This window comes from Rhipicephalus microplus, chromosome 5 (assembly GCF_043290135.1).
Source record: "Rhipicephalus microplus isolate Deutch F79 chromosome 5, USDA_Rmic, whole genome shotgun sequence".
Classification (NCBI taxonomy): Eukaryota; Metazoa; Arthropoda; class Arachnida; order Ixodida; family Ixodidae; genus Rhipicephalus; species Rhipicephalus microplus.
The window spans coordinates 9,857,166-10,103,029 of NC_134704.1; the positions used below are offsets into that span (position 1 = coordinate 9,857,166).

At 44.4% G+C, this 245,864-nt stretch overlaps 5 protein-coding genes across 15 annotated transcripts; 4 read left to right on the forward strand and 1 right to left on the reverse strand.

Moving 5' to 3' along the window:
• Positions 1-4,996: 4,996 nt before the first annotated feature.
• On the reverse strand, positions 4,997-100,304 carry LOC119174023 (uncharacterized). Of its 5 annotated transcripts, XM_075894824.1 has the most exons (15): positions 48,070-48,211; positions 42,413-42,524; positions 20,146-20,427; positions 15,416-15,511; positions 15,261-15,334; positions 14,714-14,861; positions 13,605-13,673; positions 13,459-13,546; positions 13,132-13,283; positions 11,453-11,554; positions 10,572-10,663; positions 9,216-9,311; positions 7,228-7,302; positions 7,056-7,149; positions 4,997-5,479 (listed from the first exon to the last, which is right to left on the reverse strand). In XM_075894824.1, the coding sequence occupies exons 3-15, from the start codon at positions 20,416-20,418 to the stop codon at positions 5,375-5,377; spliced, it is 1,464 nt and encodes a 487-aa protein (XP_075750939.1). In that variant the 5' UTR covers positions 20,419-20,427; positions 42,413-42,524; positions 48,070-48,211; the 3' UTR covers positions 4,997-5,374. The 5 variants fall into 5 exon arrangements, with proteins under 5 accessions (XP_075750939.1, XP_075750937.1, XP_075750938.1 ...); XM_075894822.1 differs by lacking the exons at positions 42,413-42,524; positions 48,070-48,211 and adding an exon at positions 100,171-100,304; XM_075894823.1 differs by lacking the exon at positions 42,413-42,524 and having other exon boundaries at positions 48,070-48,217.
• On the forward strand, positions 38,050-75,333 carry LOC119175035 (MFS-type transporter SLC18B1). 3 transcript variants are annotated; one of them, XM_075894826.1, is made up of 15 exons: positions 38,050-38,690; positions 48,204-48,310; positions 52,651-52,958; positions 54,034-54,129; positions 54,645-54,718; positions 54,786-54,933; positions 56,709-56,777; positions 59,472-59,574; positions 61,029-61,186; positions 62,048-62,146; positions 62,938-63,026; positions 71,482-71,577; positions 71,672-71,746; positions 73,504-73,597; positions 75,174-75,333. In XM_075894826.1, the coding sequence occupies exons 3-15, from the start codon at positions 52,698-52,700 to the stop codon at positions 75,276-75,278; spliced, it is 1,467 nt and encodes a 488-aa protein (XP_075750941.1). In that variant the 5' UTR covers positions 38,050-38,690; positions 48,204-48,310; positions 52,651-52,697; the 3' UTR covers positions 75,279-75,333. The 3 variants fall into 3 exon arrangements, 2 of the variants coding, with proteins under 2 accessions (XP_075750941.1, XP_037282106.2); XR_005110234.2 differs by lacking the exon at positions 48,204-48,310 and having other exon boundaries at positions 71,486-71,577; XM_037426209.2 differs by lacking the exon at positions 48,204-48,310.
• LOC119175036 (MFS-type transporter SLC18B1-like) lies at positions 81,876-112,847 on the forward strand. Of its 2 annotated transcripts, XM_075894821.1 has the most exons (14): positions 81,876-82,017; positions 96,618-96,936; positions 100,253-100,348; positions 101,240-101,313; positions 101,544-101,691; positions 102,020-102,088; positions 102,269-102,371; positions 103,121-103,278; positions 103,799-103,897; positions 104,526-104,614; positions 105,770-105,865; positions 108,810-108,884; positions 109,390-109,483; positions 112,119-112,259. In XM_075894821.1, exons 2-14 carry the CDS (start codon positions 96,664-96,666, stop codon positions 112,194-112,196), a joined length of 1,452 nt encoding a protein of 483 aa, XP_075750936.1. In that variant the 5' UTR covers positions 81,876-82,017; positions 96,618-96,663; the 3' UTR covers positions 112,197-112,259. The 2 variants fall into 2 exon arrangements, with proteins under 2 accessions (XP_075750936.1, XP_075750935.1); XM_075894820.1 differs by lacking the exons at positions 104,526-104,614; positions 105,770-105,865 and having other exon boundaries at positions 112,119-112,847.
• A 35,764-nt stretch (positions 112,848-148,611) lies between these two features.
• Positions 148,612-198,365, forward strand: LOC119175034 (MFS-type transporter SLC18B1). Its single transcript, XM_037426208.2, has 15 exons — positions 148,612-148,742; positions 148,891-148,996; positions 152,342-152,657; positions 154,620-154,715; positions 154,804-154,877; positions 156,228-156,375; positions 159,561-159,629; positions 159,724-159,826; positions 175,379-175,536; positions 175,628-175,726; positions 176,304-176,392; positions 177,192-177,287; positions 181,140-181,214; positions 187,860-187,953; positions 196,495-198,365. The coding sequence occupies exons 3-15, from the start codon at positions 152,385-152,387 to the stop codon at positions 196,561-196,563; spliced, it is 1,443 nt and encodes a 480-aa protein (XP_037282105.2). The 5' UTR covers positions 148,612-148,742; positions 148,891-148,996; positions 152,342-152,384; the 3' UTR covers positions 196,564-198,365.
• Positions 198,366-204,088: 5,723 nt separating this feature from the next.
• Positions 204,089-222,583, forward strand: LOC119173489 (MFS-type transporter SLC18B1-like). 4 transcript variants are annotated; one of them, XM_075894827.1, is made up of 13 exons: positions 204,091-204,441; positions 206,197-206,292; positions 209,137-209,210; positions 209,821-209,968; positions 211,125-211,193; positions 213,169-213,271; positions 214,460-214,608; positions 217,734-217,832; positions 218,580-218,668; positions 219,753-219,848; positions 219,937-220,011; positions 220,687-220,780; positions 222,317-222,583. In XM_075894827.1, exons 1-13 carry the CDS (start codon positions 204,220-204,222, stop codon positions 222,386-222,388), a joined length of 1,386 nt encoding a protein of 461 aa, XP_075750942.1. In that variant the 5' UTR covers positions 204,091-204,219; the 3' UTR covers positions 222,389-222,583. The 4 variants fall into 4 exon arrangements, with proteins under 4 accessions (XP_037280189.2, XP_075750942.1, XP_075750943.1 ...); XM_075894828.1 differs by having other exon boundaries at positions 218,583-218,668; XM_037424292.2 differs by lacking the exon at positions 220,687-220,780 and having other exon boundaries at positions 204,089-204,441.
• Positions 222,584-245,864: the final 23,281 nt, after the last annotated feature.

A 245,864-nucleotide genomic window follows, 5' to 3' on the forward strand; every position in this document is an offset into this window, starting at 1 on the left:
CTCTCGTTGTGAAAATGGAGCCATTGTACCACTTGATTCGTCCTTGTCTATTGTGGTGCATAAAGTACTTCTTTGTTGAAATTTTTCTGTCACCCTTGTTCTTATATATTCAATAGCTTCGTCCCCTTTTAGCCTGGCACCTTGGGCTGTAGTTATAAAACTCTGCTGTAGGCTCGTCTCATTTCTTAGGGAGTTTAGATGGTTTCCAAATTTCGCAGCTGCCTTTCTATCTTTTTTATGTACTTCTGCCAGCCACTGAGCTCCCTTTCTTCTAATCTTTTCATTGATCAGAAGGGATGCAGCCCTTCTACAGCTTAGAAAGGTTTCCCATTTTCTTTCAACAACAGCTCCGGACAGGCAGCTCCGGACAGGCAGTGCCATCTTTGGTAGAAAAGTAGAAATCGGGGATGTAGATGGCGCGTTTTCCTTTCGCTTCAATGCGCTGCCGCTCGCTTACGTGCTCGTGCAGAGAGCGCGCGCTGCGTTTGAGTCACCTCAAAATGTACCGCCTGCAGGGCGGCATCACAAAGATCTCTGAGCTGGACAACCACTTCTAAGAAGCGAATCAGACCAAAGTAGTAAAGCTCGTGAGTCAAGTTTATGATGTGGAGCAGACGACGGAAGACGAGGACACCCGAGTCACTCCAAAATGCATTTCTCGGGTCCTTCATGATAATACCGTTTACGACGTATGCCTCGAGATAAGTATCACTCTGCCGACATGAAGCCGCTCAATCTATCGATGTGCTATGTTGACGTTTATGGAAAGCATATAATTGTTGTTTTGATGTGGTATCTAACAGTAGCATCCGTGTACTGTCATGTGCAAACGTTTTCGGTGTGCTGAAAAAAATAAATAAAAAATAAAGTTATGGTTCATAGCATTAAAATATCCGAGAAGGTTTAGAGTCATGTCATCCGTGCCGCGCATGACCCGCTGACGTCACCTCGAAGCAGCAATCTAAGTTTAACCACAGCGAATCAAGTTGAAGTGCTCGTCTTTTTTTTTTTTTCGGCTATCGTGTCATGCTTGCTTTATTTTTCGCGAACGCGGCTGTGTTCGCCGGCTCTGACTTGCTGGGCAACTGATACAGCTGTAGAGCGTCTCTTGGTCTTGTCTGCCTTGTTGTGGAAGCCCACAACACAATACTTCGAACCTCGGTGACGCTTCCGTGGGGCCGCCTCTTCCATCGCGGAAAGACAAATTCGCACAGCGAGCGTCCCGTTTTAGCGCGCCAAGCTGACGGCACGGCTAGGGTGGCTAGAATACCACGGCGCCCAAGTTCGCTGCACCGACTGCCGGAAGCGTAGCGCGCGCGTCGCACGCGCTCCCATTTGGGCGAAACACACTCACTCGCCTGCGACCTCTCCCGCATCCATAGAGGAAGGAAAAAAACTTATGAGAGGCCATGACGTCACTCGTTGTCAAGCCGTGGTGGTGGTTGTGGTAGTGGTTAGAAGATGAGAAAAGGCACCTAATTTCTGCAACCCGGTCGGGAGCACGGCGCGGTGCTAAGTCGGCCATACTGATTGGGCAAATTCTCCTCTCTTGTTTACATCCGAATGTAAAGCAGAAGGCGCGACTCTCTCTCCGGCTCGGAAAGCACATATGCTGTGCAGCGCGCGTGTCGCGATGATCCGAAACTAATGGAATGGGGCTCAACACTCTGGGCTAGCGCGACACCATCGGCGAAATCATTTCGTCCGAGTATGAACAGCGAGTAAGAGCTCGCCGACAACGAAGCCAGTACAAGAGAACGCGCGCTAGATGCACTAACAATGGCGAGTGTTTTCACGTCATTAATTCAGCAACTGTACAGACATCTCGATCGGTCGTGCGCCTTCTCCTGTTGCATTCCGACACGAGGCTGACGCTGCGCCCAGCCACTGTGCCCGTGTTCCGCGTGAAACTCACCGGCGTCAGAATTCTGCAACCGTGGTGACTTTGAGCACGGTGCTAGTGACAGTTGAACGCGGTTGCTCTAACGTTGAGATTACAATGCTGGCGGTGAGTATAACAAGTGGAACAGAAAAGGTGTTTTATTACGCACATGCAAGTTGTTACTGTACACATACCAAACACGAAACAACGTATGTGCGCATGGTCCTCATTGCGTCTTGCTGGGCATAACAGTTTCGTCCGTTGCCACAAGCAGGAACGCTGCTTAATCATCACTGACCTGCAAGGCGTTCGTCGTCGTTCCGCTTCGTCATGGTACCCAACGCAATTTCGCTAAACACTTCAAATGCTTCATTGGCGTCATCCGCCGCACGATCGACACATGAATATGCGCTCGTTTTACGCACTATTCAGACGCCGTGGTGGACGAAAGGTTTTGTAAACGTTGCTAAGAGTACAGTAACTGCCAGGAGAATAGTGAGTAACCAATAACGCGGCGCAGAGCACTGATATTGTCCGCCACGGCTCAGCACGAGACCTGCGGAGGCACACATGACACCGCCAGCCGCGGCCGCTCACTGCTAGACAAGCTACACTGTGCAGCACATAACCGTAGCAACGCCGCCATTGTGTCCAGTGAATATGGCCGTCATGATGCCATTTTCTCCACAATTTTGGCGTAGCGCGCTGGCTGGGCATGCCCTCTTTATTGCTCAGCACAGGCAGGCTATATCTCAGAAAACTGAGAAAGATCGCTTTGTATAGTTCGAGCGTTGCCTCTACAGATATCCCCCCGCCTTTCCTGCCAAGAACATGGACAGCTGAGAGATTTCCGTGAAGCGCTGCTACATGTAGGCCACGCGCGACCCGGCCTCAGGTCATGGGAACTAACCGCGTCACTGGTGGGTGCATTAAAACTGTCCATTTATTACACTGTGGGCAGCCATAATTTAAATACTTCATATTGTGCGAGGAGTCATATCTGCAGTTACGTAGTTGCACACTCTGTGTAGCAGTAGCGTAGCACCGAACAACGTATTGCGCCATGTAAATATCCTAGCAGGTGATTTCCTGAAAACCGACCACCCACCATAAAACAGGGCGACATGTGATTCGTTATCACCATCAGCACCAGAAGCTGCACCATCAGCAGCAGCACCATACCAGGTATTACGCTAGGTGAATATCGTGGCAGGCGAGTGCCTGAAAACCACTCACCCATTACAAAAGAGGGCAACAAGTGATCCATCACCATTATCATCGTCATCATCATCATCATCATCATCATCATCATCATCATCATTATCATCAGGAGCAGCAGCAGCAGCTGGCTCTTATCACGCGATAATTCATGCGTCCAGTTTGATGCACACGTTGCGCGGAAATTGCACAGTATCACACCATGTGTTATGCTATTTCAACGCGTGTGAAATATCCTCGCTGACCAGTCTACACATTACAAATGGCTCAGCCACAATTCGTCGTCATAATGATGTGAAGGCACTTTCCAAAGCTTCACAGCAGTTCACATACTGCCATGACTTTTCTTTGCCATGGCAGCACTTCAGGAACAACAGTTAATACGCTGTGTCACAGTGCATGTTCTCTGCAACGGCAATTTCTGATCGCTGAGGATACTTGACTGTATTTTGTAAGATCTATGCACATGAAAAGTGAACCTTCCATGCTGAACGCTTGCAGTACGCGACCTCGAATAGTTTACCCCCGGTATCTAGGAGACCACTCCGCCGTCTTATGCTGCTATTGTCTGCGTGTTCTGCAAAGGTTTAATCTTTTTAGGGCGAAGCCCCTTAGGGTCTAGGCTTGTCCGTTGTCCGGCACAGTATCTGCAAGGTACCCACTATACGGTCACCATAACTTTCATGAAGGGGGTAAGCACACACTATACTACTATCCCATTCGTCATGCTGTACAAAATGCACGCAATGCCTACCGCTACACATGTGTAAGGCGTTATGTGTTGTGGCTGGCGACGATGAAGAATAAGCGCATTCATCCCATTCGCTAACCTTGGGCGGACCTTCACCATTTAGTTTACGTACCTTTGGTGCTTCGACTCTGGAATTCAACCACAGGAACGCCTTTGATGCCATTTGCAGTTATCTTCATGAAACAAAACGAATGCGCCTCAAAATACCTATTTGTATATGTATTATTATAGTATGATGCATTAAGTTAAAAACATACATTTAAAACGTGCTCAATATTACTGTTTTTATATTCAAAATATCGACAATACTGTGTGGTCTAAATGGCAAAAAGTAATTATTGGACTCTTTTTCTTTTTAAGTACGGTATTTTCGTTGGGATTACATAATACGTACTTGAAAGGCCTGGAAGTGCACTTAAGGAGTTCTTGGCCAATTCCCCTGAGTAGGTATGAAAAATAGTTTACGCATAATTATCATCATCACCATCATTGTCTAGACCACACATTCGCTTTCTGCCATGAATCAAAACGATTGGCAATGCGCTCTCATCCGCAAAAGGCAACGCCGACGGAGATTACAATCTAGCCCGGAGGCGAGAGGTCGGGAAAGAGTGGCAAAGCGGCAACGCCGACAAGCTGCTAGTTCGAAGGTGAGAGCGCGGCATGCTGTGGCTGAATGCATACAACTAGCTACCCCGGAACGAGAGCGCGGGATGCAGCGAATAATTGCTCCGTTGTTCCCGTCGTTCATGAGCATCAGGCGTTAAGCGCACGGCAACGGGCAGTACAGAATGAAAGATGAAGTGGTCAACGTCCGTATGGACGTTAAGAAAACGGTGCAACGCCTTCCCCGAAACATACCCTACGACGCAGTCATCGGCATGCACATAAGGCAAAAGATGCTCAGCAAGCCCTTGTGCAAGTCTGCCCAAGTTAAGAAACGAAACATTCACGCGTGGTTGAAGTCCCCAGAAGATTCATACGTCTACAAGTTCCTAAATATAAAGAAAACGTACATACACCTACTCTTTGTCAACTTCAGGCTAGATCCCTTCAAAGAGCCATTGGCTCTACATTTATGGACCACAAAGCAGTATTGTTTAAGAAAAAAAAACAGAATGTAGAACTCAAGACGACATACAAGGTCGACTAATAAAACATTATATATATTGTACACATGCGTTATCACTCATTTACATGCGCCAGTGAACGGGTGAATCAACTACCCAGTGTTTCACTCCCTCGTCATTATTAGATTCGTCGAGATGCGTGGATTTTTTCCCTCTGGTCTAACAAAGAAGACGAAGCGAGCACCTGGCAAGGCTTAAAAAAACATTCGCCGGAAATTCTCTTGGCAGCAGCATATCACAAACTAACAGTCAAGTGAAACAAAACTTGTAGAGTGAAGAGCGTAGCGAGAAGAAACGTGCGATCGTATGCGTGCAATGACGACCAAGAAGTTTTGTATGATGTCTTAGTTGAACATTAATGAGACAACATGATGTCTAGGAAGACATGGTTCTTCAAGGGTCATCTCTGCCGTGGTACGTTCCATCCACAGTAGGGTCGCGAAGAATAGTGCGCTTCCGTTTCGAGCTTTTGATGCACGATCCTAAGTTCATGATAACCTGCGAGAAGAGAGGCGTTCGTACATGTGCTTGCAATAATAACTGTTAGGATTCTACATGCTCGAACACGGGTGTGAGTTGTGAGGCTAGCCGCAATGGGCAACTCTATAGATTAATTTATTTCAACTGTGCTTCCTATGTAGGAATGTGGAGGCCTAGGCTCACTGCCGCATCGTGGGCCTTCTGGATAGCAAGCAGGGGTGGAATCCTTCAGGATTCCAATAAAGCTTTTCATCCACCCATCTGTCCAACCTCAGCACGGTTGAAATCCAGGTACACGGATTAGCTGGCATTTCGCTCTTATCGGGATGCGGCCCCCGTGGCCGGGAATTGAAGCCGCGCCCTTGACTCGACACCATATATGTTCGGAGGGCGTGGTTAGAAATATTCTGTGGGTGGGCAATACCCTACCCTATTTATGTAAGTTAGTGCGTGTGTTTTAGGAAGGTATTCATCTACATAGTGTAAACTTCGGAAAGCAAGGCGTTTGAACCCATCCCCGTTCTTCTGTCGACGCCATTGGTGGGTTTTTCACCCGTTAACATACTATAGTGATATCATCGACGTAATACTTTAAGGAGAAGGTTCTAGAGACTCTACTATAACAAAGTAAAAAACCTGAAATCTTTCTACACTTCGCAGACTAGTTAGTTTCAATGGCAAGTTGAGATGAATTGTAGACTCACGATGGTGTTATGCGGTGCGGTTGCCGCCCCACAAATAATACATGAATTCAATTGTATTGTTGCTGTTTTCATCAGCCATCAAGATTTTGCAAAATCTTTTAAAACCAGTTTATATCACGCGTGATAGCCTTCGTAAGTCAAACAAAACTTACAAATTGAAGAATACAGTATAAAAACAGTAATGTCTATGTAATTTTCAATGTGAACTCACCTTAAGTTAACCTACAGCCTAAATGTTTTTTCTTTCGAAAAATATTTACAGTTAAACATTGTTGTGAATCATTGACTCTGTGGAGCATACAGCATAGTGGACAGATATTACAGATGTATGAGAGTGTCCTTACAGGCAACTTGGTGGCTTCTCTACCACGCGTTAAGGATTGGGTGCGTCAAGGACCTCGATGAATTGGCTTTTGTATACATTGATTAAGAAATAAAGAGAACTCATTTCATGTTCCAAATCTAAAACTTGCAGTATCCACACAAAGTACTATCAGTCAAGAGATACACGGTAGCCAAATAATCAGACAAGAATGGTTATCGCATTCTTCAACTTCATAGAATCTTGTAATACCAAAGATGTCAGGCATAATTAATTATGCTACAGCAAAAACCAGTCAAGAAGACGGCGAAGAAAGGAGAGAAGTCACACACACAACGAATGGTCGTTGCGTGTGTTACCTCTCTTCCCTGTCCTCGGTCTTCATTGGTGGTTTTTCCTTTACTGTCGTGAACAAACTGACCCCGACTTCGACTTTACTATAATAATTTATCATTGTTTAGGTCTCCTTTTCTTACATTGATTGACAATCAGGATCGAATGGAATCTCCCCCTAAAATATGGGCTGGTGACAGTGTTAAACGCCTGAACATGAGTACAATATACTTACACAAATAACCAAAGCAGCAAACATGACCAGCGATGCATTCTCGTAGCCTATGTTTTCTCTGGCATGCTTGCTCAGCAGTGGTGCTACCGACGATCTGTTCACGAACAGTCAAGGCGTCATTGTGTAATTCCTTTGCGAAGCACTGTGACACTTGGAAACAAGGACAGCTTACCCCAGAGTAATTGCACCAAAGAGCACACCACATACAGTTGCGTAGGTCCACATGTTGTTTGGAAATCCTCTTTCGCTTTCGTGTAGATTGTTGCCAAAGAAAACCAATGAAGAAAGAACATTATTGTCACTGTTAGAACGTTCAAGATTTTTTCTTTACGTGACACTCATGCTAAAACTGAAGCCTTGCACAATTTGAGGTGGTGAAAGTGCGTGTGTGTGGAGGGCGGGTGGGGGAGGGAAGGGGATCAGTACATTGACTCAGAAGAAAAAGAACCAAAATAAGAAGATGTCTGATGAGAGGGAGCCATCGCCATATATATATATATATATATATATATATATATATATATATATATATATATATATATATATATATATATATATATATATATATATATATATATATATATATATATATATATATATATATATATATATATATATATATATCCATTGGTGTGAACGGCAAGGGGACAAAGAGGGGAGGGGTGTCGAAGTTTTTCCGTGTGACGACACGACTGCGGGACAAAAAGGGCACACGATGCATATAAAAGAAAACGAATGCGATAATCAGCAAAAATAAATGATTGACAACAAGAAATTTCGGTGAATACGTAAATCGGACGCATTGATAGAACTACGACACGGCTTCGAGATCGATGTTAGCGACTTTGGAGTCTCTACAAGAAGTTTTCGGACAAATAGATGCCCCTTTTAAGTTATCCCTGGCTATCATTGTGCAATACTCTATTTTTCGCAAAATGGTTAGAGCATATGTAGCCAGACGGAATTGCCCTCCTAAATCTTTTTTAGCGAGCGATGTTCAGGAGTCAAACGAAGTTTAAACTTGTCTGCTGGGACAAATGGCACACTGTATTTTCGCAATTGTCGATTAATTGTTTTGTAGAATAGTGCGACATAAACCATGCAATTCGGTTCTTTTTATGATTATTCGCAGCTTTTTTCATTTGTCTTCCCGTATGAAAAAAAAATACCTGAAGTTCAAACAGCATTGTTGGTAATACACGCTTAAGAGTGTTTCAGTGTGTATGACATGGGGACAGATATACGAGCTTCTGTTTGAGCATATACTTGGTGGGTGCACCTTAAAGAACCCCAGGTGGTCAAAATTTCCGGAGCCCTCCACTACGGCGTCTCTCACAATCAAATGGTGGTTTTGGGACGTTAAACCCCACAAATCAAAAAGCATATACTTGGTGTCGTATCTCTTGATCTCATTTATTAAATATTCACTCCTGCAGGTGAGTGTAATAATAAGCAGAAGTAAACATGCAGGAAAATGTGGTTCAGCTTCACTAACGTAAACCCTGGGGAGGGCGAATCATGTAGTGCGCACCGGTGTTTCCCACACAACTGCCTTTACATTTTACTGCTGTACTTGCCATTAGTCCCCTAACACATCATTACTTTACAGGTATGCGTACACGCGCTTTGCCGTGCTTCCTCATCGGCTGCAGAAATTCGTGTCCTTTTTTCTTCCTCTAAACCACCACCACGACCACTACTACTACTACTACTACTACTACTACTACTACTACTACTACTACTACTACTACTACTACTACTACTACTACTACTACACTACTACTACTACTACTAACCAATACGCTTCAACATGTAGCGTTTCAGACAAACGACTTTATCGTAGAAAAACACGTTTGAGTCTGTGGATAAAAAAAAGGAACTTGATCGCGTTGGTAAACTTTGTCAGTGATTCTGACGCTGCTAAGCCAGACAATGTTTCGGGCATTAGCGCCGAACCATTAACTGATAATATGCATGGTATAGACGATTAGCTAGTAGCGAGATTTAGCCAAATTTTTGTGGTGCATAGCCAGTTATGATATACCCTGACATGTACATGGCACGCCGAGACCCGGAGTCGGCTTGCCCCAAAAAGTAATATAAAATATTTGCTGGTATAAGCAAAAGAACCGCCATTATCGTGACGCTGATGCAACTTACATGGCTTTTTTTAGTGCCACACTAAAACTGGCTACTATCACAGCAGAGTTACCGAAACCTGCTGCGGTTTGGGTAAGGTAGACAATCCAGAGGTACCTGCACAGACGGGCATAAAAGAGGATGTATTGAATAAATATTCAAGCAATTTATATTTTCCTTGAATATTTATACATAACATTTTTTTTTTCTTTTCAGAAACACTACAAAAAGTGCAGCTGCATCATAAAAATCTCAAAGTGTAGTATTTAGCTGAAATAAACAGTACAAGTCCCACCCACCTTTCTATTATTGTCACTTGCTTAACGATAGCGTTCACTAAATTTGTTGCAGATTGGGCTGTTAGCAACTGTGCCATCTATTGAAGCAAGACGCGTTTGGGTGCATGGCTATGCACGCAGCGATTCCGGATTACCAATCTTATGCGCGACATTTGGGTTTCGCATCGCATTATAGTGCCACCACTTCGCGAAAAATCGAAGTTCCCGGTCGGCCTTCTCGGAGACCACGGTTTTGCACGCGTAACTTTCTCTACGTCTGAGAGATGGCGCAGCAAGGCCCCGGGATGTACAGGGATGGGTGGAAGGGCGTTACCGGATAGCTCGGCAAAGTGCTACTCGTTTTAATCACTGTGAAATTTACAATTATGCTTCCACTGAGCAACCATTCAAGGTTATAATTATTTCTTATCCAGTGACACTAAAATGTACTCTGAAACAACAAATCAGCATAAAAAATCTGCAAAAGCAGGAAAAAGCCATAGTATAGAAATTGGGTGACATTCATTAAAACAAACCTAGACCCTGCTAAAATAGTGGTCGTGGTACCATAGATTGTTAAATATTGGTATTCCTCAAAGTTTGCCTCCTATTCTCCATCTACCTAGTAATGGGCTCACATATATTTCGTCCTTGCAAAATATTATTGAGAACTAACAGACAACAACCTCAAGGAAAGTTTAAGAGCTGTTATTAGTAGTATTCGCAATGGAAATGTAAATAAATTAAAGTTCACGAAAGATAACTTGTCATTAGCAGGGACTGAACCCTCAACCTTCGAATAACGTGTCCGATGCTAGAGTTACTGCCATGGCCGTCCTTCAACCTTTTCACGGGACATATATATGCATTTAAACCTGGAATTTTTGTCAGCGTCGCTCGCCACCATGACGGGGAGTGTTGAACGCTGTTTTTCTGCTTGTACGTCACGTATAGCAGGTTTGTTAGTTCTCATTAAAAGGGTCTCTAACAAAGAAAGACAAGCCCTTACATTTCCTCTTCTTTCCTTCTTAAAATGATTTTATCACGTCGCTGACAAGTGTGCACCACGCGATCTGCTGAATTTGAAAGAGTAACTTACGGTGGAATTGGCAGGAATGGAGCGGGACCGACGAAGAGAAAGGACACAGCCAATATCGTAAATCCGAGCAATACCGACGCACTTTCTTGTTCCTACAAAGACACAAGATTACTTTTTTGCACGGCAACGTTAAAAGCAGAAAGTGAGAAAACCAACGAAGCGTTGACATAAAAGTCTCGAGAAAAAACCAGATGCTCTTGCAACTTTCTCATGATCCAGGGAACTGCCACAGTGATGCAAGTCTTTTCAGTGGCTCAGAAGTTCTAAGCTCCAAGATACTCATTTTTCAACCTTGCTTCTGCATTTTTTTTTCTGCGACGATGCACAAGTTTACAAATGTTTAAATAAAAGTAGAAGTTTTCGGTGTAGCAGAAAAATGTTACATTTAAATCGAATGGTTAATCTACGACACCACTGCCGTGATACTATATAGTTCGATAATTATATAGAGGTATCGGGAGCAGGCTGTCATGGTGAATTCAAGCGTTCGAACGAATAATTATTTCGATAGTGTTTAAGCTATAGTATGTCAAAGCGTTTACTCTATACGTGACAATCATTCAATCATTTTGAACGTGCAGTTCTTCACTGCATACAGTTTTGAATCGTATATATAGTATAGAGCCGTACATATTCTTATGCGATGTTTACAAAGCGAGGCAGTTATTTTTTTTTTTTTGCTTTTCTACGGTGGCCCGCTTTTATCACAATAAGTAACACGTAACGGCCGTTACTTTGGACATTTGCACAAATATATAATATACTATTGCGCTCTCAATATTATTTATTATCTTCTATGCTCCATTCAGTGGTCTCAATGCTAAGGTAATCTTAGTTCTCCCGCTTCGAACTTGCCGCTTGTTCCAAACAGAATGACTTACCAGCTTGTACGTGAATAGGTATCCCCAGAAGAGAGATCCGAGCGAGTAAGAGATGTAGAGAGCAGAGAACACCGCCACTACTTCTATATCGGGAAGCCGGAACTGTCAAAAGTCAAATAAGTGTCAACAAAACACAAAAGAGAGCATAAAAGACTGTCACTTGCAAACTTATTTCTTGGAAAAAATGAAGCACGGACAGGAAGAAGCATGACACATTGCGTCGTTGTCTGAGGTTGTGAAACAAACTAATTTGCCATCAGTATTTCTTCTTTTTTTTCGTAACGTTCCAACGACAGCGTGGGCGACAAGAGAATGTAAGCAATGGTCGACCGCCTGTCATTGCACGTTTCCACTTTCCGGCTGTACATCACGATGAGCACGTTGAAGCGTCATTACTCGAATCTTATTGAGCCAGCCAATTGAAACTTCGGTGGTACGAGTGTTTACAATAAACTATCATCATCATGCAAGAATGTGTGCCACAGAAAATGGGCTAATCTTACTACTCACTGCTGGCCCACTAAAAATGAAAAAAGCAACAGAAGGGTGGCAACATCTTTTTAACAGACGTAACCAGTAATAAATAAACGTTTTAATAAACCACCGGGAATAACTCAGCGATAAACACCGTGGCCATCCCTTTTAGCTTCACTAAAATATCTGTACGGAGTGCTTCAGCAGTACGAACAACGAGACAACACTGGGCAACGGGAAAGCCAACGGCGGATGCGATGGAAGCCCTACGCAAACGACGTGAGAAGCCCTCCGCAAGCGTGCCCGTAAATCTACGAAGACGCGAATGGTTGGTTTCAGCACAAGGTTCTGACTCCGGAGTTTGGACTTCTGTGCCGTGTCTGTGACTGTTTGTGGTATAGATACGAGAACTTCTTTGCGCTCGGAAGCAACCTAGAGACAACCTAGCATCGCCTAGCTAAAGCTTAGCAACAAACTAGACGCAACCACACTAGTCTTCAGAACTATCTAGCTTCGCTGTTTGAAGCCTTGCGAAGCTTAGTAAAACCTCCGCCATTTTTTCTCGATCGCACTATCTTTCTCAGCTAGCTGCAAGAAACCTAAAAGAAGGCAAGTGATTTCCCGCAGTATGCACATTGCCATGAAAACTGTAACTCAGATAGATTAAAACGTGTCATCTGCAGTTTCCTATTATTATTATTATTATTATTATTATTATTATTATTATTATTATTATTATTATTATTATTATTATTATTATTATTATTATTATTATTATTATTATTATTATTATTATTATTATTATTATTATTATTATTATTATTATTATATCCACACTTCTAAAGCACACAATTGAACTCGCCCTGTCAGCAGCTCATCCAGTAAGAATGTCTTCGCACTGTTGAGCCCATTGCTGCTCTTGTTAGAGACAACTGGGCTTGTAGGCAGCCCTTGAGCTGTGTCGCGACCTACTTTCGTCTCTTTTTTCTTTCTTATTTTGCTCGCTTTTGTAACGTTTTTATTTTTTTTTATATTGCCTTATACTTTTTACGAATTGAGTCGGAGCAGATTAGTTAAGCAGTCTACGACCTTGCCAACGTTATTCCTTTCCTTCCCCCTCGCAGCTGATAACTAGGCAATACAGCCAGCATTTTGAACGAATGGTAACGTTAACGAGTGTTATATACTATATGATAATGACTTACCTCCCCTTTCTTGAGATGAAATTCCAATGTTCCGTCGTGAAACCCAAGAGATGATGTGGCAGCTATGACATTTGCTATGCTAATAATCATTGGAGCGCTGAACGAGAGGCGGATGGCATTTTGGTCTGGTTGGTCTCGTGCAACTTCAATCGCTTGAAAGAAATGATACTTATATTTATCGCATCAGCTACGCCTAAGTAAAATGAAAACAGTTTTTCATGTGAAGTTGGATAACTTGGACGAACGCCGTATGTTAATAAAGCTAGATGAAAAAGGCTCATGCTGAGAAATGATTGCTGCCACGGGAAATCAAGGGAGCAGGCTTACATTTTGCTGGAGACCGTAGAAGTACAAATGGTGCACCGAGGAACATGATACCACCGCAAATAAAAAACGGTATAGCGTCTGGCCACCACTGAAATACGAGAGCTTCCGTCAAATCGTAATGAAAATCAGCTGCCATGGATGCGTACCTCAATGAGAGCAGTTCCAACGACAACGCCAACTGTGTTAGATATTCCATATACGCACTCCATAGAAGACTGAAAAGCAAAATGAAACATGAGACTAACGTCAAGCAGCCATGCATCAGCTCTTTCACAGCGAGTTTGCAGAACGTTGAAACGAGAGAAAAGTTAAAGGGACCATATGAAATTGTCAATTAAGAGTTTTCACAAAAAAACTAAATGTAGAGGGTTTGTTATGCTACAGATATGAACAGTGGGCCTAAAAAATATTTCAGCGCAAAAGAGCCTAGAAGTTAACGATTGTAAACAACGCCCACCTCCGACAACCATGGCATGTTGTCATGGCGTGTGTGACGTCATGCGCAACAAGCAGTGGAGCCGTCGTCTTCTACCAAAGTTTCAATCGTTGCACATCATTCATTTTTGTGCGAATCTGAGTGAAACCAAGTTATCTCGTTTTCACACGCAGACGACCACAGAACAAATATCGTTCGCCAAAATGCAGGCGAGCGCACAGTGAACTGCTGGTTAATCCACGGCACGCGAGTTTGCCAGTGTTTCTCGTTTTTTCAGCCGTTCACGCGTTTGTAAAAATGCTCACTTATAGATTCAGTGCTCGACCAAATACGCTAAAATTGTGCAAGCTTATTAAAAAAACCACAAGGATTAACCCACATAGTGATCGAAAAGTGGATGGCATGGCCTCATTAAGGGGAGACGAAGGCTCGAAGTTATGAGGAATAATTGAACACTAAATGTGCCTGGGGTGAACATTTCAAAAAGTGGACTTGTCTTCGTCAAGGCGGCAGCTACCTTTCTTATCGGCATGTATGTTAGCGCATGGCCTTTTTCTTTTTTCTCTAGGGTTCATCCAATACATGAACTATGGAATTCAGCAAAGGTTAGTGAGTGCGACCACCGTTTCTTTTTTATTACTAAGAGATAAATAAGCTCGTAATTTCCCAAGTGTGCAAAAACGTCAAAGGACGCGAAAAAAAAACACTTTTGTAGTACACAGTTGCATTAATTGTGGAAGCCTTGATGAATCTGTGAAATTGAAATGTGACATTAAAATATACTTTGAAAGAATAAAGGTGATGACTTGACTCACTAACAATTATTATACCGCAGCTTCGTTGACTTCTGAAAGTGGCGGCGGCATAAAGTGTCACAACAAAAAATGCATAGAAGAAACCGAAGACTACTCCAATTGTCACAGTGGCGCCAATAAATGAGCTCCCTTCGTCGATCCAATAGGTGGAGCTATAAAAAATGGAGAAAACAACATTGTGGTTACGAGAATTACGAAGTAAATGTCAATACCTAAGCAACAAACTGGCTATAGAACTTAAACCCATTTAAAATATCTGAGAAAGAGATGGCAAAAAGGGGAAACTAAAGGAATGTTGAGACCGAAGGTTATTGAAAATTCGCCTGATGGGCTAGGCTGCACAGACTTAGGTGGAAGTGTGGAAAAAGAATACGGAACAAACAAGAAAATATGTATTGTTTGTAAGTGGTATGTTCTTTAAAATCTTGATTATGTTGCTCATCAATCCAAAATTCAGCTGCAGTCTGCAGACCAATATAGTAATCCGACACCAAACTAGGCGCCCCTCTTCACGACACTCGTGTGTAATAAAGATCATAAATAGGTCTTACCCGTACAATGACACGCATACAATAATTCCAATTAATGCAACAATCAGGGTCGCATGAGGTCTAAGGCGCTGAATCTGCAAAAAGCGACAATTTAGAAAAGTTAAACATGCACTTCGTAAACGTAATTAAGAGTACAGTTGAATGCCACAACTTACGATTGCTATATTACAAAGGCTTCCTGCTAACATTGATGCTCTAGTGCTGGCATAGATGACGTTGAACTGCCATTGCTCTGCTCGCTTTTCTGCCGCCTGAAAGTAACGCCTTGATTTACATATATATGGCGAGGGTACACAGCAAAACAGTAATTTAAAACTTCCCTTCCCGCGAGTATTACCTCGAGGCAAGTGAAGATAGAGAGAGAGACAGGAAGGTACAGAAATGACAGGAAAGTTATTCAGGAGGAACTCCAGTAGGCTACTTGAAAAGAGCAAAGGGGAAAAGGCAATAGCACTGTCTAAAACAAACACAGGAACATAGTCGCTAAACTGTCACAACGTGCCGGCCGTCACAAGAAACCCCAGCAACGTCCTCATAGTCACTTGCGTTGAAAACCAGGTAGGCTAGTGCCAGCTAAGCAATCAGGGAGATGAAAAACTTTCTTCAAATACAGAAAAGTACCACTTAGCTACCTAAAGTTTGCAAGCTAACTGAAATTAAAGGTGAATCAGGATAACCGATACCCAAAGCATTTTTAATGCCGTTACTTGAACAAGAATTGACCATCAAGTACCCATAGTAACGTTGAAAGTTACTATGGGTACACTATTAAGGACCACACTTGGCCAACTACTAGTTTGAACGGATGATGAAAAGCAGTATGACCAAGGGCAGCTGCAGTTGAGGTTGTGTGAAACATTTCCAGCTTTGCTGGGATAGATCAGGCTAAAAATATTACAACTGTGGTTGAGCTTCTAGTAATAACTGCACCAATAATGTAAGTAAATGCATGAGCTCCATACACCTCACGTGAATACAGTAGAGCGGTCTTTTTAAGGACAACTGAGGACATCCTTTTTTTTTTCTTCGTAATTCCAGGAATGTTGAGGCGCACTTCCGGTCGGTGTAGGCATCAGAAAGGCCAGGACAGTCTCGCTGCAGGTGGATAACTCGAGTCCAAATTAGTGTTATGTTGTGAAAGTACCCGGACAAAGTGTCGTATATCCGCTTTGAAGCTATCAGTGGTAATGTACGTTCACATAGGATATCTCCTGCAATGGCAATTGTAACAGTAAACACACATTTCGGATCACCAACGCACGTCCTTAGTGCATGAATTTGCTTCGCAGGCATTTTCCATCGTGGGAATAAGACTATATAAGGCAAAACCGCGAAACCGAGAGGCACTACAGAAAAGCAGCCTTGACTGTACAAATGTACCCCAGAACTTTCCACCCAAACAGTTGAGGTGTGTTTTAGTACACAGCCGTATCTTTTAGTGCAATACATGGAGCGTCGCTGATAAATGTAGGTCGATGACTAGGTGCACCTCGAAAGTGGTGCTGCGGTCATGGGCAATTGCTGGTTTCTTGATCATTATGCTATACTGTCGCATAGTCCTGCGTGGAAAAGCGACAATTCTCTGGTGACACTGTCAAACTGATTTTTCAAGTACAGCGCGGTCAGCATAGCTGCCTTTTGTAATCTGGCTGTAGTTGATTGAATGATATGTGAGGTTTAACGACCCCAAACCACCATATGAGAGACGCCGTAGTAGAGGGCTCCAGAAATTTTGACCACTTGGGGTTCTTTAACATGCACCAAATTTGAGCACACGGGCCGACAGCATTTTCACCTCCGTCAAAAGTGCAGCTCTCGCTGTAGGTGTGTCACGGCAGTTGCACCAATGCAGACGTCGTCTGCTTATATAAATACATAACTGTCTTCTGTAGGTACTTCATGAGACCAAAACCGATGCGGCTGAATAGCATCGGGCTTAACAAATCACCTTGCAGCACTTCAAGTTCGATTTGTTCGTAACACGCGACATTATCATCAGTGACCATAAGGAACTTGTACGAGTAAAATAGCTGCATATCCACTTAAATGTTCTGGGACCAATTTCAATATGAATCACCGTGTCTATAAATGCGACGTGGATTACATTGTCGAGGGCGCCTATAAATCTAGAAACAATGCTGCTGTGAAGTGTTTCAGTCGTCTCTGATGATGGTAAAAGGTAAATAATTCAATCCCGTTATCTGCCGCGGGGCGCTAACGTCAAAAACTTGCCACATAGGTCGCCATAAAGATTGTAGCCTTCCGGGTACAATTCCAAGTGTGTATCAGCAGCATTCTTTTTATAAAATTTCCATTGCAGCTGGCTAAAGCAATGGGTTAGTTCGATAGTAGGTCTATCGGCGAGGCGACAAACAGCGATTAGGGGCCGCGTGTTTCCGCTTCTCTTGTAAACAATCTGTTCAAAAATCAACCAAGAAGAAAACGTAGGACATCGCCGAGATCTTCTCAAGCAACAGTCTACAGCTGTATTACGCAAACTCTCTGAAGAGCTCCAGAAAATGAAAAAGATCGTCATCCAAGAAGATTTCAAGTCAAGAAACCCGTCACCCAAAGAAAAGACCAAACTTCTTTTATTTTTAAATTTATTTTTGATGCCCCTTTTTACTTTTCCTTGTCTCCTCATACTTTTTTCTTCCCTTTTTCCTTATCAAAGATAGCGTGTAGCTTCTGCCCTATTCATTTTTTTCTTGGTTTTACTGTATTACTTGAGGTACGGCCCAGGGTTCTTTCATGGTGGTGGTCGTGAAACTTTATTGGGGTTCTTTCATGGATATGTTTTTCTCTCTTTTTGTCTCACATAAAATGTCCGTATGCTAACCATCTATGCCCAGGGTTTGGGAGGTGGAAGAGGTAGCGCCCGTTTATGATGATAATAATTTTATATTTAGAACACACAGAAAACCTACCCCGTAAGAGACCTGAAGTAAAAGTTCTTTTTAGGGGCGAAGCTCCTAAAGCAACTGGTCTGTTCATGAATGTCTTTTAGGGGCGACGCTCTTAAAGCCGTGTGTCTGTTCATGTATGTATTTCGAGCATGGTTCGTAACCGCCTAGTTGTATGACTCACTCAGCAGCTGGCGCTAGTGTGAGTGTCAGACAGACGGACAGACGAATGGATGAACCGACAGACACACAGACAGAGACGCACGGACAGGTGGATGGACGGACCTCCTTGGCAATGACTGCATCATGCAGCACCTGCTTTCCAAATACGCACTCCGATGTATCTATATGCAACCTACCACGATCCGAAGGGTGTGCATAGACTTAGTGTTTGCGAACGTCCCACTGCAGCTAGTACAAGAAAGTCACAGCTTCACCGCAAAGGTAAAGCAATGAACGCGATAGCAATAAATTGAATGGTCACGCGCAGAGTGGAAAGCAGATCGAAACGTGCTCCGCGTTTTTCTCGCACAAATGACGCACGAAACGTACTCACAGGTACAGATGCACGCGAATAAGCGTCTCAAATGTTACTTGGCTGTGTCTGAAAAGCACGTGCTTTCTGCAAACCATGACTGCAATGTTTGCAGTGACCTTTCTGCGCCTGGTAACTACAACATAATTGTTCCAGGTAAAGCCCGAGGCCAGCCAAGACGTACGATTCTCCCCACCGTAGGATAAGGGTGCGCGATGTAGCGCCACCTCCTTTTCCTCTAAGCGGGGCAATGTACGCGTGGAGGATGAGAGGGCGCACCACCACACGATGTGACGACGCGCGCTCACTGCGTCATTTTGCTTGTAATGGTGAGAAGACGACGATTCCCCCGAGATGCCTGTCAACAACGGTAAATGGTAGATATAAATAGCTTGCCGTTTGCACGTTGAAGGATGTGCTCGTTTATGGCTCAATGGTTCACACCTCGCACTCGCGATGCAGCGGACCCAAGTTCAATTCCACGCGCCAGAGTATTTTTCTGGATTTTTTTCTTTCTTGCATCTTCATAGATATAGATACGCATACATATATGGTGAAAGACGGCAACGCCGACGCCGGCAGCAAAATCCAGCCGAGACAGTCCATATAATTGCTATCGCAATAAATTCTCTCTCGCTTCATTTCAAGGACCATAAAGCCGTAATCATGAAGGGACTCGCAATCCTGCCGCCATGACAACGAAGAAATGAAAGGAATAAACGAAACAACAGACGAACAGGAACACAATAAAAGCTCATTTGTGTAATATGCGCACAGTCTTACGCCTTTCTAATGATGTAATGGGATAACTTTTTACGGGAGAGTTACGGTTTAGCGATGATCTCTCCCTCTGGAGCTTCGCCCACTTATCATCATTCAATCCGAGGATATGGCGTTATCATTTTTTGGCATCGTAACCCTATCACAAAGAAAAAGGAAAAATGATTTAATGCGTCCGAGCATATCAGAATTTGAATGTGTTCTCTTTCACTGCAACAATATACAGACTCCAGTGAAGAAAATAGCAAAACGCTCCATGCTTTGTGATTTCATATCTGGTTGGGATAGCACACTTAAGGTTCTTTAACGTGGTATGTGCAGCTTTATATTTAAGACTCGTTTTGGTACTCGATATATTTAGTTGGCTAATTCAATTTTTGATACTATAGACAAATTTCTCAATTTATAGAGTTTAAATACGGTAGCATCAAAAGGTGTTGGCCGAATACGTACATGTTCATAGAGTTAAATTGCGAGCCCGACATGGTTTGAAGGCACCTGCATTGTCTTTTCTCATTTCGCTATAATGTCGCACTCGTCTTTCATTAAAAAATTATATTTCAGTTACTACTAACGCAGTCACCGTAGGTTTGGCGGGAAAAGAAAACGGTATCAATATTTCATACAATGCACAATATTAATTTGAAAGTGTGGGTTGTATACTTACCAAATGAGGTATGTATGGAGAGATGAGAGCCAGGGAAAAGCAGGCGGATCCATAAACTGCAAGAATAGGGAACATTCTGAGCGCTCTGCTGCGTGCCGGTGGTTTTGTGTATTCCCGTTCCAGTGCTCTGAGCTCTGTCATTTTATCGAAAAGAATCAACTCTTTCGGCCGAGCGATCTCTTTTTCAGTGATACTTTCTGCGTCGTTAACACTGAGCGGATTCACAGCGGTCGTCTCAACTCTTCGGGATCGAGAGCGATGAAGGCTTCGCATACTGGGACCCTGCCAGTAAAAAAAATAGAAAAGAAAAAAAGAGAAGACATATTTACATGTAGAAGGTGTTTTCATAAATGTGGTAATCTCCACAGACATAATAACCAATATTCATTTCGCCAGGTTAATACACATCTAGCCCATAAAAAATTGGGTTACGCTGGAACATAACCAAACACAGATTGTTACTATATACTAATTATGAGTGGTACTCAGCACTTTCACCAGAAATCGTTCGTTAAAATGTGGTAGCACTGAGCAGAATTTGATATCTATAATGACAGGTACATTATAGTTGCGAACACACACTGCAGACTACAAACCATTGAGTGTCCTATAAATTTACTTTAGGGAACTCTGGCGATAGTGCCTACGGGAACTGAAACGCACGGCACTTCAGGCAGCATGGGAACGCTGGGCAGTGTAAAAATTTGTCTAATCATCGTTCTTGCAGCTCCGTTTGGCTTCGTGTGTCCTGAATGGGCTTTCCCGCAAGACCGAGTTCAGGAAAGATTTAGTAGTTCCACTTTCCCACAATGGCGGTTCAGGCTCACCGATTCTCATCAGCTTTAATTAGAAACAAAACCAAAACACCACATTAAACGAAGCTACAAGTGCATTCGGAGCCACAAGCACGAAGACTAGGCAAATTTGTGTACTACCCATCATTCTCATGGTGGCTGAAAAGATCGCAGTGCCATAGAACCATGGTTATGTTAGGAAACTCAATGTACATAACAATAGAGAACGACACACAGAAAAGGAACAGTGTCTACTATGTCACTACGTGCAGTGTGCAGTGTGCTTTCTACGACTATGAATTCATCAAGTCAGTACCAACTAGCCAAGCATTAACGTGGCGTTTATAGCGGTGTGCCATAACGTTAGACTAACACGATCACTGGTAGTACGACCTCGTCATCTTCGTCAGTGATCCCAGTACTCTCCTCTAGTTTACTGTGCCATGGCACACTCACAAGAGCAGCTGGTGACGTAAGTAAGCACGAGCCCTTATAGAAAAAGAGCAGGGAGTTTACTTATTTCACGCTGGACGAACTTTTATAGCCATCTCCACGAGGCACCATCAGTTCTGTGTTGATGTTTATATAGACTAAAAAGTATATTTGTACTGTTTTGTATCGCTGCATTCCTGATTATATTAGTATAGAGATGTTGACACACAAATAAGGCACTAGCTCCAACATAGTTTTTAAATTAAAGAGTATTATTATAAACTGGTAGCAAAAGTGCTTAGTACATATGTTAAACAACGTCCAGGCAGCTTTAGATTATGCACGACATAGCGTGAGATCATCAAATATTGTGTCTAGGCCTTCATCACTGCGTGTTTTTGTTTCCAATCATGTGCATTACTGAACCACAAACAGATTAGGGCACATGCGGAGACCGAGGTCGATACAAGCCAAGCGTTAAACTTGGGTATGTTATTGTGAAACCTCAGAAAAAATGCACCAATGAAAACTTCAGTGGACTATTCTTGGGTAATTTTAATTTATCAGCCTGTGGTTGATTGATTGATTTGTGGGGTTTAACGTCCCAAAACCACGCTATGATTATGAGAGACGCCGTAGTGGAGGGCTCCGGAAATTTCGACCACCTGGGGTTATTTAACATGCACCCAAATCTGAGCACACGGGCCAACAACATTTCCGCCTCCATCGGAAATGCAGCCGCTGCAGCCGGGATTCGATCCCGCGACCTGCGGGTCAGCAGCCGTGTACCTTAGCCACAAGACCACCGCGGCGGGTCTCTTTTTTTTTTTTCAGGTGTGGTGCGCATCTTCAGTGGTTAGAAATAACAATATCTAGAGTTTTACGTCCCAGAATAATGATATGATGATGAAGAATCACGTAGTGGAGGGCTGTGAATATTTTGGCCATCTGCTGTTTTTTAAGGCACACTGACATCGCACGGGCTTCTATGATTCCTCCTCCACCGAAATGCAACCGTGGCGGCCGGTATCGAACCCGCGACCATAATTTCTCAGAAGGCATCCTAACTTCTCTCTTGTGTCACCCCGTGTTTTACAATGAATACGTACAAACTAACTCCACTCTGGGTTGTTCAGGAATTGCTTGTTTTCCTTAAGTTTGCTCTTTGTTGTTCTGAATCAGATGACTTCAGCCCCTGGTAAGTAGTTGAATACAACAAACGCCACAGTACTGTGCAACTATCTATCGCAGGCAAGCAAGCACCTGAATCTGAATACAGAACAGTGATCAAAATGAAGGCAGTGAACTCGCAAACTGCACTCACCGATGACGATACTAAGAAACCCAAGCAACTGTACGAACGACGCACTTCGTAATTCTGCACCAGGTTCAGACTCTGACGCATGATTCTTTCCTATAAGAACTATGTCCTTCACGTGCGGCATAATTTGGGAAGACCATTATTTACGAACCGGATGTGACGTGACAGACCACGAACACAATGCCCCTGCAGGCACGGATTGCGTGGACTAGGGAGAGGCCAATTACGAGAGCTTCCGGTAATTTTTACTTGCAGGCAAATACAGGCACGCAGAGAAACAATAAAAACAAAACAATAGCCTGACATTCTGTCTATAGCAGGCCTGGACATAGGTCGGTATACTCACTTATGAGTCAAGAACTCACTCAAACTCAAACCAAGCCGCGTGCCAGCATCTGAGTGAGTTCGATTGAGTAGTATTCTGGTGGGTTTTAGTTCGAGTGAGTTCGGTCAAGGGAAACTTTTTGGGACATTAATTGCAAGTGCGCCCTAAGCAAAAAAAAAATAATTATTTCTACGGTGAACCTGAGGTAGCTCGACTGATTCGTGCCGACCTATAAAAAGCCGGAGACACTCAAAAAATCTTATGTTCTCAGGTATGTATGTTAAAAAAAAAGTACGGTAGGAGTGACAATCGCAAAATATCAATGGAATGCAAAGCCACCGTTTAACTCTTTAGTTACCATGCCTACTCAAAGTGACCACAATTTTAGATCGTCGATTTCGGCATGTTGAATTTGTTTACCGTGCAGCGAGCACTTTGTTGTGGTTACTCCGGTCAATCAACTTTCAGAGTCGATCTATATTTGCCCATTTTGGCAAAACAGTGATCTTCAACAGACCTTCGTGTGAACCAGTGTACGTGAGTTATTGGGAAAATGTACTTTGCTGGGGAATTCGAGAGAAGTGCGTGCTCCTCGTAGTTACGCTACCGTAACACAAATGTTCGGTAATCACAACATCCTTTGCAAGATAAATATCAAATTAAGGTGTCAGCTTTGCAAACTGACAGTGTTGAGCAGTAATAATTGCCAAATATTTATGACAGCTAATAAATAGAGATCTGCTGTAGAAGTCAGGGAAAATATATTCTACAAAAATTTCCGAATGTCCGACGCATGTGTGAAGTGTAGTGGTAGCCTTGTCAGCCAGTTTCCAGCAATTTTGGTTTCGCATGTATTGTTATATCAGACACAGAGCCGCATACAGTGTCGATAGTCACTCCTATGGCGGTAGTGACGCATCGGTGCACATTTGCGCCGTGAAAAACGCGCCCCGCGCGGAACAACCTTACAACCACACCTGAACTGAAGATGAGCTTATAGACTACGAGGATGACAGCACTTCAGCTTCACGTTTAATGGCACAATGTTTCGCGTCAGCCTGAGACATCCACCATCGTTCACTGTTTTTTTTTTCATTTACGGCCTAAAGTTGTCTCCACCGCCGCAAGTGCGTAGGTGCTAGCCTTTGTGATATCTTGTAGCTACTGCGGTTACCTGCGAGTAGTCCACACATTGTTGGGTTGCGGTGTACTGGCACAGACTGCCGAGCTTTTGCTCACGACAGGAAGGCTAGCGGAGCACATCTTGGCCCTGACTACGTAGCAGCGCGAAACGTTTTAGGCCGCGCGCGATATTGGCCCTTATTTTTAATACTATATGCAGAATTGCAAAGACATATATGCTTATATGCATATATTGGAACGTGAACATATGCAGACAGAGATGGCTCATGGAAAGAGATGACGCTAAACGAAATAGGGAAGTTGATTTGGGCATCTGATTTATAGAGAGATTATTCACATCACGGGCATCCACTTATACTGAAACACCTGCAGGCTCTTGTAACGCAGACAAAAAAGAAATTTACCAGGAAATGTGTACGAGTTCACTAGCGTCTCATGAAAAACAAAACAATGATTCACCTCTAGCACAAGCAATGAAGCAGCACTTTGGTTTTACTTGTTTTATATATGTGAATAGAAACATTTTGTACAGCATTTATAATTTTGTATGCTGCTCCTAGGTCATTTACCTCCAAAATCTGTATACTGAATTTTCCTATTTTCGAATATTTTGCATACATAGTGTTTTATTGCACTCTTTATGAGCTGGGAATAAAAAATTACCCACTTTTCACAATTTTAGTCATTTCTAAATATTTCTGTTGCTCTCAACATACGTCTTTTTGGAAAGAGCATTTCATTCCATAAACAATGAAGCACTGCAATGCGTGCTGGAGCACTTTTCACACTGGCAAAAGCTATGTTCCCGAGGCATAAAAAAATGGCAGCATATCCATGGAGTGAATGATGGATAGGGGGGCGAAGCATCCGTCCGTCCACTCATTCTTGCTTCTGTCCATCCATGCGTGCGTCTGTGTGGCGGCCCGTGCGTCCATCCGCCCGTCCGTGCGTGCGTCTGTTCGTGCGTCCACACGTTCATCTGTGCGTCAGTCCCTGCTTTCGTACATGCATCCGCTCCTGCGTCCGTCCGTGCATCCATCCGTCCGTGCAGCCATCCGTGCGTCCGTCCGTGCGTCCGTCCGTGCATCTGCCTGTGTGTCCGTTCGTCCACCTATTCAACACTCCAAGTACCACCATCTCGCATCTTTTCATCATATATTCTTCATATAGAAGCACCGCCATCCAGCGGACATTCGAAGGACTGAACGAGAAAAGGCACACGCACACGTTCTTATGGCTTGCGCTTCGCGTGTACTTCCCACCTTTAACCACCTCGAGTTCATGGTATATAATAGTTCACTGTATTCATGGCACTGCGGCCTAACGCTCGTTAAACCTTCCTAAAACCTAGGAGGTTACGCCCATCGAGTATAACGTAGCAAGCCTTTCTTGTCTTCTGTGCGTTGTTGAACAATAAAAAATTTGCAGCGTGCGCGTTAACTAAGCCAAATTCCCCTGTCTGTCATCCACCCTTAGCAGCCATTGGCATGTACATTGAGCATTATCTTTTATTGTTCAACAACGCACAGAAGAAAGCTCTTACCAGCACTACTTTGGAGGTCGAAATGGTACACTTGTTACACACACTGCTACAACGGCTACGAGGGACAAACGGGTGCCTTGATAAGAAGCTTTGCCCCTAAAAATAACCATTTCCGCGTGGTAACTAAGGAGTTAAAACAAACACGAAGTGAATAATGTTAAGCATTACTTTGTATTTCCATAGTCTGCTTAATCGTATATATATATATATATATATATATATATATATATATATATATATATATATATATATATATATATATATATATATATATATATATATATATATATATATATATATATATATATATATATATATATATATATATATATATATATATTGGTTAGGAGTGAACTTGAAGGCATTATGTGGAAATATATGAGCACGCAAGGTAGAAGGAAAAGCACTTGACAGGAAAGAGGCTCAGTTACAACTGAACTTTTATTAGAAAACATTCATCGCACGAGAACACAAACGCGCAGGTGCAACCAACTGTCACTTGAAGGTTCCACCCTACCCCCTCCCCCCCCAAAAAAAAGAAGGTATACGTTTATTTACTTCAACAGCTAAAAAAAAGACACCTCTTTTTCACTTATTGCTATCCAAGGAACACTGATACAAGTGCTTTCGTTCGCCCTAATCTGTTCTGCTTCCATTATTTATCTGGTCATTTTGTGTTTTGATTTGCCCAGGAATCTCGTGCTGCCAAACTGCGGATTGCACCCACAATCCCTGCAGTGCATTGACAAGTGCATGCAGCTTGCGAGAACCTTCAAGTACGTCGCATGTTCTCGGAGTCGATCATTTAAACAACGTCCCGTCTGGCCGATGCACACTTTTCCGCAGCTCAAGGGGATTATGTACACAACCCCTGAAATACACTGTACAAACAGCGGGGCATGTTTTTAGTGCAACCGCTCTTGTTCACCCTTCCACGATTTCCTATCATGGGTCACAGTTTTGCCAGTTTGCAGGGAACCGTGAGAACAACGCGTACTCCGTGCTTGCGCCCAATCTTCATTAAGGAGTGCCAAATCTTGTGCACATAGGGCATGGCTACAACCATTTTTGTTGGCCTTGTTTCCGCCGTTTTGGTGGTACTTAACCTCATTAGTTTTGTGTCTTAAAGTTTCTTAGTGTTGTAATTCGGCAGAAGGGCAAGCCCATGCATAAATGTTTTATAAAAATTTGCAAATAGCCATATTTTTCGAGGCTGACCGCAGAGCAAGTCAAGGTAGCAAGAGTAAAACACTGCCAGCAGTTCCATATTGATGCTATTATCGCCTCATTACCTCTTTCGTTATTGTGAGAAAATTGGCTATATTTTGTACGCATTAGCAAATATTTTTTGTTATGTTATTAAAGATACCATGTAATATTATACATAAATATAGGCAGTTTACTATAATCCTTGTTTGTTCTCTGTCCAACCCTGCCATCCTCGAGTCTCTTAGCCTTATTGCTAATATATTACGCCCGATTGCCTACTGCGCAGCCCTCGTTTTTTAGGGGCGAAGCTCCTTAGGTTGGGTCGTTCCCTTCTTTATTTGTATCTACCCACCTCTAGTCTATGAATTGCTCACTAGATGGCGTTGTGTGTACGTGTAATTGGAGAGGAGGAGGAAACGGCTGAACATTGGATAATGTTCTGTAAAGGGCTTCGCCCTATAGTCGAAGATAATGGTAGCGAATTTTTTATAGGATTGGGGTTTAGTGACAGTAAAGTTAAATAGACTTTAAACGGGTACAAATAACCAAGAGGAGGCTAACTGATTGGTGGCTACAATAGAAGCGCAAGTGAAACTCAATCCTTAAACACACAGAGATAGTACTTAACTTTATGGCTAGAAGGCGTGAGCCACAGCCTGATCTAAAGGACACAGCCGGATGCATCCATCCATCCATCCATCCATTCTTCCGTCGTGAATATTATCACTAGTTGGGTTCGTGGTTTTCGTATAGTTGACGAATAAAGAGGATAGATGGTGCTGTTATAATAATTCACAGCATATGCACGAAGTGAATGATGATAAGTGGGGTGAAGCATCCGTCTGTCCGTCCATCCATTGCACGCTCTAGTGTGACAGGAGGAGACAGACAGACAGATGGCCCACTCATCCTAATCTACTCCGTGGCTATGCTGTGAATTTTTTTCTTGGGCTATTTGTTATTCTCCATCTTTCATTTCCACATGCAAGAACTAGCGGTATTGACTGGCTGTATACCATTCGCTTTAATGACTGTGCTAAATTTCGATAATTTGGAAGTGCCTGCCGAATGCGCTGCAGCCTATTCTTATTCTACGGTGAATTTTTTTTTCGTAATTAGACCAATCTCTTGGTGATTTCTAGCTCTACGTATTCCAGTATACATTCCAATGTATGGTAGACGATCTTGACATATTTGTTTCTCCAGTATATTCAGCATTACATTTATCACCTCGATATTAAGTTGAGGCGTACTTTGATACATGCGCACTCCCTTGTATCTCTTTATTACCAAAGAGTTTCCTAAAATTAACTAGAGGAGGCTCTCGGGCTACGATCGTTCAGCGTCCGCGGGAATAATTGGTAGTGCACGGCATTGCCTAGTCTTCATACTTGCGGGCGGTGAATCGCACTTGTGGCTTCTTTTATTGCTTTTTTTCGGTTTTGTTTAGAAGAACGAACCCTTTTGAACTTCATTACCAGATTTGAAATGGTAAGTCTAGAAGATTGAGGTCATCATCATCATCAGCCTGACTACGTCCACTGCAGGACAGAGGCCTCTCCCATGTTCCGCCAGTTAACCCGGTCCTGTGCTTGCTGCTGCCAATTTATACCCGCAAACTTCTTAATCTCATCTGCCAACCTAACCTTCTGTCTCCCCCTAACCCACTTGCCTTCTCTGGGAATCCAGTCAGTTAGCCTTAATGACCAGCGGTTATCCTGTCTACGCGCTACATGCCCGGTCCATGTCCATTTCCTCTTCTTGATTTCAGCAGTGATATCGTTAACCCCCGTTTGTTCCCTAATCCACTCTGCTCTCTTCTTGTCTCTTAAGGTTACACCTACCATTTTTCTTTCCATTTCTCGCTGCGTCGTCCTCAATTTAAGCTGAACCCTCTTTGTAAGTCTCCAGGTTTCGGCTGCGTAGCTAAGTACCGGCAAGATAGGACTGTTAATACCTTCTTCTTGAGGGATAATGTCAATCTACCTGTCATAATTTGAGAGTGCTTGCCAAATGTGCTCCACCCCATTCTAATTCCTCTAGTTACTTCAATCTCGTGGTTTGGCTCCGCGGCTATTACCTGCCCTAAGTAGACATAGTCTTTTACAACTTGAAATGCACTATTATCTATCTCGAAGCTCTGCTCTTTTCCGAGGTTGTTGTACATTAATTTCGTTTTCTGTAGATTAATTTTAAGACCCACTTTTCCGCTCTCCTTGTTTAACTCCGTAATCATGAGTTGCAATTCGTCCCCTGAGTTACTCAGCAATGCAATGTCATCGGCGAAGCGCAGGTTACTAAGGTACTCTCCATTAACTCTTATCCTTAACTGCTCCCATTCTAGGCTTCTGAAAACCTCCTGTAAGCACGCGGTAAATATCATTGGGGAGATTGTGTCCCCCTGCCTTACACCCTTCTTGATTTGTATTCTGTTGCTTCCTTTATGCTTTCTTATGTGTGCAGCGATGGCGTAGTGGTTAGAGCATCCGCCTGACATGCAAAAGGCCTGTGGTTCAAATCCCGGTGCCACGCAGTTCCCAACCAGATTAAAAAAAATCCGCGTGGTGATGGAACTGCATTAAGAGGTCTGGGGTGCGGCCTCACCGGTAACCACCGCCGGGAACGCACTCCCTCATCAGAGAAGAATTGGCCACCCTGGTGCAGTATCTGGCCACTACCTCCCACATGCGCACGTCAGATAGCTCATGGCCCTCAGTCCCCAGCAGTTGTGAAGTAACTGACCACGGCGGTGGTTATATCTGCAACGCAGCAGAGGGTGCTAAGAATCTCTGGATCCCGACAGGCCGCCATTGGAACCTGAACTTGGCAACGTTTAACGCCAGAACCTTTTCTAGTGAAGGAAGTCTAGCTGTACTATTCGAGGAGCTAGAGGGTGTTAAATGGGATATAATAGGGCTCAGTGAGGTTAGGAGGACCGATGAGGCTTATACAGTGCTACAGAATGGGCACGTCCTTTGCTATAGGGGCTTGGCTGACAAAAAAGAACTGGGAGTGGGGTTCCTAATTCACAGTAACATAGCTGACAACATTGAATAATACTATAGCATCAATGAAAGGATGGTAGGTATCGTAATTAAGCTGAATGAAAGATACAAGATGAAGGTGGTACAGGCTTACGCGCCTACATCCAGCCATGATGACGCTTCAGTTGAAAGCTTCTATGAAGACGTGGAATCGGCAATGAGTAAGGTAAAAACACAGTATACTATGGTGATGGAATACTTTAATGCAAAGGTAGGGACGAAGCAGGCTGGAAGCCAGGCAGTAGGAGATTATGGCATCAGTACTAGACACGCCAGAGGAGAGATACTAGTAGAATTAGCAGAACGCAATAATTTATGGATTTTGAATACCTTCTACCTTAGACGAGGAAACCACAAGTGGACATGGAGGAGCCCTAATGGCGAAAATAAGAACGAAATAGACTTTATAATGACTGCACACCCAGGCATCATGCAGGATGTGGAAGTGGTTGGCAAGGTACGATGCAGTGACCATAGAATGGTACGGTCTCGAATTCGCCTAGACTTGAAGAAGGAACGACAGAAACTGATACGCAAGAAGTCCATCAATGAGCCAGCACTGAGAGGGAAAGTACAGGAATTCAGAGTCTCGCTTCAGAACAGGTACTCGGCTCTTAGTTAGGAGAACAACCTTAGCGTAGATGCAATGAATGATAATCTGACGACTATCATTACGGAGTGTGCAGTGGAAGTTGGAGGCAGGGTAGTTAGACAGGACGCTGGCAAGCTTTCCCAGGAAACGAAGAATGTCATTAAGAAGCGTGAAATCATGAAAATCCCAAGTACAACAGACAAAATAGAACTGGCAGAGCTTTCAAAGTTGATTAATAGGCGCAAGTTATGCGATGTAAGAAGGTATAAAATAACATGGATAGAATTGAACACGCTCTGAAAAACGGAGGAAGCGTCAAAGCAGTGAAGAGGAAACTTGGGATAGGCAAAAATCGGATGTATGCACAAAGGGACAAAGAAGGCAAAATAACTATACCAATGTGGATAGGATAGTTAAAATAGCGGAGGAGTTTTACCAAGATATGTACAGTAGCCGGGACAACCATGACTTCAATATTATAAGTACTAGCAGTAACCCAGATGACACCCCACCAGTAATGATAGAAGAAGTCAGAAAAGCTTTGGAGAGCATGCAAAGAGGCAAAGCTGCTGGTGAGGATCAGGTAACATCAGATTTGCTGAAAGATGGACGACAGATTGTGTTAGAAAAACTAGCCACCCTGTTTACGAGATGTCTCCTGATGGGAAGAGTACCAGAGTCTTGGAAGAACGCTAAGATCATCTTAATACATAACAAAGGAGATGACAAGGACTGGAAGAATTACAGTCCGATCAGCTTGCTCTCTGTAGTATAAAGCTATTCACAAAGGTAATTGCTAACACAGTAAAGAAAACAATAGAATTCAATCAACCAAAGGAACAAGCAGGATTTCGAACAGGCTACTCAACAATCGACCACATTCATACTATCAATCAGAAGATTGAGGTTGTGAAGCACAACTGTTCAACATTTCCCGATTTTTGATTCATGACAAAAAATCTTCAAGCCACGCGAACACAAAGCAAGCCAGAAGTACGAAGTTTAGATACATCCGTGTACTGCCCATCATTTCCATGCTCGCTGAAGCGCCGTGCGTTGCATCTCCCAGTGACAGTAGCGCCAGAGTTTCCTCTAGTGTATATTTAGGAAACTCTATGCTTATCATAGAGTGAAACCGCAGAAGCCAGCAGTAATGCAGCTGGGTAGAATTACGTTGGCTGCATGGCAGTAGTCGTGGCATATCATTTAAAACCGAAATCGCTACTACAAAATGCATGGATAAATGCCAGCACTGCAGCATGCGTTTCTCCAGTTTTCGCAGTTCCGAGTTTCGTCGCAATAAACGAATGCAAAGTGCCAGAATGCATTTTATATTTCATGCGAGGAACACCACTTGTTTGCTTTTTTTAGTGCGATGTGTTTATTACGTGTAACGATGCACTGTGTTAAGCTGCACGAATCCTAGAAACAGGCCGCTAACGTTTTAAGGAAGCGACACATAAATTATGCATGATTACCAGTACGACGAGAACCACACTAGCATAAACTATACATGACTATCTTCGCGTGTGGCCGCTTTTGAATTGTTAAAGAGCAGATGTTCGCGCGTGGAAGGAACATAGTTTACAGACTCAGACAAGAGACGCAATGAAAGAAAGAAATCTTGTTCACACATTCTGTCCAAGGGCAGTATTCATTATTTTTCAGTACTTTTCGTGCTTTTGAGTTCTCTTTTAAAGCACTGCGACAAGAAGCAATCAATGCAATATTAGGCCCAGACAAAGTTCACACAACACATGACCCATGAGAAATATGTTTCGCTGGTACAGTGGTTGTGGTGCTCGGCGGCTAAAAATGTGTATCATTCTCTGATGAAGGCCGTGCAACGGCAGGAACGGTAGGAATATAATTACTTGCTCCGTGACTCTGCGGCTCCGGTAGACGAAGTCATATCCAACACTCTCGGCCTACAGAAGGTACATGGAGGTCTCCCCTCTACGGCCCAACTGTGGGGTAGTTAGTGATTTTAAGCACATGCTCAGGGAGTCCCCTCTTTGCAGCACCACACGGATCACGGATTGACGGAGGGAGACTTTCATTCCTTTCTCAAGAGCAACTACTGGTTGGACCAACTCCGGGCTGTCCAGAAGACCCATGATGCGGCACTGAGGCTTGGCTTCCTTCCCAACGTGGGAGTGGCCCGCAGTCTTGCCCCATTAAATGGGATAAAGATTCTTTTGGGCCAGAATAAATCTATCTATCTATCTATCTATCTATCTATCTATCTATCTATCTATCTATCTATCTATCTATCTATCTATCTATCTATCTATCTATCTATCTATCTATTTATCTATCTATCTATCTATCTATCTATCTATCTATCTATCTATCTATCTATCTATCTATCTATCTATCTATCTATCTATCTATCTATCTACATGTTTTCTGTATCATGTTGTGTACACTTGCGATTCGAGCATCATTTCGACAGGCCCACTTATAATAACACCAGTGTATTTTTTACGTCATCATGGCTGTTGTGAAAACATAAAGACCTAGCTTCCTTCAGAAAACATGTCGCAACTGTCTCCCACATTTTATTTATTTAAAAACCAGGGCACATGACCAACTTATCTGTATTTTATAAGCAAATATACATGCTCTCTACCGCAAAGTGTTGCCAAAAGCAACCTGGCGTCATATTATGAGTCTGCGGATTGCCAGACATCGGTGCACGCTTACTGGCTCCAAGAGCAAAACGGGAAAAATTGATGGCACTGTCTAGTGTTTCCAGCAACGTCGATTCTCGGCAAGGAATGGTGATTCTCGGAAAGAGATGCCAGGACACCATATCCCATACACCATCTAGCTTCAGCCATTTTTAACGTATGTCTTTCTGCACGATCTCGAGTCTGACCCTCGAGTTTCTTAGCTCGTCCTGTCTCTTTTCTTTTATAGTTGCACTATATAAACGTTTGGCTGCCCAGGCGAGCAACGCACAAAGCTGTTGCCAGGATGTCCGCCATGAAGTTATCTGGCGCTTCCGCCACCGTCCTTTTTCATCGGCATCAAGGCCGTCATGCACCCAGCTCCATCCTGCGACACAGATGATAAGCTGAAAGGCGATATTGCGAGGCTCGTGACGAATGAAGAGCTTCCCTTAAGCCCCGTTGCTGCTCTCAAGTTTCACCGTGCAAGGTTGTTTCCTGTCACCGCAAAGGACGTTTCCAAGGCAACGATTAATCTTTCTCCAGTTGTAAACAAAAGTTCCAAGACCTAATGAGTGCTCTGCGTGCTTGTATCTTTGCGTAATTATTGGGCTGTGATCACCAGCATTTTTTATTTGTATGATGTAAGAATACACCGGTGCACGTGCACGTAAGGCGATGGCAACTCCTTGTATATTGAGGGGATCGAGCATTCCACCTGCTAGATTTAAAATTACGTATCAAAGAATGTTCTGCCTTATAGACCAGAATATGAAAGGAGTGCGTGTCCAAGAACACCATCACAGTACCACCCGGACAGTACGTAGAACAAAAATTATATGATATATTAACCTCATAGTACTGTAAAGACTATCAAATATGCAAAAAATAACGTCACGTCTCCGGTCAGTGGGTAGCACATAGCATATAATTATCACAATATTGTATTTCGATTGGACAATAAAAGCAGTTACAGAAGAAGTTGTCATTGCGCCCGTGTATCGCATTGACGAATCGCGATGTGTGAAGGTTATCTTCAATGGCGAATCACTTCTCTCGCACATCATCTTCGCCAGGCGTAAATCGTCTCTACATACAAGGTGAGTCCGGTGCTGGAAATGCGTGGAGCTGGAGCATGAGAGAACTCTATCTATGCAAAAATGTAACACCATCCCTCGATCACTCCACCCTCCCCACAAAAGTTATCACTGCAGATTTAAGAGCGTGAAATGCCCTGACTGTTTTGTTCTTCAATCAACGACGCCAATGACAACACCAAAATTTCAGCGAAGTGATTTCTTTAATGCTATGCGTTCATAATTGCTAAGTTACCTTCATTTGCGGTAAATAAAATGGCCCTGGTCTGTTTAACAGACATATATGGCAGCCTCCAAACAGCTTATTTACTAACTTCGCCTACTGGCAACTTGCAGTATATGCGCGCAGCGTGAATTATTGTTTGAATTGACATTTTTATGGCTGAAAGATCACTACCAGGAGAACCGCAATCTGACCAAATAACGCTGAGAGGCAGAGATATGCGTTACGCAAAAGAGGCTGATACGCAAGAAGATACAAGCGCTAAATGAGAAAACTGATAGAGACACCCGCAAGTGTACTGAGACATCGACTGCTTCAGTTTGCTTTCGTAATTTATATCCTTGCCTTGAGTCTTGATGTGCTCGTAGATTGACTGGTGCGCAAGAACCCGGTTTGGCTCAACTGCCACAAATCAGTGTCTCAAGCTATTTTGCTAAAACACGTAAAAACCGCAATTGGCTTAGATTGTGAAGTTAGTACCCCCCAAAAAAAGAAAAAAAAATGACGTTTCTGTTCTTGAAGCATTCAGCCACCAACAGATAAAATGCACCGTGCGAGCCCATGGGTCCGAGTCCATTATTTGACTGACAGTTGTTTCAAGTTCCCACTTTTTGCACAAACCATGTTCCGTTCTTGTGCAAGTTAAGTAACATTATGTAGCCACGTTTTCATATGAAGATATATAATCATAGTATAAGCCACACACAACCCCCCCCCCTCTCTTTAAACGTCATTTTCCAATTCATACCACTCGCCTGAATGTAATCAACGATTAGCTAAGTTAAGCAGCTGAACGCTGCTTAACCAAGACAAGTAAACAAAAACCGTCAGGCCAGCGCAGAACGCGCAGCACTGTTAGAGTGAAAGCTGAAAGAGCGGTCTCTCGGAGCCTTTGTTAAACACTTTTTGGGTAATTGCTGAAAGCACACTGCAGTAGTAGAGTACCCACTTCGAGATAAATCATGCTAATTTTTGTGTGGTAGGGAGATAGCCAATATGCCATTCTTCTGCCATTCTTCAGAGAAGCATAGTATCCGCTACATACCTGAAAGGAACATCAATTTTCTTATGCTGTCGCTAACGACCATTAAACATTATACCTAGCACTACTGTAATGGGGGGGGGGGGTTAGCACCATTCGACAATCCAATAATTGCACAATTAGCATTGTGTGACAGCTGAATGTTCTTTCGATGTTCAAAGGCACTTTATTATACACAGATTAATGCGATTTCTTTTCCGAGATAAGGTCATGCATAGGGTCAGTTTGCTACGGAGTTTCAAGCACCGGCGTAGCTTAGTGGTAAAATACTGAGCTGGCACGCAGGGGAACGGGGTTCAAATCCCACTGTGAACTTAATGTATTTGATTACAAAAGCTTTCTGTCGTTTTGCACGACCGTATAGCTACAGACACGAGCCGACAACTACGGCGCACGCGACCCTTGTTGTAATCCCATAACAGCCTCCACTGTTAAAAAAAAAGCAAGTACTGTCATTATCTCTATACTCAGTCAAGTAACAATGGGTTATAGAACCAGAACTGTTTTGTAGGCCCGTGTCCTCAGATTTGGGTGCACGTTCTCAAGGTGTTCGGAATTTTCGTAGCCTTCCACTACGGCAACTCTCATAATCATACGGTGGTTTCAGGATGTTAAACCCCATATGTTATTATTATTATTATTATTATTATTATTATTATTATTATTATTATTATTATTATTATTATTATTATTATTATTATTATTATTATTATTATTATTATTATTATTCGAGTAAACTGTACGCTTGTTCTTAATGCAACACGTCGATAAACCGTGGATAGTTTCGAGCGAGGCACTGCATTGCGAAAACCCGGAACTCCCCGTTGGCTCGGATTCGAGCCGCGGGCTGAGAACAAAGCTTGAGTAAACATTGGGCCGAAGCACGCGGCCTTTCCGAGATCCAACCTCGCATTCCTCTCCGCCGTCTGGTTTGTTAGTTCAGTGGTGCCGTGTCTTAGGACCTTTGAGAGCACTGCCCAAGTTTTAAGCCTTCCATACAACGTGGTTCCCAAGCGAACGACTTAGCCCTTAGTGTAAAAACTGCCAAAATTTTTAGGTTTTTGTGGGTAAATACCGAAGCTTTTGTGGGTAAATACGTTTACGCCTTGAAGTGCTGAAGCTTTACAAGTTTTATTTCCCTTGTTGATCGTACAAATACAGCTTATTCCCTGGAACTATGTCAGAATGGAATGCTCGACCCTCCACAATAGTTGATGTCGATACCTTTGTACGTGAACTGGAAAACTTGTGTTGTGTGTTGTGAATGCAACCAAGATTTCTCTTGCGTTCTCATTTTCTCAATCTTGCTTTCATTTTTTCTTTATTGTTCTGATTACGATGTTTTGATGATTCTGTGATAGCGCCTCTTGTATGAACCACGCCGTGGACTGCAATATTGCTAAACAATAAATAAAGCAAAAATTTGGTAACTAGCATTTAATTCTTGTTGTACCCGCAGGTCGCGGGATCAAATCCCGGCTGCGATGGCTGCATTTTGGATGAAGCTGAAAATGCCGTAGTCCCGTGTGCTTAGATCTGGGTGGTCGAAATTTCCGGAGCCATCCACTGTGGCGTCTTTCACAATGGTTATAACCAGTAAGTATAGATATGCATAACTTAGAAAACAATACGGAACGTTACTCCAATGTGTGATGGACAGTTATCCCCAAACGACTCAAAATTCCACTAGTTCGTTCATAAAAGAAATTATAGAGCATACAAACGCGAATTTTAAGTTTTTTTTTCATCGTTTGTTTGCAGACCTTAACTTCTTTTATCAGTTAACCGGAGAAAATAAAGCTTCCCAACGGGGAATCGCATAAGCCAGAAAATGTGTATTGCACCAACGAAGATTGAAGCTTCTTTAACATGGCACTATATAGCTCATTAGTGCAACTGAGGTGATTGTAAGCTGTTTGAATTTTGTATTTTTATTATAGAGAAATGAGCGCAATGGTTTTGGCATTTTCATGTTTTCTTCGCGTCTATGTGAAAGTAGCTTTATACAGTCTCAGGATTACTCATATAAAGAAAGTATGTCAGGGGAAGCGAAGTGCTGTTGGGTGGCATCAAAGTCAGAATCGCTTAATGAGGCATTTCCTATCTGCTGGGAACACAGCTCTATATTTTAGTTAAACTAATTTAGGCCACCCCAGGCAGTATAAGAAAACTCCTTAGGAATCGATTCTGATCTTGCTGCGTCGGCAGGCATTCCTTGATTGCTTGTCTCGACACAAATGAAATCCAAGTCCTCGAAAACGGTGGGAGTCTGCAGTATATGAACATAACCAAAGCCTAAAGAATAACGTTCGCTCTGATGACGACTGATGTAAAACAGAAAGACGCGTCGGAGAGATCTGCCCCGTATCAGGCTTCCACTGCGCCCCTTTCGCTCCAAGAGCACGCCCTCTATGCGGAAGAAGGCTCTCCCTCTCGCGACTGGTTGGAACGCGGAGACGCTACTCTTCTCTAACCAACTCTCGCGTGCGCGCGCGTTCGCCAGCGCAGCGACTCTTCCACTTGGGGAAACTGCGGGCGGGCGCGAGGACGTTAAGCGCAGCCGTCGACGACGCCGCCTCCGAGCGCCTCTCTTGTTTGTCGGTTACTGGCTCCTCCGCGAAGGAATGCGATATTTCGGGAAGTCGGGCCGAACGGGGAAGCTGCCCTGAGTCAAAACAGGCGCACACCGTGCTGTCGACATGCCCGGCCTTCGCAGGGCCCCGCCACCAAGCACCGCCGCCGATCCGCGGAGAAGCGCATGTGCGGCAACACCACGGAGTCGAGTTCGCCGCCGCGCGAGTTGAGTGACTGAGTCGAGCGCCGAAACGACACGACGCTAACGCTGCGGCGTTCTGAGCGAACCGCTGTTTGTCGCTGGAACGACTGCCAAGAGAGAAGCGACGTCACGACGACGCGCGCGACTGCTAAGACGACGTTTAGCGGCGGTGGCGACCTTGTCGGACTTAACCAACCTGTCCCGTCGAAGAAGAGGACTTCGTTCCTCCTCAGACTACCTACGCTGACTTTTTCCTTCTTTACTTCTTCCCTCGGCCGTTGGAGAATCAGTGGTGGGCCGAGTTGCGCAGAAAAAAGCGGAGACGGAAACAGGTGAGTCTTGCTTGCTTCGTTTGCTAGTTTTGTTTTTTTTTTTTTCACCCATTTCACCTCCTTCATTCAACTCTTTCCCTGGGGAACGCTGACCTCTTCGCTAGTTGACGCACGTGGCAGCAGGACAAGCATGTTCGCATCACAGTAGTATAGAAAGAGTGGTTTATACACACACTCGTGATTACGTAAGTGCGTGTAAACGTGTTGCTTATAGCTGTGTACTCTGTTCAAGGAATCAGTTTAAAATAATAATAATGGTTTATATTTTACGTGCCAAATCATGATATGATTGAGATTCAAGTTACATTGGGGAACTAGGACCATTAATCGATCACCCTTTAGCGCACGTTCTTTAATGTGGGCCCAAATTTAAGCAAATGGTCGTTCTTTGCACTTCGCCTCATTGTAACACGGCCGCCGTGGCGGAAAATCGAACCCCCAAACTTAACAGCGAGACACGTCACCTAAGCAACTACTGAGAGCTACGCGTCATTATAACGTTAATGGCGCTGTCATACAATGTAGGTCTTTCGACTAGTTGCTAAAACCATTCAACAGTGGTGTGTACAGCTGTGCGTGAACATCGAATGCAGGAGCTTGTCACGCAACTCGTGTTGCCTTAACTGGCCTGAAACATTGCACACGCATCCGGAGTGCACAGTTACCACTTATTTTCCTTAGCAATTGAGCTACGTACATTGCTGGCCAGTGGTCACTCTGCTGAAGACGCTAGCATGTTCGAAAAACTTGTCGATGTGCTGCGTTTGCTGAAGCACACCAAAATTGCAATTCTTTTTTCCTTGAAAGGAACGAAAAAAAAAGAAGAGATTGGGCGCATATCATGACTAGATGTTTTGTTAATATTATACGGAAGTGTAACATGTCTGACTGCTGAATAGGAATGCTTTTTTTTACTCGGCAATTACCTTTCCCAACTTTCAGAAAACAACCTAGTAACTCGTTTTCTTTCTTAAAATAAAATACAGGGTGCTTTAGAACACGCCCTTCGTAAATTTTAGAAATTGATACGGGTATCGCTACACAGCTAGCAGTAGTCAATAACTGATATCTATAGCTTTAGCCACAGGCCTGCTTTGATCCTTTCAGTTTCAAAGCATGAAGTGTAAGTGGCGATCGTACTTGCAAACAGTAGAGTTTAGGAATACGCCTGTTTGGGGGCGAAGCTCCCTATGGCATGGGTCGTGCGTCCGCGATGTATGTAGTAGTCATCGTAGTAGTAGGTATACCCACCTCCACGACTGGACTAGAGGAGCGGCACGCGTGCACCCTTTTCAATTGAGGAGGAAACCCGCGCACGTTAAGCATTAATAAAAAGATAGTTGTTTCTGATGAAAATAACCTACAGAGACGAGCATTGATGACTTAATCTTCAATAAAATTCGCCTTGAGTTTGACACTTACTGAAAAAAAGTAGTATCCGAAGGACGCACTTTGGGCACTATCTGAGCAGAGAGGGTTGCCCCGTTAAACTCGCTGGGGGTAACCTCCTTGGTTTTGGCAAGGTCCAGCGAGGGCTGGGCCACAGTGCCATGAATATAGTGAACTAGTATATAGCTATGAACTAGAAGCGGTGAAAGATCGGAGTTGGACACGAAGCGCAGGCTGTTAGGAAGAGCACGAGTGCCACATCTAGTTCAGTCCTTGGAATGTCCGCTGGATGGCAGTACTTTTATATGCTTCCATATGCTAACTATATGATGACAAGATGCGACATGACGGTACTTGGAGTGTTCACAAGACGGACGGACGGATGGACGGACGAATGGACGTATGAACAGATGCACGGGCGGACGCACGGACGGTTGGACGAATGCACAGACGCACACGGATGGACGGGTGGGCGGACAAATGGACGGACAGATGGACGCATGGACGGACGCACAGACGGGAGATTGGACGCACAAACTTACTGACGCACGGATGGACGCATGGATGGTCGCACAGACGTACGTACGGGCGGACGCATGGGCGGGCGATAGAACGAACAGACGGATGGACGCTTCACCCCACTCATCATCATGCACTTCGTGGATATGCTGTGATTTTTTTAAGTTCATTAGCCACGGCTACATTTAATGAAGGACCACTGTGTGATATTTGTGCACACATAGTCATGCGTTGCAACACAACAGATTGTATCTTTTCTGGCACATCATATCGGGTGAGTGGTGTTCGATCTTCAACATTTCTGCTTTGTTCTTAAGTACTCTTTAATAGAACAGCGCTCGTGTTGTCCTCTTTGCTTTCCTTGCCTCGCCTTTCGTTTCACGTTTCTTGTAGCACCTTCGTGCTCGCGCTTCAGCCCTTATTACCATGAATTCCAACCAACTAGCCCAAACAAATAGCCGTTCTTTTTTAATAGAGTTTGGTGGCAACTTCACTTGCGTGCAGAGATTTCGGCATCTTTGACCAAAAAATAAGCACGACACTCAGGCTAATCCTAAAAGCTTGTGTTTGACACAGGCTTTTAAAAACTTAGAACAGCAACAACAGAGGGCAAAACGCGCAGCATTTATGCCACGAAGACAATTATCTTATTTTTAACAGACCTAAATGTCAAAAGTGTTATGAAATTCCCCCATGCCGGAAGTCACTACAATATATATATATATATATATATATATATATATATATATATATATATATATATATATATATATATATATATATATATATATATAGAGAGAGAGAGAGAGAGAGAGAGAGAGAGAGAGAGGAGACACAACCTTGCGTTTTTTACCTTTTATTTTCAATGGTTTCGACCAGTGGATCAGTCTTTCTAAACCGAGACCAGTCGTGTCAGAGTTTAGCTTTGAAACAACTATATACGTCAGGCTATTAGCTGAAAAACACTTTTATGCGGTTGTGCAAACTTTTAAATATCAATGTACGGGAAACATTTATTTACATTTGCACATACACGTTCTGCTTTCAATACCGATTCCTATGACGAAGGAATCAACTATGCTTTTTTTAAGCGAACTTATGTCATCTGCATACCAATGACAGGCTGATGTGTAGTACTGTTACAAATTTTCTTTTAACTTGACATACGTTAACCCTACTGCTCACATATAAGCATAGACATGGACGTATTTTAGGGCTGTATAACGCCTAAGTCGAACCACACTATTCACTGTTTAATTCAATGCATAAATATTAGTACGCACTATTAAACGAATGGTCCGAAGCTAAAACTAAACGGTGTGAAGCTCGATACACAGTGAAGCTGTTTGGCTTCATGTTTATTTATTACTTTACCTAGTCAGACCTTGATTGTAGCGTGGATGACCAAAGCATGAGCTTGGCTGTAGCGAGGCTGGAATCGGTTGTAATGTTATTGACCTTTTACTTTAAGAAGGTTGTCATCCTCACCGACTTTCGTGGTGCCCTTAGCAGACTCACCAGCAAGGAGACCGACAGCCCTATTCTGAATAGCATCATGAAATCCATTAATAATATTCTGTCACGCGGGGTATGCCTAGCTGCACAGTGGGTACTTTCGCACGTGGGTATCGCGGGCAATGAAGAAGCGGATCGCCTTGCTTCGTCATGCAACCATGATGACTGTGACTGTCCGGGAATTCTATGTACGATAGACTGCGCTCATCTGCTTATACACCGACACCTCCTAAAGCAGCACCCAGACCAGCGTGTGGCGCATGGATCGTTCCCTCCCCGTATTCGTGGCCGTGGCTTACCTCGTAGTTCCAGAGCGCTGTTGTAGAAACTAAGAGTGGGGTCTGTGCTGGTGCGTGAACGATTACACCGTCAAGGGCGTGTGGACAGCCCGTTGTGTGCAGCTTGTGGCTCCTGCGAAACACTTGAGCATCTCATAGTGCACTGTCCCTCATTTTCTACGCAGCGGTTTTTGCTGATTAAGGAATATACATTTCTAGGACTCAAGTGCGCGACCTTAGACGACTACCTCATTCCGAGTGGTAGTGCTTCCCGACGTGACCAGGCCCACCAAGCTCTCCTTACATTTATGAACCAAATGGACCTGGCCACCCGTTTATAGACGGTCTTTTTTATTATTCTTTTTTTCTTTTTATTATTTTCTTCTTTTTATTATTTTTTATTTATTTATTTTTTACTCATACTTGTTAAAGTCTACGTCGTTTTTTTTTCTCTCTTTCTCATCTTGTTACCCCTTTCTCCCGTCTAATCTTTGTTTACTCCGTGTCTTCCCTCCTCCCGAAAGAGTGAGCAGGCGTTGTGCCCCTGCAGGTGGCAGTTGCCAGCTTGCTCTTTCCCTGTTTCCTCTGTGTCCTTGCGTATCTGTGTATGCAAATCAAATAAATAAATTTACTTTAAGAGGGCTTAAACTAGGCTTTAACTTTTTTGAATTTTCTATTTAGATGTCTTGAACTTGCCTCTAACGTTGTTTTTACTTGGCTAGACCTTGGCTGTAGCGTGGTTGACCGTCACGTAAGATTGACCGGCTTTGCTGTGAATGGTGTTTTGCGTAGCTTAGTGTGAGCTTTGAGTCATTTCCTTAGGCAATCAGAGACCGAAGTTCTGAGAAAGCGTGCTTCCCAGCCCACGTATTCCGGATCTGCTCCCCGCCTTCCATTTCGTTCTCGTGTAGTGGTAGGCTTTACGTCTCGAATTACGGCTTCTTCCTTGGGAGCACGGTTTAGCTTCGGGCGACTCAAGGCTGTGCATGGTTAGGCACGACCTGTACATTTCTTCAATTTAGTAGACCAGATTTGAATAGTGAGATTCACCCAATTTCTGTAGCACGGACCCGCATACGACGATGACAGTTGATTCGTTCCTTGGACAAAGAAAACAAATGCAACAGCCTCGCTAGTAAAAAAGCCCGCTGTGCATACAATACTCTGGCATTGTAATTCAACATGTGTTCGTGGGTGCAGGTAATGAACGTCAACTTTTAGTGAACGAAACTTTATATAATAGTTGGAAGGGTAGCGCTAGTGTATACGCGGACTAAAGGAACGCACACTGATTTATATGTGGGGTTTAACGTCCCAAAACCACTATATGATTATGAGAGACGCCGTAGTGAAGGGCTCCGGAAATTTCGACCACCTGGGGTTCTTTAACGTGCACCCAAATCTGAGCACACGGGCCTACAACATTTCCGCCTCCATCGGAAATGCAGTCGCCGCCGTCGGGATTTGAACCCGCGCCCTGCGGGTCAGCAGCCGAGAAAAGAACGCACACTGACTCACAGACTGAAGTCGGAAATTGAAAGTATGAATTTCAAACTTGGCCAAGAAATAGCAGCCATATACTCAGCTCTAATTTCATTTGTATGTTTTATTTGCCATCAAAACCTTAAAAGCCTATTGAACATAGATAACGACTGTACACACTCTTCTTTAAGAGTTGCCAATGTAGATGCACTAAGTTAACGCTTGCATAAACAAAGAACAGCAGAAGCAAACGAAAACTTTGTGCGTTGATTGAATCAACGACAAGGAATGAATCAACGACAACGGCAAGGTGAGAGACGTCTCAATAACGACAACGTAGTGGACGCCGTATCAATTAGCTTGTCCTACGTTCTGTTGTAGCAAGTACTCTGAAGTGCTACATCAGAAAAGCATTGAATGAACTTGCTGCCTGCGTACGAATAACTGTGGCGAAAATGGAGCACTTTGCGTCGTCGCCGACATCGGATTGGGTTATCACCACATATAATCAAGCAAAAAGATTTTCTTCTTTTTTGCGCAGTGCCAGTTGATACTGTGCGCACTCATCCAGGCAGATAGCCTTCTTGATAACACTCCAGGGCTTGTAGCATTTTAACACACGGCTTGTTGTGCCTCATGCCCGATTTCTTATGTCACCTGGCGCTATTTAGTTGCCGGATTAATAATAATATCTGGGGTTGTGCGTCTAGAAACCACAGTGTACATGCATGCCTATGAGAGGCACGCTGCAATGGAGGGCTGCGGTAATTTCGATCATCCGGTCTTCTTTGTTATGCATTTACATCAAACAGTAAATGAGCCTCTGGCATTTCAAATTAATCTAAATGTGTCCGCCACTGCCGGGATGGAACTGGTGACCTTCGAGTTCACAGCTGAGCGCCTTCACAACTGCTCTGCCATGGCATATTTCGTTGTTGTGGGAATAAGTTTGAAAAAGGCACGCAGGTCGTACGATGCTTGAGAGTGCAGCGCTAATTCGAAGCCAATGTCAGGCAATCCACTGAGGCCAGATACAGCACCACAATTAATTCTTGTGTCGGCATAGCAATAAAGAAACGCGTCTGAGGACTGAGGCATGATATGTCGATAAACGTGGTAGCTCATATTTTATCCAACCACCGAATAAGATGAATAAAGATAAAATCAAATGCTTTTTATTTTTCTCGTACAACATGCGTGCCAGATTAAAGGTTTCGCATATCGCATGGGCGCGCGAAGATAAGTTTTCGCGCCTTCTTTCTTTCCCGCCGTTGTGCGCATCTTCAGTTGTTAGTGGACATTTGTGGTGCCCTGTTTTTCTTGTGTCCGTGTTGGCTCACCCTGTCTTTTGGAATAAAGCAACACTTCCTTCCTTGGCAACAAAAAAAGACGCCTCGCGTCGTACCACGCATGCCGGAACAGAGCCTCGGCACCTCTTGGCCCGTGACATGGGGTTCCCGCGCTGGGGTGCGGTGTGGTTTCACCGGTTCGTTCACCGCGGGGCAGGACCTCAAGCCTGCGCGTCACGCAGCCCTTTCCCCCGGTTGGCGATCGTCCAGAGCGATTGAGTCGGCCCTCTCCGCTCGTTGACAAGCGCGGGTCCTCCTGTCGGGGTCAAAGCAGATGGATGGCTTCCCGCCGTCGACGGAGAAAGCGCGCAAAGTGGGGAGCCACGCATCCGTCCCCTTCTGTCGACAAGACGCCTTGACGACGCTCGTACAGGCGTCTCCACAACGCGTCACCAGGCCACACGTTTACGCGCGTGAAGTGACGTAGCTTGCCGCCATGCGGTACTCTTCGTATACACTGCGGAGGCGAGGTCGCTGATTGGACACGCGAAGAAACCTTGAGCGATGGACGCGCGTGAGGACGCGGACGTATTGTTCCTTACTGAGGTTAAGTTGCGGACAGCGGTGGCAGCGTGCTGGGCTGTTCATGCGTCACACACTGGCGCTGCATGTGTCCTTGAAAGCGGCGTCCCATGTGACGCTCCACGTGGTTTTTATGCAGCCATAAAATATAGAAGCGTGCGGAAGCATTAACACAAGTAAAAAAGCAACAATAAGAATAGTTGATAAAAACATTCGGCACATCCCACGTATCTTGGGAATCAATGTGTGGTTTTGGGACGTTAAACCCCACACTCAATCAATCAATTGGGAATCGATGTCATGGGAAGCATGCGGAGGGAAGGTGATCACGTTGTATTTCTGTTATTGAGCGAAACGTTAAAAAATTTCGCTATAGATATGTACAAACGTCTTACGCACAGACATACATTGAACAGTCGCATAAGGTTTACATAACAAGTTGTCCCTTAGCAAGCCTCCCTGGGGCCAGTTCATGCCACAAAAATTTTACCAGCCCATTGGTTCTACCCATAAATACTGCAGTAAATTTGAAGTGCCTGCAGGCTTTTATGCAATACCAATATTGGGTGAACAAAGTTATTCACCAATGGAGCGCTGAAATGCTGTGATATGCATGCTGATCAAATTGATACTAAGATGGAGTGGTGGTTATGATGCGCAGCTGCTGACCTGGAGGTCTTGGGTTTGATCCCGGTCGCAGCAGTCACATTTCGATAAAGGCGATGAGCTAGAGGCCCGTGTATTGCCCGATGTCAGCGTGCGCGAAAAAGCACCAGATGGTCCAAATTTCCTGTGCTCTCTTTTAGGACGTCTCTTATTATCAGATCGTGGGTTCGCGACGTTACACCCCAGATATTGTTATCAAATGACTAATGAAGATCATCTGGGAAACGTCAAGCACGTCCGGCAGGTGAGACGAAACATGTCGCGGCAAAAAATACGCCCACTTCCTGAATGGAAAGCATTGCATAAGCCTACACCTACCAGTTTTCTTTCCATTGCTCGCTGCGTCGTCCTCAGTTTAAGCTGAACCCTCTTTGTAATTCTCCAGTTTCTGCTCCGTAGCTAAGTACCGGCAAGATACAGCTGTTATATACCTTCCTCTTGAGGGATAGTGGCAATCTACCTGTCATAATTGGAGAGTGCTTGCAAAATGTGCTCCACCCCATTCTTATTCTTCTAGTTACTTCAATCTCGTGGTTCGGCTCTGCAGTTATTACCTGCCCTAAGTAGACATAGTCTTTTACAACTTGAAGTGCACTATTATCTATCTCGAAGCTCTGCCCTTTTCCGAGGTTGTTGTACATTAATTTCGTTTTCTGTAGATTAATTTTAAGACCCACTTTTCCGCTCTCCTTGTTTAACTCCGTAATCATGAGTTGCAATTCGTCCCCTGAGTTACTCAGCAATGCAATGTCATCGGCGAAGCGCAGGTTACTAAGGTATTCTCCATTAACTCTTATCCCTAACTGTTCCCATTCTAGGCTTCTGAAAACCTCCTGTAAGCACGCGGTAAATAGCATTGGGGAGATTGTGTCCCCCTGCCTTACACCCTTCTTGATTGGTATTCTGTTGCTTTCTTTGTGAAGCACTATGGTAGCAGTTGATCCCCTGTAGATTTCTTCCAGAATGTTTATATATACTTCATCTACGCCCTGATTTCGCAGTGTCTGCATGACGCCTGATATTTCTACTGAATCAAACGCGGGGTTCTTTGACATGCCCCTAAATATGAGCACATGGGCCTACAACAATTCCGCCTCCATCGGAAATGCAGTGGTCGCAGCCGGGATTCGACCCATGACCTGCGAATCAGTAGACGGGTACCTTAACCACTACACCAACGCGGCGGGGCTACACCTGAAATAGTCTGTCAAGTGAATAGCTGCAGGCTATAACATACGTGGACTTCTATCAAAACATTGCTCTTTATCCGCCATAAAGCAAGTAATATATGCCAGTGCCTGACGAATCATGCCTTTCAGCTTGGTTCGTCAATCATATTCGCAAGAGTTAAGGCAGTAAATGTATCTTCATGACATGTTTAGATGAACCTTTTCGTTCGTTACAGCTTCTAAGCACCTCCTTTTGCAGTTAGAGGTGCCTTTTAGGGACTCAATGAGAAATATTCGGTTAAAGATGTGCACTATACCATTATGTATTTCATGACGACGTACTTTATTTAGTGAGAACCAATATAATGGCCATTTCAAAGCAGAATCGTTTGCTTTTTTGTTTGAGTCAAAGTGGCAGTGGCATAAACAGCGGCAATAAGCAAACTAAAAAAACAAACAAATAGAATAGAAACAAATAGAAAACGCTTACAATCAACCTCGTTATTGCGCAGAACACGAAAGTCGGGCCGAAAGTACGTCGACTACACTACTCGTCTTTCTTGTCGAAACACGCACAGCGGTAGCGGTGTAGGGCACACTTGTGACTCAAACCATTCTCTTCAGGCGCCGTCTGCGCACGTGAGCCTGCCGAAGGATGAAAACAAGCTGCAACAACGTGTCCCTAAGCAGCTGTTCGCAGCCGCTTATTGATGCGGTGTCTGAATAGCAGAGTGAGTTTTGATCTTTTCGGTCTTTGTCTTTTGGGAGAGTGCTTCCAAGCGACTCACTGATAACTCGACACCAGATTTTACGCCAATGCTTATTCCGTTCCTTGCGTTGCCATCTATCCTCCCTTTTCAATATACATACGAGCATGAAGGTTAAGAGGGGTTTTGATATGCCTATGAATGCCTATTTTTGGCGTATGTGCTTGTGTCTATGAGTGCCTATATTCAAAGCCGGTGGTTATATATGAACAGTCCATAACCTCGAATTTCGCTTTATAGTGCTGTTTCAGGTTGTTATTTATGTTACCGGCCAACATTGATTGTTCATTACTCCAAGGGATTAAAACAAGTACTCTACTTAGACCAAGTCCCGAAAAAAAAAAAAAACCCACAAGGATCACTCGAGTGCGACGCGCCAACCAGATTACGCCACCGCGCTGACGCGGTGAAATCGCTTGGCAAATGCGGTATCGCGGAGAATCATCAGGAAAAGTAGAAAGAAGAGCAAAAAAAGGTAAAAATGTGAGGTGCACGCGAGCTCTTTTTTGCAATTTACTTTTCAACAAGCACGAAAACAACCCTTCGCGATTATGTGCGAGGCAACTCTCCCTTTTGGTCATTTGTCTACCTACTCCTGTGCCGCCTCCTGAGCGATACCGCAGATCAAGAATACCAGGAGGGTGTTCATTCGACAGTGGGACTTGACTCATCTTGACAGAGAATAATTAAAGAGACCACATTCTGTGAACGGCTATAGTATAAACTGTTGAAACCTCTGTGCCATCATGAACATTAACCTTTGACTTTCGTGGCGCCCCACCGGGGTGGTTTAGTGGCTAAGATACTCGGCTGCTGACCCACAGGTCGCGGGATCGAATGCCGGCTGCGGCGGCTGCATTTCTGATGGAAACGGAAAGGTTGTAGACCCGTGTGTTCAGATTTGTGTGCACGTTAAAGAACCCTGGGTGGTCGAAATTTCCGGAGCCCTTCACTACCGCGTCTCTCAAAACCATATGGTGGTTTTGGGACGTTAAACCCTACATATCAATCAATCATCAATACTTTCGTGTCATAAAAACGGGTCGTGTATGTTTTTGTTCTCATATTACTTGTACTGTTGCAAAATTTATTGTGCCTACGTTTACCCCGTTGGAGGCGTAAAATGTATTTCGCCTGCGCATTTTTGGTGCCTGAAACGCTTTTTTCCCCTAGCCCATCTTTCGTGCCTAAAAGGTTCTTTTTTAATGCCTCAATATCTGGCTTTTGGTGATAACACTATTCTATCAGCACACTTTACAGTAAAAACAGAAAAAAAATACCCCAAGCGTCTGCTATGAGTGTAACCAAGGATGATGACTTTCAATTATATTCACTTTTAAACGAACTGCCCATAAAGAAACATCAAAAGTCTGAACTCCAGTCACATTCTTGATATTTTCTAAATATAGTTTCGTCTAGACTTTTTTTGATATATTTCTGAAGCGTTATTTTTTCGTAGTATTTATTTTTGCTAATAAAACTGTCGAAGTCTGGTGTGACTATAGTTCTATACTTTTCTCATACTGTAGCGCAATGCTGCGTGCCAGAGTCGTCCGAAAAGAGGACATCACTATGACGCACAGAGTACAAGATGGCTGCGTCTTGTCTTGCTGCCGTATGATTTAGTGTTCCCTCTTCAAATTATAATTTGTTGACACCAGGCGTCGATGTATATCTCTTTCCATAAATTATATTTTCAATAGGAAACGACTGAGTCACCAATCTGGTATTGCATTGGAGGTAGTAGGGCATCCCCAAATATGCCTTGTTAAAATGACAATTACTTCTAATAAAAACAAATTTACGTAAAAAACACCAGCCTGGCTCATTTTGAATTACGTAAACTAAAGTTCTAAGGTAAAAAGAACGGTTAATTCTGTCAAGTGCTCTAACACACATTGACTGAAAATCTGATGAAACTTCTCACTAACGCGAAAAACGTGCTCGAAAGACTCAAGCATAAGGATTTGGAAAACAACTCCTCTAAAAGCGGAAACAAAAACTGACAGCTACAAAAGAGTACGAACGGCGTTATTATCGCTCGCGTGTATTGTTCAGACGAGAATTATAGCATTCGATGTGTCCTCAAAATAAAGATAACCCGTGTATACACATAATCTTTGACGAGTGTAGGGTATTCTTCGGGTATATCTCTTGTAAGATCTTTGTGAATGCGCCGTCTGCGCCTTTCAAAGAATCTTGAAACAAAGGAGAAGAAGACAAAGGAAGGGCCCACGTTCAAAATGACGCACTTTTGTTGTCGTCTACAAAGTACGTGTACAACGCGTAGCGAGCAGGACGGCGAGAAAGAGGCCAAGGAAAAGCGGGAACAGATGTTGTACGCACGATTGCGCATGACAAACGTTAGCAACAAACACGTATGTAAGAGAGAAAAAAATGTTAAATACAGGTAAGGCTAGCAACAACTTCTCTAGTTCTTTTTCTTGTTCACATCTGGTTTTGTGCGTACACACTATGTATGTGTCCCAGATTATATCAAGCAATCTTAGGAGTAGCATAACTACCCTACTTAGATATCCAGCTGATTATGGGCAGCAAATGATCAAATTACTGATTTTAGCTGGTAATTTCATGATGTGCATCCGCTAAAAACAAATATTTCACTTTAATAACACCTTTGAAATATTTATTCTTCAAAATATGCGATGATACACATAATCATTTTTGTATTTTTCTCACTCCATTCGAATATACGAAGATAAGCGCGTTTTCACTTATGGTGCAGATTTTGTAAACTGGTGCCAGTGGTTATGTTTGTCTGTTCTTATGTACTATTATTTTCAAATTCAAAGCATTTCTTAGCGAACTTGGAGACATTGAGCGCATCTATCTATCTATCTATCTATCTATCTATCTATCTATCTATCTATCTATCTATCTATCTATCTATCTATCTATCTATCTATCTATCTATCTATCTATCTATCTATCTATCTATCTATCTATCTATCTATCTATCTATCTATCTATCTATCTATCTATCTATCTATCTATCTATCTATCTAGCCGCTTACGTTTGTGTGCTCTTGTGGTCACCCCCTTAACTTGGCGTGAACCAAAATTAGCATGGGAGGGTAAGATGGTTTGACGAATATGACGCGCTGGTCAGGACATGAATGATGTCAAAATACCGTCGCGTACGTCGTCAAACACTTCCCGCCAGACAGAGGTACATACCCATGGGCTGGTATGTCTTCCCTCCTCACTCTTTCGTGAGGAGGGAAGACATAGGGAAAACGAAGATTAGAGGGGAGAAAGAGGAAAGAAGATGAGGAAGGGGAAAAAATGACGAAGACTACAACGAGTATGAGTCAAAAAAAGCTGTCTATAAACGGTTGGACAGGTCTGTTTGGTTGATAAATTGACACTTAGTATCTACCCAGGAACGACGAGAACACATATGGGCAATTTTAACGCGGGAGCGTTGAGAAATATCCGACATTGGTAGCGTCGACCCAATGAATGCACAGAATAAATGTCAGGGTCCTAGCTCGAATCGAGCCCGAGCTTTCTTCCTGACAATAAAGCATTTTACCCCAACGCTACATACGCCATGTCTCGGAACTACTTTTCAAGAAGACGCTAATCTCCGTGAAACGTCAATAGTGGTTGCCGTACTACCTACCCAATTTCATGAACATTACATATGTACTTTTTCGATGCAGCCGTCACGTCGGGTTAACGTCAATTGTGGTATGTTACCATGTTCTGAAGTTGATTTATGTAGCAGTGTCCAGACCAGCATCCTGGCAAGCATCAGCACTTCATAATACCTTTTGGTGTCATTTATTTATTTATTTATTTATTTATTTATTTATTTATTTATTTATTTGTTGGTACTGCAGTTCCCTGGAGGGATTTTACCTGGTGGGGCGATTTTAACACGCTAATACACATGCTCCAGTTGGCATCGTTCCGCAAGGGCAAACAACTGGTTATATTAACATATTCAACTCTTCAACATATGTCTGTGAATGCATCATTTGCACATATATTTAGCGTCATATCATGATGTGTCGATCAATAAAATAAAAAAAAATTGGTCACCTTACGTCAGCACGCTTCGCAGAACGTCGATTCCCAGGCATGGGATCTACAATTTTTTTTTTGGATGTGCACTTTTATATCCTGCCACGACAACCTCAGAATGAGTGCTGAGAGTACGCCATACTGAGAAAGCAAAAAAAAAAATAATAATTTCTTGTATCACAGCTACTGCGACACTTGTTCGTTTTTATACGTCTATATTTGCTCCTTACTCATCGACCTGTCCTCTACTACAGGCAAATGACAAGACTCCGGACGAAGCGCTAACTTCGGAGGGTTCGCCATGGGCACGCCGGCGCGAACGAGTGCCGACATCTGCCCCGGCGAAGGTGACCGAGAGCGCAAACTCGGAGAACTGTCGTCCCCGAGCGAAGATGACGCCACCATCGGACTCGAAAATGTGACGCGACCTGGCGAGGACCGTCTCAGGAATACGAGCCTGCTGTCCAGGCTTAGCCAGTACACATGGCTTGTGCCACTCATACACACCCACTTCTGGGTGTCTGCGGCATTCTCCCTTATGCAGCCTTACTATCCTCGCCTCGTGAGTGCCGACAGATTGCTTTCGTCTCCAACATACCGCGAATAACATCCACTGCGCACATCAGAGCATTGAATAGGGTGTGTCGCCAGAGTCAGAGTTTTCAAGTCTTGTCTTGCTACTGCCGAGAAGTTCGATGCCCTAAAGAAGACTAGTCAACACGTCGAAGAAAACAAAACATTCCACCGTTGACATTAGTGACGCCCTTTGTTCAAGAACTTCTTCACCTTTTAAAGCCCTCTTTTTTGTACTAACGTCAACCTTATTTGGATAACCTACAGATAACATCTATCAGGCGGGACGCTGTAAGCCCTAATATGCCACCTGTAATTGTAGCCGCTTGCCTCTATGTTGGCTCACCCCTTCTCACAACTTGTCAATCCGTTATCTAATGTGCAAAGAGGCTGAATTTTTTGCACCCGTCAGCCAACCACACAACTCAAGAACGTATGACAAAAATATAATTACTCAATTTGTATGAAGCATGCAAACTCCATATTCTGTAAAGTGAAAGCAGAAACGTGACTTATCAAATCAAGGAATAAAAAGCTTCTTCGCTTGCGTAGGCCGCGTCGACGAATGCGATGAATACTAAAAGAAGTGAAGGAACTCTCTCATCATATACCTTATATACTCATCGTTCTACACCAACGGCTCAGTCATGACAAAAGCTGATGTTTATAAAAAAAAAACCTTATCGCTGTTCCCTCCACTAGTTTTCCCTGCAAGGAAACGAAAAAAAAAACAAGACAGCACGTTTTCTTGAATACATGCATTGCAACTAAGTCACCAGCGTGTGATCAACAGAATTTTTCGTAGAAGTATCGGTTATGACACTCATGCTAGCCGAGAGCAGGTCATAGTTTGTCTTGTAACCTAGGTGGCAGAAGTAAAATGCTGGTCTGACTTACACATATGTGTCTTGTTACTGAAAGTTTATTATTAGTTACGCTATGAACCCTGGGCTACAATTGTGTTTATGTTTAGCCTATATGAGTGAAGATGCAAGAACGCTGGTCGAAAAAGAATCATAATGGTTTGAATGCTTTCGTTGTTTCACATAAACTTCACGTTACAGGCGGCAAACGCTGGTCTCGAAGCGTGGAAGTACGGCTTCGTGTTTTCAACATTCAAGCTAACAATGCTTCTTGGATCTGTATCCACCGAAAGGCTTGTAAGTATATGCAGCTGTGTGTTGGATCACCGAAGTCCTCTTCTGTTCACTTAACTAGAATGACAAACGTTACACAGGCAAACGGATATACCTTCTAACCGTTTTCAACTAACCGTTCTAAATTTGAAGAGACACTTTCTTCTCACTCAATAACAATCCGATTCCTTTGGCACAAACTCCAATACTTCAGATAGAGAAGTTTTTATTGTAAGGCATAACCACTTTAGGGCTTGGAAACAAAGTATCGACTGTAAAAACGAACCAACCACATAAAACAAATTGCGCTGAGCAAAAAAAAAGCATATATAGTAGGGTGTATTCGTGTCACTTCATGCCCTGTATAATTCTTACAAAGGATGGCTTGATTTTATATAAGGACCCGCACTTCATAGCGCAAAGAAACAAAAATGGGTCGGCGTGAAAGCTGTGATAAATGTTGCAGGTTATGTAAACCAAAATTGCTTCTGACTTTTGGAAATTTTCATGCTAATAGTAACTTTTCACAACTATTTCAGATGGTTCTTTCGACTCCACTGAAATGCTACCTCTGTGGCCAGGTTGGCTTTTTCCTGTACAATGTCATGTTCGGGTAAGCTGTGACCATGAAGTCTCGTTTTCACGCACCACCGCACATATATGCGATTTCCTTTGTATAGGTCCCTTTACTGGTCACCGGGAGGAACCGTATTCCTCGCCCTCTCCCTAGTGGCGGTCATCTTCGGTGGCTTCGTGCAAACAGTGTATCTTGTCTCAGCGTACTCAGTAGTCACCTCTGAGTTGCATCAGAGCAGTGGCGTCATCATCGTAAGTATGGTCCACCACACGTAATGTCTGATCTGTGAGCAACAGAACGTGATTCTTTCAACTCCGATAGTCTGCAATAAGTCCATTATTGCAGCGAAAATTAATCGAAACCGCATTTTTTTTTTAATTTACTGCATTAAAACATGTTATGCCATACTAGTTTTGCGATTTGTCATGTGAGTGAAACTACCGCAAGAGCAGCAACGCCATTAAATGTAAATCATTACATTCATTGCATACACTATCATGATTTTCATATTATCACTAGTCACTTATGCTCGTCATGCAGTCATGTTATGTCATACTAATTTTGGTATCGATACCATTATCGAAATGACCAGGAGAGCTAAAAGTCGTAGGCGGCTAGACAGACAGACAGACAGACAGACAGACAGACAGACAGACAGACAGACAGACAGACAGACAGACAGACAGACAGACAGAGATAGATAGATAGATAGATAGATAGATAGATAGATAGATAGATAGATAGATAGATAGATAGATAGATAGATAGATAGATAGATAGATAGATAGATAGATAGATAGATAGATAGATAGATAGATAGATAGATAGATAGATAGATAGATAGATAGATAGATAGATAGATAGATAGATAGATAGATAGATAGATAGATAGATAGATAGATAGATAGATAGATAGATAGATAGATAGATAGATAGATAGATAGATAGAAGGAATGCTTCGCGTTTAAAATTTAGACATTCGCTTGCATCATTCGCATTTGCAGAATTACTGCTCGGCTTATGTGGCAGGTTAACAATTTCATGGTTGTCACGGTAACATGATGAATGCGCTAGATAAATTGCTAAAAATATTCGGACTTTCAATAGAATGACTATGGCAGATGATGAAAGGTTGAATTATCCTAAAATTAGAGATCCCAAAAGGAGAAAGAGACCCCGGATATAAAAATAAAGCTGTTCGTGGGAGCGGCCCGCAATCCTCCTCCTACAAAATGGGGGTACAATTCTTCGGGTCTTCATTAAAGAAAATGTGAAGAATAAAGAAGTACTGAAGACGAAGATGTGCCCACAGCCAGCAGCATATAACTCATATAACTTTGTTCCGAATGATCTGGGTTCCGGGACTTAAGAAAATAAAAATGAATGAAATCGTGGACGCTCTGGCGAAAGCCACTATCAGTGGTCCGGTAAGACACGAATGTCATTTTTGAAGCACTCCCTATTCCACAGACACAGATACCAACTATTTCATAGAATGTACATATTAAATTAAATTATTCAGGTTTCGGTCCCTGAAAAATACCGCTTAGTTGTAAAGGCAAAGACTGCCCATGCAGTGGTGCGTCATTTAGCCGTATTACCCTAAGAGGAAATGCTTTGCTATGGCACAACATTTCATTCAGGCGCCACTGTCTTCACATGGTTCACCGAAGTGCAGTCTCTCTCAATTAGTCTCCAGTGGATATCACCTTTTGGTAGCTCCCCGTTCCGTTGGGCTATAAAAACAATATAGTACTGTTTTTTCGGCCCAATCGATTGAGAGAATTCTGGAATCTCAGTGCGTCATAAACATTCACAAAAAATTATTGGTATCTCTTTTCGTCTTTTCGCACCTCTTTTTTTTGGCTTCATATTGCTCTTTTCAAACACAGAAGCGTATATTGTAATCTTTGTAAACATTGCAACTTTCTGAGAAAAAATCTGCAGAGAAAAGTAAAGAGAGAAAGTAAAAACACAAAGATGCATCACGCCAACACGTGCTTTGCTTTTGTCTTTACAAATATAGGCCATCATGGAATTCATGTTTGGATGCGGGAACATGGCTGGTTCTGTGCTCGGAGGAGCCCTCATCGACGTATGCACGAAGTTTCCTTTTTCCTTTTTTAAATTTATTGCTCCATCTAGGGTGCATGCGTACGTTGAGAATTGTCAGAATAAGTTAAAAAAATAACTGCTGTAGGTTTGCAGAGAAATATTAATAAATACACAGCACGTATAGAAAAATAAAAAAATAAATGTGAAATACACATAAATGAGACAGTCAGTTCGTAGGGACACAATACCTCCTTTAGAAATGTTGTCTGCAGCGACTTAACCTGTTTATAGATGAAGAAAGAAAAAGAAGACAACCATCCGTTTGTAGCACGAGGCCAGAAGGAAATCTATACAAATTTTTCAGAAAGAAAAGCCACTTAGTTGTTGAAATAATTTGTCCTGGTCTTGGGTTCAAACCCGAGACCAACGCTTATCCAGGGCGGTCGCTCTGCCAATCAGTCGCTTTACAGAGCGACCGCCCCGGAATGGCGCTGTTCCCGGGTTCTAACCCTAGACTAGGATCAACTTTTCAGCAACTAAGCAATGTACGCAGATGATATTTGCGTTTGGGCATCGGCTGTAACACGCCTGCAGTTACGAGAGAGAATTCAAAAAGCTGCCACTGAAACCTCCGAAATCGAGCCTTGGAAATTTCTTCCGAGAAATGCGCCCTCGTAGCTTTTACACGAAAGCCTATGGATAAGTACAATATAAGTATCAATGGTCAAACTGTGCCATACGTTCGATCGCACAAGTTTTTGGGCGTCATAATTTACAGGAATCTATCATAGAGCGATCACGTTTCGTACATGAAGAAACGGTTGATGGACATCTGTAATATACTGAAGTTCTTTGCAGGGAAGACTTGGAGAATGTCTCCCAGTGCAGTGCTACAACTGTACAGAGTACTTTTTCTTGGTTTCCTGCGGTACAGTTTACCGGCATTGACCAATGCAAGCAAAACAAGCCTTCGAACGCTACAGAGTGTTCAGTCCCAGGCACTCCGGATTTGCCTCGGCTTGCCTCGTAGTGCGTCGACAATGGCAACTATAGCTATCGCCGGTGACCACCTCATCACGACACATATCGACGTTAAGGCACTCCAGACACATATAAGGCATATTGCTCGGACACCCTGCCACCACCTAGCCCCTTTATCAGCGGACAGACCACGTTCATCATTTCGCCAACCGGTCACCACATATCGCGATTCTTTGCCAACATGCTTCACATCCGCCGCCAGGCCTTCGACTCCCTCCCTGGTGCCTGACTCAGGCTAACATCAGGCTAACTATACCTGGCATCCAGAAAAAAGCAGATATGTCGTCACCTGCTCTTAGACAGCTTGCTCTGCTCTTGTTATACGAGACGTATCAAGGCTGTATACACGTATACACCGACGGCTCTGTTTTACAGAAGAGTTCAACGGCATCATTTGTTATACCGATAAAAGACACGACAAGAAAATACAAGACCTCCCACCTTACGACATCAACGGGAGCAGAGCTCACAGCTCTTCGTGCCGCATTGCAATTCATCAGCGATCAACAGCCACAAAAATGGACAATGTTCAGTGACTCAAAGGCGGCACTGCAATCCCTTCTATCACCTTTACGCTACGGCCCATATGAACAGCTGGTATTTGAGACTGCGGAAGAGACTCAACAATTCATTGAGAAAGGTCATAAAATAGCCTTTCAATGGCTTCCAAGGCATTGTGGAATAATTTGCAATGAACGGGCCGATCGAGCTGCCCGTTCTGCCCATACTGAAAGCGATGAAATATCAATTCCGCTTTCCAGAACTGACGCTGCACGGAAACTCCGCATGCTTGCTCGCAAGCGCACCACGTCACAATGGAACGAGTCACATTTCATCCATGCACGGTTAGGTACTTTAGACCCAACTCTCAGTCTTCGAATTCCTCCGGAATTACGCCGACGAGACGCTACTATGCTGTGCAGATTATGGTTGGGCGTCGCATTTATCAATGCGTACGCGTTCCGCATAGGAATGGCTGACACTGCTGCATGCGACCATTGTGGCAGTGATGAAACGACTTGGCACATTCTGTGTGAATGTCCACAATACTGCTCGCAGAGACAGTCACTCTGCAAGGCACTAGATGAACTGGACAACCAGCCTCTTTCGGAAGAAAGAATCCTGCGCTGCCGACAGGACTTTATGTCGCAGAAGAAGGCTGTGAAGGCGCTCCTGCACTTCTTGCGTTTAACCAGCCTGTCCAAACGACTGTGATCGGAACTCCCTGAATGTGTGCGCATGTGGTTTTTTTTCTAATTTATTTTATATCTCTCTATATCTATCCTCTTTCCGACCCTTTTCCCCACCCCCGTACAGGGTAGCAAACCAGTTCGTCTAGGTTAACCTCCCTGTCTCTTCCTTTTATTTATTTCTCTCTCTCTCTCTCTCTCTCTCTCTCTCTCTGCAACTAAGAGTTTTTTTTAGAAATCCGTATGGATTTATTTGTTGCTTCGTGCTACGAACGGATGGTTGTCTTTTTCTCTATTTCTTAACCCTTCCGCCTCGTTCAGAGTTTACAAAGAACTCATTTGAAAAAAAAATGTTAATGGATGCGTTACATGATAGCATATTTGCGTTCAGAAATCGTGAGAAGTGGTCGCATTCTGCTTTCAGTCGCAGACTGCTTAACGCTGCCCTTGAAATAATCTTGAATTCTAATGAGCACACTAGAACTTTTTTTTTTCTGTCGCAGTTGTGGGAATATCCTCTGCCGTTCTTTGTCCTGGGTACCATAATCATACTGTCGATTCCTTGGATTATCAAGCACAAGAAAGTACCGAACACACAACCCGAAGGCAGGTAGTATTCTGGTCTGCATGCCACACTTATTGTGACCATTAAACCATCAGCTATGTGATAGTAACCGTCTTCTGTAAGCGCGTATTTATTTCTGCATCTGCAGTGCTGTCATGGAGCAACACGCAAGTGCTGCTTAAATATAAGATCGTTTCATATTCTATAATGTAACTAGCAACAACATTTTGAGTCAGCGTGATACATAGATGCGTTCATTACCACTGCACTGAAGTCGTGCCTGCAGTCACCATAAATAAATACAAATGTATCAAGGAATGGTGCTGTGTATTACATACTTCTTCATTTGCGCGTGAGCGGGTCTCACTCCTGAAACTTGTTACATGTGTAATCACCAGCCAGCGCACGTCTCTTTGACATGTTTGGGATCTTTATGATTAATTCAGGCTTTCCTGAAGAGATTCCGCGCATGGTACAAGTAGATGGATTTATTCTGGAACCGACACAGCCATTTGCGTTAACTCTGGACATTTTGATCACACATTCATAAAAGCCGGCTTGCTTCACAAACGATCACATTATGACGACCAGCGACCATCTTCCACACTTTGTTCGTACTGCAACTGTTACTTGCTTTTACTTTATGCAAATTCACCCAATAAATAACTTAAACTTCGCCGTTAGTTAATCCTTCATCGTCATGAAATAATGTAGTACAGTGTCCTTTGGTTAAACCCAACGTTATTACTCACAAGAGAATGAATTCGTCAGTGAAGCATAAACAAAGCGTCAATCACGGCATGTAATTGAACTGTGGTAATCAAGACGTAAAAAAACATGAACGTGGGTGAAAAGGACAGCTTCATGGTAGCGTATTACAAACTCACACTAGCGTTACAAAACTATCGTGGCCAATTTCCCGCCATGCATCCAAAAAATGTGATTCTAACAATATCAAAACCAACTGATGAAAAAAGAAGTGCCTATGATTTCAAGGTTCCCACGCAAGAATGCGTAGACATATATACCAGAAACAATACAACCATCGTGTCATGAGTACATATATACGCTATTAGGTCTGACTCTAGAGATTTCATTTGTATATATATTTCGAAGGCGATCACTCGTTATGACGAGGATCCCTTTTCCCTGCTGACTTGTAAAGTTTTCTGTTGATATTTTTTTATATTTCCTGAACGCGCTGCCCAGCGCTGCACGTTTTCGTTCTTGGAGTACAGTTGGGGTCCTATCTATAGCTGCACTTGCTGCACGTAGTGAGGCTGAGCATTTATTTTCAGCGTTATAGCACAAGCAGTCTGCACTTGAAAGCGCTGTTTGCAAAGGTGACCAGCTGCCGTTAGCTGGGCAAGCTGCATTGCAAGAAAGCTAGATGTACAATTACGAAAGCGTCTAACCATGTGTTTATCTGCTAGGCCCTGCTTGATGAGACGAATGTGTGCCATGTTGTTGATTTCATTTTGCACACCCTCCTCAGCGCCACCGGAAGGGGCCTTAATGCCGGCCCAAGGTTCGGAGAAAAAGCTTTATCGACTGCTTTGGGACCCACTTTTCATGGTCAACATGGTAACACTGATGCTTTCTTGGGTCATCATGGGCTTTAATGAACCCACCCTGGAACCATACTTGAGACAGGTGTGTACCTACCCACACGTAGAATTACCATTCAAAGTACTACAGTGGTCCGGCTTTTTCAATGCACTATACATTACTGTACATTACTGCTAGGAAGATGCAGCACTCACCCTACTTCAGTTCAAAGATTACAATGTCAGGCATTACAATTCTCTCATTTAGAAATTCTGCGTTATTTGATTACTAAAGTCTTAAGACATGCTACCAGTTTATTATTAAACAAAACTTAAAATTTTTTTTAAAGCTTCAACTCAAAAGACTTCTTTGACTGCACTACAAGCACTACTTCTTCGCAATAAAAACCTTAACTTATGACAATATTTTTTATCGCTCGACACTATTTTACAGTTTTTTGTTACTGCTTCTTTTCAATGTAAACCACGGGCGGGCCTATTTCGCATAACGCGTATGCACTAAACATTTTAAAATTCTTAAATTCAGCAGAGTACATCATCATCATCATCAGCCTGACCATGTTCACTGCAGGACAAAGGCCTCTCCCATGTTCCGCCAATCAACTCGGTCCTGTACAACTGAGTACAACAGACCCCTCTAAATGCTTTCATAGACTACGCAAAGGCATGTGACTCAAAATAGACACCAGTGATATTAGAAGCATGAATGCACCAGGAGTACTGAAATATGGTGTCTTATCCAAGATATGCCCTACGTAATGCCTTACGCCAATGTAGGTGAAATGTAAATAAAAAAATAAAATAAAAATATGCAGAGACACAGTAACTTTGCATCTCCACAAGAACATTAATAAAACTTCAAAAGACAAACATGTCAGACCATTATGTGTACTCAGCAAGCGGCTGTATTGTTCTAACTTTTGTTCTTGTGGTGATATTCTTGCAGTTCAGCCTCAGCAGCACGCGACTTGGAGTACTGTACATGGTACAGTTTGCAAGTTACACCGTGGGAGCGGCATTTGCAGGACTGTTTTGTTACGTCAAGGTAAAGATATATTCAAAAAAAAACATCCACAACTTATTGGTCCCGCAGCGAATATTTTAGAGCGAGAGAAGCGCATCACATCACGGTAGATAAATCATACGCTTTGAACGGAAACTGTGTACGACACTATGTTCTTTCTCGAATTAAACCGAAAGCAAAAAGTGTAAAGGTTGGAAAATGTGGGAACATAAGGGCTTGTTTTTCTTTGTTAGAGACAATAATAATGCGAACAGACAAGGGAACGTGTACAGGTAATGCGTTTCAACTTAACAGAGTTATCGCTTCAAATATTTGTTTCTACAATGTCTTACCAGCACTTACATAATTGTGAACTTGACAGGTTTCCAAGCTAGAAATTCCGGCCACGGTGGCCGCATTTATGATGGAGGAGAAAATATTTGAGGCCCGTCTGGTTAGATTTAGGTGTACGTTATAAAACCCCAGGTGGTCGAAATTTCCGAAGCCCTCTAGTACAGCGTCTGCCATAACCATAGGGTAGTTTCAAGACGTTAAACAACAAAAATTATTTATTATTATTTATTGCATTTTAACGACGCATCTCCATTACCTTTGAAAGTTAATCCAAAAGCGGGGTAGGCATTCAGTGAGCATACGTCATGGTAATGACACCGGTAAGAATAATAAGAAGGCAGAAGCATTGCCCCTCGAACACCTCAGCATTAGTAAGCAGTTTATATTGTGCGTTGCTCATTGCGTGCATTAAAATGACAATTACTATAGTAATATGTGCACTAAAGAAGTGCTTCTGTTTTGTTTTCATGTTCACATAGATGGCAGCATTTTTCGCTTTTACCGGTCAACTGATGACGGCTTTCGCCTACCTGATACTTGGCCCAGCACCATTTGTTCAACAAGACCCGTAAGTAAATTTCACATCGTTCATAAGTACGACACCGCATAAACGCACAACAACAACAACAACAACAACAACAACAACAACAACGACGACGACGACGACGACGACAACAACAACAACAACAACAACGAAAGAGATGGAACAAAGCTCCAGGAAGGAAAGAAACCGGAGAAGAGGTTATCTAGAAAGATGTTCGGTTGGATACAGTACACGGAGGGATTACGGAAAGGGGAATAGAAAAGTAAGAAAGAGGGAAGAGGAGATAAAAGAGATAGGCAGTGAATGTGATGCTGCGTGCGGAACTTCACCGCATGTCAGAGGCGTTCACACAAGCCCGTCGTTCTCAAAAAGCACAAGAGGGCCTTCACTGCCCTGTGGGCCGTCGAGAGATGTGGATGATGCTGCATCAGAAATCACGCAGCCAATCATCCTGTCACTACAGTGTGTTGCAAAGTACTCGTCTTTCCGAGGTAAAACGAGGACAGTGGCACAGCACGTGTTCGATACTTTCGTCCGTACTCCAAACACTACACGCAACACTGTTTGTCCCACCGTTTAACGTCCCATATGCTATCGTGAAAGCAACTTCCTATCGAATGTGATAGAGAAGCGACCAACACAGTACCCACACAAATCTCCACTATCGAACGCATTGCTCGCATATGAACAGTCCACTGATTATTGCTTTGTGACATCCATTATGACTGACTGTGTGCATATGCATAAAATTTACAATATATATTGCCAAGTTTCAAAATACCTCCACCTGACCTTCATCGACAAAGCTCTTAGATTCAACAAACCAGGTAACTGCACTCTGTCCCGTCTATTCTTTGCCATTTTTGCACGTCTGTGCGTTTTCATAATTCTAGACAATGTATGATCAAGTGGCCTGCCAGCAAACGATACAGATTGCATGATTCGCCAAATTCCTTGTCAGAAGTGACAAATAAGTCAAAAAACAAAAAAGGACAGCTTCGCACTAGTGGTGCCAAGAGTGAAGGAAGTGCGGAGCTGGGCAGCCCTCTTTGTTTATCTTCGGTTAATTATCTCTTTCTTTCATTCTCTCTTTTAAGTCTTTCTTTCTTTCAATGTTTTTATTTATCGCCTTTTTTCATTTTTTTATTTCTTTTTACTTTACTTTTCTTCATGTATTTCTACCTATAGCTCCTATTTTTATCCTATTTTCCCTTTTTTTTTTCAAATTTCGTGCGTACTTTCCCTTTTTGATATACTTTGTATGTGTTTTTGTTTGCGTTACGCTAAGCGCACTAGTTCTTTTTTTCCTGATGAGCGTAAGTGATCATCATCAAGGCACTCGAAGAACACGAAGAAGAAGACTTCTCAATGTCGCGAGCCTGCGCTCACTTATCATCATCAGAAAAAAAAGCAACTAGTCTGCTTGGCGTAGCGCAAGCGAAACCCCGAATAAAAATAGAGATAAAAAGGAAACAAAGGCCAGATAAAGCGAAAAGAACAAGTGGGAACAAAGATGAACAAGCGAGAAATAGAAATAAAGTGAGAAGAATAAATAAATATAAATAAAAAAGTGGCTGATCCCCCTACATAAGGATCGGTATAGCACGAAAGTAGAACGTCTCTCTACCGAGGTAATTGAGCACTTATTGTGCATTGTTCCAGGAAATCGCTAAGTCACGTTAGGAACGGCAAGCAGCTCGAAACTTGCAGCGCACACCTCAAGCAGAAAGCATGTACGAAATTAGAATACACAGGACAAGCGCAGGCTAACCACTGTCACTCATGGACACTTGAAGCGCGCCGTCCAAGCAGAAAGAAACAGGCACGAAATGAGCGCACAAACACGTATACAACAAGACAAGCGCGAACAACTGTCACAATTATTCCTGCGTCATGTGTCACCTGTCATAAACGCGGCCGTGCCAGCCGCCGAATCCCCTTTCACCCTCCCCCCAATTACGAGCCTGATAAGCGCGCGCGCAGCAGAGACCATGCTTCGTGGAGGCGACGGCCCTCTAGAGCACGGTGAACGCAAGCAAGCCCGCCTTGCCATCTCGTTACTGATAAAAAAAAAAGCAGTTAAACTTTCAAAGCTCTGAGGACTGCCAAACGGTGCATGGTGTGTATAAATGGCTTTCTGATAGCCCGCCAGACAACGTACGCTTTCTGGCGTAATGATTAGCGCCACACGTTGGAAGACTAGAGGTTGCTGGTTCGAATCTGCGCTACAGATGCTAGCTTCCTGGTTTTCTTTCTGTAATAGTAAATATTCTTCCACGTCACTCCCGTGACAAAAATACATCAGCGGAGCCATGGCCGACCACGGCATAAAACACTTTCGTGTAAAAAGACACAGAAGGAAAGAAAGGGGGAAGAAAAACATGAACAAAGAAACGACAAAGCCTCCACACTTGCTTCAGGCTTGTCAGCACTAGTGCGAAGCTGCCTCGATTTTTATCCTTCGATCTTTACTGGGGGAAGATTATTAAATGAATTCTGGACCGAATTTGCACCATCGTGATTTTCAACCAAACTGAATGATTGGGTCCTGAAATCGATAGAGATAACCTTCATTTCAGGCAGAAACTATAGGAAAATAATGAATGTAACACTGGATGGATGGATGGATCCGGCTGTGCCTTTATATCGGGCGGTGGCTCAGGCCACCTAGCCATAAAGTTAAGTATTATCATTATGTGTTCAAGGATTGAATTTCACTCACGCCTTGATTGTAGCCACCAATCAATTGCCCGCTCCTGATTATTTCTACCCGTTTGAAGTCTATTTTGCCTTCACTATCCCTAAACACCAATGCTCTAAAAAATTTTGCGTCATTATCTTGGACTAAAGGGTGGAGCCCTTTACAGAACATTATCAAATGCTCAGCCGTTTTCTTCTCCTCTCCACACTCACTACACACCGTGTATGTGCCGTCGTGCGCGTTTTTCAGACGCTGGATGAATGGATGGATGGATGTGGCTGTACCCTTTAGATCGGGCGGCGACTAGCACCAGCTAGCTGCAATACTTATTGAACTAACCACTAGTTTCATCTTTTTGTCCTTTTAAATAGTTTAGTTGACTGGTACTTTGCACTGAAGGGTTTATTTTCACTCGTGCCTTCACTTTAGCCACCAATCAGATAACCTTCTTCTAGTTAGTTCTAGCCGCTTAAAGCCTATTTTGCCCTCTCTGTCTCTAAACCCCAGTGCTTTCAAAAACTCTGCGCCACCATCCTGAACTATAAGGTGAAGACCTTTACGGAACATTATCAAGTGTTCGGCAGTTTCCTCCTCCTCTCCACACGCACTGCATACCGTGTCTACCCCTTCGTATGTGGCCCGATACGTCTTGCTTCGCAATACTCCCGTCCTGGCCTCAAACAGTAGAGAACTACCACGAGTATTATCATAGATCCTTTCCTTGGAAATTTCCTGCTTAAAAGTTCGATAGATCTCTAGTGCACACTTCTTAATCATGCCAATTCTCCACATGTCAGTCTCCGTTTTCTTCACTTTCTTCTTAAACGATAGTTCTTTTTGGTTCGGCCACCTGCTCTTTTTTAAGTATTTACCAGTCGATTTCCTGGTTCGCTTCCTTCATTTTGTATCGACATTCTTCATGTACAAGTATCTGAATACCTTCCTAGCCCAATGCCCCCCCCCCCCATTTCTCTCAATTGCTTCTCAAATTTTATCTTGCTGCTAGCTTCCCTGCTCTCAAATGATGTCCATCCCATATCATTTTGCACTCCCTGATTTGGTGTATTCCCATGAGCTCCTAAGGCAAGCCTACCTATTCCACATTGCTTAATTTCTAATCTTGCTTGAACTTCTGATCTCGTGCACAAGACCACATTCCCGAACGTCAGACCAGAAACCATGACCCCTTTTCATATTCCTCTCACAAACTCATACCTATTGTAATTCCGCAGTGCCTTGTTTTTCATCACCGCTGCATTTCTGTTACCTGTAGTCGTCAGGTATATTTCGTGTTCCCTTAGGTACTCGGCCCCATTGCTTATCCATACACCCAGATATTTGTATTATTCTGTTATCTCTAGCGTGACCTCTTGTATTAAAAGCTCACTACCTTCATTGTCATTAAAAATCATGACTGCTGATTTTTCCTTACTGAATCTGAAATCTAACCTATCTCCCTCATTACCGCAGATGTCCATCAATCTCTGCAAATCTTCCTTGTTGCCGGCTATTAGCACTATATCATCTACGTACATCAACGCTGGTAGTTCCTGTTCAATGAGTTTTCCTTGTTTGACGAAAGAGACGTTGAAGTCCAGTCCACTTCCCTCCAATTTGGCCTCTAATCCTTGTAGGTACATTATGGATAATAAGGGTGACATAGGACACCCCTGCCTAAGCCCCCATTTTACCTCTGCAGGCTTGGGTACCTGTTTTTCCCACTTTATAACTACCTAGTTACCTTTATAGCTATCCTTTAATATTAGTGACTCCATCTTCCACGCCTAGTGTGTCCTGTATTTCCCACAATTACTCTTGAACCACGCTATCGTACTCTCCCTTGATATTAAAAATGCTAGCCACAGGGGCCTGTGTTCATTTTCTCCTATTTTGATGCACTGTGTCAGTGAGAACAGATTGTCTTCCAACCTCCTATGTTTCCAAAACCCATTCTGTAGTTACCCCAGCACCCCCTCATCCTCTATCCATGCCTGCAGTCTTTCCTTTGTAATCTGCATCACCAGCCTGTAGACCACTGTATCGCTGTTATAGGACGGTAGTTGTTTATGTCAGCTTTGTCCCCCTTTCTTTTATAAATCATGCTCATCTTGCTAAGTTTCCATCCATCGAGGACTTCACCATCGATTATTATTTTGCTCACTGCCTCTCTCAAAGCCTGCTTAGAATTCGGACCTAATGTCTTTATCAGCATAATTGGAATGCCATCTTGGCCTGTTGATGTACCACTAGGAACCCTTTTCTCAGCCCTTTCCCACTCTGGTTGTGAAAATGGAGCCATTGCGCCACTTGATTCATGCTTGTCTATTGTGGTGCATAAAGCACTTCTTTGTTCAAACTTTTCTGTCACCCTTGTTCTTATATATTCAATAGCTGCGTCCCCTTCTAGCCTAGCACCTTGAGCGGTAGTTATAAACCTCTGCTCTAGGCTCGACTCCTTTCTTAGGGAGTTTAGATGGTTCCAAAATTTTGCAGCTGCCTTTATATCTTTTTTATGTACTTCTGCCAGCCCCTGAGCTCTATTTCTTCTTACCTTTTCATTCTCCAGAGGGGATGCATTCCTTCTACAGCTTAGAAAGATTTCCCATTTTCTTTCAACATCATCTTTCGGTTCACCCCACTGCTTAGCATGTCTGGCTCTCTTAACTTTCCCATCCCACCAACTTTTGGGTTTGTGTCTTCTTTTCCAGGGTGACTTGTCACGTGCCTTATCAAGCCCTAGCTCAAACCGTCTGAATAGATTCGTGTATGTTCACACTGTTTTATTATCCTCAGTGATTACTTTCTCAATTTGTTTAGTAGCTATTTCTATTTGCCTTTCTGAATAAAAATATTCCTGTATTTGCTGATCTTGTCTCCTTCCCACTTTCACTGCTCTTCCAAAACTTAGCTTGATACGTTTGTGATCACTACCCAGACTTCTGGAGCCACCTTCATCTATGTGCCTTCCTTGAGCTTATCATACATCCTATGTGACATCAGTGCGTAATCTATCGTCGACTGGAGCCTTCCTACCTCCCATGTTATTTGCCCTTCCCACTTCTTGGTACTGTTGCAAATGATCAAATCATGCCTTTCACACATATACATGATCATTTTGCTTGTCGGGTCGGTATACCCATCTATATCTTCTATGTGCGCATTCGTATCTCCTAGTATGATTATCTCGCACTCTCCTCCTAACTCCTCAATTTCCTTTAATATACACTCTACCATTGCCTGGTTTTCCTCTCTGACCTTTGCTCCCGTCCACAAGTACACAAACCAAGGAGTGTCGTTTGCCCTGCCACTTTCCCTTTTAGCCATAAATGTTCCTTGCACTCCTGCTTGACCCTTTGCCAGTCCGTACTTTTATGAATGAATGCCCCAATACCACCCCCTTTTCTGCTGCCTTCTGTTCTATTACAATATTCCCACGCGTAGTCCGGATTGTTAGGAGGTTGTTCCATGTCCCTAAGATGTGTTTCTACAAAATTGTATACCATCGGCCTATCCTCCCTTAGCTGTTCTTCTATCTCTTTCCACTTCAGCCTGTTCCTGCCACCATGCATGTTAATAAACCCTATGTCTGAATTGGCTCGGCGCTCGTGGCTATGTCTATTTCTGCCCCGGACTCTACCTATCTTAGATACTGGTGCCACTTTGGAATCGTATCTGTCCATACCACCATCAAAGAGTCTCCCTGGTTGTTTTCCTCGTTACTAGCTATCCTGCTCCCCGAAGAGCCTGCGTGCCCTCCAAAAAAGCTACTGCACGTCCTGCAAGTCGCCAAACCACCTCATGACCTAGCCGATCATCGAAGTGAATTCTGTCTCGTTGAAAACCGCCCCACCTATGCACCTCTCTGTTAATTTCCACCACCTCAAAACCTTTCTCTCGACTCATCTGCCATATTTCTTGGTTTGCGTTGACAACCGCTCTTTGCAGGTTGCTGTCACGCACCGGTACCTCTGGTATCGTGCGTACCACTACCTGTACGTGAGGAAAAGTGGCACGCATTTTATCGACCCCTTTCGCCAGTGTGGTTGCTAGTCCTGCTGTATATCCATTTGAGACATCGTTTAAACCACCTGAAATTTTCACGAGGTTTCATCTTTCAGCTGTAGTTTTGAGTTTTGCGCTCGCTTGCCTCATGACTGCTTCCAGCTTGCGTTCTGGGAACGCCCCTACTACAACCCTCTTGTCACCTCTTACCCTCGCTTTGATTGCTTCTGTGCACCGATTTAAATTCGAGTCCCCGGCAAATGTCACATGCTGTGACTTTTCAGCTGGAGCATCCTACACCTGGCGGTTACTTGCACCTGTGACGCCGGCTGCTTTGTCCCCTCCGAGCCACACCACTACTTCGCTGAAGCTGGGCCTTGGGACAATTGAACCAGCTGAACCTGTTTTTTTCCAAACTTGCTTGCTCTTTCTTCTCCGCCATTCTGGTTGCCGGTTCCCTACTGTTCTTTCCGTAAGCCGCTCCTTTGTTCAGCTTCGCTAGTGCTTCCTCGGCGGACTTCAGCATTTCTCCCGTTGAACTCGTTTTCTCTTGCTTTGTCGCCAACGCAGTCTCCAGCTCGGGGATTCTCATCAGCAGTTCACTCTGGGCAACCATCGTTTTCTCTATTTTTTCCTTGACCTCACATTGCCTACACTTCGCGTCAGCCTCTTCTCCATCCGCTTCTACACTTGGGTTCATTTTCAAACCCACCCCGCATCCTGAACACTTTACAGTCTTTTCAACCATGTCCTTCTGACACTAATTGTCCCTATGAGTTGTCTCACTCAATAATTTGAAAACTCGAGCCCTGCCCTAAGCAGAAGAGAAAGTCTAAGCTCTACTACAAAAATTTGCGTGTTCAACGTACGTGCACGTCCCCCACGGGGTGGCAAGAGAAGAAAACAAAAAATCAAACACACACACGCGCACGAACTAATAAATACCTGGTGACTGACCCCCGAAAAAGCCGTATAATGTAATAGGTGTTCCAAAGATTTTAACTGCTGCCTTATAATTATAAAGACAAGCTCAAAACATGCAAAACCACTTATCTGCGCAGTCGATCGGGAGCGCTCAAAAAACACGTCCATCCACCGTGACAGTCCGGACCGACGCGTTTTTTACAAACTGCCCCGTCCAGTGGCCCTGCCGTGAACTACAGAAGGTCACGTTTGATGACGTCAAACCCAACCGAAACATGCAAATCAACAATGCCAGCCGTTGCTTGCGTCTCTCCAGTCTCCACTCTCTCATCCCCCGCCCTATCTGGTTCCCAGAACCGGTATGAATTGCACCAGTTGCGAGCAGTGCTTCTGGCTGAGGCAAGCACCAGCGCTTTTGTGAAAGCGGGAGAGGGAGATGAAAGGAGAAGTGGAGAAAATGAAGAGAAGAACGGAAACTCGTGCACTCTGCCTGCGCCTCGCCGAATATGACGTCACGGCTCCCACTCGTGTGGGGGCGTCGCGCGCTGATAATCCATTAATACGTGCAGGCAACTGTTAAAAAATATGGGAAATTAAGTGTGTTTATCAAAATATTTGCATCTTCCTAGTAGAGTTACGAAATTTTGTCAGTTTTTCCCATTATTTTCTTCACTATCTCTTTTAACAAAAGAATTTTGCCTGTTCTAAACATGACGAAACCAAATTCACAGCGCTGATTACTATAATGCCAGAATCTCATGATCACTTTGACTGTAAAGTTATTCTGACGCTATTAAAGAAAGAAGGAAAGAAGCTTATTATGATAAATAATCTTTCTTGTCTTTATTTAAGGCAGCTCTGGATGGTCTACGTCTCCCAGACGTTCACGGGTGTTGGTATGGCTGCTCAGTTCATCTGCAGCTTTTCGTTGGCGCTCAGCCATACAGCGTAGGTATCATTTCACAGCGCTGCTACAAAATGATTGAATAGTTGAAAAAAAGTATTTATTAACCTACCACCGCCTTTCTTTGTAACTTTACAGTAAGCGAGGGTACCCAGATGACATACGTACTACTGGATTCGTGTCAACTGTTGTAGTGACATTCTTGGTTATTGGGTGAGTATAGCGCTTTATACGTGTTACCTGAATTGTCATTAATAAAACGGAAAAAAATGGGTGATCCCGGATACAGTGAGAATCAATGATATGCGAAGAACGAATGATGAAGGTTGATATGTCTCTTTAAAATCAGCATAACGTTACAAGGCTGACGTAAATTATGCCATACAGGACTTCCATGTTACGATTACCATGTTCGAGCATATCATATACCTCCGACGTCTATTCACGTTACACAATACCAGATTTTGATGTATGTGGAGCTAGCGAAACAGCTGCGAGTGTAGCATGTAGACATGTTTTGCATGATAAGCATGCCATGATTATCATGTTTGGACGTGTCATTTGCCTTCATCGTCTGTTCACGTCACGTGATGCCAAATTTGGTATATGTGGAACTAGCTAAACAGCCGTGAGCGCACTATGAGCGTAGCATGTAATGTTTTACATCACACGCATGCCATGATTACCATGCTTAGAATTGTCATTTACCTTCGTCGTCCGTTCGCGTCACGTAATACCGGATTTCGTACATGTGAAGCTAGCGTAACGGCCTCGAGCGCATCATGAGCGTGGCACGCAGTCATGTTCTTACATGGCACGCATCTCCTGATTATCATGTTTGCACCAATCACATAGTTTCGTCATCTACTCACGTCCTCTAATACCAAGTTTGGTATATGTGAAGCTAGCGAAACGAGCGCAAGCGCACCATCCATGAGCATGGCGTGTAGTAATGACTTACATGACATGCATGTCATGATTTCCTCGTTAGTGTCTGTCACTTGTGTTTGCAATGCAGTCATGTCATACCATACTAGTTTTGCAATATGTTATGTGAACGAAATCACCGCAAAAGCAGGAAGAGTATAAAATGTATATCATTTTATTCATGACATACATGTCCAGATGTTATGACTACTCATTTATACTCTTCATACAGTCACGTTATATCTCACACCAATTTTGGTATCGATACCATTATAGATACAGCCAGGAAAATTAATAGTGAGAGGCGGCATGCTAGATAGAGAGGTAGATAGATACGCTCAAAGTCACAGAAGTTCGCTAAGAAATGCTTCGCATTTAATAACAAATTTTATAGGACCGCAACATTTATATGGGGACTGATTACCAGCCAAGCTGTATTCAGTGATCTACGTTGTATACGCCTGCCCAGCCGGTTGCAAGCAACTCACAGACAGTCGCTAAGACGAGCACATAGTTTCACAATTGATACGAAAGTTAAAGCCAGGCGTTTCATAGGATGTGAAATGCTTCAAAATATTTGCTCATTAAAGTCTATTTGGTCTGACGGCAAACAAAAATTTCTCTAGTGTGTTTTAAAATTTTTCTAAAGAGACTCACAAAATCAGTATGTTCTAAATGTAACAAACCTGATGATTTCGCTTAGCACACATGACACAACATGACAGGTGTTACCAGGGATTTCGTTACTGGTTACTACTATAGTGTTTCTAAAACCGGTAATTTTTAATTAGTATATTACGCATCCAGTGATTACTATTTCGAGTGTTGTGTAAAACACCAACCAGAGCATATATAGAACATAAATTATGGCTGCGCTAAAAACACGAAAAAGAAAAAAGTATACAAGACGGGACGTACGGCATCAACCTTGAAGTTTGTTGGTAGTTTTTATTCCAAGATAACCATAACAACAAGCTCTATAGCTAACTGTGGTTGCCTACAGTTCTGGCTGAACAACTACTGACTTGTCTTTGTTTTTCCAGTGCCATTACGACCCCTCCAATAGCAGGGCTTCTCGTAGAAAAGTTCAGCTACAGACCGGGATCTATGTTCCTCTTTGGCATCCTGTTATTCTGGGTGAGCAATGAAATTCAACGTGCGAAATCTACCCGCCAGTACAACACCGTCTAAACTTCAGCGCCAAGTATCGTTCGATATGGCGAAAATGTGCCGCCACTGTTGAAAACTAATTGAGGGAGGGGCTGTAACGGCCAACGTACGTATGTGCAGTTTCTTGGACATCGTATAGTGTCAGCTGAATTGTATGTAGACTAGCACCCTAACGACGGGATAACTTTATAACAACAAAATTACGGTGAAATTGTATCGCGGAAATCGTAAACGTTCCACAAAGAAATAAAAATATGCGTTTTAAGAGGCCCAAACTAGCCCACCATAACTTTGCTATAGGTTTGAAAGGCTTGTATTACATTGCCGCATATACTGCGAAAAATAATCGCCTTTGATAATTGCAACAACCGATGAAAAATTATGTCTGCTATGCAACCCCATATCTCGCAGTGTTCATTCTTGCAGAAAACAGTTTGTATAGCAGTTATGCTGGGGATACTCAAGACTTTGACATTTTTCGAGGGATTATTACCGTCTTTCTCACATTGCTAACATAAATTATTATTAGATTGCATAGTGATACGTTTATAATTCATGCTTACCATGAGCCTATTATATGTCCACTGTAGATCGTAATACGTTGGTGAGTGACTTCAGTGAAATGAAGGACTAGAAAAGAATAACTCCTCGACTTCTGGCATCACTACTGCCCTAGCTGCTTTCAAAATATATATACATCAGGGTTAAAGTAGGAAAAACAACTGCTTGAACTCGTGAATTTCACGTCTTTTTTTGAAAGTATAGGTGGCACATGAAACCAAGAACTTTCACTTGAGCGAAGCTCAAGGGGACCAAAAGAGGTAGTTTCTTTACCTGAAAGTTTCCTCGAATACAAAACAGCATTAGGTGCAGCATATCTGAAGTCAACAGTGTAAAATTTAACTTACTTTGAAAAAAATTCTTTATATTTCCTTTTACACGGTGTCTTTAGAGCGCAAGAAGGGACAAATCTGTGCAGAGAGAACATTTATGCGCACTGTGTTTGGGTCAGCTTCCTGCTGTGACCGCGAAGTCTCACAAATATCTCATATATCCTACAGCCCCGGCTAGAGACACAGCATTTGTAGCTTTCTCAGCCATTAAAATTCTCCGTCGCGCTCTCCTTATTTCGGTCACGAATGAACACCTTAAACAATAGACAAGTATGACTGTTCTGCGCAGGTAGAAAAGCGCACGTGACTCGTTTTCATCTTCCACTTTGCGTCTGCGGCTCTGCATGTCCAAGCGATGTTGAACCACCACCAGTGTGACTGGGGGTAGCTCACATAGGTTCCGGCAGTGCTGCGAAGCGAAGAACTTCATGCACTTGATCTGAAAAGTGAGCCCGCGGGCAAGCAGATTATGTTCGTTCAACTGAAATGACAATTATTCTAAAATTCCCTAAAGTGAAAGATTTTCGCATAATATGCATAGGAAAACCGCCCCGGATTGTATAAAAGTTATTCATACTGTACAATTTAAAAAACGGGCATTCAAAGGAATGAGATTTCTCCATAATATTTCTTTACTGCTTCTTTTCCAGACACCCATAACGCTTCTTCACTGGATTTATTTGATGTACACTCAACGAACGAGGAGAGCCAATGTAGCATCGCGGGATCGATTCATTTTTTCTCGGAAGTCATGAATGTGCCAGCAGTTGTCATTTGGTGTCAATAATAAATATATATTCATTTTTTGTAGACATGATACTCTAATACAGAAACACAACCTACGTGCAAGTTATCCACCAGTGAATTCTATATTTCAGCATGGCCAAGCTCGATAGAATGTCATACCAACTCATAACTATTTGCTGATAACTGTCCTTTTTTTTAAGATTTCAGAAATCGAATTCCTGCAACGACATTGTGCCATATGCGCCGATTTTGTAAGCAATCAGATGCTCTTCAACCACCTAGAGCCACGACAACCAGAATTCTCAGACTCAGACTACATTTGAACGCCGTATGGGACACGTGGAATATCCGGATGATTTAAAAGAGTTGACTGTAGGGCCAGTTGGTGTTTTGACATAAAAACCATCGTGAGAGCGCCACTAAACAGGACACATGAGAGGGAACAGACGAAAACAGGCACACACTGCTAAAGCAGCCACTAGCAGCCAAGGTTGGAAGTGTGCGCCTGTCTGTTCCATCTCATGTGTCCTGTTGAGTTGTGCTCTCACGATGGTTTCTATATCCCGGTGATATATGGACAGTTGCGTGCGTGAGGCCCATGTTGAAACCCAGGAAGGATTGCTGCTGACTTGTCCTAATTATGCACATTCTGTCCAACGACATTTAAGAAGAAAAGAATAGAAGTCGGTTTGTGTTGCAGGACTAAAAAAGTTTTCACTGTAAAAGACTGGCTTTAGACAGCAAGGGTGTACTAAAGCTAGTATGTTAGACCCCGTAAGCCACCTTCAAATCATAGGAAAGGAGTCCTCTCAGTCTTTGCTGTTTTCGCGGACCATCGACGAGGCACATACATAACTAGGTTTACCAGACATCTATTATCACCCAAATACAATCAATGAAAATTACCAGCAGTACTCGGCGCTTCATAAGCGCCCTGCTCAGTGACCACGCTATTCGTATTCGCCTCAGTGACAACCGTAGCGGAGCGAGGCGCCTTTCTTACGGTGTGCCCCTGGGATGCGTTCTCTCTTCTCTGCTATCCGTTGCTACGGCTTCTGTTGCAAATGCACTTTGCTATTTACGCGCACCCCTCCGAATGTCAATATACGCCGATGATATGGGCACCTGGTTCTCGGGATACCACCGCAAACGGCTAGAGCATATTGCCCAAACAACAATATCATCTATTTAATCCCGCCAGTCACCACTCAGTGGACCAGTGGCAGCAGAGAAGTTCTATATCTTTTAATAAATGCGAAGCATTTCTTTGCGTATCTGTAATCACCTTTGGTATCTATCTATCTATCTATCTATCTATCTATCTATCTATCTATCTATCTATCTATCTATCTATCTATCTATCTATCTATACACTTATACAATACACTTACTTTCGGGGCTTCGGCTTTGGGTTTCAGCCACAAGAACTCTTTTGATGTCGCTATAGATAGATAGATAGATAGATAGATAGATAGATAGATAGATAGATAGATAGATAGATAGATAGATAGATAGATAGATAGATAGATAGATAGATAGATAGATAGATAGATAGATAGATAGATAGATAGATAGATAGATAGATAGATAGACAGACAGACAGACAGACAGACAGACAGACAGACAGACAGACAGACAGACAGACAGACAGACAGACAGACAGACAGACAGACAGATAGACAGATAGATAGATAGATAGATAGATAGATAGATAGATAGATAGATAGATAGATAGATAGATAGATAGATAGATAGATAGATAGATAGATAGATAGATAGATAGATAGATAGATAGATAGATAGATAGATAGATAGATAGATAGATAGATAGATAGATAGATAGATAGATAGATAGATAGATAGATAGATAGATAGATAGATAGATCAATGTTGAGGTCACCAATGATAAAAATGTTCGTCTCATTGGTTACGTGTTCTTCTAAAAACAATTGTAGCGCTTGAAGGAAATCTTCCCTTCCTTCCGGTTTTGTGGGAATCTGTATATTACACCCAGAAGCGTAATTTTGGTTTTATGCGGTACACAACTAATTGATGTGGAAATATGAGGAATTTCTATGAAAAGTAATTCACACCATTCTGTTGTAAAACATAGGTCCCGTCATACTTTGTAATTGATGCTGTATTTAACGTATAGATGTACCCCTCCGTTTAAATAAGTGCCTGTTGTGGATTGCCGACTTTCATCATAATGACTTTCATCATAGTTACATTTGAGACTACGAATGTTTAAGTGCAAAAGAGAGAAACCTGGGGATTGCGGAATTTCATACCTAAATGATTCAAATTATGTAAATTACACTAAAAATACATGCGAGAACTTTGGTTGTGCCCCACAGTTCGGGAGATGAAAATACACGACCTTAAACAGAGTTGTTTCCAAAAAAATGTAGAGGTTATGTACGGGTACATGCACATTTTGTGTCAGCATGTCAAAGAAAAAGAAAAAAGACAGAAAATATTTTCAAAAGCGCGAGCGCCAACGTGTGATATGTTTCCTGAAAGATAAAAAAATTCCCCATCAGATGATTTCGAAATTTTGAAATTGATTTCCCTTGTACAAAAAAAAGTCTTCCCTCACCTTACATATCCTCTGCAGTAATATGCTCGACGCTAAAGACTACACTGAGTACATTTAGGAAGAGGTGCAGGCCTCACTTGTTTTTGTTCAGGCCCGATGCGCTTTTAATTCTCCAGTTTTAGCAGAGCGATTAAGGCTGAATTCTGCGGGTATACCTGATGTAAGTGAACTACAGTCGAAGGCGAAAAAGAAAGCACAACTGGACAAACGCGTACTCGCAACTGAACATCATTTATTTAACGAGGAAACATACCAATTACAAAAAATTCACCGACGCACGCATTTCAAGACAAGGGTTATTGCAGGGAAACTCACCAAACGTAATAGCTACTGTGGCCTTATACACGTGCTCCGCCTGAAGCAACACTTTGTACTCAGGCGCGTACTTTATCACTCTGCAATATGCTGAAATGCAGCTTCAGTGGAATTGGGTGCGTGATAAGCAGAGTATATAAAGCATAAGCAGATAAAGCTTATATCATCTGCATAAAAAGAGCCTTATCACTGGCAGATGCTTTATATTTTTTATTTACATACCCTAAAGGTCCTTGCGGTGAATTACATATAGGTGGATTGCCGTAAACTGTGGGGGGTGGGGGGTTGAGGTTACATTGGAACAAATATACAGTTGGTAACACCAGCATAAATAAGCTGAGCGAATAAAAATGAAACATTATCATGCACAACATAATTCACAAGGTTTAGACATACAGGTTAAAAAAATTCATACAATTTGACGCGAACTTTTTAACCCTTCAACAAATGCGAATATACTCTGCTTATCACAAGCCTGGTTCCGCTGAAGCTGCATTCACTGACCATGCAGTAAAAATGTTGCAACAAAAATATTGTCTATTCGCCCATTTGTAAGAAACATGGTCTCAGTCAAGCCCATAAGAGGCTTTTTGGCCATGGCCCTACGCACCACGAATGCTGATAACAAATAAAGTTTCAAAGTTTCAAACCTCTTTGTGGAAGCACATGGAACGTCGTCAAGCTTTTTGTTGTTTCTCTAGTTTGAAAGTGCGGAAATTTATTTCACAATGGCACAGATTGCAAAAGATTCAGTGAACAGCAACAACTGACCTAAATGCAGTATATCATGGTTACTATGTGAAACTAAGTGCTACAGTTGAAGTTTGAGGCAACTGTATGTTATCTCATTGCCTGCCGAATTAATCATTCATCCTTCTGTGTTGATACTCGCACAGTTTTGCGTCATTTGAGAAGTCGGCCATTAGATATCTAGATAATGGCTCACAACAATCGATTTCAGGCCGCGGTGGCCGCATTTTTTATGGCGAAAGTGCTTGAGACTTGAGGCGTGAGCTTACATTTAGGTGCACGTTAAGGTGGTCGAAATTTTCTGAGCACTCGATTACGGCGTTTCATAATCATTTGGTGGTTTTCGGATGTTAAACCACCAACAATTATTATATCAATAGCATAAAACAAACCTCTCTGCATATCGTGAAATTCACTTCTAAATAATGATGATGAGGCAAAACGTTCAGTGCATATTAAGTAGCGAAAACCATTCCATACGTATTTCAAAACACTGCTATTTGCGACAAGTACTGTGTGAACTAGATCAAGTGTGTGCAGAGTGCTTGGTGGAGCGAATCACTGGCGGGCAGTGGTAAAAGGAGAAACTTTCAACTCACAGAAGGCAAGGCCATGTAGCAAAACACTCCTTGAACGAACGTCAGGTAAACCAACTTTTAAGCTGTGAAAACGATTTGTGTTGTAGGACCCAACACATTTCAGTTTCAGGAAATTATCTGCAGAGTGCATTTCAGTTTTATTAAAATGCTCATTGACACAATTCGGTGGCTTCTGAGTCATGCTGGTTCTTGCAACAAGTTTAACCGAACATTTGTAGCACAGTTTTACAATGGCCTCCAAAATCAGCTCCGCCTCCGGCATGGCGCCAAAGCTAATGCAGTGATCTTGGTCTCATGGTAACAACGGCGCTTACGTGACAAATAATTGCTTCCTGTTGGCTTTGATTTCTATTGGCTGCCTACATATCGCCACACTCCTTTGCCCAGTTTTGTTGTCGCCCCAATGCACTTTTGAATGCTGCATTGCACAAACCACGCCGATGGACTCGGAACCATCGAGATATCTTAGAAACTTTCAATGTGAATACGTTCACAACACAAACATTACATGTGGTTCTGGAACATACGTGGCTGGTAGCCATAACGCTGGAACAATCGACGGTACATGTCTTAATGACGGGCCGCATCACCGCTTCTCAGTTTATTGACGGTCGAGACGCTGTTCAATGCTATCGGTGTCAGTGTGTATCGCTGTAATCTGTATTTTCGTTTACCGGCCACACGTTCAGTCATATAAAGAGTTTTGTTTTGGACAAACCACCTCTTTCTTCGTCAACTTCACTACCCTGTGACAATATTTTTGTAACCAGCTGAAACCAAGGCCACGCCAACAGCGACAGCCTTAACCTTCAACCGCACAAGTCGTTATTATGAGTGCCAAACTGAAGCGCCTGTCTGTCTTTTTGGAAATCACATGCAAGAATGCAATGAATGGCTCTGTCGCTTTAGGGTGCGCACAGAAACCCTTGGCAAAAGCTGCGTGGAAAAGTGAGCAGAAGGGAGAAATCACTTCAGTGTGAAAATCACAGAATTGTTACACTGCAACGCATTGCGTATGTATGAAATTGAACATTTAATTATAAGTCGCCATGACCACCCAGCATACTTTACACAGCTTGAATTACTTTTTTTATTACATCCATATTTAGAAAGTAAAATGTCGCGCGAACCGTTTACAAATTGTATCACAGGCATTGCTGACGAGATGACATGAAAAAGTCACAAGAGGTTTTTCTTCTCTTTTTCTTTTCAAGTAAAAATTATTCGGCTGAACTGCACATCAATCTTGTTGCCTCGTAATATTATAAAAGTAACCGTTTGAAGCAAAGGCGAAGCAATGAATGTGATAGCAACAAATTAGAATGTCACACGAAGAATGACAAGTAGATGGAAGTGTGCCCCACGTTACTCACGCGCAAAAAAAGTATGGAACGAACTCACAGGCACATATGAACGCGAATAAGTGTGTCACTTGTTACTACGCTGTGTCTGAAATGCGCGCTATTTTCGCAAACGGAGACTGTGCATCTAGTGAAGTGGCCTTTGTGCGCCTGGTTAACTACAAGAGAAACGTTCCCGTGAAAGCCCAAGGCGTATGATTCTCCCCACCGCGAGATAAGCACGCGCGAGCGTGAGCGTCTACCCTACCCTACCCCCACACCCTCCGCGAGGCAAGGTACGCGTGGGAGATGAACGTATGTGTGCGTGTCGTCGCGTCGTGACGATCTGGCGGCGCACGCTCATTGCACATACTTGCTGGTAATGCTGAAAACACCATAGTTCCCTTGAGATAGGTATCGCAGGCAGTAAGTGGTAGATACAAATAGCTTGCCGTTTCAACGATGAATGAGGTGCTTCTTGATAGCTCAGTGGCTAACGCCACGCAGTTACTTGTTTAGTGGCGTTCTTCACTATTTTAGCTGAGAGACTGCCGGAGAACGAACGGCAATGGCTAGGCACTACATACCACACGCCGATATCGAATCACCTTATTTCGAGCTTTTTGCGACTGCGGTGCAGTAAAAATCAGCGCGTTCCTCCACGACGAATTCTTCTAGCCTTCCTTTCCGCTTTCCACTGCGTTACCTTACGCGTAAAGAACCTACCCAGTTCCTCTCACACTCTTCGACGTCAGTTTTCTGAGCAGTTATCTCAGGTATCAGTTTGACGGCGTGCCCGAGAGCTTTCATACAGCTACTTTCGAAACACTGTCTGACAGTCATTCCAACGAATAACCCTCTTATGTCGACATGATAGCCTTGCATTGTAAGCGCCTATCGTCTTGAACAAAGCATCCCACTTCCCTTTCCTGCTTTACCCTCCCCTTCTCTAGCTTTAAAACTATCGTTCATCGCTGCAACGAATGACAGAGAGACGTGGATTCCCATTCGTCTGGTTTTCGCTTCTTGCTCGATAGCATTGCAGGACAGCAGCTCATTGATGGTTGCCCTCCGAAAAGCGGCTCTCTACTGGCCGAAACATTTCTTGCAAAGTTCCGAACCACAATTCAACGCACCGTGACAGGTAAATCCGACGACTGTTGTTAACGCTTTTTCTCACTGGTGATGCTTGCTTGGCCTGTCTGTCAAAACTGTGTGGACATAACAGCATTGCGGGGTTTCAACATCCCACCTTTGGTAGAAACAGAATATTGAACACCGACCAAAAAGGTCGGCGTTCAGTACCTTTTTTTCTACTACGTAATTACATCCAGACCAGGCGAGGTTTCGTCAAATTCTAGATTACAATCAAACGAGGTGGCCCAAATTTCTCTTTCTCTACTTTGACTCCACCATGTTCCGTTCTATTGCGCTTTATGTGCAAGATTCTTGCCTGCCCATACAATTTGAATGGATTTTCTCTAAATTTTACAGTTTTTGTGTTACTGGACATTACGTGTGGCATTATTTGCAACATATACCCGGTGGTGCCTGGACGACTGTTTTGTATGACTCAACTATATTTCTTGTCGTCTTTCGTGTCACTAGGTAAATTGTTTTTGTGGTTATGTGGCTTGATGATTACGCTTTGTCTGACCTACAGGCTCTGTCTTCAGGTATAATATGATAAAGTTCCTTATCATGGCTCTGTGTATTTCACTAGTTATATTATTTGTAAAAAACTGTCACTGATGCTATATGAAAGTACAAGAATATCCTAAACAACCTATTGACACAGGAGATGTAATTTAAGTTGCGCACGTTCGACCCACTGTAGAACAGAGCCCATTAAATTCTTTCGGAAGCTAGCACCAGAAGGCAAGCGTAGCGTACATATTGTAAGATGGCGTCGAGTACACTCAAGACTCTCCTTTATTGACTCGAGTATGTGCCCCACAACCTAAACTTGACTGGTGATGATGAGTATGTACAGATGAAAAGATGGGACGCACAAATAATGCTCACTCTTATTTTCCCCGCGCACTTGAGCGGCCGGCCCGGCCGAGACTTAGGCGGGAAAGGTACGGCGAACAAAGGGTTTAAGACGTGAAACGTAGACTATCTCGGAGGCACGGTAACGACGATCCGAGGAACCCTCGACGAGAGTGACAAGGTAATTGACAGGAGATGTTCGTTCACAAACAACGTAAGGTCCTAGAAAGCGTGACTGAAACTTTTCACACAATCCGGGTGTGCGAACAGGCGTCCAAAGTAGTACTTCATCTCCAGGACGGAAGGTGACGTCTCAACGAAAGCTGTCATAGCGTTGCTTGCGGTCTTGTTGACTGGCATCCGTGTTGAGTTGAGCACATTGCAGTGCCTCAGTGAGCCTGGAGACGAAGTGTTCTGGCGTAGTCGTCGACGTTTTTGTCATTAAAATGAAGAAAGAGGCGTCAATGGTGAATGTCGGCGCAGGACCATAGACGAGGCAGAAAAGTGAATACCCGGTGGTTCGTTGAACAGCGGTGTTGTGTGCAAATGTTACAAACGACAAGATTTTGTCCCAGTTATTGTGGTTCGGTCCTATATACATGAATATCATGTCAATTAGAGTCCGGTGGAATCACTCTGTCAGCCCATTTGTCTGCGGGTGGTAAGCGGATGTGGTCTTATGAACAGTGCCACAAGTTTTTAGGATTTCGTCGAGAATTGTCGACATGAAGGCCTTGCCTCGGTCACTCAACAACGCGCGAGGTGCACCATGACGCAACACAATGGCTTCTAAAAAGAAGGCGGCAACGTCTGAGGCAGAGCTAGTGCGTAGAGGAGCGGTCTCCGCGTATCGTGTGAGGTGGTCGACGGCTGTGACGATCCAGCGGTGGCCCGCTGGCGTTACGGGAAGTGGCCCGACGAGGTCTATTCCGACAACGACAAAAGGTGTATCGGGACATGGAATGGGCTGTAATAAGCCAGCAGGAGCTGAAGTTGGTCATGTCCAGCGTTGACAAAGTGCGCAAGAAGCGACATAATTAGCCACAAAGGTAGAAAGACCAATTATGAAATGGAAGCGCACAACGTAGAAGCAGACGGAAAGACAGGGACAAGCGCTTGTCCCTGTCTTTCCGTCTGCTTCTACGTTGTGCGCTTCCATTTCATAATTAGTCATGTATCACCAACTCGCCCAATCAACCATTTTGTAGAAAGACCAGGCCAAAAGAAACGGCTCCTAACGCGGTAGTAGGTCTTTTGAAATCCTAAGTGTCCAGCTGATGGGTCGTCGTGCAATGCTTCGAGAACTTGTTTTCGCAGAGAACGGGGAAGTACTGGCACCCACCGATGCCCATCCGCATTGTAAGTATAGTGCTGCAGGACATTGTTCTCTAGCTTGAACAGCCGTAGCTGACGACGTAGTCTGGCATTAGGTGGAGAAGGTGAGCCATTCAAGTATCCAATGATGCGGTTACAGTAGGGGTTGTATCGTTGGTACCCGGCAAACTGGGCGCTGCTGTTTAAAGATAGTGACCCCGCAACTGCCAGGGGTGATAACGTGAGTGAAGAGGAAGCCGCTTGATCACCTGAGGGCCATTGAGGATGCGTGGTTGGAGATGAAAGTGGCAGAGGGCAGCGAAAGAGAGCGTCAGCATCCTGATGCTGTTGGCCGGACCTGTACACAACGCCAAAAGTGTACCCTTGCAAACGCAGTATCCAGCGACCGAGGCGCCCAGACAAATTCTTCAGTGAGGACAACCAGCATAGGGCATGGTGGTCGGTAACCACAGAGAAGAGGCGTCCATACAAATAAGGTCAATATTTCTGGATGGCCCAAACAACAGCGAGACATTCCTGCTCTGTTATGGAGTAGTTCTGCTCCGCAGGTGTTAGTGCGCGGCTGGCATACGCAACTACTCTCTCACGAGAATTGTCGTCGCGCTGGAGGAGGACAGCACCGATTTCGTGGCCGCTGGCATCTGTGTGCAGGAAAGTGGGTACACTCTCATCGAAGTGATGAAGGACGGGGTCTGATGTCAAGGCACGCTAAAGGGCTTGGAAAGCACACTCGCACTCGTCAGTCCACGTGAAATCCGTTCCTGACGTCAGAAGCTTGTGTAACGGCCCCACAATGGCAGCAAAGTGACGGATGAAGCGGCGGAAGTAAGAAGCCAGGCCCACGAAACTTCGCAATTGTTTTTGATTGCCCGGACGTGGAAAACTAATTACGGCAGCAACCTTGTCGGGGTCGGGTCGAACACCGTCTTTGCTGACAAGATGACCCAATACTCTGATGCTTGTGCTGGCGAAGTGGCACTTTTTTGTATTGAGCTGTGGGCCAGCGTTCGAAATGCACGTTAGAACTTCGTCCAAACACTTAAGGTGCTGAGGAAAAATAGAAGAATAAATGACGATGTCGTCTAAATAACATAAACAGGTTTTCCATTTGAGACCACGTAAGACAGTATCTATCATGCGCTCGAATGTTGCTGGAGCGTTGCATAAGCCAAAAGGCATGATGTTAACTTCGTGAAGCCCGTCAGGTGTCGCAAACGCTGTTTTCTCTTTGTCTGCTTCGCGCATAGGTATTTGCCAATACCCGGATCGGAGGTCGAGGCTGGAAAAATATTTTGCGCCTTGTAGGGGGTCCAGGGCATCATCTATGCGCGGCAACGGATATACGTCTTTTTTCGTGATCTTATTGGGCGCTTTGTAATCAACACAAAAGCGGACAGAGCCATCCTTTTTCGGGACCAACACAACAGGAGACGACCAGGAGCTGGATGAAGGTCGAATAATATCCCGTTTGAGCACGTCGGTGACATTTTCCTCAATGATTTGCCGTTCCGCCGAAGACAGACGGTATGGGCGGCGGCGTACAATGAAGCTGCCTTCGGTTTCGATGCTGTGCTCTGCAACGGAGGTGCGGCCCAGAACTTTGCAATGTACATCAAACGAAAGGCTGTGCTTTTGGAGAAGGTCTTAGAGGTCTCTCTTTTGCTCGGCAGTGAGGTGAGGACTTATGGTGTCATTTAAGGTAACAGTTGTAGTCTTGATATCAGTAGTAGCAGACAAAGGCGGTGATTCTGCGTGAAGGGGAACCAGCGAAAAGGGCTCACTGTCAGTGAAGCAGCTCACAGCAGTGCCCTGGGGCAGCATCACTGGCGAAGAAGTTGGGTTCAAGGCAGTGACCAATGCTTTACTGTCGTTAAACCGCACAAGGCCGGGTGCTATGGTAAGCCCCGCAAGTTTGGAGCGAACTGATGGAGCTATGAACACGTCAGCATTAACTATAGGATCCGAAGCGATCGTTAGAAGTTGTTCATCTCTTGGCGAAATGAAACAATCAGTGGCGGCAACAAAACGGAAGCTGTATGGATCGACATCGGATGAACTCTTAGTAGCTGACATTTGAATGACTCGCTGACGACACGATATGAAAGCTGATGCCGAAGAAAGGAAGTCCCATCCTAAAATTACTGTGTGAGTGCACAAAGGAAGTACAAAAAACTGATTGTGGTGAAGGATGCCATCCATGAAAACGCGGGCTTTGCAAACACTTGAAAGCTGAATAGGGACTCCATCTGCGGAACAAAGGGGAGGACCATCGTAGGGCGTCCTAACTTCTTTCAAGCGGGCACAAAAGTCTGCACGAATCATGGAAAGTGATGCGCCTGTGTCCACCAGTGCCTCTGTCTGTATACCTTCAACGTACACTAATAAAACATTCGATGGGCGGTCCGGAGGAGTTTGACGCAGTTCTAAAGATGCAGCTTTCCCTCCCGAAGCTGCACTATTTAGTTTTCCAGTCGGCGGTCAGGAATTGAAGTAGAAGGTCGGAGAGGAGAAGAGGAACGCCGCATCGGGGAAGGTGAGCGACGACGCGAGCAACGGGAATTGCCAACTCAGCCAAAGTTCTGCGGAGGCGACGACCGACGTGTGCTGTTCTGATACAGTCCGCGATAGGGTGGTCCAGTGAGGTAGAAGTCTTCCCGTTCAAAGTTATCGTAGCTTCGTCTTTCGTCTCGCTGACGGCGTCAGCAAAACCTTGAAATGTGACCACGAATGCCGCAATAGAAGCAAGTCGGCCGCGAACTGCGCCAGGCGTTGTAAGGCTGGGAAGATGGTCGCGGTGCGAGTGAGTTGAGCGAGCCATGCACTTCGGGTGCTGGTAGCTGCATTTGACTTTGCTGGAATGCAGGTGTCCTAGCAGCAACCTGAGCATACGTTGGCATGGCCACAGGATATGAGCTCGGGACAGGTGTGACAGTCATCGAGGCCAGGCTTTGGTTGGGTGTAGGTGCCGTTGCAGCAACGTGAGCATAACTTGGAATGGGCATGGGATGTGAACTCGGAGCTGGTGTACTAGTCATCAAGGCCAGTTCCTCCCTCACGACGTCGCGTAATCTAGTAGCGGGTGGCGTCGTTTGGATATCGAGGTGGCGAGGTGAAGCCTGTGCATGAAGTTCCTCGAGGATGATAGAGCGGATCAATGGACGCAGCTCTGTTGTATCATGACTTGAGCTCAGATCAGACATATCAGGTTGTACCCGAGTGGTCTGAAGCTCCTCAAGGCGCTGACAGGTAGCGACAACATCGGCTACGGTTTGGGGATTTTGCACCACAAGCGCATTAAAAGCGACAGTCGCAATTCCTTTTTAGCCGATGGCGCACACGGTCGTTTTCCGCCATATAGTTGTCGATGCGGCGGCAAAGGGCGAGAACATCTTCGATGTAAGAAGTGTAAGACTCGCCGGGGCGTTTAACACGTGCACCAAGCCTATTTTTGGCGACATCCGAGCGCACTGACGGGTTGGAAAAAATCTGGCGGAGCTGACGTGTAAAGGAAGGCCATGTCGGAAAATCTGTGGCGTGGTAGAAAAACCACATTTTTGTGACGCCGCTCAAGTAGAATGCAACGTGGGTGAGTTTCACAGGGTCTTGCCAGTTGTTGATAACACTCACGCAGTCATACTCCTCAAGCCAGTCTTCAGCGTCTTCACCCGGAAGCCCTGCGAACAGCGGAGGATCCTTTTGAGGGCTGGTGACCAGGTGAGAAGGGTTTCTTCGCGGTGGGAGCGGTGGCGAAGCTGGCACGCTGGGCTGGTCGGCTTGCGACATTACCGGACCCAAGTCGTTTAAGTGGCGGCCTGAACGGAGCTCCAGAGATGTGTTCTAGAAGACGCTGGGGTGTCCGAGAACGCGAGAGGACGCAGGAAGCGGTCAGCACTCTCCACCACCTTTAAGGTGGCGTCGAGTACACTCAAGACTCTCCTTTATTGACTCGAGTATGTGCCCCACAACCTAAACTTGAGTGGTGATGATGAGTATGTACAGATTAAAAGATGGGACGCACAAATAATGCTCACAATATCTTAAATGACATGCATTGTGGGCCTCGTGACTTTTAGGGAACATGTCATGAACCGTATCCATTTGTTAACTTTCTATTTGCTGGTATATGGCATAGCTGTGTGGTTCCATAAGAGAGGTTTATGTTACAGCTGTTCAGCTGCATGCAATACTCCGCTGCTAAGGAACTCCCCACTTTCCGTTATGTATAAACGAGAGGACTCAGGCGTCTGAGTTAACCCTTACAGACTGGGACACATGCCTACAGAGAGAGATCTGCTGGCCAGGTGGGGTATCATATTTTATTTGCCTCTCTGAGATCGTGCATATATACACTTATTTTTGCGGTAAAGAGAATGAGGAAGCTCACTCAGATTGGAGGAAGACGACGGGACTTGTCACCGCCTCGGAAACATCTGCTATCACTGTCAATACACCAACTCTGCAATCGTGGGTCTGTTTTCTTTCCGTAACATTTGGTGAAGGTGCTGGGGTACCAGGACGGAACTTCGCAGCGGACTTCATCCGCCTGCCGCCAGAAGGGCAAACCAACAGCCAATGTCTCAGTCCGAAACAATGGCAAACCAAGCGTCAACGGTCATGCCATTGGTCTTCCTGACTCATTTGCAGGACCCTGGGCCCTTTAGTAGCATGGAGAAGACTGACGTACAGGAGTGGCTTAAACTGTACGAGAGAGTGAGCGACAGCTACAGGTGGAACCCGACTCTCATGTTTGTGAACCTGCTCTTCTATGTTATGGAAACTGCGCGGCATTAGTACAAAACACGCGAAGCTGGCCGCAAGAGCTAGGACGTCTGTAAACAAAAAAAGCGAGATCTGTTTGGCACACCGGTCGGTCGTCAGCTGGCCGCAAGCAAAATACTTGCGGGCCGCGCTCAGACGTGAACAGAGTCGTATGTCGTCTACATACAAGATGTACTATCTCTCTGTTGTAATGCTGTCGACAGCATGACTGAGGCTGACAAGATTGGGCGCATTTTGAAAGGTATTACCGATCATGCCTGCCACCTCCTTATGTCCAGAGATTGTACTGCGGTGGATAAAGTCATCAAAGGATGTCCCCGCTTTGAACAGGCAAAAGGCCGTCGAGGTGCTCAAGCGTGCGACAGAGTGCCTAATACCGCCGTGACCTCGTCAGGTGAAGATCAACCACGGCCTATCCACCGACGGCAACTGAAGACATCACGCGTCTTATCTGTCGTGAGCTTAACGCTATGTCTTCTGCTCTACCTATTCGCCCCGACTGCCGGGATAACATGTCATCCATCTCTCTCATTCAAGCGGTCATTTGGGAAGAAATCGCAAGTTTGGACATGCCGTCACTTTGCTCGGTCCGGCAAACGAGCACTTACCGGGTCCCCCTAGCGCCTCAGAGCCAGACGCAGAATTACCTTCTGCCCCGCCGCAATCCAGCCGAGTGGCGCACCGTAGACGATCGTCAAATCTGCTTCGATTGTTCTCATATTGGACACACTGCCCGTCACTGCCGCAGTTGCTCTACGCCACCTCCCTGGTGGTCGTCTCTTTTGCCTAGTTCACACTGAAACATCTGCTTTCTACAGCGACCGAAATTCCCCTGCCGCCGAAACGCAGCGTCGTTCGCACTGGACGCGCCCCGCGCCACCGAATATGCCATCTACTACGGGGCGAACGCGGGATGGATGCACTGTCACCCGGTTGTTGTCGCGGCTCGCAAACGTTACTACGCTATCCGGTGGTGTATACTTCGACGATTCTCGTACGCAAGAAGCAAGAAAAGACAACACTGCTTACTTTGCTGGCAAGTGGCTGTCTTGTGATGCACGAAGAGCAGAAAAACCACCGACGCCAGCGGCGTTGGTGGGTTCGTTTTGCTCTGCAATACCGCAACAAGCTCGGTCACGCCAACAGCAAGCTCGGTCACCTCTTTCACGAAATACGGAGGCGATGCAGGCACAGAGTAGGTTAAACTCCAGTTGGTTTCAACATTCAGTTACGTGCACTGCGGCATAACAAGTGAGTAGGGCTTGGCTGCCATTTTTCAAAATTCCTTGACTAGCGCTCCTATTGGTCCGTGGTGACCGATTCGGCGGCAGAAGCCGCAAATATTGGTCCGAGAGCAATCAGCGCGGAGAGGGCCCTTTCAGCGGATCTCGCCGCCACCGAACCGGATTCGGAGCACTTTCGGCGGCCGGAATGCTCAGTGTGAACGCGGCCTTAGTCACAACCAACAGCTGCCGGATGGTCCTTCCCTCTCGCCCTGCACGCCGAACCAGAGCACCATCGATGACAATTTTCAGCCAAGATCAGCCGCTCCCCATCTCCGCAAGGTCGTCAGACACGTTCCCCGCTCATGCACCGCTCAACGTCCCCATCCACAACCGGCCGCTTCCCTACGGGAAACTAGGCGGCGCCGCTTCTGGAGGTGACGCTGCCACTTCGACCCAGCCTTCAAACCCTCTATCTACTCTGCCTACATGTGGAAACTTATTGGACATCGAAGTTGACGGTGTTCATGTCATATCTCTTGTAGACACGCGGGCTCACCTATCGGTTATGAGTGCTGCTTTTCGCCGAAGGCTCTGAAAGTTCCTCACACCCACCAACCCACCACAACGAGTGCAGAACGAGTCGCCGATGGTAGCACTGTACCTGTTGCCGTATGTGTACAGCCCGTGTCACCATCGGCAACACCTATGCTATAGTTTTATTTAATGTATTCGAACAGTGCCCACATGACCTCATGCTCGACATAGACTTTCTTGCACAACACGAAGCCCAGATTGACCGCTCCGATGGAGCTATACAGCTTGATCCTCCCTTCCCTGCCGACGCCGCAACTTGTGCATCATCCCGTTTATGTTCCACGGAGTTCGCTCGTCTGCCCCACAGGCTGCGACTGCTGTTATCCTGATGCCCTCTCCTCCCGTCCCAGATGGCGACTATGTCGTGTCGCTACTCACTGACGTGGTTCTGACGAGAAATATTACCTATCAAGCACTATACTCCAAATACAGGAGAATAAGGCTTGCATACCAATCGTCAATTTTGTATTTTCTACGCACGTGCTTCCGCAAATATTGCCATGGTGAATCTCTCTCCTCTGAAAGGATATAATATTACTTCTTTGGCCACTGCATCTCTCTTCGAATACAGCACACCTTTGTCGCTGATTGCTTCGTCCTCGTCAACTGCAGACCACATTTTTAGGATAACTGACCCTGACCTTCCTGAGGAACACACCACAGCTCTTTGCCACCTGCTGTCAACTTATCGGGAAACCTTTGACATGAACGAGTGGCCTCTGAGACAGACGTCTGTTGTAACCCATGGAGGCCATATCGTGTCTCTGCTGCGTAAAGGACCATGATACAAAAAAGAGGTCGACAAGATGATCGTCAAGCACATCATTCAACCATCGAGTAGGCCGCGGGTATTCCCAGTAATTTTGGTAAAGAAAAAGGAAACTCGTGGCGCTTCTGCGTCGATTACCGTCACCTGAACCGGAAAGGAGAAAAATATGTGTACCTACTGCCCCCAATAGATGACGCCCTTGACTGCCTTCAAATATCGAAGTATTTTTCTTTAATTGATCTCCGTTTAGGCTATTGGCAGATCAGCGTGTATGCGATGGACCACGAAAAACCACCTTCGTAACACCAGATGGCTTATACCAGTTCAAAGTTATGCTTTTGGACTATGCAATGCGCCAGCTACAATCAAGCTCATGATGGACTCCCTCTTGCGTATGTCACGCAGTTTGTGTCCACACACCTCTGGTGGAGGTGTGTGGACTCCCGTACAAACCTGGAACTTCGCTCCCGTACGCTTCCCCCTCTACGTGACACGAACATGGCCACCGAGACGCCTCTCCAGGTGGGACCTTCGACCGTCCATGTCACTTGCGGTGCCGTGTATCCTCAACGAGACCCTCCTATCTTCACGGGCTCCACTGAGTCGGACGTCGAAGATTGGTTGGCAAGGTACGACAAAGTCGGCGCAAGTAACAAATGGGACGACCCAAGTAAGCTGGGCTACGTCACATTCTACCTTGCGGACACCGCGCAACTGTGGTTTAATAACCACGCAGCTGACATTACTACGTGGTCTGCATTCAAGATGGCTATTACGGACGTCTTTGGACGACCTGCGGCACGCAAGCTTCAAGCCGAGCACCGTTTACGTCACCGTGTGCAGCAACCAGGCGAGACCTACACGGGCTACATTGAAGATGTGTTGCATCTATGCAACTGCATCAACTCTACGATGCCTGAGGAAGAAAAAATCAGGCACATATTGAAAGGCATTGACGACGGCGCCTTTCGGATGTTGCTCGCGAGAAATCCCCCCACAATTGCTGTCCTCGTTTTCCTCTGTCAAAGCTTCGATGAATTGCGTAGGCAGCGCGCAATTGCTCGTCAAGCCCTCACGACGCCAGACACGCTCGCAAGCTTGCACCTAGCTGCCCATCCTACCGATCAGCAGCCGCTGCTTTCGACAATCAAGGACTTCGTCCACGAAGAGGTAGCGCGCCAGCTGTCACTGCTGCCACTGACGCATGAACCCACGCAAGCTTTGGCACCGGACCTCCAACACGTCATTCGGACCCAAGTCGCTGAAGCCCTTCCGCCGGTGCATCAGCAACCACCAGTCACTACGCCTCTCACGTACGCCGCCGTCGCTGCTCGTCCTACGCAACAGCGTATGCCATATGCTCAACCTGCCACGCCACCCTATGTCGTGCCTACAACCCCAATTGCTGCGCCGTATCCCTACGCGAGATCTTCAGCTCAATTTTACCGTCGCTCAGACGCTTGGAGGACGCCGGATAATATGCCCATGTGTTTCGCCTGTGGTATCGCTGGACACGTCGCCCGCCACTGTCGCCGAGATCTCCCTCCAGTCGACACCGTAAGCAGGCCAATGGCGTCGTCGTCTAGGACGCCATCAAGGTACACCACTGACGGTCCTCGACCCTACGCAAACCATCGGTCACCATCGCCCCGACGACGCTCCCTGTCACCTATGCGTCGCCGACCTGCTACGGAAGAGGGAAACTGATCGCTGCAGCTCCGGAGGCAACAGCTGCACACAATTCGAACTGCTTAGGCCTCCATCTTTCTCGCAGCAAAACGTTATTGACGTCAATGTTGAGGGGACCGCCGCACAAGCGCTTATCGACACAGGGGCCGCCGTTTCCATAATCCGTGAGACCTTATGCCGCCAGTTGAAAAAGGTGACGACGCCTCTTTCGGGCCTGATGCTCCACACGGCCAACTCGCAGTGCATAGAACCTACAGCTGTGTGCACTGCACGTGTCATTATCCAAGGTGAACTTTATGTCATAGAATTTTTTGTGCTGGCATCCTGCTCCCACGAAGTCATTCTTGGATGGGTCTTTCTTTCGCGTCATCGGGCCATCATAGATTGCTCACGTGCAGAAGTTGCCCTTACATCGCTGCCAACCTCTTGTTTGGTGAATTCTCTTCCTGAACCTTACAAACTTGTCGTTGTTGCAGACACGGAAATAGCACCGAGAACATCCAACCTTGTAGCCCTGACCTGTACGGCCGCTCCTGCCGGAACTGTTTTGTTCACTCCGTCTGACGTATTTACCCAGCACCTCCACCAGATGTCACGCAGTTTATTTACGTACAGACCTACTGGAAGGCCGAGGAACGCGAGAAGAGCGAGGAACGCCAACAGGCCGAAAATACAAAACAAACGCAAGCTCGGGTCGCGCGCGTGCACCAACGCTGTGGCTTGCCGTTTCATGCTGCTTCGTCGTCGTTCGCATAGTTCCCTACACGTAGTTTAAAATTCTCAACGTGCCTCTGTTACGTAGACTACGTGATCGCATTTTCGAAGACTTTTGAAAGTCACCTGCAATGCTTCAGAACTATGGTCTCGGTGTCTCGCTCTGCTGGCCTTCAGCTGAATTCCTTCAAGTGCCACTTCGGTCGCCGAGAAATTACCGTGCTCGGACATCTCGTAAACGCAGCAGGAATCGAACCTGACCCGGAAAAGGTTTGCAATGTGCGAAATTTTTCTATTCCTTCATCGACGAGAGATGTCCATAGTTTTATGGGTTTATGTTCATACTTCCGTCGCTTTGTAAAGAAATTTGCTGACATCACTCGTCCTCTCATAGGCTTTCTTAAGAAAGATCCCTCTTTCTTCTGGGGACCACCTAAAGAGCGAGCATTCTTTACCCTTATTAAGCGGCTTGCAAGTTCACCGATTCTCTCGCACTTCGACCCTTCCCCGCCCGCTGAAGCCCGCACTGACGCGTGTAACCATGGTATCGGCGCTGTTCTCACTCAGCATCATCAGGGCCACGACCGTGTCATCGCCTATGCGAGTCGCGTTCTCTCCACGCCCGAACGGAATTACTCGATAACTGAGCGAGAATGCCTAGTACTCGTTTAGGCTGTCGCGAAATTTTGACCGTACTTGTTTGGTCGTCCTTTCCGAGTCGTCACGGATCACGACGCCTTCTGTTGGCTTTCCTTTTTGAAGGACCCGACTGGAAGACTTGTGCGTTGGCATTCCGTTTACAAAAGTATGACTTCACAATAGTGCATAAATATGGACGCATGCACAATGATGCTGACTGCCTTTCTCGCAATCCTGTGGATCAACTGGACGACACTGATAGTGACATCGACATCAGTACTCTTTCCACATCCAGCTTTCACATAGGAAGCGAGCAATGACAAGACCCTGTTCTTCAATACTTTATGGACCACCTAAGCTAGCGCCCACCAACCTCTCTTTCTGAATGTTCATACTGCATGACGGCATTGTGTACCGCCGCAACCATCAGTCTTATGGTCCTGAGCTCTTACTAGTCGTTTCCATGCATCTGCGGCTGGTCGTGCTCCAGGAATTTCACGACGCTCCTACTGCTGGACATATGAGCGTCACTCGAACTTACGATCGCGTATGGCGCCGCTTCTTCTGGCCTGGTCTCTATCGCTCTGTGCGGCGCTATGTCGCTTCCTGCGACTTGCGTCAGCGGTGGAAGATGCCTGCTTTGCCTCCTGCTGGTTTACTTCAGCCAAGTGAGGTCCCAACAGAATCATTCTCCTGTGCAGGCCTCCATCTACTCGGCCCATTCTCCATTTCTACCGAAGAGAACAAGTGCGTTGCTGCCGTGACAGATTGTGCCTCAAGATACGCCATTGCACATGCGATACCGACTAGCTGCGCTACAGATGTTGCGGACTACCTACTCCATGACGTCATCCTGCACCACGGCGCCCCTCGACAGTTACTAATGGATCGTGGTCGTTACTTTTTGTCGAAGGTCGTCGATGGCCTGCTCTGTTCCTGTGCTACGAAACACAAGATCACTACCGCGTACCATCCTCAAACGAATGGGCTCACCGAGTGACTGAACCGCACTCTAACTGACATGCTTGCCATTTACGTTTCCGACGATCACTACGACTGGGACAACACTTCACGATATATAACTTTTGCTTACGATTCGTCCCGTCACAAAGCCGCCGGAGTTTTGTCATTTTACCTTTTGTATGCATGGCCGCGACCGTGTCTTGCTATTCGATACGTTGCTACCATCTGGTGTCAAATTCTCAACGACTGATTGCACCCGCGATGCAATTACTTTGGCCGCCTATGCCCAAGAGGTTGCTCGTCAACGGCTCGCACATTCGCAAGCTTCTCAAAAGCAACGTTACAATCGCCAGCACCAAGACACGCAATTTTCTCCAGGTTCTCTTGTACTCCTTTGGACGCCCTCACGCCGTGTCGCTTTGGCTGAAAACCTCCTCTGTCGCTATTCTAGACCGTACAAGAACTTACGCTAATTGTCGGACGTGACGTACGATATAGCACTAGCCAACGTGTCTTTGCTACCTCACGTCAACGGCGACGTTGTTCAGGTCACCAGGCTCAAGCAGTATATCCCCTCCTAGACTGGTGCTCCGTGATGTGCACCAGGTCGGAGCTACGCCCGCCGGGAGAGTGATGTTGCGGTAAAGAGAAGGAGGAAGCTCATTAAGATTGAAGAAAGACGACGGGAATTATCACCACCTAGGAAACCTCCGCTATCACTGTCAATACATTAACTCTCCAATCGTGGGTCTGTTTTCTTCCCGCAACAATATCTTTGACGATCGCTCTTGTATATTAAGCTATGCATTATTTGCTATGGTACCGTCCTTCGAACATCTCTTGCAATGTTGACAAAGTAACAATAAACCCGATAGATATGGTGACAAATGCAGAGATGTTAGCCACATACCGATCGCCAACGTATACTTTTTGCTTGCGGTACAGCATTCAAAAAGGGCAACATAAGTACATTCAAACCCCATAGTTACTGAAAATGACTTAAATTTAATCGGAAGATCGAAGAAATGTCTTTTTCTCTCACAGGCTGCTCCCGCTCGTTGGTAAAAGTCTTCAGAGCACCGAGACAGCAATGTCAGATGGCGTGGAAATTGTAAAACAGGCTTCGAAATCAAGAAGTCTACATTTCTACGCAAACGGAGCATTTTCAGTCGATGCATTAGATATTGAGAAGAACGCTACCGAAACGTGTGGCCCAGATGATCTTGAATCACACCATGCTACGACGCCTACCAAGAGCGTGCTCTCCATTATTCGCCAGAGCCGATGGATGATGCCGTTGGTGTACACCCACATTTGGTTGTCGGCGGCCTTCTCACTCATGCAACCTTATTTTCCACCTTTGGTATGTAATGATATAATGTCATTTAGCCTATTTATTGAATGACATAAACGTAACTCGCATTCAATTTATAAAGTGTCGTTGTAAGTTCCTGAGTTAGCAACCTATAATATTTTATACTGTGTGTACTAGCGACCATGATAATAAACATTTTTGTGCGCTTGAACGTTTTTTTCGCTTACAAAAACTCAATACAAGTTTGTTTATTGACTTTATGGTTTACCGGCTAAGCTTCTGCTGAAGGTATATGGCGTATCATTTCCCACCTTCGAGAGAGCATTCGTGTAGGCTCGAGATGCGTACGTTGGGGGCCTAGTTGGTGAACTGAAATTAAAAAAAAAATATATAGCTGCGCCATAGACGAGACACTGTCTACTGTCATACATTGTGGTTATTTATAGAATTGTGGTCGCTCAGTGCGGTCGACTACAATCCGCATTCCGAACTGGCTCAGAATATGGAAGACAATGTCGTAAAATGCTGCACATAATTTAAACCAGCCGGGGTTGTTTGGGCAGTGCCACCACACACTGGGCTTAAGCAATCTGCCTCGATTGAAATGCCACCGCCACGTTCGCGATCGACGCCGCGACTTTCAAGTCAGTAGACGCACACCATAACCTCTCAGGCGCCATGGCAGCAGTAGATTAAATACATATGGTAGAGGAACAAAACAAGGACAGGAAAAGATGCACACAGGACGACCGCTAGATTTTGTGTGCACTTTTCTCTGGCATTGTTTTTTTTTCGCTACATCAACTATATCTGTGTCAAAACCAACTCGCTCAAATTTCAGGTTGATTGGTAGATGTTAGTAATCAAACGTGAGTGAACAAAACTTTTGCCATGAAAAGCGCACATGTTTATCTTGACGCAGAAACACGTTACATTTAACAAAAAATGACAAACATTGTGCGCTCTAGTGGATACATATCGTCAAGTGTATTGGTCTTATTCAAGTTTAGAAGAGAACAAGTTCACTTGTCGGAATGTCCACTCGAGAACGCAACCCCTGCTTACGCATTTTTTGCCTCGTTACATTTTAAGTCACAGATAGGCCACCATTACTAAAATAATGGTGATTTTACATAAATCGAGACATTTAACTAAATATTATTCATTACCACAATACTAATGACTCACCTATCTCTCTCACTCTCTTTGAAACCGTAAATTGACATTTCTGTTCCAGGTTTATCTCCCTACAATCTATATGTCACTTATGTTCCTTCTTTATTTCTATTCGCCGCTGATCCACTGATCTATCGTGGCGCCAAGATGAGTGGCACTGAACGGGAAGTCGCAGGGGCGATCCTTGCTGCGGCATTGCGATGCACGTGGAATGCAAAGAGCTTTGCGTACAAGCGCTTTAAGAAAGTACATTTGTCCAAAATCAGCATAGAGCCTGCCAATAAAGTGTGTTCCATGATCATATCAGAGTTTGAATTACTACGTTTTATGTATTGATTTATTTCAGATATTCAATATTAAATGCTAACGAAACTTCTAAAATTACATACGACTGGCACAATAAATAATCAACTAAGGGCACGTGCGAAACACGTTGAGCCACACATAATAAGCTCCTCCGCATGTTCGAGCTACTTCTAGTAGGGCCAGCGTAGGTTGGTTGTGCATAGCTGACACTTGCGTATTCGAAACGAAGAACAACACAAAAAGGACACACGCGATCCCCAGCTGTGTGTTTCGTGTTCACCGTTTCAAACAGAGCGACGCAATTAGTCTCAACAAGTTACTTAACTAATGCCCAAATTGAAGGGCCTGCTTTGAGTTGTTTGGTTGGTTCCTCAACATCTTGGCGCAACCCACCCAAACCATGAACCACTTTGAAGGAGAAGAAGCCAAGGCATACAGAGAGCGTTGCAGAAAAGGCGAGCAGGTCGATGTCGATGAATTGTATAAAAGCTGAAAAATTTCACCGACGATTACGATACTGCCGAATGTGAATTCTGAGAGTAGCTTCATGCTGGGGCCAGGACGAGTGTGTTGGAAGCTTAAGCTTTCCGCGAGGCTACACCCTGCATCATTATTTTTCTGACATATATAGGACAGCACCAACTACACCATTATTCGTGTTTCTGTAGATATTACCCGCCACACACCTGCAAGGTATATTAGGAGCAGTTTGTTAATTCTGCATGTGGCTGATGATGACCACCATTATGGTTGAGCACTTCGCAGTGGGTGGGACGCATTATACCTTACACTAGTCGCACAATAAACATTGTCTCATGACTAGTTGCTATTTCACTCATCTACGACGTAGTAGTACATAGGTCGACGCGATTACTTGCCCGACAAGACGTCTGCATGTATAAGGTCTTGCAAATCAGTTTAGAGGACCAGTGTCGTTTTGTGGCAGAATATTTGGCTTCAGGGCAGAGGTCCCGGGTTTAAATTACATTCGAATCCGGTCATTTTTTTTTTTCATTTTAATCTTTCATGTATATCGGTTACGCCACAGACGGCAACGGCAAGAGTAATGGCGACGTAATTTTTTGCAGGAACGAGTGCCTAAAGGCTCCGCATTTCAGTCGCGTCTAGTGACACGTTGCCACAGCAGCGGCTACCACTACGAGTGAACTGTAGTAATATAGAACCTCAAATTCCACGACTAAATCTCCCTCAACACGTTGGTTCGCGCATGTGGAGCCGCGTCGAGAACATATTCAGATCTTCTCAGTTAGAAAACGATTCCTTCATTTGTTTGTCTGACTTTCGGTTGACTTGACACATTTATGAAAGATAAAAGTACACAAAAAACAGCACACAATGCAGGTACAAATCTTCACACACATAGCGCTACATTTAACAGTATTGTTTTGTAATTCCAACACTACTATCGCCTACAAAACAAAACGTGTGCACGTCTGCTGCACAGAAGAAACAAGAACACTGCTTGGTATCAGAACAGACATGAAGAAAATTAAATTCCTTTTTGTGAGCGCAACAAAGGGCATACTGATACACTTGTCACCCATCTTTTCAATCTCTTCTGCTTTTATGATCCCGCTTGTAAGCTGATTTCTATTTATTGTCAGAATTCTGAACGCATCGAACAAAGGAAAGCGACCACACTTCTTTTAATGCACTGCCAGAAAACCACTCACCACGTACTTAAGATTGTGATGGTGTTCACGAAGCCGTCCATTTAGACAACGACCAGGTGGCCCGACTTGTAGCTGAGACCACAAAAATTGTTTTCAGTGCACTCACCATTCATACACATGGAATCCCGATGTACCGAGATTTCCGCTTTAGTTACTTGACACGTTCATCCTGCCCTGTCTCTCCCAAGGCTGACGCTGCTGGTCTGGAAGCATGGAAGTACGGGTTTTTCTTTTCTGCCGTTAAGGTGGCAATGTTGCTGGGATCTGCGATCAGCGAACGAATTGTAAGTTTGTCTCTATCAAATATCTCTGTTTTGCAAACATCATATTTGCAAGTTTTTTCGGGGTGCAAACATAAGAAAAAAGGGACAGAGTACACATAAAGAGCACTTACTTCCAACTAACTTCGCAGAGTGGCAAAATATATGCGTCAAAAAGGACGATATAGAACAGGAAGATAAAAGACAAGCCTAATCAATGCGTCAGTGTCAAAACACGTGTGATGGGTCCTCGATTGTCTTAAGGCCGAGTCAAGTAATCACTGCTAACTGTGATAAACAACAGCTGGAAATCCTGTACGCAGTTCTCACCTAGCAAGTGCATTTATCCGCTTCAATAATTTCGCGAGTAAGGTGATTCTTATGCCTTGTCAATATTACAGCGCCGATCGAATAGGGGGGTGCAAACAGAATCCCGGCAATGGATGCCAAGGTGCTCTTGGTACCCTTGACAGGGTGTAAGAATCAGCTTACCCGTGGTATTATGGAAGCAGAAAAAACACACTTGCTTGGTGAGAACGTCGTAACCTCCGCAACTGTTGTTTTACTACACTTTAAAATGAGTACCTGGCTGGGTTTTAAGACGATTTAGGACCCATCACACGTGTTTTGATACCAAGGCATTCATTAGCCTTGTCTTTTATCTTTTTGTTCGGTATCGTTTTTTTCGAAGCATAAATTTTGCCACTCTGCGAAATAAGGTTAGTCGGAAGTCAGCGCTCTTTTTGTCTGCCCTGTCCTCTTTTCCTGTCTTCGCGCACTGAATAAACTCGCAAATATGACTACGCACCAACTAACCCAAGTTTCCACTGTTGTATGTTCGCATACGTCGTTCTCAATCGCTTTGCTAGTGTCCATGTATGCATGCTCTAATGCGTGGCAATGTTTTATTTCTAGATGGCCTTAGCATCACCACGGAAGTGTTATTTATCCGGACAGATTGGTTTCTTACTGTTCACTACTCTCTTAGGGTGAGTGTTTATACAATTTATTTACGTTAGAGTCTGACAGTACCAGATAATGGTATACAATGTAGGCTTCACCAATATACCATGAAAACATTTACTCAGATTTTCCACTGTTGGCCAAGAATGAGATTGTTACATTACAGCTTAAATATTTGTTAACGTGGTGAATGAAGTGTTACTCACATTGTTTAGCTGCTTTGTGAACCTACCACATAGTCGCATCTTTTTCGTAGGTTGATGTTCTGGTCACCCAAAGGCAGCGTATTCCTTAGCCTTTGTTTAACACTGGCTGTAATCGGTGGTTTCTTTTCGACTGTGTTCCTTGTTTCGGCATACGCAGTTGTCACTTCAGAATTTCCTATGCACACGGGTCCTATTATCGTAAGTACTAAGGTTTTCCTTTAAATTCTGCATTTTCTTGACAGTTATAGTGCCTCCTATATATCTTCAATGCTTTCCAGACGATTATTCTGTATTGAATGAAGGATTTACATACAACCTACATAAATTCACAAGAGGCAGCCAACATTCATGCATGCAGCTCAATCTTCCAGCTTTCGCTGCGACAGAGCTGTGCATATAGCGCAGGCCTTCCGTTGTTGCTTCTTTTTTTTTTAATGCAGAGGTAGCCAATGACGTAAAGTACTTAAAAAGTAAGAGCTTGATGAACATGTTACCTGTTTTTTACAACAGAAGATTTTTGTTTCAGGCTACGATGGAGTTCTTGTGGGGCGTGGGAAACATGGTTGGGACAGGTCTTGGAGGTGTGCTAATTGACGTAAGTGAACAGTATAAGTATTTATATTGAAATATTTTCCTAGCACTGCATTATGCACAGTTTTTTATTTAGGTGAATGCACAGGCTACAAATTTTTCAGCGAGTTTGAGCCCAGACAATCATTTACAATTTGTGTGTAGACGTTTGACCGAGTGAAACACTTTCACCGATACATTTTAGGCTTGGGCGTACCCGCTGCCCTTCTTTGTAATAGCGGCTCTGCTCGGACTTTCACTGCCATGGACGACAACCTCAAAGAAGCTGTCTGACATATCTGTAAAAGGTAATTAATGTACCCTGAAGCTGAAGAATGCCTTTTTAATAATGAAATCATTCAACAAGCTGCTTTATATAAATCCACCGAAATTCCGGTCTTCAAAAGTTGAATAAAGCTTCCCTTCGGGCTAGTTGTTGTTGTATCCCCAACGTCATATTTTGGGCGCCAACAGGAAGAAAAAGAATTACCTGGATTAGAAGAGAAGAAGACAGTACACAGGGTAAGCGCTATCCCTGTGCACTGTCTTCTCTTATCAGCCAGTTCTTTATCTATCTCTTTCTTTCCTTTTTTTTGCTGTTAGTACCAAAAAAACGAATTTATTGCACAGTGACAGACACCGGGAAATGGTGCTGGCGAAACTATTATCTAAGTTTTGAGTTCCAAAACGAGAATACAGTTATGAGGGCGGCTTTAGGGGAGAGATCCGGATATTTCGACCATCTGGTGTTTTTTAATGCGCGCTGAAATCGCACAACACACGGGCCAATAAAATTTCACCCCAACGAGAGTGCGACTATCGTGGACAGGATCACAACCGTAACCTTCGGGGCCCATCTTAGCTGCGTAACTACACATCTACTGTGGCGTACACTATGCAGGCGAGTGGTAGCTTGTAGAATCGGGCTCATGCAACTCTTATTTTGTAAGCAACAAATCTGGCCCATATGAATGTTTACCACACAACAAGCACAGGGACAGACATCGCCTCAGTATACTTTCTAGGAACAATAACTTTCTCTCTTTACTCATTACAGATGCTCGAAAATCTCCAACATCCGAACCTCTGAAGAGGCCAGTAGCTTTGTACAAGTTGCTTATTGATCCAGTCTTTGTAATAGACATGGTTACAGTGATGATAAGTTGGATTATTATGGGATTTAATGAACCGACGTTGGAGCCACATCTCAGACAGGTAATGGAGATCATAAAACGGTAAAATAATGTCATTACCACATTCGTTTTGTAAGGCGTTCATTCGCGCATTTATACACATTTTAATACAGTTGCATTTAAAGGAACATTATATAAAGTCAAAAGGTCAGGAATGGAGGGGGCAAGAGTGTCCAAAAACTAACGTTGCAGAAAGGTGAATAAGGCGAAAGATCGGTCGTAAGTGTCATGCGACAAAAATTCATTTACGATAAACAAAAGCAAACCACATAAGAAACACACAGTGATAGCTGTTCAATTCCAAGAAATTGCGATTGAGACCCTTTTCATTACACCACCGAGACGTTCGATTTTCACTCATTCGCTCAGTATCTAAGCCTCAGTGCTCCGTTATAGCTTGATTCAATATTAACACATCTAAGAACTTTGCAGAAATTTAAGTATGCAACGTTGCCCGCTTTTATCCGAAGTAAGCCCTTGTGACCACGCAAGATCAATTTCGTATTCAATTATACACTTTGAAAATAACTCATTTCTTGCAGTTTGGCCTTGATACTGCGGAACTGGGTGGCGTTTATATGGTTCAGTTTGCCAGCTACACGATATCGTCCCTTGTTGTGGGCATTCTGTGTCAATTAAAGGTACAGTAAACTTGGCTTGCATTTTAATGTGTTTCCTGTTGTCTTGCTTTTTAAAAGAACATTGCCGTGAGACCTGTCAGGTGCTCGAAATTAAACACCACAAACCATAATGATCATTTTTTGACTGTAAAGAACATGCCGTGACAAGAACTTCATTTAAATAAAGTCGTGGGGGACAGATAGAAGAGCTGCAGTTTTTTTAATGTGCTAAGCATTTCTTGAACTACAACCCCAAATATTTCGACCAACCCATCCGATATATAATTACAATCGATGGCCGCACAGCAGATACGCACGCTTAACTCTATCAATAAAATGGTTAAATATCTTAACTAATGCAATCTAACAAGCACGCCACGTACAGAAGACCTATTTCGAGCCTATCTATCTATCTATCTATCTATCTATCTATCTATCTATCTATCTATCTATCTATCTATCTATCTATCTATCTATCTATCTATCTATCTATCTATCTATCTATCTCAGAGTACCTAGTTTCATTCAGTTGCAAGTGACGTTACCAATCGCTTCTTTTTTCCAGCTCTTGTATTGCTGTTTCAATAAAAAAAATATTTTTCTTACACACAGACATAGATGATTACAGCCACCATTATTTCCTTTGCAGATGGATGCATTTTCCGCTTTTGTGGGGCAATTTCTTACGGTTTTCGTGTTTCTTTTACAAGGACCAGCGCCATTCCTTTCATTTGAAGCGTGAGGAAAATTTTTTCAAAGCCCAATGTAGAACAAAGGGAGCGGCTTTTTAGTAGTCGCGCAACATATATGTATGGCTTTATAGTAATGAGTACTTCTATCGAGTTTAATTATCTGTACTTTGGTATTAGAAGTGCACGTGATTTTTAAGCTTGCATAAAATAAAATGCATGTGTGACCTGGAACATTGCACTATATTTAATAAAATTAAAAGTCACTTTAATTACTCATATGGCGTAATTTCAGCAAACAGCAGGCTATTCCGCAAGCAACAGTTACGTCCTGACTACTTCTACAGTAAACACATAGAACAACGTTAATTACTACAAACTACTTAAGAGCTAATATGTTTCACCTAAGTCATCGAATGTTTCACGGGTACTGAGATCCAGACTCGAAAACACCAAATTATGAACATGTCTTGTATTGTAGGCTTTTTGAGAAGACGCCCCCTCCATAGGTAGTGCATTACAGCGTTAAACATACGCCTAAATAACCCAGCTAAGTTTAGCATAACAGGTATGATTTTGTTGTACACCAAGCATAGACAAAAGTTAACTAAAAGCTTAGCGCCCCCCCCCCCCCCGCCCCTGTAAAAACATTCTGGAGCTATGATAGAAGGCACACGTAATGGAATACTTCGAATTACCTTTGGCCAGCTATGCTGTTTTGCCTTGCACATAATTACAATTGGTTTTCAGAGCACAACAATGCCCCAACAATGTGGTGTACTAAATGACTTAAATGAAGTCACTATTCAAGGGATTTCATTTAAACTCCATTTATATTATTCATGTAAGTAGAAAAAAATTGAAAATAGTTTCGGATGAGTTATTGTACATGAAATGAAAAGAACAAACGTTAAAGCTTTTCAGCATTTCCTAAGAAAACCATAAGTTGAGTTTTCTATTATAATCAAGGTTTCCAAGAACATCAGTTTTTATAGACCATTGTGAAATATAGCTGAATTACACTCTTAATTACGTCCTGACTAAATAGTGGCTGTATTCAAGAAACCATACAAAAAATCAGGTTTACTTGTCATATCTACAGTACTTCAAGCTGCACTTGATTGAAAGTGTATCCGGTGATTCATTGCAGTTATTGCGCTGTTCAGTAAGGTGAACTTTTCTGTAATTTCCTTTCTATCTTCAGATCTCTGTGGATGGTTTACCTTTCCCAAGTATTCACGGGAACAGGCATGGCTGCTCAGTTCGTTAGCGGTTATTGCCATGCACTCAAGCACGCAGTGTAAGTTTCATTGTTGGAACGGTACGTAGCAGTGTTCGCCCGATCCCAAGATGCATTCGGCATTTCGCGGCAACACAACTTAGCTATGGATGTCAGTAGCCACGTTTAGTAAGCAAACAAGTAGATCAGCGCACAATATTGCGCCTTTTTACCGGGCCCGAGAGTGAAAGTAATGCATTCAAGATAGGCTCCCAAGGAATGGTTTTCTACGGTAAAAACTCCAAGCCGAGAGCTAACTGCATAAATGTGGCTCGTCGGTATAGAAATGTTATTGTCAGTAATACAAAAAGTTAACTAAATTAATTTACTTCGAAACACTTTCTGTTAAGTCTGCCAAAATTATGTGCAATTCTATACGAAGAATAACAATAAGCCTGTTTTCGAAGCATGTACTTCATTCCAACATCACAGCGCGTTACCCAGTGGTCTTAGGGGATTTCACCATCGGATTTTTTCACAATGAGTACTTGAGTGCATAGACTTGAGTATTAAAAGGCGCCCCAAGCCTGAGCGAGAAAACGAATTAAAAACCACGCGATGCTTTCTGATGAGCCGAAAGACGCTGAGAGCACGTTTTGGCATGCTCACAGTGCGGAACTTTGGCCACTGACTTCCTCAGTGGGACCGTCCGACACACCACCGTATATGAGAGACTTCATGCCTACCTTCGGCAAAGACTTCGCTGAAGAAAAAAAAAAGAGCGACATTAGAACATTCACAATATATTTATATTTACCACCAAAAATATACATTTAAATCCTTTCAGGAAGTACTGAATCGCGCGGCTAGGTATATTCATTCTTTATACCGTGGCAGTGCCACGTGTTACGCTTTGAAAAAATCATTTTTACCACTTCTATCCTGTCATCATCACATGCCAACATTTATTATTTCAAAGGTGCTGTCACTCATGTCACTCGCGAAACCGTGTCCTTGGGTGAGACTGTTCACAAGGCGTTTGTTATCCAATGAACAAGACAAACATATGTTTGAGCGTACATCTAAGCGTGACAACTGCCACTGCGTAGGAACTTTTTACCCCGTATTGTGAAACTGTCCCGACTTCGAAGAAGACCACCGGACTCTCTAGTGCACCTTGAGGGGACTGGATGGTCGTCCTATTACTAAGGTGAAGATTTAGAGTGCTGTCCCTTTAGTAAATGGAAGCTCCAGGGCACGTGGCTTTTAGGTACATCAGCCGTGAAAGGCACATGATTCCTTTTATAGAATTATTGAAGGAAACATCACCGAGAAAACGCCTGTGAAACCCTGCACTGTGTGTGGTTTAGAACGTACATCTCGTTCTCCCACTTTCGCTCCCACGTGTAGGGTAGCAAATTAGACGTATTCTAGTTCACCTCCTCTAGTTACTAGACATGCGTATGGTTAACCTTCCTCGATTTCCTTCCATCTTTTTCTTTCTCTCTCTTTTCTCTATATTCAATAACAAAACTTTCGCACGAAAGAACAATGATATGATTATGAGGCACGCCATCGTGAATGGTGCTAGAAATTTTGACAACCCAGGCTTCTTTAACGATTGATTTATTGATATTTGGGGTTTAATGTCCCAAAACCACCATATGATTATGAGAGACGCCGTATAGTGGAGGGCTCCGGAAATTTCGACCACCTGGGGTTCTTTAACGTGCACCCAAATCTGAGCACACGGGCCTACAACATTTCCGCCTCCATCGGAAATGCAGCCGCCGCAGCCGGGATTCGATCTCGCGACCTGTGGGTAAGCAGCCGAGTACCTTAGCCACTAGACCACCGCGGCGGGGCGGCTTTTCTAACAAGCACCTAGACATAAATTTTAAGCCTTATGCTATCGCCGAGCGCGTAAACAGGTAAATGCCATTCCTCCTGAAGCTGCTGTTATACCCCGTACAGTAATAGCTAGTCAATACGCAATAACTTTTTTTATTTATAGTATTGATGATATGTAGAGTTTAACGTCCTAAGACCACGATATGATTATGGCAGACGCCGTAGTAGAAGGCTCCGAAAATGTCGACCATCTGGCGTTCTTTAAAGGGCCAGTAAACAACTCCGAGGTCATAAAATTGTTATAAAGAGAAGTATGCGCACTTTTGCTTTTTGAACATGCTTCTTGAAGAATTTTGCGATTACGTGCTATATATTAAGGAAGTTACAGGGGCCCTAGAACATCGTTTTAAGTTGGTTTTAAGTTTTCGCGTGGCCTCACCGCCCTTCTCTCAGACTCAGAGGGAAGGGAAGGCGTTGCCCATCGTCATGACTGGTTTAGACCAATGGACGAGCTGCGTGCTACGTCAAGTCGCCGATAGGTGAATTTGCGTATACTCTACGAATTGCCGAGATTCTTTAGCAGGTGTAAACGAAAAGTCGGAGCCTGTTAAGTGGCTTTTTAACGTGCACTTTCATCACACAGTACACGCGTCTCTAATATTTCGCCTTCGTCGAAATGCGACCGCTGCAGCCGGAATTGAACCCACGATCTTTGGGTCAACAACTGAGTCTAGTAACAGCTATACTACTGCGGTGGACGCAAGGACTTTTTAAGTTCTTGAAAACGTGGTTAGGGCTTCTTGTGTACATCCTGCAAACACTCCTTATGTCATACTGTAATGAAGTGATGTGAGAGTGTAATGTGATGTGAAATAAAGTAATGTGATAGTGATAAGCTCAGAGTTTTCTGTGGAAGTTTCCCGTCGCCAGCATTCGTGACAGTTCACTCTAGCCATCAGTGATGCCTAAATTCAGCGAGCCAAGTCTAGGCCATTTCGCTGCCTTTATGAAAAAACTTCTTTGTCACTGGTGCCTCACTCATAATTGTTTATACTAATACAACACGAAGAATGAGCACGTTTGTATGCAGACTAAATAGTGATGGAGAATCGTTTATCGTACAGTTAGTGCTATGCTGTTTTTGTGTTCAAATAACAAACCCACCCATTTGCAGGGCAAGAGGATACTCAGACGATATAAAAACGACGTCTTTCATTTCCACCGTCGTAGTTACAAGTCTTGTCTTTGGGTGAGCCTATTCTTGCATTTTTTTTATTATTTGGCATCTATCTCTTGATCTACATATGGTTTTCATATTCTGATTGACGTAAGCTTCAAGCGCTAATTCATTTCGGAGCGAGAACAGTCTGGAAAAGCAAGTGTGTTCTGAGTCAAGTGCGCCACCCCGACATGAAACACTGGTGGAACAACCGCCAAAGATTTTCATCGTTTTAAAAGCATTGTTTTTTTTAACTTACATATATACCTTGCAGTGGTTTTGGGCAAAGTGCACGCATGTTTGTCTCTAGATATTGTAGTACAAGTTAACTTGGACAGAATGGTGAAGAACGCTCGTCTATTCTATCCTCAACCATGCTAGGACATTGCTGCCCTCTGTAAACAGCAATTAACGATCAATAAAAGCTAAGCGCAGGTTTTATTTTTAATTTTTTCGCTGTGCATACATACGATATTTATTCGTTATACCATTTGCAAATTAAATACGAGCACTGAGTATTTGCTACTGTCCACAGGGCTACCTTGACGCCTCCTTTAGCTGGCTACCTTGTAGAAAGGTTTGGATACAGGAACGGATCAATGTTCATGTTCGGTCTTCTGGTATTTTGGGTGAGTACACGTTGCTTTCAAACCACATGAACAGCGAAAAATATGTATTTCTTCTCGATGACATATATAAACTTTAACAATGAAATCAAAAGCAAAAACATATTCTGCGCGTAGTGCATTGCAGCAAGACCTATAAGTGCGAGATATGCTGGGTTTCCCAACCATCACGCAGTACTATTTTATGCACAATTGGAATGGCGTCACACCAAGCAACTTTATTGCTTATTGTTGATAGTACACTGCAAAGAGCCACTTATTAACTTTTTGTTAACGTAGATTTTATTTAGTCAAAACTGTATTTCTATCTCGGCAAGCACTCACTAAATTATCGAAATGTCAATTGTGCATGTGTATAGGCACGTTCAAATTACATATAACTGCGCTTTTTCTACAGCGTACTAATTTCTTGCTCCTTTCACCCGCTACATAAACAAAGCCCACGAAATATGGAAAGTGACCCAGGAATATCTGCTGCGCGAATCAGGAAGCAGCGTCCTGAAACAGGCTCGTTGCGAGGTATACGCAATGCTAAGAAAAAAAATGCAAAAAGGAACAAGTTATGTATCACCCTATGTGCCAGTTCCCGGCTAAAGAAACGTGAGTCTTTGGTATTGCAGAATCAGGCCGTAATGTGTCTAATACTCCAGCCGCCTTATCAATGAGAACAGTCGGTCGTGAGATATGGACGATGATAGTGGCGTGCAATTGAGCGAAAGGAATCTATACAGTAACATTGCAACTTTTGTTGGCTCGCAACGTGTATATATGCCCTTGTGAAAGTGAGGGACGCCCTCTGTAGCAACGGACAACAGCCAAAACGGTTGCTTGTAATAAGGTTCTTTAGCACGGCTTCGTTGTTTTACTTGAGAGCACATTCACGTGAGTGTTTTCTTTCATATCTGCGGGGTTTCTTTGGCTTTTAGAAAAAAAAATGAGCACACAATTTTGTTGAAAACGTGATTTACATATCATTTCAACATTGATTGATTGATTTGACTGATTGATTTGTGGGGTTTAACGTCCCAAAACCACTATTTGATTATGAGAGACGCCGTAGTGGAGGGCTCCGGAAATTTTGACCACCTGAGGTTCTTTAACGTGCACCCAAATCTGAGTACACGGGCCTACAACATTTCCGCCTCGATCGGAAATGCAGCCGCCACAGCTGGGATTTGATCCCACGACTTGCCGGTCAGCAGCTGAGTATCTTAGCCACTAGACCACGTGGCGGGGCCATATCATTTCAAAATGCGTATACATATGCCTCATTGACATTTGGATAATTGCGTGAGTACTTACCGAGTCGTAAAGACAATTATGACAAATTAATTATTTCATATAACGAAAAGTTTGTGTTGACTACATAAGTCTACTGGAAACAATATGCACTAAGTTTAATAATAGGCGGTGGTGGTTGTGGTGATGAAACAAGCGGGATTCGCCTGGCCTGGTTAGCAATTGTTCTACCTGAGCATCTCTTGAATTGTAGCGGTCCGTCACCAAATGTCACACAACCCAGTGTATCGCGAGAAAGCCATGAGAATGGTCTGACGTCCCAAAGCAACGATATAGTTAAGGGGGACTATAACAGAGGGCTGTATAAATTTTGACCATGTGGGGTTCTTGAATGCGCACGGGCATCGCAGAGTATGCGAACATCAAGCGTTTATTATACACTACGTCTGTGTCGCGTAACGCTGTACCTGATTTCTTTGTAATTATGTCGCGGGATTATTGCGACACCCTGTATATCAGCATGTTATTTCAATTGGCTTGACGCAGACAAAAATCCCCATATGAGTATAAGAACAACAATCGCCATGATTTGCTCCCACATACTCACTACAACAGCAGATTATGTTCATTAACTTACTCATTCTATAGCAACATCACATGATCCCTTGTTTCCTGCATAAAACAAGTTATGATATTTGAACACCTCCATGTACAATATGCTACTTTCACAATTTTCACCATTGCGTAAGCAAGTATTGCGACATTTTGCTCCTTACTTCAGGTTGCGAGTTTCAAACCACCACTTGAACCGCTGAAAAAGTAGCTCTAGTTTCCCCACCTCTTACTTGAATTCTCTCTCGCTGGGAATGCTGATAGTAAGGGGATCAAAACGTCTGTGTTACACGTGCTTCACAGTATACGAATAAGCCTAACTTAATAGTCCACCCTTCTCTCATACCTAACACATTATTTCTTAAGGATTACTAAATGGTGTCATACCAATCACTTAGGAACCGTCTAGTGCTGTCGTCCTCTTCAACCACGCTGTCTCTTTCTGCAAACCGCATTACCTCAGCATATCTCTTAATTTACAGTGAATGCTGTCTTTTTATCAATTAATATGAATAGAAGCAACAAGACGTGAACTGAATATAGCTTTGTAGTATTCGATTTCACGCCTGAATTGTCCAAGACGTTTATAAGAGTTAACTTCCTGAGTGCTGTCGCTGCTTGCGTTATTGTATGCCGCGTTTAGGCACTGTAATCTTGCACGCGAACAACTCACCTTAAACGTTCTATGACAAGATGAGTTTAGAACAAATGTCTGCATGAATGTCTGCGTTACTTCTTGTTGTGATTAGGATTGCTATTTCTTCCCTCACCCTGTCCTGCTTTTCAGACTCCAGTTACATGCTTTCAGTGGATGGCTTCCTCCTGCAGCAGGCAACGCAAAAAGAAGTGCGACATAATTACTTAATTCAGTACATGTTGATCGCGTACCTCTATACTATGCTGATACTAAAGAAAATTTCGTCATTTATTATTTGTCTTTATTGTACATTGACGTTGTACTCGATCGATATGTGTTTTTCCCCCTTCTCTCTTCGTACTTTTGCCACGTTACATATAATCGTGTACACTTTCTCCCTTCCCTCTAAACATACTGTATGTACTTTGAGGGTATTTCAAATAAATAAACAAAATATTGCTAATTATATCCGCGCTTACAATTTCAGCCATGCCACCAGCCATCACGCTCAGTCAGTTCTTGCTTGTTTCGAGCTCAAGCAATGATTAAGAAAATTTGAGCGGTTCAATTTTCGCACAGCAGCAAGCCGGTGAAGAGGAAAATGTGTAGAGAAATAAATAAAAATAAAATAAAAGATTGCGAGAAAAGAAGACCCGTTCTTGTGGATGGCCAAGAGCGTGCACGCACTAGCAAATAGCAAATTGTGAAATTTCCAAGAAAGATAAATAATAATGAATTTCGAATTCGTAATGAAACGTTTATTACAGGTCCATGTGCTTTGGACGCGCTTTCTTGTAAGACCGACATTATGCTTCAGGTATTTTTGTCAGAATCAATGTTATCTTGATACAAAGAGGAAATAAATGTTTTAGGAGCGAAGCTCTTCAAGGTCTGGGTCGTTCCCTCCTCCATTTTTATGTAGTATGTATAGTCAAGAGTCCGACGGAATTCCGTCTGGTCGGGGACAAACATAGTGCAAAACAACAAAAACAAAAACGCCAACCAAGGTGAAATACACAAAACTTAAAAAGACGTTTCGGCTCCCCACACGGGAGCCTTGTTCACAGTGACCGCAAATGGCGTAGTGCGCTCTTCTTATGCATGTTTAATCACGTGTTGCAGACATCGCGCGTACCCAGGAGGGAGTGTCCCAATAATTCTGTTCAACGTATGCGTAGTAGTTTGAATGGCCAGAGATTCCATGTGCAATCGTGGTAACAACTTTCTTTCCGTGGCAATGATGCAGGCTTTATCCCAGTCTATAGCGTGCCCAGTAGACGCAACATGCTCTGCGAGGGCATTAGAAGCTACTTTCTTGTTCTTGACGTCATTAAAATGTTCCCGGAGCCTTCTTTTGTAGTTTTGTGTATTTCACCTTGGTCGGCGTTTTTGTTTTTGTTATTTTGCATGTAGTATGTATGTAGCCACCTCTGGTTTATGAATTGTGCACTAGATGGCGCGTTCTGTAAATGTCCTTAGATATAACTATTACTAGATCGCGTAAGTGTGTTTTGTATAGTCCACGTATAAAGAGGATAGATGGTACTGTTATAATAAAAAAATTACAGCTTATACACAGATTGGATGATGCTTAGTGGGGCGAAGCTTCCGTTTGTCCGTTCGTCCAACACGTGTTCTAGTGTAAGAGGAGTAGACGGACGGACGGACGGATGGGCGGATGGACGGACGGACGGACAGGCAGACAGACAGATCGTAGACAGACAGACAGACAGACAGATCGTAGACAGACAGACAGACAGACAGACAGACAGACAGACAGACAGACAGACAGACAGACAGACAGACAGACAGACAGACAGACAGACAGACAGACAGACAGACAGACAGACAGACAGGTGGACGGACGGACGGTTCGCCCCACTCATCGTCATTCACTCTGCGAACATGCTGTGAATTTTTGTTTGTCATAAGGTGAGATCACGTCCCTTTCCCCGCTTGTCAGTAGATGAGTAGTCTGGAATTAAAACTCTGGGCCCGTGCCCCACCGCACCCTCGAAATACTTTTTCGGCAGGCATACATAGAGCAAAACAGCACTTTGCCTGCCCATTCCCCACTTTATGGAAGGTGCCCACCTCGTAAAAAATATCTTCATACAACCCTCCTTCTCAGTTTACCTAAATGCATATAAAATGACGGGAATCAATATGAACGACACCTGAAAAGAGATATAACAGCTAATTAGTGCGATGAACCCCACTCTAGGTTAATAACTCCTTGTCAAAGGAGGCACTAGTCTTACTTAGTTTGTAAGAACAGCAGCAAATCTAGTTTGAACGCTGCCAAAACGTTGTTACACCCAAGGTTCGCAAACTTGAAAAGGACAAAGTTAAAAGCTTGCGCTGCCATATATAACACCATATGGCAATAGCACGACAACCCAGCTAGCCTTTACCGTAGCGAATGATGGCCCGTCTTCCAACACGCCCTACCATACCGCGATGCTAAACTTATCGGACACGACCTTTTCATCTCACGATGTAAAGCTGCTATCCAAAAAACTGAATGGTTGCCCAGCCACAAGGTTTTTCGATGAGTTCTACTGAGATCAATACGCCGATAACATTGGTGGAAATATGATACTGCGCGAATATTTTTTTAAGTAAGCCTCCAAACAGAGTATGAGACACCAATCTCTCACCCTGACGATTGTTTGAATTTCGTAAATGCGTAGCACAGAAGTATCGCACACAGGTAGGTTGGTGAGAACACTTAATAGAATCTCCGTGGAGTGCTTGAAAAAAAGACTGGAAACTGGGACAGACATAACAATAAAACCCGCTGACACTGGAGAGGCTATTGTACTTCTCAATACAGTCGACTTAGTAGACCACCAAATGTTTATCACTGCATTTCTCGAGGCTTATACGGGTGAGTACTTCGTAATACCAGAAGTATAAAAAAAACTGTTGCACGCAGGAAGAACACCTCAAAAACAGCACTAACAGCACTCCTTCCTCCGGGCCCCTTAAGATGCTCGCATAAATTCACAAATCTTACTACCCCGAATACCAAACGCACTAGCTATGGGGACGTAATCGAGCCCACATTGGGATAAATGGACAAACTAATAAGCCTTATATCACGTGCTCTGCAGTTCTGCGCGGAAGACACGACCTATCACCTTCGGGACACCACATGTTTACACACGCAGCATGTTCCCCATCAGGTAACATTCTTATACACAAATATTCTACATAATCACGGTGTAGTCACACTGAGGCGCAAGTGCAAGCTCAATTGCCGCCCTGACACCCCGGGATGCCACGCCGTCGAGCGTTTGACGAGGCTACTATTGTAAATGAACTAATCTTGACCTTTTGACCAAGACTGCTTTAGGCAAGTTAATGTAACCGTCTTGTATAGAAACATTGAGTTCGATGATGCCAACATTTTTATGGGGTACCAAAAATATAATTTTTCTTTCGATTCCCTTTGATGTAACTGAAAGGTAACAGAAGATTTCTTCTTTAAACTTAGAGCCACAATGAAGTCCTCAGCTTAACCTGCCGCGGTGGTCTAGTGGCTAAGGTACTCGGCTGCTGACCCGCAGGAGGTGGGATCGAATACCGGCTGCGGCGGCTGCATTTCCGATGGAGGTGGAAATCTAGGCCCGTGAGCTCAGATTTGGGTGCCCGTTAAAGAACCCCAGGTGGTCAAAATTTCCGGAGCCCTCCACTACGGCGTCTCTATGGTTTTGGGACGTTAAAACCCCACATATCAATCAATCGAGTCCTCAGCCTGATGAAAAGGTAAATAGCTGTACATTCACACATATTTTGGGTCTGCACACAAACAGGTAATCGTAAATGAATGTAACCTATCTACCATAAAGCGAACATGTTGACAGTGATACCTTCACAATAAAAGGGCCCTGTGCCGTTGTAAAATATATTCTCTACAGCTTTAATAGCCATGTGGGTGTGCATGTGCGCATGTGCGCATGAACGTGTGTGTGCACGCGGGTGTGCGTATGTTGCCCTCCCGCTGGAAAACCCGGAAATACAGGCGGCTTTGGGGTACCTGAAAGCTTCGCTTCATTAGGCGACAGCCTTTATGTCTACCTTCTACTGGACACATGTGCATATAGCGGCAGATGTGGGGTTAGTGACCTGCGACTGTGTTTTACAGCAGGAGCATGCAACGCAGGTACAAAATGAAAACGTTAAAACGAGAAATATGTCGTCGGCTAATTGCTGATGTTCCTCTTGCTTTTGTTGTTGTTGTTCTGCTTGTTCAGTTTGCTACTGCACAAGCAGTTCCTGGCGAGTATTTTGTTTCATAAAGGAGCTACGTATGACCATTCGTGTTAATCTACAGCACAAAAGTACATCTGAAAATTTTCACTGTTTCTTCAGTCTCATATCAAGACAAAGCATTTAGACTTGAACGTTTTGGTAATGCATTTAACTGCTTTAGCGCATTGTTGGAACAAGAAGGTGTACACAATAACAAGGCGGCCATGCACTGTGCATAACGTGTCATCAGCCTAAATTCTGAGAGCAAGCTAGGTCAAAACTGGAAATGATATCAGCAGCACGCTGCCGGGCTATAACTACATATTATCAGAGGTGTGTGAATGCCCCACCTCTGCAACCTTGGCTCGCAGATAAAGAGTATGACTGCGTCAAAGCAACGTTTTTCGCTTCACGCCCTGGTGCGGTAGAAATAGAAATAGAAGGATGGTAAGGCAGAAAGGGAAAGAAGGAGTGAGTGAGTATGAACTTTATTAAGGTCCTGAGAGGAAAGAAAGCGGTGCCGAAAGCCCCGCCATCAATCCGGCGGCTCCACCCAGGTCGGGACCGGTAGACAGAGTCTCTCGGCGACGGCCCGGGCCCTCTGGACAGCCTTGAGCTGGGCGATGAGCTCTGTGCTTCGAAGGGCGGAGTCCCAGGAGGACTGGTCAGAAAATTCTGTACCCACGTTGGCAGGGCACAACCAGAGCATGTGGTCGAAATTGTTATACTCGTTTCCACAGTGTGGACATGCAGTGGAAAAGTCCGGATTAATCCTGCTTAGTGTCGTTGGTGTGATGTATGTACGTGTCTGCAATTGTCTGTAAGTGATTGCTTGTGCTCTGTTCAGATCTCTGTGAGGAGGAGGAAAAGTTCGACGTTCTAATCTATGATGTGAGGTGAGTTCGTGATATGATACAAGTGGGTCTTTGTAATCGAGGTTCCTGCAGGCTGCATTTAAGCGAGGGGGCGAACCACTGACGCGGAAAGTGAGCTCTCGCGCCAGTGTGTGTGCCCGCTCGTTTGGGTTGCCAGCAAAGCCGGAAATGTTTCCCATGTGGGCTGGGAACCATGCGATGTGTGTAGACCGAAAGTTTTCCTCCTTCGTCTCGTGGTTGAAAAGCCTGTTAACGACCGCAGCTGCCTTCGAAGAGACTAGGGCCGCCGAAAAAGTTCTTATAGCTGTTCTAGAGTCCGAGTAAATGACAGAGGCTTCAGTGCAGCTTCGAAGGGCTAGCGCAATGGCCATTTCCTCTGCTTCGTGGGTGAAGTTGGTAACTACCGTGGCTGCGTTGACGAGCGAGCCGTGGGCGTCCACCACAGAGACTGCATAGGCACCTCGATTCCAATATTTTGCGGCATCAACGAAGAGGACCTGCGTATCGTTGCACATGATCTTGGCGAGTATTGCCTTGGCTCTCGCTTTTCTTCGTCCTTCATTGTGGGTTGGGTGTATGTTTCTGGGAATCGGGTCAACTGTTATCGCTTTCATGGCTTGTGTGCAAAGTTGGGACTTTTCTGGCGGCATGAAGAAAGGCTGAAGACCGGCTTCAAACAATATCTCGTTGCCCGCCTTTGAGAGTGAGAGCCTACTAATCTGTGCATGCCGCTGTGCCTCAAAGAGTTCGGTAGCTGTATTATGCAGGCCCAATTGTAAGAGTCGTTCCGTACTAGTGTTGCGAGGGAGGCTCAGGACCCTTTTCAATCCTGTTCGAATTAATGTATCAATTTTGTTGAGCTCTGTCTTCTTCCAGTTGAGGAAGGGGGCGGCGTAAGTCACGTGGCTGATGAGAAAGGCGTGAAATGCTTTCATGAGGTTGTCCTCTTTCAGACCAGCCCTTCTACTGTTGACCCTTGATAATACCCTGGTGAAGTTGAAGACACTTTTCTCTATACGTTTGAGGGCCTCCGCGTTGTCACCGCTGTAAGCACCAACTACCATGCCCAGGACCTTGATTGTGTTACATATTGGGATACTACCTCCGTCCTTGGTGTGTAGGTGAACGGGGAGGGAGCTAAGGAGCTGTCCCTTTCTGGGGCCGTGTTTACACAGAAGGAGCTCTGATTTGCTCGTAGATAGCTTCAGCCCCGTATTTTGTAGGAAAGCTTGTGTGGTGTCTAGGGCATGTTGTAGGTTCTGCTCCAGGGAAAGAAGGAGAGAAAGACAGAATCGGTGTAAAAGAGGGAGCGAAAGAAAAAGCCAGAAATGGAGATAGAGCGAAAGAGGAAGAGCAAAATACAAAAAGCTATAATAGGCAATGAAAAAACGGAAAGACTGAAAGTCAGAGAAAAGAAGTAAAGAGAGAAAGATATAGAAATAACTAGAAATAAGAAGGGACAAAAATGACCGACACCAAAAACAGAGAAGATAGAAAAGAAAGAAATAGAGAAAGATCTAAAAAAATTTGAAGAGCTCTGCAGGGAAGTAACAGCCAAGTCTACCTATAGCTGCCCATCGTTCCTCTGTCTTTTAAACATTGCACCAATAATGCAACCTACGCAAAGGTTTCTTTTTTGTTTGTTTTTTTATGCGTCCACACTGGACATTTTGCGAAAAGGTGCGATTCGGTGACGTGTGATATAGCTTACGTAAAGAACCTGTCACCTAACCTGCATTGATTCAAATGCGCGTAAGCTTAACATTTAATACAACTGGCATTTAAATTGTAACAGTGGGTCGGCCATAACATTCTCTTGCTTGGTCGACGAAAGCTCGAATTCCGTGTTTATTCTTTATTAGTCATCACGCATGCATAAAGATTAAAGCAACCAGTATGATGAAATTCTCCCGGACATTTACAAATATATTCGTTAACTCTATACCAACCCAAAACCTTGATGAAATTCTAGAAACTAAAATAAAAGACGCTGGCAAAGGATTCGCAAAGGATTACGACAGTTCCTCCATTTAGTCTATGCACCGAATCGCCGCAATGGTCTATTGGTTATGATGCTTGGCTGCTCATCCGCAGGTCACGGGGACGAATCGCGATCGGGACGGCTAACGTGTACGTTAGGTGTGCAATTTAGGTGTTAGTTAAATACCTCAGGTGGTGAAAATTTGTAGACTCCACCAATACGGCGTCTTTCCTAATCACTGGGGATGTTAAACCCCAGCAAATAATATTATTATCTTATCACCTTGAAAAGAATTGTGCGTGGTTTAACAATCTGGACGCAGACCAACACTGACAGACACTCTAAAGGAACCCTGAAGCATTTTTTTTTTCAAATAACCCTAAAACATTCCCTAAAAGAGCTTATTGCCTCACGAATTCAACGCCGCAAAAGTTTTAAGATTCAATCCAGTGCGAGCGGAGTTAAAAAGATTTGTCGGACGCTGCAATAACATTCTTTCTTGTCTCGTCCCGACGAAATCACTGGAAGCTAAGCAAGGGGGGATGGCACGGGCAACAACAATACGTCACGCGCGCCTCGTGACCTCGAGCCCTTTTACTTTTTTTTTTCTCGGATACACAGCTTTTTCACTGTGATCGCGTGCGCACGCGTGGACAAGTCGCGACCTCCCACGGCGATCCTTATAACAAGTGAGCGCGCCATGTTCAAATCAGCCAATGGCTGATAGATGGCCTTCTAGAAGTGACTTTTGAGCCTCTTCTGTCATTTATTGATAAAAGAGAAATCAACTTTCAGCTGACTTTGATAATATATTGTGAAGTGCAGGCCATGTTCTGCGCTGTAATACTTGGCCCGCGTGTTCTAGGGGACTTCTGCCAGCGATCGGCAGCTTTTTATGACCATGCTCAAAAAGTGTTGCCGGGCACCTTTATTATAATATTTGTAAAAGGAAAGTGTGCAAAGAGAGCCAGGAAAGCTAACGAGAGGCATACTTCCTGATGACTTCTCTGCATGACAGGTTGAGTTGGGGGTAAAAGACCAAACAGAAAGACAGTGGTATGCAAGAGGAACTTTCACAAGGCGATTGCTATATTCGGATGCATATGCGCTACTTCTTCTCTCACTCTCTGGAATCACTTCCGAAGTGACATTCTCTTTTAAAATTCAGCGGTTTTCGTGCAACGCCGACTTGCAATACTTTAGAGGCGTGATTGTTACCGAAATAATTATCAATGCGTCACGCTTATTTGTTTGATGTGTTCAATCATGTTTAGGGCTACGTTAAGTCCATCAAGAAGGCTCTTAGACTTCAGAAATCTGAAGACTGCGTATAAAAACATCTGCACAGAGGCACTGGCCTGGACCATTTTGTTGTAGTCATGGACGATTGACCACCTAGTCTAGTTTTCCACTAGCCTTTGGCACGAGAGTATATTCACACAAACAAATATTTTGAAGCCCATTTTCTCCATTTCAATATGTGTATGGTGAAAGAATGCGGCTGTTCGGCTATGTCGTGTCTTTCTTTTTTCGATTTTATGCATGACAATCCCAGTAGAATAGGCACAGCGCCGCCAGGTGCTCTGCTTGGCCGTTACGTGATTGCCGAGAGACTGTGAGGATGAAAGACCACAGCTGGTACCATTCCAGGGCACGAAAGGACAGTTGGATGCCGGGATTGTGAGCCATTAAAGGGTTTCGCTTTAATATGCACGTCTCGCCACAGCAGAACGAGTTAAATGTGACGTTTAAGCCAATTACAACATGAAAAACTGAAGAGCGCAAATTCAACATGGTTCTACGAACACTATGGGCAGTACCAGCGCACAAACTCACGGGACGAAGAGTCCTGCTATCAGTCCTGCTTCAGTTCTACGAACACTGCATTATTTGTTAGCCTTGCACCCTTTACTTCTGAAATTTACCTGCAGATACCCCCATGTATTGTCACGCATGTTTATTTATTTATTTATTATTTTGTTTGTCTTTGTTTGTTCGATGTATTTATTTTATTACGCAGTTATTTAGTATTTTTGTGATGTACACTCGCGTGCCACTCGAAAAGGCTGTTAGCAACGCTCGGCGCAGATCGCGTGCAATGTCTGAGAGGCTTCGCCGTTGTCTGCGATTATTCCGTTAAGCCCCACCGCGGTGGTCTACTGGCTAAAGTACTAGGCTGCTGACCCGCAGGTCACGGGATTGAATCTGGGCTGCGGCGGCTGCTTTTTTGATGGAGATGAAAATGCTGCAGGCCCATGGGCTAAGATTCGGGCCCACGTTAAGGAACCCCAGGTGGTCGAAATTTCCGGGGCTTTACACTACGGCGTCTCTTATATGGTGGCTTTGGAACGTTAAACCCCACATATCAATCAACGAACGCTGAAGTCTATTTGAGAGCTTACGCGAGCCATCAGCGATAACGTTGGAAGGTTCGATGGCTGCTCTATAGAAGACAATGCATTCCAAGGATGATAAAGCTATTGCGTGACCAGTGACCATGCTTTTCGCTATCGGTGAACAGTGTCTATGGTCTGTACCTTAACTTTTCACTTCCTGGGAACAAGTTGCCCCGAATAAAGAGTTCGGTGTCGAACACCACAGCTGCTGATTTCGTCACCGTCAGAACCGTTTTACCGTAATGATGTCGTTTTAGGTCGTGTACGTCAGATGTCGCCATACACAGAACAGTAGGGACAGGCGCAGGGAAAGCATGGGCGCCACTGCGCAATTAGAAGTGAAAACAAATGTACTTAAAGCTCATCACTCAAGAATGACTTAAGGCTTCTTGGATAAGACTTTATAATTAAGACCACCCATCGTCTTGTCTTTTGTCTTAGTGTACACTGCATCTCGCTGCAACAGCTGAGATCGCATGTTTGTTTTTGTACAAAAAATAAACCAGCTAAAAACACAGCAGACAAGGAAGAGAATGGGCAGAAACAACGATTGTGGCACTTCTCTCCCTTGTCGGTGGTCTTTTTCGTTGGTTTATGTATTAGCGTCATGTACCTGCTGACCCAGACTTCGGCTTTATGTCGATTCTCGGACACAGTGGCGAGATTTTATTCGGAGCGAAATTAGAAAATCACGCTTGCTGGGAGATATGTGCTTGCTAAAAAAAAAAACCCACGGACATTCAGAATGCAGCCGAAGTGCCCCGTAAAAACGTTCCTCACAGCCACATCACGGCTTTGGCACAAGCTATTTGATTCAACAAAGCTCATCAATAAAAGTAAAACCTGCGTTGAACATGTGTTACGGGCTCCGAGCTCAGGGTAGCAAAAGTACAGGCAAGTTTTTCTGTCCTTTCTAAGTCTGCTGTTTTCTTTTCCTTTTAAAATTGCTCGCAAGTCCAGCTGGCTAAGAATGAGCCATGTCGGTGTCACGTGGTTACAAGCTTTCTCGTGAAGTGAGCTTCTTTTTGTGCGAGAGAGAAATGATTCACGCGAAACTGCAGCAGTTCAGTAGCCACGACAGAGACACTTGTGAAACATTGTCGTTACAGCTTCTTGTTATGGCAATGAAATCGATAAGCCTGGCATCACAAACAAGAGCAGCTAAGTGTACCGTTGAGGAGAATAAATATAGATATCATGAGTGTAGCGTGTTTAACATAACTCCACCATTACTTGAATGAGCAAGCTATAACGTTTTGACTCATCTTGATTTTAACAGCGTACTTACAGGTACGAGGACTACAAAAAAATAGAAGGTGCACAACACGGGCACTGACTCGCAACTGAAGTTTATTATCTAGAGGAAGCATGGACATATAAAGGAGAAGTAAAATTCAGAACAAAAGACAGATAATCAACGTGTGCAGCTGCCATTTATATAATGATATTCCGTATCTCTTAGCGTGATAGAAGGTAGACATTTTAACGCTATTGTGTTAAAAAGCTCGTTTTGCTGAAATTCCAGCGTCGGTGTCAGATTTGACGTTACTGTTTGTAAGAGAATTATCATCCTGTACGTAACCGAAAAAATGTAGAACGATGTCAATAAAATAAGTAAATTATAAAAAATTCCTGGAGCAGAGCCGGGACCAAACCAGGGTTGCTTGAATTCGAGTGTGGATCGAACCTGGATCGTTTTGGAGGCAAGTGGACACAGCCACGCCCTGAGATCAGTGAAAAGAACTTCCTCTGCTTAGAAATCCAGTGAAAATAACTTTCATGCTTCACAAACACACATGTCCTGTATACATGCTTCACAGTGCGACATGAAACACTGCAGTAATAGTGCGTGCTACAAGCGTTCATTACCAATGGGCGTCACTGGCTGTGTTCCTATTCTTAGCACGTAGACAGTCTACGCAGACTGCTTAGAAGACAGCACCGAGCCCATGCTGTCCGTGAATTGGAGCACGTTTAGACGGCTTTTACTCAACGAGGCGCCACCTCGCATCGAGAAGAGAAATCCAAAGTGAACAAACATAGAAGTCGTATTTTCTGGCTTAATTTGTGTTAAAATTGAAAAAAATATAGACGTTACTCGCATTGAGCTTCTGGAGAAGCGTCTGATTGTGTGCAGACGAGCATTCCGGCGAGATTCGGTCTATCTGAGCGATTCGCTGAGTCGTCATCTTGTTTAGACAGCAAAGTAGCCTGCATCATATTTGTCTGCAGTGCGGTCTTCTCGGAGCTGTCTACTTTGCCGGCTACGTGAGAATCGGAATGGGACTTAAGATGGCCGCCATCCATTTAGCTGTCTATTTAGCCGTCTACGGTGAGTATTGGAACACACCCACAATATGTGATTGTCATAAAGGCTCCGTGGCTGAAAGCCGGTGCCCACTACAAAAGGCACACACGCTAATGCGCCTATTCGCTTAGGACCAGGTATATAGTGGGAGCATAGCAAATTCGAAAACATTTCATGCACTCGGTGTTCGAAGTGCATGCGCACTATAGGAACAGGATGTCGCTATCGCGTTTAACTGCTAAAGGTGAAGCTTCAGGGTCCCCTAAATTTTTGTCCTTTTGATGTGGAGCACTTCGGTGACTCCTCTTGCTATCTGTTGTTTGTGATGCCACATAATTGTGGTGACAGTGAAGAATGTAGGACAACCACATTTTTCACAATGGACGGTGAGTGAAAATGGTTTCGTGTCTGATAGTGAACGTTCATGCTCCCTAAGACAGATATTGACGCACTTTCCGTGCAGTCCAGTGCATGATTTCTCGTATGACATTAGGATTTGATGGACAATGGCCTCTTTGCAATCTGTATAATGAAACATGTGTTTGATGCCGCAATAGCTGCGAACACTCCTTTTATCTCCAATTTTTGTGTCAGTACTTTTCCGCACTTTTGCTCACATGGATTCTAGCTTCCGCCAACTTCCTGTCCACGAAGCTAAGAAAAAATTCGCAAATAACAAGTTCTACTATCGAACCAATGCAGATTCCCTTTTTCTGTATGTACATTGGTTCGAGGGTAGCACCTGTTTTTTGTGAAATTTTTCTGAGCTTTGTGGTGGAACGACGAAGTAATTGCTTAGCAGATCGCAGTTTCAGTAGGTGCTCTCTTTTTTCACCTAATTTTAAGTGAACTTCGCGAATATCACATCCGTGACCGTCGGTGATGGACGTGGACCTCCACGGATGTCCGCCAGATACGGCGGCGTCGGCGATGGCCGCATCCAGAAAGCGTACGGGACTCTACAGCGACTACGACAGCGAGGGCACTCTTGTTTACTCAATGAGCAGCAAAGAGCCTTCCAACGACGACGATTTTAAGCTGGTGCTGAGCCGTAAACCGAAGAGGCGGAACGTCAGAACATCTTCGTCATCGGGTACGTTGAACGACAGAGTGCCAAGGAGACCCGTGACAATCACTATCCTTTTTGTCCCTGAGATACCTGACGGTAACATGAAGCGCCTCAACAGGAAATCTGTTTCGGTGATGCTGGAAGGACTCGAGCCAAACGAGATTACAGACATCAGAGTTAACACTCGTGAAAACGTATTTGCCATCGACGTTTTACATGCTGCGGCACTTAATATACTGCGCAACGTCAACGAGCTGGGGGAAATGAAAGTTCGCTCCTACGTTCCTGTGAGCTCTAACGTTGTCACTGGAGTCATCTACGATGTAGATACTGCCATTACCAACTCCGACTTCGATGTTCTGGTCAAACTGGCAAATTAAGCCAGCGTCATCGCAAATGTTGTGCGTTTGGGAAACTCAAGCTGCGTGAAGATCATGTTCAAGGGCGACTTTCTTCCTTCACACGTAAAGGTGGGCCATTTTCGGCATTCTGTGCGACCTTTCGTAGCGAAGCCCTTACAGTGTCATAAGTGCATGAAGCTGGGCCACGTGAGAAGCGTATGCGAAAATAAGACGGTGTGTCCTCGTTGCGCGGAAGCCCATTCTGCGGATGACTGCGAAGCAACTACCCTCAAATGCTCGAATTGTCATGAGTCGCATGCAGCTTCGTCAAAAGAATGCCCCAAAATCCAAAGAAAAATAGCGGTATTGAAACGAATGGTCAGAGACAATTCGTCGCATTGAGAGGCTGCCAGGAGCGTCCGAAAGAGGCATCATCGTCGCCGCAGTTTATCAGAGAATGCCGCAGACGCTGCATAGACAGCGCCACTCCAGCACCCTTCTCTTCCATAGCCCTTGCCTCCCAGACCGAAGGCAGCCAGCGTGGTCGACAAACCAACGAACAGCAATGTTGCAGATGAATTCATTTGGCCTTCATTGCCGAAATCACAGCCACCTGCAAATTCCAAGCGCACATCGACAATCACATTCCTCCAGCCAGCCGCTGACAAGTTGTCTGAGGAGGACACAGAAGTCATCAGAATGTTCCTAACACTGCTGGATGCCATGCGAAAGCTGTGCAGCAGTCTGAAGTCTCCACTCGCTCAGAGCGCACTACAGGTACTGGATGCTCTAAGTCCAGTATTTGCAAGTCTCCAGTAGCAACCATGGCTCGACCGATTCTCTCAATGAGGTCCGACAAGCATCGATACTGCAGTGGAACGCGAGAGGCCTGAGATCCCCCATCTCTTCATTCCGTCAGTATATATTCATGTATCATATTCTTGTAACAGTTATATGTGAACCAAACGTACAAGAACCTCCTAAACTATCAGGGTATGAATCTTTCGTTTCTTCAACGTGCGAGGAACGCGGCAAGGTGGTTGTTTACATTCGCACAGATTTCAAATATGTGCATCACGCAGTTCAACCGCATGATGACAATCAATATGTCTGCTTACGTGTTCAAAAAGAAAAAGTGTCATTCACACTCATTGGTGTCTACATATCACCATCCGGACGGTTTGAGAAGACCAACTACGAGACATACTGACAACTATTGGCCCGTGGGTTATAACTGGAGACTTCAACGCACATCACTTAATCTGGGGTAGTTCGACGATCAACGCTAAATGAAGAAACCTCATGTCATTCGCCTCCAAGCACGACCTATATTTCTTAAATGATGGCAGTCCTACATATCTGTGGGGCCTTACGTACAGCAGTTGCCTCGATTTGACTCCGGTATCCAGAAATTTCCAGTCGCAAGTGCTCTGGTTTTCAGACATCGAAACGCATGGGAGTAACCACATTCCAACTTATATGCGAATAAGGGGTCTTACTAACTCCTCTCCTAGGACCACAACACAAATTGATTGGTCCAAATTTCAGCGACTCATGGAAAATAAATGTCGCGAAAACCCTGACCAAAACTTGGAGGATGTCATCAAAGAGGCAATGAGGGAAGCTTCCTGTCATCTCCCGTTCACCGGCAAGCGTTCAGATTTGAACGTTGAACTGGAAAAACTGTGCACGCTTCGCCGAAGGGCGGAAAGGAGATACAGGCGGACGGACGAAAGCAATATGCGACTTGAGGCTGGCACGGTGCATACAGAAAAAAGTCCAACGACGTTTAGACAAACGTGAACAGGAACGCTGGAAATCGTTCTGCGAATCATTGGATCCCCGAAAGCCGTTGTCACGCATCTGGAGCACTATTCGTGGCCGGCGCTCGACTCCCCAACAAAGACATCCTTTCATGGCTTTAGCCCTACATTTAGGCCACACCCAACTTGAAGTGGCAAATGAGTTTTGTACGCGAATCGCTGGTGTGTCCGCCTTGTCCGCTGGCACCGTTAAGAGTGTTACCCCTGAACCCCGCATCTCCGAAATGAACAATCTTTTCCCTATAAAAGAACTTGACGCATCATTGGCGGCTTCCCGACGATCATCTTCACCAGGACCCGGTGGCATCACCTACGCCGCTCTAGCCAACCTTCAACAGGAGGCCAGGGGACAGTTGTTATGCTATTACGACTACTCATGGCAGGCGAGCATTGTTCCCCAGGATTGGAAGATAAGTCGACTTGTGCCACTACTCAAACCAGGAAAGTCACTATTTGATTTAACATCATTTCGCCCTATTGCCCTCGCAAGTTACGTAGGAAAAGTCATGGAAAGGATGATACTTACACGCCTAGAACGGTACCTCGAGCGCTACAACGTATACCCAAACTGCATGACGGCTTTTCGGCGAGGTAGGTCACCTCTTGACAACGTGATTGATCTAACAGTATTTATCCAGCAACAGAAGAGCCTCAAGCGCATACCACTGGCACTCTTCCTTGACGTCAAAGGGGCTTATGATAACGTAACACATAAAGCCATCCTAGACTCGTTGGAAGCTGTCGGAATCGGTGGTCGGATGTTCCAATGAATCCAGGATTATTTGACGAGAAGGTCCTTTTTTGTACAAACCGCAGATGAACCTACCACCAATTACTATATCTCCCGTGGCGTCCCTCAGGGCGCCGTATTAAGTCCCACTTTATTTAACCTCGTGATGGTAGGTCTTCGTGAAAGTTTGCCCAGTACTATCCTCATATCCATATGCGCTGACGATATTTGCCTATGAACTTCAGCTGTAACTCGTCTACAAGTACGTGCAAGAGTCCAGCAGGCTGCCACCCTGACATGCTCATGTCTCCGCAAGCAAGGTCTTTCCGTCTCAATGGAGAAATGTGCATTGGTTGCGTTTACTCGTAGCGCCATGACACAATACCCCGTTACCATCAATGGACAAAATATTCCATACCAGAATAACCATCGCTTCCTAGGTGTGATTATTCACAGGGACCTTTCGTGGAGTACCCACTGCAATTACCTGAAGAGAAGGCTAACTTCCATCGTCCATATAAAGTGGTTCCTCTGCGGAAAATCTTAGGGCACATCGTTAAGGTCAATGATGCAGCTATACAGGGCACTGTTTCTGGGATTTTCGCGCTACAGCTTGCCGTTACTGGCAAGTACGTGCAAGACGAACATCCGCACCCTCGAAAGTGTGCAAGGACAAGCACTACGCGTGTGCTTAGGATTGCCGCGATGCACCTCAACCTACGGGGCAATTATGATCGCAAAAGAGCATCCAATTCAAACATACATCACCACTGACAATTTGAGAGCCCACATAAGACACCTCTGCCGAGTTCCTGGTCACCATGTTGCAGTGTTGCCACTTCAAAGACCACAACCGATGTTTTCAAAGATTATTTCTGCTCATAGGGAATGCCTTCCTTTTGGCTTCAATCCAGCAACAAGACCAGCGTCACTTCCGTGGTGCCTACAACAACCACAGGAGTGCCTCACTATTCCGGGAATAACGAACAAGAGCCGTCATTCAACAGTGGTCCTACGACAGGTGACATTGTTGCTACTCAACGAAAAATACGGCCAGAGGAACCACATTTACACCGATGGATCGGTCTCGGCTGACAGCTCCACAGGTGCTGTTGTCATCCCGACGTACCAGGTCACTATAAAGTTCAAACTGTCGCATAGGACAACATCCACAGCAGCGGAGCTTGCCGCCTTACGTGCTGCTATACTTTATATCGCGGAAGCCCGCCCTCAAAAATGGGCTGTGTTCTGCAACTCCAAGGCATCCCTTCAGAGCTTGCAATCAGCTTTACGACAAAGGGTGCATCAACAACTAGTGAATAAAATAAGAAAGGTGCTTCACGAAGTTTTATCGAAAGGACATGACGTGGTGTTCCAGTGGTTACCGGGACATTGTGGTACTGTCGGTAACGACCTTGCTGATAATGCTGCCCGATCCGCCCACGCAGACGCCCAAAAAACCCCAATTCCATTGTCGAGAACCGACGCTGCAAGGGGCCTTCATTCGTTAGCTAACACTATGTCGGAAACTTGGCTTAGTGACCCCAGTGTCGGAAACCACTGCCTACACAAATCGATCCCATCAAGAAAGCTTCAAGTTCTATCGGATCTCTCCCGCCAGGATGCAACTTTATTGTGCCGCCTGTGGTTAGGAGTAGTTTTTACGAAGGCGTACTCTTTTCGCATAGGAATGGCGGATAGCTCCCGATGTGAATCGTGCGACACGGACGAGACAATAGAACATCTACTGTCTTCATGTGAACATTTTGTGGGCGAACGCAACTTGCTACGCGAAACATTAGAGACACTAGACAGTAGACCTTTTTCCGAAAAGAAGATCCTTGGTTCATGGCTCTACGCGTCGCAGGCCAGCAAAGCGACGCGGGCATTGCTAAGTTTTCTAAAGACGACCGGACTACGCGACCGCTTATAAGCGAGCAATGGACAAGGTCACATCTACACACACGTTGCCCTTCACTTCTCTGTTTCTTCTCCTTTAATCCCCTCACCCCTTCCCTCAGTGCAGCGTAGCAAACCGGACGTGCGTCTGGTTGATCTCCCTGCCTTTAATTTCTTCCCTTCCTCCTCCTCCTCCTTCTGAGCTTTGTGGGCACAAATTTAGCGGAAGGCCTGGATTCAGTTCAATTCAATTCAGTTTATTCAACATCTGAGCGATGTTTGGTGCACGGACAAAAAGTCTGGGAAGGCTTGACTATATCCATGACCAGACTATGGCATACAGTGGTGTGAATTGTAACAACAATAAAGGTAGAACGCAACACATGATTAGAAAAAAAGAGCACAAAGGAAAAAGCACAAAAGAAGTACGCATACACATCACTAAAGGAAAAACAATACATAAACACAACTATAAATATTTTTCTGGATAAAAATTTTTAGCATTTGACATATTTAATCTGTACATATGAATACTATTGCAAAATTCGCTAAATTTCAAATGAAAATAACAAGCGTATGTAATACATTGAACTGAACAAAAAAAGACAATCTCAGTTGCACATAAATATTTCGTAACTGATTCAGCGTCATTGAAGCTTCGCCATTACCATCTCTAGCAAGCTCATTTAGTAGTGTAGCTAATGTGAACCTGAGCATTTTCTTTTCGTAAGTTTTCCGGCATTTTAGAACTTTCCATAACTCAGGATGGCACGTGTGGTATGCAAGGTCAGTTTTTGTCAATTTCGCCAATGTTTCTAGAAGGGAAATTTTCTTTTTTGTTTCCAACTCGTGTTGCCGAACTAATCTGAAGTTGTAAATGTTTTGTACGCTTACAATTTTAAGCTTTTTGAAAATACCCTGTGTGTGACTAAGGTAAGGAGCTTTAAAAGCTATGCGCATTGCACGCTATTGAAGTAAGGATTTTTTTTAATATTTTCTTGTGTTGCAATCCCCCAAACCAGTGCACCATAGGCCAGAGCAGAAAAAAATAAAGCATTGTATAAAATGTTGTAATTGAAAGAAGTAGGGTAAAGCAATGTCGACGCATGAGGCCAATTACCTTTGACAGCTTTTTCTGCAAATAATTTATGGGATTATCCCAGGACAAGTTACCCGAGAAAAAAACGCCTAGTGTTTTGAAAGTATTCACAACTTCTACTTCAGAATTATCGAGCAGTAATCGGGGACTGCACAGGATATGTTTCGTGAGTGAAGCAAAACAGACTTAGTTGTACTGTTGTTTAGCTTTACATCATTGTTAGTAGCCCACGAGTGAATGGAATAAAGTGCTTCATTTGCCCAATCCGAAAGACATGCAACATCTGAGGCAGCGAAAAAGAAGCTAGTATCATCAGTGTATAGTATATGTTTTGCCGTACGATCGATTTTAACAATGTCTTTAATATAAAGAACAAAAAGAAAAGGACCGAGAATGCCCCCTTGTGGTACACCTACATTGACCGGTTTAATTGAAGATGAGTGATCATTAATCATGACAAACTGTGAACGATGTTGCAGATAAGATGAAATAAGCGACAAAGTTTTTCCTCGAATGCCATAGTGCTCCATTTTTTTTTAATTTGTATGTTGTGGTTAATAAGATAAAATGCTTTTGTGAAAACCAAAAAGGTACCAAGGACCAAGTGACTTCCAAACATTTCAATAATTATTTCTTTTTGCGTGATCAATGTGAGCTAAGTAGACTTATTTTTTCGGAAACCGTACTGCGAATCTATTTAAATGCTATAACTGTCAGTGAATGGAATTAATCGGGCTGAATTTATTTTTTTTTCAAAACCTTTTGAAAACACGGGGAGAATAGAGATTGGGCGGTGACTGCGAAGATAATTCTTATCACATTTCTTGTAGATAGCTGTAACTTTAGCACACTGCATCTTACGTGGAAATACTGCACACGAAATGCAACTATTATTATATGCGTTAAGCAGGGATGGCGCGATTAAATAAATGACAAATTTTACCGATTTGATCTGAAGCTCCTTATTATCAGTAGCTATGCTGTTTTTAAGGCCAGTGTAGGTGGCAATAATTTCCCATTCAGATGTAGGCCACAGAAACATTTTGTGTTCACAACGCGGCTGCATGCAGGAGAAGCTGCCACTTCCGGATGATAATGGAATGTTACGAAGAAAGGAATCAAATGCGTCCGCTAATTCTTCACCGGAAGTTCCTAGGTTTTCTTTTACTATCCTAGTAGTAAGTTTAGTTCTTCTGCCTAATATCATATTTAGTTAACGCCGAATGTCCCGAAGCTTTGGCTCGAAGTAATGAGTCAATGATCAACCTGTTTTTAGCAGGGCGAAGTTCTTTAGATACAAAATTCCTATGCTTTTTAAAGGCACTGAGCACATCGGCGCATCTAAATGATGGGTGAAGCATGTCTTTCACTATGTCGATGACTATTTGGTGCTTCTTGATGTCCGTGATTTTCATCGACATTCCGTGGATATGTAGAACGTGTTTCCAGGGAACGGCTGCGGCATAAATTTCACGGTCGAGTTGATGACACAAGGAGTGCTCCAGTTCCTAGACTTGAAGTTAGATTTTCTGCCTACACATGTATGTTGGCGCTGTCATCCGCGTGCACTTATCCCGTTACTATACTTCACATCAAGCCATTCAAACATAATAAAACCGGACATAGCCGCTTCTTGCGTTCGCTCAGTCTAGCAGAAATTCTGTCAGGACAGGCTACATATTAGCCTCAGCAAACAGGTGGCAATACTGAAGCAAGCGGGTTTTCCGCAATACAGCATGGCGCTAGCCTGTGAAAAGATGCAAAAACATCTGAAACTGAATCATTCACAGATGCGAGGCAACAAAGAACAGACTATGAAAGCCAAAAAGTACACAGTCATCCCGTATATACAGACCATGTAGCTCATGGCTTGAAAAACGTAGCTTAATGTTACGGCGTAGACTTAGTTCCCCTCCCCCCCCACCTTTCATAGGTTGGATTGCATGTGCGCAAAAGTGCAGAAAAGTACTGACACACAAATCATAGAAAAAGGAAGTGCTCTCAGCAACTGCGGCATCAAACACACGTTTTTGGAAGAAGCCCGTAGCTTCATTTCGCTCTCTTAATTCAGTTATTATATTGAGTTCGGGATCTTTTTACGGTGTGTGCGGTGGGTGGACTGTCTCCAGAGTGACAACTAAACATCGGTGCGTCGGAGTTTCACTACGCAGCGCGATCAGAATTGCCCCTTGGCGGGCCCGTGCCTCATACCTGGCAAAGCCCGGGTATGGGGGACAACGAGATGCTGCTAGCGCCAAGCGGAGCACCACTTATCCATCCCGCTCGACTTCAAGTTGCTGCAGGCTCAGCAACAATATCGACGTCCCATACAGAGAACAGCGAGGCCTCGCAGTGTAAGAAGAGGCGTACATAGGAGGAAGGAGAGATTGACAACGATGAGGCCACATCGACGTACTCCCTTAATGACATGACACAGATGGATACAGAAGCACACAAGGAAGACGAGAAGCTTCCACAGTGGTCACCCATCACAAGAACCGAGATACGGGTGGTGTTCAGACCAATCGCTGCCGAGGACTCCTTCTGGAAGGTGAATCCCGATCGCATGGCATCTGAGATAATCTCTGCTATCACTGAGAAAGTGGCATCATCAAGAATCAACAGACCGAAGTTTTTGTGTTGGAGTACGGTCTTTGTACTCGGCAAACAAGTTGCTGCTGATCAAAAGTCTGGCTCGATTGCCTGTACATGTGATGATACCTCAGCCTTACATGAAAACCCCAGCAAAGGTAAGAGATGTTCCACTCGAATACAGTGATTATGACCTACTGGAATATCTTAAAGATGCTGGTGTAATCTCAGTCCCACGACAAAAGAGATGGGGAAGAAATGAAGATGGGAGTGCCACAATGCAGCCCATACGTAATTTAATACTGCAGTTTAGACATGACATGCCATTGCCAAAAAGAGTTGCTCTCGGCTTTACGGTTCACACTGTCGAGGAATACATTGAGCCGGCGGTAAGGTGTTACAACTGCCAGAGATATGGGCATAAGGCTAAGACTTGCAGCGGAACCAAGAGATGCAAGGTATGTGCTGGCGCACATGATTACAAAGAATGCACCTCGAAGCGTCAACCTAAGTGTGCCAACTGTGCTGGACCACATCCGGCGTCGCTTTCAGGCTGCTCTCGAAACCGTTTGGCATCAGCGGTACAAAGAGAGAGAATTGTAAAAGGGTACCATAAGATACAAAGAGGTCCAGCACCCAATTCGGATATAGTCGAAGATGTTCCTGCGGCACAAAGAAATGCAAAACAGTGGGGCCACGACTATTACTCGGAAGTATTGAAGCGCTCAGCACCAAAACATCGCGTTGGCGAAGAAGTCCGGGCCCAGAAACTTGCTGAAGTGGAACTTTCTACCGGGCCAGACACAGCCAAGGAGCCACTGACTACCAAAGGGAAGGGTCACAGCAGCTTGCTGAGAAAAAAACTCTTCAAGAAATGCGATCTCGGCGGAGACAGCCGGAAACGAGCAAGTCATTTTGCCAATAATCTTTGCGGCTCTTGAAGCAATTCTGCGATCCCTGCCACAAGCAGGTTCTTTACCAGAAGTGAAATTGCTGCTAGATGTTGAGCATCTTCTCTTTTCGTAATCATGGCTACCGGACTATCTAACTGGTACGAAAGAAGTGCAATATTCTAGTGGAACTGCAACGGTTTGCAGTATAAGAGTGGACATTTTCGGAAATTCATCGCTCAGCACGGATTTACGATTTTGTGTATTTCTGAAACAAGAGTATCCACTAACTTTCGCTTGTCTAATTATGTGGTGTACCGAGCAGAGCGTCCTGCTGCAAAAAGAAGAGTGTTGTTGTGTGTGAGACGCGATATTCCGTCGACACTTGTGGCTACTGCTAAAATAGATGCGCCGCAATTCGTTAGATGCAAGGTGAAGTTTGGTAACGTTACTGTAACTGTACTTAGTGTTTACGTGCACCCTCAAGGAAACGTTTCATACGCAGAGTTGGCTGCAGTGTATAGATCTGATCATAATCCCATACTTATATGTGGTGATTTTAACGCGCACCATGAATTGTGGGGTAGTGAGCGTTGTAATGGAAGAGGATCTGCTATAGTAAAAATATGCGAAGACCATGGTTACACTATACTAAATGATGGTTCTCCGACGTTTCTACGGGGGCATAACTGCTGCAGCGTACTAGACATCACTGTGTGCTCCTCTGAATTAGCGGCTGGAGCAGACTGGACTGCAGACGCTGATACAAGAGGAAGTGAATACTTGCCAGTATTCATATATCACCCAAAGTTGAAGAAAACGAGAAATAACCGCACAACAAAAATCACAAATTGGGCAATCTTTCGAGAATTACAGAGACAAAATCTTGAACCTTGTTCTAACGTAGAAACGTATGCATCAAAGATTAAAAAAATTTTCTAACAAAAGCAACTCGAGCAGTACCCATTCCAGATTGGCATTCGGGTGTTGACGCTGAGTATGAGAGGCTTCGGGCAATACGACGCCGATCTGAAAGAAGATATCGCAAGTCGGGTAATTTAGAAGATTTCTAGGTTGCACAGAAAGTACATTCTGCAATGCATAACCAACTGCAGAAGCTTTCAACCAAAAGGTGGCAACATTTATGTGCCTCACTTTCTCCATTTACCTCGGCGCCTCAACTGTGGAACATGGTACGCGCCCTCCGACAGCCAGTAGTCTACTCGAGACCACTACAGGCTCTAGCGCTGTCTCGAGGAGTTAGCGAACGTGTGATTGCCGAAGAATTTTGCGATCTTATACTAAGAAATGGAGAGACCGCCCAAACTAGCGAATATAAATCCTCAGCAGAATCAGCTTCGGCGGTTGTAACAAAGTTCTCTGCGATCAGTTCATCAGATCTGGATGACAGCTTCACACCAGAGAAGCTCCATTATGTGCTGTCTTCAGTAAAACGAACAAGTTCACCAGGAACAGATGGAGTTACATACGCTGTTCTCGCTAATTCGTGCAAGAAAGGAACATTACACCTGTTGGACATCTATAATAAAAGTTGGCAAGAAGATAAAGTTCCGGAAAGTTGGAAAATATCAAAAGTAGTACCGTTGCTAAAGCCAGAGAAGAGCCCTATGCAGTTGGACTTGTTTAGGCCGGTTAGTTTGACAAGTTTTTCAAAAGTGATGGAAAAAATTATCAATGAACGAATTTTATGGTGGCAAGACATGAACAAACTACTACCAGAAAGCATATCCGGCTTCAGAAGAGGTAGATGCACAGTCGACTGTATTCTGGATTTGGTCACAGATGTGGAAAACCAACGAACGCAAGGAAACATCACTGTCGCTGTACTCCTTGATGTCCGCCGAGCATACGACACAGTGAGTCACGTTCACGTTCTGGAAGGACTGGCATTACAGGGATTCAAGGGCAAGATACTGCGTTGGATCACTGACTTCCTGTATCACCGGAAAATTTTTGTAGTTACGCAGGAGGGCCCAACGTCAAAACATGTCGTCCACCAAGTAGTGCCACAGGGTAGCGTGCTAAGCCCTACTCTTTTTAATGCAGTCATGGCGCGGCTCCCGTATAATCTTCCAGCTAACATCGAATGTTCAGTATATGCTGATGATATAAGTATATGGACGTCTGGTCCATCGTTTTTGGATGTACAACAAACTCTACAAGAATGATTGGATTATGTAGACCGTTTTCTAAAAGAAGAGGTGTGGCACTTATTCTGGCTAAAACAGCCATACTTCTGTTTACATTGAAAAGGCCTGGAAATTTCCACATTATTCTGCAAAATCAGCCTATTCAAATGGTTAAAACTCATAAATTCTTGGGAGTAATTTTAGACCGGAGGCTAACATGGTCGCCTCATGTCCAGTCCCTTGAACAAAAAGTGAATCAGGCCATTCGAATCCTCCGGTATCTCTGCGGGGCTAAATGGGGTGGTACTACCGAGTCGTTATTAGCCCTACATGTTGCCTGGATACGCCCCATTGTAACTTACTCACTGCCTCTGCTGCACGTACTTCCAGCCTCCACCGAAAGGAAACTTCACTTGTTATTGGCAAGGAGCTTGAGGGTATGTCTGGGTTGACCATGGTCAACTTCCAGTGCTTTAGTGTATGCGGAGGCTCGAGAGCCACCTTTGGCAGTACTCCGAACTAAAGAAACATCTCGAAATTTATTTAGAATTTTCACGCAACATGAAAGTCATTTTTTATCTGATGCGCTAACACAAAGGACGGCAACGAGACTACAGGATACTATATCATCATTTCAAGCAGTAGTACCAGAATTTAAACAATGGAAACCTTCAAAACCACCTTGGACGCTTCCACTTCTCAACGTTATTCGTGAAATAGACGGCATAGAGAAGAAAGCAGACATGGCACCTCTAGTAGCGCCAAAGTTGGTACTTCATCAGCTTCATGTAATGCATAATGAAAAAACAAAGATATATACAAACGGATCATGCACTGAAGAACTGAAGAAGCGTCAGCCTGTGCGGTCTTTATACCCGAAATTCAGAAAAAGAAGATGTACAAATTATCGCACAAATCTTCATCGACGACAGCAGAATTGGTGGCTATCTTTGAAGCAGTTAAGCTTATCTGCGAGAATCCTGAGCCACGAAAATGGGTGATATGCACTGATAGCAAACCTGCTCGTCAGCTAATCAGAAATGTGAGATCACCTTAAAAAAATGGTGAAATAGCACAATGTATTGCAGAAACTGTGGAATATGCCTCATCGCAGGGTCACAACATCGTATTCCAATGGATACCCAGCCACATTGGAATAAAGGGAAATGAAGAGGCTGAGAGCCTCGCGAAGAAAGCATTGAAGGAAGGACAGGATTGCGCAATTCCTATGTCTGGGGCGGATATTCGACATTTTATATCGCAAGGAGCTAACCATTGTTCGATGGAGAAGTGGTTTGAGAGCTCTAAATCAAAGGAAACGGTACTTTATGAAGTTGATCCACACAGAAAATTTCCCATAGCTACAGACCTCCCACGACACCTAGAGACATTAATCCACCGTCTTCGATTGGAAGTAGCATACACAAACAGCTTCCTGCACAAGATACATCGATCCAACTCACCGGATTGCTTTTGTGGTCATGCAGAAGAAAATGTTCGCCATATTCTTTTGGAGTGCGTTAAATACGCGAATGAAAGAGAAAAATTAAAAAACAAATTATCAAGTTTGGACAGACGGCCCCTCACAATAAAGAAACTACTTGGACCATGGCCTGAGATGGATCTCCAGAAGAAGGCAATAACTTCCTGACAGACTTTTTAGTGGAGACCGGACTGGACAAGCGCCTATGACAGACAGCCAGAGATGGGTATATATAAAATGTGGTCATGTATATACTGACAGTAGAATAGTAAGCTGTGCGTACTGAATAGTAAGTTTATGACTGTGTGAACTGCGCGAAGAAAACTGTGTATTGGCATGATATTTGAACTGGTTTCAGAGTGCTATTATGTTTTTTTTCTTTTCCGTATTGTTAATTTTTGGGTACCATTCTGTATTATTATTTTATTTTTCGCTGCAGAACTTTGTGATATGGAGTAGCCGAGGCAACAGGCACCTCAACCTCTCCACAGCAAAATAGTTAAAACAGAACAGAACAGAAACACACGTTTCATTATGCAGATTACAAAGAGGCCATCGTCTACCAAATCGCATTATCAGGCGGAAAATCATGCTTTGAACAGAGCGGAAGATGTGTCAACATCCGCATTAGGGAGCATATGAACGTTCACTATGGAGCAGGAAACATTTTTCACTCGCTGCCCATTCTAAACAAAGCGGTTACACTCCATTCGTCGCCGACACCACAATTCTGCGGCGTCGTCAACAACAGATGCAAGAGAAGTCACCGAAGCGTTTCACATGAAAAGAAAAAAAGAAAACTGTATCAGTTTACCATTCATCACGCTAAGCGACGCGAAGTATCAACACCTAAGCACTGCATGCCCGTGTATACTATCTGTTTTATGTTCTGTTTTTCACTTTTTTATTGTTTCTAAGTTTCTTCTTAATAAACTTAGCTTTCGAGTCAGCGCCTGTGTTACGCGCCTTCGTTTTGTAGCCCCGGTCCTTGAGTGCGCTGTTAAAATCAAGATGAATGCGTACCAACTTGATAATGCTTGAATTCTCATACGTGTCGGACTTAGGTGACAATATCTTGATTTGTTTACGTCTAATAGCTGCAAGAAAATACCAGCTAATAATACCATTCGTATGCTCCTCACTAGCATTGACATTCCGGCTGCAAAGAGTGCACTTCAGTTAGTGGATGCGCTGAAGCCGGTGCCATCAAGTCTGGAAAGGCACCATGGCTCCGCCTCTGCAAGCCTTTCGTAAAGAGGTCAAAGGAGCTTCGATATTCCAGTGGAATGCCCGAGGCCTCAAGCCCCGCATTTCTGATATACGACAATTTGTGTTCAAAAACCAGTTTCCAATTATTGTTATCTGTGAGCCAAGGCTACACAATGCAATACGACTATCCAGGTACGAAGCCTTCAAGTCCGCTACCTGCAACGAACAGAGTAAAGTCATTGTATATATCAGATGCGACCTTACCTATATCGAGCACCGTGTAGCACCTCACGATGACAACCAGTATGTCTGCTTGACAGTTAAACGTAGAGACCTCAATTTCACGCTTGTAGGCGCATATATATCACCTTCAAACCGTTTTGAACCTGAAAGACTACGTGCACTGTTAACAGCCACACCTGGACCATGGATCATCACCGGAGATTTCAACGCTCACCACCCACTATGGGGAAGTCAGAAGACAGACAGTCGCGGAAGGCAAGTATTCTCCTTTGCTCTGGAGCAGCAGCTGCTTTGTGTAAACGACGGAAGCCCAACGTTTTTACGGGGAACGACATACAGCAGCTGCCTTGACTTGACATTTGTGTCACGAAGCCTAAATGGAAAGGTCAAGTGGTTCGCAGACTATGAAACTCATGGAAGCGACCACATACCAACTTATTTGAAGATCAAGGGCCTGAAAAAATCGCCAAACTACGACACTTCGACTCGCATCGACTGGACAAAGTTCAGGTCACTGACGGAAAAAAGGTGTCAAGAAAATAAAGCGCCTCCTCTTGACACCCTCGAGGATATGATTAGAGGTGCTACTCAAGAAGCGACCTATCATATTCAACATACTTCAGATTATTGTCAATATCAAGCGGAATTGGAACGGCTCAGAGCAATCCGTCGTCGCGCAGAAAGAAGATATAGGCGCACTAAGTCCATTCACGACTTGAGGGAGGCAAGGCGCCTACAGAAAAAAATTCAGCGGCGAATCATTTCACTTCAATCCTTTCGCTGGAAACAACTGTGCGAATCTTTGGATCCACACAAGCCTTTGACGCAGACATGGAGGATTGTCCGTGGCCTACGAACATCGCCACATCAACATCGCCCCTTCAAGTGTCTTTCTCTCCACCAAGGACGCACCGAAATTGAAGTAGCAGAAGATTTCTGCATGAAAGTTGCCGGTCATGCGTCCGCGTGCACCACGCGCCACCTAGAAAACGCTCCAGTTTCCAGAGATTCAAGAATGGACACCTTTTTCTCTCTAGAGGAACTACAAGCGGCCTTGACGGCATGCAAACGATCTTCATCGCCTGGTCCGGATGGGATCACGTACATGGCTCTTTGCAACCTCGGAGAAGCAGCTCGACGGGCCCTTCTATCCGTGTACAACGACTCGTGGAGCAGCGGATTTATCCCTCATTCATGGAAATCCAGCCGCCTCGTCCCTGTGCTTAAACCAGGTAAATCTCCTCTGCACTTGACCTCTTATCGCCCCATCGCGCTTACTAGCTGTTTCGGGAAAGTGATGGAGAGGATGATTTTGACTCGCCTGGAGTGGTACCTGGAGCACCATGAGGTATACCCTCATGCTATGACGGGCTTTCGGCGTGGGAGGTCCGCAATTGATAACGTTATAGACCTGGTCTCATCTGTTCAGCATCAAAAAAGACTGAAACGTTTATCTGCGGCGTTGTTCTTGGACGTGAAAGGTGCATACGATAACGTATCACATGAAGCTATTCTGGATGTCATGGAAAATGTTGGATTAGGGGGTCGGGTTTACCAATGGATCCACAGCTATCTGAAAGGCAGAACTTTCTTTGTACAGACGGAGAATGGCACAACAACGCACCATTGCAACCACCGAGGTGTGCCTCAAGGCGGCGTTCTTAGCCCCACACTTTTCAATCTAGCGCTACTCGGCCTGGTTGATGCACTTCCAGAATCTGTCCATCTATCAATATATGCAGATGACATCTGCATCTGGGCGTCAGGCGTAACACGCCTTCATTTGCGTGCCCGGCTTCAGAGAGCGGCAAAAATAGCGACAAAGTACCTGGAAGAACGGGGACTAGAGCTGTCATCAGAGAAATGCTCGCTTATAGCATTCACGCATAAGTTTATGAGCCCATATGTTATTAAAATCAACGGACACACGATCAACTACGTGAAGACCCACCGATTCCTCGGAGTCATAGTTGATCGCGACCTCTCCTGGAGCCCTCACATCGCCCATATGAAAACTAAACTCACCATGATCACCCACGTACTGAGGTTTCTTGCTGGAAAAACGTGGGGTGCATCGGTAAAAGCAATGCTCCAACTCTACACTGTTTTGTTCCTCGGTTATATGCGATACAGCTTACCCGTGCTTTGCGGGATCCGAAGAACAAACTTGCGCGTCCTCCAGTCGATCCAAGCCCAAGCCCTGAGAATATGCCTTGGTCTCCCGAGAGGCGCGTCTACAGCAGCGACAGTCATCATTGCGCGTGATTATCCAGTCAACGCATACATCCGCGTAGACGCTTTGAGAATGCACATAAGACATTTCGCTCGGCTTCCATCTCATCACCTAGCCTCACTTCGAACTTCCAGGCCCCACTCAGCGTTCAGCGCAACTGTAGCTCAGCATTGCGCAGTGCTTCCATTGCACTTCACGCATGCAGCACAGCCGCCGATACCATTATGGTGCCTACACCCACTCAAAGCCCTTCTTACAATTCCTGGCATCCAAAATAAGAAAACGTCGTCGCATCTAGCCCTGAAACAGGCCACATTACTTTTCCTGCAAGAGAAGCACAACGGACGCCTTCACATTTACACGGATGGCTCGGTGTCATCAGTAAGCTCTGCAGGGGCGGTGGTTATTCCCGCGAGGCACATCACAATTAAATTCATGACATCGCATTTGACGTCATCGACAGCTGCAGAACTTGCAGCCATTCGTGCAGCTCTGGAGTTTATAGTGAAAGAACCTTCGGGAATTTGGTCGATCTTCTCGGACTCGAAGGCATCTCTTCAATGTCTTATATCACCCTTTCGCCATGGACCTAATGAACAGTTAGTAGCTGAAATAAGGCTTCTTCATCACCAAGCAACCGAAAAAAAGCACAGCATAGTGTATCAGTGGATACCAGGTCATTGCGGTATATATGGCAATGACCGCGCAGATGAGGCCGCTAGATCTGCACACGATGGTACCCAATACACAGCCATCCCGTTCTCAAGAACCGACGCAGCTACAAGACTTCGTTCGCTTGCACGTGACCTCACACTGGTACAGTGGAACTCGACAGACTTCACAAACGCGCGCCTGCATAACTTGGATCCCGATATGCAGCTTCGTCTTCCCCCAAGGATATCTCGAGCTGAGGAGACTCTTCTATGCCGCCTGTGGCTTGGAGTGGCTTTCACGAACGCATACTCTTATCTCATCGGGATGGCCAGCTCTCCTACATGCACTTACTGCACTTGCGAAGAAACCATCGCGCACCTTCTATGTGAGTGCACCTATTTCAACGTGCAAAGACAAGAACTCACTGCAGCTCTGGATAGACTAGACAATCGGCCTTTGTCGGAACAAACGATTCTGGGTCATTGGCCGAGCCCATCCTCAGCCCAGAAGGCTTTGAAAGCTTTGCTGCGCTTTTTGCGGACAACTGGCCTCAGAGACAGACTTTAGTGTCTTATACTCATTGATGTTGCCTTTCCTCTATCGCAATTTTTTTTTTTTGTAATTTCTCCCTCTCTTCGCAACATTTCTTTTTAACATCTTTCATTCCCCTCACCCCTTTCCCCAGCACAGGGTAGCCAGCCGGTCTAAGAACTGGCTAACCTCCCTGTCTTTCCGCTTAAACTTTCCTCCTCCTTCCTTCCTCCAGCTAATAAAAATATATTATTTGTTGTGAAGTGACCTCAAGTGACTAGTTACAAAAGTTGTAGCATCGCCCGCATGGGCGATTCGTCAAACAGCGTTCTGTCAGCACCCTACAATGTGCAGTGAAAACACCTGCCTGCACACTGCTATGCTATCGGTCGGTTTCACTCGACGCGCAGATATTTTTTTTCCCCTTCAAATCATCATAGCAACAAGCCCCTGGAGTCTTTTTATCTATCGACTGCTTTCCTTTATACGTTACACGTGCTGCTCGTCTACGAGTCTAAGAATATAAAACGTATAAAATATAGTATTCTCTTTTGATAAAGCACAGCTTCCTCGAACGTAGTGCATCTTGCTATTTCCTTCGGAACACTACATTATTATTTTCTTTTTTCAATTTTTTATTTTCTTACAGGTTGTGTGAACCACTATATGGTTTCGAAACAAAAAAATCTCCTTGTAGCTGATTATACTTCTCTAGAAGGAGAAATACATTCTAACGTACGAAGAAGCGCATACACATATCGAAAAGCTTTAGCAAGGATTGATGGCATGCACCCTTTTTCGTATGATATATTTGTAGTGTGTTTGTCGCAAAAGCTTCCTAAAGACAGTGCTTATCATTTTGCATGTTGAAGTGAAACATTTTCTTGTCATTTCTGTATACAATGACGTGTTTCCCACGAAAAGAAAACGTGGTAGAATGTAGGCGTGCTAATTGGCATCTCCTAGAGCTGTTTACTTTTTTTATAGCGTAGCTCTTGGCCACCCGTTCCTGCATTGAGCGGCTTCACCGCACCGGCGCTGGCGTAACCAGTAGACATGAAAAAGTAACCAATAGAACTAAAAAAAATAGAATGAGAAAAAATACCATTTCTGGGTATACGTGTATTACAGTTCATACAAAAGACCTGAAACGAACCACACAAGCGTTGCACCGTTTCTACAGTGCTGCTCAGCTTCTCCTCTCTTGTATGGGCCGCGCTGCATAAAGTTTCATTTATATACACTGGAGGAAACTGGCGCTAGCGTCCGTGGGAGCTGCCACACACGGTGCTTTAGCGAGCATCGGAATCAGGGGTAGTACAAGGATTTGTCTAGTCTTCCTACTTTACGCTTCTTTTGGCTTCGCGTGGATTGAGGCTGCTTTATCCCGAAACAACAATCAGCAAATGTTCAGCACTTGCGCCTAACCACCTTAATATTTGAGGCCTACCATGTCAAATCGGGTCACGAAGTTTAAAAATGGTTCATTCTCTCCTTCGAGACAAAACCGCAACAAAGCGGTAAACGAAGCCAGAAGTGCGATTCGCCACCCGCAAATATGAAGACTAGGCAAATCCGTGTACTACACGTCCTTTGCATGGTCGCTGAACGATCACAGCACCAGAGTCCCCTCTAGTTGATTTTAGGAATCTGTATGCCTCACTGCACGTGTACCCGAAGATGATAGTATACTGACTCGCTCACACTAGTTCAGAAAAAAAACTACCCAGGATAATAAAGTATTTTAACCAGTGCCCTCTGCATAGCAATCTGGTATTCTACCACAGGGGCACACCACTGCTCGAAATTCATTTGCAAAAAGACCCTCTACAGCCGTCATGTCGGTAAAGGAACCACGTTAACCTATGTAATATAGTGCGGTAAAAGAGTAAATAGCAACCAATCATCACACAATGCTAACTGCGTGACGAGTGTGTGGTTTGATGCTTAGAAATCACTGCAGAACGCTTTGCCATATTTCTTCATCGTCACCAGCCACAGGCAGCGTCACGAAAATGGGCATAATAAATACCTCGCAGATATATAGCGGCTACCTCGTTTATCCGCACAAAGGCGAATAATGGCATTTCGGGTGGTGTTATACTTCACAAAAATTAATAATGGTGCGTTCAATACCCTGCGGAAATCCTAAACTTTCTTAACACAGTTGGCCTTGCCCCTACCTGAAGCTGGGTTCATAATTCGCAGTATGGGCAGTATTATAATCGTCGTTAGCTTTTTCGTTTTCTCCTGGTGATCTATGTATTGCGTGCGTGCAACATCAGAAACGCAACAGTCATAAAAAAGGCTCTTCGGTTTTTTATAGCATTTCTTCTTGTCTCGTTAGCCAAACGTGAGGTCAACAGTGGTGTAGACCCACTACATCGCGATGCGAGACCTCGCCGCCAGAGGTCTCGCTATGCGGAATTGTATACCTAAACACACCTGCTGTCGTCTTTTGTCAGGTGTGCGATACTCGCTGCTGATATTGGTAAGGTCACACTCTACTTGGAATATCCATAGGGTCTCTCAGGTCACACAGCAAGACTCAAAACAAAGGGTCTCGAGTACGCTTGCGAGCGATACCTGTCTCCAAAGCGGCACAAACGGGTAAGAACAACGCGTGATTAGTACCTAATAAAGACCGGATGGACGATGCGGCGGATGTGATTGTCGAGCTCTATTGTACGGTGACATCTACGTGTTTGTTGCGGAAGAAGAGGCATGAATTTAGTGCTGACGTCGTAATTGCTCTTTGAACACCTTAAACCACTACCTGCAGAGTCCTAGACAAGGTATGTTCTCGTCATCTTGCGTCATACCCTCACCGAAGTTTTCTTTCTTTTTTTTTTCAAGAAAAGAGGTGTTCATATATCAAGCTGTTTATTTGGCAGTGGAAACTTAAATATACTAAGACATACTAACTTCCCCAACCAGAAGGTACATTGATTGATATGCGGGGTTTAACGTCCCAAAACCACCATATGATTATGAGAGAAGCCGTAGTGGAGGGCTCCGGAAATTTCGACCACCTGGGGTTCTTTAACCTGCACCCAAATCTGAGCACACGGGCGTACAACATTTCCGCCTCCATCGGAAATGCAGCCGCCGCAGCAGGGATTAGATCCCGCGACCTGCGGATCAGCAGCCGAGTACCTTAGCCACTAGACCACCGCGGCGGGGCCAGCCAGAAGGTAGAAACGTCAGAAGGTCATCTTTTGAAAAAAGGCGAAGAGTGTACTGAAAAAAATTTTAGTGCACGCAGAAGTAGATGAGGGTTTGGGATGAACAGCTATATAGAGAATGACTTGTTATTTCATATACTGTGTATTCCATACACAATATGTTCTATGCACAGACCTGGTGTTTTATAAACTAGAAATGTGTGCGTGTAGATGCATTACTGCAATGTGAACATCTGCAAACAACATTTTCGTTTTCTTTCAGCTTAATTGTTTCAGTGTGCTATATGTGGTTTTAGCTGCTATTTGTTCATTTTGGGCATTGTTTTGTTTTAAATCTTATAAAAATGAAGTTGCCGAGGTAATATAAACTTCAACCTCTCCACAGCATGCCAATAAAATCCTGAATTCTGAAGAGGTTTGCATGACGGTAGGCCTAGGAGGTAACAACGAATGATTATGATGCAAAACAAAATTATACTATCGGCAAGCGACACGAAATCAAAGCACACACAAAATGCGACACATCACTCAGTATGCAAGGCTTGTCAATGGGACCAGTGTTTCTGTGAAGAAGTTGCTGAGTGAAGCGCACAGGCAGCCATATCCCAAATACATTTAGTTTAAGCGGTGACATTCTTTGATGAATATCGACACAGTTTTTTTTTTATGTAAACTCATCAAGTACTGGCTATGTGGGCTGCGTTTCCCTCATGTTCTATGCAGGACGAATATGTCACTTTGTTGTTTATTTTTCTTTGGTTTGTTTAAAGACAACGTGCAGCGTCGTACGTCACATAACCATCGTGAATGACAGCTCTGTGAATTCTACAAGCTACAAAGAGACAAAAAGACGAGTGAGGAGGCACACAACAAAATAAATCTCGAAGTTCTATAGGTGGAGATATCCCTGGGCATGATAACTACCGTACACGGAAGCTTTACGTCCCAAACACAACAGCTTCATCACGTAAACGAAAGTGCACATGTACCGCACAGCAGTAGTCACCATGCGTCAAACAGTCACGCATTGAATTGCGTATGTATTTGCATAAACAAGACAAATGAAAACTCCTGCATCTCGCAGCAAACAAGCACACAAGGCAGTGTTTTCGCAAGCGTACCTGCGCAAAAACTTAATACGCAAAATTTCGTACTATTCCAGGTACGTCATGCTTCCATCTATTTCCAATTCTTTCTCTTTTTTTTCTGCGCACTGCGAGTTCCGGTTTCGCTTACTGTGTGGTCTAAAAAAGCTCATCCAAGAGCTGTCCGTTCAAAAGATGTCAAAAGCCGACATTTTCATGATTGATATGTGGAGCTTAACGTCCCAAAACCACCATATGATTATGAGATACGCAGTAGTGTTGGGCTCTGGAAATTTCGACTACCTGGACTACTTTAACGTGCACCCAAATGTGAACACACGGGCCTACAGCATTTTCGCCTCCATCAAAAATGCAGCTGCCACAGCCCCGGGAATCGATCCCACGACTTGCGGGTCAGCAGCCGAGTACCTTAGCCACTAGGCCACCGCGGAGGGCCAAGCCGATATTTCACAAAACTGAGAAAATTTTTCTCACGTTTTTCGGAAACTTATAATTTCCTGCTGTGATTCATTAGATATGAAGTGTGAATATATTTCAAAGGACCCTAAAATTAGAACTTATTTTACTCGTATTGGTGTATTACCCTTTTCCTATACCAGAAGCACGACGTTTTCCAAGAGAAAACGTTTGGAAAGCGAGAAAACATGCAAAAACAGATTGTTACCTCACAGATTTTTTAAAGCGTCTGCTAGAGCTTACGTAGTTATTGATAAGTAAAAATAAAGTACATTATCGTCTGAAGGCGCCTAGGACCTAACGTATCGAAGATGAAAAACTGTAAAATAACAATGTGAAAAACGACGGAGGAACACACAAAGACAAACAAGCGCTATTTGTCTCTGCATGTGCGTTCATTGTTCGCGTTGTTATAATTTTTTTAGTCGTGAATAACCAACTAGCCTGACTTATGGTCAATTCGTCATTGTGAAGTTGAAAAACTGTTGTGCCAGTGTGGCAAAAGATACGAAAAAACGCTAAAATTCAATTTCTGGAAAATTGTTTGGAGGTGTTTCAGCATGAAATGTGATAATGAACCACTGATCATTTTTTACTTCATTACCACGTGAACAATGGCGAAGTTATAACAGTAGAGTTTTCACTGGGCCTTAATAGTTGATTTCTTGCTTTCCGTTTGTGTCTCTTTCACGCAGAAGAAGTATTGTTACACTCGAACAGTTGTCTCTACAATGTACAAAATAAGCGAAACCTCAATAACCTTCACATGCAAATGTTATGTGCAATAAGCGAGTGTACAAAAACCTCACAAGTAAATTGCGGAGCACAAGATCTGAAGTCTATGTCGACTATAATGACCGAATGCGTCAGACTCGGGTTTGAATAGGCCGTCATCGCTAGAGAGAACCCCGTCAGCCGTGCTGCTCAACGGTTGCCCTTCAGGTTCCGGAAATTCATGAAAAACGCTAATGTGGATTCGGACCGTCATAGTCGCACACTCCGTACGCACGAAAACATAAAATGAAAGGCCAGCTACGTAGACGCGTCGTGCCCTTCACCCTCTCTCCTACTTTCGACGAGAATCCTCGCCTCTCTGACGCAAACGCCGCCTTCGCAAACTTCAGCTGTTCGACAACGTGCATGTATACAACCACTTTCGGCACAAATCCTCCGTTTATTGTTCGCACATAATGACAGCCAGTTTGACGCTACCTAAGCTCCATACAACCTAACCGCGTGCCTTGCATCCAAGCAATCCCCCGCGGTAGGCATAGTCTACTGTTCTTAGTTGTTTTTTTTTTTACTTTAATTTCGCACGTGTTAGCTGTTTCAGTGGCTGTTGGCAAGCAGCTTCTGATTTCCGATCGTGCGCTTCCCGCTTACGCGTTTTCTTTTTTCTTGCTGGCGCGCAGTTGACGGCTGCCGCGCACCGCTGCGAGGCAACCTGGGAAACCATTTTTTTCCCGCTTACGAAAGAGCAGCTGAGCCTCGGCTATTCTGCCACGGACGCAACAGAAGGTGAGTGGACTAACTCGACAACGCAATACTACTGAACGCACACAATGCCGCGTGCTGGCGATCGGGAGTTAAGGTGCAATAAATAGCCACAGCTAATGTGCGGAACATTTTTTTTATCCAACTGCATCTCCAATTCAAGAAGCATATTCATGCAGAATCTCCCTTTGTAAATGATGCGTGAGCGTAGTGTTGATGGAGGTTGAGACCTCATTTATAATGTAAATCCGAGTGGCCACGGCATAGCATTTGTCTTCTTTCCGTCATTTGTCAGCGTATGGAACAGCTTCATGGTAGGCTAGTTTGTCGGCCGCCGAAATGTATGTTTGGCATCGAGTGCTTTGAATGCTGGAATTTTCCTACGTGTGCAATCCTTCATATCGGCTTTAAATGTTTTCCTAAGGGGGGCTCTCGTTCCAATGCCATCAATACCAACAAATTGCACAGAGCCTTTGAAGACAGTCTTTTTGAACATTGTTTTGCATCACGCGTATTTATATAGTTCACATAGATAGACATTATTGGAGGGTGGATGTGTAGCGCAGTGAGTAAGTCAAAGGAATCACGACTTTTTGAAGTTGATCCGCACAGAAAATTTTCAATAGCGACAGATCTCCAACGGCACGTACAGACGTTAATCCACAGACTTTGACTGGAAGGAGCATACACAGTTTCCTGCACAAAATACATCGATCCAACTCCACAGAATGGCACTGTGGTCATGCGAAAAAATCTATTCGCCATATCTTTCTGGAGTGCGTAAAGCACGGAAATGAAAGACAAAAATTAAGAAACGGACAGATGGCCCCTCACATTCAAGGAATTACTTAGACCATCGCCAGAGATGCATCTTCAAAAAAAGGCGAACACCTTCATTACAGACTTCTTAGTTGAGACCGGACTGGATAAGCGCTTGTGATATACAGCTAGTGGTTGACATATATGAAATGATGTTTCAGTGCATATACTGAGAGTAGAAATAGAAAGGTGTGCGTGTGAACATTTCATGACAGTGCTAACTGCTGCAAGCCGACGGTACATATACACGTTATTTTAACTGGTTTCAGAGTCCTATTAGTAATTTTTTGGGTCTTTTTTTCGTTTTGCTGATTTTTTCTTTGGGTGCCATTCAGTGTTTTTTTTTTCACTGCAGAACTTACCGATATAAAGTAGCCCAGGTAATCTGGACGTCGACCTTTCCACAGCTAAAAAGGTTAAACAGAACAGGACACCTGATTTCAAGGCGTGGATGCTTCAGTTAAAGCTGGCATTGCAGAGAAAGTTTCTTCTGTTTTTTTTTTTACCTCATTTCTTTATGATGGTGATCGCCTTGCGGCACATAGAGAAGAATGGGGAAACATTTTGTTCGTCCGGTGTTTGTTCCCAATATAGAAACGTCATGCTTTATCCAAATTGTGTGTAGAATGGAGGCACTTAAGTCCATTTGTCAGCACAGGAAATCCCCAAGAAAAAGCAGCGTAATGGCAACGCGAAAATAACAGGACGGTAGTTCTTGTTTTGCATTTGTTTGCTTCGAGACTTAAATCAATACGCATGGTTAGGTGTCCCAAAACCATAATGAGATTACGAGAGACACCGTAGTGGAGGGCTCTGGAAATTTCGACCACCTGGGGTTCCTTAACGTGCACACAAATCTGGGCACATGAGCCTGCATCATTTTTGCTTGCATCAAAAATGCAGCCGCTACAGCCCCGGAATCCGATCCCGCGACCTGCGGGTCAGCAGCCCTTAGCCACTGGACCACCAGAGCGGGGTGGTTTTGAGACTTTTACGTGGTGCTTATAGAGAACATAAAAGGTAAAAGAGACCGTAAGCAGAAAAAAAGAGTCTTTTTCTTTTCGTATCAGTAAATTACTCTTTGTCACTGCCACTTGAAAAAACACGCAAAAGCATGAGGCAGGCGGCGACGATACTTTCACATTTACACACCAATCGCCATACTGTCATGAATTTAGGCGGCGAATACTCGGGCCTGCGTAGTCACTAGTCGGTAGGAATTGGTATTGTCCTCTGAGAGGCCTGCATACCCGAAATTACAAAGTTTGTGTGAATTTTGTTGCGCCAATATCGCCGAAACAGGAAAGATTGACTTTTTCGCAACGTCGGGTGCAGAAAATTTGGCGTTCAATGAAACACATAAAAAAGGAACCTTATGTCTCGCTCTAGTAATATCTGATGATATTACACAAATTTTTTATGATAATAGCATATGATGCTGAAGTTCACGTAGTACGTCGTTAGTGTTTTTAGGGTACCAATGTCAGTCCAGATCGATTCATTGTTTCGATTTAGTGTCAAATTTATGTTATCTCGCCAAAATAAAGGTTTACTTAGCTAAACATTTTGAACTGTCAGCATCGCTAACGCGTCATACCCACACGGGAAGATTGGTCACCTGGCCACACCTCACTTATGCCGCTTTTCTTGTTATGGGCCATATCACAATAATGGCATGTAGCAGTCCTCGATTACATTTCTCGTAAAAAAATATTGATCTACTGCGAAGCTTTATAAACATAAATATAGTGGTTTTCGCAAACCGAATTCAAAGCTTGACAAATGTTCTCAGATGACGCGTGCCACGCACCGAGGCAAGAAATTGTTTCCGTGGCATGTCACGGAAACACGAGCCACCATTCGTGAATTCATCTCGCTGAAACACGATACGGCACTGCTCACGCAGGCATGCAGTATCTGCCTTATTGCTCAGCATCGGCTCTCCTCTTTCCGTTTTTCTCAAAAAAAAAAAAGATGCGTGCGTGTCGGCTGGGCAGCTGCATCTACGCATATCGTTCACGGCACAAACAATTCTTGTCCTTGTAATGTAGCATTGTCAAAACTCGAGCTAGTCGGTGCTTATTCATAGCGAAGAATAGCGCGAGGAAAAGCAATACAAGGAAGGTGGTCTAAGGAAATATATACGTCGTGCGGAGATTTCGCCTGCATGTATATTTTACTGAGAAGTTCAAACAGATGCGCTGACCATATTCAATGCTAGAATCTTGATAATCGCCCATTTATTGCTGATAATTATTTACATTGTGTGTTTTTTTTTATATCGGCTAGCTTCGTTGTATTAGCAACAATATGCTGATAATTATTTACATTGTGCGATTTTTTCTATATCGGCTAGCTTCGTTGTATTAGCAACAATATGCTATACTGTCTACCTCTTCAGATAGAAAACCATGAAAATCCAATCTGTGCTTTAATCTTTATTCATTCAAACCAGTAAAAATGTTTTCATAAGCAAGCTTTTCTTTTTTTTATTCTTCGTATCACTGAAGTGTCATAGATACTTGATACATAGCTTACGTATGTTCACAGGTGCCGGGGCTAAAAACCGTCGGGTGTCAACTATTGTATCGTGATGCGGGAAGTTGCAGAAATCTCGCAACGAATATCAGGACCCAAGAACTCTACCGGTTACATCAATGGTGCATTCTTCGCCGACCCATCAGATGAAGGCCCGAAAGACGTCCCAAACTACAGTGCAGACGACAACAAACAGAAGGAAGCTTCAGTGGCGCCCAAAGGGGTGTTGGCAGTGATACGCCAAAGCCGATGGATGCTACCTTTAATCTACACTCACATATGGATGTCGGCATCCTTTTCAATCATACAACCATACTTCCCACCTTTGGTGAGTATCTTTTCAACATGCTGACTACCAACGCTTAGAGCGAAAGCTGTTACGAAATCAGAACGCGGGTCATGTCCAGCGCCGTAGTTTTCCACTGCCGCTGGTGTCGGTAACCAGTATTGCAAAAATAAGAAAAAGACTCAGGAAATAGAAAACATCGAGGACACAATAAATTTCGAACGTGGGTCCACTGCGTGCCAGCCGAGTATTCTGCCACTGAGCCACGCTGCTGCTTGGAACTTGTTTCTAAACTGGCTTTATAGGCAGGATTGAGGTCGGCAAAGGGATCGCGTTAATACAAGTAATAAAGCGTTTTAGGACAACAAAGGAACAACCAGGCATTACACAATGCGAATTGCGTAACGAGTGAGTCGTCCGAAGCTCCGACCCAATAGAAATTTTCTTCTTGATCACCTAGTGACTGTGGCGCAAAGCCACTTGAGGCATAATTCTTCATCAATGTCAGCCACTGCCTAAAAAATTGCACGAATTCCTAGCAAGGGTGTAGCAGACGCCACGCTTCTCCGAAGAATGACGAAGGATAGCATAGTGAATGCTGGCCTACTACTCAAATATTATGATTATTTATGGCGTATAGTGGATACCCAGCAAGTGTGCTTGTAGCAGTCACCCAAATAGTGTTTACGAAAGGCTCTGAAAGGCTGTACTGCGCGTTCCGCACAGGCCAGGCTCTTTTTTTTTAATGGTAACTGTCTTCGTTAGTGCAGCAGATTCCTTGCCGATAAGCATCTGTAATTGTACAGTGGTAACGCACCGAACTCCACAAAAGCCTTTCAAGAAAGAAGCTTGTAAAGCTCGAGGTAACACGTCAGGTGTCCGCGACAAACCCTCCATGACGTTGCTTATCAATAACATATAGCCACAGCTGCACACCCCTCCCCCGTCAAAACTTGCAGTGCGTGCAGTGCCAGACAGGCCCCATCAATCAAGCCTGTGTAGCGGTGGCTCGTGTTTGCGCGCTGCGGTACTCAGCCCATTTTACGCGCATGCGTGCCCCACGGCTCTACATGGCTACTCTCCTAAGCAAGACTCAGTCAATGCAGTGCCACTTCCAAGCATCAACTACTGTTACATTGTAATATACATGAGTAATATTTAGTGCATGCCTGATTATAGAGAGATAAATTTTAAGCACAAATTATGGTGCATATACACCTCTCCAGGCTACGTAGAACTCTCCGAACAACTGCTTCGCATAGTTCTAAGGTTTGAACATCAAGTACCATGGTGTATAAGCTTTTGTGACCTTTACGCATAATTGAAAGATAAATATACCATTACAATTGCGAAAAGAAGGCTGGATTCTGCCAATATAACTCATGATATTTCCACTTCGGCTACTAGTCACTTAATTATCAATAAAAGCACCTAAGTTTAGGGCTGAACAGAAGCAGCAAGCCAGATATTTTTACTTAGAAAAAACTAATAACATGTAGACGAGCTTTTTTAGCCGAGCTTTCATATATTCTTGTTGTGAAAAATACAAAACAGTGCCATTTTGTCCAGTCATGCTGTTCCATGCTACGCTTTTGATATTAATAATAATAATAATAATAATAATAATAATAATAATAATAATAATTGTTTTTATTTCCACCAATACAAATTTGATGACCTTGTTTATTGGCGTCACCAGTTCAAGAAGCGAAGAGACTACTTTCTTTATTGCTACAAGGAATAATACTGCATTCTGGGTCTTCGGATGTGCTCCGCGCTGCTTTTATTGTTATTGCATGTAAAGAGACTTAACTGCCTCTGTAGCTTTCAGCCTCTATAGACAAATATGTCGACTAGCTTCAAGAAACTTCTTGGTAAATGCAACTGATCTGCGTGGCTTTTCTTCTCCAACGTCACGTTCGTAAACATTAAACTAAGCACAGCAATAAATATTGTATTGATACCTATGCTATTAATCTTTTTTTTTCTATTTCTGATAACAAGGCTGCTGCGGCTGGTTTAAAAGCCTGGAAATACGGATTCTTTTTCTCGGCCACGAAAATTGCGATGTTACTAGGATCTGTGCTAAATGAACGCCTCGTAAGTATGACGCAATGTTTTCGTATTTTCGAGATCTTTTTCCAGCCTGAAAACCTCAGCCCCTACAAGAATGTTATCTTTTTTCTAGATGGCAATTGCATCTCCACGAAAGTGCTATTTGTCAGGGCAGATTGGTTTTGTGCTATTTACTATTCTGCTCGGGTAAGTTCTCCGCCTGTTTTTGCGCACTTACGCTAGTTGGCTGTAAATGTACTCTGGGCACTGTTCGCTGTGTATATATGCGTAAAAATGCAGCACATTGGAAAACCACAACCTGATTAGTAGTAAAACTTTTTTGTTCGCCCGTTCGACAAGCTTGCTATTTCTTGTGAATGTGATAAATGTTTTCATTGTCTCGGCAACTTGATTAATGCCTAATAAGGACTTTGCTTTATAACACTGATAAGACAGTGTCGAAAAAAGTGAACGCAAACACATAGTGCTTTGAGGTGCCCGGTGACAAGCTCTTTGTGTCCGCACTACATATACGTAAAATGGCTCTCTGTACCAGAGTTACCTATGCGACACCGCTATTGTTTATCAAGATATTCGTAAGAATTTTTCATTGTAAAAATATTGATAGAAGCGAGTGACAAAACAGGCAGCCGTAGGCCAACGGTTTCTATTCAACAAACGAGCCAAATACTGACGCCTTGGTTTCATTTATACATTTCTGAAACTTGAGCAGCCACCGCTGGTTGCAATGTTCGATTAGCTTAGTTTCAACGGCAAAGCAATCACACAAGCGGCTATATATAACGAAGACGAAAGAGTGCATGGCGTTTGTTGGTTTGACACTATTCATTCACTAATCTTTCGTCTGGTGGACCAGATTTTGTAAAGCTGACAAAGTCTCGTCCACCAATGCTAGTAAATATGCCGTGGCAAAACAACGAATGTCGTATTTTCTTTCTTCTTATTATTGTATTAGGGAAGTCATATACCGCCCAAACAATACGACGGTTTACGTCACGTCTAAGCCTCTCATACAGGAGCCTTGTTAACAATAACGCCTCAAGAATGGCATAGCATGTTTAATTGAGGAAGAAAGTGTGAGTTTATGGGCTCGTTTTCGTTGCTAGACACAATAATAATGCGAACTAACCGACCATGTTGCCAAGAAACGTATAGGTAATGTTATTTGAAGTAATTGTAAATAAAATGTGAAGAAACAAAACTAGAAGGAAATATAAATTGCCACCGGCAGGATCCGAACTGCCTGCAACCTTCAAATAACGCGTACGGTTGCCCACGACTGAACTATGGGGGCAGTCATCCCTCCGTCCACTTTATAGGGTATATAGATGCATTAAACAAGGGTGTGTCATTCAGCGCCCTCTGTTGCCATCACGCCGAGTGTGGAAAACTTTTTTTTTGCGTATTTGGCATCACGTAGTGCGTGATCTCATTATGAGATATCAGATTGCTACATAATTTGACGCTGAAGATACCTTATGCGCCTGCCTTTCCAGTTTTTGTAGACTGCGTTAACGTATTGTACTCCTCTTGCAGGTCAATGTACTGGTCACCGGGCGGCAACACTTTCCTTGGCCTCTCTTTAGTGCTCGCCATCATCGGCGGCTTCTTTTCAACGGTGTACGTCGTTTCGGCGTACACAGTTGTCACTGCCGAGTTTCCTGCGCACACCGGTCTCATAATTGTACGTGACGTCTTCCTCAAAATGTTTCATTGTCCGCCGCAGTGGATCAGTGCCTGCGGTGCTCTGACCAAAAGGTCGTGGGTTCGATCCCGGCCGATGCGGTAGCGTTTCAGTAAAGGCGAAACGGTAGAGGCGCGCGCACTGTGCAAATTAAGTGCTCTTTAAAGGTCACTGGATGGCCAAAATTTACGGAGCCTTCCTCTACGGCATACCTCGTAATCATACGTGGTTTTGGGGCCTGAACTCCCATATATTATAATTTCGTAGTTTTTAGTGCGAACTAGCTGCATCGTTCTGCTTGGTCCAGTTTTAACGACTTGTATTTTTTTAATGTGCCTACGTGTAAATAATTCCTAATTGTGAAACATGTGACTTGAGATCATTAGCGTAAGAAATTCTCCAGATCGCACGTATACTTTGGGAATCGACGTTATGCGAAGCATGTGGATAGAAGGTAAATTTGTTGTAATTTTAGCAATGAGTTGCACGTTATGAAATGACACCAAATATATGTACAAATGCTACACGCACAGACATATGTTGAACAGGCGCAGATGTTTATATAACTTGTTGTTTGCACTTGCGCAACAATGCCAATAAGAACATGAGTATTAGCAACACCAGAAGCGATAAGCTTATATAAAGCACTGGGGCTCGCGAGTATGGTAGCCGTGGACTCTGTTACATAAATCAACTGCAACGCATGGCAGCTAACTTCAATTGAAGTTAACCAAAAGGGACGGCTGTACCACAGCAGTACATATTTATTGTGATAGATTAATTGATTGATTGATAGGTGGGGTTTAACGTCCCAAAACAGCCATATGATTATGAGAGACGCCGTAGTGGAGGGCTCCGGAAATTTCGACCACCTGGGGTTCTTTAACGTGCACCCAAATCTGAGCACACGGGACTACAACATTTCCGCCTCCATCGGAAATGCTGCCGCAATGTGAAGCAAAATGAACTCTGCGAGCGAGATGGTGCTGATTAATTACGGCGTAAACGTAGCGCACAAAAAAAGACAAGGACAAGAAAGTGAACACCACAAGCGCTTATTCGAAAATATGCAGCATCTACCTTAACACTCAACAAAATCCAGCGCATGCGCATCGTGTGCAACGAAAAGACAAGAAATCAAAACAAGAACACACCTCCTGCACCCCGTTCCCCACCGGTCTACTCCCTTTTCTTGAGTAGTATCGATTCATTTTCCGATAAGGCCAAAGAAGGAGTACTAACACACATAGAAGCCCTCGCATTAATATGGAAAACCTCGGCAAATTCTAGTGTCGTACGATCGTGGTGTCTGAACACGATCTCCACCGCGGAGAATTGCGCATCGCACTGGCACTCAGCGCAGTGCATGGCCAGGTGGATTAGGGCTCTCTCCTGCAAGGAAGACTGATGCTCTCTAAGACGTATGTTTAAATATCGGACTGTCTGGCCGACGTAAACATGATCACAACGACAGAAGAATGCAGTAGACGACGCTGGCCCTACACGACACGAGCCTAACCTTGTGGTTCATGAAGCAACCGGGCGTCCCGACGTTATCAAGCTTGTTGCCGACCATTGAACATAGTCAACTCACAACTGAAAGCAATGAAGCTTACAGTTGCGAGTAAGCGCTTGTGCTGTTAACTTTCTTCTCATTCTCTTTTTTTTTGTGCTACATTTACGCCGTAAAGACTTATGTAATGCTTATAAAATTAGATAGTCAGCAATGCAACGACAACTGATGTTTCACGAACATTGAAGGTTCTTTGAAAAGCAGTGACGCGACCTGGCGTGGCTCTGTGGTATACAATGCTTGATTGCCGCGCAGAATGCTGATGTTCGATTTCTGCTTGGACCCTCCTGACATTTATTCTTCGTATTTTCTGGTCAATGCTGTCTATGTTAGGTGTTTCTTAATGCTCACGCGTTAAAATTACCCACGTGTGTTCTGTTCATTCCAAGAGAGAAACTTAGTGTCAATCTCCTGTGTCATACCCGCACGCAGGTACGTGCTAACACACATACATACCTACATACATACATACATTCATACATACATACATACATACATACATACATACATACATACATACATACATACATACATACATACATACATACATACATACATACATACATACATACATACATACATACATACATACATACATACATACATACATACATACATACATACAGACGATAGATAGATAGATAGATAGATAGATAGATAGATAGATAGATAGATAGATAGATAGATAGATAGATAGATAGATAGATAGATAGATAGATAGATAGATAGATAGATAGATAGATAGATAGATAGATAGATAGATAGATAGATAGATAGATAGATAGATAGATAGATAGATAGATAGATAGATAGATAGATAGATAGATAGATAGATAGCCGGAGTACGTTTAAAAGGAACTCTTAAATGCCTCTCACCCTACTGAGCAAGCGCAATGAGCTCGTAAAGCAAATCCTAACGATCACTTACAAAACTGAAGCTCGCTGTTGTGTGCGAATTCGGGAATTCGGTTAAAGACCTTGCTAATTACTCCAGAAAGGAGCAGCTCAGCTAAACAAGTTTTAGATTTTCCGCTCTTACATTACGTAGAATTCTTCCATTACACGTAGCACAGTCAACCAATCTGATTGAATATGTCCCGTCTATACGCCCCTGAATCTGTGCTGGACAGTGACCGTTGTCTGCCTGTGTTACAACGCACTTCGTGTTGGCGCGAGCTTCGCGACATTTATATTTCATGGTTTCTCATGTAGGACGTAATAAATTGTGCTAGCTGCTTTCTGTGCTGCAGATCTGGAGAGTGGGGCCTGTAAAGCTGTGAAATTTTGTAAAACGTATAGGAAAACTTTGGAACAGAGTCATTCCAACTCGTCGCCGAAATGTTTTACTTTATTAACGCAGAATGCAATCACCACATTGAAATTCAAAAGTACTACATCTTTTCAACCAGAAAAAATTTGTTGCCATGAAACTAATGCAGCCACGGCAATGCTAATAGTGTTCCGAAAGAAATTGTAAGCAAATTATTGTGAGGTTCACTTAAGCGAGATACTGTAACTAAAACTGTCTAAAACAACAAATTTGTTGCTCCACCATTGTTCCAAAATATCTACATGTAAAAACACGAACTTGGAACACGTTCCGTTTTTCCAGTCAACAATGGAATTCCTGTGGGGCTCAGGAAGTATGATCGGGTGCGGCATCAGTGGACTGCTAATTGACGTAAGTAAAAAGATAGCTCAACCGCAACTAAGTTTTCACCTGAATTTTACTACAAGCATATTGAACTTGTGCCGTTTATCTCTTTGGTCTTTAGGCCTGGGCTTATCCTCTGCCTTTCTTCGTGCTCGCTTTACTGTCGAGCTTTTCACTCCCGTGGACAACACGATCACATAGAATACCAGACAAACCGTTAAAAGGTGAGAAAAAGTTTCCGATTTTCGGTGGAACACCAGAAATTGCGAGTAAGCACAGATTTCCAGGACCTTAATGTCAGGAAGTGCTAGACTGAGTTCTGAGACAAATAACCTTGAATCATGTCCCTCTTGGACCGTAACGCTTACGAAGTGACACATGGTATTTTATTTATTTTATTTTTATTTTATTTATTTAGGAATACTGCAGGCCTTAATAGGCCCAGGCAGGAGGGGAAAAGTACGAACAAAAGTACAAAGTCTGCAAATATCAAGAATAAATACAAGTAGGATCTATACAAAGCAACAACAAAGTGAATCTACTAACAAGTAAATGAGCACTAAAAGAAATGTGATACAAAGAAAAATAATATACAATATGAGAAGATAAACAATACAGAACTATCTAATCAATGTACAAAGGAGTTGAAAGAGGAAGGGCTAGATCTAAGATGAAATGGATGCGATAGAGTCGGTGTTGCTGAGTGTACTAAGAGGTAGGCTGTTCCAGTCGGCTACTGTTCGAGGAAAAAAGGAAAACTTAAAGATGTTGGTTCTGGTATTGTAAGGCGTTAATGTGGCAGAGTGGCGATGTCTTGTTCGGCGAGCAGTGAGAGGCTTTATGTAAGGTTCAGGAGAAAGAGACAATTTATTATTATACGGTAAGAATAGAAATTTAAGCCTGTGAATTTTTCTTCTTAGTTGCAAGGACTGAATGTTGTGTTGGGCCATTAGGTCACTTGGAGAGTCACTGGTGCGATATTTGGAGAAGATGAATCTTACTGCTTTACGTTGGATCCTTTCTAGCGCATCGATGTTAGTTTTAGTGTAAGGATCCCATACGATAGCTGCATATTCAAGCTTAGGACGGACAAGAGAGGTATAAGCGGTTAGACGGGTCTCGGGAGGAGCATGTTTTAATTTGTGTCTGAGGTAGCAGAGTTTTTTGAAGGCTGAGTCGCAAAGGTGAGAGATGTGGGAGTTCCAACTGAGATTATTAGTTATGATGACACCCAGGTACTTATATTCATCAACCTCTGTAAGAGGCATGGATGCAAGATTATACGTAAACGAAAGTTTATTAATTTTTTTGGTGATTTTCATAAATACTGTTTTATCAATATTAAGCTGCATGTCCCAGCGTTCGCACCATGTTAAAATTTTTTGAAGGTTAGAGTTTAGGGTGATTTGGTCTTGCTGGCAGGTAATTTCATTAAAGAGTAAGCAGTCATCAGCGAATAATTTTATCTGTACAGGTTCAGTAATAGAGTCAACTATGTCATTAATGCATATATTAAATAATAAAGGTCCAAGAACACTTCCTTGGGGAACTCCAGAAGTAACAGCAAGGTCACTCGAACAGCAATTATCAATTGCAACAAATTGCCTACGGTTAGTGAGGTAAGCAGAAATCCAATTTACTAGGTATGAGGGAACGTCCAGATGAACAAGTTTTTCGATTAGTTTCGCGTGTGACACGAGATCAAACGCCTTCCTAAAATCCAGAAATATGACGTCAGTTTGTCCTGATTTGTCGACAACGCTAGCGAGACTGTGAATTACAGTAGTTAATTGGGTTACAGTGGAGAGGCCCTTCCTAAATCCATGCTGCATAGGAGTTAAAATAGCTCGATCATCAAGAAACCTAGTGATTTCGTTAGCAATAATGTGTTCTAAAAGTTTACAACAAGAGGAGGTTAGTGATATGGGGCGGTAGTTTTGAACTAATGATGGATCGCCTTTCTTTAGAATAGGAATGACACGAGCAGATAGCCAGTCGTTCGGAAGCACTGCTGAAGATAGTGATGCACGAAAGATGATAACAAGAAAACGCGATAGCATTTCGGCGTATCTGTGAAGAAACACGTTTGGTAAGTTGTCAGGCCCGGGTGATGATTTTGTTTTTATATTCAACAGCATAGAAAAGACGCCAGGCAAAGAAACAAAACTAAAGTCATCCTTCACCAATGTGTGATTCAGGCAACGGGGAACAGGCGAGTTTGAAAATATACTATTAAAATAAGCATTGAAGTGAACAGCGATCTCTTGTTTAGCGACGACAGGATTGCCCTCGTGCATAATATGGTCAACTGGTTTACTTTTTTTGCTGAGAAAGCTCCAAAACTTGCTGGGAGCAGTTCGGATGAAGTTAGGCAGGGTAAATTGAAAGTAACGAAGTTTAGCTGCCCTAACAGCCTCGTTTAATTTAGCTTGGCATGGTACGATTTCGTCACGAGAAATACCCCGTCGTCTCAGACGTTTGACTTTTCTCTTCGCATGCACTATCTCACGCGTCATCCAGGGAGTAGGTTTGGATGTTTTTTTAGTTCTGCTTGGAATAAAGTTGTCGATACAGTGCATACAAATATTCTTAAATTCGTCCCAAAGTTTAGCAGCGTCATGTCCCCCAAAAGCACTCAGACTATCATCAAGGTAATCCAGTACGCTCACATCATTGGCACGTGAATAATCCTTTACAGAAACAGTTTTACAACTAGTAGACTTGGGAAGATCGATGGTACAGGAAAAAGCCACAAGTTCGTGATCAGAAATGCCTTGTTCAACAGAAACAGAAAACTCTTGAAAAGTCTGGCTGATAAATATAAGGTCAAGTATTGAAGCAGAAGCAGCGCTAATTCGTGTAGGCTCAGTAACCACTTGCTGTAAGTTATGCATTAAAATAATGTCACGCAAATGTTCATTGTTTACGCTCACATCAGCGCTATATGTACCGCGAATCCAGTCAATGCCCGGTAGATTGAAATCACCCATTAAAAAAATTTTATTGTGTACAAAAGATGCCATGTGTTCATGCAGATCTTGAAGAAATTGCGGAGGGGAATCAGGGGCTCGATAAACAGCAAATAAAAGAAAAGATGTATTACGGCATAAAATTTTTAAAGAAAGCGTTTCAAGATTAGCTGTCTGACGTAGGAGAACTGCGGTGATATCTTGCCTCACCAAGACAGCAACACCACCACCCCTTGTATGCCTATCACAACGGAAAGCACGGTAATCAGAGGGAAAGACGTCCGTATCATCTATTTCGTCATGCAACCAAGTTTCCGTGATGACGACCACGTGTGGGTTATGCCCAAGAATAACCGCTTCAAGCTTATCAGTTTTATTAAGAACACTTCGTGCATTAATGTTCAAAATTCGGAAATCACGAGGTGGAGGAAGTCAGTCCTTTTTTGTAGTGCTACGATAGTTATGAATTTTAACCCTGCTGTTGGTGGGATCGCTCCATATAAAGTAATCGTTATCGACTCGCAGTTTCTCGTCTATCAAAGTGATACCACTTGAAGAACCACTTGAAGAACCGATTTTACCACTTGAAGAACCGACAGTAAATATTTGCAGATACGAAGGAGGCTTTGAGTATATTCAAAACCCTAATGATTCCTTCTTTACGTTCCTCCTCGCTTTTACTCCTTAATAAACTTACCCTGGGGTATGTTAGCAAACGCGATGGGCGTCTTGTTGAGCTCACCAAGTTTTGATACTATACGTTTTTCTTAAATGAAGTGTTGGCTGCACTTTACACTCTCGGTAACATTTGAAGCCGAATGTCTGATGCGCACTTGGTAATACTTCTCCTTTTTGTTGCTTTCTTCTTGGTAATACTTCAAGTCAAACTTAAGTAACTGAAATTTAAGCATAGTATCCAAAGCATGAATTATTGTGACGAGTAATTGCACATATATCATATACAAAATTGCAAAGCAAACAAAAAGGATATGAAGAACAATGCTGGGGTGAAATATTTGATTAAAGAACGTGATCAGAAGCATTCTTCACATTTAAATCCTTAGATAACACTCGCAAGCATCACTCACGGTCATTTCAAACGACAATAAAGTGCGAAAAAAAATTGCAGCATATCGGGTGAATGATGAAGAATGGGGCGAAGCTGGGTCCGCACGCCACTCCCGTGCCGCTTCGGTCTCCCGTTCTCTTGCGCCGGGATTTTGTCGGTGCCGCCGCGCAGCTTCACGGCACGCTTCTGCCTCGCGCGCTCGCCCATCGGGGTTCCGCCTCCGAGCGCGAGCCGCCGCCACCTTGCGCGCACGACGCTCTGCAGCCTTGTCCACATACCGACCTTTTGAACGCGCGCGCGTGCCAGGACGATCTTCATTTTCTACACCGCGCCCCCTAGCGTACGGCACCACCAACGAACACGCGATCGCCAACGTCTTCGTGTGACGTCATTCTTATTTATTTTCTCATGCGCTCGCACATCGGGGTTCCGTCTTCGAGTGCGAACCGCCGCCGCCTTGCGCACACCATACTTTTTATCGGCAAACCGTGAATCATCCGCTGGCTACGTCCGTCCGCCGTCTGTCTGTCTGTCTGTCTGTCTGTCTGTCTGTCTGTCTGTCTGTCTGTCTGTCTGTCTGTCTGTTTGACGCACGGACACACGGACGGACGCATGAACGAACGCGGTGACGGACGCACGAATGAACGGACGGATGCACGAATGAACGCACAAGAGGATGGACGGATGGACGCATGGACGGATGCACGAATGGACGAACGCACAGATGGACGTACGGACGAAATGCACAGACGGACAGCCAGACAGACGGACGCGTGGACGAATGCAGGGACGGACGCATGGACGGTTCGACGCATGTAGAAACGCAGGGACGGACGGACGGACGGACGCACAGATGGACGCAGGAGAGGTCGGATAGACGCACGGACGGATGGACGCATGAACGGATGCACGAATGGATGGACGCAAGGATGAACGAATGAACGCACGGTCGGATGGACGGATGGACGCACGAATGGACGGAAGCAAGAACGAACGGACGGCAGGAAGCACGGATGGACTGACGGACGCTTCGCCCCACTCATCATCTTTTACTCAATGGGTATGCTGTGATTCCTTTTATTTATCATACTACAAGTAACGTCTTCTAGTATCATGCCATTTGCATTTTTTAACGCATATGCATTTCGTTATATGTACAAGTACCGGCCTCTATGGCCGGTTCAAGAACTAACGTGAGGTGGCTACATACGATTACGACGGGACCGCTTGCCTACGCCTTATGGAGCTTCGCTCCTAAAAAGAAAAAATTATAAATAAAATATAAAGATATATAGAAAGTTACAAAGATGACCACTTGTGAAGGGCCGAGAACAAGGGCTTTTGAAAGAACTGGGTGCATTAATGCAGGTTTTCCCAAGAGTAAGTTTATTCAGAAAAACAATGCGGTCCAAGTACGCATGTATAAACCATGCAGCAGTCCCATCAAAACCTTGTCAGCGTATAGCGTAGGAGAAAAATGGTAATTGTAACAGTTACATATGAAAGTAATGGCACCATTCTCAAAGAGAATGGCAGCCAGGCAATATCTCTGCTGTGATGTGGCACGGCCGCTGGATATCCAGTGGCCGTAGATGTGATTACTACGCAACCGACGTGTACTCTCATGGACACCACGGTGAGGCACCACTGATGTGTACAAGGGAGAGTGGAGGTCAGTGGCAGGCACTTTATCAATGGTTTGCATGGCGTTCAGATCCATTCGTTAATTGCATCGCACGAGGTTTCGTTATGACAAACCAACTTTCTTAAGATCCTGTTAGCAGTATTGTATGTGTAGTTTTACGTCCCAAAACCATAATATAATGATGAGGGACTCTGTAGAGGAGGGCTCGCGAAATTACACCCATCTGACGTCCTTTAACGTGCCCTCACATCGCACAATACACGGACCTCTACCATTTCTTAAGATCTTCTTTCTCATGTATTTCATCTAAAAATATCATTAAAAATGAAATACAAAAATGAAACAATATCATTAAAAATGGGGACGACGACGAAGTGATTCTCTCACAGAACGCTTGTGCCCGTGTCTCAGTCTTTTCAATTTGTTTTCCTGGAAATCATGGGAGCTGCCGCTCCCTCCTTTGCGGTGATGCTTCAGGACATACCTGAGAATGTTCCAGGCGTGCAACCGTCGCGCCGGACTTCGTCGTCCAGGAAGCGTAGCAACGCGTCGAGCGACACCGACAGTGAGGCAACCGATTTGTACTCGGACGGCTTTGAGTCATCGGATGATGACTTCACGGTCGTCATGAATCGATCTACAAAACGAAGACTGCTGCGGACGACATCGCCGGCAAGTGTTTCCACCGTTAAGACTGCACCACAGCGGTGGCCGCACACCATACTGTTTATGCCCGAGGACCCTGCATCTAACTTGCGGCTCCTCAACAGGCAAGTTCTTTCTGTGCTTCTCGAGGAAACCGCGCCGAATGAGATCAAAGGCGTGAGGATCAATGCACGAAAGAATGTCCTTGCTGTAGACGTTATGCACCATAGCGCACTGCAAAGCCTTCGGCACATAACAGAAATCGGCAACGTGAAAGTTCGGCCAATGGTCGCTACAGGTTGTAATGGTACTCTAGGCGTCATTTTTGATGTGGATCTTTCCATCTCAGCTAATGACCTGCGAATACTAATAAAGCCAGCGACTGAAGGCACCTGCATCACGCACATTACCAGACTCGGCAACTCGCTGCTTGAGACTTGTGTTCGAGGGAGACAGCCTTCCCTCGTATGTAAAAGTTGGCCATGTTCGCCACTCAGTGCGTCCTTACATACCGAAGCCACTGTAATGCTACAAGTGCTTCAAGATGGGACACGTAAAAGGTGTCTGTGAGAACAAAGTTGTGTGTCCTTGGTGCGCTGAGTCTCACTCAAAAGACTCCTGCAGTGCCACCATGCTACGATGTCCAAACTGCCATGGCGCTCATGAGGCCTCATCCAAAGATTGCCCGGGGGTGCGAAACGAGCACGCGGTACTCAGGCGTATGGTGCGGGACAATTCAACGCACAGGGAAGCTGCCGCTACACTACGCCGACGACGGCGTCGTGGGCGAAGACCATCACGGAAAAATGCCTCTACCGATAGAGAGATGTCATCCTCTATCAAAGAGGCTGACCCACAAACACCGAGCTCACTGAAGACGGATACTGCCAAACAGAAGAAAGGAGCAGCAGTCGCACCTTCCGAACAGTGGCCCTCTGTTCCACGAAGTCAACCTACTTCGGAGCTGCATCAAATCCCGCCGCCCTCGACGACCCCTCAAACCAGTGATGCGATGAATGAAGATCAAGTGATAAGCTTGCTGCAATCGCTGATGAGTACCATGCCTGTCCTACTGAGTAATATGAAGACTTCGGCTGCGCAGACCGCACTGCATGTGCTGGACACCCTGAGTCCGGTGCTTGCAGCTCTAAGGTAAAACCATGGCCAGCGAGGCACCGTCGTTTCGAGCGGAAGTCAAGAATGCATCTGTCTTTCAGTGGAACGCCAGAGGACTGAAGTCGCGCATGTCTGACTTTAGACAGTTTGTATTTGTGAACCGCTTCCCCATTATCGTAATTTGTGAACCCAACCTGTGTGCTTCAATCAAGCTGTCAGGATATGAGTGCTTTATGTCCTCCACTCACAAAGACTGCAGCAAAGTTATTGTATTCATGCGCCATGACCTCACTTACGTTCACCACCTCGCCTGATGAAGGGAATCAGTATGTGGGCCTTACTGTGAAGAAGGATAAGGTTGCTTTCACGATTATCGAAGCTTACTTATCTCCATCAAGCCGCCTTGACTGCGTGCGCTTACGCGGTATTCTGACATCGACTCCAAGGCCATGGGTGATCACTGGCGACTTTAATGCCCACCATTTCCTATGGGGAAGCTCCAGGGACAACTCTAGAGGAAGAAAATTGGTGTCCTTAGCCTCGGAGTACGAACTCTGCGTTTGTAACGATGGAAGCCCTACATATTTACGCGGATCAGCCTATAGCAGCTGCCTGGACCTTACATTGGTTTCTCGCTCACTTACCAGGAAAGTGCACTGGTTTTCGGATCTGGAAACGCGGGGCAGCGACCATATACCAACTTACCTGTGTATAGAAGGTTTTACCAGCTCCAAGTCCTCAAGAGGCCTCATTACACCGATTGGCCGAAATTCAAAATGTTAATGGAAGACTGCTGTACCGATGGCTCATCATATAATGTAGAGGACTCGATAAAGGATGTCCTGCAGAATACCACGCATACACATTTGACTAGTCACAAGCGCACCGATTTCGACATCGAGCTTGAGAAACTTCGCGCAATACGCCGTCGTGCAGAACGAAGGTACCGACGGACAAAGCGCATGGATGATTTGAGGCTGGCTAGACGCATTCAAAAGAAAATGCAGCGGCACATGGATAAACTGGCTAGGCGACGTTGGACATCCTTTTGCGAGTCGTTGGATCCACGAAAGCCCCTATCACTGATATGGCGAACTGTCCGGGGTCTTAGCACAACCTTGGGTCAGCGACACCCGTTTACATCTCTGGCACTTCACCTTCGATGCAGAGAGATTGACGTCGCAGAATCTTTCTGTAGAAGAATTGCCCGTGATTCCAATTTCACAGTATCAAGAACGGGAACATTTGATAACCCACCGCCCTCACGTGATCCCCGTATGGAATACCAGTTTTCTATGGATGAGCTAGAGGCGGCACTGGCTCTGTGCAGACGTTCTTCAGCACCCGGTCCTGACGGCATTACCTATCGTGCCCTTTGTAATCTTGGAGACGAAGCTTGGAAGGCACTCTTACGCCTATACAACGACTCCTGGCAGACTGGTACGGTTCCCCAGGCATGGAAGTCAAGTCGCCTCATTCCACTTGTAAAGGCTGGTAAATCTCCTTTGGATATGGCCTCATACCGTCCTATTGCACTTGCCAGTTGTGTGGGAAAAACGATAGAACGAATGATTCTAACACGAATGGAGTGGTACTTAGAGCACTACGAAATCTATCCAGTATCCATGACCGGATTCAGGCGCGGCCATTCGTCAATCGACAACGTTGTTGATCTGGTGACATATGTTCAACACCAGAAAGCCTGTAAGAGACTGTGCGCCGCCCTGTTTCTAGACGTTAAGGGGGCTTACGACAATGTCACTCATGAAGCCATCCTTAGTGCTTTGGAAACAGTAGGTCTTGGTGGCAAGATTTATATGTGGGTGTACAGCTACTTACAGCTGAGATCATTTTACTTGATGACAGCGAATGGCCCAACACCTGATTATTACAGCAGCCGAGGAGTTCCTCAGGGAGGAGTGCTAAGCCCTACCCTTTTCAACCTAACTCTCATTGGTCTAGTCGAGCAGCTACCTAGCACTGTAGAACTTTCTGTCTATGCTGATGACATCTGCATTTGGACATCAGGTGTGACAAGGCCTCAGCTTCGCGCCCGCCTTCAGAAGGCTGCTACAACGACGTCATGCTACCTTCGTAAACAAGGCCTCGAGGTGTCCTGCGGAAAATGTGCAGTGGTAGCGTTCACGCGGAAACCAATGTCTGCTTACAGTACATCGATTAATGAAGAATACATAACGTTCAGCAGAAGCCACAGGTTCTTGGGAGTCATAATAGATAGAAACCTGTCGTGGACTCCACACGTGAACTATGTGAAGAAACGGCTGATCGCAACATGCCACATGTTCAAATTCCTTGCAGGAAAGAATTGGGGAGTGCCCATACCATCTATGCTACAACTGTACAGAGTGCTGTTTATCGGATTCTTACGGTACAGCTTACCTGCAGTATCTAACACCGGCAAGACCAACCTGCGCGCAATTCAGAGCATTCAAGCCCAAGCACTTAAGATATGCCTTGGAGTACCCCGCAGTGCTTCAACGGCTGAAACCATTGCCATCGCTCAAGATCACTCGATAAATACGCATATTGTTACCGAGACAATGCGCATGCACCTCGGGCATTATGCCAGGACCCCTTCTCACCACCTGGCGAGCCTAGCTGCTGAAAGGCCCCGCACGACATACGGCACTATTGTCTACAAGCATCGTTCATCGTTTGCTGAGACATACGCACCTGCCTCAAAGCCACTGCTTCCTCCTTGGAGCTTGAGCCGGCCGCGAGTTCACTTAATGATTCCAGGAATGAGGAGAAAATCGGACTTACCGACACATGCCCTGAAACAACTGAGTCTATTCCTACTGGAAGAAAACTACAGTAACCAGGTGCACATTTAAACGGATGGCTCTACTACGCCGTCTAGTTCAGGTGGAGCAGTGGTTATACCATCACAAGGGGTAACTCGGTGTTTTAAGACTTCACTTGTGACAACTTCAACGACGGCAGAACTCGAGGCTCTGCGCAATGCACTGGAACACATCAATTCAGAAGAAAGACCAGGTAAATGGGCTGTGTTTTCTGACTCAAAATTAGCGTTACAGTGCCTGATATCAGTTCTCCGACGCGGATGCCATGACCAGTTGACCTACCAAACTGTGAAACTTCACCACCTTTTAATACAAAAAGGCCATGACATCGTCTTTCAGTGGTAACCTGGGCATTGTGGTATAGGCGGCAATGATTCTGCAGATCATGCTGCTCGCACGTCACATAAAGAAGCGAACAGCGTTCCGATTCCGCTTTCAAGAGCGGATGCGGCGAGGAAGATTCGTCAACTGGCCCGCAGTCTCACAGTGACTGAGTGGAACACACCAAGCATACGACGTACACGACTGCACGAGCTCGACCCTTCACTACAACTCCGGCCTCCACCCGGCCTACATCGACGTGCAGCTTCGCTTCTCTATCGCCTTTGGCTGGGAGTTGCTTTCACGAAAGCTTATACCACGTTAATCGGAATTACTGACAGTGCGGCGTGCGATGTTTGCGGCACCGACGAAAATATCGAACACCTGCTGTGCCATTGTCTTCGATTTGCCTCAGATAGACAAGTACTTGCCAACGCAATGCGGCGACTGAATGATCAGCCTCTTTCAGTGCAGGTGCTATTACAGCAACGTACACATGCCTCGACAGCCCACAAGGCAGTGAAAGCCCTGCTGTGTTTCCTGAGAAAGACAGGCTTGTGTGAACGCCTCTGACATGCGGTAGAGTTCTACACGCTGCAGTGAAATTACTGTCAGTCTCTCCCCCACCCCCTTTTTTCCCCTCTCTTTCCTCTTTCTCGTCTTTCTTGTCCCCTTCCCTAATCCCCCAGTGTAGGGTAGCCAACCAGATGTCTTTCTGGTTAACCTCCCTGCCTTCTCCCTTTTTGTTGCTTCCATCATTAAAAATGATGAGTAAGGTAGCATACAGTTATGTGAACGTACGGGGGGCATGCCAAGCTAGAGCACTTCATTCTTTCTGCAAATTGTAATGACCGTTTTACAGCAGAGCTGTTATGGCCGAGGTCTGTCATGTGTCGTAGATAAAAATAATCGTGATCACCGACCGGCACGCACGCAGCCACCAGCCAAGCACCGTGTACAGATGGTTAACACGTGAAGCTTGCAATGTGCGGCCCCTAAACCAGTGTTCGCCACTCGTGTGCTTCGTTATTTATTTATTTATTTATTTATTTATTTATGTACCCCAAAGGCTTTAGACAGGGGGGGGGGGGGGCAACACTATGAATAAAACAGCGTAGCACAGGTTCAAAACAGGCGACCTCTTGTGTGGTAAGTCGGGGAGTGTGCCTTATTTCTATGAAACATTTGCGCTACAGGAGACCTAAGGTGGACAACCGCTGGTTATAAAGGGTATAGTCATCACTCAATTTTAGGGGCCAAGCTCTTTAGGCCATGGGTTATTCCCTCCTCTGTATTTAGTATGTAGCTACTTCTAGTTTATGACTTGCTCATAGATGGCGTTGTGTGTATATGTCCCCGATTACGGCTTGGTGGCGTTAGCCACCGCCCGATCTAAAGGGTACAACCATATCCATTTATGCATCCATCCAACCTGAGAATAATATAACTATATGGCGTGAGTGATTTTCACAGCATATCCACGGAGTGAATGATCATGAGTGATCGAGCGTCCGTCTATTCATGCGCCCAACCGTCTGTGCGTCCGTCCGTTCGCCCGTCCGTCCATCCACCCATGCTTCTGTCCGGTCGTTCGTACTTATGTCCGTCTGTCCGAGCATCCGTCCGTCTGTCTGTCTATGCATGCTTCCATCCGTCCATTCATCCAACCATCCATGCGTGCGTGCGTCCGTGCTTCCGTCCATTTGTCCGTGCGTTCGTGCTTCTGTCCGTCCGTCTGTCTGACCATGCTTACGTCCGTCCGTCCAAGTGTCCGGCCGTGATTTTGTCCGTCTATCTGTCTGTGTCTGTCTGTCTGTCTGTCTGTCCGTGCTTCCGTGCGTCAGTCCATCCGTCTGTGCTTCTATGCGTCCATTCCTTCCATGCGCCGGTCAGTCCTTCCGTGCTTCCATCCATCCACCCCTCCGTCCACGCTTCTGTCCATAGGTTGATCCGGACACACGCACAGATGGACACACGGATAGAGGCACAGACGGACGGACATAAGCTCGGATGCACGGACGCTTTGCCTCACCTATGATCATTTCTCCGTGGATACGCTGTGATTTATTTGTGTGTGTGTGGACGCGGCCTCATCAAGTGTGAGGCCCGCGGGACGTCTTTATGCTCTCCCATAGCAGACTACCAAGTACTCTAAATCGTTAGCCAGTTAATCTAAACACAGTTTTACATCAGAGCTGTCATGGTCGAGTTTTGCCTGCAAGCATAGAGAGAAAGAATTAGACATACTATATACACACGTCAGAAGTTCCCATAAGCACTGTGGAGGCTTCAGGGCCCCTTACCCAACAGGAAGGATGATTAACCTTTCCACATGTATCAACGCTATGGCGTTACAGAGCTTGTGTCGCAGAAATGCCGCCGTCGGCGTCGGCACCGTTGGTTGTGAGCGCGAAATCATCTGTGAGTGAAAAAATCGAGAAAGAAGCAAATGAAATAAAAAGTAATATTTTTGTTGTCATTGAGGATTGAACCTGGGTGGTTCACGTGGCAAGCAGGTGTAATATTACAAAGCAATTGATGTTTTTTTCTTTATTATAGCCACGATGTTCCTTGCAGCTGCTTTGCAAAAAACACTTCATAAATGCCATGTAGTCGAAGGTGTCCCCTTAACGCATTTTGTTCGACAGGTGTCCCGACGAAAACAAGCCCATTCGGCGATTTGTAGGCGCAATTGGAAGGCCATCTAACTACGTCCAGAAGGCGGGGATAGTGCAGCCATCGCCGCTAAAAACACACAGGAACTTTCAAACAGCTCTAAAAATGGACAACTATGTCCATCTAGCGAAAAACATGTCATGCCTTTCCAGAGGCGTTGACCAAGCAAATAGCAGACGCTAAATAATGTGCTGCCATCTCTGAGGAATTGTGAGATTCTTTATGGCCTCCGAGACAGCCAGCGCACAGCGTATATTTTGGAGGTCATGCAACTCTTGCTTTAGATCAAAAACATGTATGTACCATTCGCGCGCGCGCTGGTACAATATACTGTGTGTGTGTGTGTGTGTGTGTGTGTGTGTGTGTGTGTGTGTGTGTGTGTGTGTGTGTGTGTGTGTGTGTGTGTGTGTGTGTGTGTGTGCGTGCGTGCGTGCGTGTGTGTGTGTGTGTGTGTGTGTGTGTGTGTGTGTGTGTGTGTGTGTGTGTGTGTGTGTGTGTGTGTGTGTGTGTGTGTGTGTGTGTGTGTGTGTGTGTGTGTGTGTGTGTGTGTGTGTGTGTGTGTGTGTCAAAACATATTAATAAGTATGCACTCAGTGGTTGAAGGGCGCACTAGGGGCCGGGTTTTGCTATCGCGTTGAACTCTTCAAGGCGAGGCTAAGGGTCCCCCAATTTTTCATCCGCACCGCGTTGTCCGCTAAGCGTTCCCCTACCGTCTACGCGCGCACACTTTCGGCGAGCAGATGGCAGCGCCCATCTGCTCTGGCGACTTCCACCACGAAGTTATCACGTCGTCGTCATGCGCTCTGTGGCCCATAAGTTCCAATCTGACGCTTGTATTCGCCTTAGATGCATGTCATGGTGCTTCAACAAGTCGCGGTCGTGTGCCGTGGCTATTCCACAAGCCGCATTTATATTGATTTATATGTAGAGTTTAACGTCCCAAAAGCACCATATAATTATGAGAGACGCCGTAGTGGAGGGCTCCGGAAATTTCGACCACCTGGTGTTCATACCATGCACCCAAATCTCGAAATCCATCGAAAGTGCAGCCGCCGCAGCCGGAATTTGATACTATGGCCTGCGGGTCAGCAGCCGTGTACCTTGGCTACTATACCACCGCGGCGGGGAAGCCGCATTTATATGCTAATGCCCCTGTAACAAGGGGCGACTTAAGTGCCCTTTGAAGAGTACTCTTCACCGCTTGAGTCCTTCGCCCCCAGTCACGTGAAATTTTAAGTGACACTAATTGCAAAGCGCACTTGCACGTAAGTGCGTTCTTTAAACTCACTTCGCTGCGACGGCATATCTAGCTGTAGGTGGCAGTGAAGCCAAAATAACAAAGTTACTGTACGAAGCTGCGTTCATAGCATCTTCAAATATCGTTTCGTTGGGAATGTTCTTATACAATAAAACATATATTATAGCGGACAAAAATAAATAATTCGGCTATCCTCACTCTCGGGCAGTTTAGAGCTACGACCGCCAAGAGCATGCCCCGATCATGCCGTGCCGTGGCTGCAGCTGCGGCGTTTGTATACGTAAAGTTGCAGCACACTATTACTTAAGACATGTTGCCTGGCATAAGAAATATCTGTTTTGCTAAGTACACACGATTTTTTTCCTAATATCCATAGCACATTTTCTCTTTTCGTGTAGCAGCGAACTGCCAAAGTGGCATTATGGGGATATAAGTACACTCGCTAAAAACGACACTAAATTTGCCAGAGTGACCAGGGTATGACCGCTCGATTGTCCCCTCAAAGCGGGTCTACCTCACAATAAGACGAAAACGAATTAAATTTATTTGTTATGAAAGTGGTAATGGTTAGAAAAGTTTGTCTTGTGTACAAGCGTATGACAATATGACGTCTTCAGGAAAGTAGTAGCTAACTTGGGACTCCTGAAATGTTTGCGCATCACAGACAACAATTTGAGGTTTCCTTGTTTCTGTTGTGTTTGTTCCAGTTGATTATTATGTATTTATTGGTGAATTTCTTCCTATTTATGTGCAAACTGCAGTGCATGTCTTGTCGTTAATATAAGTGTTTGTGCAGTCTGACGGCATAAATAAATTGAACACTTACGTAAAAAATGAAAATGTACACTTACTTTGAACAACTTACGCCATGTAATTGGAACTTCTTATGAACACAAGTGCAGGAACGTGTTAAATCTCTCACTGATTGGCATACTGTAGTCGACCACAATATTAACTTATTGAATAATGTAGTCCACCTGACCATAATCTATCAATTGACGCATTTTGAAAAAATCGAGCAAGTCTTGAAGCCCGATTTCGGCAACCATCCGCACAGATTATCAGCTTAAAATCAATGCTCCTTCAATACAACTCTTATAAATCATGTAATATGTGAGCAACGCTTGAAATTATGCAAAATAAAACTGTTGAAAGTCAGCTGCTCCCATTCTTCCCACTCTTCATTGAAACAGGAACTCATTAATGATAACAGTTCACTTGATGAAGCATTGTGATCGTTTGTACGCTTCAGAGGTTCAGCCTCATCCAAGCTCCGAGTCTTCTGAAAACCAGAAGAGTCTGTTCAGGCTGCTCATAGACCCTGTGTTCGCAATCGACATGGTTACTGTGATGCTAAGTTGGATCATCATGGGATTTAATGAACCTACGCTGGAGCCCCACCTCAGGCAGGTAACAAGTCTTCAGAGCATAACGTAAACGATTGTCTAAACAGTTTTTTGCAAGAGCCAACAACAATTTTTTAAAACGCCGTTTCTTTCAGTTCGGCATAGACACAACTGAGCTGGGTGTCATTTTCATGGTTCAGTTCGCGAGCTACACTCTAGCGGCGCTCATCCTCGGTATCTTGTGTCATTGGAAGGTGAGCATACTGGTGTGCTTCGTTGCAGAAATTTCATTGGTTTTGTAATATATGCGGGTCTCTTAAACGTAGCATTTAATTTACGCTTCAATCAACCTACAGCATCTTAACGGACGAGTGCACGAAGTATAAGGCTTACTTTTTTTCCTTCTATGTCATACACTTCACATTTACGCCTGCAAGTGGCACGTCATACCTTGATTTTTTGGCATAAGTGTTTGGTGAAATGAGTGACCTACCTATATTAGAGGATACGGCTTGCAGCCGAACTATTGTAATCGCATTTGATTGGCGACGGACGTCCTGGATTTCACTTGAGCGCTAGAGTACGCAATTTTTGTTGTCGCTACTGCTCGTTCTGTATCATCATCATCATCATTATCATCATCATCATCATCATCCTGGCTACGTTCACTTCAGGACAAAGGCTTCTTCCACGCTCCGCCAGTCAACTCGGTCCTGTGCTAGCTGCTGCCATTTTATGCCCACAAACTTCTTGAATACCTCTCACATGCACACGTTAATTAACTCCTTCTGTATATGACAGTTATAATATAGGTCCGTGCTTCTATTACAGATGGATGCGTTCTGTGCCTTTATGGGCCAGCTTGTGACCGTATTCGCTTACGTTGTACTAGGGCCAGCTCCATTCATCCCAATAGAAGCGTAAGCATGCTTTTTTATACTATACAGCGAGTAAGAAAGAAAGAACAGAAAGAGAATAATGATTAAGACAAGGTAGTCAATTAGCAGTGATTTAGGAATACCAGCTAATTTCTGCTGAGAAAAGAAGGCAAGTCTAATAAACTATCCTACGAATAGACAATTCCAGAAATTACGCACAGCATCCTGACCCTCCAATAATCCTGTGCTCGCCGAACAACTCTCTTGTGTGATGCCGTCATCGTGTGACATCATAGTGACGTCACAAACTTGGACAACATTAGGCATCATGGCGTAATCTTGTGGCGCAAACGTGCCTGGGCTCTGATAACGCGACTCTTTTCATTATCCTTGTTGAAGTCAGCGCCACCACTTGTCTGTTTTCAAGTTTGATGCACGGGACCTAAGGTGATCAGCTTAATAAAAGTAGTCGATCTGCCCACAAGTGATGAAGGTATTTCTAAATGCCCGTTCTCCATTTGACCTTTTTTCAGTTCTTTTAAAGCCGAGTTTGCGCCACCTGCTGGGCCCGCCTACTACTCACACTCGCCGCAATAAAAAACAATTTCCACCTGCCTAACACTCCCATTACTTCTCGCCAAATTCATGTACTGAACACGGTATTTTTTTAGGTGCCCTCGCATTATCATTTTTTGCACTACCTTGTGGAAAAAGTCGTAGTTCGTAGTTGGTTTATGATGTTATAAGATTACTAGCAGGATGTATTGAGCTGCATTGCATATGTGACGCAGCAGAGAACGATGACGAGTTTTTAATTTGTATTTTGTTTGTTTTCGCATAGTGCTATGTGGATGGTATACCTCTCCCAAGTGTTCACGGGTGCTGGTATGGCCGGACAGTTCATTTGTGGTTACTGCCATTCACTGAAACATGCAGTGTAAGTTTGTTTAGACTTGATATTGAATTACCTTGCTGATATTAGGCTACGTAAGATTCGAATATAGCATACAACCTCTGATAACGTCATCGTCTTTACTTGACCTAGCGTTTGTAAGTAGTACATTAGAAGGTTCTTCTGCGTCCATCGAGAATGGCATTTCCGATCACAAATCGATTACCTTAACCTGCCCTATTTCATGCGCGAAGAAATACAAAAAGCCACTACCTACTTACTTTAAAGATTACGCACGTGCAAATGACCCTGCTGTGCTACGTTTCCTGGAAACACAATTTCATGAATTCATTGAGCTTACAGACGTAAAAGAACTTTGGGCGCATTTTAAAAGCACTGTTAAATATTGCGAAGACACATTCATTCCGAATAAAAAGAAACGCATCAACCGAGAATACCCTTGGATAACGCGTGAGATAATTCAACTGAAAAGAAAAATAAAACGACGGCAGAAAAAGGGAACCAAAAACAACGTACGTGATCTTATCGGGACATTAAAGCATAAAATGTCAGAAGCAAAAACCCGCTTCTTTAACACTACGTTAGCCTCGTTTATGGCGCACTGTCCCAAAAAATTCTGGCGATACTTATCAGATGAACGAGACTCAATTTCACAAATTAAAAATTCGGAACAAATCATTAAAGATCCCGAACACATTGCTAATGAGATGAACAAGTTTTTTCAGTCAGTTTTCACGAAACATACCAGTAATGCGCTACTACCTCCCTATACTGTGAAAATACCCATGGAAGAATTAATCGTAAATGAGGAGGGCATACTTTCTCTATTACAAAAGCTTGATCAAAAGAAATCTACGGGCCCCGATCAAATCACTAACTCATTTTTAAGTTGATACGCTAATTGGACATCTAAGTATCTCTTTAAAATATACACGTTATCTCTTCAAACTTCACAAATACCAGACGACTGGTGCAATGCTGTAGTAGTTCCTATACATAAATCAGGCCCCAAACTAGAAATAAGCAACTACCGCCCAGTGTCACTTACGAGTTCGTGCTGCAAAATAATGGAACATGTAATTTTCAAGGCCATAATAACTCACCTAGAAACAAACGAACTTCTCTACAAACAACAGCATGGTTTCAGATCAGGCCTCTCAACTATAACTCAATTAGCTGAATTAACTCATGACATAGCCAACGCAATCAACGATAACGTCCAATTAGATGCTATATTTTTAGACTTTTCTAAGGCGTTCGACGTTGTCCCACATCTGGATTTAGTCAAAAAACTATCGGCTTTTGGTATTGATATCAAAATAATATCCTGGATCAACAACTTCTTAACTAAACGGAAACAAAGCGTTAAAATTGACAATCAGCTATCAGAACCACTTGATGTTTATTCTGGTGTACCTCAGGGATCGGTTCTTGCACCTCTGCTGTTTTTAATGTTTATTAACGACATCCACTTTTCCGTTGAAAACCCTATTCAGATGCGTCTGTTTGCCGACGACTGTGTCGTGTACACAGTCGTGCGCAATTCAGACGACCAAACTAAACTTAACAATTCACTTCAGGCAATTTATTCATGGTGCAATACTTGGGGCATGAAACTAAACACATCAAAAACGCATTGCATTTCTTTTACAAATAAGAAATCCCCCCTTAACTATACATATAGGATTGGAAACTCAATTATCGAAAAATGCAATCAAGTAAAATACCTAGGCATTACACTCACGCCGAACCTTAACTGGGAACCACACATCTTGGCCATGTGTCAGAAAGCGGAAAAGAAGTTATCTTTCTTGAGAAGAAAACTGCGCAATGCACCACCACATATTAAAATAAATGCCTACAAAACACTAATTAGACCATGTTTAGAGTACGCCGATCTCATCTGGAGTCCACATCAAAAGTACCTGATTAGTAAAATAGAACGAATACAAAAATTGGCAGTAAGGTTCGTATATTCAGAATTCGCGAGGCAGTCCAGTACCGCAGATTTACTCGCAAGGGCAAACTTAAAACAACTTTTTCAACGCAGAATAATGTCACGATTAAAATTCCTTTACCAATTATATCATGGTCATTTCCACATATCACGCTCTCAATATCTGCAAGATCCGCCTAAACAATCATTCCGACTAAATCATTCTAAAACAATACGCCAACCTTTAAGTCGTGTAAACGCTCACAAACATTCACTTTTTCCGTCGGCTATCTCCCTCTGGAACAGCCTACCCAACGACATTGTTTGTTGTAGTACGATTGACTCCTTCATCAACCGCATACAGTGTATTGAATTTGCACCATGATTTTTTTTTCTTTTTTTTTTCTCTGGCAATGTATGTATTTCAATGTATCTGTGTACCCACTCCTGCTTGGGCCGTGAAGGGCCTGCAGTATATTCAAATAAAAAAAAAATAACTGTCGGCAGGAACACTACAGGGTGAAAAATTGGTGTGTTGAACAGTTTTCTTCAGAGCACAAAACGCCTTAGGCAAGCGTATATTCAGGGAATAGACGAAGCGGCACTTTGTCCAAGGTTTCCTGCGCGCAAACGAAAACAGCAGTGCCTGCTGAAATGTAAGGCAAGTTGTAATAATAACTATCTTGAGTTGTTTTAGTACTTAAACTGTGAGAAACCCTCGAACACCGCGCTTACTGTCGTTAACACTGGTGGTGATATGAACCAGCAGCAAGGTCCCTTGAAATTTCGCATGTTCCCGGATGCGGGCACGCTTCTTCATAGCTGACCACAATTAGCGGCCAGGGGATTACGCAGTCGGCAAACGCTCGTGAAGTGCATATGTGTTCGCGGCATGCGGGGCCAGGGTTAGCGGGACCGGCGCTGTATATTTGCCTGAGATGGTACGTGAGTTTGCTCTCATGTGTTGCCCTCGTCACCACTCGTTTTGATTCGCTTTTACAAATGGTTTCAGTTTATACCAACGAGCACACATTTCTTGGAGCAAAATGCAAACACTACAAAATATTGGTTTTGTTGTACAGAAAATTCTACAACTATTGCGTGATAGTTGTGTTTACCGTGGTCTTTTTTTCATTGCGCGCCCTCAAAGATAGCAAAGTCGCGAAAATTCAGCTGGCGTGTGTTGATCCATGTGTTCCTTGGGGTCACTGGCCAGTGTGACTTTGTGATAGTACTGAAACATTGCTTGAAGTCTGCAGTGTAAACGCTAAAGCAAACAATGCACAGTCACATTTGGAAGGACAACGAAAATAGGCAACGTTAGTCGTGCGCATCGACGTAAGCAGGCCTCGATATACAGCGTGTTACAGCTAAGCCCCTCCTCACCCCAAAAAAGGGGGAGAAGGTCTTATTCACCATTTACCTTTTGATTGTTCTCCTTCGAAAACTTGCTCACCTTTTCATAATTTTTTCAAACAATAACGAAATAATTGATTGATCAACTTTAAAATGATTTAACTACAAAACTTACACTTACAAACTTGCGCGACATGTTGAGAGTTCAAACGCAAAAGAAATCTTCGTGTATTTCTTGAGACCGTGATTGCACACTTCGTTTTTAAGGTTGCCAACTATTTCAGCTGTCTGTTATTTTGACTATATGCTTCAATTATCAGCTTTGTGTTCGCCATAATAAATCGAATTTAGGAGAAAATGGTTTGTTCGTCTTCCTTATTTTCATTTTCGTAATACAGCACTATATGGTAATGTTCCTTTGTCGTACCTAGATACAGATCGGCTATGTGTGTGTGTTAGTCAGCAGCTATGATATGCTTTGTATTTTCTGACGTCTGGTTTCGGGCGTGCTGCACTTTTACATAAAATCTATTACAGCGTTAAGTGATTCGTTAGTCATTGCATTGTGTATGTGGCTTACGCAGGGCAAGCGGATACTCAGATGATATAAAGACAACATCATTCATATCCACAGTTGTATTTACAAGCTTGGTGTTTGGGTGAGTTCTCTCCCAACAGCTACGCTGCCTAGCACTCTTAAGTGTGGTTTATTATAAGGAGCGTCTTTTTATGGGCAATACAGGTTTTTCATAACTGCGCTATGAAGCACGTCAACAGCTTTTCTCGCAAGCGAGCTCTTCGTCGAGGTATAAACATTCTGCCAATCTTAAAATTACAATGAAACAAATCATTGCCCAAAACTTGCTAATTAGCCTCCTTGTAATGAACTTGAGAGCAATAGTGCATACAAAATGTTGTGGGACATCGAAATTTATGGAATACTGATTTCTTCGAAATCCTGAAAGCCGCACGTATGTCTAGAATACTTTGATATGATTTTGAAGTCCCATAGAACGCCGAGAGCACAAAAACGAAGGCTGCTCTATTACGTCACATTGAAGTGCTCCGCGACATTGAGGAGGAAATTGGAACCACGGAGCGTCATGGTGATGTCATGCCGTGGAAATTAGCCTTCCACATTGCAGGCCATCTTATGTCTTTGCTTGTGCTTCATGCTTATTTCTTCCGCAATGAGTGAATAAATTGCGACTTAAAATGTGTCATCCTGCGACATTTATGTAAACTGCTCCGAAATTGATCAGAATATTTTATTTAAAATTTTCTTAATTAGCATTACCAATGTAACTAAAGCGAGGCAAGGTATCTCCAAATCGACTTAGTTATTGTTTGCGAATACGACAGGCGCCTTACTGTCATTCATCAAGCACCATCTTAAGATAAGCTCAAGGATTGCGATAGCAATTATATGGACACTCTCTGCTAGATTTTCCCACCAGCGTCGACCTTCGAATAACGCGTTCGATGCTCGAACGCGTTATTCGCATCGAACGCGTTATTCGAGAGCATCGAACGCGTTGTTAGAAGGTCGTAGGTTCGATTCCTGTTCACGGCTGGTTACTTTTTCACCCACTTTTCTTTCTTCTTATTGACATTTGACATCCATTTGTTCTAATAACTTCCCCTTACATTCCTTGGCATTACTGTCTGTTAGATCTCATTAATATTGTGTCAAAACATGAAAAAACGAGCCCTTAGGTATGCACTTCTTTCCCTTATATATATATATATATATATATATATATATATATATATATATATATATATATATATATATATGAGATCTAATAGACAATAATGCCAAGGAATGAATAGGGGAAGTTATTAGAACGAATATAATGTAAAGAAGAAGAAAGACAAGTGGGTGAAAAAATAATTTGCCCTGAGCAGGAATTGAACCATACGACCTTCGAATAACACGTCTGATGCTCTAACCACTGAGCCATCACGGCGGCTATTCCCCCAGCCACTTTGTTGGGTTCATATTTGAATTTAAACGTCGGAGTGTCATTTACATTCCATTGGTTCTAATAACTTCCCCTATACATTCCTTGGCATTATTGTCTGTTAGATCTCATTATTATTGTGTCAAAACACGGAAAAATGAGCCCTTAGGTATACACTTCTTTCCCTTATTCATTAACAAGGGCCTCGTACTGGCAGACTTGGTGCCGTTAGGTTGTATACGAGGGACTATTGATCAGCTGCCCGCTCGTAGTAAGTTCACGTCCTACGTGACGCCACACAGGCTCATAAAGAGTGTGCCACACTCGCCGCCATGGCTACTAGTGGCGCTGACTGACACTCCCACGTTTAAGATTGACATAGATATCCAACAAAGAGGCTGGGGTGATAGCTGTCGTGGTAGCTCAGTGGTTAGAGCATCGAACGCGTTATTCGAAGATCGTAGGTTCGATTCCTGCTCACGGCAAGTTATTTTTTCACCCACTTTTCTTTCGTATTATTTACATTCATCATCATCATCAGCCTGACTACGTCCACTGCAGGACAAAGGCCTCTCCCATGTTCCGCCAGTTAACCCGGTCCTGTGCTTGCTGCTTCCAATTTATACCCGCACACTTCTTAATCTCATCTGCCCACCTAACCTTCTGTCTCCCCCTAACCCGCTTCCCTTCTCTGGGAATCCAGTCAGTTACCCTTAATGACCAGCGGTTATCCTGTCTACGCGCTACATGCCCTGCCCATGTCCATTTCTTCTTCTTCATTTCAGCTATGATATCCTTAACCCCCGTTTGTTCCCTAATCCACTCTGCTCTCTTCTTGTCTCTTAAGGTTACACCTACCATTTTTCTTTCCATTGCTCGCTGCGTCGTCCTCAATTTAAGCTGAACCCTCTTTGTAAGTCTCCAGGTTTCTGCTCCGTAGCTAAGTACCGGCAAGATACAGCTGTTATATACCTTCCTCTTGAGGGATAGTGGCAATCTACCTGTCATAATTTGAGAGTGCTTGCCGAATGTGCTCCACCCCATTCTTATTCTTCTAGTTACTTCAATCTCGTGGTTCGGCTCTGCGGTTATTACCTGCCCTAAGTAGACATAGTCTTTTACAACTTCAAGTGCACTATTACCTATCTCGAAGCGCTGCTCCTTGCCGAGGTTGTTGTACATTACTTTCGTTTTCTGCAGATTAATTTTAAGACCCACCTTTCTGCTCTCCTTGTCTAGCTCCGTAATCATGAGTTGCAATTCGTCCCCCGAGTTACTCAGCAATGCAATGTCATCGGCGAAGCGCAGGTTACTAAGGTATTCTCCATTGACTCTTATCCCTAACTGTTCCCATTCTAGGCTTCTGAAAACCTCCTGTAAGCACGCGGTAAACAGCATTGGGGAAATTGTGTCCCCCTGCCTTACACCCTTCTTGATTGGTATTCTGTTGCTTTCTCTATGAAGCACAATGGTAGCAGTTGATCCCCTGTAGATTTCTTCCAGAATGTTTATATATACTTCATCTACGCCCTGATTCCGCAGTGTTTGCATGACGGCTGATATTTCTACTGAATCAAACGCCTTCTCGTAATCTATGAAGGCTATGTATAGTGGTTGGTTATACTCTGAGCATTTCTCTATTACCTGATTGATAGTATGAATGTGGTCAATTGTTGAGTAGCCTGTTCGAAATCCTGCTTGTTCCTTTGGTTGATTGAATTCTAATGTTTTCTTTACTCTGTTAGCAATTACCTTTGTAAATAGCTTGTATACTACAGAGAGCAAGCTGATCGGCCTGTAATTTTTCAAGTCCTTGTCATCTCCTTTCTTATGTATTAAGATGATGTTAGCGTTCTTCCAAGACTCTGGTACTCTTCCCGCCGGGAGACACCTCGTAAACAGGGTGGCTAGTTTTTCTAACACAATCTGTCCTCCATGTTTCAGCAGATCTGATGTTACCTGATCTGTTAGATCTGTTAGATCTCAATCATATATATATATATATATATATATATATATATATATATATATATATAGTGTAATGACGAAAACCGAAACTGGAACTCTCTCTGGCACAGACTCGCATGCTAGGGGGGAAGCCGAGAAAGACGAGGCAGAATAAGAACAGCCGGCCTGCAGCAAAGGCGTTGTCTCTTATTTCTCGTCGTTACAATGGCGCAGTCGGCGAAGAAAACGGCTTACGTCTCGGTTTCGTCATCCAGAACGCCCGCCGACGTGCAGCCGCGGTAAGCGTCGCTTGAGGACGGCGTCAAGCCCTCCTCGGCAGCTGTTTACTGACACCACCGTTCGGGGACGGCGTCAAGGCCTCCTCGCCGTCACGCTTCTTCGCTGATGGGACCCGCAAGGCGTCCGTCGCGGCCAGCATCGATCCCAGCACCGACGGATGGCGTCCAGGCCTCCGTTGTGGTTCCGGGAAACTTGTCCTGGGACGCGACACGTCGCGGCAACCATGCGCACGGGCCTCTCTCACCTAGGGATGGCGTACATGCCTCCTCCATACCTGGCAACCTGTCGGCGCTTCAAGCACCCACCGTGTACGGCGTCGAGGCCTACCCGGCGGCGCAAGACCGCTTCATCTACGCCACAGTACCAGGTCACAACTCATCACATGGGTTCCGCTTGCCTGGGAACGTCGTTGACGCTTCCAGCGCCCTGGAACCCATGTCCACGATTCCTACCACAGCTGGATTTCCAAGGGACGCCGTCCACGCGTCCTTGGTCAGCAATTGTACCACCTCGAGTACCGCAGTCACTGTATCCTCCGCAGAGGCGGGCCTTGGCTCTTCGTGCGGATCGCACGACAGCGCAGCGGAGCTGCAGCATACCATCGCGCAACTCCGCGTCACGACCAACGCCCTCATAGCGTCGAGCTCCCAGCTACGTCCTGCCATCTTGCCAACATTGTGCGCACTCAATGCCATGTTGGCTGCGGCCGCCTCACAAAACTTCGAGGTAAGCTCGCCCGAGAACCGTCGCAATCTCGGACGTTCTCTCACGGAGGTATCAGAGCAAGTGAACTGCTTGGCGTGGGCACATTTCGGAGTTTTGCCCGCAGTCCCGCCATCGCCGATTTCCTTCGAGCTACCGGAGTTTCGCGGCTTCCAGGACGATGCCAAGGAATGGGTGGCAACCGTCAACGCTGTCGGAGATCACGCAGCGTGGACGGACCAAAAGAAGTGGGGCATGGCCATAGACCGCCTTCGGAATGCTGCCGCGGCTTGGCATCGATACGAAGGCGTGCGGCAGACGTCCTGGGTGGACTGGAGTGACAAGCTCATAGCTGCTTTTGGACGGAGTCACCATCACCTCTCCACGACCACCCAGTCTTACGCGACCGCTACCGAGAATAGATCCCAGAAGGAGACCACCCTCGCGGCTTCAGCACCCGTTACCGGTACCAGTTCACTTCAGGGTCAATCCAACAGAAATACCAATGACGATGGGTTCATAAGAAATGAAGAGTCGGTTGCCAAGCGCAAGCCCAAGAAGCACAGCAAGGGCGACTTGTCAGCCGATGTACTGTTGGGGGAAAGCCTTCTGGATCCCCCCCAGTCTCTCCAGATGTACCCCAAGCGGTACCAAAGCCCATCGCGATGTGGAAGCCCAAGTGTCGAGGTGCCTGAGCATTTGCTATTTGGGAGCCAAGCTCAGTCGCCTCTGGAGCTGAGTGGAGAAGCCCAGACGGAGCACAAACGAGGAAGAGCATCGAGGCGCCCTGTCATCGAGCGTTTCCTTAAGAAGAGCGGAGAGTCGCTGCCCGGAGATGTGTTTGCTCTAGATACTCCGACTGCCAGCTCCAACCAGGTGCAGCCAAGAAAGGAGGAAATAGCACCCACTCCTTTTTGGCCGAACCAGCAGTACATCCGAGCGAGGAGCCTGGCGATGCCATTGCAGGCTCCGGAACCACAAGCGTCTTTTGTTCCGGTAACCCCTCAGTCGCCACTTCTGCTCGGAAATGAGCAAGTCATCACAAGTGTGAAAGAACTTGGCGAAAACAAGCAAACCGATAAGTTTGCTCGTGCTGTTTCGCCCGACCAGTGTGGATTGAAGAATAGTTTTGAGGACATGAGTCTGTGTCACATCAACAAACCGTCTGCCAAACACAAACTGATCTCTAGCAGCTCTTGTTCAGTGTTACAGGAGCAGCCATTGGCTGCCAAGCCTCATTTTGAAAGGACGTCAAACTTCCATGTGAAATATCAGCTTGGCCGAGCCCGGCCACCCCGGAATAGTCAATGCCGCCCACCGGAGACATTGTCGGTAGCCCACGAGGCTCGCAGTCGGGGCCGAGTGTAATGATATTAAATAGTGGGGCTCAGGCAAGGGTGCAGGCAGGGTTACGGAAGCGGAGGAAGAGGAAGCAGAATAAGAACAGCCGGCCTGCAGCAAAGGCGTTGTCTCTTATTTCTCGTCGTTACAATATATATATATATATATATATATATATATATATATATATATATATATATGTGTGTGTGTGTGTGTGTGTGTGTGTGTGTGTGTGTGTGTGTGTGTGTGTGTGTGTGTGTGTGTGTGTGTGTGTGTGTGTAAACGCGAAAAAGAAAAATTATCGAGAGAAAGATTCCGGCACGCGGCTGTATCGAACGCGCGAACCACTGAGTCACCAAGGAGCACCACCTTCAACGTTTAAACAGCAGGCTATTTACATTTAATCTACCCCTTACAGCTGCTGACGGGCATTTGGGGGGGGGGGGGGCTATCATGTTTTCAGCATTATCAGCAAGATGGCAATATGAGGGCGCGTCGCCACATCGTCCCGACGCTGTGGTGCACGCTCTCATCTCCCACGCGCACTGTGGCACGCGGAAAGGGGGAGGGTGGACGCTCACTCACGCGCCCCTGTCTCGCGGTGGGGAGAATTGTACGTTTTAACTGGCGTTGGGCTTTCACTGGAACGGTTCTGTTGTAGTTACCGGGTCACGGCAATCTTAGCGTAGTCTCTGATTGCGAAGAGGGCGCACTTCTCAGACACAGCTAAGTAACAACTGAGACGCTTATTCGCGTTCATCTGTACCTCTGAGTACGTTTCGTGTGCCGTCTATGCGTTCGAAACGCGGGGCACGTTTCGATCTGCTTCCATTCTGCGCGTGACCTTCCAATGTGTGGCTATCGCGTTCATTGCTTTGCCTTCGTGGCAAAGCTGTGACTTCTTTTTGAAGTATTGTGCCATCATGTGTTTTCGTTCGGCTAAATGGTAATCCATGCTTCTCGTTCATTCTGGCTTTGCTAGCAGCAGAATTTGCACAGTTTTTTCACCAACAACAAGATAGCTTTTAAATGCAACCTATATCAATGCAGGGCTACAGTGACACCTCCAATTGCCGGCTATATTGTGGAAAGATTCGGCTATAGAAGTGGATCGATGTTTTTACTAGGACTGCTCGCACTGTGGGTGAGTTCATTGGTTCCAATAATCAACACGAAAATCTGTGTCTATACATTACATTTACTGCATGTTACGCAAAATATTTAAGCTTCATTTCGTAACAGACCTCCCTGTGCGAGGCGTAGTGAAATAGCAAGAAGCAAGCACACACATTACACAAGTGCAGTGAATCCGACACAGAGCAGACAGCGTGTCTAATACGCAGAATCAAGCACAGTGTTTCTATTATAGATACAAAGAATAGAACAGCTTGTGTGGCACGTTCCTTTAGCGCGTCTTCTTAGTGGTTGACCAAACAGAATGCCTTTACGATGAAAAGAGAGAGAGAAAAAATATTTGCGCCGTATCTGCATGTTTCACTGCAAATGTCGTCAAATTATGATTTTCTTCCGTCTGGAGAGAGTGAATAAAACATTTATTTGATGTTCTGCGTGTGAAAGTTAGTGAATGGGGTTCTGAAGGTGCTGCGTTAAAAGGCCTCGATGCGCGCTGTGGGTAGGTGCCACCACCATGTCGTCTTATGTGATATGTGAGGCTTAACGTCCCAAAACTACCATATGATTATGAGAGACGCCGTAGTATAGAGGGCTCCGGAAATTTCGTCCACCCGGGGTTCTTTAACGTGCACCCAAATATGAGCGCACGGGCCTACATTTTCGCCTCCACCGGAAATGCAGCCGCTGTAGCCGGGATTTGATCCCGCGACCTGCGGGTCAGCAGCCGAGTACCTTAGCCACTAGACCACCGCAGTGGGGCACCGTGTCGTCTTAGCAGAACGCAGGAAACACCCACCTTTTTGTGCATAGCGTTTCATTCTGAGCTTAGCGTAATTAACGCTACTTTCCTTCGAACTACTTATGTATGACATTTGTAGTATAAGAAATACAGTATACTGACTGAAGTGACGCAACGTAGTGGCAACACGAACTGAACTGTTTATTCCTCGATACATGGTCTTTTTATAGTCTGAAACCACGTGAGACATGAGTGACAGCCGAATACATAGGGGCTGGCTTGCTAACTAGTGATAAGGGGGATGGGCGGGTGATAGTGGTTTATTGCCAACGCTGCACTGACGTGGTGATGTGCTTGCTCATATGTGTGAAACATTTGTTTTTTAATCCATACTCAAGTACAAACGCAAAAACCAAGACAATATTGGTGGGCACTGTGCATGTGATTGGATTTTAAAATAAAGGCAAAGAACACACAAAGAAAAAGAAACAGGCCGTTTTGAGTGACAAACAGACAAGTCGACAGACAGACACACCAAAATTTTTGCGTCGGAGTGTCCCAAGAAAGACTATCGTATTTAAAAAATTACCGCCGGCATCTTCCCACAGGGGAAACTCGAGCACCGGCTTCGCAGAGTGGTAAGGGTATCGTGTAAAGGTTGCGTAATTAGGTAGGGTTTCAGAATTGGTAATCGTTATCCCGTCGTTATTATACTTATTTATTGAATGAAGGAGAAGCGTTGCCTTCAACGCTCATCGAAAACCAAGTAAAGACGGCCTTGACAGAATTCCGAACGAGCCATTCAGTGTTTACATATACGGGGTGGCCAGCGAACGGTTCTGCAGCGTGAGCAGTCGTTTCCTTACTAGCAGCCTGCGTCGGCCTTGCAATGCGAGAGAGGGGGAGGGGAGCGACAGTTTTGCGGATGTATTCCTGGGCCGGCACGAGGCGCAAGCATGCGCAGTGGGGGTATGGACGGTGCCACCGCTGACGCTGAAGCGCGACATCACGCGGCTTGAAAGTGCTCCGCATTTGAAAGAGGAAGGCAGGGAAGTTAACTCGAAGGTAGCATCCGGTATGAAACGCTACACTTTGGCTTGCAAATTGGAGATAGAAATAGAGACAGATACATAAAAAACAATTACGCCATAATTAATATGATAAACAATTACGCGAAGGGATATAAAGATGTGAAGAAGAGAGAGGTAGAAGAGAAATCGCGTTCATGACCAAATACGTGGCGGACGCCTCCTATAGCCGGTTGTCTAGTCAAGTGTCCTCAGAGAATTGAAGAACCGCCTTGAAGACCTGGGTGTGGTGCCTCGCCGGAAAGAGAACTCTGTGTAGCCGCGGGCAGACCGTGGCGACGAAGTGCAGTGAGCAAGACGCCGCGTTGTGTGCGAAGCGCTGGGCAAACACACAACAGGTGCTCGATGGTTTCATCTGTCCTGCATGCAGTACACGCAGGGGAGGAGGCAACGCCAAGCCAATGACGCCGGGCCGCAGGCCAGGAGCAGCCGATGCGCAAGCCAAGTAGCAGGGACCTCTCCCTCCTGGTGAAACCCCGGTCAGACAGCCGGATTGGTGATTTTATCCTTGCTACACGATCGTCAGGGTGGCAGCGTAGCAACAGCCTTCTCAATGTGAGCCTCGAAAAGTCTGAGGCGACCACGGTACGGCACACAGGGACAAAGGAGTGATGTTCTTCTTTCACCAGGGCGTCAGTCTGCCCGTTTCCCTGGATTCCCACATGAGATGGGACCCAGTGCAGAGAAACATCGACACCACTGGCAAAGAGGGCATGCAGTTTGGTGACGAGCACCTGCGATGCGACGCCTGCCCGTTCCGGCTTTGCCAAGGCCAGCAACGCAGCTCTTGAGTCGCACGCGACAGCCACGGGGAACGTTGGGGGGTTTGCTGCCAGGAGGTCAACTGCCAGGTGGAGACCGGCCGTCTACGCAGCGGTAGAGCAGGCCGCAAAAGGCAGATGGCGGGAGGTCGTCCAACCAAGTGCTAGCATAATGCATGAAGCTGTGGCCGAGCCTGTGTCTGCGATGACGGAGCCGTCCGTGTACGCAATAAGCCTTCCAGCCAGCTCTTCCTCTATCTTGGAGGCAGATATCTGCTTCAGTGCGCATATGGGTAAGCGACGCTTGGAGAGCCTTCCCAGACCAGTGTTGATAGCCAGTGGTTTTTCTGTTGGCGGGGGAAGAGGGACGGTTGGAAGCACCAGTCCCACAGCTGCTTGATAGATCTGCAGCAGCTCGCCAATCCGATATCCTGGTCGACTTTGCAGCCGGACAAGCAGGGGGCACCCAGCAGGCGCATGGGCTAGCCGATGAATGTGTAGAAGCCCACGTTGCTTTAGGAGCAGTGAGAGAGCCCAGACACCCGCCTCTGTCAGAGTGCCTGCGACTTGAGAGGACCGCGGCTGGCCGAGGACACAGCGAATGAAGCCCCTATACAGAAACTTGAGGCGCTCCAAAAGTCGCCGAGGAAGTGCTACCACAGGAAATGCGTACAGCAGCCGTGAGGTTGCTGCTGCTGAGTAAAGGCGAACAGCCCAGGATGGTGAGCAGCCGCGGCCACTGAGGAAGATGCCCTTTACTGCCTTCTGGGTTCTCTTCACCATGCATATGGTGACCATGCCGTCGGTAGTCCTGGGGGCCCAGGACAGCCGACGGTCTATGGAAAGCCCGAGATAGGTTACCGCACCCTCCCACGGTATTGTTGTGCCTTTGATCGTTAAACGGGCCACTCTGCTGCGTGTTCATGGTTTGGCATGCACAAGAAGTGTCTTCCTTTGCGCCGGAGAGACAGCCAGACCTACAGATGCGACATGGTCAACTACAGCATTCAGTGCACTCTGTAGGCAAGATCGGACAGATCGCAGATTCCTGGTAGGGTCCCCGTTCCACAAGGCGACGTAGTCATCGTATATGGAACATTGGACCGGGTAGCGCTGGCCGGAATGAATGACAGCTCGAAGGCGTGCCAATACGATGTTGAGTAAGAAAGGGCACAGTGCACAACCCCGTGGCACCACTGTCGATACCGGTTGTGGAGAGCTGAACGCGCGACCTGCTCTCACGCAGGAAAATCGGCCCGACACAGAGCCCTGCACAAAACACAGCATGCAGCCATGCATGCCTAGGGCTCCAGTGCTTGCATGACTGCCAGGTGCGGCAAGCCATCAGAGGCAGTTTGCGCGTCCAAAAGCACTAAAAGGGCCGCTTCTTGCATGCTTCTTGCATGCTCCAGTAACGAGACGACGTCACTAAGCGAGTCTTCTGTGCAGCGGTGGCGACGGAATCCAGTCTGCTGCTCGGGAAAGCAGTCTAGGGCCCTAGAAATTCATTAGAGGTGGGCAAAGACCATTTATTATATCACCTTGCAGGCGGCTGATGTAAGAGAAACAGGCCTGTACGATGAAGAGGTCGACGCTGGCTTACGCGCTTTTAGTATATGTACAATCATGGCAGTAAGCCAAAATTTTGGTAGTTGTCCGCTGTACCAGATGTTATTGAAGTAGTGAAGCAGCTGGGCCTTCACATTGTCTGCCAGAGTGCGGAGCATCTAAAACGTAATGAAGACCACTCCCGGTGCGCTTCGCCGCTTCGACCGGTTGAGAGACACGGTCAGTTCATGGGGCAGGAACGGTTCGTTGCACAGGGCTGCCACTTTCTCAGTGGTAAAGGCAGGGTGGTGTATACGGGGTATACATACTAGTCTGTCAAAAAGCTGGGCCTCTGCTGGTAGTCCTGGTGGTCTTGTTGCAAATTGACTCGCCATGAGGTCCGCCAGAGCAAGCTCCGTGAGGTCAAGAGAGATGGACACGGCCAGTATAGGTTGACAGATGGCTGGCCCGCGCTGCAGTGATCGCAGAAGCCGCCACGCAGTTAAACTGCGTCGAGAGCTGGAGATGGTACTGCAGACATCCTCCCAGTTTGCTTCCATCGTCAGTTTGCGTGGCGTCTACAGATGGCGCCTGAAAGCTGTCCAATTTTCTGCCGCGGAACCGCGGATGGCACAGCGCTCGGCCCTTCTTCCGTGGCCCACAACTGTAGCTGCTTGAGGTCAGGATCAGGACCTCCTGGCTTGGTTTTCGACATGACGGTAGCCACTTTAGCACTGTCGATTACATGCTGCAAGAAATGGCCCTCCGCAGGAGTCACACTGAGTCGCCGAAATATGCCCCAGTTGACCATAGGAAAAACTCAGCCCCTAGGGGAGGGCACAGTATTGGTGTTCAGAAAAATCGGAAAGTGATCTGTTCCCCAGGTGTCTGGACTGATGTACCAGGTGCACGCACAATTCTCTGTTTCGACACTAATGTCAATAGCAGTACGCACATCTCTGCGCACAAAGGTGGGCTGCCCAGTGTTCAAACTTTTGAGGCCTGCTCGAAGTATGACATCCGCAGGGGCTCGGCCCCGAGCACAACAGCCGTCTCCACCCCAGGCAGTATGGCGACCATTCAAGTTCCCACAGAGGAGAAAATTACGGCCCAGGCAAGCAACTAGGGGAAGCAGGCTAGAAGCGTTCCAAGGTTTGTTGGGACGCACGTAGAAGCTGGCCACAGTGGTGTCCCAGGAGCCTAAACGCACTTTTACAGCATTACATTCCAGCGGGCTACTTCTGAGGTTCTTAACACGGACTACCGTGTGTGCGTCAGAGGTGCGCACGTACACGGCACATCGGGCAGCGTCTTAGGAATGGCCATCCACAAGGCATGGCTCATCGGAGCATCCGGAGACAGTGCAGGATGTGGTACTGCAGTAGCCAGCAAATCCAGGCAGCCGTGGAGTCTCACTAGTGGCTTACACTTCCTGCAGAACGAGTACATCGTACTCGTCCTGGAGCAAGCGCTGTTTAAGTTCGAAGTCGCAACCGCAACGAGTTGGTGTTCCACTGGAGAACACGGGGACGGCGGCTGGGCCCTTTACTACCTATAATGGCTGGACGTTTTCTGCAAGCCACCGGCCCGGAGGCAGATGACTTTTCGGTAGACTGTCCGATGGGAGGAGTTCACCGACCGCTCGTGCAATCGTGGCAAGGTCTCGGCGGAAAGCGCCGCAGAAGGTGTAACAGGAGATGCATTGGAAGCAGTACTAGGTGGCACCGAATGGGCACTGGCCTGCTGGCGGGCAGGGGTTTGTACCGGGCGTGGTGCACCGGAAGCGGCCTGTGCATACGTTCGCGTAGCTGCGCTAGCAGGTGGGCCTGTCAGCTGTGGATCATTTTCTTCCTGTATAGAACCACAAAGAAAGGAGCATGAAAGAACAAATCTGACAGACGTATGATGTTGGAGAGGGAAGCACGTCTATCACATCTCCGTGAGGAAGCACTCGGACGCGCGTGTGACACAAGCAGCCATATACTCAACATGTAGCGTCGCATCGCGACCATTCCCTAAACTTAGGCGGACCAACGGCTCCCGTTGAGAAGGGGTGCCCGTTTGCACAGGCATTGAAATAAATAAAGGGGGCGTCATTAAATATAACTGTTAAAACATTTATTTCACTTCTAAGCAAGTTCATCGACGAATGGATCATGCATGCATGCGCTACCTTTATTATCGATATGTCAGGCATCAATCATCCGACGTGTTTCGAGATTTCTATGCTTATACAATCTTGTGCATTTGTCGAATTTCGACATGTTCTTACTCTCGAGAATTTAAAGAAAGATTCGAAGGTGAGCCTCCGGTTAGAGAACTCTTATCTTTCTAATGCCACGGCCCGTCACGTGGAAGCGGCTGTGGGTAAAAGGGAACAGAGGTCATGTTTCTTTGCTGGACGTGCCTTCAGCGAGAAAAATATTGCCACCTTTCTTTCAATGTCTTCAGGAAGTCGACACGCACCAGTATTTGCTTGCAACGGGAGTCAATTCTACCGGCCTCCAGCAAGAGTTCACTTGCTGTTTCCCTGATACAGAGAGTGCGTAGGATTTCCTTCAGCGAAGTTGACCATACCTTTGACCTGTCCAAGATGTGCGACAAGCTTTCGGACAATGAATGGCCTGTTTGCTTTGTTCGTTCCGTAGAGTGCCACACACAATGAGCATCATCGCATGCGGTGCAGCCCCGAATTTGTGTAGCCGTCCACAATATGTGAAGTGCTAGTGAAGCGCTAGCACAGATTCTGCGGATCATTGACGTACACGGGGCGCATGTTCTTTCTCTTAAATTGAAACATGAACTAATGCGCGTAAAGGCAAGTTCACCATCGTTATCTACTGGAAACTACTATAAACATTTGTTTATTGAATTCCTGCGCAAAGTGGCTGTGTTTATATCGGGGAGAGCTGAAATTTCAAAAGATGGCTGAAAGATCACACGAACGACGTCAAAAAGGAGGACACCATGCCCAACGCAGTTGCAGACGCGTGGCCACTTCCAATCTCGACATTGAATGGGCCAAGGCAACCATAATAACAAGGGAACGTAACTAACAGTTCCCTCCAATATCTGCGATTTCTTTTTATCCAGGCTATGAAAAAAAAACGCTGAATAGAAGTGTTGGCAATCCACCACCAGCGTAGTCCGTAAAAGAACGTAAGCCGCATAACCAGGTCACAAGGATTTTTTGAACAAGGCTTCTGAGAATCCGAAACGCCGCTCTCACTTTTTTGTTAAACCTTTTGCTTTTAGTCTATGTTTCTTATTTTCCTTTCTCATCATGAATGTTTCCGACCTGGCGATTCCTCGTCAAATTATCTCCTTCAGCCGAAAGTGTCGTCAGCTGATTTAGTAAGATATACCGCATTCCCACGATGCACTTAGTCGCAGAAATTCTGTGGAGTTTACTGACCCTTTGGTATCTTCAGAAAGCACATCGCCGGTCGATAATGTGAAGATTGTAAACTGAAGTTTATCTGCAAATACTACAATAGTTCCAATTACCGCAGCAAAGCCGTTTAGCGTCACGCATCAGTCATTTATATCCCTTCATGATACCGATAGCATATATTTAGTCCACTGGCTATTTCGCATACGGCACACTCTCTTCTTATGCAGTGTTTGGCATATAATGTGCTCAATACATATAACCTTCAGGCTATATTATAACTTTCTTAGTGCACACAAAATACAGAATAAGAAAGAGACATACGAGCGCTAACTCTCAACTAAATTATTTTTGAAGGCACAAAACATATGAGTACCTGGGAACCAGCATAGCCCATGCGCGGGTCATGTGATAGACAAGATATAGCTAAACGGAAAATAAAAAAAACGGTACTTCTTATCTGTTAGAGCCACCCAAGGTTGACTGATGCGTTTGTTTGTACGCTTATTTATATGCAGAGCTTCCATAAGCTCACGTGTTAGTTTATCTTTATGTGGGAACAAAATATCTGTATTGTCAGATACAGAATCACAATTGCATGATTTGCAGTTATCTGACAAGTGTGAAAATGTTTATTTTCCTAGTTAGTGTAGCATGCTCTTTTATTCGTGTTTTGATGCAGCGGGCAGTCTAGTTTATGCACACATTTCCGCAGGTTAGTGCAATCAGATGTACCAACCCTTCTCGGCATTTCGGCTATACCTCTACAAATGATGTAATAAGTATGCTTTTTATAATAGCAAAACCTAAGACAACTGCATGCTTCTTCATGCTTGGTGTGCATACGCGTACTGAGGGTTTGGATATGCTAATTAACGACGTCAGCACGTCAATTTCTGTTTTTCAATATAGAGCGTTCTCACTCTCTCTTCGACCCTTTTTATTTAACGAAAGATTTTTTTGCACCACAGTCGAGTGTACCTTAGGCAAAGTACTAAAGAATATTTTGGCTTTTCTCTTTCAGACGCCAGTTACATTCGTCCAGTGGCTGTTATCATCGTGCTGTGACAAAAGAAGGCAACAATCACACTAAACGGTAGATTTGGGGATATCTGCGCGTTGACGCAACCAATCTGTTTACGTTCACGTGAAGACAGGCCCATGCGCAGCTCGCTGCTTACGTCACGAAAAATGTTCGAGCACACTGAGACTAAAATATTCTTTTCAAAAAATAGTTACAAAGGAGGTGTTACCCTTTAGACCTGAGGGGCATAGAGATGCGTTAAGTCGCTACAAGTGTCACAAAATTGCTCACGTGCTGCAGCAGGCCTCGCCATGAAGCCCCATTCTATGGCGACCCCGTAATGTCGGTTTCAGTAACGTGGTTCGGACGCGCAACGCCGTATACCAAGAGAATGCTCACAACGTGACCTGCAGCTTCAAGTGTGTACAAAACGGTAATATATGCTCTGGTGATGACCGGTGTGAGGGGAAATTCGGACAGTTATGCGGTGAATGAGTAAACTTCTATAGACCTTCTTTTTCGATGAATATGTGGACCTGCGGTGAAATCGCGTACCCGAACCGTAAGCCGGCAATACAAGGTAAATCTCACTTAGACTCCCTCACGAACAATACTATGTTTTAGGGCTCACTCAGACTAAACCTCGCCAATGTTTTGCTCCAACGGACTCACTAGAACTCAGACTCGCCTAAGTATTATTACTGACTATGGCTCACTCATAAGCATGTTCACGACCCGATCTGAGTTTGAGTAGGTCGACTCATGTGTGAGTTTGCCGACCTTGTGACCCGACGCAGTGCAGAGTTGTGACCCGACGCAGTGCACCACCGTACAAAACGAAGATCTGGAAGACCGTGAGCGCTCACATTTGCTAGCTGGGAGAAGTGAAGTTGATGATGACAATCAATAAATGCTTATTACCGGAACAGTAACTTGGAGCAAGTCTTATTCTACTCTAGGTAGCAGGTTACCTCATTCCATGAACGCCGTCGTTTTCCCAATGGCATAAGAGCAAGCCGACGTTTTTAACAAATCTTGGAAACAGTCAGAACGTCAGCAAATAAACGCCGCACCTGATCATTAAATATATCTTGCATTGCATGGGGACATGATCTTCTGGGAGAGGAACGTAGACACAGTTTGGCAATACCCCTCTTCACAAGCCTAGACTGAGTTTATTTGCTGCCGAGTATCCTTGCCTGGTAGTGACGGCGATCGCAGAGTTTCTTCTGCGTGATGCCAAAGCAGCCCGTTCAAGCGTGAACCCTGGCCTGCATCGCAGGTGGCGTCCAGAGGTGATGCCTTATATGCATCACATTTCCCACAACTTGAAAAAGATTGCGAGTGCAGGCACGGCGTGCCGATGGTGTTCTCCGCCGCGCGTAAGCTGGCTAGGCTTTGTCTCAGAATCCAGCGGTTGCGGAAAGAAGCAAGCGTTTGCGTATGGGAAATATGCGACTGGCGTCGTCTACGAAATGCCGTTGTCTTGTTGGAAATATTACGTAGGTCATATACAGGGCGTTGCGGGAACGACCATGCAAGAGAACATGAGCGTTCACCTAGAAATAACGGGAACCTGCATTCGCCCCCACATTGCCAAGTTTGCGTGTGGTCACCGGTTTTCAGAGAATAACAAAGAGTTTGGGTCGGAGCGCTGACACCCCAGCCCGCGAATTGATGGAAGCCTTTCATATTTCTTCAAGAGGCAATGCTTGTGTCAGCGATACGTCAATTTTGTTATTTGATGGTGAGCGTGATGTTTTGTGCGGCTTGCTTTGAATTGTTTGGTTTTAACCATGTGACCTCTTCACTGTGTTCTTTCGTGACTGTATGTTTGAAAGGTGAGGAATAATAAAATGCAGCTGAAAGTTTGCGCTTGTCCCTGTCATTGTTTGTATTTGAGCACACCACATTACTCTGTCTGGGCAACATTTGGGTTTTCTCATCTAAAGCACCCTTGAAAATCCATAGTGCTCTTTTATAACTGCGGAGAAATTAATTACGAGACTACGATGCTGAATTCCCCCCCCCCCCCCCTGAATTTTCACCTACACAGGTATGGTCTGGTACAGTCACCCGTATGGCACTGAAACAAGAGTGAATCTCTGCACCATTTCCTTTAAACATATAGGTCATTTACGAACCAAAAAGAAGACGCTTAGAAGAACCACTCTGCATTAGGATGGCTTTAGGTTTGTCTTTCCAGGTGGCTTTTTTGTTGTTTTATTTTTGAAAGGACTGAAAAGGGTTTTACCCACAGGAAAGTCAGCGAGGCCGTACGCGATTTCTTAGGAGATACAAAACGAATAGAATGTTAAGCCTAGGGATGAATTCGCTTTATTTTTAACGCTACTAGCTTCTAGGTTCTTTTCCTTTCTTTTATTTTATTTGTAATTTATGTTTTACCAACGTATTCCTTTTTAAAACATCCATATTTAAACCTATTAAGCAGGTAAAATGATTTTATTTTTAAGACAAGGTGCCGTCCGCTTCGTGGTCGTTACCCAGTGGTGGGTTCCGCCAGAAATTTCAGGACCAACCAAGCAACCAGTCAGAAAACAGACCACCGGTTAAAAGAGGGATACGTCTCGGGCGTTGCGCTCCGTGTCGAACGCCGCTGACGAAGCGGAATTGTCGCGGAGAGGCCTCTGGCCACCTGCTCGCGTGGTGCGTTAACTTTTGCGGCTGACTGTACGTGACCCAGCACACAATCTGCGAAAAAAGGAATGCGCCGTCAGATTGCATACTTCGGGAAGCTTCGCATTGGGATTCGCCACTTAGTTAACATTATCGAGTGGTACGTGGTTTTGATTTGATTGATTGATTTGTGGGGCTTAATGTGCCAAAACCACCATATGACTATGAGAGACTCCGTAGAGGAGGGCTCCGGAAATTTCGATCACCTGGGGTTCTTTAACGTGCACTCAAATCTGAGCACACGGGCCCACAACATTTCCGCCTCCATCGGAAATGCAGCCGCCGCAGCCGGAATCTGATCCCGCGACCTGCGGGTCAGCAGCCGAGTACCTTAGCCACTAGACCACCGCGGCGGGGCGTGGTACGCGGTGGCGGGCGCTCGCTGCACATGGCGCTCACATTAAAACAGTTCTGCTTGGATTATGTGCAAACTTCGCTTGCTCCTTATGCTGCCCTTTGGAGGGTGCACGAGCTAGCGAATATATTGCTGCAAAAATAAAAGTGTGTGAAGACATATTAGCGCGTGAACACGTGGTAAAAGCGCAATGGAATATTTTGAAGCTTGCTCCAGCCCACTCAATCACCTCTTATAATGCTGCTCTTGAATAAAAAAACTAATGTAGCGTTGACCAGGCGAGCACCACAAATGTGTTTCTACCCCCTGGTATCCTTCTTGGGCCGTGATACGCAACATAGACATTTTACAGCCCCATGCTCATGTAGGCACGGCATATTTCGTCACGTGACTGTGACCATCGTTGGACGTTTCCTGAACAAAGTTTGCTCACTTGATTACCGCAGCACCGGCTGGTGCAGGAGCAGTTAAGCCCCAGTTGCGCCATCCACGGTGAGAAGATAGTGTGTGCACGATACAAGGCTACACGCCGTACACGTGTAAAAACAGGGAAGTGAGAGAATAAAGAACTACCGCACTTTTCCAAGTGATTATCGAATGACCAGAGTATGAAAGATTGTTGATTGATTGAATGATATGTGATTGTTTCGTGAATCGATTGCCACAAATATTTCTCAAATCCTCTACGAAAGACCAGAGTTAAAGTAATTGTCGTGCTTCAAGCACTTTCTCTGTTCCCGATGAGCGCCTGAAAGCTAAGCAGGAAGAAATGGCAGGAGAAAAGGAGGTTACGTCATACCTAGTCATGACCTACAGCTTGCATGTTCAAACGCATTCGCTCTCTCTCACTATATAACTCCTGTGCGCGACTGCGTCAACTGTGTAATGTTGGCAGACTACACAGCGAGTACCAATACATGACTTCACCAAGTGACAAGGAGCCTGTTTGACACAAATGGCACTCTTTATGTTGCCTATTGACCAATAGCATGCAATTTCTTTTTGGCGTCACAGAGCAAGCACGAGCAGCTGAGACTAAAGAGAGCTCAGGCCTCTGCATGAAAAAATAGTGCCCAATAAAATGGCACATTCGCGCTCAGTTTATCAAAACTACTTCAGTAAAACTTGCAGCTGGACGAATTAGTTCATACTTCAAGGTAGACTTGTGGGCGCTAATAAATACAAGGACACAAAAAGGTCGAATAAAGACAGGCGCAAGCTGGTTTGCGCCGGTCCCTGTCCGGTCTTTCTCTGTCCTTGTCTACATTGTAAGGCAACGTTTTTGGCTGCAAGACACTTCTTTTACTTGTCGAGCCTCTGCCCCACGACACAGGTCAGGCTGATGATGATGAGTATGTACATATGATAAAATGACGCGCATGAATAACGCTCACACTTATTCCCCCCCCCCCCCCCCCACGCTTGACCGGCCAGCCCGGACGCGTCTTAGACGGAAACGGAACGTCGAGCGAATGGCTTCAGACGCGATACGTGGACAATCTCCGAACCACGACAGCGACAATCTGAAGAAAGGTCGCTGGGAGTGACACGGTAGTTTACTGGTGACGTTTTTTCATTGATTGTATAGGGTCCAATGAAGCGTGACTGAAATTTATCGCACAATCCTGGAGTACGAATGGGCGTCCAAAGCAACACTTCATCCCCAGGACTGAAGGAGACGTCGCGATGAGAGCTGTCGTAGCGCTGCTTGCGATCTTGCTGATTGGCTTCTGTATTAAGACGAGCCCGTTTGCGACATTCCTCGATCCTTGTGATGAACTGCTCTGATACGGTTGCCGAGGCGTCAGTTGGAACATTTAGGAAAGAGACGTCGATGGTGAATGTCGGTGAACGGCTGTACACGAGGTAGAAAGGCGAGCAGCCAGTAGTTCTTTGAACAGCGGTGTTATGGGCAAACGTCACAAAAGGCAAAATTGTATCCCAGTTGTCGTGGTTTGGTGCGATGTACATCGATAGCATGTCTGTTAGTGTCCGATGAAATCCCTCTGTCAGCCCATTAGTTTGGGGTTGGTAGGCTGACGTCGTCTTATGTACTGTAGTACCACAGGTTGTGAGCAGGGTTTCGATTATGGCTGACAAGAACGTTTTCCAGCGATCACTCAGGAGGACGCGAGGTGCACCGTGGCGCAATACAATGGCGTTGAAAAAGAAGTCTGCGACGTCTGAAGCAGAACTTGTGCGTAGTGCAGCAGTCTCTGCGTACCGTGTAAGGTGATCGACAGCAGTCACAATATTTGCTTACACCAGTTAACCCCTTACACATCACGGTGGCAATGTTTGGCTGATATGTTTAGAGCAATCTTTCCTATCCGCAGGTTGTGTTTCTTAGCCAAACACAACGGCTGACTCCCGGCCCTTCGCAGCGTGTCTCACACAATTAAGTTCCTTACGTCTTGCGGGAAATCTGGTACCCTACTGAATACTTCATATATTAACAAGTGTTACAGAGCTTCGCCTTCCAGTTTTCCACAGTCTAACACAGTGATGTGGCCAGAGAATGGCACAAAGGTTCGTGGCAAACAGGCCACAAATGACAGTAGACCACGTCTGCAAAAAAAGACCGATCCCCCCCCCCCTTTTTTTTTTAAATTCCTGCCGACGCCTCTAGGCATGCTGTCAAACTGCTCTTTCACAGCGTAAGCTGTTATGAGATCACAACTCGGGTCACGCGGAGTTGTCCGCCACCGCCGCCGCCGTCGGTAGCCGAATCGCACGAATTTAGAAAAAGAACCAAGACAAAGCACCAATGACACAGTGGGACACAAAACCGGGTCCGCTGGGTGCCAGCCCAGTATTTTACCACCGAGCTACACCAGTGCTTATGACTTGTTGTCAGGCTTGATGTCGGGAAAGCACTCGCGGTAATACTACTTATATAGCGTTTTAAAACAGCGAAGAAACAATCAGTCGTCACATAATGCGAATAGCGTAACGAGTGGGCTGTCTAATGCTCCTACCCATCACAAAATCTTGTTCTTCTTCCCCTATTAACTGTGGCGTATATCCACTACAGGCATGATTCCTCATCATTGTCAGCCACTGCAGGCACAAAATTTTTTGCAAGTGTTTAGCGAATACAACGCTTCTTTGAAGAATGACAAAAAACAGAATAAGCGAATGCCTACCTACTACCCAAATGAATTTATTATAGTGGGTATCCTATTTATCTAGCAGGTATCGAGGAAGTGTGCTTGCAGTAGTTACCCAATGAGTGTTTATAAAAGTACAGTGTCTAGAATTATTTCTAGGCACTACAATAAAAGGCTCTTAAAGGCTGCTCTTCTAGCTTTCACTGTGACTGTGCTGCGCCTCCCACGCAGGCCTGGTGTTTTTTTTTTTCAATCCAGAGGAGCACGCTAGAATATATCGGGGGCATGACAAATGGGGTAAAGAGCTCTGCCAGATCCGCTCACTATTGAAGGCCTGCAGGTCTGGGGCCGCATAGATGATGCTTGAAGCTGTTGCTCCAGCGCGGCATCAGCGGCTCACTGCACTGCCCCAAAATGGATCCGATAGTTTTTAACTGAACAGCGCGGCCGACCACCATGCCATGAAGCTGAAAATTTTGAGTTGTTTTTATCTCAAAACGCGTTTGCGAACTTACTGCATGATTGCACTGCGCGCTTGTGTAAAAATTGCGTGAGTTTGCCACACCAAAAGAAGCCTTCATGTGTGCATCTGCGTGCCGAGTCACAGAGGTGCGCGCGCATGATGGCTCCATAGCACGCTACGCAGAAAGGCGCCGGCCTGTGGCGGCGCCCCAAAGCGGCTACAGGAATCTCGGCTTGCGTGTGTGTTCGATTTCTCCTGAATGCACATGCGTTTTTCTCTCTCTCTCCCTACACCCTCTTTTTATCCCCTGTTCCCCTCCTTCAGTGCTAGATACGAACCGGACGCTCATATCTGATTAGCCTCCCGGCCTACAGCTGCATCTCTCTCTCCACTTGTAATCGTGACGTGAGGCGTATGGCTGCAATTTTTCCCATAACTGCTCGTACCAGTGTTTGTAAACGCATAATGTTCAATTTCACGGAGCGCGAAGAGCAGTTCAAGGCCCCTTTAGGTTCGAAATCTCAACTTTTCCCGCAGGCGCTAACGTTGCCGCCAGTGAATGAAATCAGAAAAACAGCAAAATTTTACCGCTACATAAGCAAACATGTATGCAGCTGCTGTACACACGGTTCCCTCTTTCACTATTGTGCTTCGTCGCTGGATTGTTCCAGCTGCCTCTACTGCAATGTGGTCAGGTCTTTGTTCTCGGTATATATAAATATATATATATATATATATATATATATATATATATATATATATATATATATATATATATATATATATATATATGTGTGTGTGTGTGTGTGTGTGTGTGTGTGTGTGTGTGTGTGTGTGTGTGTGTGTGTGTGTGTGTGTGTGTGTGTGTGTGTGTGTGTGTGTGTGTGTGTGTGTGTGTGTGTGTGTGTGTGTGTGTGTGTGTGTGTGTGTGTGTGTGTGTGACAGAGAGAGAGAGCAATTGATCACGCTCATTCCTATGCAAATGATGGCGCCTGAAGCCAAGTCAGCAGCCGACATAGACAGACAGTTCAGAATTTTGTATTCAAAGAATTGTAGGACGTTCCCAAAGGGCGAATCACACATTCTTGTTAGTTCACCTAATGATGCCGTCGACCACAGATGTGATAGACAATGACGTGAAAACGCAAAGACTTCAAGAAAAAATAACTCTAAAGAGTAGCGGACTCCGCAGGCAGTCGGCGCTTTCTGTAAAGGATTCCTGGCACTGGCTACGCAGCAACCTGTGGGTACTGCCTCTGATTCACACTCACATATGGCTGTCCGCCGGGCAGTCTTTGCTGCAACCGTTCTTTCCACCCTTGGTAAGTAGCCTTATGAACGCGATTCTTACATTCGTTGGCAAGGATCCGTGATGCCTTCTCTTCAGCAATGTCTTGCATGGGGCTTTCATCTGATTTGGTATTTGCGTTAGCAGATATACGAGAGAGAGAGAATTCTGAATGTCAACTCTGATTCTTTGTTCACCTTTTATTGTTTAGAATACGGCTATATTCTGTCTAATGTCAACTGATGTGTACTAAACAACTTTTAATAATAACCTCGGAAGTGTTAACCTGCTGTAAGAACTACACCACTGAATGAAAGATTATGACTTATTTTTTCTGTGTGTTCGCCCGTATTGATTGCGTGTATATGCCGTAGTCATCCCCAGACACCATAGAGAGGTATTCTGTACTTCGATATTACCTGAAGTAAGTATAATTACAAATAACAAGTTCAAAAAGAAAACGGAATTTTTCGAGGGGTTCATTGGTGCCCTCGAACGAACACTAGCTACCACTTTTAAGGGACTATATTCATGTTGATTCCAGTTGTAATTATTGTCCAATTTCTAAACGCAGAACAACTCTTCTAAAACAACACTGGTGTCCACGAATTGTCTAGTGAGGTTAAGTTTAACATCAAGAGCATCGGAGAGGAGAAAACGAGTCACATATAGGGTTGCGCCTTTTTCTCATCATCTGCCTTGGATGCGATATAGGTCGATGCAAATAGTTCTTTAATGCGCACTGACATCCCACAGTACACGGGCCACTTGGCCTCAATCGAGGGGTGGCCGCCATGGCCGGGATCGAAACCACGACCTTCGGGTTAGCAGCCGAGCCTTCTCTACTGATCCACCGAGAAGGTGCTTCTCTTGCATGGCTGTACTCACTTCCCGATGCTCATTACGATAATACGAAAGTCGGGGCATTTGGCAAGGTATTTCGTCCACCAAAGTATCACCGTTATTACACGATGGCAAAAGTTTGCTTGAGTGTGCCGCAATCGCTGACACATAAGTAAGTTGAAACAAAAAGAACATTACATTAATAAGAAAACTAGACCTAATTTTTTGTTACTGGTGATGATACCCATATTCCAATATAAGCAGAGGTTAAGAATCCAATAGAATGCAATAAATCTCAAAGTAATGTCGATTGTTCACCTGTCAGTTTAGATTTTGAGTTAAATTTACAAACCCTTTGAAAAATTCCAATAGAAACCCCACTGTCCAAACAGGGGAGCTAGGTTATGCACCACGGTATAGGCTTATGCGCACTGAGATGCGAACTGCACATGACAATGCAAACTCATCTGCATTGACAGTGCGGAGAAATCTTCATAACACAGCAATACTCTATCGGCAAATGGAATTTATCTATCAGCAGTACTGCGATGCTAACTAAATACAAATAGATGCTAAGAACAACGAGTGTCCGGCATATTATGTCGATCAAAAGATAATCACAAAGCCGGTCAGGCACTTACCAATAGATGACTTTCAAGTGTGCTCCCAGCACATCATGAATAAGTTGCAGGTAAGTAAATTGAACATTCTCGAAGCTAGCAAAGCATATTGAGCGTATTGAGTAAACGTTTGACTCTGGCATGGCACTGCAGTTACATGATTACAAATAACCTTTCTCATCTAAGTAATATTGACTCCGTATTTACGCTGTTTGCCAGGTTCAGCGTAACGTAAACGTGAACCAAACGTATATACTATATATATAAAGGCAGAAACACGCCTTTAAGCCACTAATATCTGATCATCATTTTTTTTCTTTCTGTAGGCTTCAACTAAAGCGATTCCAGCTTGGAAATATGGTTTAACGTTTTCGTCATTTAAGGCTTTTATAGCAATTGGTTCCCTCTCTTCACAAAGCCTGGTAAGGATCCCCTTCTGCTTCAAATTTACGATTCAGCTATAACATAAATATTGATTGTCATATGCACTCGTGTTCACCATTTTGCGCAGAATGCAATACACAAGTTCAATTTGTTGTGGATATGCATAATTTAAAAACAAAACACTTTTGATGCGCGAACATTGCTGCGACGGAGTCCACAAATACCTTGAGCTGTGAAAAAAAAACACTACCGATTTCTATCAGTTTACAGCGCGCATCTGACGTACTATTCATATCAAGCCTCTAGATAATAAGTTTCCCACAATTTTTCATTTAGCGAAAACGCTATGCGCGCAATTGTGGCCGGCATTGACGTTAAGCTTTTCGGTAAACAAGTTGATTGATATGTGCGGTTTAACGTCCCAAAACCACCACACGATTATGAGAGACGCCGTAGTGGAGGGCTCCGGAAATTTCGACCGCCTGGGGTTGATTGATTGATTGATTTGTGGGGTTTAACGTCCCAAAACCACCATTTGATTACGAGAGACGCCGTAGTGGAGGGCTCCGGAAATTTTGACCACCTGGGGTTCTTTAACGTGCACCCAAATCTGAGTACACGGGCCTACAACATTTCCGCCTCCATCGGAAATGCAGCCGCCGCAGCCGGGAATCGAACCCGCGACCTGCGAGTCAGCAGCCGAGTACCTTAGCCACTAGACCACCGCGGCGGTGCTTTGGTAAACAAGTTTCGCGCAGGAAAGTATAATGATGAACTAAATAGTAATCAGTTATTTTCATTTAAAATAAAATTATTACTAAACTTTTGTTTAGTTGCGGCATATAATCATTAACACAACAAATTTTTCTGCAGTTCTTACAGACAAATATTCAGGTCTAGTGTGGCCGAGAACATACGTACTAGCAATCTTTATATGTTGATCGTCGTCATTATTGAAAGTTTAAATTTTCATTCAAATGGCCTCTAACATGCACCCCATTTCCGTACAGTATATAAACTTCATGAGTGGCCTATAGCTTTAATAAACACATGTATACAACGTTTGTGAAAGTTTCTAGTCGCGTCAACGGCATCGCCGTAAAAACAGGTCACAGCTAGAATACAAATGCGTGTGCAAGCAAGCTTTCTCTTACAGACTTTGTTTTCTATCAATGTCAATAGGAGGTCCCACATCTGGTTCAGATCAGGTGTCGTAGCACTAACCAAATCTATTTTCAGGCAAAACCAAGAAGGGTGAACAGTTTGTCGCAGTTCGAAGGTGCCCACAACATAAGTGAGAGGTAACCGATGCAGTGATAGACAGTTGTATTACTTATCTGTCCAACTATCTTCAAACACAACGAAACACTATAGAGATGAAAATTCATGTTCGTAAACTGGCGGATGAGTTTGACGACAGCAGTACGCAGAGATAATACCCGTGTGTTTCCTAACCTTACGACTCATTTTGTGCATGTTGTCGAGCACCATGGTCCAAATAAGGCTGGTTAAATTTCGACATTTCTGCAGTGAGTAATATGATTTCTCGTACCAAGAATTTGTGTTCCACAATATTCGCTACCAGCTCAGTTGAACAAGACTGAAGCTGATATCACATAGTAGCGGTTATCGGTAAATTTCTGGATAATCTTTGGGTAATCGTACCCTTCGCAAACAGAACCGCTACTACCAGCTTTGTTCACGTACACGAACAGAGAAAAAACAGGCATGACTAAGATGAGCTGTGAATAGAGAAAGCAGTGGGCACACAAACTCATAAAGAAACACCCTTAGGAATGAATGTGTTCTCTGCAAAATTATTCACGTTAATATGGTTGACTTCTTACTAAAAGAACACGTAATAAGCTATTTATTTGTCATTGCAAACGAAAGTGTTTTATTTAGCACTGAGACCTTTTGCGTCGATGTACAATTTTACGAACCTTAAGAAGTAACCAACGGCCGCTAAACTTGGCAGGCGAATGGACTTTTATTTGTTGGGTGAACTTTTATTTTAGAATATAGTACGCGTTGATGATTCCCGCTTATAAATGTTTTGTTTTAGAGAAGCTTTATTTACTCAGTCATATTCACTTTTGAGCCAAAGCCTCGCTCAACACCAGCCAACGCAAGCCTCGAAGACACATATACCGTCATTCCCAGCGCTCCAACTTGAAAAAATTCGCATAGACGGTAGCGCCACACTTCCCTCCAGGTATTTTTGTGAGAAACTCAATGACGCTACCACCTTTGCCGACTTTTCAGTGACAGATACCCATTCATTCTTATGATGATACTTTTTAGGTCGTGCCAATAGTCTGAGCCAGAACAGCTTCGTTGTCAATAACGATGCGACTAGAAGAACAGGCAAGACCAAGCGCAGGCGAGGTGTTTGTTTCAGAGATAATGACCATGAACTCTTTCCAGGGGAAAGCAATATGGAACGTTTAGAACATGCGCATGGGTCTTATACCCTATATAAAACGATGAGGTGCTTTTCTACGGATATAGTTGATCTCTTTGTCGCTTAGCGCTATCGATGGTAACAGTGTAGTTAACATAAAACAGTGATAAAATTGAGAATTTTATTACGAGCTAAATGATTAATTTTGAACTTGTAAATGTGCATTCGGCACATTAACTAAAGGTGCGGATAAACAGAAATATATTTTGAAAAATTGCGCTGTCTCTGCGCTTTTCTATTGCATGAGTAATAAATCTTGGTGAATAAAACTCATGTTAAGATTCTAATCCGGAGTGCATGTGTCATTCATTATCTAATGCCACTCGTGAGAGTGTTAAACAGCTTCACTGCTCAATCCTATTTTCAGTAATTACTGTCAATCTTCTTTAAATATTTTTTAATTATCTTACCGTTGCAGATAGAATGGACGTCCCCCAAGTTTGCGTATCTATTAGGCTTGACAGGATTCTTCTTAGCCTGCGTAGGCTTTGCGTAAGTAGTGCATAGAAAGTAATAATACGTAATCAGATATCGAAAAGATAAAGTGTCTGGAAAGTTCCACGCATAAATATGGTACCCAAATCAAGCAATAAAGCCTTGCTTGAAAAAGATGTTAAAGATCCTTGTAGGTAGTCAAATTACTGGAGACCTTCATCATGACATATTTCTTAATCATGTCTTGATTTTATGATGTATCATTGTTCAAAGAAGGACGTTTTTTTTTATCACGTCCATAAGCTTTCTTAGTGCCGTACTGGCTGTTATAACGAAGTAATGATAATAAGTCTCTACAACACCAATTATAGACAAGCATGCAGAGTTTGTTTGGACGGGCGGCAAAATTGGGATCATAGCAAACATTGGATTTCTTCCCACCCAGCGATCTCTAGCACCGATGTATAATGCGGCTGTGCGTTGCGGTAGCTAACTGTCGATGACGTCACACGTTTTAACCTCAATGTCAAACGTCCCATTCAGTCGTAGCTTCCACATTTGATGCAGGCATACATTGCACTCTTGTACGCTTAATAGAGAACTTGTTTAGAGCCTAAGTATGTGGAAAACATGTTTCACCTAAATGTATTTTCTTTCACCTTCACAGTCTTCTTTACTGGTGCCCCGATGCCGCATCTCTGCTTGGTGGATCGATAGCAGCAGCATGTCTAGGTGGATTTACGGAAGGAGTGTATATAGTCACGCTTTATGCAATGTGTACTGACACCTTTCTTCATAACAAAGGAGTAATAATCGTAAGCGATCGCCAGTTTTATAGTTTTTTTTTGTTTTTTTTTTTCTTTTTTGAGGATTGTAGATTACAGTTACAACCCAAAAAAAGATCGGAAAAGGAAGTGCCAGATAAAGCTGACGATCAATGCAGTAGGAAGTACCGCGAAGTTGTGCAATACCAAAACAATATTTTTTCCAAGTGTAAGCTCTGCGGATTCGACAGAACACGCCCTAATTATACAAAGACCACAACCACATTCTTTATTGACATCATAATATATATACACGCTGTGCTAACAGAAGCCCATGATCCGCAACTTAAGTAAGTTGCGAAGCTTATTCCAAAATTCTGAATGCCTTCTGCAGATGCTCATAGACCTAGGCCATGGAATAAATTCATAATGCTTTACATGTAGCCACCCAACAAGTTCTTCAGCTGCAGCGGCAAGGTAGTCTACTTCCGCAACAGCGTTAGAAGAAAAAATGAGGCCCATTTTGGTGCAGAAAAAGAAGAACGTGCTCGACCAGGAAGCTCTAGCCAATCAAAAAAAAAAAAAAGTTTGGGCCGAGACCTGTGGTTTATGCAAAAGAAAAAAAATTATATTTGCCTTGTAGTCCTCCATTTCGGCGCTAATTTGGAACGCCACATCAGATAGTGAAGTTCGGGCACCTTTCAATGGCGGTGACGCCCACAAATGATGCCTTCACTATGATACCTCAAAACAATGGTTTTTGAAATTTGCAGACGTTGGGGTGTAGATGTGCATTCATACGTATCCTCGTTCATGTGTTATGTGAACATAAATGTGCCTAACATGCATACTTCAGAGGAGGGGGGGACCAAACCTTCTAGCTGATAAGCTAACCATACACAATTATTGCCAACGATATTAGCGATCGATATGTCACAATTACAAAAATTGTGTAATCGATTCTATATACACACAATGCGTCCTCATCAAATCATCACAGAAAAAAAGTACAGTTCATGTACTTGGTGTTGTGTTGGACAGATACGGAAAGGCAACCTTCATTGTTTACACGCTATCGATATTTACAAATAAGAATAGTCGACCCTGAATCTTGGAGCTGTTTAGACAGGCAAAATTATGAGGTGTCATCTGCTGAAATGCTCTCTAAATATATCTATCAACACCCTTATAAATGTTTCTCTTTAAGGCAACAATGGACGGCATGTATGGAATGGGGTGCATGCTAGGTGCAGTGGTTGGTGGCACCCTTATCGACGTAAGTACAAATGTTCATCTTGTCTGCTGTTATCAATAGTGCAGTTTCAGTAGTTCAAAATACATATATCATTAAAGTGTATCAGTAAGGGTGCATTTTAAAGATTCTGTCTCATTAATTTCGGAGGGCAGAAGATCTGCAGCCAATTTTTCAAGAAGCTGATAAAGAGCAAATGGTCCAGTGGCGTGCGGATAATGGGATATTTACTTGTTCCTCAATGAAATGATTGACTGTTTTTAAATAGTAACCATTGTCACCGTAGAGAAGGCACCCACCACGTCTAGCAAAATTTGCCAGTAAGTACATGGTCGACCCTTCGCAGAGCCGCGCATTAATTTCCTCAGTAGCAGTGTGAATACTTGGTGCTATATTTCATGCATCGTCCGTATTCAAACCTACGTACAGCTTTTATGAGACCAACAGATCACAAAGGTGGTTTCCAATCAGCCAGTATTTACTACACTGTGAGGATTAACTGTATTTTTACCTTCCCTTTAAAAAAGGCCAGTAAACAGGCTCCGTCGTTGTTTTTTAACATCCCCCCAGAGAAGCTCGGCAATTCGCAGAGTAGACCGCGGTGATCACGTTTTCCTAATATTTCAGCCTTGCGCGCAGCGCACAGTCTCCATATCGAAGAACGATTCCCGCTCTCCTTTCCTACGCCTGACGAATCCTCCTTTCGCGAACAATGTCGCAAGGTCACCGATCGGTGACTTGTCGTAAGTCGTCATTTCATCCAAACCAGTCGCGACGACGGCCAACGTCTTTCCCTCCCTATAAGGGGGAAGGATGGCGAGGCAGCACGAAAATTCGAAACCAGCTCAAACAGATGTTCTAACCCCTGTAACTTCCTTAATATAGCCCGTATTCGCAAAATTTATGCGGCAGCATGTTCAAAAAGCTAAAGCGCACATATTCCTTTTATTACAATTTTTGGGCCTCCCAGTTGTTTACTGGCTCTTTAATAATTCTTGAAGTTTAACGTCTCGGAATCACGATATGATTATACAGAACGCCGTCTTGGAAGGCTCTAGAAATTCGGAACCCCTGGTGGTTTTCAACGTGCACCTAAATTTAGGTACACGGGTCTCAAGTATTTTCGCTTTGATCGAAAATGCGGCTACTGCTGCCACAATCCGATTCCGTGGCCTGCGGGGTGAGCAGTCCAGCATCATAAGCACTAAACTACCGTAGCGGGTTTAACTTGGCTTTCGCCGCCATCATTCTCATTCCCTTATGCTGGCTAGTCAACCAGACATCCACTCGCATAGGGTCAACTATGTTGCCTTCTTTGTTTCTTCCCCCATAGTTGACTTGTAGTTATCGCTTATATTGTGTACTCTCACGTGCCACTACGTAAGTTACCATCTGTATTACCATCTGTACCATCTGTATTATGTAATCAAATATTGTATCCTCTCCTTTTGTGCCCTTGAGCACTGTGGGTGCTATGATAAGTAATTAACTAATAAATTATTTAAATCGCCCTTGTTTGTTGACCAAAAAGCCATTGAATCGAATCCCCTCCGCGTCTACCACATTTAAATACAGGCAAGATTCTGGAGCCCTATCAAATTAAATTATTGTGTGTTCTGAAGAACTCTGAATTTCAATAGTACCACACTACGACGCCCCTGAAAATCATATCGTAGAATTACGACTTAAAACCCCCAACAAAATTTATCGTTACTTCTCTGTTTCTTTGACGAGTATAAATATGTGTATACTCGCACGTTTCATTTTTTTATCCTTATTTGTAAACTAGACCGTTTTTGTAACAACATAACTTCTGCATTTCCCACTGCTAGAAATTTCGCTTATTTCAAATATGTTATTTGACTCGTCGAAAATCACACCGAAATACGTTTGCTGCTTTTTTGTCTTACATAAAAACTGTAGATGCCAAGTGAATTTATCAATATTTAGCACACTGACAAAAGACAATGCTAATTTACCTTTACATATTCCTTTTCAGCTGTGGGCATTTCCGTTGCCGTATTTTGTGTGCGGAATCCTGCTCATGGGTGCAATGCCGTACTTCTTAGTGAAGGGAACAGCTCCCCAAATTCAAATGACAGGTAACATCTTAGTGACTACGCCAGATACAAAAAAAAGATGTCGATTTTCTTTACAATTGCATTCTAGAGACTTAAGTGAAGAAACCATGCATCAACTGAATAGGCTATAAAACTGAAATAAATTCAACAAAGTTCTTTTTCAGCAGACGTGAGATAAAAACTTGTGCATCTTAGCAAACACAACCAACCAAACACAGCAGAAATAAACACACTGCGCTGCGTTTGATAACATATGCATAAATTCTTCGCTTGCCAACTATTCAAATTTTTGCGTTAAATAGTAAGGCAAAAAAAAGCCTTGTCAGGACATCAAAATGATTAATAAATTACGCTGAGAGAGCTTCAGAGAAATAAATGGGTGACAGAAAGGAAGGAATGACGCTATGAACACGTTCACTTCTTGGTGCGATGTCACGCTAACGGATCCACTCAAGCAGGCCAGTCGAACTTAAAAACAACAATTTATTTTAGAAACAAAATGACAGACAGTGCTACCGTAAGTGGTCTATATTACCGCATAAACCAAGAAGTTCTTCAAGCTTTTTGTAAATGCATACAGTGCATTTCCACCGGAATTTGACATGGTACAACGTGGTGCCTCCGGGCTTTCTTCTGTGGTATAGGAAATATAAAAAAACTCAAGTCCTCAGGAAACTATTTTTTTTTTACTAAGCAATGGTTCAACCAGCAGTTATGCTTTTGTTTCAGAAGAATACCCATGGCATGTACAGCAGGTACAAAAGTGTTCAAATGTCTGGCAAAGAATGAATTTCGAAAATGTTCCTTAAAAATTTTCAATATTTGATTTTTAATATCTTCAAGGCTATTTCAAACGTTTGCCCAAATTTCAGATAAGTTTAATAAATGCCAAATTTCAAAGATAATATGAAATTTCTAGGTGTTTGTTTTTTATTAACAATAAGGAAAGTGGTAGGGGGGGGGGGGGGGCAACCGTATCTGCGCCCATTGAATTGCTAATAAACTCCCCTTAAGAGATACCCCCAAGCGTAATAACTTGCACGTTACAATACAGGGCTTCTGACAAGCAGCTTAAAGACTCAGCTGGCTTATTCTCTTTTCGAGAAATCAGTACGTTTTATGCGATCAAAATAGAAACGCGCGTCTTGGGACCTATAACGTTTCGAATCTGTATGCACATCTTACAAAATGAACACATCTCTTTTTCAGACGCATCACTTTCAACGAAGTCCATATTGCAGTTGAGCTACTACAGACTTCTTGCTAATCCTCGCTTCATGATCAACATGGGTTCTGTGTCACTCACATTTATTATGCTTGGATTTTACGAGCCGACACTAGAGCCCTACGTTAGGCAGGTAAGTATCTATCATCTTAACCTTTGTCATCATCATCATCATCATCATCAGCAGCAGCAGCAGCCAGACTACGTCCACTGCAGGACGAAGGCATCTCCCATGATCCGCTAGTCAACTCGGTCCTGTGCTTGCTGCTGCCATTTTGTACCCGCAAACTTCCTAATCTCATCTGTTCACCTAACTTTCTGTCTCCCCCTAAACCGCTTGCCTTCTCTGCAAATCTAGTCAGTTATCGCTAATGACCAGCGGTTATCCTGCCTATGTGCTACAAGCCCAGCCTATGTTCATTTCTTCTTGATTTAAACTATGACATTCTCAACCTCGGTTTGTTCCCTGATCCACTATGATCTGTTCTTGTCTCTTAATGTTACACCTACCGTTTTCCTTTCCATCGCCCGCTGCGTCGTCTTCCAATCAAGCTGAACTCTCTTTGTAAGTATCCAGGTTTCTGCTCCGTAGCTAAGTACCGGCAAAATGCAGCTGTTATTACATTCCTCTTAAGGATAGTGGCAATCTACCAGTCATGATTTAAGAGCGCTTGCCGAATGTGCTCCACCCTATTCTTATTCTTCTAGTTACTTTAGTCTCATGGTTCGGCTTCGCGGTTATTACCTGTCCTAAGTAGACATAGTCTTTTACAACTTCGCCCCACCACGGTGGTCTAGTGGCTAAGGTATACACTCGGCTGCTGACCCGCAGGTCGTGGGTTCAAATCCCGGCTGTGGCGGCTGCATTTCCGATAGAGGCGGAAATGTTGTAGGCCCGTGTACTCAGATTTGAGTGCACATTAAAGAACTGCAGGTGGTCGAAATTTCCGGAGCCATCCACTACAGTGTCTCTCATAATCATAAAGTGGTTTTGGGACGTTATACCCCACAAATCAATCAAATCAATCTTTTACAACTTCAAGTGCGCTATTACCTATCTCAAAGCGCTGTTCCGAGTATTATCACCCTCAGCCTATTCTACGTCCGTTGCATTTCTGAGAACATCTTAAGTTTACCCCTCCGTGTAACTCTCTCCCATCGACAGTGTCATTCCTATTTAGTTGGTATCCATTTCATCACTCTCCCTGGCCGCCACCTCTCACTACTGTGCATAACGTGGACAGCAGTGGTTCATTTCTATGGCTGAATGTCAACTAGGAAGTTGGCAACCACTGTTTGGTCTGTGATATAATCTCGCTGTCTTCCGATCTACTAATCCGCCGATAATTTTTCTCCTATGAAAACCTGCACGTCCTAGCCCTAGGTACGCCCTGTGGGGGGGGGGGGGGAGGGGGGGACGCAGGAGGCACTTTTCTTATTCTCCTATATGAAGGGGAAGGCGCAAAACCTGCCTCCTTCATTGACCTACTAAGGGTGGCACAGCGATGGCACCATCCCCATGGTGAACCTCGCACACACCTACGGCACTAGCATTTCCTCAAGTTTCCTTGCTTTCCACAAAGTTTTAGCCACATATGTTATGAGCGATAACTTGCAAACAGTTGGCACTATGGTTCTTAGAGATAAAGATAAAGTGGTTTTTAAAATGCCAGCCCTACACTAATTCTTATCGTTCGGTGAATTTTTTTTTCGACACACTAGGCTTCCCTGTTACTTAAAAAATGAGCTCGCTGTACGAACTCTTGAACAAATGTATTATTCGCTTTTTTAGTCTTACTTTTTCTCTATCTCTTTTCTTCCTATTATTCCACCTTTCCCCCACCGCAAGTGCAGGGTATAAGCAACCGAGGTAAGCTTGGTTAACCTCCCAGCCCTTCTTCATTTATCTCTCTGAATGCCACTTGCTATTTTTTACACTCTTGTTCTCTCGTTCTTTCGCCAAGCTACTGAGAATAATCTTGAATTTTCTTCAGCATATTTATTGTTGGCCATACTTTAGTCATTTTCTGTGTATGTACTCGGCCATTATCGCAATTCGTATCCGTCATTACTGCACAGCACAGTCTCACCTTCAAATAGTAGGCTGTTTACATATCTGCCTATCTTTATTCGTTTTTCATTCCAATCAAATATTTTGGATTTGCGATTCTAAGCAAGAAAAACCAAGAAAAATTACCAACAAAAAAACAAGAAAAAAAGTACCAAGAAGAAAATTATTGCATCTTTTTTTTTTCTTACCCTGGTTTCGATAACAATATTTTTGCTTCTCAGGGTACCTGTAGGGCGTACATAAGTAATTTAGGCTTAAGAGAGGTTTACAACCACATTATAACAATCATTTACGCTGTAACTTCTGGCAAATCTTGGTGCAAGAAAAATTATTGTCTGGTAGATGTTCGTGACATACTGAACTTTTCGCTAGAAGAGGTCGTGAAAGCTTTCTTCTCGCAAAAAAACATGATTGATTGATTGATTGATTGATTGATTGATTGATTGATTGATTGATATGTGGGGTTTAACGTCCCAAAATCACCACGTGATTATGAGAGACGCCATAGTGCAGAGCTTCTCAAATTTCCACCACTTGTGGTGGTTTTGACGTGCACCCAAATCTGAGTACACGGGCCCACAGCATTTTCGCCTCCATAGAAAATGAATCCGCCGCAGCCGGGATCGGATCCCGCGACTTGCGGGTCAGCAGCCGAGTGCCTTAGCCACTAGACCACCGCGGCAGGGCCGGCAGAAAATATATTGAGTCGATAAGAGACAAGCGCTGCCTTTCGTGAAAAACAACAGTATTGGAATTAAAATTGGCTGTAATTTCACACTGCATATTCGACGATTGTCATAAGGGCATTCACGCCTCAGTAATGTAAGCTTTCTAGCTGCCTGCCACGAAAAAAGGAGGGAGTTTTTTTTTTTTACATATATCATAAGTTAATCTGCCCATCTCTCTTCCCTCTCTGCTCTATATCTTTCATCTCCACCATCCCCCTCCCATGCGCAGGGTAGCAAACCGGCTGCCTGTAGGCTGGTTAACCTCCTTGCCGTTCTTTTCCTCCAATTTTCCTTGCTTCCTTCTTTTAACTCAAGGAAGGGGACTCTGTTCAAATTCAGTTTTACCTACATAAGCGGTGTCGTACACGTACAATATGCACAATTTTATTGAAAGCGTTCTCCTGCCATAAGTTCTGACATGGTACGCTGTTTGTTTTTGCCTCTTCCATGGCTATCCAGTTTCGTTTGACCAGCACAGGAGTGGGCACGATCTTCATGGTGACGTACTGCTCTTACTTTCTCGGAGCCATCACAGCAGGCGTGTCCTGTCATTTCAGGGTCTGCGAAGCACTTTTTATCAATTTATAGCATCGTTGTAAGTTAGGCGGTGATTTGCTGTCCCAGTTTTCCTAGGTTTGTGCAAGGAGATCTCACATTGCCAGACCACATTCAGCACTTTGTAGGAAATTTTGATTTTTTTTAAAATAAAAGGTGTGTAAATGGCGCAGCAATTCACCATCTAGCAACCCAATGCCTGGCTGTGGGCTGTGGAGACCATTAGGACACAGCTGATTTGCTAGTCAAAAATGATTGTGTGTTTTGACAGAACAATGTTTGTGGATACTACATATGACGAGAAAGAAGACTGAAGTTCAACTCAAGAAAATAATCTGTTTTCATGGCTTTATTTGGCTAGTTTAGCTCAGCGTAGCATTTTTGCACTCATTATACGCAACAATTTTTGGATGAATTCAAGTCAAGCGCATATGCATACAAACTTACTAGCCATGGTATATCATGTATATGCGAGAGATAGGGGTCACGTATGTACACTATGCTTGCGAAGAAAATTTCCGGTAGTGTGAGAAATCATAGATTTGCATATAACGTGAGCTCTAAAGTCATAAACCACAGCATCGGGTGGAGAACACGCAGCAAAAAGAGAAACGCAATATGAGGTAATTTCAGAGCATTGAACAGACGAAGACAAAACACTCTTAAGTAGTATATATGCTAAAATGTTGTAAAGTTTTCGTTTTATTACTGTATGTCTCTCATCAACACATCTCGTTATCTTCCAAACAGCAGGAAGCATTCACCGAATTCTTGGGCGTGTTCATCTCCATCATATCTTTTCTTGTTGTTGGTCCAGCACCATTCCTCCATTTGAGCCCGTAAGCATATCTAGGTCGGCAAATGTCAGATCATTCGTAGAATAATATCAGCACATTCGTTTTAGAAGTCGACGAGTGTGTTTCAACGTGTTTTCAGAGCTGCTTAAGCACTGCCCTACTTGGCACAGATTTTCATCTTTACAACGACGTGACCGATTTTGTGGCTGTGGCAGGACAACGTGGCGAATCTCTTAACTTTACGGCATGAGAACCACTGTTTTTCTTTTTCTTTAAGATCAATTAACATCACAGGAAACCTGACGCTGAAGGGCATGGTGACGCAGTCGTAGCTGGAAAATAAGAAACGTGTAAAATATAACGCAGCCTAAACAACATCACCAGCTCCTTCTGACCATACCTTACAACTTTCACTGTCAAAGATAAGCACTAAAGCTCTTACTCAAATTTTGCGAAAATAGTGAACTTATCATACCTCTAAAAAGTGCAACGGTAAAAATTGGAGTAAGCTGGTAATAATATGTCGCATATGAAATCAAGGCGTGCAGACAAGTACACAAACAAACTTTCGGTCTGAATTATAGAGTTAGTCGTACACACTTACGCAAACACACCACTAAACAGACGAATACGAAAAAAGCAACATGCAGGATGGTATGCGTTTTTTTGTTTTCATCTGCTTAGTACCTGTGTGCTTCCACAAATACGAACACACAAAAAAGCGCCAACCTGGGATATCTTTCTATTACATTCAAAATGAAGAAATAGCATGCTTAATTGATTGCCTGGAGCCACACATGTGCCAAGTTGTAACGCGGCGCTGCCATTTCCCGGCACACACAGATAGGTTTTGTGTCTGCTTCCTTTCACTGTTCAGTTCGTCCCATTACTTGGCAGTTCTAGCTTGTGTTGTCTAGTTATGTTATCTTAGGTAAATGTAATTTCTTCTGAAATGATGCTAAAAGAGCCTCGCTTATATCGACGTTCACCAATACAAAGTCATGTTGAATTACGTAAACATGTATGCAGTTTTTCTTACGCTTTGTTGACACGCGAAACACTCGGTATACTCACAAAGCAGTAATCACTTGACGAAGCACTTACGCATGCTTTTATTTTTTTACAGAGCTCTTTGGCTAGTTTACCTGTCCCAGGTGTGCGTCGGCTTTTCAGCAGGAACGCTGTTTACCAGTTGCTACTATAATGCATACAACGTCGCCTTGTAAGGGAAAACATTCTGCGTCGTCACAGTCGTGCAGCAAAGGCTGAGGGCGATGTAACTTTACAATGCTACGTTCCTTCTAATACAGAGAGTGTGGCTACCCGGAAACGATCTCAACGAGCGCATTCATTTCAAGTTCCACTATATTGTTCCAGATGTCTGGGTGAGTGGACCAAGCAAAATGTCTTTCTAAAAAAGGATGCATGCCGAAAGAGATGACGAGGTTTTGTACTCATGTAGACATATGGCGAGAAAGACTTACTATTCGGCGTATGTCTGATGAATAATGACAACAGTGAAAAATATAGCAAGACGACGAATACATGTACACTTAGCTCGTTCCTCTATAGAGATAGTGAGAGATATGAACAGTATAATGTCAAAGATTTTTTGCAGGCGCTATAGTAACCAACTTGCTGCCCTGCAAATGGGTGAGGAAAGAGATGGATAAAACTAAAAATAACAGGAACTCAACACGTGCACACATACAGAAAACATTATAATAAGGCTCATTCAGATAAGCTGGAGGAGCTCGCAAAGAGATATAGCACTTTCAAAACATTCTTTTGCGAGATTATAAGCATGTATTTATCATGTTATGCAAAAAGCTTTGATATTCTTGCAATGAAACTTGATACAAATGATCAAACAATAACCGCAAGTTCATCAAACATTTGTTTATTTAGTAAAACAGCTTCGATTTCAGACTGCTGTCATCACTTAAAATTGCTCTCTGCCTCGCCTCCTCTATCCCTTCCAGTCGTATGCGCTGCTAAGCACTCTCCATCACTTAAAATTAATTATGCTAAAATAGATATTTCTTGCTCATTTTTTAAAGCGCAATCGTCACCCCACCTGCTGCTGGTTACATCGTCGAGGCGATCGGCTTCAGAGAGGGCACCATGGTCATGTTCGGGATTCTTCTATTATGGGTAACATTACAGCATCAAATAATTACAAGCGTAAAAAATGCAACACAATACGTAAGAGTCAATATAAGTTTTATTGCGTACAACTACAGTAATTCTTTGGATGCACATCCATAGCTGCGCATTCAACTCTGTAGTGGTGTTTCCCAGGTGCCAACGCCAGTAAGACGATGACTGGGGCTAGTTGGTTCATGTCGAACTTACTTATTCACCAGTATTATATTTAAAACAGCACATATCGTAGACTTTTCTGATAGCTGACTCATATTGGCCTACTTCAGCATGCTGGGAAGCTATCTTATAAGTGACCTAGAAAAGCACACCGGGCCCATGCCCCCCTCCTTCTGTGGGGGGGGGGGGGGGGGGAGTGATTCTTAAACGAAAAGAAGAGAAAAGTGAGTACTGCCTACTCCACGGTATCGTATATTTTGTTAAGGTCGACATCTGTCATTGGTATCGTGAGCTAAGACTGCTACTTTACTTTATGGTATCATATCCTCATAAAGCAAGTAGACGTACCGGTTGATGAGGATGTGATACGTATTATGGCGCATAGTTTATTATGGCGCAGTGGAAACCTCACTGTTTTTGTTTAAAAATACCCCTTTCTTTGTTTATGCTAACGTGAGAGAGTTTGTTAGCTGGGTTTCAAAGAAGCGTGGGTGTTCGTTTCGGTGCGTCTCCAGCCCGGCCGTGATAGTCAAAGCGCGCACTTCTGACGTCCGCAGAAGCCGTGTATAAAAAGCACGTGACCTTTCTCAGCGTAAATGACACAAGCAGCGAAAGAATTGGGCACTTGATAAATTACGAGTTGTGTTTGGCGAACGCCTTGTGCCCATTGAGACGAGTTTGGTCAGAACGGAACGCGATGCACGCGTCTCCCTTCTTGCATGAGTGGACTAACCTCCATGAAGCACACACGCTGGGCATAAAGCGACGTTACGCAAGAAAGTGCGGGCGCTATGGAGTCCAAAGCGCTCCTCGGCGGCCACCTGGCGTCATGTCAGGGCAAAGGCGGACCGACCGACGGACGTGAGCATGATACATTTTAATTTTAAGAACTGCCGCGGAAACTGCCAGCGACAGTGTTTGCCTAAAAGAAGGGAGTCCCTCCTGTTTGCAGTCCCCACTAAAGGGGATCACCATAGCGCAAAGCAATACTCAGCATGCTGCGTAAGTACGCCGACGTATGCAACACACGGCCACCGACGTAGCATCTACAAAAGGACAACGTCTTAGTCCGCTGTGCCAGTTTGCCTGCGACAAAACTCGGCAACAACTATTCGCAGTACCCACCTTATAACAATGGCACGGCCGAACGAGATGGTCTTGTGTTGCGAGTCGCCTTGCCAACACGCTCTGTTGTCGTGCGTGACACGTTCCCTGTAGTGCTAAAAACCACCAACTCCCCTCTCTTTTCTCTTATATTGCTGCGTTGAAATTCTGCACGGGATCAATGAAAAATGAAAAAGGCGGATACTGTTGATGTATACGTTGGTAAACGGAAATAATGCTTGTACACTTCTGGTTCTCTTGCAGATGCCGTTCTCGTTTGGCCTGTGGATGCACGCAGTTATTCGACTCGTCAAAAATACGTATCACATAAGCTGAGACTTATTGTGAAGCTAGTCCACAAGTTGCAAAAGAAACACCAACTACTTAAGAATAATTATGACGTATTAAGTCTGCGGCTTCTTTTCAAGTGGGTCGAAAACTAGTGCATGGCCCTCCTACCACGATGAAGTAAATGCTATCAAAGTTCATTTCATTACTATTCACAGAGAAATAAACGTTACAGTTACGAAATAGTTGAAATGCGATAACGTATAAAAGATTGTGGTACGTGTTACACGTTTGACCCATGCGGCATTTATCAGATAATTAAAGTGGAGCGATGAGTGGTCAAGACACAGCAAGCTCGAGCATCAACGAAAATGATCCTCGTCTTTCGTTGGCGCTCCTACCTGCGCCTTATTCATGTTACGAGGAAAAAAAATTTAATTCAACCGACGAGCAGCTTTTGTCTCTTGCTATGCTTTGACGTCTATACTTGAAACGTTACGGATAAGTCTGTCTTACATCTTCAACAGGCTCGTGCTTAGAGCATTTTGGGCCCAGAGCGAAGCAGCACCTCTGCGTTGCGCGCCGCAAAAGCGCTAGCTTCCGACTTTCTTGCGGGCCACGAGCCCGAACAAAACTTTCTAAAAAGCGGAGTCTGCGTGTTTTTACTTGTGTATAGAGTTGTTATGTATTTATCAGTGTTTATATGATAATCATCCCCCAGCATCTGGAGTAGCATTTAAGGCAGAATAGCCAAGAAAACATCTCCAACTTTTCATAAAAATATTTATCTATCTTCTGACTTACACGATACCAGGCCACCGCTTAAAGAGTACATCAAGCACTGAATACTAGTAGCATGTGTCTAAAGTATACGAAATGTCTCACTCTTTATTTATGAACCTTCCTTTTACCGAGTAAGAAACGTCTGCTGAACTTGCCGCTATTTCTTCAGCACTTTTAATCACGCCGCACTTAGAAAGATGCGAAAGCCGTAAAAGTAGGGACGGCACGGATGGTGAGATGGCTACGATACGTATCTCGCAGCGTAATAGTACCAGGCGACAAAATCCTTTCTACGGCATGAAACTACCATGTTATCATGAATGCTCATCTTTGGAGGAAGTAAAATATTAAAGTGAACGTGGGCCTTTATTTAACAGAATTATTTGCTGCCAAACCATATCTACACCGTTGATAAAGTTGCGACAGTGCAATTTAACAGGAGTGGAGAAAGTCTGACAAATGTCTTTCGACGGAGGCGAAGTGCTAGAGGCCCGCGTACTGCGAGTGAACCCTACAGATATGGTAAACATTTCCGGAGCCTTCCACTTCGGTGACGCGCATAATCATATCTTGATTTCGGAACGTGAAACCCGGTCATGTTAACAGTAAACCTCATCGATACAATCGATAATAGGTTACTTTAGTTCATCAGGATTACTTATTTATTTATTTCAATGTACCTCACACGCCATTAAGGAAATTTAGAGAGGGGGGCAATAAACAAAATATATATAACTATACTATCAATTTGAAGAAATCACAGAAGAAACAATCGCAAAACCATACGTTTAACAGAAAGCATTACAGTTCCAGATGTATCAAAGATGCACGTAAGGGAAGAGTAAACGAAATGGTTCCTTCCTTACGCACAAGAAACGGAGCGACTACAAAACATTATATTTGCCTACGCAACTGTGGCAATCTTAAAAACGAGCTCACACAAATAATATGTTTGCAAAGCAGCTAAAAATTAAGGAAATGAAAAATAACTACCAAGCAAAATATATAAAAAGCTACGCATTTATTGGTTACAATTCAGGACGATGAATTTCCCGCACGAGAGAAAAGAAAAGAGAAGTAAAGTCCCAGTTTCCCAAATTTGCAAGAAGAGAATGCCAGGATAACGGCAAAAAGCTGCTATGTTAGCAGCTTGACGAGGTTCAAAACCCTTTTTTTTTTAGCATCAATATCAATATTTCGCAGAGCACGCGTATGAAGATGTCTGGACATTGAATGCGCACATAATAACACGCTGCAGTCAGTAGCTCTACCTGCGGGTTAATATATGAGTTCGGTGGAATAAATATTACTCAGCAACAGCAGATGGCGGCACAGTATACGCATTTTTGAAAAGCGCCCTTTGACAGAGTACATGTGTGTTTAGGAGGAGTGGTGAACGATTTACAGTACTTGGTACTGTACTACGGGAGAGCTGAAAGCCGTCCCAAGTGCTGGAAAGTTCAGCCACACAATGAAAGCATACTGTGAGGGTACCAAGCAACCAATTTGGCTGCTTAGGTTACATGCTCTGATTATCTGAAAAAATGCTCACGGCAACTGAAATGCGCTAGCGTGGTCCACCAGAGTTGTGTTACTTTTCGTACAGCAATTGTATTCGTAAGCTCACTTCATTGACAACGTGTTTAACTCTCGTCACATTAACTCGGTGCCCTCACCACATTACTCCTCCTCCATTATTACGTATACATCACGTGCAAATCTTAAGCCTCGAATCACAAAAAGCTGTCATGAGGTCAGCTTTTCGCTCTATTTCGCTCACTTTAACGCAGGGGTTCCCAAGCTTTCTGATCTTGCGTATACTTGGGAAAACGCAATGGCTTATCTGGACTTTTTCTTGAGCATGAGAACAACCAAAAGCGGGAAGGAGAAGGTGGGTGATGAGTGACGTCTCTTGACGCTCGAAACATAGTATTAACCCTGCTCGCGTTGCCTGTCGCCTTTAATATTATCATTGACGCAATACTCCAGATATTGAATTGCTATTCTCTCACATGCCGGTCCGCTACTCGCCTAAAGCGCTCACCGGCCATGCAGTGCATAGTTCAGAAACACCGCAGCGTGAGCAACGTTTCTACACACACACACACACACACACACACAAAAACGCCAGTCATACAGATGCTTGTTGAATTTATTTATTATTTTTTGTAAAGGGAAAAGTTCCTGGCAGTCACACAGCTAAACGATTGTTGACCGGTACGTCAGTCGTAAAGCTAAGCATGAATGCTCGGGTAGCCCACAGCCCGTACGAAGCGAAGCATCTTAAGTTATAATTGCAAAACCTATATGAAGCAGATGACAAAGCACCAAGTATAAAAACTGTGTCACGTGACCACCGTTGCGTCATCAGCCATGAACAAAGCGGCGAGGTGCCTGTAAATGTCGTTCGAACTAGTTTGATCACTCGCGGGCATAAATTACCAGAGCTGTGTGCGTTTTCCCATCACCCGCGGGTACCCTAATTGTGCGGATGTGGCGTATCGTAAATGCAAAAAAAAACAATAAAAAATTTCTTCGCCGAGTTCAGAGAGAGTGAAAGACGGGGAGGTTAACCAGAAAAAATTTCGGCTTGTTACCCTGCACTGGTGACAGAGAAATGCGAAAGAAAGGTATACGGTTGCACTTGTTCTGGCCGTTCGCGGTACCCTAAGGTGCCCTTCACGGAGCCTCTGAGTTCTGCGGAAACCCTGCAGTTTGAGAACCCATGCTTTAACGCATCCAAGTATAGTGTTCTTCCTTCTTTTCATTTCTTTGCCTTTGGGCTATGGAATCCCACAAAACTGTGCCCGGAACGACCCATCCTTTGAGGGGGATGATGATGATGATGATGATGATGATGATGATGATGATGATGATGATGATGATGCTGATGATGATGACGACGAGGAGGAGGAGGAGGAGGAGGAGGAATAAACTTTATTATAAGAAACCAGCAGGTTTAGGTGGCCGGGCATAAACCTCCCATGAGGGGACGTCAAGGGCTTGCCTCGACGCTGCCTCACGGGCGTGCTGGGTCGCCCAGGTTTGGTCGTAACGAAAGCAAGGACATGATGAAAGAGAACAGTGATCTGAAAATGATTTCTTTTTCAAAGGATGGGGCTCTGCAGAGCCCCATCTTTTGACAAAAAAAAATAATTTTCAGATCACCGTTCTCTTTCATCATGCCCTTGCTTTTGTATTCCCCACCTCCTGTTAGATTACGTGTAAATAATTGAATTGAAATAACTTAAAATGAATAAAATGAAAGCCCGAAGTAATATGTCTTGCAAAAGCATTGTGCGCTACGGAGTTCAATTTCGGATGGCCGAAAAGTAGAGCAGTGTATATACGCGTATTACTTTCCAAGGTGAGTATGGCGTATGACAAAATTGCGTATGACAAAAACACAAGCCCTTAATATTACACTTCTTCCCATCAGTCATAGCATCAGTGATTCACAGTACTGGCGGTGCCGCTGGGAAAAAGTACGCGAATATTTCTTCACAATATTATTATATTCTATTCAAGATAATCGCTTGTGGCTGCAACCTTTCAGCATAGCCTGAAAATGTAAAAAGAAACTTTGTAATGACGCAACATAAAAGTTGAAACTCGTAACTGCGTTTTGCACCATGCGGCACAATGCATAGGCTTGTAGTGTCTGCGGTTTCAGCATCTGTTTGTATACTATCTAGGTTTCTGTATATGCTTGTAGGACCTAGACTTGTAGCTATGCCGTAGCGGGGTGCTTTGGAAATTTCGACCGCACGGTATTGTTTAACGTTCACTGACAGAGTACAGGACACGAGCCCCTATCACTCTGCCTCCATCGAAATAAGACCTCTTCAACTGGTATCGAACCGGCAACCTTCGGGTCAGCAACGCGGGCGCCGTAACCCTGTACCACCGAGGTGGACAAAAAGTCTAAAACCGTATTCGTACAATGCATGTCGGTGGGCCAGTTCATTTGATAGCATTGTAGCAAAAAATTTAGGCAGATGTCACGTATCTTGGAAATCGATGTTATGCAAAGCATGCGATTGAAAAGTACTGCGTTGTAATTTTTTATAGGCCGAAAAGTTACGAAGGGACGCTGAAGAAATGTTAAAATGCACGCTGAGACACATGTTAAACAGCCGCATATATTTTATGTAGCCAGTCTCATTACAGTTGTTTTTTCTACAGCAACACCAGAAGGGGTAAGTTGACATGAAGTGCAGGTGCTTCCGGGGACGGCAGCCTTGGACACTGCTATGTAGCTAAATTAACTTTAGTGGATGGCACCTTCCTACAATAGACGTTAACCCTACGTGACGGCTGTATCATAGGAGTATACATCTGTAATCCTTATAAATCCTGATAGCCAGTACTGCAACCACAAAACGTCTATCTTCTAGAAATACAAGACATAACCAGAAATATTTATTGGCGCCTGTTTTGGTCGTACTACTGCTTTCAAAAATAGTTTCACCAAGGAATATAGCTTACACGAACTCCTTACCAATAAATGCTTTTCGATCAGAATATACTGAAAAACAACTTGAAGTTTTTTTTTGTCTAGTTAAGTTTTGAATGATGTATGAATATGGCGTGTTGGCAGTGCCTGAATGAATTATTTGTACACTCATGCTGCGTATGAGTGTTTAGTTCATTGTTTATCTGGCGTAACACTGCTGGACGCTCTATAAGTCGTCTGATTATGTGCTGTGACAGTGTAAACTTTCCTATTTGTTGTTGTTGTTGTTCTTGCTCCTCCTGCTAGGGCTTAAGTAAAGGCCTGCAGAACTTATAAATAGCCCCGCCGCGGTGGTCTGCGGCGAAGGTACTCGGCTGCTGACCCGCAGGTCCCGAGATCAAATGCCGGCTGCGGCGTCTGCGTTTCTGATGGAGGCGGAAATGTTGTAGGCCCGTGTGCTCAGATTTGGGTGCACGTTAAAGAACCCCAGGTGGTCGGAATTTCCGGAGCCCTCCACAACGGCGTCTCTCACAATCATATAGTGGTTTTGGGACGTTAAACCCCACATATCAATCAATCACAACCTATGAATAAATAAATGGGTAAATAAATAAAATTCACGCTTCATGAAGATTAGGGTCTATTTGATAAGCAGTACCAAAACCTGTCGTGTCTGTGTGGTAGAATACTTTATTACCACGCATAATGCAAGGTCCGAGTTCGACTCGTGTGGCACATACCAGCCCGCGGGTATGTGCCACGCGTCTGACGAAGAGGGTTTGACGATGCACGCGACGGGACTGAGGCATTATTCATGTCATGACCAGCGAGTCATATTCTACAAAGCATCTTACCCTACCATACTAATTTTGGTTTACACTAAGTTATAGAGGGGGGGGGGGGGGACACGAGAGCACCCAGATGTCGGTGGCTAGATAGATACGTTTAGATAGACGCTTACGGTGCCTGTAATACGCAAAAAAAACACTTCGCATTTAAAAACAGCGCGAGGAGAAAAGAAAGGAATGGATTGGGCTCAAACGCGCCAGTCCAATCATTCAGAAAAATTTCTGAATATGAGAAGTACCTCTTGAGACGTTAGATTTCGAAAAAAAGTTTGCGTTGAATATATGGCGCTTCAAACTTTGAACGCCCAAGTGAAACTGTGTCGCACTAAATAATTTATATAATATTTAAATAATTCGAACAGTTACTATAATGATTTTTAATGTAATCTCAAGGCATGACTATGACAGATTATTCATTTTTGTTTCGACTTTCTTTTTGTGTTGGCAAAAAAATGCCATATGCTGTGTTTTTCGTTTTTTCTGAAAAAACAAGTTTTTGCACGAGTCGGTTTTTCGTCAATTTTTCCATTTTCTATTTGATACTGGTCTAACTCGTCATGAATTTTCTTTACTTCCATCTTTTTTTTACCTCTTTCTCCCCTCCTATCTTCTTTTCCTCTGTTTCTTCTCTCCTCCCGAAAGAGTGAGCATGCGTTGTGCCACTCCAGGTGGCAGTTGCCAGCTTGTTCTCGCCCTCTTTGCTCCGTGTTCTTGGGTATCCGCGTACGCAACTCAAACAAGTACATAAATAGGTAAATAAATAAATAAATAAATAAATACTGGCTACATGAGCCGAAAAATGTTAGAAAATGAGGATATTGTACATTCTTTTGAAGCGGCGCGGAATGAGCTACACTGACTGCAGCCTTTGTACGTGCACGCATGTGTCCTATTCGTGTACGCTTTGAACGACTTGACATTGAAATTGTGTTTACATGATACGAATGTTCAAGATATATCGTTATGTCACAATAAGTCAATATTTCTATCACTCAACAAAACGCTGTTAATGCGCAGTGCCTTAATGTGTAGCGCTCCATGGGCAAACAAAACTGTGACGAGAATGAAGCTGGCGAGCTGTTTATGCTGTGAGGGCGTGACCTTATGAAGTTGGACGCGTACATGCAATAATAAAATGATGTAATGACATGATTATGGGCACGTTTTCTTGCCCGAAGCAGTGATTTACAATCAACGACAACCGGATCACGAGCGGTACTCGCCACGTACCATACTTTGCCTATAGATAGAGCGTCACTGAAGACATGAAAGGCTTTACACTACAGTTATGTAGATTTCCATCGGCAGAATTATTTCTCGTGGAAAACGAGTGTTATTGCGTCACGGTCTTTGTTTTTACCTGAATCACCGCTTTTGACTCCATGACGTTGCAATCGCAAGGCATTTTTTACTTATTTGAACAGGATCACCTGTATCCTGGAAAAACACTATTTTTCAAAACTATTCATGAATATTTTAGTGTATTAGAAAATGAGGCTGAGAACCCGTTGTTCCCCATATAACAAGTGACCAAAAAAAGGTGCCCTGTTTCCTATGGTCCAGACAAGCTTATACAATCACCCCGGCCGCTGTAAATGGCCACTGGTTTCCCGGTGGTTCTATGGATTTAGCAGCCGTGCAACTACGAATAGTCGCAAAATACAAAAGCCCTTGCAACAAACATTCTCAAAGCCATTCTCTAAAATATGGAATTGCAAGGTCTTACATATTTTCCATTTGATAGTCGAAACTCGGTGCATACATCTTTGTCGTACTGTTTAGTCCAGGTGTTTGAGAGTACAATTTCACGTGATTACTGCAGTTTTTTTTTTAGCACTGGAATGTTAATGAGCCTATGTGAAACATCGGAAATGCTGCACACATTTAGAAACACATAGCTTGCACCTACTCGCATCCGGGCGTGTTAGAACACTTGCGAAATACGAGAACAATGAACCTTGGGCAGTTCCTGTGCGGATACTATCTGAAAAGCCGGGTCACGGCTACATCATTCTTGCTGTCGACAATTTCATCGACGAAATAGAAATGAAATTACTGCTGATGTGCGAAGTGAAATAGAATTCGCCGAAAGTACTACGTGGCGAACAAGTTGGCTGGTTGCTCACGTATTGACAGACGCTATAAAACAGGTAAGAGTCTGAAAAAGCTACAAATCGGTCGTTAAGAAAGAAAATTATTGTACGCGTAGGGTGTATACAATCAGGTTAGCGTAATCGACTGAACAACGTCAAAGCGCTCAGTGTGTTACTACAAGTTGGAGGAATACATGCAGACAGCGCACAGGAGCGGTGGCTAGATATAATTGGAGAATAAAAATGGAAAGTCTATAGTCTTGAAGGTAATAAGAGAAAAAAAGTGGACCTGCAGCTGGAGAGATAACTGATGGGCAGTGACAGCAGCGAAATAGATAACAAGATATGGAAAACTCAACCGAGGAAGGCAAAACATAGGGCGGGAGCATGAAATTAAGAAAATCGCAAGATAAAATGCAACCACGCAGATAACGCAGGACAGGGTGAGTTGTAGATTGTTGGCTGAAGCCGTCGTTCTGCAGTGGACATGAGATAGGCTGGCAACATGACGCCTGCAGTGGTTACTGTACTACGACATGACTTTGATAAGCAAATGTTTTTTATTGATGTGTCTGTATTTTACAAATGTGCTGATATGTTGCGAGAGAGAGAGAAGGAATGTAGGAAAGGTAGGAAGGTTAACTAGACTATGCGTCCAGTTTGCTACCCTACACATGGGGAGGGGAGAGGGGAGTAAAAAAGAGAAAGAAGGATAGACACAAGTCACATAACACGCACAATGCCGAGTTTCACAAGCGGTCCCTCAATGAAGTTGCTGTCAAGTATCTCAGGAGGGCTCATGTGGCTTTCTGTGCTGACGGGCTGCGCAACCAGGCTCCTAAGATCTTTGCTTCATTAAATGGCCGGTCATCGAGTCTATTCAAGGATGTTCAATAGTCTCTATACAGTTGCAGCTTTCACACATGGATGAATCTGCCATGCCAATGCGATGGCTGAATGACTTAGTAAACGCTACCCCACAGCCGGCACAGCATTGTAGCGTCACGTCGAGAAATCTTGGATGGCAGTTGTTTCTGGAGTAATGACTTAAGATTCTTAGGGCGATGATTGGAGTTAAGTGGAGAATTCCAGTGCGCAAGCGTGGCATTATGCGCGATGTGACGAAGTTCTCTAGCTGCGTCTACTCTTGACAAGGGTATTAACAGTGTGGGCGCTCCATTGTGGGCACATCGGGCAGCGTCGTCTGCGAGGTAGTTACAACTGATGCCGCAGTGACCCGGCAACCATTGCAAAACAATATCGTGTCCTTGATCAGCGGCGCGAAGACAAATTTCATTAATACAATACACCATCTGGTGGTAGGTTCCACGTCGTAGACTTCGCACGCATTGAAGGACTGCGTTGGAGTCGCAGAAAATGGTCCATCTACTAGGGGATTCTTGCGTAACAAACTCCACAGCGGCTCGAAGAGCGGCGAGCTCGGATCCCGAAGATGTCGTGACATGTGATGTCTTGAATTTGACGGTGATTGATCGAGATGGTATGACAAAGACACCCATCGAACTTCCCGAGACCGAACCGTCCGTGTAAACATGAATTCGGTTAGCATACGACAAATGCAAAAGGTCCAGTGAGATCTGCTTGAGGGCTGGAGATGACAGGCTTGCCTTTTTAGATATCCCCGGCACTTCAAGGTGCACAGTCGGTCTTTTCATGCACCACTCTGGAGATAGTGGTATGGCTGCGGGCGAGAATCTCCACGAGATGGAGTTCTGGTTAGCCGCAACAACTTTGCAAAACGCTGCCTTTGGTCTTTCTAGTGGCAAGCTAGGAAGGTGGTGGTTAGGCACTCTGGATATGTGACGGATATGTGTCCGGAGTGTGTCGACAGTTATATATGTCGTGATCGGATGGTCTGTAGCAATACCAATTGTTGCTAACGTATTGTTAATAGTGTCAAAGCCTTCCTAGCTACTCCTGAGCACTACTATAAACGTTTGTTTGATTCATCGAGTATACTGTAATGCACACTTGTCCGCATTGTTAGAAAAAAGCACGACATGATGTTCGGACAAACTTTAAACAGTTTTCCAGTCATAAAAAGTTCTCAAATAACGTTCCGAATTCTAGGTATGTTCCTTGTATCAACATACCATTATTATCTGATTTTCATTCGAATGACTTTTTATTGCATTCGTGTCTGCGTCCATGAAATTATAATCCGCCTCTATGTATACCTTACTTTGGCCATCACAGAATTGTATCATTAACACTGCGTCCTCTACGGCACTCACAGACGCACAATGTTTGGAACCTGCCTGTCAGGTCTGCTTGCTGAGCATGTGGTCATGACTACAAGGTCATAGATCTTGTCCATGACAGAAACCTTTGTTCAGAGGCAGACCCACTAGACCAAACATTTGATTACTGTCACTATACGCTCTGAGTGGAAGCTTCTAGGCCATCCACCTCGGTAGACAACAATGAATATATTGCTTAGGTTCTTCATACTGAAAAAATGGTGACATTCACCAAATAGTAAACTGATTCGTCCAAAATCAAGAAAGCCGACTAGTTAAAACTCTGCACAAGGAATCTTTGTAGAATTACTGAAAACAGTTGAGTGGAGCTTTCACACTACAATCGTTTGCTTAGCAGCCAGAGTACCTGCACAGTAGCCACGTCTTCCGTGCAGCAGAATAACTTGGAAAAGTCGTCACTTTTACCTGTTTTTCTATTAATTATTAATGAAATCTGATGTCCCAGACTACGATATGATTAGGCGCGACGCCGTAATGCCGAAAATTTTCGAATCCCTCGGGTTCTTTAAGGTGCGCCTAACTTTATTACTACGGGCATCAAGCATTTTCGACTACGCGGCGGGGATTTGATGGCGTAACCTTCAGGGCAGCATCCAAGTACGACAACCACTAAACCGTCGTTGTTTACCTGAACATTGTAATAGGTTTACTTCTTCTCTTAAAAAAGTATTCGAGCACACTTCAGTCTCAGTTTATTTACTTTCATATAAAACATGCATGCTTACATAAGTATTCCGAAGGAGGTCGCAGAGCACTTGGCTGAAGAGACCTCCTGTAAAAAAATGCGTGCAATGCGTACAAGTAAAAAGCAACTTCGTCAACAACGTGGTATAAGTTATACAAATAAATGTAATACAAAATAAACATAGCGCCATTTTCACAATTATAAGTACAACTAAACACTGCTTACAACATTAGAAATAAAAAAACAGAAATAATTGACTAAGCGAACAAAAGAATGATAAAAGCAGGAGAAAGATGAGTAGCTGTGGAATATTTGGGACTACACGAATAAGAACAGGTGTGGGTAATATTACACATCTCGGAATTCTAAGGTATCCAGAAGAAATGTGAACAATGTGTTTTTAAAAAGAGGTAATGATGAAGACTGCTTAAAGTTAGGAGGAAGACTGTTCCAGGTCGATAACGACGTGATAAAAGTGCTTAACAACACAATTTCGACCACCTGGGGTTCTCTAACGTGCACCCAAATCTGAGCACAAGGGCCTACAACACTTCCGCCTCCATCGGAAAGTGTGTGTGTGTGTGTGTGTGTGTGTGTGTGTGTGTGTGTGTGTGTGTGCGTGTGCGTGCGTGCGTGCGTGTGTGTGTGTGTGTGTGTGTGTGTGTGTGTGTGTGTGTGTGTGTGTGTGTGTGTGTGTGTGTGTGTGTGTGTGTGTGTGTGTGTGTGTGTGTGTGTGTGTGTGTGTGTGTGTGTGTTGACTACTAAGCCCTCATGAAGAGGGCTTAGTAGTCATATTGTGAGTTGCTTCCTGTATATGTTGTTATATATTTAGCCATTCAGTGATTAAATCTTGACCAGAAAGCGGTGCTATCACCAATATATGTGGTTATGTTGATGTATTTCAATTACATCTGACATCACAAATATATTGGTTAAAGAGAAATTTATTGCTGCTTTATCATCCTATTCGCGCCCCTTCTTAAACACTTGCCGCGGAAAATATCCTTCTTTGAAATTTTACTGCCACAGTTAAAGGCACTATCAGAATTTAGTAACGCCATACGCTCAAAGGCCCCAGACTGCACTAAAAACAAAAATAAATTCCTACATCTTCCATTACATGAAAAAAACTTTCTGCTGCTTGCAATATGGTCTTTTTAGTTGGCTTTTAGCGATTTGACCTTAAACCTACAATACGCACATATGGCGGGATGACGTCACGCATTCGTCACACACTGCGCACTAGATACAGGAAACATCTGCCACCTGACAGCACAAGCCCTATGAAAGTACCTATTTATCAATCACAGGGCTTGTGTTTTATGTTTGTTTCATACCAAGCCGACAACTTCGGATGGCGGCAACATTCTACGATGCAGATTGCACATGTCGCCGGTTTTACTGGCCCCTTTCGTATATAGTTATCCATTCGTTAAGCATGAAACGGCACTCGTAAATGCCCCTTTAGGTTTAAGTGCAAGTTCAGTATGGGACATAGAAGAGCACACACACACACGCCCACATGCACGCACGCACAGGCACACACACAAAGGTACGAGATAGCAGTTGTTTCTTAGTGTGTGTTCTATGCATGCACACACGCGCGCGCAAACACAGTGTGTTCGATGTCCCGGAATGACCTTGCGTTCAGAACGTTAGCATTATGAAACTACTAGCCAAGCAACAATTTAAAGCAGCAATATAAATACAATATAATACATCGAATATAGTTTAAAATATCGTATTTGATGTTTTCTAAAATGGTCTAAATCATCCGGCATCCACTCAGCAGCACGTTATTGCAACACACCGTCAAGAGGAGCACGCCTACTCGCACAAGCCACTGAGGAGGAAAGGCTGAGGAGGAGAACGAAAGGCCGATGTAAAGATGATAAGTCGTTTCCGTGGCCCTAGCTCAAAATACGTCTCAGCGTCAGGGAAGGACAGGAAAGAAGCAGAAATGTGGAAAACGGAGAAGAGAAGGAAGAGAGCGCCGTCTACTGCCCAGGACATGCTTGTGGCCTCTACAGCAGACTGCCCAACAAAGCGTTCACGACGAAGCAAGGAACTATCTTGAGTGCCTTGAAAGGTATAAAAAAACAGCCCTCAAATTTTCCTTGCTGCATTCCTGAAGGTCTAGGTGAAATGATTATGACATCTGGGGTGTTGCGTACCGAAACCATGATGTTATCATGAAGCCCACCATTGCGGCGGTTAAGGATTGATTTCAATCCTCTGTGGTTCCACCGCGTGCACCTAAATCTAAAGACACGATGTGTCAGTTGTATTCCGCCACCTCAAAATGCGGGAATCGAACCCGCGCCATAGCGCTGGGCAGCGAGACACCTTACGTGTCAAGTTACCATAGAGGGTGCTTTCGTTTTTGTGAGTGAACCAAAAACAACTTACTGCTTGTGCTTGTGAAAGCCAGGCCTGTCCTGTCGCATTACGAGGGCGTGGCTCACCATTTTTTTTTCTCCAAGTCAACAGTCACGGGTGTCTGTGCACGGTACTAGATTATCTCCTAGAAGTGCTAATTCAAGAGCACGGTGGAGGATCTGGAACATACACCCTATGAGTGGTGTCAAATCTCCCTGAAAAGTGAAAATACAAATATGGAACATGCAACTTCCTTCTTAATCTGTGATTTGCTCTGAAAAAGCTTGCGTAGATTTCGCAGCTGTCGCCTCTGCACCTGCTCTTTCACACAACCTATGGCATGACAACCGGAAAACATGGCCGGCGAACACACCGCAGGGCTTTGTTGTTGTTGTTGTTGTTGTTGTTGTTGTTGTTGTTGTTGTTGTTGTTGTTGTTGTTGTTGTTGTTGTTGTTGTTGTTGTTGTTGTTGTTGTTGTTGTTGTTGTTGTTGTTGTTGTTGTTGTTGTTGTTGTTGTTGTTGTTGTTGTTGTTGCAGCAGCAGCAGCAGCAGCAGCCTAGGCCAAACCACAATTTGCACACTGAACTGTTACTGGAGCTGTGCAACGTAAGCGTAGACGCTCACGAGTATTAGAACCGAGCAAACTGTGCAGGGCTGAGAAAGCAGCCCTATATAAACGTAGGAGGAGAAATACAAAAATGAAAGACGCAGAGGTCCATCAGAGGTACGACCGGTTTGCTACCTTGCACTGAAGGAAGAAATGAGGGGCCAAGAAAAGAAAAGATAAGTGACAGAGCACCGTCAGGGTACATGTGCGCCTTACCATTGTATGCTTACAAGCGGTCGCCACATCCGGTATATTTTTTAAAGACCTTGCAATGCCCGCATCAATTTGCTGGCCTGCGACGTGTATAGACACCATCCGAGAAATATATTAAAGTAAAATATAACTTATAAAGCAAGCTAACTATATTAGATAAACCTAAGATGTTGTAAGAGTAACAACCTCGATGACGTGAAAGGGCTGAAGGTGTCAGGTGATTGCTGAATGGTTAAAGAATAGTTGTTAGCTGTGGGTGCTATACTGAGTCCGACAAACGCCTAGTACCGTGAAACAAAACGTGAATAATGGCGTGACAGTGCACTTGATATTTTTAGAAGGAGTGCGCCGAGTATATAGAGTGACTCAGCCTATGAGTACCCTGATCATTAAAATAAAGATTTGGTACGACGCCGATAACACAGGAACACATAATTGCTCGTTTCCTTTAGTTCCCCCTGACACAGATCTAAAAGCATGCATATGGCTCAGTCTGCTGTCCTTTGAAATGCATAGCGACAAACTGCGTAGAGATAGTTAGTGGCGCGGGCCTCAATCAGTGCAGATTCGACTATTGGGTACGCCGCAGCCAATCTGGATGACCAGAATGTATGTCGGTTTACATGTTCTGTCTTCTTTCTTTAAATGAATAGGCTTGCCAGTTTTGTGTTTTCCTTGAAAAAAAATAATTTACTCTACTTTATTTCTGCCACTACACTTGCCCTATAAAGTTTCGTCAGAAATACGACTATAACTGTCGTAGTTAAATAAATGTCGTAGCTGAAAATTTCAGCGAAGCCTTACCACTCAGAGCAGTTTTTTAAACCTATTTGTTATAAGCAAAAACAACGCTCGGGTTACACGAACCTACTTCACCGAGAAAGTTTTCCTCCTTGGCCCTCGATAAACAATTAATAATGAGGGGATGTCTGAAAGTGTATTTCACAAAATGAGTAAATGTAGCTTATTGATGATTAAAACTCATTGCATGGGATGAAGGTGTTATACGAAAATCTCGAAGAAATGAGCAGTCAGTCAGCTTGCATTTTAAAATACAATCAGTATGTTGAAGGCAAAGGATATACCACTTAAGACACATCGAAGGCTTCTGAATATTAAAAAGTGCTGATCAGGACGTCTTGAGGCGCTAGTTGGTTCATTACTTTACAGGAAAAAACTGCGCAAATAAAAAAAGACACACCGCAAAGAAGGAACATGTAAGCAGGTTGAGCACTGCGCTCGACCTGTTTAAGTGCTCTTTCTTTGGGGTGTATTTTTTTCATGAACACAATTTTTTCTCTCAAATAAAAATTGCTCTTATAAGATATTTGGGGCAAAAAACGGGACCAGCGCCTTCTAGATGTACTTGATACAACAGCGTGTTCACAAAGCTGTGCCTCACAGTGCTTTTGGAATGGAAGGGTAGATCGTCCTCGCCCATCATTCTACCTCAACACATCTCTAAGAATCGCGTGCCAGTCGGGTTATAGAGAATCCTATCCTATGTTCGGATGACTTCCGCACACCTGCTGCAAGGTATACGTGAGCGTAAAGAGGACAGCAGGCACCAGAAAAGGAAAGCATAAACGATGATCTCACCAAAAGGGAAACTTGAGAAAGTTGGTGTTTGTAATTCACGAACAACAAGCGAGGGCGAAGGAAAAAATAAAGATCATGGCACGAGCGCGACAGCGTGCAATTCTTTTTCCCCTCTTCGCCTTTCGTTTAAAGAGACACTGAAGTCAAATAAAATTTACGTCAGAGTGAAAGCTCAGTGTATGACACCTAAACGACAATATTATCAACAACAGTGCCCTGCTTACCGAGAAATTAAGGTAAATGCACAGGAACATAAGCGCCCAGTAGGACATTTTCAAAATGATTCCGATGACATTACACGGACCACCTACAACTAATCACTAGTAATCGATCTAACTGCACTAAATAAAGAACCTTCCATGCATCAGAAGACGCAATAAAATGCTACTTGTTCGTTTCTGTTTGATTCATGGAAGAACCGCCGAACGTTACTATGGGAAATGGCGCGAGTGGTTTGAAAATTCAATTTTCGCATGGTTACACAAGATAGGTGGTGCCATCTAGCGGGCCGAATTGAAACAAAAGACGTCTGCGATCTCGAAGCCAATGGCGGGAATTCAATCAATGGCCGTTGTTGCTGCTGTGGCTCCCACTGCTTTCGGTTTGCTGCCACTAGCGCAATAAAGCAGGTCATTGCTGTGCACGGCAACCATGACGTGAGTCAGTCCGGTCAGTTCCCTTCTTCAGGCGGGTAATTTGAAGTGCGCTATTTCGATACGGACCAATAAAAAGTGATTTTATTTCAAAATAGGTCCTTCCTTGCCACAAAAGTAACACTAAGAGGTTTCTGTGTCGTTATCTCAACAATTAACATCGACATAACAGTTGCCTTTAGTGTCCCTGGCAAGGTTTCTGCGGCAAGGTTTTTTGCGGAAAAGCATGACTCAGACTCAGAAAAAGTCCAAGAAAGGAAACACTGAACTTCAAAACATTTAGGGCAGCCTCGAAGGTAGTGCGGAGCTGGGTAGTTTTCCTTGTTTCTCTTCAGTTTTTTTTTTCTTTCGCCATTTCTTTTTATTGTTTTCTTTTCCAGACTTTTTTTTCTATTTTCTGCCCATTTCTGCCCTTTCTCTTTTTACTTCTTGTTTGCTCGCTCTTTTAATGTTTGCACGTCATTTCGACTGTGTTTTTTTTAGCCTTATTAGTAATGTCTACACTTAAAAGTATCATCAGGGCACTCGTAGAACAGGAGAAAGAAGACCTCTGTTAGTCTTTAGCACGGCCTCAAGACACTACAGGTGGAACAATACTTTTTTGCAGACTAGTTGGTTCATACTTGAAAAATTGAATTTCTGCGCAAACTTGAAGAAAAAAAAAACACAAGGGAGCAGGAAAGAGCGCGGAATTCTGTGCTCTTTCCTGTCTCTCGTGTGTTTTTTTTTTTTTCTTCAAGTTTGTGCAGCAATTCAATTTTTCAACTACAGATGAATATGCCTTATATGTGGTTTAGCCCGAGTTACACCAAGCAGAGGTGACAGCGTACGATCCCAGCCTACGACACTGCAGCGTACAACAGCTCGCTCTAAACACGAAACGCGTGGACAGCGTGGCACACTCCATGCAGGCACAGCGAAAGCCGCAGGACTCATCTTTCTAGAGGCTTTATAAACTTCTCTGGGGTGGCTGGTACAAACCCAGTGGCAAGGTACCCACTATGTCATAAACCACCAGAATTCTAGGAAGTATGTCACTACGTACTGTGCGTGCGGCACACCAGCGCACCAGGTCGCCCGACTTGCAGCGATGAATTTACGGCCCGAACCACACGTATACCTCCTAGACTTCAGGGAAGAAATTGACTGATATGTGGTGTTTAACGTCCCAAAACCACTATATGATTATGAGAGACGCCGTAGTGGAGGGCTCCGGAAATTTAGACCACCTGGGGTTCTTTAACGTGCACCCAAATCTGAGCACACGGGCCTGCAACATTTCCGCCTCCATCGGAAATGCAGCCGCCGCAGCCGGGATTCGAACCCGCGCCCTGCGGGTCAGCAGCCGAGTACCTTAGCCACTAGACCACCGCGGCGGGGCCTTCAGGGAAGAAATGCCGCTGCACAACTTTGTGTAATATGTATTGACGCCGTAGGGCAGACTTAGACCACAAAGGATTATTCAACATTCAGAATGTCACCTACGTTGTGAAACCCTTTCCTTCAGACACGTGTGGTGCATACTGCTGGGATCGCGCTTGGGCCGAAAACGGGAGCGGTATTTGCTGTGCTACGAACCAGTCGCCGAAGGGTTGCTAGCCTGCTGAAAGTCGTTCCAGCACGGGTATTGTCATTCCAAAGGCAGGAAGTACGGCGCCCTGCACTCCAGCGTCGCACGGTGTTCGACGAGAAAATCACAATGTGTTTCGGTCGCGACATCTTTCCTCGGAAGAACAGCGGCGTCGATTTGGTTGCCGACCTGTCTCAATATTTGAGCGCAGTGATCGGTGGTCCTTTTGATGCGTCGGTACATGCGTGGGACCCATCACCTTAGCGACCTTCTCACGCCAGTGAAGGGACAACGTGGGGCCACAGTTGAACCTTGGCGACTCCGCCCCAGCTAAGGACGCAGACGTGGGCGAGTGCGAGTGGCCCCGACGAAAGTGTTGTGTGTCCTGGGATTGAACATTGCAATTTGGAGCCCTTTCACTCATCTACAGATCTGGGGAAAGGAGACTCTTTATAAGCAGCCCTTCCGGGCTACTTCAGATAACTTTTTTTTCGGCATAGGGCTTTCGGACACGATATTGTCATAATATAGTTCTCAATTTCTCCTCTATGTAAATGAACCTCTGTATCAGATCTCCCTAAGAACGTGTGTTCTTCCCTGAAAGATGGGCTAAACGGGTCCGTTGGCGGCGTCCAGCTGCCGGACTCGTAGCCCGACCTCTCCCGCACGTCCTTTATTTCTAGAATATAGCATTCGACGCTAACGCACGCAAGAGATCCCGTACGTAGCGCAAGATTGCGGTGCTTGTTGAAGCGAGAGCCGTTCACTTCGAATTTTTATAATCGTCAGTTTACATTGTTAAACGCCTGCATTCCCAAATATCGGTTGTATTTAATTTAAATTTGAGTAATTAGGCTTCTCCAGCTGTATACTGCCGATAAAATAGCTACGTTTTTTTAGATACACTGTCGACTCGAGGTGCAGAAGGCCTAATAAAACATTTTACAAGGTTCGCTCATGTTTTAGGTAGCGGCGCAGACATTCGCTTGTCCCCAAGATACAGCGTATGCAGTTACGAGTCACGCTGAGCCAGTTAATAGGGGGATGCTCGATTACGGCATACATCTATAGAATAGGATGTGTTTCGTGCTGTCAGGCGAAACTCTGAACCAAACGCAATGGAGACTCAGAAGTGGTGACTTCGAGTCAACTCGATATAGTGGCGCACTTGAGGATCCTATACAGTGCATATAGTGTTCTTATAGCTAGACTGCGCCGTAGGCGCTTGCGTTTGCGTTGGCGAAAATGTTTTCTGCTGTACTAAAGGTCCACCACTTGGCAGGCAGTGCGTTCCGTTGTAGTGTCCGCGCCGAGAAGCGCGCTAACGCTAACGGAATCGTCTTGCGATCTAATACCAATGACTAATCTAATGTGCCGTAATATGAGTGCTGAAGTTTCGTCAGACCACAAGTTACTCTTGAAACACCTGTGTAATCAACGTTCTTGGTAAATTCATGACGTGTATACGTAGCTGCTCCATTGACGAAAACACGTTGAACCATCTCGTAACGCTTGGCTCAAAGCCAATAAATGCCACACTCCTCGACTGCTTTCAATGAAACCAATCCCCAGTGATCGGCCGATTTTTTTTTCCCGTTTGTGCATTCGCAACACCGGTTACGGACACCAGTGACGACGGCGGGCAATCACGCCACCGAAATAGGATAGTGTTGTAATCTCGTAAGAGCTTTTGCTGTAAAGCTTGGCCATCACTTGCAATCTACGCCACAAATTCTATTGTAGATAGTCATCGCCTATACCCAAACGTTCGGACACCTTTATCTGCTGTGTGTCTGCGATGTGATATCGGCCATCTTTTGCGACACAACATAACATTCTGCTCTGTAAATATCTAGCTGGCATTCTTCATCCGCTGTGAAGCGGTAATTTTCGTAACGCCTATATACCTATATGAACTTCAGTGTCGCATCTCCTTTTCATGTAATTCAAGAAACATATTTAGTTGCCGATTTATTTTTAAGAATAACTTCCCTTGTACTATAATATATACACGCGTACAGCTACTTCTTCGTTTTATATCCCTGTTCTCGTCTTTTTAACGCCGCTTCAAGTTATGCTCCAGACTAACTGACAATTACAAGTCTCGTTATTTTTACCAAGGTCATAATGACTGATGTTCCATTCAACCTGAACCAATCGCAGTGGTACTTATATTATTTGAATTCATTTAGGTAGAGAGTTCTTTCTTCTGGCCTACATTCAATCGCCCCGGCCTTGGCCTAGTTTTATGATGCCCAAATGTCACAGGATTAATGCCGGTCGTGGAGGCCACTTTTTCGATGGATGCGAAAATCCTCGAGAATCGTGAACTTACACGTAGGTACACGTTAACAAAACCCCGCGTGGTCGAAATTACCGGAGCCCTTCCCTACGGCGTCTCCTTAAACCCGAAGAATTAATATTTCTGGCCTACTAAGGCAGCTTTCATAAATTGCAGCGCAAATATATTGGGAAATCATCTGCATGAAAGGTAGCGTCACCGTAAAGCAGAAAAATATAAAAACCATTAATCACAAAAAAAAAACGCCATTCCCGAGCTTTTTTTTTTTTTTTTGTTGCGTCCAACAGGTATCGACAATAAATTACCGCGGAGGGTATGGTAAGGTACTTCCCGGGTTGGAGCAGCTGTCGCGTACCTGCGCAACTAGCAGCGTTCGGCATCACATTCTGAAAAGGCGTGTATATCAAAACTGTTTGAAGCTAAGCCATGTACGGCTCTACGCACATGGCTCTGCTTTGACGCCAAAAGCAGTAAGTCGCATGGTGCAGATGGATAATCGGTACTCTAAGCATTTGATGCCTTCCCCGAAGTTATCGCGTAGTTTATAACAGTCTTTACGGGCGTGAGAACTTACAGTTTTAGCAAAACACAGCGAATAACTGTGCATTCACTGGTGTAACTATGGTGCAAACGCCTTTCTGAAATTTTCCGCTTTTGCATGTGTGTATCATCATCATCATCAGCCTGACTACGTCCACTGCAGGACAAAGGCCTCTCCCATGTTCCGCCAGTTAACCCGGTCCTGTGCTTGCGGCTGCCAATTTATACCCGCAAACTTCTTAATCTCATCTGCCCACCTAACCTTCTGTCTCCCCCTAACCCGCTTCCCTTCTCTGGGAATCCAGTTAGTTACCCTTAATGACCAGCGGTCATCCTGTCTATGCACTACATGCCCGGCCCATGTCCATTTCATCTTCTTTATTTCAACTATGATATCCTCAACCCCCGTTTGTCCCCTAATCCACTCTGCTCTCTTCTTGTCTCTTAAGGTTACACCTACCAATTTTCTTTCACTCACCAGAGAAGGATTGGCCACCCTGGTGCAGTATCTGGCCACTACCTCCCACATGCATACGTCAAATAACATGTGTGTATACACCCGCGCAAATGCAAACACAAGCACAAACGCAAGCACGAACATCAAGTATAGTAGAACCCCGCCCTTACAAACACACATCGATAAAATTTTCTGGCTACGCCTCTGTAAGCTTTGCGCGAATACACGGCCATCTGATGGCTCCGAGCATCTCTTTACGTGTCGTCTTATTGGACAGCATCTACAACGCATACAAGGCGCTCTGCAACGGGCGCCACTGGCATAAGGCATATGCAGGGTCCAACATTGGGAGGGGGGAGGGAATTTGTAACTGCAGCACTCCTCACCTTGCCAACAAGCTTCGCAAGAGAAGCAAAAAAAAATTAGCAGTGGCTTAGTTCAGCTATGCCACGATTACTTAGCGTGAGCTAAAGCGTGTAAACTTGGGCAAGTCGGTAGACCAACGCCTCCTATATTTAGATGTCCGCCGCGTGAGAACAAAAACAGCTGCCACACCCTTTCTCACCTTCATTTTATATTACTCTCGGTCTTTAGCATAACCTGTGATTGACGGTGCAACAACTCGACATTTTGCATAGCCTCCGAAACAGTCGTCCATAGTTGCAGATCTTGAATAACTCTCGAGTGACGCGGTTCTAGGAGCCACAAGTAAAAAATGCCGTGATAATAGGGTCGGTCACGAGCGCCACTGCGCGGCACCTGCCCAAAACTGAAGGCAAGACGACTCCGCTGGCAACACGAGCCATTCGTCAGGCATCTTAATACAGGAGGCGTTGGTAGGACATAAAGGAATATACGAACAGCGCAATCTAAAAGTAGTTACAGCGTAACTACAAAAGCGCAAAAAGAAGGATAGAAAAGAGCACTGACTTTCAACCATCTTGTTCGTATATTCAGTGATCTGAAGGGGCGCCGCTAAACTCAACGTTTTACGCATGACACTAATTACCAGCGTCAATCATTTAATGTGACACAGCCTTACACAAAGATCGCACACATATAGTGAACGGACTGTTTATGACGTCCATCTCGACGGTCCGAGTCCCACTGGCGCTTTCGCTAAGTTTCACCGCATCTGAGTCAGTCAATCCTGGCTACGCCACCTTGCTAGACGTTCCTCCCTTTGCTCCGGTGTCTCCGCAGCACGTTCAGTCTTATTGGTTCATCCTACCCTCAACCACAAATTGCCAGGCAGCTACTTAGGAATCCGATAAGTCAAGTTTCTCTGCTATTCTTCGCGGCTGAGTAGCAATTTATGTACTGATTTATGTACGTAGCAAAGCGGGCAATTTATGGATGTAGCGCCGCGGCAGGTGCGATTAAAGAGCGAAAAGCGTTGTTCAAGGGGCACAAGCCGCGGGTTACGATGAGAACGCCTCTGCCGCGGCTACGACGCCACTCCTCCGGAAGACCGGCGAGGCGCCCGCTTTCACTGCTCCTCGCGCACGCGCAGAACGGCTCTTGCACGCACGCGCGAAACTGCTTTGGCTCGACCAATGTAAATAACGCAACAAAACAAAATAGCACGCTTCCCTTAATGGCCTACCATAAGACACCGGGTGAAATTCAGAAGGGAACAGCTCTCTGAATGTTATCTCAGTAGTCCTCTGCTGCCATTGTCGTAAAAACATGCATGGACATAACATTGAACATAAAGACTAGACGTCCGCCTCCTCAGAAGAATATGGTAGAAGTGGAGGGACTTTCATCTGCCCCCTCGTGCGGACTCCTATGCGTTGCGCTTATGTCCACAGTATTTGCCACCAACACCAACAGATTATGCTCAGTGTCGCGGTGGTGTTTACCACAGTTACCCCAAACAATATTGTCCCAACCGCTGGTTTCGTTATTGCAGTTCAATCGAGCTTCACTCAGAAAACTGTGACACGTTTTACTACAAGTGCTAAGCGCAGGCCTCACCTGAATTTCTGTGAGCCTTCGCGATTCTTTCAGACTGTTTCGACAAGACTGCGAGCACTTCGCGGTTATAGCGTTT

Excerpts from the sequence above, each read along its gene's own strand:
- LOC119175035 (XM_075894826.1), top strand. The coding sequence starts at position 52,698 with ATGGGCACGCCGGCGCGAACGAGTGCCGACATCTGCCCCGGCGAAGGT. Across the intron at positions 56,778-59,471 it reads TCGGAGGAGCCCTCATCGAC|TTGTGGGAATATCCTCTGCC; the intron begins GTATGCACGAAG and ends TTTCTGTCGCAG. Across the intron at positions 71,578-71,671 it reads TTGGCGCTCAGCCATACAGC|TAAGCGAGGGTACCCAGATG; the intron begins GTAGGTATCATT and ends GTAACTTTACAG.
- LOC119175036 (XM_075894820.1), top strand. The coding sequence starts at position 96,664 with ATGTCAGATGGCGTGGAAATTGTAAAACAGGCTTCGAAATCAAGAAGT. Across the intron at positions 101,692-102,019 it reads TGCACACGGGTCCTATTATC|GCTACGATGGAGTTCTTGTG; the intron begins GTAAGTACTAAG and ends TTTTTGTTTCAG. Across the intron at positions 109,484-112,118 it reads TCGGTCTTCTGGTATTTTGG|ACTCCAGTTACATGCTTTCA; the intron begins GTGAGTACACGT and ends CCTGCTTTTCAG.
- LOC119174023 (XM_075894822.1), bottom strand. Across the intron at positions 13,284-13,458 it reads TCTACGGTCTCCAGCAAAAT|CGATTGAAGTTGCACGAGAC; the intron begins GTAAGCCTGCTC and ends ATTTCTTTCAAG. Across the intron at positions 7,150-7,227 it reads TTTGGTGCAATTACTCTGGG|ATCGTCGGTAGCACCACTGC; the intron begins GTAAGCTGTCCT and ends GTTCGTGAACAG.
- LOC119175034 (XM_037426208.2), top strand. The coding sequence starts at position 152,385 with ATGCGGGAAGTTGCAGAAATCTCGCAACGAATATCAGGACCCAAGAAC. Across the intron at positions 159,827-175,378 it reads ACCAGACAAACCGTTAAAAG|AGGTTCAGCCTCATCCAAGC; the intron begins GTGAGAAAAAGT and ends TGTACGCTTCAG. Across the intron at positions 181,215-187,859 it reads TTTACAAGCTTGGTGTTTGG|GGCTACAGTGACACCTCCAA; the intron begins GTGAGTTCTCTC and ends ATATCAATGCAG.
- LOC119173489 (XM_075894827.1), top strand. The coding sequence starts at position 204,220 with ATGATGCCGTCGACCACAGATGTGATAGACAATGACGTGAAAACGCAA. Across the intron at positions 209,969-211,124 it reads ATAACAAAGGAGTAATAATC|GCAACAATGGACGGCATGTA; the intron begins GTAAGCGATCGC and ends TTTCTCTTTAAG. Across the intron at positions 211,194-213,168 it reads TTGGTGGCACCCTTATCGAC|CTGTGGGCATTTCCGTTGCC; the intron begins GTAAGTACAAAT and ends ATTCCTTTTCAG.